This window comes from Pleurodeles waltl, chromosome 2_1 (genome assembly GCF_031143425.1).
Source record: "Pleurodeles waltl isolate 20211129_DDA chromosome 2_1, aPleWal1.hap1.20221129, whole genome shotgun sequence".
Taxonomy (NCBI): Eukaryota; Metazoa; Chordata; class Amphibia; order Caudata; family Salamandridae; genus Pleurodeles; species Pleurodeles waltl.
In genome coordinates this window covers 433,312,080-433,600,437 of record NC_090438.1, presented here as the reverse complement: position 1 = coordinate 433,600,437, position 288,358 = coordinate 433,312,080, and positions in this window count along the sequence as shown.

Sequence of the window (288,358 nt, the reverse complement as noted above, 5' to 3'; positions counted from 1 at the left end):
ATTCCGTCGACCCACTGGAGATTTCTTCTTGGCTTCTAGTGCAGGGTGAAGGCAGACAGCCCTCAGAGCATGCACCACCAGGAAACAATAAAAAAAGCCGGCAGGATGAGGCGCTACAATGTTGCTGGTAGTCTTCTTGCTACTTTGTTGTGGTTTTGCAGGCGTCCTGGAGCAGTCAGTGGTCGATGCTTGGCAGAAGTCGAAGAGAAAAGTGCAGAGGAACTCTGGGAAGCTCTTGCATTCGTTATCTGGTGAGATACCCACAGGAGAGACCCTAAATAACCCTCAGAGGAGGATTGGCTACAGAGAAAGGTAAGCACCTATCAAGAGGGGTCTCTGACGTCACCTGCTGGCACTGGCCACTCAGAGGTGTCAATTGTGCCCTCACACCTCTGCATCCAAGATGGTAGAGGGCTGGGACACACTGGAGGAGCTCAGGGCAGCTCCCCTTGGGAGGTGCTGGTCTGGGGAGTAGTCACTCCCCTTTCCTTTGTCCAGTTTTTTGCCAGAGCAGGGTTAGGGGTATCCCTGAACTGGAGTAGACTGGCTTATGCAAGGAGGGCACCATCTATGCCCTTCAAAGCATTTCCAGAGGCCAGTTGAGGCTACTCCTCTCAGGCCATTCACACCTATTTCCAAAGGGAGAGGGTGTAACACCCTCTCTGAGAGGAAATCATTTGTTCTGCCTTCCTGGGACTGGGCTGCCCAGACCCCAGGGGGACAGAAACCTGTCTGAGGGTTGGCAGCAGCAGCAGCTGCAGAGAAAACCCCGGAGAGTTAGTTTGCAGTACCTGGGCTCTACGCTAGAGCCCCGGCGATGCATGGAATTGTCCCCCCAATACCAGAATGACAATTCCATGATCCTAGACATGTTACATGGCTATGTTCAGAGTTACCATTGTGAAGCTACATATAGGTATTGACCTACATGTAGTGCACACATGTAATGGCGTCCCCACACTCAAAGTCCAGGGAATTTCCCCTGAACAATGTGGGGGTACCTTTGCTAGTGCCAGGGTGCCCTCACACTAAGTAACTTTGCACTTAACCTTCACTAAGTGAAGGTTAGACATATAGGTGACTTATAAGTTACTTAAGTGCAGTGTAAAATGGCTGTGATTTAACGTGGGTGTTATTTCACTCAGGCTGCAGTGGCAGTCCTGTGTAAGAATTGTCTGAGCTCCCTGTGGGTGGCAAAAGAAATGCTGCATCCCATAGGGATCTCCTGGAACCCCAATACCTGGGTACCTAGTTACCGTCTACTATGGAAATATATGGGTGTTCCAGTGTGCCAATCAGAATTGGTAAAAATGAGTCACTAGCCTGCAGTGACAATTTTAAAAGCAGAGAGATCCTAAACACTGAGGTTCTGGTTAGCAGAGCCTCAGTGATACAGTTGGGCACCATGCAGGGAATACATAGAGGGCACACTTTATGAGCAGTGGGGTCCTGGCTAGCAGGATCCCAGTGACACAGGCAAAAACTACCACACATGCAGTAAAAATGGGGGCAAGATGGTACTTTCCTACACAACCCCCCCCCCCCCAAAACGAGGGACAATAAGGCTAACCTTGCACAGATGAGTCTTCATTGTCTAAGTGAAAATATCTTGAGAGTCCATCTGCATTGGAGTGGGTACTCCCAGGTCCATGTTCCACTGTATAGTCCATTCCCTGTTGGGATATGAACTACCTCAACAATTTAGGGTTTTCACCTCTCATTTGTTTTAGCCAAAGTAGAGGTTTGTGGTCTGTCTGAACAATAAAGTGAGTACCAAACAGGTATGGCCTCAACGTTTTCAGTGCCCAGACCACAGCAAAGGCCTCCCTCTCTATGGCAGACCAACACTTTTCTCTCGGAGGTCAACCTCCTGCTGATCAATGCAACAGGTTGATCCTGGCCCTAAGTAGTAAGCTGTGATGGCACTTCCCCAATCCCCAATTCAGAAGCATCAGTCTCGACTATGAAGTTTTTGGAGTAGCAAGGGCTTTTTAGGACAGGTGCAGAGCACATGGCCTGTTTAAGCTCATCAAAAGCTTTTTCACAGCTAGCTGTCCATGATACCTTTTTAGGCATTTTGTTACTAGTGAGGTCATTAAAAGGAGCTGCAATGGAGCAATAATTCTTCATAAACCTCCTATAGTACTCTGTGAGACCTAAAAAGGCTCTCACCTGGGTTTGAGTTGTAGGGGGAGACCATTACATTTTAGTCTGGATCTTCCCCTGCAGTGGTGCAATCTGTTCCCCACCTACCAGGTGGCCCAGATAAACCACTTCCCCCTGCCCTATCTGGCACATTAAGGCCTTGATAGTGAGGCCTGCCTTTTGCAGGGCATCCAAAACTTTCCACAGGTGGACCAGGTGATCATCCCACGTGGAGCTAAAGACAGCTATATCATCCAGATATGCTGCACTAAAAGCTTCCAACCCTTGCACCAACCTTGAAATATGGCAGGTGCATTCTTCAGACCAAAGGGCATCACAATTAATTGATAGTGCCCTCCAATGGTTGAGAATGCAGTTCTAGGTTTTGCATCTTTTGATAACTTAATCTGTCAATACCCTGCAGTTAAGTCAAAAGTGCTCTGATACTTGGCAGAAGCCAGTGAATCAATCAGCTCATCTGCCCTGGGTATAGGGTGAACATCTGTCTTGGTTATTTGGTTGAGCCCTCTATAGTCAACACAAAACCTCATCTCTCTTTTTCTATCCTTACTGTGAGGTTTTGGAACCAGGACCACTGGGCTGGCCCATGGGCTTTTTGAAGGATCAATCACTCCTAAGTCTAACATTTTATGAACCTCTTGTTTAATGCAGTTTCTGACATGGTCAGGCTGCCTATAAATATTACTTTTGACAGGTAAACTCTCTCCAGTGTTGATTGTATGCTCACACCAAGTAGTGGTACCTGGTATCAGTGAGAAGAGTTCAGAAAACTGACTTAAAAGATTTACACAGTTATCTTTCTGCTCAGCAGTAAGACAATCTGCAAGTACTGCTCCCTCCACTAAGCCATCAGCTTCAGTGGTGGAGAAGAGATCAGGGAGAGGGTTACTCTCTTCTTCCTGTCCCTCATCAGTTGCCATGTGCAGGGTGAGATCAGCCCTGTCATAGTAGTGTTTCAGGCGGTTGACATGGAGCACCCTAAGGGGACTCCTGGCAGTGCCCAGGTCTACCAAGTAGGTAACCTCACCCTTTTTCTCTAGAATTAGATAGGGGCCACTCAATGTGTCCTGGAGTGCTCTTGGGGCAACAGGCTCCAATACCCACACCTTCTGTCCTTGGTGGTGCTGGGTCAGGACAGCCTTCTGGTCATGCCATTGCTTTTGCAGCTCCTGGCTGGCCTGAAGGTTTTTACTGGCCTTTTTCATGTACCCCGCCATTCTTGATCTTAGGCCAAGTACATAATCCACAATGTCTTGTTTAGGAGCTTTTAAAGGTTGTTCCCAACCCTCCTTAAGAAGTGCAAGGGGACCTCTGACAGGGTGCCCAAGGAGGAGTTCAAAGGGGCTGAAGCCCACTTCTTTTTAGGGTATCTCCCTGTAAGCAAAAAGGAGGCAAGGTAACAGGACATCCCATCTCCTTCTGAGTTTTTCAGGGAGTCCCATTATCATACCTTTGAGAGTTTTATTAAACCTCTCAACCAGACCATTTGTTTGTGGATGATAAGGAGTAGTGAACTTGTATGTTGCACCACACTCCTTCCACATTGCTTAGAGGTATGCAGACATGAAGTTACTACCTTTGTCTGACACCACTTCCTTAGGGAATCCCACTCTGGAAAAGATTCTTCAGGGTACCTAGTGGCATGGTCCACTACCATCAGGATATACCTATTGCCTGAAGCTGTTGGAGGGTCAAGGGGGCCAACTATGTCAACCCCTACCCTTTCAAAGTGCACCCCAACCAATGGGAGTGGAATTAAGGGGGCCTTTGGCGTGCCACCAGTCTTTCCACTGGCTTGGCAGGTCACACAAGAGCGACAAAACTCTTTAGTGTCCTCTGACCTGTGAAGCCAGTGAAACAGGTGAACAAGCCTCTCCCAAGTTTTACTTTGGCCCAAATGCACAGCCAAGGGGATGTCATGTGCCAAGGTAAGAAGAAACTCTCTGTATTGCAAAGGGATGACCAATCTCCTGGCAGCTCCAGGTTTAGGGTCCCTTGACTGTCTTCCCAATACACCTTATGGCTATCACTGACATCCCCATTCTGCTCTTTGACAGCTTGCTGTCTCAAACTCTCTAGTGTGGGACAGGTGTGCTGTGCCACACTACACTCTTCCCGAGAAGGCCCCCTACACCCAAAAGCTCAGCAGTGTCTGCTGCCAGCTCATCTGGTGTAGGTTCTGCACAGGGAGAGGATTCCTCTTCCTCAAAAGTGGAATCTTCTTGTGAGGGAGGGATAGTGGGCAAGGATTTACCCTTTCTACCCCTAGCTTTTGGGAGCACTTGGTCCATTGTTCCAGGATCCAAGATTCCCTGTCCTTTTTGCTTTTTGGCCTGAGCCCTGGTTAAAGCAAAAATATGCCCAGGAATGCCCAGCATTGCTGCATGAGCCTCCAACTCCACTTCAGCCCAAGCTGATGTCTCCAAATCATTGCCTAGTAAACAATCTACTGGTAATTCAGTGGCTACCACAACTTTCTTTCGACCAGTAACCCCCCCCCCAGTTGAGATTCACAACAGCCATGTGGTGGCTAAGTGTGTTATTGTGAGCATCAGTCACTTGGTACTACTGACCAAGTAGGTGTTGATCAGGGTGAACCAGTTTCTCTATAACCATAGTTACACTGGCTCCTGTGTCCCTGTAGGCCTCAACCTCAACACAGTTAATTAGGGGTAGTTGCTTGTACTTACCCATATTAAGGGGACAAGCAACCAAGGTGGCAAAGTCAATGCCACCATCAGAGACTAAAACAGCCTCTGTGGTCTCCCTAACAAGACCAACCCCAACTACACTGCCAATAGTGAGCCCAGCTACACCCTTGGATTGGCTATTTGTAGTAGACTTCCCACCACCACTGCTATTACTAGGGGCACTAGAATTAGCAGTTGGGGTTGTGGTGGTGGGAGGTTTGGTGTTTTTCTTTGGACAAGTGGCATCACTTTCCCAATGACCTTTTACTTTACATAAATAACACCAAGGCTTTTTCTGATTGTGAGAAGAGCTTTTGGACCCACCACCTCCAGAGGATTTTTGTGGGGCTGATGAAGACTCAGAATGTTTTTTATCTTTGTCCCCACCCTTCTCAGAAGACCAACCATCCTTCTTCTTGCCATCCTTGTCACCCCTTGTATGAAATTTTCTGATCACTTTTGTTCTGACCCATTTGTCTGCCTTCTATCCTAGTTCTGGGTTTGGGTCATTTGAACATTGAAATGTTATATTACATTTGTGACAAAACTGAGATAGGCTGATTGCACCCACTTCGGTCATGACGGTGTATGGGCACATGTGAGACATCATGCTACTGCGGACCATGATCCGCGACTTCATTTACAGGATTTTCACTCTTGACTGACGCACTATGGGGGTCATTACGACCCTGGCGGAACAAGTCCGCCAGGGCCGTGGGACGCGGTGGCACCGCCGACAGGCCGGCGGTGCCCCGCGGGGCATTCTGACCGCGGCGGCTTAGCCGCGGTCAGTAAAGGGAAACCGGCGGTCTCCCGCCGGTTTCCCGCTGCCCCAAAGGAATCCTCCAAGCCGGCGCAGCATGCTGCGCCGGCATGGGGATTCCGACTCCCCCTCCCGCCATCCAGTTCCTGGCGGTTCTCCCGCCGGGAACCGGATGGCGGGAGGGGGAGTCGCGGGGCCCCTGGGGGCCCCTGCCGTGCCCATGCCTATGGCATGGGCACGGCAGGGGCCCCCGTAAGAGGGCCCCTAAAAGTATTTCAGTGTCTGCAAAGCAGACACTGAAATACGCGACGGGTGCAACTGCACCCGTCGCACCTTCCCACTCCGCCGGCTCTATTACGAGCCGGCGTCATCGTGGGAAGGGAGTTTTCCCCTGGGCTGGCGGGCGGTCTTGTGAAGACCGCCCGCCAGCCCAGGGGAAAACTCGGAATACCCTCCGCGGTCTTACGACCGCGGAGCGGTATTTCGGAGGGGGGAAGCCTGGCGGGCGGCCTCCGCCGCCCGCCAGGCTCGGAATGAGGGCCTATATGTCCAAACGTGTGGCCTACATATCTGTATTGTACAAATTGGGCATGTTTGGTGTCAGGAGAGGATAGCAAAGTGACACACATAAGTATAATACCTCAATGCCTATGGCTCAATGTGTGTGCATTGGCTACTAATGTAGTTGTTGACCCACTGTGTGTGCATCACAAGATGCATCATTGCAAATATGCTTGTATGGATGTGAAGTCAAAGTGTCCAACCCTCAGATGCAAGTCAGTGTGGAAATGAGAGAGGACATGTGTTAGTCATACGTGTAGCAACAACTGTTGTGTGCACTTCTTAGTTTTTGTGTAATGTAAACACTACACATGGCAGAGCATGCACCGGATAGATGGCAGACGCTTGTTCATGTCAATGGTCCAAAACTTGCCCATCACATGTCCTGGAAATTTTGGATACTGCTTCCTAGGCACTTGTTGGTGAACCCATCGTGAGTCAGACACATGTACAGACTAAGTGGGTACCATGTTATTGACACAGAAAGCCAAAGGTGAACCACAAATTTAATATCACGCCACAGTTGTGGTCATATGACTGAGCCACAACTCTCCTGTGGCAGTGGTGGACCAGCAGACGAAGCAGCACGTGGCCACATATTTCCAGTGATCAATTGTACAGAGGTGTGTGGTTCATGTGTGTGGTCCAATGTTGATCCTGAATATTTTTAGGGGTCTATGTTGTCACAGTTACGTCCAGGTCTCATCATGGGTCAGTGGCGGCTATTCCTGTATCTACTGAGTATCCTTTGGAGATCAATGGAAGTAAAGCCAATGAGGACATAAGAACCTACATGGGGATGGTCCCACCCTGTCACTGCAGACATGTTATGAGACTGTCAACAGGGCAACCTTGGTGTGCTGAGTGAGATCATGTCTCAGGAGTCATGTTCCGGCAAGTTTCATTACAACATTTGTACACAGGTTGGCCTGTAAAGTTCCCACTGCATCTGGGAACATCATAGTCTCTTTGTTGATTAATCTTGCAGCTATTCAGCACGCACAGCCCATCAATATGTTGTGAGCAATGTGATTCAGCGTGTGAACTGTCAGGGTCCTAACATGTGTGGACTTTTCATGCACATTATCTGACGTTGCTGGTTCTGCTGGAGCCACCATACCCGATCCCTGCATACGGCCATGGTACACTGTCACACTTTGTCGCTCATGCATACATGAGACCCAGACAAGGGATAGGCCATGATTTGGATATTTGAAGAAAAGTTCCCAATTATGGTACGATAAATAAGCAGATTATGCTAAGTAACTTATTTGAGTATGCATTGATGAACCACCTAACAAAATACCCCTGGAGGAATGTGAGGGTTGGGAAAGCAAGTATGATACATATGTAGCCACAAGCAACCTTTAGGGTAACGCACAGACAGGTGCCAGTCAGGCTGACAGGATGCAGGGTCAATCAGGATCCAGCAATTTCACAAGGTACATACTCAGTGGTCTGACTAAGACTGGTTGGAGGAAGAACAAGACATTTGCCATGGAAAACTGTGTTTGTCCTGTGTTTTGGAAGGTGTTACATAAACCCAAGGGCTGTGTTATACAGCTTATTTTTCTAGCAATGCATAACAGTGTAATCGACAAATGGCAGCTTCTATGCTGTTCCAAGCATCTGCAAAGGCAGTGCATGTTCAAATGGGTGGTCTGCATGGAGGTGCTCACAGGTGTGTGCTGCATCAGTTTCTCACAAGTCCTGTAGGTGAGATTTGAGTTCAAATGGCCAACAGTACCTTTCACATGGGAAGCAAACTACAGGTGAGAACAGGGCTTAGAGACTACAAGCCAGTGTATTATTTAACCTGACGTCCATGCAGACATATGTACTATGACTATGGCATACCACACGAAAGGGTGAAGCACACTGGATTACTTTTGTTAGTCTGTGTGTGTGTAGAGGAGGGAATATCTGGGTACACATATTACCATTCCAGGGACCTCTTAAGACAGGTGGGGTGAGACCAGGAGCATGGGTGTGTCAGGACTTAGGACATGGGCTGACATGTACATGGAATGTCATGTGTGCAGTGCTTGCCATAGGTGTGGCACTTGTGCTGTCTATGTTCTGCTTATATGGAACTCTAGTCACAGATAGTCCTTGCAGAGATAGGTGCTGTACGACTTACTGCTGTCAAGTGTCAGGTCATACATTCCTGTTACCAATGCAATAGCATATCCACTGCCTCGTGTATGAGGCTTTGTTTTCCCTTATTGACTGATGGTGTCTTACTTGTGTGCCATATACTGCGATGGACCATGTTGCCAACGTGTATGTGTGAAATAGGTGTGGTCCTCTGCTATTGCCCTTCAAAGGTGACATGTACAGGATATATGTCATTTACAGTGTGTGTGAATGTGACTGTTGTATAATACGCATCACAATTGCTTTGGAAATTTCAGTGTCCTGATCGGTATGTCAGCAATGCTCCATGAGGCTACACTCTTATTCTGATATTTAGAGATAAAGGTGAGCAAAAATGATTACCCTGACCATGATATGTTGATTATTATAGGTGTTTATATACATATGTTGATACAGTGGTGATGGTGAGTTGTTTCAAAAGAAATTGTTCACAATATTTTGGCGCCTACGCAATCCAGCAGCTGTGTTTTGTTGGTCCCCCTCATGCTGCAGGCCAACATCCTCCTCTTCCTCCTCTTTAGGTATTTGTGGCTCTGGTTCTAATAGGGGAATGTTCCTACGTACATAAATGTTGTGCAGGATGGCACATGTTAAAATGATCTTCAGACCATTTCTGGTGAGTATAGGAGGCTGCCACCAGTGATGTCAAGGCACCTGAATCTCGACTTGAGGATGACAAAGGTCCTTTCGACTATGGTGCGTGTCCTCCTATGAGCCTCATTGTAGGCACACTCTGCTGCAGTGCTTGGGTTGCCTAATGGTGTCATAATCCATGGCTGGATCCCATACCCCTGATCAGCTGAAAGAGAAAATGATTGGGATCATGTTGATGTAGCTTGCCACATTAATATCACCTTGCATGGCAGTAGTTGTCTTGTGCTGTCTGTGACTCTTTTGTGTTATTGTGTTGATTCCTAGGCTTCTAGTATGTACCATCTGCATTGGGTTGTTTCCTTGGCTGAACGAGCGTTTGCCTGCTGACCGGTTGTCAGCAGTATGTTTGGGATTTATAGTACAGTGTGCACTCCCTAGCAATGTGACTTGTGATACAGGTGTTCCTGTGTCTTCACTGGGGGTGAGATGATAGTTCCATACACACATTCAATTTGAAAGTTGTGGTAACACGTTAGCATCTATGTATCCTGGACATCTTATACTTTTAGACATATGCAATGGGTTAATTTATACATCAGTGAGACGCTTACATTTTGCAAGGTGACTATTAGCGAAACCTCTCCATACGTTGTGATCATTGACGTCTTGACATTAGACTGTACACTAATTTCAGATGTGTGACAGGTTCACTGCACACCTATCAAACATGCCTAGCGGTGTCATGACCTCAGTGTGTTCCTGTTAACATGTTGCTGTTGTGGTGTATGTGTTGTTTGTCCTAGAGTGTTGCTGTGCAGTGTGTATATAAGTAGGTTTCTGTACTTACCAACAAGTAGTCCATTGCCATATCATCGATCCTGGAAGTGTTGATTGATGGTACAGTGACGGAAGATGAATGAGTCATGGACACTCCCAGGATACTTTGCCACGATATTGGTGATCAATCCTTGGCGATCCACCTTAGCCTGCACATTGATGGAATGTGTGTGCTTCCTGTTGCGGTGTAGGTGTTCAGTTGCAGCTTGGTTTCTGTTGGGATGGTGCGGGGTGTCAGCAAGCTGGGTGCCAACTGTGGCTCAGTGTTGCGCATCAACTGCTGAATGGCGTGCCAGTTCAACCTGTACCTCTGGATGATATCATGTTCCCTGAGGCCATGAAGGGTTGTCCTGGTGTGGAATATCCTCTCCTGCCTTCTGCCTTGCCTTTGGGTTCCCTGCTGGTGTTGTGGTAGATGCTGTTGTTGTTGCTGTGCTCTGCGTCTGCGTGCACGCTGGATGAGAAGCACCTCCATGTCACCCTTTTGCTGCTCTGCTGTTGCTTCAGTGTGTTCTGATTAAATACAGGTGTGTTTGCCCCATTTTAACACCTGCCCTGACCCAGGCGTTAATTTTTGACGCAAATCGGGCTGTGCGTCATTTTCCGACTCCTCCTCCCGGTAGCATAAATACGACGCACGCGCGTTTAAGTAATTTTTTGGACGGGAACGCCTACCTTGCATATGATTAACTCAAGTCGGTTTCCCGCATCCAGAAAATGACACACACGGCGGGATTTTGACGTCCGCGGACTCAGGTGTCAAAGTTTAAATATGAGTTAAAACATTTTGACGCACATTCGGCGCAGACGGGGTATAAATATGCCCCATGATGTCCTTAATTGGAGTAAAATCTTTCAGGTCTTTCAGTGCTGTTATGAAACTAGGCATTGTTTCCAACTGTGTTAGGTTCTGTACTATTAAAGGAAATGCAACCCTATCTTATTTGGAACCTACTGCAAGGAATTAGACGGTTCTTGCTCCTATTATGGCGGGGGTGCTTCCGCTCCATGTATTATGGACAGGATACTATGGATCCCCAGCAATTTGTAATTTCTGTCAAAATGGCATCCAAGACTTGAACCAAGTTCTTTTTTTTTGCCCGGCTATGCTGTCATACCGTCGAAGATGGTTACGCCCAATCTGCCTGCAACCTTCCTTACTTACTGTGTCAGAAGTATTGCAGGCCTTTTATTTCCCTCCAAATTTTGCTATAGAATGTTAAAAAAAAATTTTTTAATCTTATTAATTATATTGATTAATTATTTTGTAAGAATTGAGGTACGTACAATGTTTGGGAGGTTTTTAGGTTATTTATTTTATGGTCTTTTTGTATTCATACTGTTTTATGTGGACCTCCATGGCAGTTCTGTATCATAAATAAATAAATTAGAAATTGAACATATTTCTCATTTTACATAGGTTAATGTCATGGATTCAAGCCCATTGCAGTCTACATAAAGAAACCCAATGAGCACTTACTAGGGACATGTGCTCCATATCATGTATACACAACAGCATAGTCCCTAATTGGTCTCAGTATCAACGTGGTTCCACCTAGATTAGGCCAGACAATGGGGGTGATTCTAACCTCCGCCCGCCAATGTTCCCCCGTCAAAATACCGCTCCGCGGTCACAAGACCGCTGAGGGTATTTTGAGATTTGCCCTGGGCTGGCGGGCGGCCGCCAAAAGGCCGCCCGCCAGCCCAGGGCAAATCTACCTTCCCACGAGGACGCCGGCTCCGAATGGAGCCGGCGTAGAGGGAAGGTGCGACGGGTGCAGTTGCACCCGTCGCGTATTTCAGTGTCTGCTTTGCAGACACTGAAATACACAGTGGGGCCCTCTTACGGGGGCCCCTGCAGTGCCCATGCCCTGGGCATGGGCACTGCAGGGGCCCCCAGGGGCCCCGCGGCACCCCCTACCGCCATCCTGTTCCTGGCGGGAGACCCGCCAGGAACAGGATGGCGGTAGGGGGTGTCAGAATCCCCATGGCTGCGGAGCACGCTCCGCAGCCATGGAGGATTCACCCGAGCAGCGGAAAGTCGGAGGGAGACTGCCGACTTTCCGTTTCTGACCGCGGCTGAACCGCCGCGGTCAGAATGCTCGAGGGAGCACCGCCAGCCTGTTGGCGTTGCTCCCGTGGTCGGTGACCCTGGCGGTCACCGGCCGCCAGGGTCAGAATGACCCCCAATATAATTTCAACACCTGGGTACCTCTGCTATGTTACATTAGGAGAAGTTAGGGCCTTATTTATACTTTTTGGTGCAAAACTGCACTAAGGCAGTTTTGCCCCAAAAAGTTTTGCACCGGCTTCCACCATTTTTTAGCACCAGCTGGGCACCATATTTATGGAATGTTGCAAACCGGTGCAAAGGGTAGGCTAGCTTAAAAAAAAATGACGTTAGGCAGTTTTGAGTCAAAATAAATGATTCTGACCAGATTAGCATCATTTTTTTACGCTTAAGGGCATATTTATACTCTGTTTGCACTGAATTAGCATAATTTTTTTTTTTACTCTAATTCAGTGCAAAACTAACTCCATATTTATACTTTGGTGCTAGACCCGTCTAGCACCAAATTTATGGAGTTAAAGTCATTTTTTGGAAGTGGAAACCTACCTTGCCTTAATGAGATGCAAGGTAGGCGTTCCCGTGCAAAAAAATGACACATCATTACTTTGTGCTTTGTAGTGTCATGCCAGTTATTGTACACATGGCTCTTGGCATGTTTCTATGTGTTGATACTTCAAATGCCCCATACCTGAACTCACCCTCTCAGGTGAGCAGTTTCTCCTCTGACAAGCACATTCCATTTCATTGCTTTACAATCCAGATTTGTGTGGATGTGGATGTGCACATGTAAGAAACAGTGGCCTCATGGTGCAAGGCGGCATGCATTGTTACCATCAGGTTGGGTAGGGTTTAAGAGTCCTTGCATGATGTGCTGTTCAAGTCGATGCTTTTTACTTTGCATTGTGTGATTTGCAGTTCTGCCGAATTATGTTGTACATTCTACCACACATTGCTGTTGCATTTTACAGATGGAATGGGTAGAGTGACGGAGCTAGACTGAGCTGTGCAACATGTAACTGGCCAGCGTGACTAACATTCCTGTGCCATTTAACAGGACATGAGCAAGATTCTATCCCTTTTCCCTGCACACAGGACAGTGGAGCACGAGGACAAAGCTAGCTGTACTGCATAACATGACCTTTTTGCCCACATTGCCCCTTCTTGATAATTACCCTGTGGCTCTGGTTGTTCCTCATGTTCAGCACTGTCCTGGTGTCATGTACGTTCTCATTATCCTAATGAGACTACTGGATTTGGCAGGCAGAATCACTTGTACTATGGGGACTGAGTCTGATTCTGCACCATGTGACACCTGTTGGCCTAATCCGGATTTGTTCTGCATAACTAGCAGTGGCTCATCTCCACCCAAGAGTGGGGATGATTGGGACAATCAGGCTCATGACATACATGACTCCTCAGGGAAATCATGTTCACTCAGAACTCATCTGTTTCTCCTAGTTACATTGGTCTAAAATATGCAAGGACAGTCAGAGGCAGAGTAAGGTTCACCAAGGTTTTATTGAAGTAACTGCACCTTAGATAATAAAGCATGTATTGCAATAACTAGGACGAAGAAGCACAATAAGATTACAGTTGTGACAAGGAGAGTGAAACACAAGAATTATGCTGCCATACTGTCACTAAGGTTTGCAGGGTTAGTTCATACCTAAGCTATGTTAGAGCACAGCAGGTTAAGTTCAAATTCTGCCTTCCAGGTTCCCCCTGGGAAGACATCCTCCCTCATACCTGAGCAAGAGGTCTGTAGTCTACATAAGCAACTGTAGTGAAGCAATCAGCAATCAGCACTAAGTCGTGGTCATCTGACTGGAATCTCCCTCTAACATACATGGGTCAACGTAGTATTTTATAACAAAACATCTGATGTTCCAGGAAAGGATCCCCACATAAGAGTGTGTATGTTTCTGTGAACATTGAAGACAAAGCGTACCACTTTTGGCGGCCAACCTATCCTCCTGTAGCCTTGTGCAAAGCACAGAGTGAAAGAGTTGTCTTGTTTAAGAACGCAGTGGTGACCTAGGCAAAGAGCAGATAGATAGAGAAAATAAAGCAAGACCCAAATGTGGCTAATGTTAAAATAATATATCGAAGCTAAATAAAGTATATATAGGTTAAAGTGCATTGTGCCAGGCCTGGTTTGCTAAAATAATGTGTATAAAACTATAGCTAAAAATGGCTTCACAACACTGGTAGTTCAACCACCAACTAGTCTGTGACAAGAGCTTCCACCTGCTCCTCCAAGTCATCTAGCTCCTTCTGGGATGCTGGGCTCCTTCCTACGGTCGGTCTACATTGCTGCCTTCAGGTTGTTGGAAGTGTCTCCTTTGCCTGGCACTTGTAGCCATGGCAGTGTTTTTAAAAATTGGCACCACTCCTCTTTTTTATCCGACACTGTTGTTCTTCTCTACTACTGACTGCCAAATGGCCTCTTTTCTCCCTAGTGGCAATTTAGAGGTGATAAAGAGCTCATGTTGGTGCTCTGTCACCTCAGTGATCAAGCTGTCATTCTCCTCCTCACTGAATTTGAATTCGATACACAGCCCATCGGATCGACGCATTGCTGATGCAGCCCGACTTCCTGTGAAAGGAATTGACTCAGCACCAGCTGTGCAGCAGAATTTCCACTGCATTGCTCACCGGGTCGAAGCAACAGTTGTGACTTTGTCCTGCACAGCCAGGATTTCCACACATCATCCCTGGGCATCAAAAGACCCCGCATTGCCAAGAGGATTCAAGCCTGTGTGCCGGGAATTCGATGCAAAGCCCTTGTCCCGTTGAAAAGAGTCAATGCATTGTATGTGTGCGCCTCGAAAACCAATGCACACCTATCTTTTTCCACGCATCTCCACCTCTGCGGTCTTCATGTGTGTAATTTTGACACAAACCTTTGCTTTTAAGAAATAAAGACTCTTCATATCATTACAAAAGTGACATTTCCACTTGCGATTATCAACTCTTGATCATTTTGACTTTAATTTAATCAGATAAATATCTTATGTTTTTCTAAACCTGTGTGGTTTCTTTTCTCACTGTGTTATTGCATGATTTATTGCATAAATACTTTACTTATTGCCTTTTAAGTTAAGCCTGACTCATCAGTTCCAAGCTACCAGAGGGTGGGCATAGGATAATTTGGACTGTGTTTGACATACCCTGACTAGGATTGTGATCCCTATTAGGACAAAGGTGTATACCTCTGCCAACTAGAGACCCAATTTCTAACAATGGTGGAGTTTTTTCACCGTTTCACTGAGATTCACATGGCAGAACTCCAGACCTAATTCTAAGCTGTAATTAAAAGGGAAAACCGTGGACTCTGCTCTCAGACCAGAAGATGACATGAAAGAACCCACTCATCTTGGACACTCACTACAGAAGAAATTTGACTCCAATAAATCAATGATGCATTTACCTCCATCAAGAATTTCAGATTGCTTTCCAATGTGGAACTGGAGAGAAAACACACTTTGCCTAAGCCAAGCACAAGAATTTAAGATGATTTGTCCTTTTCAAAAGCAGAGCTTCATCTGGAGCACCGGCTATGTTTATATTTGTAAGAGTTTTTATTGTAGAGAAAATACACTTGCTTTGCCTTGGCCATGCACATTAACTTAGGAATATCTGTCCTTTACAGAAGTGGATCTTCAACTGGGGCATCTCCTATGCTCATAGTTGTAAGTGTTTCCCTTTGATGTTTAATTTTTGTGAAAAGAGCATCATGGCCAGAATGGAATCTCACCTATGTATTTATCAGAGAAGTCTACAGTTTTGCACACAATCTCTACCAAACTGGAGTACTTTCTACTGGATAATTAGTATGTGCTACCTCAGGTGATTATCTAGAGTATATTCTTTAATTCAGCTGCATAAAGGACTATGAGGTAATGTCTGCAGTGACCTAGCATATGTGTAGTTTTGACAATATGATTGTTCTTTAGGCACGTTCATGTATAAATCAGTGACAGAATTAATCCTTGTATAGGGAGGATGACAAGGCAACAGACAAAGAGTTGACTGTGCACTAAACAGGGGGACTTTCTCTTAATTATTTGTAGTAAGTGCTTCTTTGTTTGTTGGCGATATACTCATATTACTCTGCATTAAGAAAGTGACATCAAAATCGTTGGGAAACCCGCTCAGGACACGTTGGTAAGTTGAGCTGGCCATTAACCTGGAAAATGCAAGAACACTGTTGCATACTTTACTTATGCAGAAAAGGCAAGGCCAATCAGATAGAGCTTATAGGTAATTTTGTGCATTTGCTTACACAGCAGTAATTAAAAGGGAACACTCCTGCATACTACTAACATGGAAGGGGTGAGCCAAACGAGTTTTTAGCTGATTTGGCACCTTTGAATACTAAACAGCAATTTAAAGGGAGTCCCATGGACTGTACTTTCAGACTAGGAGACAACAAGAAGGAACCCACTTGTCTTGGACAGTCAGCACAGAAGGGATTACTCTCAAATAAATCTACAATGCATTCACCTCTATCAAAGATCTGACATCATTTTTCAAACATGTGACTGCAGAACAAATACACTTGCTTTGCTTTGTCAAAGCACACAGATTTAGGATGATTTGTCCTTTACAGAAGTGGAGGTTCAAATGGGGCACCTGATATGCTCATATTTTTAAGTGTTTCCCATTGAGGTTTGATTTTAGTTAAATGAGCATAAGGGCCAGAATGGTACCTTATCTGTGTATTTATCTTGGAAGAGTCCAGAGTTTTGCACAAAAAGTATACCCAACATTGAGGGCTATAAGGGTAGCTCAAGGTCGCCTGCAGACCATGCAATCTTCCTGCATGCTGGGAGAAGAGTAAGAATGTAACTATTGTGCACCTAGATTATTCATCCTGATAGCAGTAGTGTCCCAAAAATGTGCTGATACAGTGGATGTCAAGTGAGGGGTTGTGCAAAAACTACACTCACCACTAGGAAAGGTGTTATAGCCTGGGATGTTCCCAAATGTGTTTAGGTATAAGGAGCCCAACTGATGTAGACTAGATGTGGGTATAAATTGTAGTGTGTTCTTAGGTTAACAACCCTCAGCAGCATAGGAACATTATTGTATTGAACCTGCCTTTTTAGGATGGTTATTTCTTGAACTCTAATTTGAACCATTTTATACAGTCATGCTTGATTGCTTGTGTTTTGTTTATGCAGGTAAAGGATGAACTGTGAAGTTACATTTCTTGTAAAGGAGTATAAAAAAAGATAGTTTTGTGATTCTTATTTTACAACATATTTTCTAAGCCAACTGCTTACATTATGTTCTTATCAAATTCCCTCACTCACTATTCATTTCCATTTAGGAGTGTACAACGTTTTGCTTTCTGTGGTTTCCATACTTTAATTTTCTGGTAATATTACCTTTTTTCAAACTTGATCTAAATAATTGTCTTTGTTTGTAGCAAGCACCCTAACTTTTAGACGAAGAGACTGATTTACATCTGGGTGGTGGGGCATTACTCCATTTCAAACGATAGTTATATCCTCTTTGCCGGATTACGATCCCATGATATCCTATGGACATTGAAATACGACTGATAGGATATCCATCATGAGATTTAAATCAGGACTGAAGTTGTCTCAATATTGACACTACCATCCCTTTATTCAATCAATCAATTCCTAAATTCTCAGACTTACAATCACCTGATCGTGACCCCACAGATTCATCAGCCAGAGTAGAAACATCATTGATACATAGACACCCCGACTACTTTGACTAAAAAAACTTTGATTGAGCTCATCAATGTCATATTGTGTTTTGATCCAATGTTTATATTTTATCCCTAACACTAATAAATAAGTTTACTCTTAAAATCACCTTGCTATTCTACTACATGTGCACTTCTAGTGGACTGCGCTATTTTTCCTTATTTCATGTCACCTTAACGCATTTCAAATAAATTGAAGAGTAAAGTGTACTTTTGAATACAGTGACCTGTCTACAAATGAATTTCTGGGTATTTGTATTGAATATTCAGATATCACTCTGACCTAACTGAGCCAAACCAAATGCGAGCTCATATGCATTCTAGCATTGGATTCAGGGTAGTTTCCATAGTAAACAATAGATTTAGGGGGTCATTCTGACCCTGGCGGTCATGGACCGCCAGGGCCAACGACCGCGGGAGCACGGCCAACAGGCTGGCGGTGCTCCCATGGGCATTCTGACCGCGGCGGTACAGCCGCGGTCAGATACGGGAAACCGGCGGTGTCCCGCCGGTTTCCCGCTGCCCAAGGGAATCCTCCATGGCGGTGCTGCAAGCAGCGCCGCCATGGGGATTCCGACCCCCTTACCGCCAGAACCTGGCTGGCGGTAGCGGGTGTCGTGGGGCCCATGGCATGGGCACTGCAGGGGCCCCCTAACAGGGCCCCACCAAGATTTTCAGTGTCTGCCAAGCAGACACTGAAAATCGCGACAGGTGCAACTGCACCCGTCGCACCCCTTCCACTCCGCCGGCTCCATTCGGAGCCGGCATCCTCATGGAAGGGGGTTTCCCGCTGGGCTGGTGGGCGGCCTTCTGGCGGTCGCCCACCAGCCAAGCGGGAAAGCCAGAATGGCCACCGCGGTCATTTGACCGCGGTGCGGTCATTCGGCGGCTACCGCCAGCCCTGCGGTTACCGCGGCCGGCGGGAGTCAGAATGACCCCCTTAGTTTGTTAATATCTGGTTCAACTACTCATTTTTGTATACCCCTTCATGTTAGATTAGCTGGAGTTTTTTACATATGTTTTGCATAGCGATGAATTAACATTTTTATTTACATTACAACAATACTATATTGCCTAAAGAATACTTGTTTTACAGGGTGGTAATAGGAAAAGCCCTTTGTAGTTTATGGGGGTTATTACAACTTTGGAGGAAGTGTTAATCTGTCCCAAAAGTGACGGTAAAGTGACGGATATACCACCAGCCGTATTACGAGTCCATTATATGCTATGGAACTCGTAATACGGCTGGTGGTATATCAGTCACATTTGTAATACCCCCCTATGTGTCTTATCTGGATTTCCATTCTATATTTGGTTTCAAATAATCAAGCCTCATTGCAAGGTATTGTGGGGGCTGCAAAACACCTGACACTCCTTCTAACTTCAGTTGGTATGCTACATTATTGTTGAAAGGTCCCACATTCATCCTATGGAATGGGGTTACTCTCGAGCCTCAGAAGTGTCTATTGTTTGTCACAACCCAGATCCATTGATGGCTGATGCAGTAGGGGTCAAGGAGGCCACTTATTGTTACAGAACTGACAATACTAAAATACATTAATCATTTCATTCTCTGCTGCCAGAAACTGAAGTATGAATACATTAGAGTACTGAAGGTCCAAGCTTCTGTTAATATTTCGTACTACTAGAGAATTACCTTGTGCTGGTCTTTCTAGATTGTTGGCATTCATCTATTCTTCTAATTCTACTTTGCATTAATAATGTGTGTTCATGTGTGATCCTGATTAGATTCTTAATTCCTTTTCTGCTTTCTGACTATTCATTTAGTTCTGATTCTTGACATTTGTGATATTTACTTTTGAATTGAAAACTGTTGAGTAACTAATCTAGTTTTCTTCTATCTGCAATTTTGGTAAATTTTAACATTTTGTAGCTCTCTTCTGATATCATTGCAATTCTTTACGTATTAATTATAGTATCTTTGTTGAGTTCCTATTTAGTGACAATTACATTTCAGATACTAGTCAAACCCTCATTATCAGGTCCTGTCAAGATACAGGGCCTCATTCCGACCCTGTCCGGCGCCAGGAGCCGCCGGCCTGGCGGGGCCCGCCAGAATACCGCTGCGCCAGCCCAGCGGGAAACACCCTTCCATGAGGATGCCGGCTCCGGATGGAGCCGGCGGAGTGGAAGGGGTGCGACGGGTGCAGTTGCACCCGTCGCGATTTTCAGTGTCTGTATGGCAGACACTGAAAATCTTTGTGGGGCCCTGTTACGGGGGCCCCTGCAGCGCCCATGGCATTGGCATGGGCACTGCAGGGGCCTCCAGGGGCAGCACGACACCCCATACCGCCATTCTCTTCCTGGTGGCCAAAACCGCCAGGAACAGGATGGCGGTATGGGGCTCGGAATCCCCATGGCGGCGCAGCAAGCTGCGCCGCCATGGAGGATTCCCCAGGGCAGCGGGAAACCGGCGGTACACCGGCGGTTTTCCGTTTCTGACCGCAGCTGTACCGCCGCGGTCAGAATGCCCATGGGAGCACCGCCAGCCTGTTGGCAGTGCTCCCGCGGTCGTTGGCCCTGGCGGTTTTTACCGCCAGGGTCAGAATGACCCCCACAGTGTAATGCACGAGCTTTAAAATATTTTAATTCCTGCCACAGTTGCTCAGTTGCACAGAGGTACCTCCACCTATTCCCCAAACTTAAAACTGCACTGCTGAAGTTTTTAGTGGCAGCTGGTCGGTGTAGCTTAGGGGGCTGAGGAACAGCAACCACATAAAAGAGTTTGGAACATCAGAGCAGCACATCATTTAAATTCTGATACAGCAGTACATGTATTACTCTGTTTGGCTGCCCAACAGCACCCCTCCAAAGTCCACTCCTGCTGTTTGGGCTATCAACAGGGCTATGCAGCTTCAGGTACACAGGTGTTGTGTCAGCCATCATTCAGTTTTTAGTTATCTGACAGTCACATATAGGAATGTGAGCAGCCAGAGTGGTGCAACAACAGGGTGATGGTGACACAAATTACATAAGCAATGCATTATGGTGCAGTCTGGCAAGCTGGGGAGCAGCAGGCATGTCAAACTATTAGGGTAGTTCTAAGCCATCATCATTACAAACCATCATTAAAAGTGTTGTTGCTTTGGCAGAATTTTAAAAAGAAGTGCCACATTTATCAGTTGAGAAGAACATCTTTGAGAAAGTGGATCATAAAAGATAGGGCAGTTGATCATGGTAGTGAGGAACTTCTGTCAAACACGTCCCTCAACTTGACAATGATTTTTCAGTTTCACTGACTAACCATTCAGCTTCTAATGATGCTTTCAATTCTCAGAGTTCATTTCTTATCAATATTCTGGTCATGTCTATTGAAGAAGTTATTCCTGTCCCTTGGCAAATCACTCTTTTAACATCAAGCCTGGCCTAGATACACAAGATAAGGGAATTAGCATATCACAAAGTTAAACGTTCAGGTGGATCGCCTTTGAACAATCCTTACCAATGTGGTTGGTCTACAGTAAAACATAAGAACATATGGAACTGGAGAATTCAATTGCTCTTGCAGGAAATAAGATAAGCCAGATGATTGTTGAAAAAGTGGTCAGTGATACAGACAGAAATTCCTCTGTTGTCTAGAAAGGTCTGTCACCCAATAATTGAAAACAGTTAAATAAATGAAATAAGTACAGTTTTAGAACCTACAAGGACAGTAGCAAATAACATGATTAATGATTAAGCCAATTAAATAGTTGACATAACTGAAAGGAATATGAATGGGGTCAATAGAAGATGTTTGAAGAATTTGTGTTCTCTTTCCCAGACTGTTCCCTGGTTAACAGGGAATTATGGTTCTAAAGTAGGCAGTTTCAATAATCCACTACAGAACATACATTTTAATATGTTTGCCAAGACCGTATAAACTATTTAAACTAGAGTTATCAACAGTAATTCGGCTGAGTGTCTCTCTCAATGACATCACATGTGATAATAAATTTTCCTCAGCCTCATTGTTTACCTGTTCCTGTGATGGATCTACAGTTACAATAAGGGGGTCATTCTGGTTAATGTTATGTATGATAAGATGTTTTCACCAGCCTTAAGAATAATTACCCCGAATCATGAAATCATGAAATGAGTTTCCTCAAGATACATATAAGGACAAATCTGGAAAGAGCGGATGCTAAACAATTCACTTTCATCAGAATAGTCATCAAGAGGCTGGCTTGATATTCTCCATCAAGTTAATACAGCTAGACTGCTGCAAGTGGAGCACAACTCCTAAATTATGAGCTCAAGATCCATTCAAACTATCAGTCTTAAAGCATCAAATAGCAATGATCCTGATTACTCATTTAGCAGGTTATACCTAGCGAAAGAAAAATATATGTGCAATTGGTAAATTGAGATCAATCATGAGTTCACAGAATGTTATCCTCCTTTTAAACCTCAAAATCCATAGAGCTAAGCACCGTAGGCCCTAGATAGCTGCACTGGTGTCTAGTAATATCATGTAGCTGAAGTACACTGAACCCCCCTTGGTTCCGCTGCTCACAAAACCATCCTTTTTCAATTAAATAAACCCACATGGAGAGAACACACAGCAGTCTTATGTTAAGTTATCTATTCATGAATCCGTAGGGTATGATTAATTCGGTGTTCCTTTCAAGATCCATTATAAGACGGGAGCCATAGTGTAAAGTTCAAAGTCCTTTATTTGAAATCTTCATACAAACCAACTCAGCCCAACCAACGTGTTTCATCACAGACAGTCTCCATCAAGGTTTCTATTACTCCACCAAATTTCTCTGTTCCTTTTCCTACAAGGTCATAGAATATGCCCAGGCAATGAGTCTAATGCCCATAGTTAAGTGTCTCTCCCAAGTGGGTGCTGTAGCTGTGGGCAGGGTAGGTCGCTCCCCCTGCCGCTGCAGCTCCTCCAGCTCCTCCAGGTTCCTGAGTTCCTGAGACCCACCTCACAGTAAGTAAACCCCCACCTCCCAGCCCCTCGCCCTGCCCCGCGCTACTCACCCTCTCTCCTGCTCCTGCTTCTTTTCTTCTTCTCTGTTCTTCCTCCTCGCTCCTCGCCTGTAATCTTCTTCTGTACTCTTCTTCTCCCCGTCTTCTCTCTTCTTCTGTGTGCTTCTCTGCCTCTCCTGTCGCCTCTCTTCTTCTTCATCTTCTCCTGAGGTCTTCTGCCTGTCTTCTGCCTTCTGTTCTTCATATCTTCATCTGTGATCTTCTGCTCTTCTGTGAACTTCTGCTCTTCTGAGTTCTTCTGGACTCCTGTTCTTCTGTTCTCCTGTTCTTCTGTTCTTCTGTTCTTCCGGTCTTCTGTTCTTCCGTCTTCTGTTCTTCTGTCTTCTGTTCTTCTGTCTTCTATCTTCTGTCTTCGGCTCCTCTGCCCCCTTCGTCTTCTTTTCCCCGCGCCTGCCCTCCTGCTCCTGCCTCATCCCCCTCCCTCACTCGCCTCCCCCTCTCTATCACCCCTATCTAACCCATTCGCTATCTACCTCCCTCTCTCCTCCTATCCACCTATCTCTCTATCTCTCTATCTCACTATCTAACTCCCTCACTCTCCACCTCCTCCTAGCTACCTATCTCTCTATCTCTCTATTTCTCTATCTATCGATTTCTCTATCTATCTATTTTCTCTATCTATTTCTCTATCTCTCCCCCCATTCCCGCCACCCCCTCTATTACCTATTCTTCCTATCCTCTCACTCTACCTCTCACCCTCACCCACCTCTACAACCCCCCCTCCCCTATCTTCACAATCCTACTCCTATCTCTCTTCCTAATCTCCCATACCTCCTAACACTCTCCCCCCTCCACCCTTAAACCCCCCTCCCCCAGCTCTTCTCACTCTACTTGTCCCCCCCTCCCTCGCGCTTTCCCGCCGCGACCTCCTGCACGCCTCCGCCCCCCCAGCTCCCATTCGCCCCCAGCTGACCCCTCCCCCCCTCCTACCTCATACGGCGGCTGCTGCGCGACAGTGGTAGCGACCCTTGACCCAAGGGTAGGTCTCTCCCCCTGCCGCTGCAGCTCCTCCAGCTCCTCCAGGTTCCTGAGTTCCTGAGACCCACCTCACAGTAAGTACCCCACACCTCCCAGCCCCTCGCCCTGCCCTGCGCTACTCACCCTCTCTCCTGCTCCTGCTTCTTTTCTTCTTTTCTTCTTCTCTGTTCTTCTTCCTCGCTCCTCGCCTGTAATCTTCTTCTGTACTCTTCTTCTCCCCGTCTTCTCTCTTCTTCTGTGTGCTTCTCTGCCTCTCCCGTCGCCTCTCTTCTTCTTCATCTTCTTCTGAGGTCTTCTGCCTGTCTTCTGCCTTCTGTTCTTTGTATCTTCATCTGTGATCTTCTGCTCTTCTGTGAACTTCTGCTCTTCTGAGTTCTTCTGGACTCCTTTTCTTCTGTTCTCCTGTTCTTCTGTTCTTCTGTTCTTCCGGTCTTCTGTTCTTCCGTCTTCTGTTCTTCTGTTCTTCCGGTCTTCTGTTCTTCCGTCTTCCACCTATCTCTCTATCTCACTATCTAACTCCCTCACTCTCCACCTCCTCCTATCTACCTATCTCTCTATCTATCTATTTCTTTATCTATCGATTTCTCTATCTATCCATTTCCCGCCACCCCCTCTATTACCTATTCTTCCTATCTTCTCACTCTACCTCTCACCCTCACCCACCTCTACAACCCCCCCTCCCCTATCTTCACAACCCTACTCCTATCTCTCTTCCTAATCTCCCAAACCTCCTAACACTCTCCCCCCTCCACCCTTAAACCCCCCTCCCCCAGCTCTTCTCACTCTACCTGTACCCCCCTCCCTCGCGCTTTCCCGCCGCGACCTCCTGCACGCCCCGCCCCCCCAGCTCCCATTCGCCCCCAGCTGACCCCTCCCCCCCTCCTACCTCATATGGCGGCCGCTGCGCAACAACGCAGCGGGCGCGCCGCTGGCGCGCCAGAGGCAAGCCCGTCTGCGCCCGTCTGCGCCCGTCCGCGCCCGTCCGCGCCCAGCGCCCAGCGCCACGACCCCTGGTCCCCAGCTCTCCCAAACCCCGCTGATCCGCTACGACCCCACCACCCTCCTCGCCCTTAACCCAGGACGCTCCAACACCTGCTTCCAAGCTCACCCCAAACGCACCCATGGACCCTTCGCCTGCAACTCCTGCAAACGCATCTTCCACCACGCAACTACCACGACCACAAGCCCACGCGCCATCAACCACCTCAAGTGCATCCTGGTCAACGCTCAATCCGTCCACAAGCACGCCGTTGAACTCTGGGACCTCCTGGACTCCACAGCACCGGACGTCGCCTTCATCACGGTGACCTGGATGAACGACTCCTCTGCTCCAGACATCGCCACCGCCATCCCCGAAGGCTACAAGATCTCCAGAAAAGACCGCACCAACCAAGTAGGAGGAGGTATCGCCATCGTCTTCAAAGACTCCATCAGCGTCACCACCTCCACCAAAGACACCCCTCTCACCGCTGAACACCTGCATTTTCAGATTCGCACCAACCCTAGGACCACCATCAGAGGATCCCTCGTCTACCGTCCTCCCGGACCGTGCGCCCCCTTCAGCGATGCCATAGCCGACTTCATCTCCCCGCACACCCTCGCCTCACCGGACTACATCCTCCTAGGCGACTACAACTTCCATCTGGAACAAAACAACGACCCCAACACCACCACCCTGCTCGCCAACCTCGGCCTCAAACAACTGGTGAACACCGCCACCCACATCGCCGGACACTATCTTCTCCGCCAGCAAACACGTCTTCTTCAGCCACACCTCCGCTCTACACTGGACCGACCACAGCTGTGTCCACTTCACATTCCGACGCGAGACCCGCCACCTCCGCACTCAACCCATCCCTCGTCGACAGTGGAACAAGATCCCCGAAGAGCAACTCTTCTCAGCACTCGCCGCCAACCAACCCACCCTCACCACCGACCCCAACGACGCAGCCCTCAGCCTCACAAACTGGATCTCCATGTGCGCAGACAACCTTGCTCCCCTCAAACGCACGCATCGACCGACCAACACCAAAAAACCTCTCTGGTTCTCTGACACCCTCAAAGAATCAAAGAAAACTTGTCGCACCCTCGAGAAGGCCTGGCGCAAGGACCACACCGCTGACAACATGACCGCCCTCAAGAACGCTACCCGCGAACACCACCGCCTGATCCGCGCTGCTAGAAAGAACTTTTTCACCGACAGACTGGACAAAAACAGCCACAACTGCAGAGAACTCTTCAGCATCGTCAAGGAGTTCTCCAACCCCAACGCCAATGCCAACGCCGTCACGCCCTCACAGGATTTGTGCGAATCCCTCGCCACTTTCTTCCATCGCAAGATCAGCGACCTCCACGACAGCTTCGGACACCAGACCCAACATAACACCACCGAACCCGTACCCCGGCCATTACCCTCAACAACTGGACCCACATCAACACTGAAGAAACCAAATCCATCATGAACTCTATCCACTCCGGCGCCCCTTCGGACCCCTGCCCTCACTTCATCTTTAACAAAGCCGACAACATCATCGCCCCGCACCTCCAGACCGTCATCAACTCTTCTTTTTCTTCTGCTACCTTCCCCGAATGCTGGAAACACGCCGAAGTCAACGCCCTACTAAAGAAACCTACGGCTGACCCGAGCGACCTGAAAAACTTCCGCCCCATCTCTCTTCTGCCTTTCCCAGCCAAGGTAATAGAGAAGACCGTCAACAAACAGCTGACCACCTTCCTGGAAAACAACAACCTGCTCGACCCTTCACAAACCGGATTCCGAACCAACCACAGCACGGAAACCGCCCTCATCTCAGTCACTGACGACATCATAACCCTGATGGACAACGGTGAAACAGTCGCCCTCATTCTCCTCGACCTCTCGGCTGCCTTCGACACCGTCTGTCACCGCACCCTAATCACCCGCCTCCACTCCACCGGGATCCAAGGCAAGGCCCTGGACTGGATCGCCTCCTTCCTCTCAAACCGTTCCCAAAGAGTTTAACTCCCTCCGTTTCGCTCAGAACCCACCGAGATCATCTGCGGTGTACCTCAAGGCTCATCCGTCAGCCCAACACTCTTCAATGTCTACATGAGCCCCCTCGCCAACATCGTTCGCAAGCACGACATCATCATCACCTCCTACGCCGACGACACCCAACTTATACTCTCCCTCACCAAGGACCCCGCCAGCGCCAAGACCAACCTACAAGAGGGTATGAAGGACGTTGCAGATTGGATGAGGCTCAGCCGCCTAAAGCTGAACTGTGAAAAAACGGAAGTCCTCCTCCTCGGCAACACCCCGTCCGCCTGGGACGATTCCTGGTGGCCCACGGCCCTCGGCACCGCACCGACCCCCACAGACCACGCCCGCAACCTCGGCTTCATCTTGGACCCTCTTCTCACCATGACCAAGCAAGTCGACGCCGTGTCCTCCGCCTGCTTCCTCACCCTCCGCATGCTCCGCAAGATCTTCCGCTGGATCCCTGCTGACACTAGAAAAACCGTGACCCACGCCCTCGTCACGAGCCGCCTGGACTACGGCAACACCCTCTATGCCGGGACCACAGCCAAACTCCAAAATCGCCTGCAATGCATTCAAAACGCATCGGCACGCCTCATCCTCGACGTACCCCGCAACAGCCACATCTCCGCACACCTGAGACACCTGCATTGGCTCCCAGTCAGCAAAAGGATCACCTTTCGACTTCTCACCCACGCACAAAAAGCCCTCCACAACAAGGGACCGGAATACCTCAACCGACGCCTCAGCTTCTACGTCCCCACCCGCCTCCTCTGTTCCTCTGGTCTCGCAGTCGCTGCCGTCCCTCGCATCCGCCGCTCCACGGCGGGTGGGAGATCTTTTTTCTTCCTGGCGGCCAAGACCTGGAACTCCCTCCCCACCAGCCTCAGGACCACCCAGGACCACCCCGCTTTCCGGAGACTCCTAAAAACCTGGCTATTCGAGCAGCAGTAACCCCCCCTTTCCCCTAGCGCCTTGAGACCCGCACGGGTGAGTAGCGCACTTTATAAATGTTAATGATTTGATTTGATTTGATTTGGTTCTATGCTACCATGCTATACTGGTTGTGAACATAATCCCAGGCACTTACTTATGAGCATTAGACTCATTGTCTGGATGGTGATCTCACTCTTTGTACTTGTCAATTATTTTATTTTTTCAATTTGTCAGAACATTTCTCGTTCTAAGTGGCATAGTTTTAGATGGTTATAGAGGGATTTGCCGCAGGGCCAGGACACATTCCAGGCCCAGCGACCAGTACCCCCATGTATGGCAGAACGTATAGTAATTAAATTAGGTTAAAAAGAACATAGAAATTCACTGAAAAAAATCGAAGACCACAGGGACGTTATAGTTCAGGAACAGATTTAAAAAAAACATAACAACTCACTTAAACAACCAAAGGTTACAGAGACATTGTAGTTAGGCTCCCATTTTAAATTTACAAAACCATAGAAGTTCACCTGTTATAGTTAGAGTTATTTCGAGTAACTATAACTTGTGCCCTAACGTAACGATAACTTGCACCCTTTGCCATGCACTGCTAATGACCCCAGACATTACAGCACTCATTACATCTTTTATAACATTATTCATAATGTCACTGTAATGTATGATGTAATAATAATTTTAAAAATGTGCACAGTGGGGGCCGGAGTTATAGTTATCTTAGACACAACGGGTTAATTTCTATGGTTTTGTATGTTTAAAATGTGACTGTAACATCCCTGTAAACCTTCTTTTTAAAGTGAATATATAAGTGAATATGAGTTTGGATAATAATGTTTTTATGATATAGAAACCTTTATTGGACAACAAAGGTACATGTTATGCTACAGAAAATTCAGTGTGACTCCATAGATGGGCTGTGGATACAAGACCACTCTGAAAAAAACTTCTCCTTAGAATGTCAAATAACTATCAGTTATGCATATAATGCAATATATATCTAATAATGAAGACACTTGTAAAGGCCATCTACAGGAGCTTGTTAGATTATTTAAAAAGCGATGCTATCCTCTGCATATCATTCTGCAACAAATTGACAAGTCTTTGCAGTTACCCAGGGAAGCACTTATTTGGAATAACAACAGAAGAAACAAAAGTGACAGAATCCCTTTTGTGGTTGACTATCATCCATCAGCTCCCAACTACAGAAATATAATACAAACAACTTTTCCCTTACTATCTACTTGTGAAAAATTGCAAAAGCTTTTTCCAAAACCGCCAGTCATTGCTTACCGCAGAGCTCCCAATTTACGATCACTTATTGTGAGAGCTTCACTTAACCAAGCTGTAACAAATGCAGGAGTTCATTGCTGTGATTCCAAAAGGTGCATCACATGTGAATACCTTTTACAAACATCATCAGTAACTAGCTCTGTTACAAAAAGGACCTATGGAATAAGACAGCATCTTACATGTCGCTCTTCATGCATTATTTATGTGATTCAGTGCCAACGTCAAAGCTGTAAAAAACAATATGTAGGTCAAACTGTGAATGACCTCCGTACACGATTCAGGAACCACAAATCGGCAATAATTAACAAGAAACTTGACCAGCCTGTAGCCAACCATTTTAACCTTGTGGACCATTTACTATCAGATTTGAAGATTCTCCCCGTGGAACATGTTTTAAAGGAAGAACTACTGGACATCAGAGAAAATTTCTGGATGTACCGTTTAAAATCACTGCATCCAGATGAACATCACTGACAATACCACTTGATTTCTGCATATCTGAAGAGTTCTCAGGACTGCATTGATTCCACATTCCAATTGGAATCTTCACTCATGATGCTTTTTGAAAATCCACCAGTGTCAGCTGTGCAGCCACTGAGCAAACCATGTTGTACTACTTGAGGAAGGTGGAAGCTGAAACGTTGTAGTAGAAACATATTTTTGTTCTTTAGTGAGATCATCTGTTTGAGTCACTTCTTTCCTGGATATTCCATTTTCTTGTGGCTCTTTGTATCCTTTGGGATCCAGATTTTTGACCTGGCTGGCTGTTGTTTTCTTGTGATCCTGCATCTTCCAGTATATATATGAATATATATATATATATATATGAACACAAACCTCCTCTAAAAAACACACATATTTTTAAACATATACTAATGACTGCAGTATCTGAACCGAGCATGCATTGTGTAATTTACTTCCACTCTTAAAAAAAATACATGTAGCATCATTCAACATGCCTGCCTGTCTGATCTCCAACTAGTTTATTGGAAAACAAAAGTATGTTTTATGCTACTGAAAATTCACTCTCATTAAAATGCGAAATAATCAGTTGTGCATGCAGTGCAATATATATGAACAAAAAGCCTCATTTATAAAACACAAATATATCTGAACATATGTTAATGGTTGTTTGCAGTATCTGAACATAACATGCATTGTGTAAATAAAAAAAAGTACCAGTAGCATTGTTCATCATGTCTGCCTGATCTTCAGCTCTATAACAGCCTACTCGAGTACACATAGTTAAGCTACCTACATGGATAACCATAGTATACAGGCCTTTAACACAAAGGTGAAGTGACTTATATACATTTACTCATGTTTGAATGTATCACTTCACTAAGTTTACATTTTATGCTAGGTGCAGACTTACATGTTTCCACGCCCTCAAAATAGAGAGATGAGCTTGTTATAACATGATTCATGAGTATAAAGTTACTACCAGAAACTTTTCAAACATATATGGACACCTCCACCAATAGGACAGAGCACTCCCTCTTGTAAATTTTCAGGAAACTTAATAAGATATATTAATACTTAACAGAATGTTAAAAATATTTTTAAATGAATTAAAATGTAAATTACCTTGAATGAATTAATATTACACTATATCTACAAGAACTTTATGTTACAACACATTCACTAATCAAATAAAATAGTTAACTATATAATACATAAATATATCAAACATCTGAATTATAATTCTGTTTTTTATTAGAGTGAAAAAATAAAGTTCACTATACTTCTTATATTTAATTATGTCTTTACAAATGTTTATTAAAACCTATTTGTTCAAGTAAATGTTTATATTATACATATTTATTCAAAGTTGAAAAGGTATTAAAAAATATTTAATTAAAAAATAAATGAATTTCAATATAACTTTTAACACCTAAAAGAATGTGCATGTGTATGTGCGTGATTTAATATTTTCACTCATTTATTTTGTTTAACATTTTATCCTAAGGGTGTCATTTTATGTCAATACCTTCCGTATTTTGTATGGGAGTGTGTTTTAATACCTACAAGAGGTTGTGTATAGTGATTACTCCATGGATGAGCTTGAGTACAGTTATGAATATTGTGGGTCCTTTTTAGCTATATTAACTTTAGGAATGCAGTTTGAGATATAAATGGGCTTATGTTTTGTTCGGGGGTATTTATAGTTGCATGTCTATCCCTAAACCCCTCCTTACCTACCCCACACCTCTGCTTATTTCTCCTTAATCCCCTTCAATTTATTAGTAAATATTCTTTATTTTCCAGCCCGTCCCCTGGACCCTCCCACCTTTACTACTAAAACATATACCTGAGTGTGCAGAGACCTTCTAATCCAGGCACAAAACAACTATAAATAGAAAGATAGGAGAGGCTGAGGTTTCACATGTATGTGTGTAAGTAGTATTTTGCAGTTTGTGGGTAACACTAATGCAGTAATACTGAACATTCTACAAAGGGCAGTTTCTGAATGGGCCACTAAATGTCACCTGAGGGCCTGCCTATTTTTCCTTTTGTGTGCAACAGGGAATCCAAGTTTTGGGATTCTTGTTAGTTCAGCTTGTGTGTCATTGTCATGATGATAGGAATGGGATGAACATAGACTCAAACTTTGGCATAGCCTTCTGCTTACTTTACTTGGCTATGTTTGTAATGGTTGTGGATGTGTCACATTTGTCTCCCCAAGTTCCTGTTTTGCAAGTGTTATTTCAACAACATTCATAGCATCAGTTTATTTCTCATCTGTGGCAGGTGGCAAGTCTGCAACACCTTTTACAACTAAATAGTTTATTATTATCATGACAATGTAGTGGCACATACTTAAAATTGTTCATGCATACATTCAATAATAGTTATGTCTGCCTATAAAAGAAGATGCCACGCAAAAGGATGTAATTTCCCATCACTGGATTTCATATCATCCATCTGCACAGGAAGTGACATCAATGGATTCCCCATCATCCACCTAGATATGAAGTGACATCTGTTTTTCCGCCCATAGTACCCTACACTCCTCTCACCTCCCATGACCTATTTAAAGGCAGTTGCAGTGCATTAAACCCTGCAGCTTGTTGAATCCAAACTTGGTAGAGGACATCACTACAGCTATCCATGCCAGCTACAATATTCTTAGAAGACTGTCAGCATAAGCCTGGAAGTGGTCACCATCATATTCAATCAGCCACAAGCTACATGAAACACCTCACATTTAAGATACACATCACAGTTAGATGCTCCCTGGGCAGAACACTCATAGACAGACCACCACGACCCCATATCAAATGCACCAATGACATCAAAGACTTCAGCTCACTCCTCGCCATCATCACTAGTGCCTTCCTCCTCCTTGGAGGTCCTAACTTTCACAGAAAAGACTGAAATGACTCAAACTTTGTGGACCTTCTAGAAAACCTCAAAAACCTTTACCTCACCCAGCACGTCATTGAACCCACCCACACCGCCAGACACATATTGGACCTGATTCTCTCCTCAATCGACAACATCACCGTGAACAGGCCAGCAAGTGTAATATGGATATGCCACACTATTGTCACATAGAGCATCCTCATCCATCATGATTATAGACTTACCATCACAGGAATCACCCATCAAAGCCGGAAAACATTTTGGAAGAAAAGAAGGCTTCATCCCTCTTCATGCAGTGATCTGAGCACACTAGCAACTTGCCAAAAGCTATCAAAATTCTCAAAAGGTGGGTCGCTGCATGCACCGACACCCTGGCTCTCCACAAGCACAACCAAATGGGAGGAGCCCGACAAAATGTCAGCTGGTAGACAGAAGAACTCAAGCTTATGAATTTCCACTGAAAGCAAATGGAGAACAAGTTGATACACCACAAAAAAAAACATCTTCACAAAAGCCGTAAGACACTACGACCAGCAGACATGGAACAATAAGTGCACAGCTCTTGCATATCACATCAGTGCAACATCAATAGCAGCAAGGAATGCCTTGGCATCATCAAATATCTCACTACATCTCTGCCAACACTGACAATATCACTTCTTTACAAACTCTTTGAAACAAGCTCTCAGAATTTGTCTTAAGAAGATCACCTTCATATGCAGCACATTCTACCATCCACCAGACTCTGTCACCTTTGCAACTCAATTTCCCATCACAGGAGATTAATGAACCCTGTGTCATGTCCATTCGTCACTGCTGTAGAAATTGCAGCTATCATGAAGACCGTCTGGGGCTTCATCTAAGCCATTCCTGCACCACACTTTCACCAAATGATTCTGACCAATCAGCAAACCACCAACACACATCTTCACTGCCTCCATGACTCAGCAGCATTCCCTGACCCCTGGAAACATGCTATTGTCATGTCCCCATTCAAGTAACCATTAGCTGACCCAGCTGCACTTTCAAACTACAGACCCATCTCCCTCATATCATACCCGGCAAACCATTACAGAAACTAAAGCTGTTCCAGCACTCCATTAAGGTGTGCTGCAATTTGTTAGACAAGCTTTTCAGCAAAGTGCTGTTCACATTATATATCTGATGACAGACATGTGGACCAGCTGTGTAGGAGGCTGGCCTGGCTTGTAGTGAGTACCAATGGTACTTACACCTTGTGCCAGGTCCAGTTATCCCTTATTAGTAGAGTGTAGTAGTGTTCTAGCAGCTTGGGCTGATAGAGGTAGCTATAGCAGAGCAGCCAAGGCTGAACTAGGAGACATGCAAAGCTCATGCAATACCACTCATATCCATAACAAAGACAACACTCATAGGGCCAGATGTATCAACAAATCATTTTGCGATTCGGTAATAGCGATTTCTTAAAAATCGCAAATGCTATTACTGAATTGCAAATTGCGATACCGGCCCCATTCGCACCCATGGGCCTGTAGGCCAATATTTGCTAATTTTTTGCATTTCCCATATTGCGAATTCCAAACTGCAAAAACCCAGGGTGCTGGGGGCCTAAGGCTGCACCCCAAGAATTTTTTTAAGGACTTGTAAGGCACACACATGCCAAAGGGGCATGTGTGCATTACATGTCAATTTTAAAAATGCATTTTTCATGCATTTGTAAAATTTGCACATGCTTACCACCAAGTTCAACTTGGTGGTAATAGCGATTCCTTAATACCCAATTCGCATTAAGGAATTGCTTGTTACATGTGGTTTAGAAATCGCAAATAAGGATTCCTTATTTGCGATTTCTTATTTAGAGAATCACAATTTGCGATTCTCTAAATGGGCTTGCAATTTTAAGGAATCGCTATTTTAGCGATTCCTTAAATTTAATTGCAAATGCCTTTCATAAATACTGAAAGGCATTTTTGCATTCGCACACGCCCATTCTCACCGTTTGCGAATGCAAAAATGGATGATATATCTGTCCCATATCACTAAAAATAAAGGTACTTTATTTTAGTGACAATGTGCCAAAAATATCCCCGAGGATATACTCCCTTAGGAGGTAAGGAACATACACAAAATATACACAACTAACCAAATCAGGTAAATAAAACAGTCAGAAAGTAGTGCAAACACTGTAAAACACAATAGGATGCAATAGGCCTAGGAGCAACACAAACCATATACTAAGAAAGTAGAATGTGAACCACAAATGCACCTCTAGCCAAGTGTAGTGTGCAGGGGATCACTGGGAGTGTAAGAAAACACTAAGGGTGTAAAGGAGACCCCACCCCAAGACCCTGGAAAGTAGGAGTAAAGTACTACTATTTCCCCAAAAACACACTAAAGTCATGATAAAGGATTTTGCAAGGACCACAACAGTCTGCAAAGCACTGAAGACAGATTCCTGGACCTGAGGACCTGTAAAGGAAGGGGACCAAGTTCAAGAGTCACTAGAGTGTCGGCGGGGGCAGGAGCCCACTAATCCCCGGATGAAGGTGCAAAATGGCTGCCTCTGGTTGGAAGAAGCCGCAGGTTTTGCAACAACGAAAGGAGGTAGGAAGTTCTTCTTCATGCAGAAGATGTCCCATGGTGTGCTGGAGGATGCAGAGTTATTTCTTTGGCAAAATGCCTCAAACAAGCCTTGCTATGTGCAAGAGTCGTGGTTGGAGAAAAAGGGTGCTGCCTGGGCCCGGGAAGGACCAGAATGTCACCACTTGGCAGAGGAGACAGAGGGGACCCTCAGCAATGTAGAGAGCCCACAGACAGGAAGGAAGCACCTGCAGAAGTCCTTGAACACAGGTTCAAAAAGAATGAACACAGTGGTCATCTCACCACTGCAAAGAGAGGTCCCACGAAACCGGAGTTCAACTCAGGGAGCTGAGCATCGCAGGACGGAGTGCTGGGGACCTAGGCTCAGATGTGCATAGAGGATTTCTTGGAAATGTGCACATAAGCCCCTGTAGCTGCATATCATGCAGTGCACAGGATTCCTGTCTGGGGAGGGAAGGCAAGGACTTACCCCTTCCAAATTTGGACAGTTGGACCTCTCGACAGTCTGGGTTACTTGGTTCCACCACCTGTGTTCCAGGGGCCACGCTCTTCAGGATGAGAGGGGACCCAGAGTACTGATGAAGCTGAAGTTTGGTGCCTGCTGAAGCAGGGGGAAGATTCTGTTGACTCACAGGAGATTTCCTCATGGCTTCCAGTGCAGGGTGAAAACAGGCAGCCCCCAGAGAATGCACCACCAGGAAACAGTCGAGAAAGCCAGCAGGAATAGGTGCTACAATGTCACTGGTAGTCTTCTGGCTACTTTGTTGCAGTTTTGGAGGCGTCCTGGACCAGTCAGCGGTTGATCCTTGGCAGAAGTCGAAGAGAGAAGTGCAGAGGAGCTCTGAGGAATTCTTGCAAATCGTAATCTCAGGAAAAGCCCACTGGAGAGACCCTGAATAGCCCTTAGAGGAGGATTGGCCACCTAGACAGGTATACACCTATCAGGAGGGGTCTCTGACGTCACCTGCTGGCACTAGCCACTCAGAGGCCTCCAGAGTGCCCCCACACCTCTGGAAACAAGATGGCAGGGGTCTGAGACACACTGGAGGAGCTCGGGGCACCACCCCTGGGGTGGTGATGGACAAGGTAGTGGTCACTCCGCTTTCCTTTGTCCAGTTTCATGCCAGAGCAGGGACTGGGGGTTCTCTAAACCGGTGTAGACTGGCTTGTGCAAGGAGGGCACCATCTGTGCCCTTCAATGCATTTCCAAAGGCTGGGAGAGGCTACCCCTCCCCAGCCTTTAACACCTATTTCCAAAGAGATAGGGTGTAACACCCTGCTCTCAGAGAAAATGCTTTGTTCTGCCTTCCTGGGACTGGGCTGCCCAGACCCCAGGAGGGAAGAACCCTGTCTATTGTGTGGCAGCAGCTGTAGCTGCAGAGAAAACTCCAGAGAGCTGGTTTGGCAGTACTGGAGGTCCATAGTGGAATTCCCAGGATGCATGGAATTGGCTCCCCAATACCAGATTTAGAATGGGGAGACAATTTCATGATCTTAGACATGTTACATGGCCATATTCGAAGTTACCATTGTGAAGATACATATAGGTATTGACCTATATGTATTGCATGTGTAATGGTGTCGCTGCACTCACAAAGTCCGAGGATCATTCAGTGTGCTGACTACCGGTTAAAGCTCTCATATAAGTTGCAACATCTATCTTAGCAGTACAGACTGATCAATTAGTATGTAATTAAAAAAGGTGGGGATGTAGTTGGGAAAAGCATGACCATGGATGTGGACAAATAGGGCCTAGTCAAATGCCTGACGGAGATGCTACTTTCTTTTGAGGTTTTCACATGGGAAGCCAACAAGGAAGATAGTATAATGAGCCAAGCTATCCAGTTGTTCCATCTGCTACAGGACCAGTTGAAAAAGATCTCACAAAGGTTCTCCGGTGTGAACGGCAACATAGAAAATCATGAGTTTGTTAAAAGCTTAATTCTTTGCTTGGCTGTTAATCTAATGCTGCAAAGAGACATCATGTTCTTCACAGGCTACATCTGTGCCACAATATTTGATCTACAGTACAAAAAAAATTGGCCACTTTCATTACTTTTTCAGAAAGGGATATTTCACTCTACAAGATGTGGATTGTTAAACAAGCGAGAGATCTAGAAGAGACTAGGTTGGAAGTTGGAGGCCCACGTAGAAGTTCTGGCGTACACCCATAAACCTCCAGAGAGGGCATTACTGCTTTCTCACAGCAGCCAACATCAGGAACATGAACACAGGTAACAACACCAACAGAAGAATCACATCCAACCTTGTCAATGCCTCCACTTCTGTTTGCAAGGCGTTAGTGAAGTAAGGAAGTGAATGGAAAAGAGGTCAGGCAAGTGGAAGCACCAATGACCAATCAAATGATGTGGTACCATAAGACTAAGAGAACAGGACTATCTGGATGACCCAAGAGGTTTACACTGATCCAAACCCATTAGTCTTTTGTTATAAGAAGATATGGTTCAAGGGTGGCTGCATTGGTGCTAGGATGCAAGGAGAGAGCATACATGCTTCATATCCTTGTAGATGTAGAACATTTCTGCCCTCTCTCTTTCATGCAATGCAGCACAGCAACTTTGTTTGCTGCCCTGTGTTGCGTGAAAATTTAGTAAATATAGCTCTTTGGGCCATATGTACTAAAGCATTTTCCCATAGAGACAGAATGGGTAAAATCCTTTGATACATCTGGGCCTTTCTGTGTAAAAGAAAATAAAAAATAATTACCTCTTACTAAAGAGTAAGGCATTATGCACAATGCAGCACAAGTATTCCTGTTGTGCTAAATTAATAAAGGCATGTTGGCAAGTTAGGTACTTTTGCTTCTCTCTGCAATCTGCACCCTGTTTTTGGGGCAGCTGTAATGAAAGATTAATTATCTTTAATTCCAATGGCCCTGGTCTTCTCTGACTACCTTTCAATTCTTCTGTGAGTGCAAAGAGGTAGATGAATAACATTAATACCATGTCACATACATCATGTATAAAATGCAGATATTCTGTTTGCTGTAGGTAGACAGTGGGAAATACGGTGCACTGCAGTACAGTGAAAGGGACGGGATATAGATTTTCTTTGGCAAGTTTGTCACAGAGTATCCCATTCAGCAAGCTGTAACTCAAACACTTAGGCCCTCATATGAACAGGGCGGTCCGTTCCGCTCTGCCGGCGGTAGAAACCTCCAACAGAGGAGCGGGCCGGACCGCCAAATAATGAACCAAATGAAAGTCAGGCATCCTGCGAACCACCCACCGCCAGCAGAGGAGTGCCGACGCCAACAACAGAGTCCACCCACAGGCCATCGGAAAGGCACAACCCGCCCATCAAATTAGTAACCACCATTCCGCCGCCAGTTCTGGAGTGGGAACCACCACCACACAATGCCAAGTGGAAATGAACCAAATATAAGGAAACACTCACCGGAGTCCCGCAGAACGTGCCACGGCAGACATGGTTAGAGAGCTGCAGAATATGCCAGCCCTGCTCCTTGCCATATACCTCCAAGACCAAGTCAAATAGCCACCCATCCTGCAATGCCGCCCAACCCTTCACAGCAGCACAACCCATACCCCCCACAGCAAGAGGTACTTACCCGACACAAGGCAAATGCAACATGACCATAGTACATACAAATGCCCCACACCCATAACAAATGAAACAAAAGACCAGGGTTCAACGGTGTGCAGGCCAAACACAGGCCACACAGAAACTTTAATATGGCCAGTCCATATGGTGACAATTGTCATGGTCCACAACGGACCCAACCTGTCTCCCACAAGTGCATGGTACTCCACCTCATGGGGCATCATTTGGGCATCCAGGCACCTCATGGAAGGGGGGCAGGGGGTAGTGGGGGTAAGGATTTTCGATGGGGGTGGGCCTTTGACTTTTGTGTGGAAGGTGGAGGGGGTGGGCTTGTCCTTTGAAGGGGGTGGAGGTTGTTTGGATCAGGTGGAGCTAGATGGCCTAGGCTCAGTCCAGGCCTTTTTCTTATCTGGGGAAGGGGCACGGGAATGTGAAGGGTGGACAGGGGTGGGCTGTGATTTGGAAGGAGTGGAAAAGGCAAGGAGGTGAGCACGTTTGAGGACAAGACGGAGTGGGCCAGTGGGTTGGAAGAGGTCAGCACGGGAGAGGAAAAGTTTCTTTGGAGCAATTGGGGTGGGCGTGGATGAGGGTGTGGGAGTGGAGGCAGAGGGTGTGGATGTATGTGGTGTAGGGGTGAGTATAGTGGGTGCAGGTGACTGCTCAGTATGCTGTGGTGTGGTGGATGTCTGATGGGTGGGTGTCTTGGTGCGTTTGTGTGTTTTGGGAGGAGGGGTGGACACAGTTGGAGAAGACAGACAGCTAGTGTGGATGTATGTTGTGTGGGTGTCTGCAAGTCTGGTGAGTGTGCTGCATATGTCAATTACAGTAGTGGTGGTGAGTGCAGGTGTGGTGTATGAGGTGCATGTATGGCTGTCTGCTATTGTGGTGAGTGCAGGAAGAGGAGCAGCAACAGTGAGTGAAGGTGCAGTGCATGAGGGTGTGGATGTAGAGTGGACATACAGGGAGACGGAAGAGTGGGCACACTGGGGGAAGTGGACGTTGTTGTGTGTGCAGGTGTCTGTTGGCTGTGTGAACGTTTGTGGTGGGAGGTGTGATGCTTGTGTTTTGAAGTGTGTTTCTTGTGTGTTGATGTGCTTGACTGGGTGTCTGAATGTGTGCCTTGGATGGGTGAAGGGAATGGGGTGCTGGAAGAGGTAGAGGAGGTTGGAGGGGGGACGGAATGGCAGGGAAAGTGGATGCCGTCCGAGAGAAGGCCAGAGAATGAAAAGATCTCTGTAGGGCAGACATGGCACTGTGAATGCCATCCAGATAGGCATTAGTCTGCTGCACCTCTGATGCTAGCCCCTGGATGGCATTGATGATGGTTGTCTGCCCTACAGAGATGGTTCTCAGGAGGTTAATAGCCTCCTCTGTGAGGGCAGCAGGGCTGATTGGGGCAGGAGAGGAGGTGCCTGGGGTGAAGGAGACGCCCACCTTATTGGGTGAGCGGGCACGGGCAACTCGGTGGGGAGCAGAAGGGAGGGCGGTGATGGAATGGGGGGTGGCGGAAGATGTCACGATAGTGGTGTGTGCACTATGGTCCGCCACTGCTGGGGAGCCCCCATCAGAGGAGGTCTCAGAGTCACTACCTCCTGTGGTAGTAGCCTCCCTGTGGAACTCCCCTCACCCTCCCACCCACTGTTCACCCGGGCGTCGGTTGTCTCTGCCTTGGAGGATCCGTGGGCTGCTGCCTCCCCACTTGCCGGTGCCCCGCTCTCTCACCTGATGTTGATGCTGTACCAAACCAACACAAGAGAACAGGGATGGGGAGACAAAACAGGAGAGACACTTGTAAATAGCTGAATGCAGGTATATAAAGGCCAGACTTAAACCCACCCAGAAGACACACCCAACAGGCAGCACCGTTCACTTTGCCCATGGCCATGCCCCTGACTACAGACCAGAATACTGCTCTACACCGATCCCCTGGACTACCTAAGGAGGTGACGTATGGGAGACCTGACAAAGACACCCTACACCCTTTGGGGACCATAAAGTAGATGGACACCAGTCAAAGTCCCTGCCTCTAAGCAGCATGAACCCTAATACACACCCAGACATCCTTCCAGACTCAAGTATGTGAAATGTGACTGCTGTGCAGCCTTAAGCGCCCATCCAGGTCTGGGTGCACCACCGCCAGGATTCGTTGCATGAGTGGGGTCAGTGCCCGACGGGCACCTCTTCCACACTGGGAGGACTTCACCAGCTGGACCACACTGATCTTTCACGCCCAGCGCCGCAGGTCCTCCCACCTCTTTCTACAGTGGGTGCTCCGCCGGTTGTCAGTATGCTGTGGTGTGGTGGATGTCTGATGGGTGGGTGTCTTGGTGCGTTTGTGTGTTTTGGGAGGAGGGGTGGACACAGTTGGAGAAGACAGACAGCTAGTGTGGATGTATGTTGTGTGGGTGTCTGCAAGTCTGGTGAGTGTGCTGCATATGTCAATTACAGTAGTGGTGGTGAGTGCAGGTGTGGTGTATGGGGTGCATGTATGGCTGTCTGCTATTGTGGTGAGTGCAGGAAGAGGAGCAGCAACAGTGAGTGAAGGTGCAGTGCATGAGGGTGTGGATGTAGAGTGGACATACAGGGAGACGGAAGAGTGGGCACACTGGGGGAAGTGGACGTTGTTGTGTGTGCAGGTGTCTGTTGGCTGTGTGAACGTTTGTGGTGGGAGGTGTGATGCTTGTGTTTTGAAGTGTGTTTCTTGTGTGTTGATGTGCTTGACTGGGTGTCTGAATGTGTGCCTTGGATGGGTGAAGGGAATGGGGTGCTGGAAGAGGTAGAGGAGGTTGGAGGGGGGACGGAATGGCAGGGAAAGTGGATGCCGTCCGAGAGAAGGCCAGAGAATGAAAAGATCTCTGTAGGGCAGACATGGCACTGTGAATGCCATCCAGATAGGCATTAGTCTGCTGCACCTCTGATGCTAGCCCCTGGATGGCATTGATGATGGTTGTCTGCCCTACAGAGATGGTTCTCAGGAGGTTAATAGCCTCCTCTGTGAGGGCAGCAGGGCTGATTGGGGCAGGAGAGGAGGTGCCTGGGGTGAAGGAGACGCCCACCTTATTGGGTGAGCGGGCACGGGCAACTCGGTGGGGAGCAGAAGGGAGGGCGGTGATGGAATGGGGGGTGGCGGAAGATGTCACGATAGTGGTGTGTGCACTATGGTCCGCCACTGCTGGGGAGCCCCCATCAGAGGAGGTCTCAGAGTCACTACCTCCTGTGGTAGTAGCCTCCCTGTGGAACTCCCCTCACCCTCCCACCCACTGTTCACCCGGGCGTCAGTTGTCTCTGCCTTGGAGGATCCGTGGGCTGCTGCCTCCCCACTTGCCGGTGCCCCGCTCTCTCACCTGATGTTGATGCTGTACCAAACCAACACAAGAGAACAGGGATGGGGAGACAAAACAGGAGAGACACTTGTAAATAGCTGAATGCAGGTATATAAAGGCCAGACTTAAACCCACCCAGAAGACACACCCAACAGGCAGCACCGTTCACTTTGCCCATGGCCATGCCCCTGACTACAGACCAGAATACTGCTCTACACCGATCCCCTGGACTACCTAAGGAGGTGACGTATGGGAGACCTGACAAAGACACCCTACACCCTTTGGGGACCATAAAGTAGATGGACACCAGTCAAAGTCCCTGCCTCTAAGCAGCATGAACCCTAATACACACCCAGACATCCTTCCAGACTCAAGTATGTGAAATGTGACTGCTGTGCAGCCTTAAGCGCCCATCCAGGTCTGGGTGCACCACCGCCAGGATTCGTTGCATGAGTGGGGTCAGTGCCCGACGGGCACCCCTTCCACACTGGGAGGACTTCACCAGCTGGGCCACACTGATCTTTCACGCCCAGCGCCGCAGGTCCTCCCACCTCTTTCTACAGTGGGTGCTCCGCCGGTTGTCAGTATGCTGTGGTGTGGTGGATGTCTGATGGGTGGGTGTCTTGGTGCGTTTGTGTGTTTTGGGAGGAGGGGTGGACACAGTTGGAGAAGACAGACAGCTAGTGTGGATGTATGTTGTGTGGGTGTCTGCAAGTCTGGTGAGTGTGCTGCATATGTCAATTACAGTAGTAGTGATGAGTGCAGGTGTGGTGTATGGGGTGCATGTATGGCTGTCTGCTATTGTGGTGAGTGCAGGAAGAGGAGCAGCAACAGTGAGTGAAGGTGCAGTGCATGAGGGTGTGGATGTAGAGTGGACATACAGGGAGACGGAAGACTGGGCACACTGGGGGAAGTGGACGTTGTTGTGTGTGCAGGTGTCTGTTGGCTGTGTGAATGTTTGTGTGGGAGGTGTGATGCTTGTGTTTTGAAGTGTGTTTCTTGTGTGTTGATGTGCTTGACTGGGTGTCTGAATGTGTGCCTTGGATGGGTGAAGGGAATGGGGTGCTGGAAGAGGTAGAGGAGGTTGGAGGGGGGACGGAATGGCAGGGAAAGTGGATGCCGTCCGAGAGAAGGCCAGAGAATGAAAAGATCTCTGTAGGGCAGACATGGCACTGTGAATGCCATCCAGATAGGCATTAGTCTGCTGCACCTCTGATGCTAGCCCCTGGATGGCATTGATGATGGTTGTCTGCCCTACAGAGATGGTTCTCAGGAGGTTAATAGCCTCATCTGTGAGGGCAGCAGGGCTGATTGGGGCAGGAGAGGAGGTGCCTGGGGTGAAGGAGACGCCCACCTTATTGGGTGAGCGGGCACGGGCAACTCGGTGGGGAGCAGAAGGGAGGGCGGTGATGGAATGGGGGGTGGCGGAAGATGTCACGATAGTGGTGTGTGCACTATGGTCCGCCACTGCTGGGGAGCCCCCATCAGAGGAGGTCTCAGAGTCACTACCTCCTGTGGTAGTAGCCTCCCTGTGGAACTCCCCTCACCCTCCCACCCACTGTTCACCCGGGCGTCGGTTGTCTCTGCCTTGGAGGATCCGTGGGCTGCTGCCTCCCCACTTGCCGGTGCCCCGCTCTCTCACCTGATGTTGATGCTGTACCAAACCAACACAAGAGAACAGGGATGGGGAGACAAAACAGGAGAGACACTTGTAAATAGCTGAATGCAGGTATATAAAGGCCAGACTTAAACCCACCCAGAAGACACACCCAACAGGCAGCACCGTTCACTTTGCCCATGGCCATGCCCCTGACTACAGACCAGAATACTGCTCTACACCGATCCCCTGGACTACCTAAGGAGGTGACGTATGGGAGACCTGACAAAGACACCCTACACCCTTTGGGGACCATAAAGTAGATGGACACCAGTCAAAGTCCCTGCCTCTAAGCAGCATGAACCCTAATACACACCCAGACATCCTTCCAGACTCAAGTATGTGAAATGTGACTGCTGTGCAGCCTTAAGCGCCCATCCAGGTCTGGGTGCACCACCGCCAGGATTCGTTGCATGAGTGGGGTCAGTGCCCGACGGGCACCCCTTCCACACTGGGAGGACTTCACCAGCTGGGCCACACTGATCTTTCACGCCCAGCGCCGCAGGTCCTCCCACCTCTTTCTACAGTGGGTGCTCCGCCGGTTGTAGACCCCCAATGTCCGCACCTCCTTCGCGATGGCATGCCAATGTGCCCTCTTCTGGTGGGCGCTGACCTAAAAGGGCGACAAAGAAATGGAACACAGAGGTCAGTCACTTGCACGATAGGAACAGCTGGCTAATCATCCACTATGGGACGGACAGTACTCTCACACTTACAGGACAGTCGCACGCAGCATGCCATGCACCATGGCCCATGCAGGCCCAGAGGTGCACACATATGTGCAAACAGCACCATCCATTATACACACACAGTGCCCCCCCAACCCAGACTCACCTGTACCTCTGGCCATCCGTACAGTTTCGCGTACAGGGGCTGGACCCCATCAACTAGCTTCTCCAGTTCCTCCTGGGTGAAGGCTGGGGCCCTTTCCCCTGCAACACATGGCACATAATTAGCCAGAGGTTGGCCACAGCAGTACACAGAGTGGAGTACCTGTCTGCACGAGATCAGGGAGTCAAGTGATCAAACAAACACGTGTACTTTCCACAGCGGTATGCACCGTCACCGCCGGCAATGATCATGATACGCCAGAATTCCCCATTGCATCCATGTTAGCCAATGAGGGTGTGAACAACAGTAAACACCGCCTTACGCTATGGCGTCAAGCACTAGTGGTATGAGGTCACTTCCACAACGATAGGGCAGATCTACAGTGGGCAGACATTTTGCCATCACCTACGCATCTAGAATTTATTACTACTCACAATGCAGGTCCTACTAGCCACATGAAGCACCTAGGCCTCTGTCCATTCAGTATTGTAGCACACATGAAATACTCTGTTCCCTCCTTGTGATCTATATGTATATCTGTCAGGTAGCAGTTATTGTAAAGAAACTACAATGAATAATGCAGTGCACAAATGAAGACAAGTGTGCCTATGTATGTGTCTTCATCACTCCTTTTTGTAACCCCTCATAGGTACCGACCGTTGTGGAGAGGAAGGGCACTATCGGTGTACAGACCACTTGTGGATATGGGGACCATGGTGGAATGTCAGATCATAATCACTTACAGACTCACACGTGCAACTATTCAGGACCATTGTGCATTACTGGATCCTGCACTAACTCCGGGAAATCGTAATCAGCATGCCATTCCAACTGAAGTGCAGGTGCTCTCTGCACTCCATTTCCTGGCCACAGGCTCATTTCAAGTGACAGTAGGCATGGGTGCTGGTTTTTCACAGCCAATGTTCAGCCAGACAAGATTTCTGAATGCATTTGTCCGACATTTGCAGTCCTATGTGAGGTTTCCTCAAAGTACTGACCTACCCTTTTTTCAAGTCAGAATTCTATGCCTTTGCCAACATACCCCATGTCATAGGTGCCATAGATGGCACCCACATACCGCTCATCCATCCAAGAGTGAGTGAACAGGTGTACAGAAACAGAACAAACTTTCACTCCATGAACATCCAATTGGTATGTACTGCAGACCTGTACATTTCACAGGTGAATGCCATGTTTCCAGGTCAGTCCATGATTCATTTGTGTTGAGGAATAGTAGTGTGCCACAGAAGATGGAACAACTACAAGAGGACAGAGGGTGTGCCTGTCAGTAACTGACACATTGCAGAAAACCAGCCTGTCTGACTAAGGGTCATACCAATGACGGGTCTGTATTGCACAATTTTCTAGGTGATTCTGGCTATCCAAACGTGCCTTGGCTCCTGACACCAGTGAGGAATCCCAGGACGAATGCAGAGAGGAATTACAATGAGGCCCATGTACGTACTAGGAGGGTAATAGAGCGAACTATAGGTCTCCTGAAAGCTGGATTCCGGTGTCTACATATCTCTGGGGTTTCCCTGGCCTATGGGCCTGATAAGGTGTGTAGAATAGTGGGGGCCTGCTGCATACTGCACAACATGACAGTGAGAAATTCTATCCCCCTCTTGGAGGTGGAGGGTGCTATAGGTCCGGATCAACTACCTCAGAGAGGTGAGGAGAGTGATGGTGATGATGAGGAAGGGGAAGATGTCAATTCCAGGAACCAACTGATACAACTCTACTTCCAGTAACTGTGTGGGACTTAGGCCTCTCATTGGGGTTAGTGACTAATACTGTCAGCGTGCTCTGTCATATGGGGGGATTGGTATTGATAGGCAAAACATGGCCCACTTCTGCATGGTACTGACTGAAAATACATGCATTTCCTCCTTTTCTCCATTTGGGCACACAGGACTCCCATCATGCACAGATGCGACAATAAAGTTGGTCTATGCCAGTTGCATCCATACTCAGGGGACAGTGTTACAGGTATGAAAAGTGTTTTATTGGTTGAAGTGAGTGAATAGTGCAATTTACAGTGATGGGAAGTCGTAAGGGTGTGGGGTCCTCCAGACCAACATGGTGGCAGCCTTGTTGGTACTATTGATGGGTCCATATTGTCTAACAGTACTTCATATTGCCTCTTAGCAATGTATGGTTGGTGTTTGGGTGGGATGGTTGCTCTGCATTTGTTGCAGAGTTAATTTTTGGAGGGGGCCTTGTTCTTAGCTGGGGTTCCAGTGCCATATCTTGGCCTGAAGGTCCGTTTGGGTGCCAGCTGTTGAACTTCATGGGATGACATGGTAGGCCCTTGTGTTTCCTGTGAGGGTAGTTCCTGGGATGTTTCTGCTGCTGGGGTCATCTGATGCTGGTTGTCCAGTGCTGTTCTGGCGGCCTCTTGTCCGGGGTGGGTGTCAGACTGGTTTTTGACCAGCCACAGCAGTGCTCCTGCTATGGGGCCATTGTGGCATTGTGCTCTTTCCACTGCTCCATGGCCTGTTGGTTGTGTTCCTGCGGCATCCTCTGACAGTGCTCTTGGGTGGCCACAATCTGTGCCAACCTGTCATGGGTATGTTGGTAGGCCCCCAATACCTCTGATATCACATCCTGGGCTGCTGCATCCATCTTGTGGCCTCTCCCCTGGCCCACTGCTGTCGAAGTAAGCCTCAGCAAGGCCTACTAGTTAAAAGGGGTTCGCCCTTCTCTGCACAAAGCCCTCAGACCATATAGGAAGAAGTTGGCACAGAAACTGAAATTAAAGACAAAGTTTATTAAACCTCATGAGGTGGTACTACAGTTCAAACAGCACCCTTCGGTAATGTTTGAAGCAGCACACTGAACTAAGAGAGCATGGTCCTTTTATACCCATGCAGAGGTTAAAAGACGGTGGTACAATTATAGAAGCAAGACTTACATACATATAAGGTCATATGGAAATGCACAGTCGACAGGTAGGAGGGGGTGACAGTTTTCAAGGACTAGTTGACACATTACTGTCTGTTACTGATTACTAGCAGCTGCAGATCTCACTGGGCATGTGCAAAAGTGGGAGATGCTAAATATAACTTGTCACTAGACAGATTTTCAAGAGTAGTTAACAGAAAGGTACGACAGAGCACATGGCGAGCACATGGCAGAGAAAATGGCTGCCGTGAATACAAAATGGATTCCACGAAATGTTCACAATAGTTGCTAAATACAAGATGTCTTCTGCTAATGCTTAATCTAATCGCTACTGATTTACAACAGACGACCCTTTCAGCATTAGCTGAAGACATTCGTCTTTCTGGGATAATCTAAATATTCATCTTGTATATTTATGCTCATCATTTCAGCTATTTCCTTATCTAACATGTGTTGTGCTTTCATTTCTGTAATATTTATTTTGGTAGGAATACTAGCAATACTACACATGAAACAGAACATTGGACCACACTGAATACAGATACAGTATGTGAAAAATATTGCAATCATTACACACAGATAGTCACTAGTTTCCAGCCCCAAGCGGTAACAAGAGCCCAAAACCATCCAGAAAAAGTCCAAGTACCAGTCTCTGTGTGGATTTCTGCAGCAATTTTATGCAATTTAGATATTGCATCATATATTGAAGGTGAGTGATCTGGAATGAAAACGCAGCAACTACTACCGATGATGCAACATGCACCACCTCGATCAGCAAATATTACATCTAGTACCATACGATTTTGGAGCGCTACAATCCTCGCAATTTGGAGCTCCTCAGTAATATTCCCAAGTGCCAGAGCTGCCTGATTGGTAACAGCTTCCACAACCCTAGTCAATCGTTTCACTTACCTAAGCAGCACCCACAAAGGAGAACTACCCTAAATAAAAATCAACATATTGTTGCAGGCTAGTGTCCGTTTGGTCTACCTCATTTGTACTTATTGTCCTTTTATATCTATTTTAAATGATGTCATTGAACAGTTTAAAATCTCGGTGATATGATGCAGGTGCCAAAAACACAGGGGGTAATAGAAAAGATACATAACACACACCTGACCACCCAACAGGTAGTTGGTAATATCCATAGTTACCACAAACAAAATATGTATTATGTGAAGCTGTAAAACTACTATTATTTACACCCTCAATAGTTAAAATCAAGGTGCAATCCCCACTTGAATTCCCCCAATGCTACGTATACATAAATCTGCTTTAGTTTTTGTAACAGAAATCACAAATCGTTCTTTCTTGTCAGAGTCTCTTATATTTGTGAAGACATATGGTATTGAAACATTGTCCGGTTGATACTCTTCCCATTCCCATTTAGTTCCTTTGGCTTGGGGATACCCATCTTTGTCTTGGTAGCATACTTTATTGAGGCGAAAAAGAAGTCCGCCCTCTGTATGTTTTCCAGATGCAAACAAAAGCGTATACCAAGCTTGACAAGAACCACTGTGTGAAAAGGGAAGAGGAATGAAAGGTGTTACTCCTTTCTTTTGATGTGCAGGTATCATTCCACATACCCACCAGTTAGTAGTATTTGTAGCATTATGAGTATGATGCAACATCTGAATGAAAGTATTATTGAAGTACGATTGACGGTGCTTCTGCTCCTGATAGGGAAGCGTAAAGTAATAGTGATCCTCTGGTACTGGAGTAGTGGCAACAAAAAACGAGCAGGAGCATTCTTTTCAACAAACCAGGTGATTATTGCTATAACCACCAAAACAACAACAAACCCCATAGTACTAATGATCAGTTTGTTATTCATTTTAGCAACAGTGATAATCAACTCTTTCAGAAATTAATTAAAAACAATCGTTGGAGCTCTTATCCCTGGGCAGTGCTGATTTCTTCACCACGGGCCAAGACGGGTGTCACTACTCTAATGCATGGCTGATCCCCCCCCTTGCCACATTGGCTCTCCGTTTCACTAACCCAGGGCGGTAGCTCAACCAGTTTTCTCCAGCACTACGGGGTCTTTCCTCGGTCTCAAATTATATCTCGACACTCCAGAAATCGTATGGTCCGGGAAGAACTCCGCAGATTTGTCAGGTGATATAGCACGGCCTTTCTCCGTAGTCAAAATCTCTCGATGATCAGTCAGCAGAGCAGGTTCGACCAAGGTAGGTAGCACTCTCTTGCAGTGAGTACTATGGACCCAATTCTTTCGGTTTGTCACTCGAACTGCTGTCCTTGTCGCAAGGAGCACCTGCTCTGGGCCTCGCCACCTTGGTTCCAAGCTGCTTGATCTTCAAAGGACTTAATCATCACCTGGTCACCAGGTCGGAGTTCATGGCCTTCACCTGTAGATCTGTCAGGATCTCAACTTGTTGATGAATAGAAACCAAATTGTCGGTAAACTGTGCCAAATAATCATTCATCAGGACTCGAGGTACATCATATACATCATATACAGAATATGGAAACAAGGAAATAAAGAAATCTGCATCTTTCTTCATTGTGGACTCATTGCTCGGAGTGCCCTGGTTCTGTTTTGCTTTCACATTGTCTATACATCACGGCACAGAGGAGGTATCTTGCCATCCTTCTTTGTTTTGTGCACTTCGATACCCATGGGGGTTGGGTATTTACACCAGGCTGGCACCCTCCTCATGACTTTGCCTTTTCCACATGAACTTTGTTGCTTTTCGTTTCAGATGTGCGATTTATAAGCATCAACCACCTTGCACTATTCCAAGGAGTATCCACCCAATTATAAATAAAATAACCCTTAGCATCAACAGAAGTTTTATCATCACTTGTACCCAATCCTTTAGGAGGAACATACAAAGGCGCGGCCTCCCACATTGGTTTCACGTGAACTATCATAGTCTTATCTGTTCCGAAGATGGAAGCTTGCACCCCGTCGGTCTGAGATGTCCATGCAACTACATCCACGGCCCTTTTCTCCTCTTGCAAACGGACTGCCACAATACATAACTTCACCAAGCGCCTGATTGCATCAGCCACCTCGAAGAAAACAAAAAGACCTTCACGTATTTGCTTATGATCAGCTGCTACATCATCGGGCTCTAACTCATCAGAATATTTCTGAAATAGTTCAATAACTTCTGTGCCAAATGCTTCAGTAAAATATAGCTGCTCCTTTTCCGTCCACCCTTTCATGTTGTCTAAAAGTTCAGAAGCAGAGACAACGCTACAAATGGTTTTACGAGCAATAGATCTAAGCTCAGATGCATGGTCAGCAGGAAACATAGAGCGGCTGTCTCATATCTTCTGTTGCTCCGAACCAGAGACCTCAGCTAACTCATGAGGGGCAGAAGGAATGACATATGGAGGTGGAGGGCGATCTAGTAACAAAAAATCATTGTGTGGTTTATTAAGGATAGGATAGAGAGGTTGCCTAACAGTGTATTGGCCAGTTACCTGTAATTTATGTTCTTTCTCTTCTAGCTCCCTTAAGTCATTTATTTCTTTCTTTCTCATTTCCAATGCTTTCACATATATATTCTTCCACTGCTCTTTCTCAAGCAAAGCTTGCTCACGCTTCACTCTTCCACGCACTTCTTTCTCCCACATTCGTACACTGTCAAACATATCTTGCCTAGACCTTCGCTTACACATACATTGTTCCACATGCTCAATCTTTCGCAAATCATATGACCCATGCATAGGCCAACGTAACTCAGGATCCGCACGAGTGTATTTATTCCATAATGCGCTGTACATTATAGAAGAAAGACCATGTTTAACATACATATCTCTATTGGGTGTCCCCTCTGGGGGTGCCGGTTGTGATTCTTCCAGTCTCAAATTGGTACCATTACAAAAGCAACACATCCTACGAAGTGCGCTAAAAGCAGGCATGCCAAAAATAGTGTAGAATATGCAATATTATAATCAAAGTAGCACTTAAGGTGCCGTTCAAATCAAAATTAAATTGGAGAAAATTCTCCTCATTACCTGCCTATATAAATTGCAATTTATATATCAATTCAAAGGACACAAATTGACTAGTCACCCAAAACACGAGAGCCACAGTAAGTGATGCTAAACTTCATTACCAAACAAAGGCATCAAAACCCACAGCAAGTGCTGTAAAACGGTTCTCACCAATCACAGGGCATCCAGGTTCCAACTGCCAAGTTCTAAAATCGACCAAATGGCCACTGCATGACGAATGAACAAAAAGGATCTAAGTCGAGGACCGGCGCCACCTGGATGGTCACATCAGAAAGAAGGGAAAAACGCTGTGGTTGCCAAGACTCGGGTCTCCTCAGGCATTGATTGTCCGCAGCGAGATCCCAATCCTTCGTCGCGACCGATCCGTCGGGCGTCCGAGTCGTCGATGAGTCCCTGTTCGGGCACCACTTTGTCGAAGTAAGCCTCAGCAAGGCCTACTAGTGCAAGGGGTTTGCCCTTCTCTGCACAAAGTCCTCAGACCATGTAGGAAGAAGTTGGCAAAGAAACTGAAATAAAAGACAATGTTTATTAAACCTCATGAGGTGGTACTACAGTTCAAACAGCACCCTTCGGTAATGTTTGAAGCAGCACACTGAACTAAGAGAGCATGGTCCTTTTATACCCATGCAGGGGCTAAAAGAAGGTGGTACAGTTACAGAAGCAAGACTTACATACATATAAGGTCATATGGAAATGCACAGTCGACTTGTAGAGGGGGCTAACAGTTTCCAAGGACTAGTTGACACATTACTGTCTGTTACTGATTACTAACAGCAGCAGATCTTACTGGGCATGTGCGAAAGTGGGAGATGATAAATATAACTTGTCACTAGACAGATTTTCAAGAGTAGTTAACAGAAAGGTACGACAGAGCACATGGCGAGCATATGGCAGAGAAAATGGCTGCCATGAATACAAAATGGATTCCGTGAAATGTTCACAATAGTTGCTAAATACAAGATGTCTTCTGCTAATGCTTAATCTAATTGCTACTGATTTACAACACTGCGACCCTTGCACTTGCCCTAGCCCCCTGTGCCTGTGTCCCCTGCACAGGTCTGACAGTACCCCTTTTACTGGTACCCTCACCTTCCTGCAAGTTGGGAGTGGGAGACTGTGGTCTCTGTACCTGTGTTCCACCAGTCTGTACACTGGGCACACTGGTGTGGGGACGCCTGCCCTAAGCTGCTGGCCTTGACTGGGTGGTAGGGGTGACAGTGGTTTCCTGGGTGGGGCTGCTGTATGGTGAGAGTCCAGGACTGTGTGAGGGGCCTGCCTTCTCATCAGTGTCCAGGGATCCTTCACCAGTGTCCTGTGAGGTGCCTCTGTCTCCCTGGGGGGCACCGGCACTCCTTGTCCCGTCCGTTAGGGTTGCATGGGTGGTGGTGCCTGTTGGGGGACATAGACATGTCTGTTACATCTGCATGAAGGTTTGAGGTGAACAGGACTGGTCTATTTTGTGCTGGTGTTACTTTCAGTGGCCTTCCAGAGTGCCTTTGTGAGGTTGACATTGCATTTTGCACCAGTGTGGGGTTGCATTGTGGTGGGGGGTGTCGTTACATTGTGGGTACGTGCAGGGTTGGGTGACTGTGCACAGCGGGAGGGATGTGGGCCTGTTAGTGGGTTTGTGGTCATGCAGGGGGGTGGATGTAGTGGCTGATGCCTGGGTGGGGTGTAGACCCTGGTGGGTGTGGGTGGGGTGGGGTGGTGCATTCATTGCAGGTGTGGTGGATATGGGGTAATTGTAGATCACTTACCTGAGTCCATTTCTCCAGTGAGTCCAGTGAGTCCCTCTGGGTGCAGGATGGCCAGTATCTTTTCCTCCCAGTTAGTGTAGTCGGGTGGTATTGGTGGCGGTCCTCCCCCAGTCTTCCACACTGCGATTTGGTGCCTTGATGCCATGCCCCAGACCTTACCCTACAGGTTGTTCCATCTCTTGCGGATGTCATCCCTGGTGAGTGGATGGTGTCCCACTGCATTGACCCTGTTCACAATGGTCTGCCACAGCTCCATTTTCCTTGCGAGAAGTGGATGCTGCACCTCGGGCCGAATATTTGTGGCTCCACCTTCAAGATCTCGTCCACCATGGTCCTCAACTTTCTTTCGGTAAAGCGTGAAAGTTTGGGGGGACATGGTGAGTGTGGTGAATGGTGTCGGGGCTGGGAACGAGGTAGGGGTGCTGTTCTGTGGGTCGGTGTGTGTGTCCTTTATGCTGGCGTTCGCTGTCTGCCTCTGGTGCTCTCCGTCTTCCTGTCCTGCTTTCATTGCAAGAGATTGTGGGGTGTGTCTGGGGATGTTTTATGGGGTTCTGGATGTGGGTCAGGTGTGTGGGTCATACGCCTATCCAAAGTGTGCACTTCTTGCTGTTGAGTCTACTTGCCGCCGGTGGCCGTCGCAGCCACCAATGGTCGTCCGGCCTCCACTGTCCACTGAGGTGATTTGTGCATCATTATCTGGAAGGCGGGATGTGGGTGTGCTTGGCGGTGGTGGGGTGGGGAGGTCTGTGATTCCCACCGACAGAGTCGTGGTGGGGAGTGGTGGTCTGGTGATTTTTGGCAGGGTTCAGATTTTCATTCATTATATGGTGGGTTTCCATTCACCGCCAATGGCGGCATTCTGTTCTCCGCCACTACGGCGGTCGGCGGTCTTTCCTGCCGTGTTCATAATGACCGCCTTAGTCCCACTTTACTACCTGGGCTTGCCCTCCTCCTTAATTTTCAGTAAATACTTTTGTTTAGTAGTACGGAAACATACTCTACTGTAGGGTAAGTAAGAGGGATTAGGGTAGGTAGAGGTTTTGCTATAGAATATTGGGGTGTTGCTGCTCATAAGGGCTAAGCTTTGGCTTAGTCAGTTACTATAGTTGATGAATGACGAAAGGTAATTTTGAACAGGTGTAAAATCTATTATGGAAGCTATGAAATATATATACATAAATCACTTCGCCAGAAAAATATAGCACATGCCAAGAATGGATTTTTCATTTTTTTTGGTAGGCTGTGACATAACTTAGGAAAGAATACAAAGAGTGAAGTACAAGGAGGTGACTGAGTGGGCACTGGAAAAACACCTTGTTTTTGGTTTGCAATGCAATGAAAACTTCATAAATGCTGCATTAACTGAAGGAGATGCACATTGCTCAGCCACCACTGCAGTGCTGCATTGAACAATGCTGCAGTTGGGTCATGGGTGGTGAAATGCCACGGGCAGGGAGGTGATGAATGATGATGAGTGGGATATCTGCCTTTGCCTAACAAAGTATAGTTAATTTGCCAATAAGCAAACAATGCGACTTACCACCAATTGTCCCTGGCATCACTGGGACTCTCACTTAAAACACCTTCTCTTTCACATCTTGGGCTCTGGTGCTGCTGCTGGCCCTGGCACTGGTGGTCTCTATGACTAGAAAAAACATTACAGATTTTAGATGACAGATATGCCTCCCCTTATTATTTTCTTTAACAAAATACAGCTGCAATGCCTCACTACAGTTTAGTTAGCAGTGCCTTATTTCAAAACTATCACTTTGGGCAGTTTGTTGGTTTACAATTTTAGAAAAGCCAGGTAGTCAGGTAACCAAAAGTTTTCATAATGGAGGGGCAGAGGTATGATGACTCTGAGTCATTGAAGTGCACTGAATGGGTGGAATAATGGTCAATGAATGACAAATGGTCTTGGTTGGCAAATGCAATAGGACCTCATACTTTCCTACCATGCTGTACTGTCATGGTATAAATGAATGATATCACAACCTTGCGGGATCCACCATGACTATGGCCATACTCTTGTTTTAACTGTTTGAGGAAGAGCAAGAAAAAAGCTTTTCAACAAACATGCATTGTGAATAATAGCTTACTTTGACCTGCAATCGGCACAGTAGAATACCAATAATCAGTTCTCTTAGTATTATATTACCACAAAGATATATAAGGAGAGAGGGAAAGCTTACTAGCAAAGCAGAAAAAAGCTACAGACACGTACAGATAGGAAGAAGTTAGCAACAGAAGTATGAAAATTAGAAACAAAATAATGCAGGGATAGCAAGAATTTAACAAACATTAGATGGAGTAGTGGAAAAAAAAGAGACAACTTAAAAAAATAAACAAGGCAAATGATTTCAATAGTCAGGAGAGGTGAAAGTTAGGGAAATAATAATTATAACATGACTTACTGGGGCCAGCAGAACCGTTGGATGCAGTCTCTGTGCTGGTGGTTGTGCTGCCTGTTGCAGCACTGGTGGTTGCAGCCCCTTCACTGCCTTCACCGCTTTCACCCGCTTTATAAGCCCTCTTGCCACTGGGTGATGATGTAAGAAATAAAGGAGATAAAAATAGATTAGTGGTTAATCTCCCCAAAAATATTTTGGCAGGTAAATGCAGTACCATTGTCCTTTTCTAAATCATATCGCCATTAGTACCAGTATTGAGTTGACCTATTCCTAATTTCCTAAACCTAAGCCCAATTCCTAGTTTCCTAAACCTAAACTACATTTGGAACTACTAATGCAGTGCGACAAATTGTGTTTGCTTCCCAACCCCCTTTGATGGGTCAATTCATTTTCAATGCATAGATGCATAGGACACATCACAGGGAGATTAGGACTGTATGCGTTACATAAAGAAAGGCATAGAGAACGCTAACTCACTGCTATTACTATGACCACTATCGTGGAGATAGGACAGAGGAGTCTGGGTGGCTTCTTAAATAATCACCCAAAGGGAGAGCTGACAAGAATAAGTATGTAGCGCTGAGCACCTGTCTAGCTCAAGCTGGATCACAAAATATCCATAATGTAAACGTAACTTACCTCTGAGTGTAAGCAGCATGCTATTTGAAAAATAAATATTAGCATTGCAGAACACAAAAAATTAATAATTAGCCCCGCAAACTCAATGCCCAACAGGTCAAGCAGGTCCTGTTTCCTGTGCAGAAGGTCTTGCCAGTGGGGCATCAGCTATACTGAACCCCAGTGCTCTGGCACACACAGAGGTGAACTCTACCCCATAGCAGCTGATGCTCCTGAGGGCCCAATCCCAAGACTGGCCCCTGCTCCCAGCTTGTAGGAGAGGTGGCGCTGCACATAAAAAACAAGTATGGCCACCTCCACCACAGACAACAATGTGGTGTGGCTACACTCATTGGCGGCGTCAGAAACCGCAACATGTGCGGCTTGAAGCTGCTGCAATGGCGCCACTGCTTTCTGCCTGCTGTTCAAGCAATGGAAAAAGTAGGAAGAAGAAAAAACAAGCAGAAAGTAAGAACTAAAGAAGTAAAAATTTTAAATAATAAAGTTGGAAAAGTGACGGAAGAGGTAAAAAAAAGACAAAGGGGGTCATTCTGACCCTGGCGGTCATTGACCGCCAGGGCCAACGACCACGGAAGCACTGCCAACAGGCTGGCGGTGCTTCCTGGCCAATTCTGACCGCAGCGGTAAAGCCGCGGTCAGAAAAGGGAAACTGGCGGTTTCCCGCCGGTTTTCCCATGGCCAAAGGAATCCTCCATGGCGGCGCTGCAAGCAGCGCCGCCATGGGGATTCCGACCCCCTTCCCGCCAGCCTGTTCCTGCTGGTTTACACCGCCAGGAACAGGCTGCCGGGAACGGGTGTTGTGGGGCCCCTGGGGGCCCCTGCACTGCCCATGCCACTGGCATGGGCAGTGCAGGGGCCCCCTAACAGGGCCCCATTAAGATTTTCAGTGTCTGCTTGGCAGACACTTAAAATCGCAACGGGTGCAACTGCACCCGTCGCACCCCAGCAAATCCGCCGGCTCCATTCGGAGCCGGCTTCATCTTTGCTGGGGCTTTCCCGCTGGGCCGGCGGGCGATCTTTTGAAGATCGCCCGCCGGCCCAGCGGGAAAGTTAGAATGCTCCCCACGGTCATTTGACCGCGGGTGGTGTTTGGGCGGTTTCCGCCCGGCGGGTGGCGCCCGCCGCCCGCCAGGGTCGGAATGACCCCCAAAATGTAAAATACACAAAAACAAACACTGGTGCATGAGAGGTGGAGGAATGAGATGGGGGAGAATTGGAATAGATCACAAAAATCAGGCCCAGCACTATAAGGAGACCATAAAGCAGGTAAAACAAAATGACAGCACCAGTGCAGACAGCACAGTGCTATTCATGCTGATTTTTCAGTGCAGAATGCCCACCTGCCATGAAAAAGCAGCATGATCTGTGGGCGGGAGAGTATTCTTCTGGCTGTTTCTGAATTTCTGCAGAAGATTTCTTCCCAGGCCTAATTCATATATATATATATATATATATATATATATATATACATATATGTGTATATATATATATATATACATATATATATATATATATATATATACATGTAAACATGAGGCACAGCGTAACTCATCTGCCTCTAATCGCCGGTGGTGCCGGCGTCAAAAAATCATCATAATTATAATTATGTTGGATACCAAAGAACCTAATGGATTAAACAGTAGTAAGGAAATGTTCATACATTTTTCAGTAATATTCAGTGTTTATCATCACCAACAATAAATGAGTTACTCAAGTGAGAGTTAATAAAATACATGACGGTTATTTGAAATTCATTACATGTCATGTCTCTAAGTAATTAATTTAGGATAGAAGTCAATGTATTTGGGTTGATATTATTATATTAGTATTATCACAACTAAGCTAATTCTTAATAGGTAGTACAAATGTGGATATGGAAATCACAAGACTATGGCCCTCATTCGGACCCTGGCGGATTGAATCCGCCAGGGCCGAGGGCAGCGAATGCACCGCCAACAGGCTGGCGGTGCATTCATGGGCATTCTGACCGCGGCGGTAACGCCGCGGTCAGAAACGGGAAACCAGCGGTCTCCCGCCGGTTTCCCGCTGCCCATGGGAATCCTCCATGGCGGCGCAGCAAGCTGCGCCGCCATGGGGATTCCGACCCCCTTCCCGCCAGCCTGGTTCTGGCGGTTTACACCGCCAGAACCTGGCTGGCGGGAACGGGTGTTGTGGGCCCCTGGGGGCCCCTGCAGTGCCCATGCCAATGGCATGGGCACTGCAGGGGCCCCCTAACAGGGCCCCACATTGCTTTTCAGTGTCTGCTTAGCAGACACTGAAAAGCGCGACGGGTGCCACAGCACCCGTCGCACACCTTCCACTCCGCCGGCTCCATTCGGAGCCGGCATCCTCGTGGAAGGCGCTTTCCCGCTGGGCCGGCGGGCGATCTTTTGCAGATCGCCCGCCGGCCCAGCGGGAAAGTTGAAATGCCCCCCGCGGTCTTCTGACCGTGGGGCGGTGTTTGGGCGGTTTCCGCCCGGCGGGCGGCGTCCGCCGCCCGTCCGGGTCGGAATGAGGCCCTATATGTCAAAAATCATGTATGAGTAGTGTAATGTAGAAATTGTTTAAAATTTAGATTACATAGGGTGCTATATTTGTTTAAGTTATGAGAATGCGTATTTATCGCAAATATGATGAATTGATATATTTATTTTATGACTATCCATATCGTTATTCTGTTTTGTTTGGAGGGATTTATGAGCGAAATCAGAGATAAGTTAAAATAATTTCTAATGAAGTATGATTATGCAAGAAATTAAGTATAGCGTTATTGATTGTGTACACTGGCCATTTGACACAAAAAATCTAATGAGATTTAAGAAATAAATTGATTTGCAAAACTGATCATTTGGTATATAAGGAGAATCCAATATGGCGACCTCGAGGTTGACAAAGACATAAACGCCGAAACACGTTTCTTTGCGTGTCAATAACTTACTTTTTAGCAGAGTTTGAATATATATACATATATATATATATATATATATATATATACACATATATATATATATATATTTTTTTTTTATATATATAAATGTATAAATGTAACAAAGTATGCCCAAAGGGCAATTTCCCCCCTGCAAACATGAATAAAGTTTTCAGCACCAGTGCTGTAGTGGCTTCATGTTTCTCATTTGAATTGAGACACAAACTAATATGTATACAGCTTGTTACCAATAAACAATTAAAATTGATCCACCACTATTTCTTGGGTAAGAGATATTTTTTTTATATCCCTAGCAAAATATGTGAGCTTATGTCTTTTGGAATGAAATTAGGCTAAAGATCAGTAGAGAATTCCGATTTCAAGTTGTTGAGTACTTTTTGTAAATCAACTCAGAAAAAAAGGAAAAGTCTCAATTACTCCTAGTATGCTGAAACAGCTAAGGACATAGTAAAAATGCAAATCTTTTCTTTTTTAGACATTTAATCAATGTCTGTAACAGAATATTTTTTCCTTAATCTTACTGTACTGCACTATGGGTTGTGAGGTTTTCGTTGACAGATGCAGATCCTTTTAAAAACTGTATTTTGTAGTATGTAACTTAGTACTACTTATTATAAAATACAATTAAAAAAACTTGTGAGTGTAAATCTCCACCTTCACCTCTCCTGTTTTAAAAATGGGAAGATCCTCACACAAGTACATTTACTACTTTGTAGTAAATTTAAGACACCAAGGGAAGTGACCAGAAATGGTAGAAAACTTGCTACTAAATGGAAGAATCAAAGGACTTTTGACTTTATAAAATATTTACATTTCATTTCATGGTAGTTTAAAGTTTAGTGTTTAATATTAAAAATACCATACATTTTTGAAGGAAAGGAGCTGACTTTTGAAACTAAGCAATAAAAGTGATATGAAGTATGATAAATATTAGAACATGCTATTAAGACCGCCCTAGTGATCAAATGTGTATGTGAGCATACTCGCATTCTGAAATGTGACCTACTCAAAGATATAACGTGTCTGAACATGCAACACTGCAAACAGTAAAACAGTGTAAACATCCCACAAAATGACTCCATACCAATTTGGAAAACTAGAATGAGAGTTAATAAATGAAACAATATCAAAATGACACAAATCCAATGAGCAGAACTTGAGTTAAGAATTTTTAAATACTAAACTATAAAATAGTGATTCGAAGCAATAAGAGCCAATCAGGATAATTGGTCGCACTGGACTGGAACAAAGTCATTTAATGCTGATTGTGATGGAATGGTGGCAAGTTACATGGACCCAGTTAGGCCGCTAAACAACAGTATCTTAACCCCTTCGCTGCCAGGCCTTTTCACCCTCAGGGGCCAATCTATTTTCTGGCTATTTGAGCAGTTTGCGCTTAGGACCTGCATAACTTTTTGTCCACATAAGATACGCACGACAAATTTGCCTCCTTTTTTCCAACATCCTAGATATTCTAGAGGTACCCAGACTTTGATGGTTCCCCTGAAGGAGACCAAGAAATTAACCAAAATACAGCGAAAATTTCAATTGTTTAAAAAAAAAATGGGAAAAAGGGCTGCAGAGAAGGATTGTGTTTTTTCCCAACAAAATGGCATCAACAAAGGGTTTGTGGTGCTAAAATCACCATCATCCCAGCTTTCCGGAACAGGCAGACTTGAATCAGAAAACAAAATTTTTCAACACAATTTTGGCATGTTACTGGGACATAACCCATTTTTACTATTTTTTGCGCTTTCAGCCTCCTTCCAGTTCGTGACAGAAATGGGTGAGAAACTAATGCTGGATCCCAGAAAGCTTAACATTTCAGAAAAGTAGACAACATTCTGAATTCAGTAAGGGGTAATTTGTGTAGATCCTACAAAGGTTTCCTACAGAAAATAACAGCTAAAATAAAAAAAAAAGAAATTCAGGTAAAAAACAGCCATTTCTCTCCACGTTTTACTTTGCAACTTTTTCCTGCAATAACAGGTGTTTGAAAGCAATATACCGTTACGTCTGCTGGGCTCTTCTGGTTGCAAGGATATATAGGGTTTGTAGGTTCATCAAGAACCCTAGGTACCCAGAGCCAATAAATGAGCTGCACCTTGCAATGGGTTTTCATTCTATACCGGGTGTACAACAATTCATTTGCTGAAATAGAAAGAGTGAAAAATAGGTATCAAGAAGACCTTTGTATTTCCAAAATGGGCATAGGATAAGTTGTTGAGAAGCAGTGGTTATTTGCACATCTCTCAATTCTGGAGTGCTCATACTAGCAAGTGAATTACAGGGAATTTCTCAAATAGATGTCTTTTTTACACACTGTCTTACATTTGGAAGGAAAAAATGTAAGGAAAGACAAAGGGCAATAACACTAGTTTTGCTATTCTGTGTTCCCCCAAGTCTCCCGATAACAATGGTACCTCACTTGCGTGGGTAGGCCTGGCGCCCGCAACAGGAAATGCCCCAAAACACAACGTGGACACATCACATTTTTTGACAGAAAACAGAGGTGTTTTTTGCAAAGTGCCTACCTGTAGATTTTGGCCTCTAGCTCAGCCGGCACCTAGGGAAACCTACCAAACCGGTGCATTTTTTAAAACTAGAGACCTAGGGGAATCCAAGATGGGGTGACTTGTGGGGCTCTGACTAGGTTCTGTTACCCAGAAACCTTTGCAAACCTCAAAGTTTGGCTAAAAAAAACACGTTTTCCTCACATTTTGGTGACAGAAAGTTCTGGAATCTGAGAGGAGCCACACATTTCTTTCCGACCAGCGTTCACCCAAGTCTCCCGATAAAAATGATACCTCACTTGTGTGGGTAGGCCTAGCGCCCGCAACAGGAAATGCCCAATAACACAACGTGGACACATCACATTTTTTGACAGAAAACAGAGGTATTTTTTGCAACGTGCCTACCTGTAGATGTTGGCCTCTAGCTCAGCCGGTACCTTGGGAAACCTACAAAACCTGTGCATTTTTTTAAACTAGAGACCTAGGGGAATCCATGATGTGGTGACTTGTGGGGCTCTGACCAGGTTCTGTTACCCAGAATCCTTTGCAAATCTCAAAATTTGGCAAAAAAAAACATGTTTTCCTCATATTTCAGTGACAGAAAGTTCTGGAATCTGAGAGGAGCCACAAATTTTCCTTCCACCCAGCGTTCCCCCAAATCTCCTGATAAAAATGATACCTCACTTGTGTGGGTAGGCCTAGCGCCCACGAAATGAAATGGCCCAAAACACAAGGTCAACACATCACATTCTTTCACAGAAAACAGAGGTGTTTTTTACAAAGTGCCTACCTGTGGATTTTGGCCTCTAGCTCAGCCGGCCCCAGGAGGGGCAGAAATGGCCTAAAATAAATTTGACCCTCCACCACCCCAACCGCCCCCCCGGGAGCGACCCTTGCCTACCGGGTCACACCCCTTGCGTGACATTGGTGCCAAAAAAAAAAATCCACGGTGCCTAGTGGTTTCTGCCCCCTTGGGGGCAGATTGACCTAAAATCGGCTGAATGGTAAAACTACAATTTGCCCCCCAGGGGAGCGACCCTTGCCTAATGGGTCGCTCCCCATCTCTAAAAAAACAAACAAACCAAAAAAAACACAAAAACACAATTTGCCCTGGCGCCTAGAGGTTTTTGCCCCCTTGGGGGCAGATCGGCCTAATAACAACAGGCCGATCTGACCCCGGGGGGGCAGAAATGGCCTAAAATAAATTTGCCCCCCCACCCCCCTGGGAGCGACCCTTGCCCAAGGGGTCGCTCCCCATCTGTAAAACAAACAAAAAAAATCCTGGTACCTAATTAAAATAGGCTGATCTGTGCGCCCACAGGGGCAGAAATGGCCTAAAATAAATTTGCCCCCCACGGGAGCGACCCTTGCTTAAGGGGTCGCTCCCCTTGCGTGAAATTCACGTAAAAAAAAACTCCCCGGTGTCTAGTGGTTTCTGTCCCCCTTGGGGGCAGATTGGCCTCATAAAACTAAGCCAATCTTCCCCTAAGGGGGGCAGAAATGGCCTAAATATAATTTGCCCCCCGGGGGCAGAAAAGGACTTCCAAAAAAATGTCCCCCCCCCCCCCGGGAGTGACCCTTGCCCAAGGGGTCGCTCCCTTATGCCAATTTCTCAAAACAAAAAAATCCCTGCTGTCTAGTGGGCGTTTCAAAAGCCGGATTGCTTTGCAATCCGGCTTTTGAAACACTCAGAGGGACTTCCCTTTGAATCCTCTCTGGCCTCCTCCACGTGATCGAAAGAGAAATGCTTTGCATTTCTCTTTCGATCGCGATGGAGGAGGCCCTCTTTGATTGTCAGTGCACGATGCTAGTGCTCCCCCCAGTTCCCGGGTGCTGGACGAGGTGATCTCGTCCAAGGCACCCGGGAATTGGTGCCTTGGACAAGATCACCTCGTCCAAGGCACCGTAGCGGTTAATGGAGGTGCTCTTTTATGGATGTAGTAAGTTGAGCCGTGTTTGAAATGGCAGCCAATGAGGGACTGGTGAATCTTGTGGGTAATTAATGCTTTGAAATTTTCGAGAACTTTTATAAACAACATGTGGTGAATATTTGAATGAGGTACCAAAGTCTTAGCCTATTTATAATGATGCTCTTGATTGCTACGTAGCTTATATAATAGGTAAATACAAAAGTAATGTGGTGTGTGGTTGTTTTACCTTTGTTTTAGTAAATCTTGACTGGACAAATGTTGGACTCTTAGACCCTGTCAATTGATCTTACAATGTCTTTGTATAACATCTGTTGAAAAACCTGTTTTGGATCATATAATGCGTTATCCAAATTTTCAGGTTCAAAAATTATTCTTTTCTTATATGTCGTATAAAAGTATGTTAAGTGTTGCTTAAAAGATTCAGGGTGGAAACTCTTGAAGTGTAACATTATATTTACCTGTGGGTTTCCTGCATAATTCAGTGAAGATGTTGTTTTGCTGCAAAATCAATATTAAATCCAGAAATGGCACTTGACTCTTGTTGGTAACATGACTGAATTTTTTGATTGAGTGATTAAATGTTAGATACAAGTTTTTCCACTGTTCTATGCCAAATTAAGAAAATAGCTCAAAGATATGTAAAAATACATCTTTTACTCATCAGTCAATGTTTATCATTCTATATAGTCTAATCTTCAAATGGTGCAAGCATTGGCATAGCTCAGTGCCCCTGAAAAAAAACCATTGAGGTTCTGTGATTTTGTAACTAGAATGTATCCTGCCAAACAAAGTAACTATGGCATACAGTGAAGTGAAGGAAATGCAAAATGAACATTTTATGACCATCAATGTCCTGAGAACGTTCAATTACTTCCAACCCCATAGTGTGGGAAATCAAAAAGAGAAATGAAATCCACTGTGCATCAACTTAGATCTTCAATTTGCTGAATTGATTTCAATCTATGCTGCTGAAAAATGTGGATTCTGTTTGAATGGGATATGAGCCCTTCTCAAGCAACAGCCGCAATCCTTAACAGAGTGAACAACAAAAAGCCACTAAATTAACTTGTGCTTAACCCTTTGGTAGCTTAGCACAGAAGCAGTCAGTCTTATTTAGAGGCAATGTGTTAAGGATTTATGCAGCACTTACAGGGTAACAAAGTGAAGTCACAACACAAGAAACATTCCACACTAATTTTGAGAAATAGAGCACAATTTAATAAATTATTTGAAACCAAAATGTCAAAAAATATATTGCACCTAAAATATCAAAGCGCCAACTCCAGATATCTAGTTATATGAGACAGAGGTAAAGTCGCAAATCAGGGCTGTCCTTAATAGAGCACAGTTTGGTTACACACTGTGAGTTAGACTGGTCTGTGGTTAAAAGTGGATTTGAAAAACAGTTTTTAGACAAATGTCTGAGAAGGTAATGTTAAGCACTACAAAGCAGCGAGTGGTGACCGAGGAGGAGGCATCATCAACAGGGAGCCGTTGGACAAAGTTGCAGTGAAGAGTTATATGTTCAGTTTTAATTTCTTTTTTGAAAATGAAAAATCTCCAGGACAAAGCTGTAGGATGTAGCTAATGCGGGTTCCATTGGCCATATACCCCTTTTGCGAGGAGCTGCTGATTGTAGATGAAAACGTAGCAAGAGCTACAGTGAAGTCAGGCCGACCGGCAAAGTACATTGGGCAGATCAGCGAGCAGGTAAGCCCTGGTCTGCATTCAGATCTCTTAATTCTCTTTGGCTGGAAATGTACCTAATCTTAAATTTTAGATTTTGTCTATCTGGGCACATTTAACACCACTTCTAAGGGTCCAGGACTAGCAGTATGCCACCTAGAGGGTCAGGACCCACTCAGGCTGGGTCCAGGTACAGATAGTTGGAGCCTTTTCTGCCTCTGAGCCTCAGATTAGGAGACCAGCCAACTATCCCTTGTAATCCTTCTCGTAGTCCTGGATTGAAGCAGAAAAGCAAGCCTCATGAAGGAGGGTAGTACTCTGAGTGCACATGGCAGGCTTCAGGCAGCAGGTCAGTCATCTTCGAGAAGCAGGCAGTCTCCTGAAGTACAGAGCAGGTCACATGCAGCAGAGCAGTCCTCTGAGAATCTTCCATAGGTAAGGAAACAAACTAAAGAGTGGGTTTGAGAAGTCTTAATGTCATGCCTGGTGCCAAGTTTGAAGGTTCCCCCATAGATGGTGTTGGAGTTTCAATCATCCCTGCTCTGAAGGAATGTCTGAGGGCTCACAAGGCTAGTATAAAGTTATTTGTGTTTGTGCAAAGGCAGTGTCTTTGAAGTCTAAGTGGGGCTGTGCATAGCTCAGCCAATCCCACCCAGTCAGTATGGCCCATCCTTCACAACCAAGCCCCCATTTTGTGTGACTGTGTGAGAGGAATACATAAGGGCCAACTGCCAAGCATACCTATTTGTGTGACCCATGAACAGGCTGCAGGCACCAAATGGTTAAGGTAAGAAAATTGCAACATTGTAAAAGTAGCATTTTTAGTACTGTGACTTGAAATTTGGCTTTACCATTACATTAATTTGACAATGATATACAACTTTACTAGGGACATATCAGTAAATTAAAAATACTAGTCAGATGTAAGCCAATTTTACCATGTTTCAAGGAGTGAGCACAAGCACCATAGCACTGGTTAGCAGTAGTAAGGGGCAGAGAGTGCTTATGCCCACAAAAATGAATTCTGCAAAACAGGAGCGGAAAAGACAAAACGTTTTATGGAATACCACCCTAAGGCTGACAGTCTAACAGTGTCTATCCTTCATATAGACAGTGTTTTTCGAATGAGTGGTTGGAGAAATGCATTTGCTGTGTGGTTTGTGAGTAAAGAATTACCACCCATCCCAATTGAAGAGATAATTGTAACCACCTTGCAGCCAGAAGCCATCTCTGCAGCAGACAGTCAAAGTAAATTTCTTAATATTAAAAGGAATAGAGATGACACAGTCTTTAAAACTCAGTATTTAGTGACATTATGCCATTAACATTCCAACTGACAGAAAGTGCAACAAACAATCAGTTCAACATAACACAGTTAGTAGAACACACTACCAATAATGGTACTTCAACTGACAATGAAGAACTAAGCATCTCCCCATTACTTGCAATAAATAGAAGAATAAGGCCTGTAAGACAGATCAAAATGTTTAGGGGCAATACTTCTACAGGTCATCACCTACTCATGCCCAGTTTCATATACTGTAGTGATAAATGTTGAACTACAATGTAAACAGCACAGAGCAACATTTTAATTATATAGAAGGCAAGGAAGATTAGAGGGATCCGTTGCAAAGGCAATAAGGTTATGCAAACTAGCGTTGATGCCTTAACTGTGACTATAAAACATTTGGCCACTCAAATGGCACAGGACACCGTTTCACACAGGCACCACCCAAGGCATAAGAATACTTATCCACAAATATTTGGATATTCTGACATCAAACATGTGGAGAAGAACAGCTAGCATGCATACCAAATTACTACAGCACAGTGGCGAAGTTGCAAAGAGCCATTCATGAATAACCAACACCCTTGAAGCAATGTAACTATTAGCTCAGAAAACAGAACTCAAAGTTCTGCTGGGGAAGATTTAAGTGTGAGCAGTATGTTTGTCAGTGAACCTGCTACATCTAGGAACACTAGAGCCCTAGAATCCAGACTGTGAATGAGCAAGAAAGAGCCAAGTAATATTCTCAACTGAGGCCAAGTTCTGAACATCAAAGACATAAATAGTAACATTACATTGACAAGTCTTATATTACAATGATGCAGAATTGTTTTATCTTCATGTCTTGAAAATTCGATAACACATTTGTGAAGAAATGAATATACTGGATATTTTGTCCAGTCTCATAATCTGTCAATCAACAGAGGGGAATATTTACAAGCCCTAGCACAACTGAAGAATCACTTTTTGTGACGCTTTGGTGGAGCAGTCACTGCTCCATATTTACAAGGTGGCTCTAAGCCATTTTTTTTTTTATATCGGCCCCTCCGATCTAGTTTTCTGTGGCAGAGGGGCATGCAATGGTTGTTGCTGTGGGCGTTCAACCACAACCCCCATTGCTTATGCCGCTGCCCCAGATTTACAAGGAATCTTAAATCTGAGGCAGCACAAACCAATAATGCCACCTCATACTTTATTTTTCCTTATTTTTGCTTTTTCTGTGTGTGCTGGGTTCTGTAGCACATTAAGACGGAGCAAAAGGCCATGAATGATTGTTTATGTGCAAGAAGGTGTCCCTTCCTGCACATAAACAATCATTCAATAATGACGATTTGCTACTTCTATGTGTGCTGCATAGGAATGCCAAAACATTAATGTAGATTGCTTGTGTGCCGGAAGTGACACCTCTGCACAAAACAATAATTCCCTTCACTGCAGTCACCCTTGCCCTCTGGTGCAAGAATGACAGCTAAATGTAGTGCCAGCACTAGGGGAAACACTGGGGTGTGCCATATTTTTGATAATAAGGCACATTCCAGCATTTCAGAACTACTGTAGTGCAGCACTGTCAATTTTGGTGCGGTGCCACACGGCACCAGTTTCTTGTAAATATGCCCCAGAATAATTTGTGTTTCGTATGCATCACATCTTGAAAATATTTGTTTACATGTGTAACAACATAATTTATTTACACACAAATTACGTTTTCAGCACATCATCTCGAAATGCACATCCTTCAACACCTCTTGCAGCATCAGCTCCTGAATGTAGTGAGCTATGACAGATTCCTTTAGTCTCTGTAGACTTCTATGCACAATTAAGTTGGATAGCATAGCACATATATTACTGCAAATTGGTGGGTCATACCCCTATGCACCTCTGCTTTTTTGCAGATATTTAAAAGCCCATATGTTCTTTCCATAATTCTCTTTGTTTGACTGTTGGCAGCATTGTACTTCATTTGTCTAGCCTTTCTTGGCAGTAAATATAGACTCATGAACCTAAGAAGCATGCACTGTCAGCTGAAAATTAGCACTACTGATTTACTATTTATATCCTAATCAATGTGGAAAACATAAGTAGACATGTGACTAAAGAAACCTTTGTCTGTCAAAATATTTTCTAGCAGATTAACTGTACCAATAATCTATTTTTGTTATCTCATTTACATGAGTACCCAAGAGCAAGAAGAGGGCATCAGAGGGTTGTGCTGAGGATAGTGCTACCACCAGTGCTGCAGCAGGGGGAAGTTCCACTGCCACCACCAGTACCACGGCCATGTATGACGGATCTGCGGGCCTCAGTAAATTCTTGTCAATATTATTTATTTCTCTGTTTTTTACCTCTCCCCATTAAAATAAAATTTCTACCTTTCTTTTATAGTGTGACTTTTTTCAAATCATCTTCATTCTATTTAATGTTTATTCTTGTTAGCCCTCCCTGCATTTTCCTTTTTTCTATATTTGTTGTTTCTGTAGCTGACGTCCTCCAGAATGTACTAATCTGCATCTTAGGTTTTCTTCTGCTTGGTTACTTAGCTGTCCATCTCCCCTAACATTAATACAATGTGGACTGGTACTGTAAGACTATGACAGTAGATTGAGTACTCTGCTGTGAAGATTGCAGAGTTTGTAGACCCATGCAAACTCTTCTTCGCTTTCATTTTCTTGCTCATTCTCAGATGATGAGAGAGTGGCATTGGTTATGGTGACCTTCCCCCAATGCTGTGTTGTATGTATTATTCAGTTTCCTTGCAGTTTCAATGCCACTGCATCAAGCAAGGAAGTAGTATGAGGATGGTCCATGCACTTGCAAACCTAAATCATATGCCCTTCATTGACTAATTCATTCTACCCCTTCATTGGGGGCCAAATGACTCACAGTCATCATCATATCTTTGCCCCTCCATTGCAATTGGCTTGACTACTGCTTTTCTAGCATTGTCAACCAACAAAATGCCCAAAGTGATATTATAGATGGAAGAAAAGATGCTACAAACTGAACGGTAGTCATGTATTGCGGTTCTATTTTGTTAAAAACAAATACAAAAGGAGAGGGTCATCTGGCATCTGAAATGTGTAATGTTTTTTCTAGCCACACAGATAAACAGTGCTGGGGCCAGCACCTGTGCACCAGATGATGCAGCAGCACCTGAAGGGGGAGTCTCTTTGACAGCAGGGATGAGCGGAGGTAAGTCACATTGCTTGGTTATTGACAAGTACTATTATACCCACTGTATTTGTTAAGTGAGGCAGATCCCACCCATTATCATCCATGACCTCCCTGCCCATGGCATTTTTTGACCCATGAGCCATGACCCCATCTAACTGCAGCCTGGTTCAATTCAGCACTGCAGTGTTGGCTGTGCAATGTGCATCTGCTTTTGTTAATGTGGTATTTACAAAGCTTTCAATAAATTGCATAAAACCGAAACTAAAACAAGATGTCTTTCCTTTCCATCCCAGTGCCTACTCAATCACCTCCTAGTACCGCACCCCTTTATTCATTCCTGCATTCTGTCCCAGCCTTCTAAATCAGGACCCAAGTCAAGTTTCCTTTCCTTACTGCCAGGTGAATGAGTGAGATTAAATGTCTGTGATTTTGTGTTGTGGGGATGGGATACTCTGTGATGAACATGTCCAATAAAAGCTATATATCCCTTTCCTTCCCCTGCACAGCAGGGCATCTTTTTTCCCACCATTTACTTACTGCAGACAATTATTATCTATTATCCAAATGTTATACATGATGTGTGTTACATACTAACCATCTGCCTCTTTGGAGTCAGGATAGACTTGAAAGGTGAACAGATCCATTGGAATCAGTGATCATTTTTTGTCCATGGCAGCTGCCCCAGCTGGAGACTGCAGGGAGTAGCAAATTTGTACTCAATGTGCTAGCTAGCACTCCTCCAGTCATTTAGCACAGCAGGAATAGAATACTTGTACTCCATAATGGATGATACCTTACTCATTAATCAGCGTTATTTTTCTTTTTTCCACCCAAAGGCCCTCAATCCGACCATGGCGGTCTTTTAGAAAGACCGCCGAGATCCCGCCGGACTGAAGACCGCCAGTGTTGGCAGTCTTCCACCAACCAGATTATGACTGGTGGCGACCCTCTGCCATTTTTTTGATGGAGAGCCGCCATCAGCCATACTGGTGGTTGGCGGTGTAGTGGAGGCTGCCCCTCCGTCAGCACCACATCATCAGAGCACCACCCACCGAATTACATTCCAGAATTCGGCGTGGCGGTGTTCTGGTGACAGAGTTCTGGTGGCGGAGCAGTCCCTATGGATCCCGTTCCTTCCCGGACGAGCAGTGAGTCAGGTAAGGTGATCGTCCGACAGGGGAGGGGGTGGGGGGGTGTTGTGTGGTGTGTGCGTGAATGGGGGTGTGAGTCTGAATGTTTAGAGGGGGTGTGTGGGTGCGTGTATGTTTGTGGGGGGTGTGATGTGTTAGTGGGGATGTAACGTGTATGTATGTGTGCATGTATGTGCACATGTATATGTGTGAGTGGTGTGTGCCTACATGAGTGGGCAGTTGGGGGTTATGTTTGGGTGGTGGTAGGGGGGTCGTGGGTGTTGGGGAGGACTCTTGGGAAGGGGAGGAGGGAGAAGGAGACCCCTATCAGTGCCAGGGAACTCATTCCCTGGTACTGATAGTGCCTACCACCATGGTTTTCATGGTGGTTCAAAAACCACGAAGTCCATGTCGGTATGCAGGGTCATGATCCCACAGGTGGACTAGTGATGGCCACCGAGCTGGAGACCATTGTCTCCAGCCTGACGGTCATTGCCATCATGGCGGACTGTGTAATACATTGGCGGTTTGGCATATGACGATCCGCCAATGTCATAATGGGGCGGTAATTACTACCAGCCTGTTTGCGGTCCTACCGCCCACATTACACCGTCCACCAAGGTTGTAAGGAGGGACAAAGTGTCTGTGTGGTTTACTTGTTTTAGGAAATCCTTTACATGAAAAGATCACTCTTTTTTAAAAATCTTATGCTGCCTCCTTTCAGCCAGTAAATGCTTTTATATGAGGCATGTGTAAAATCATGTCCCTATAACTTTCCTAATCACATCAAAAAAAGTTTATATGTCCCCAGGGGACCACCAATGTGCCACTATATAATTGAAAATAATGTTTGCATGTGTATGTCTTTTAAATTTTTTCCCTTTCTTAATATAGCTACTCCTGCTGGTCCACCACCACCACTGACCTTGTATGGGGAAGCAGACCGGATCTGGCAGCAGAGCCTGGAGGCCACTAGGGGTCAATACTAGTGGCTGAGGAGGTCCAGGCACATGCCCCTGCTCTGGGGCCCAGTTCCACCACTCAACTGTGTGAACTTCCAGGACACGCCAGTGCCTCCGGCAGCTTTGAGGTGCCCATCCGCTGACCCTGTATCACCATTGCTGCCCCCTTCCAGACCAGCTACACATGAGCTTGTGTACTTGGGCTGTAAGATAGCATGCCTCAGGGCTCAGATCCAACACCTCAGGACGCTCATCGAGAATGCTCTCTAGTAGCTTTTTTTTTATCATTTTTGTTTGATGTGAGGGAGTTTTGTTGTCGGTGAAAAGAGTTTAAATGTGGGCAGGGCATTTTTTTCTTTATGGTTATTTGGACATTAATATTTATTTTGGAAATGGAATGGGGAGAGATGTGGGAGAGGGACGGACTTGTGGGTGGCGAGGCTTGGCTTATTTTGTGTTTTACTTTATATTTGCACTGATACTTTTTGTGCTGCCTTCTTTTTACTCTAATTTTCAAAATGTATGCCAGTTAGGTAGGTATGCTGTAATTTCCTCTATTGCTTACAGAAACCTAGATAAACAATTAGTTATCTCACCTGCAGTAGAAAATAGTTACGTACTAACTAAAGTGGTTCACTTCACCCCATAGTTTTCTTACCTGAATAGATTAAGAAATGGCTGGCAGCTGCTCCCTCCCTCTATCAATCTTTCAAAGCCTTACTGAAGGGTTTCTCAAGGTGCCTTCTTTATGTTAGCGGTAGTGCACTAACAGTGATGGTATCACAACAAGTAAGGTCACACTCATGAGATCACCAACTTTAGGAATAATCAAACGGATTGTCCATCATAGGTAACTAAACTGAAAGAAAAACAGAGCATTAGTAGGTTATACATATCCATTTATGTTATAGCTTTAAAAAGACTGAGGACAGACTATTAACACCATGAAACATCAAAGAATACCACATATTTTAACAAACACTAGCAATAGTAAATTGTTCTGAGCAATGGTGAGCATGGCATTTATTGAAATCCAAAAGGAAATGTGTACTCAACGTCTGTAGTTGACAAGGTTAGGCATTTATGAAGGAATAACAAAAGCCTGGCTGATAATGCTGACATCGAGGTTATGACTTTCTTAAGATTGGTTGGGTAAGTCAGGCTGGTGTGGGCTATCGCTCAGGTAATAGATGGTCTCGCAGTGAGTTGGTGTCACATTTAACCCCATCTGCCCACCAAATATGTGATCTATTTTGGTGTAAATTAGGACACACCTCAAAATATCACACAGCCCGGTGGAAGAGGGCTAGGGGTTTGATGACTAAATGGGAAAGTGCATTTGAGGAAAGCTGTGACAAAGACAAACATACCACAAGAGCAATATTAATCAGGGTGATAAACAGCACATCATCATCAATCTGTTGGTCAAGGAAACAAAGGAATGAGTGTGACACTGTTTGGTTTAAATCAATGTAAACAGTCCTTCTGTCCCAGAGACCCAAGATATTAGATATCTAAGTTTTCTGTCATCTAGGCTTGCAAAAATCTAATTATGGAGGAGTGATTTAAACCCACCCAGTTCTAAAAAGCTGAGGGCTAGATTTGATGGAAAATAACAGTGCACGGCACTGCATCAAATTTGTCAGCGTTGTGCACCGTCATTTTCAAAACACAGGGATGTGCCGTATTCACTACAATATGATGCACCCTTGTGTTGCTCCCCACACCAGCGCTACATTTTCTGCCATGTGCCAATGCAACCACCCTTGCACCATATTGCAAGGATGACTGTGTTGAGGGGGAGATTGTTTTGTGCAGGAAGGAACACCTTCCTGCACAAAACTACTCTGAAATGGTGATATGTTCTTTGTCTGTGTGCTGCAAAATGCCACTATAATGCCACCTCTGGGGTGGCATTAGATTTTGGCGCTGCTTCAGGTTTACAAAAACTTGTAAATCTGAGGCAGTGCCAAAAGCAATGGGTGTTGCTGTGGCAAGCCCACAGCAACACCCACTGCACTCCCCTTCCACGCAAAGTGCTGATGGTGAAGTGGCCATATTTACAAGATGGCGTTAAGCCACAAAAAGCGGCTTCACGCCTCCTTGTAAATACAGCACGGGGCATAGCGCCACCCGAGCGTCACGAAAAGTGACGCTCCGGTGGCACTAGAAACTGTTAAATATACCCCTATGATTATTAAAAATATATATATTGTATTGCTGAATTGGGCAGTGCATTTGCATTCTCCTCTGGAATGTATGTCACTCTTGAGTGCCTGCCTGAACCATCCAATAGGTAAACAGGAGTGTTTAGCTCAGCTCTTGCCTTTCGTTCATGCAGGAGAGGAGAAGGCCTGCAGATTGTAAAACAGAAACTGCATTGAAGTGTCAAGGAGATGGACAGAAGGAAGACATGCTTCATGAGGAGCATACCAAGAAGACTCAGAGGCAGACCAAAACAAGACAAGTTTCATGTTTGCCACTACTGCAACACACACACACTCAGCAGCATTTTCCAAAGCAATGCACCTCTCTCCATTCCACATGGCTGAGTACTAGGCCTCAGAGTCCTCAACATCATGGTTTTCTGTGATATTGATAACTTCTTTCTTCTACCAGTTGAGGTAGTCCTGCCATTAGTCCTTCCATCCTTCCCCTGACTCCAAGTAAACCCATCACAGTCCTGACCCAAGCAAGATAGACCTGTAGCTCACTGCAGATGAAGAACAAGTAGAGAAACAGAATTGGAGTATTTTGTATAGATTTGTATTGGTTAACTAAAGTGTCTGGTCTTGTCTCTGAAGAGCCAAAAAAAAGAAGTGGACCTTGCAGGACAATTTTCACTAAGTAACTTTGTAAAAGCCAATCACCTTCAGGACAAAATATCACCCATCAGGCACCAAACAATGCAATTCATCAATACCAAGTTTACTATTAGTTGAACACCCTCCCTTCCTGTCTGCCACCACATAAATCATCAATGCCTCACAACCACTCACCACTCATTTGTGCAATAGATGTAGTTACCTCTTCCAATTCAAGCACATTGGTAGATACATAATTGTATCTTTGATGCATGCAAAAAATTGGAATTTGGTATTGGCAGTCTTGCAAAACTGGAATTTGGTATTGGCAGTCTTGCAACTCAATTACCTTTTGGGGCAGCCCTGCTAATTGCTGCAAACAAAGGATAGGCATGCACTAGAGGCAGGCATTGTCTCCAATGCTATGAAGGAACTGTGGAGACCTCTTCACTGCACACTCCTATCAGGCCATAAATGTTGCTAAAACAATGGTGTGGCAGCATAAATCAGAATCAAACATAATGTTCCACTAGCTACTTTTTTTACAAAGAAAAAAGTTCAATGATAAATAATTTGTCCTCAAACTCAGTTCATTTACCCTGAAATTGGTCAGCTTACACACTTGATTCTGACCAATCAAACTCCTCCTCTTGTGCTGTTTCAGGAACAGTGTAATCATTTGGTATGAAATGTTGGTTCATTTTGATCATGGTCCATCTCGCCAGGTTTTGAGGTAAGAGACTGATTCCTCTTACTGTGATAACTGCTCAAGTTGCACTGAACAGCAGACACACTGGCTACAGGTCAAGCTAGATAGTTTTAAGATTATTTATTTCATGAATTGGAACTCCTAAGAGGTTCACATGTTTGACCAACTCCTAAAAATAGCATAAAACAACCTAAGAGCCTTCAAGGAGAACAAAAGGATATCAATGTTATACAATTACAATCCTCACGTAATAATCACCGAAGTGAACCTAAAATTGATCAAATTATTTAGATTATTGAAATTAGCCTCCTAAGCATTAGACATTAATATTCATAGGAAAAAGAACCATACAGTGCCTCAATTAGTGCAACACGGTATCCAAGGGAAACTTCTTGAAGAGAAGCTTAGCGTACCGTGACATTTCTTTCAATGAAACTGTTGTGTAGCGTGGACTTCCCATCCGTAATAATAAAAAATCACTTAGTAAGATCCTGGACAATCAACCCGTAGCAACAGGGGGAGTGATTATAAAACCAAAATATCTTATCATAATCCTCAGATCTGCCCTGAGGAATACATTTTCAAATTTCATGCTTATCACCAATACAAAACACTCAAAAGAGGTTTAAAAAAGACTGAAAGAAATTAAAAACCCTTAAACAAAATAATGCATTGGGAGGATTAAATATGGCTTCCAGAGTGTCTCCTGCAGAATGACTATCAAAATACAGATAAAGGGGTTTTTGCCATTTTTTCCTGGATAGGGCTAAAACTGGACAAACAAACAAAACATGATTACAATTCTGTGCTCCCAGTTGATAGAGATCACAATTATTATCAGATTCATCACACTTAAAGGTGAGATCTCTAAGGGGCAATCTATCTAATCTCAGCAAAAGGTACACCCATAGGGAAGATTCCAGACAAAATAGGGCTGAACTTGTTTAAAAACTACTGGTTCAGTTAACCTGGTCAGTCTACTCTTATTATCACAAAACTGTAAGTCTAAGGAGAAACTTTTCAACCAAGACACTTCTTTTAAAATAGTTTTAAAAGTAGTGGGTGGAAAGGATTGAATCAAATCTAAGTTTAGCTCAAGCAATTGTAAGGCTTAATTATAATTTTTATAAAATGTAAATTCTTCTTTTAGTCTATTAGAAATTTCTATAAAAGCCAGGTTTCTTAGGGTAAATGCCTTACTGTGGGCTAAACTATAGGCCCCCCCTAACCCTAAGGCCCAGTAAAAAGACATTCTTAATACCAAATTAGAGCCTTAAAGCTGCAGTTGAGGCTGAGTTATTACAGAAGGCGAGGCATCTTAATATTTGCCCTTCCGTCCTATCCAGAAAATTCCATTTAGAAATCTCTGTGCCCTCTAGAGCATACAAGAGAGTGGCCGGGATCTTTATTCGATAGGCTTGAGATAAAGCCTTCGAGGCATTATTGCGCATTTGATCTTTGTCACTGAGTGAAGAAGAAATAATTGTCCCCAGGAATCAATAGGATTTTACCCGTTTTAGCTTGTGTTGGCCCAAGAGCCAGAAGTCTTACCCAGTTTTGTCCCAAGGAAACATATTACTTGAGATTTAAGTTGATTAATCTGCAGATGATGCTGTGTGGAATATAGGTGTAACGCAGCCAATCACTGATCTAAGCCTTTTGGAGTAAGGTTAATCACAACTATATCATCTTCAATTAGAAGATAAGACAGTGGTGAAAAAATATCCGTATTTTGCAAAAAACTGGGCTGATCATAAATATATAGGGAAAATAACAATGATGGCAACAACCAGGCTTGCCTCAAACCATTTTTTGTAGGACATTTATCTGACAAGCCCTGTTCTCCTCCTAGCAAAATTTTACACCATGTAAAGGAGTGCGAAGCTATAGTCAAGCGTATCAGGTTTGGGGGGGCACATAGCTGATATAATTCTTTCCACAGTATTTTTCTATCAACTCTATCGAAGATCATAGAGAAATCTATAAATGCTGCATATACTGTTCCCCCCTTATCTGAACATATTTTTCATTTCTAGTATACAACAGTAAAATATTATCCAGAGTACTATGTTGCTTTCTAAAACCTGCTTGTTCCAGAGGAAGTATCTCGTTATCCTCAACCCAAAAAGTTAAATGTATTAAGATACTTTTTGCAAATATCTTGCCAGTTGCATTCAGTAATGTGATTTGGCGATAGCTAACAGGCAAAGATTAATCACCCTTTTTATATAATGGGACTATAACACTCCCTGTCCAGGAGTCAGGAACTCTACTTTTTAAGTAGCAGGCACGGAAAACCAGGTGAAGGATTATAGCCCAAAGCAGAGGTTTAAGTTTAATTAAGGCCATCGGGACCTCATCTGGGCCCATTGCTCCTGAATCCGTCATTGCCCTTATGAACCCCTCAGTTTCGGTCATGGAGGGGAGACCCCAGCAATTCTCTTCAGAACTGTTATTTTTTCTCCAATCCATTCCGCATGGCTCTCTCACCTCATTTTCTGCATAAAGGGCCAATATGTACTTCTTCCAATCAACATCGGCTATTGGGAGGGGGGGTGCTTGATGATTTACATCTTCTGCAGCCTTCAGAAATAATATCCAATTTGTATTTGTCGCCGCTGCTTCCCTCGCTGCTATCCACATCTGCTCCTCCTCTTCCCTCCTTATGCCAAACTTCACACATGCTCTTCTTTTTAATAAGGATATTCTCTTACTCCCATCCTCAGACTTCCATTCGTGGTGTCTCCTTAACATTTTTTTCATTTCTCTATTTAGCAATAAAATGGATTGCCTTACTTTCTTTTGATACATACCACTTTGAGTTACATACTCAATAAATGAAGGGAAATAATTTAGTGGATCCGCATTCAATTCATCTCCATCTCTCACTAAGCTTTTTTTACAGAGGGCATTTTAGCGGTAGTCCAAAAATGTCTACTTGTTTTCCAGCAAAAGCTAATGGTCTTGCCCAAAGGATTCCAAAAATCTTTAGGGGAGAACTGCATTTTTAACAAACAAATTAACAGTTTATGATTGCTAAAGGATGCATTAATAACCCTCATATCCTCCACTGATTGAGCAATATTGTAAGAAGCTAACATGTAATCGATAATTGAGCTACTTTGTGGGAATTTCTGTGTATAAGCTGCTGGATGATCAGAATGAAAATGCCCATTTACGATAATGCAACATAAGTCTCTCAAGCCTTTCAATAGTGTGTATCCCCTTTTATTCATTCTGATTCTATGGGGGAATAGAATCGGCAGAATATTTCAAGTGGTGTCCCCCTCTGGGTCCCCAAAGATGGAAAGAGATGAATTGGAAATTTTACAATTTAAATCTCACATTCTTAATAACTCGTCTACACTTTCATGTGGATTAGAGCAGATTTCTGATATTTGATTACACATAAACAATAGATCTCTATCAAATTCCTTATCTGAAGAAATATAAACCTTAACTGTTAACAGGGAGGTGTTCCAAACACCCAGGACAGGTGAAATCTTTCACGCTCCAGGTCTCCCGAATGCAGATTACGTCCACATGTAGACAACAAATAAAATCTAATTTCTCAGAAACATTTCCTAAACCTGTTGCATTCCAGGAGATTATGGAGAAACTCTTAATAACAGGGTTGTGAGGATATACCCTTTACCCAGGTACAGTTTAGAGTGCTATTTAAAGCTCCTGCCAATCAACTCCAATTTACCTTTTTGGGACCTGTAAAATGTGATGGGACATCCTCCATAATCTTTACCACTCTTTCACCAAAGGCAACGGAAATGTTTACTGTTTACAGGGGGGAAGCATTATAAGCGATTTGATGCATGTTAGTGCCATTCACACGTTAGGCAAAGTGGGGCCGTATCCAATTACGGGGAGCTTCCTTACCCTATATTGGAACCACATCTATACCTCTACACTGGAACTGCTCAAAATTAACTAAAATCAAATTTAAAACAGTTTTAGAAAAGAAACAGACTTTTTTCTTTATCGCTCATATATTATGCTGAAGGTAAACATGAGAAATATCACAACTATCAATAAACTTTAGCTCAGCAATATCTGTGAGGCAAGAAATAAAAATAAAGCAATTTAGGATTAAATTTGAGTCAAATAAAGCAGAAAACTCTAGACATTCAGGAGTCTCTATAAAGCCTTGAGACACTTCCTCCATGTTATATACATCCCCTCCTTATATGGATCTAAAATACCATTTACTCTCGCTCTATTTGCATTTACATTTGCAGATAGAAATATCTCATGATTTTAGGACAGGTAACAGACTCTTAGAATCAGAAGAGGGAGACTGTTGCACCTCTGATGATGTCGTAGAGTCTTGTTCACCCCATAAAATAGGGGAGCCTTGGAACTCTCCTTCCTCAAAACCAATTCACGTTCTTCTTGCTGGGGGAAGAACAAGCCAGATACTTTATTGCCAGCCTGCCGAGTTGTGGCAATTGACACATCTTTCCATACTAATACATCAATGGGTTTGATCCACACAGACCTATTTTAGGTCATCCAGATAATCTGAGAACATTTTCTGTATGGTCATTGGTGCTGACACTTTTTGCTTTCACCTCTGCACTGAACAAATGCCTTGCCACTTCAAACCAATGCAAAGGTTGAACCTGATTCTTCTGTTGCTGTTGTTGCAGTGCTCTTGTTGATGGTGTTTGCTGCTGTGAGACAAGACTGCCCTTTCTGGAAGTTGAAGGTGGCATGCGAGAACTACATACAGTGTGGGACACTCACTTCCAGATTTACAGCTTGCTCAACAATCCACCTCTTGTAATTGAAAACATCACCTTAAGAAAAGAAATGAAATTGGGAAGAATGTTTTTGTGCTGTGGATCAAGTAGTGTGGCACAGATGTACTCTTTAGATGAGATGATTTGATTTTACAGCCTTGCTTTACAAGCCAAGCGAACGATTATGCTCTCAACCAAGGCATTGGTTTCTGCATTTTCAGTCACACCTGAAACTGCAATCTTTAAGACACCTTCTTTAGCTGATTCTGTAGCAGATGCAACAACGAAAGAGGTTGGCCCATCTTACTGTCCTTCTTGCTAACTTTCCCATTAAAAACCTCCAAAGGGAGTAGCATCTGTGTCAGGCACTTGACTAGGACCCATTTATCCGCTTGCATGGTCATAGCTTTCCAAATTGTATCCCTTCCTCTTTGAATGGCAATGTCATTGATCTGTCTGTACAGCTCAAACAGATATTGCAAAATTTAATAGGTTGAATTCCAATGTGTAGGCACCTCCTTTATCAGGGCTTTAACTGGTAGTTTATTAGCATCCTGACTGAAATGCAACTGCTTAAAAAAATGACTGAAATGAGTACACATTAATCAAGCAGTGGTTAGTATGTTGCTGACTATGTCTTATTTCTTTAGAAACTCTTGCACAACCAGGTTGATGCAATGTGCCAAAAACAAGATGCTGAAATAGTCACTTTCTGCCATGGCCTTGACTATGATACCGCCATTGTCTGTGTCAACAAATCCAACTCAGAGACCTCTGGGTCGCAGCCATACTGTTAAATTCATCCAGCTGTATGTGATTTCTCCATGGTGAATAAGGCTACTCTTGCATGCCACTCAACGCTCTTAAAACTTTCTTCACGGCTAAGACCTGTAGCCTTAACCCTTTAAATGAGATCCAGTGAGAAGTAATGGATGTGCAATCAGTAGCCTGACAACTGATTTGCATGTCTGTCGTCAGTTGAATAGTGTGAACAGCACTTTGCTGCAGAGATTGTCCAACCAATTGCAGCATATCATGATGCAGCACTAAAACAGCAACTCTGGCAAAATAGGAACCTTCCTTGTTGGCCCAACATCTGTCACAAATTCTAAGAATCCTAATACTTCCACAAAAGAAAAAGGGAGGAGGTCCAGCGCTAACATTTTTGCCAGATTCCCATTGTACAAACATGCTGTTGGGTGGTTACGGTTTAATAATGCCTATAAAAGTAGCCTGGATTTTCTCATTTCTTGGGCCACTTACACAGGTGACTTTTGAGAAGTAGATGTTAGCAGTCTCAATTTGCATTGTGATTGTGGGGCAGATACTGATTGCCCTGGTGCCTCCATCTTAATCTGAGAATTCTTGTGGCATTGTGAGATCACTGAGGTGTGTGATTCTGTCACACTGCTGGGGACAGGGCTGCTTTGCATGAGGATGTCACCCTCTTCTTCCTAATGTTCACTCACCATGTTTGGACTTGTAGCTGATGTTTACTGGCTCTCCTTTTCCTTCATCACAACCACATTCAGCAATTCATTAAAATTGCTCCTCCCACTGGATTGTGTTTTTTATTTTTTTATGTGGGTTATTTGGCCTCTACCACGATCATGTGAACCAGGCTTACCTCAATGGACACTCATGTGGGAAATGGAGCATATTGCAATGTTCTCCTCCTGTTTGCTAAGCTTAAAAAAAGTCCTAAACTGTGAAGGAGTACTTGGTTAGAGGGCCACTGCTAATGCCAGACAAGGAACTGGAGATATGTGTGTGGGTCGTTGATTGCCACTCTGCAGTGCATACCTCTACTGAGGCAGGTGTTGGTGCAGGGCTCAACTGGAGCTTTACAGATATGGGAGCTGGTGGTGGTACCTGTGCCACACCCCTCAGAGCAGGTTGAATAGGAGGAATAATGTCTGTCTCTTCTTTACTAGCTTCCATAATGACTGGCTTGTTGTTGTCATCCTCCTCATTGTCCCTTTTCATAATTATAAGGCTTTAGGCAACATTTCTTTCCCCTAGCCCATCCTGGTGTGTCACAGAATCTGCCAGGGTCCACTCCATGTCCCTATCATCATCATCAGAAGTGTTGCTTGGAGAAGACGGTAGAGTACCATTCCTTGTACTTGCTGGAAATCTGGGAGCCAATGATTCTAAAAGAGGAGGTTGTTGTTGGTAGGAAATTCAACCTCCTGTTCGACTCTGGTGTGGCTGCTGTCACTTTGCTCTGTTTCCTGAAACAATTGGGTACTACTTTATGAAAGGGACAAATCCAATTCAACGTCATTGCTCTTCTGCGTAGCCAAGATTGCAGTGGTTGACTCGCTGACAGACAGAGGCTGGGGCTGAGTTTGAGTTGTGGTGCCGTTGATGCAGGAGTGCTGCTCCTAGGTTCCCTCATGGAAGCCAGTGCGGCAGGCGCAAACGTTGTGGTTGGCACACCCCTGACGGAAAGCTGCTTCTGCTCACTTGCCTCTTGTTTGGCAGCAACTTTCTTTTGGGCCATCTTAAAGCTCTCAGTTGGCAGTGGCTCTAAGCTCCACAAGCTGAAAAGAATGGAGAACCTATATCACTGTATAGGACTTTTATTTGGCAGTACTGTGGGGGATGTCTCTTCTTCTCTTGTGCATAAAAGCAAACAAGCAAGAAAACACATTTAGTGAAAGATGGCATTGCTGCAGCTTGTATTAGTATATACAAAGGCAATCTAATTTAGCATGGTTGGTTACTTAGGTAACAAATAGCAATGTATACAACCATTTTAAAGTCTTTTAGCTTGAGCTCTTTGCTTCATATACCTCTATTCCCAAGGAGACACATGTGGCAGTCAGGGAGGTGCATGGGTAATGGAATAATTCTTTAAAAAATGAAGGATAGTGAGCGCCAAGATGGTCCGTAGAAAAATGAATAATGCTGATCTGTCTGTAGTGCAGTTACTCTGTGACAGGCAGGGTGTCCAGTAGGAATTGGAAATGTACCTAAAAAATAATAATGCTGATATGTGGCTGAGTGCCTTTAATGGATATATTGATTGAGGCAAAATGCAAAAAAATTAAATAGGAAAAATTAAAAAAAAAAAAAAAAAAAAATGGAAATTAAAAATGGAAATAAAAAAACAATGATTAATTGCCGGTGTTTATATGGGCACATGGTAAATCTATTGTGAGAAATGCAAAACAATGCATGCAACATAAAGCACTGTTCCCACTATCATATTCATAATAAACATATACTACTATGATCCGCAACCATATTACTAGAATGATAACTCATCTATGCAAGCCTTTGTAAAAGAACACTAGCTGGGTGCACAAAATGACTGCCAGACACATGATCAAACAACAACAGCAAGCAGGGAGGCATGGGGAACAAAGAACACATGCAAGCCTATCGCAAAAGCACACTGGCTGGCTTCACAAAAAGACTACAAGCCACAGGACCAAACAGCAACAACAGCAAGCAAGGAGGCACAGGAATAAATAACACATGCAAGCCTACGGCAAAAGCACAAAGGCAGGATGCACAAAATGGCCGCCAGCCTTATGGTCAAACAAAAACAGTGAAAAATGAGCATAGGGAACAAAGAACACATTCAAACCTATGACAAAAGCAAAAGCACACTGGCTACCAGGAGAAAATGGCTACCAGTTACATGTTCAAACAACAACAGCGAGCAAGATGGCACAGGGAACAAAGAACACATGCAAGCCTATTGCAAAAGAACACTGACTGGTTCTACAAAATGGCAGCCAGCCACATGGTCAACCAACAACAGCAAGCAAGATGGCACATGGAACAAAGAACACATGCAAGCCTACTGCGAAAGCAAAAACACGCTGGCTGGATGCACAAAAAGGCTGCCAGCCACTGGCCTCCGTGCCCATCCATGGGACTCGTTTCAGCTGACTTTCTCAGGCTCTGGTGGAATCCTCAGCAGTGCTAAAAACCATGGTCAGTTAGGATAAGCTGAATCTTGTCATACTGTACTTACCAACAAGCCAGGCCCTCTCAGGGCAAAGTTGTGATATTTGCAGGGTTACGCTGCTGTTCTGTAATACAAAGTAATCATGTGTTGAACCTGGAAAACAGGCACACATGCTTGATATATACAAATCTGGTAAGCAAACAACTTGCACATTGATTGACATTCTTCTGATTGTGGTAGACCTGTTCTCTGGTGTGTGGTGTCACCAAGGCAATATGTGTGCCATTAATTGCTCCAAGAACATGAGGTAGCCACCCAAAGCATAAAAATATCCTGTTCACATTTGCAAAGTCCTCATGTCGTGGAAAATGGATGAAGCTTTTGATGTGTCTCATCACTGAAGAAAGGACTTCTTGTTGCACACCAATGAAGGTTGGGTGTAACATGCCTCCAGATACTGCTACAGTGTATTGGAAGGAAGGTTTCTCTGGCCACTAAATGGAGTACAGTAATGTTTTACACTAATTTTGTTATAGCCATGAGATTCCTGCTGTAAGGTAGAAGATCCGGCTCTAGATGATGACGTAGCTCCCAAATAGTCTGCCTATTCAATCTATTTTTTTTTTTATGATGTCCCTTTCTTCCATGGTGGCAAGGTCTGCAAAAGGTCTGAACACTTGACGCTGTCATCGTCTACCTCTCCCTGGGTTCATATGTTTGCATTTAAGAAAAATACATTTATCACTTGAAATGGTCAAACAATACTTTGATAATTAACACACATGTCATGTCTTTGTAAAATCACATCTGTTTTTGTGACACATATGTACACATATTTTTGTATTGATGTTGCGACTTAGAATAACAATTGTTCACATGTCAAACAGGCCCCAGTTGAAGATTATCTCAGGTGTGATGCTCTATCAAAAATGTGAGTGAGGTAACTGTTAACCCTTTGGCATGTGATATGGCGTTGAATGTGCATATGATACAGTGGATGTTTCTGACTTCACATAGGTGAGTTGGTATTATGGACAAACAATATTGAAGATCTTGTGTAAAATGACTTAGAACATGAGTACAATGACAACATTTCTCAGCAAAAACATTTGATAAATAGATTTTCACAGCAAGATTCAAATCAATTCATGTTGACAGTAGTGGGTTGGCATGAAGATTACTCCTTTACAAATGTGCATGTAAGACAGTTTCTTAAAAAAAAAAAAAAAACATGGATTTAGTAGGCAAAAGTCCTTTAATGAAACAGACAGGAATGTGTACACATTGGTGACTGACTTACACATAGCCCAAACAACTTTTTGTGTCCTTGGTTAGGACAAGATGATGTACCAATTTTGGAGCACAAGAGGGACATTTCCAGAAGAGCAATGTATATGTTCTAAAGTTTTTACACAAGATATTTATTTTTGTGACATGAGTTCACTATTCAAAACAACCAAACTGTCCTATTCAGAGGTGTCAAAATATTCCATGAGGAATTTGAACTGTTTACGTGTTATGAAATGGGACTAATGATGGTAATTTCCTTAACTGTGAACAAATGGGTCCATGATGGGTTCCCAACATGTTTGGGATAATGGTAAAGTATATCTCAGTTTAAAAGCAGATGAAAAATTAAAGTTAGGAAATGTTTTGTTAGATAACCTTGTGACCATTTTGATTTGTACAGATGTGATAAACAATTTGTCTGTGTCTTTTCAGCATCTACAGCAGCAGACAAAAAAGACATTGGCCACAAAGGCGTGAAGCAGCTGGTCATTGTGTGTTGGGCGGAGAAACATCAGACACCGACTGACACAGTGGCATGGAAGGTGAGGGGACTGGCACAGAGGCCATCAGCTCTATCTTCTTCAGAGGCCACTATAGAAGACCAGGCCCTAGTGTTGGTGGTCCCAACAGGACCTATTCCATCTGCCTCCTTGTCTGCCACCCTGATTCCTATCTCCACCATCCTTCCTGCTCCCCACCAGTTGGACAGTTCTGCCCCCTAAAAGGGCTGGGTCTACTTTGCTGCAGGCACCTCCCCCACTTGTCCTCCCAGCTGTGCTCAGTGAAGAGGCTACTGAACCCATTACATAACATCTCTGTAAGCCAGACAGTCATTGTGAATGGCACCCAGAGGCACAGTTGCCAAATGCAACAGATGGTTGCATTACTGGATGCCATTCATAATTCAATGTCTGGCATATAGAGATTGCTTGCAAATATAGTCTGTGCACTGACCTCAACCCAACTGGCCACACCATGTACTCCTACCACTTTCCCTTCCTCATCCTAAATTACAGCTCCCACCCTAATCTCAAGCACACTCACTTCCTTGCATGTACCAACTCCAACAAACAAAAGCAGCACACCCACACAAACACACAAATACACCAAGAAACACAAACATAAACGCATCCGACAGATACACAATACTAACACTACACCCATAGGCACCACAGCAACCAGCACCACACCCACAACCACCACACCCTCAACCACAATACCTACTACCCCAGACACAACCACCAGACCCACAACTAGAAGACCCACCAACACAACATAACCACTGCTCCTACAACCACAAAAAACACCATCACAGACACAACCACAAGACCCAAAACAACCCCCACCCCCACTGACACATGCAACCCCTATCACCACTACAACCCCAACCACAACCACAACCACTAGCACACCCACAGGCACCCGAAACACAACATCCACCTCCACATCACACTCATCCAAACACACACAGTCTCACACATATGTACCCCTACACATATAAAAAACACCCACCAGATGCACACACTCAATCACCTGAATACAGTATACCTACAAAACACTACACATCCAAACATACACATTCACAGACACCCTAAAAGCCAACTAAAAGTAAACACATACACTCACTGAACACCATACTCCTTCCAAGGCACACACACCAAACATGCACCACATAGACCCAACCCACACCTACCTGCCCAGTAGATATATATACATACAACACTGACTCTCTCTTTATCTCCCAAAACCCATCCTCTCCCATCCCTTCTATCCTCCTCCGCACCCTTTTACTCTTGCCCAGTCCCTGCCCCCTGTTAAACCAAAACCGATCAAACCAAACCCACCCTTCATATGAAACATAATTGAGGTGCCTACTCTGCCCACTAGGTGCACCTTACTAAGGAGGTTGTACTTGACAGTGACATTAAGAGGCACGCTCGAGGCCTGAAGCCCAGATGTTCATTTTTGGAATCAATGGACAATTACCTTATTTTCTTTATTTTCATGAAGAGAGATGTATCTCATTATTTGGGTACATTTTTTTTTATTTTCACTAACTTTGTCCTGGCATTAATTTGAAATTATCATTAATTGATTGATGACAGTGTTAATATTAATGCACATGTGTGTCATGAACTTATTTTCATTTCTGACAGTGACAACCACAGGTTTTATTTTTTACATATTTATATAGTGCATACATTAGTGTTGGACATTTATGATAGACATGATAATTTAGGCCAAACATTCATCATGATACAGGTCACGTACATCCATTTAAACGTGTTTACATTATTGTAACTTGTGAATGCAGATGTATTTATTTGAACATGATAAGTGTGAATGATAAATACACATGCATTACACATGGAGAATAATAATTTTGAGTTCAATAAAAACTAATGGTTAACAGAAACTGCAAAAGTGAAGGGGAAGTGTAACCTTAATACATTTATGACATGTTTAAAATTTAGGAGCGACATTAGATGTACATTTCATTTGAACCAACTTGTTACATTGTGTAATGCAATTACTACATTATATTGGATCCATTTAGTTACAATGAGGTGTACTGTTTATATATCCGATATGGTAGTTTAGGGAAAATGATTACACAACCTGTAGGGAAACATTTCAAATTTGGGATTAATGTAAAATTTTGTGCAGGTCTCCACTGACATGAAGATGAAAAACAGACATAACCCCAAAATCAAAATGCCCCCCATTAGAGAAGCATTAAGCTACAAAAAAGTATTAAGATCAGGAAATCAACAGTAAAAATTGGCCACCCAGCAATAACATTTGTCAACAACTGCTGAAAGACTGGCCCAAACACTGATCTGTCAGACCAGTCTATGGGGCACTACATGATTGCCCAATGAGGGAGTTCACCCATGCATACTCTATATTGTAAAGCATAGGTAAACATTTTTTTAACGCTTTATCCTTGAAGCTGTGTCCATAGAGTAGTTGTGTATTGGTCATGGTCCCAACACAGGTTGTCAGGTGCAAATTTGATCTTTTGATTTTGTTTGTTTCCATTTGAAGCATAATCCATGTCACGTACTTTTATAGTGTACTTTAATTAACCATTTCAACGAAATGGGTTAAATCCTTATCACTTTTGTATTAGACGAGTCATGAAATATCCTGAAAATTCATGCTTGAGAAGCAGTAATTAGCTGCAAAATAGTCTCCTGCATTGTGTGTAGATTTCATTTACTTGGCACAGAGATGCCTTTTTTGGTAGAATTGACATCAAATCACCTGCAAGGGGTGACATATTAATTTTCAATGTTTATAAGTATAGATGTTATTTTCTAGTTCCTCTGTATCTATATCAGTATATCTGTGTTTACTTAAGGAGATGAAATAGATGCACATGACAGAGTGACCCCCTGATGAAGGAGAGTGATCCCAAATGAATAAAAAATTAGGCTTACATAGACTTGGAAATTAGATACCAGTTTATAAATTATTTCATTGTTTTGAGCCTCTAGCCAGCAGTGCATGCCCATTAATGAACCTATGGGAAATTATGAAATTTGGAACTCACAGAAGGCAAAGTCCAGGTGGAGGGAGTAGGATGTTTGGAGACTTTTCTGTCTGTGAGGCTCTAATCAGTAGGCCAACCAGTTAGTCCTTGGATTTACTCTGGTGGTTCTGAATTGAAGATGCATGTTCTGTCCTCCTCACTCAGGCAGCAGGGCAGTAAAGCATTAGGGTGTAAGGGCAGCAGAGTAGCTGGGTAGCAGAGAAGATCATCTTGCATAGCAGAAGAACAGTCTTGATTCTGAGTCTTCCACAGTTCCAGAAGTCACCTTTAGAGTTAGGTTTGAGGGTCTACCATTTCTACCTGTTACTCACTTTGAAGTGAGAAAAGCTTCTTGAGTCTTCTCCCTACAGAGGTGTCTGGAATTTTCTACCTCCCTACCCTACCCTCAGCTTGTCTGGAGGCATAAAAGACTAGTATGAAACCCTTCTCAAGTGTGGTGAATCTTTGTGATTTTCAACTTTGGTAAGTGACAGCTCCTCCCCTTCATTCTGACAGGGATAGCCCATGTCGACAACATTTAGTCCCCCTTTGTCGCACTGGGAAAAATCCACAAACACCATCTGTCAGCTACACCTAGTTTACCATTAAAGAGGGTTGGAAATTACAATTCTTCAGAAATCAAAAATTATATTCCTACCTACTGCCAATTAAAAGTTATCACTTATTAAATATAAAAATATAACCCAATGTTAGCCTATGATAGATATAGGCCTCACAATAATGAACAACACATTTGAGAGTTTTTCACTACCACATCATTGTCAGCTTGAAGAACTGGTTACCATTCAAAGAGTTGTGTTCGTTGTCACAAAGAATACTGTAGAAATGTGCCCTTACTCTGTGGAAAGGAAATTAAATCTGGTGTCTGTAGCCAGGAAGATCCCATCTACAGTCAGATGCAAGTCCTTTGTTGGCCTCTGTGAAGTCTGCTCGCATTCACAAAAAGGCTGGGAATAGGACTTTTTTGAGCCCAGAATCTGTGAATTTCCATCTTGGAGTCTAATTTTTCAGTTTGTAGTTTGGATCGGTTTACTCTTACAACAGTCAAGAGTTAAGGACTGGGGGGCGCCATTTGAGGTTGATACACACACCAGCAGAGGCCAACAGCAGAGTCTACACAGTTTAAGTTGATGATTGTCAGCAGGGCAGTTTCAGCTAAGGCCTTTGGAAGCTTCTTGGGTCTGTGTAGCTCAACCAGGAGGTCAGCTGGCCCTTAGAGTTACTTCTGGGAAACTAGGTTCAAAGCTAGCAGTTCTATTCTTCTTCAGAAAGCAGGGCAGGTTTGTTCTGAATTATTTGAGGTACAGGAGTGCTTTGATGAGACGTTCTGAGCATCTCACATTTATTCCCCATGCCAGGCTGTGCTTTGGGAGCCACCCCTTTTGTCTAACCCCAGCTGGTTTGGCTCATTTCTTGACTTTTTCCTGGATTTGGCTCTAATCTGTCCAGTAGGACAAAGGACAGACAGGCCAAGGTCTGAGCTCCATTTGCCAGTGACAGCGTAGGTATCTTTGGAAGTCAGGAGAGGGATGGGCACAGTACTGAGGTTACACTTTGTAGTTTTGGAACGGTATACTGATCAGGAGAGAAACACCCTTCTTCAAACTTAAGGCCCTGGAAGGAATGAGCTTCACACAAATCAAAAGAATTGATGGATTAAACCCAGATCTGTGACTGGGGGTGAATGTTTGATTGGTTCCAAATTCTGCCCATCATTTGTGTGTGTTTGCTTTTGTCGCCGTAAGTACACTGATTATGCCTAGACGTGGGTCCCAGGCTCACTGTGCCACTGGATTCAAGCTGCCTGGCTGATGAATGGTGATGCTCTGAAACTGGTCCCAGGATGCTTGTTTCCGGTTGATAATGCAAATGTACTAAATAAAAAATATTAACTAGTGGTTATATAATAAAATAAGTAGAAAAATTAATGACGTAACATAATGTGCACGTTTGAAATTGTGACCACGGGGAGTGTCCGCCAAATGTTAACAAAAATATTAAAGAGAAGACTAATGTATGCATAATATGAAAATGTATTAAAAATATGTAGTAATGTGGCATATTGAAAGATTTCATCTTTGTTTTATTAATTATGTGCCCAAATGTAGCAATTGTCTGGTCCTAGTCTTAACAGGCCTCATCGCAGAAGCTGTGTTTCTGATCGTAATATAAAGTGTTGGTAAAAGCTGAACTAACGATGAACCGCCTATTGTTTAACAAAATCTGCTTAGCAAGGAGCCTTCTTGAGAACTAACAGACAGGAGCTGATAGATTTAGAAATTTAGAAAATGTCGTGTAAGTCGGACGAGGTGTACTTTCCCAGGACATGAACAATGGAGACACTGACTGGAGAAGAAGATACAACATTTTCGATACCTGACGAGCTGGATGATGAGGACATTGCAAGACGAACCAATCAACAGTCTGCGAAACATGAAATATTAGAATCTACAGATTTGGTGTGTTTTATCCACTGGCTATGTAAATAACGCATGACTAACTGACCAACTAGGAATTAGGGGACAGTCTGGGTGACTTTGATATAACATCGCAACAAAGGGAAAAAGATTTGAGATGGATAGGGACAGGTGAGCAGATTTTATCAAATTTGCAGAGGTGACTCGAGATTCTGTCATTGGGCTCGACTCTTTGACTGCGAGCCTGATGTGATGCTGATCGACTGATGACCTGAGGGCGAAGGCTGACTCTGTTGCTGACCCATACCGGGGATAGGGAGATATGACAATGTGACTGTGATGCATTGCTTTTCTTTTCAAGGTATCAACTGCGCTGTCTTTATAACATACCTTAGTTAGATGTTTTTCTTCAAATTTGTGTTCTAAATTGTTTTCGCATAACACCCCACATGCTAATGCTGATCTGGTTTAGTTAAGGTTACGCCACTTGACGGTACTTGACATTACTTTTGAAAATTGATTGACTGACAAATTCTGCTGAATTTATGCCACTAACCAGGTGGTTAGGATTGATCTTCTTGTTGATTTGTGCTAATGCTTTAGAATGTATCTTGATGCAATTATTGATTAGATTATGTTCATGGCATTTTCTGATTGACTAATCGTGGTTCATTGAGTTGAATAAAGTTGAATTAATCTAATGACTTAGAATTGTAATCAAAGGGAAAAGAAAGCTACTAAACGTATATTTTGAGGTGTGGTTATTCATGACTGCAAGGTCATGGTGCGTCAATTAATGGGTGTTCTTGATTAAATTGCTAATGCTTTGACTAATGTTATTGAAACTGCGCATTGATTATTGTGTACACTTGTCACAGTGTGGCTAGGATACTCCATGCGAATCAAAAGATGTCACCTTGTAAGTTTACTTACTAAGGGCCGAAGCGCTAGCACAGTCCAGGGAGGACCTGCCCTGGCAGTTCGGACTGGACTGTTCCCATGAAGAACAGGGTCAAGACTGATTTGCATATGGCTAGGTCCAAACTGGGGTGGGGTGGTGAGCAAAACAATTGATGGATTAATCCCAGATTTGTGACTGGGGATGAATGTTTGGTTGGTTCTGCATTCCATAAATCATTTTATCTTTCTAAAAGTGCCATTTTCAGAGTAGTAAATTAATATCTGACTTTACCATTAAAAAGACATTTCAATTATAGTTCAAATGAGTGGAAGAAGTATTTGTCTATCTGCTTTCAAATTGAGATTGTCAGCTAGTAACTGTAATAAGGCAACACAGTAAATCTGTAAGAGAGCTAGTCTTGTCATAAAAAATACTTTGGGGTTTCCCACTGCCAGGACATGCAAAACTTAAGGACACATGCCCCTTTCTGTATGTACCCAGGGGCCAACCTAAGTAGTGACATATGTATTACAAAGGAAGATTTAGAGCTGGCAAAGGTTTAATTTGACAGGTTGAAATGGTAGTTTAAACCTGCAGTAGAGGCTGCAGTAGCAGGCCAGAGATATGTTTTATAATGATACTTTAGTGGGCGACACAATGAGTGCTACAGCTCACTTGTAGCATTTAATTTACAGTCCCTGAGCACACATAGTTCCTTTGACTAGGGCCTTATAAATAAATGATGTGTTCCAATTTGGTATATACCAATGTTGTCATGTTTGGAAGAGAGAGTATAGTCAAAATATCACTGTTTAGTAGGCGTCAAATGTGCAAAGTAAATTTCAATATAAATAGGTTTAGCAAAAAATAGGATTGTTAAGGAAATAATCGGGGGGAACATGATAAAAAAGACTGTTATTTCCAATAAGAGAGAATAAAATATAATGAATAGAATAGAATAGAATAGAATAGAAAGACACTAGTGGCCAGATGTAGGAAGAAAACATTTTGCGAGGTTCAAATTGCGAGTACCAGCAACTCGCAATTTGCACCTCGCAAAATGTTAAATATTTATGAGGTGGGTCGCAGTTTGCGACCCCATAGTGAGTCTAGGCACTCACGGGGATGGTGGCCTGCTGGAGACAGCAGACCACCATGTCCGTGACTGCTTTTGAATAAAGCAGTTTTTTTTTGTCTTTTTGCAGCCCATTTTCCTTTAAGGAAAATGAGCTGCAAATAGAAAAAATAATGAAACCTTTTTGTTTCGGTTTTTTTCAGAGTAGGCAGTGGTCCATAGGACCACTGCCTGCTCTGAAAAAATATTTTTGTTTGCATTCACAAAGGGGAAGGGGTCCCATAGGGACCCCTTCCTGTTTGCGAATGAGTTACCATCCACTTCAAGTGGATGGTAACTGCGAGTTGATTTGCGACCGCTTTTGCGGTCACAAATCAACTCTACATCACGATGCAGTTGCAAATAGGAAGGGCACACCCCTTCCCATTTGCGAGTCGGAAACACATTTTGCGAGTCGGTACCTTGCAAAATGTGTTTCTGCTTCGCGTGAGGCTTTTTGCGCCTCGCAAACGAAGTTTTTCACCGTTTGCGAGGCGCAAAAGGCTACCTACATCTGGCCCTAGATGAGGTGGAGAGGAGGAAGTTCCACGTAAGATATATATTCAGCAGTGATCAAAGTGATGTCTATCTTTAGTGACATGCCTTGACATCGCGGGAGCAGGTTCATTTAAAGCTTACATTTTTCATGTATTCTTGTTTTTGAAGCAGATCTTAGAAATCTGCTTTCAAATGTCAATTTGGATGAGGCCTGCTTTTTGAAATCTCATTTGATGTTCATTGCAGGCCACAGGAGAAGGTCTTGTATTCATAGCCAGGATGGATTCAAGCCAAAGGAGCCCGGTTGAAGCCTTGCTATTATCTAAACCCAATACTGTTAGCCACTATAAAGGAAAAGTCCAACCCTTGTATCAGAAACAAGCCAGTCAGGGTAGTTTATGAAACTGAGTCAGTAACTATGAGTCATAAGGCCAGCTGGATTAATAGATGAAAATGGGCACAAAGAGCTGATTGGTTGTTTACAACATAGTTGGTGCAAGAGGTGGGTCAACAGCCCAGCATTAGATGTCCAAATTCTGCTCTTATTATCATGGACTATTATGGGCCCCAGACAACAGTGCCACAACATATTTTGGCGGTATGTGACAGCCAATAATGGTCAGCTCGGAAAGGGGAGGAATCAACTCTCACTCCCTGAAAGCCAAAACATTACAGCTAGTTAGTCCAATTGTTTCTGCCACTAACTTGAATAAAAAAAAGGTAAAAGTAGAATGTGGCAGACCTTATTGGACAGGTTGTGAGAGAGTGGGATTCAAAGAAAAGGGGCCCTCCAAGCTTCTCACTAGTCCATCCCTTTCAATAGGGAAAATGGGGGGAATGGAGAGATACCTGAGATTCCATCTAAGTAAAAGGACTGGATTCCAGCAATGGACCTTCTTGAAAACACTGCTCAGTACTCTGAAAAGAACATGACATCTGTAGGAAAGTCCTCCTTTTTGCCCTGGTCACCCCCAAACTTTTTGGACAGGTACTGGTGGTTACTGACTCCTGACTGTGCCCTTGGTACTGCTTACCAGTCCCAGGGCCAGTGCTCAGTGTAAAGTGGATATGCAAATTAGGCTAATTATAATTGGCAAAATTAACCTACCTATAAATCCCATGTATATGGTAGGGCATGGAGGTTTAGGGACCCCAGCATAGGTAGTGCCCCCATAGGTGCACTACTGAGGAGCCCAGTGTCATTGTAAATGCAGGCCTGCCTTGCTGGCTGCTTTTAAGTTAAAGTTACATTCAAATTTGAGTTTGGAATTAAAAGTAGTTCCAAAGTATTAAACTACCTTATTTTTACATATGTCACCCCTAAGGTGTGCCCTATGTGCCCCTAAGGCTGGGTGCCATGTAAATATAAGCAGGGACCTTAAAGAGATAGATTTATAAGCCCTGGTAAGGTAAAATCGCCAAAGTCGTTTTTCCCTCATTGTAGTGAATGGCCTCCATAGACTAGAATGGGGAGACTATCTTTTAATTTTTGAAGTCCCCTTAAGTAACAGATACAAGAAGTTTGGTATCAAATTAATTGTTATAATAAATCCCACAACTTCCAGTTGTGGGATTTAATATAACTTGTTCAGGTAAAGAGTTTTAAACTTTACCTGAAAAGTTGCCAACTTCAGCCCTGCAGTGTTTTTGCTGCTGTGCTCTTATTGGCCAGCCTCTGGCAGCCTGGCCAGGTTGCCTTGATGAGGTGTGAAGACGCCTGGCTCCACACAAAGAGATGTGGCTGGGGGAGGAGATCTCCCCCTCAGCACATGGTGAAGCAGGAAGGGGGAGGGCTGCCAAACTGGTCTTCAAACGCAGAGAAGGAAATTAGGAGCAACCAAGCAACACCCTCACATCCTGTAAACCCAGACAATTAGGTGCCCCCTTGATTAGATTAGGAAAGGGCAGGAGAGGGGTGTGTTTAGGATTTGTAGCCACACCAGTGGGTGGGCTCAGCCAGATGTAACCTCAAAAAATCTCTTTCAGCCATGAAGGATTTTTGAGGAATGTTGCTCCCTGGGATTGATTTTTGTCACACTTCCCAGGAAGTGGTCATCACAGGGGAAGGACCCTACACCTGATCGGAGAACCAGGACCCCACTGTTTTTCACCCAGGAGCAAGGATAAAACTGGCAGACCTGCACCCACACCTCATATCCCTATCAGATTCCAACAAGGAAGAACTACAGGAGAAGAAAGTCTGCCCTGCTGGACCCCTGGCCTGCACCGGGACCCTGCACTCTGAAGGACTGTACCAGCTGCACACTTGGGCTTCACCATAAGAAGGACTTTGCCTGGCTTCAACTGGTTCAAGGAGGGACTCCCTGTGTGCTACAGATGAAAACTTGCTAACCAGAGTCCCCTGCACCAACTTCTGAAGAAACCAACCAGCTGACCACTGTCCAGTGGCCACAAAAGGAGTTTGCGCCAGGTGCATTCTGGGAGTTGGAGTCCATACCCCCCAAGGAGCATCTCAGAGCTTCTGGAACCTTGGGGTGAGCTGTGGACCCAAAAGAACCTTAACAGAACATCTGGAAGAAGATCCAGACGTTTGGAGAACTTTGGAGAACTTTTGGAAAAAAAGCTCCTTAGAGGGACCGACCCTCCACGGCAACTCTAGCCGGCTTCCCTCAACCGTGACGTGGCCTGACTTGCAGGTTCACCCCGGTGAAGAAAATCTCCAAAAAAGAGACTAAGGTGGTCATTCCAACGTTGGCGGTAAAAGGCGCTTACCGCCAGACAGAAGACCGCCATAACACCGCCGCGGTTGCGGTAAACCGCCACGGTTATTCTGACCCACAACAGGCAAACCGCCAAAATAACGCCATCCACAAAAGTCCGCAACACCAAAGGGCAGCGATAAACTGGCGATGACCAAACCTCCACCGTCACGCCAACAGAAATACGCCCATTCCATTATGCCCCACGAATCCACGCGGCGGTCTTTCAACCGCGGTATTCTATTGGCGGTACACACCGCCGCGGTCGAAATACACATACTCGTACAAAACACTACCACATTAGACAATTCGAAATACACACACCTGATACACATACACACACCACTCCCACACACCCAATACAATATAAAACACACACCCACATCACCCACAAACCCCTACGACCAAAAATTCAGAACGAAGACCAGAGAGAGACACCACAGTCAACTACCAAGCATCCACAGGCACACAATACCAATACCCACAGAACTTCCACGCACCTCACACAACACACCACTGCATGCCAACTCATACCTTCACCCTCACCCCCATCACAACTACCCCTTGCAAATGTCTCACCATCACAACCCACCCATCCCAAAACGTAGCCCTGCATGCGGCCCCAAAGCATGGACACCCATCACCAAAGCATGCCCAATGCACATACCCATCACCCCCCCCCAAAACACCGTCACAACAGCCCCCACAAAGGAATGCCAGCACTGGTGTACACGGGCACCCACCCATTGCACGCCATTGGCACAGACAGAAGCAATAACCATACTTTTATACCCCTGCAGGACCCGAACGCCAGGTCACCGCGCAGGAGGGTCCACAAATGTCCACTCCACCCCCAGAAGAGGCCCACAGTGATGACAGCAGCTCTGTCTCCCTGGATCTAGATGACCAGCCCGGTCCATCGGGGACCTCGGGACAGTCGGTTCCCCTCAGACAGTCACAGGCCACAGCAGACCTTCCCCCCTCTGGGGACACCAGCACAGCACCCACCCAGCGGGCCCATACCTCTGTCCCCAGGACACGTCAATCAGCGGTGTGTCCACACTACAGGGAACCCAGGTTAACCCACCTCCCCAACAACAACAGGGACCTGGGGGCAGTGGTAGTGGGCACACGGTCCAGGGGATGGAGGCCCAGGGAAACAGGGGAACTGGGAGGGCTGCTGTGCGACGGGGGGGGACAGGCCAAGGGAACCCACTCTCCACGAGGCCCTCTCCTCCATCATGGGAGCATACCACCGCTCCCAGGAGACGATGGCGACGGTCCTGGCCAGGTTTCAGGAAATCCAGCTTCTGCAGGAGCAACAGTATATGGGGTTCAGGGAGGAACTCAGAAACATCAGTTCCGCCATGGGTACCATCGTAGTGGCCCTGAATGAGTTAATCACCACATTGCGGAACACTGTGGCACCTCAAAGGGCCTCTGTCACTAGCATGGACCAAGAACTGGCTACCACCTCCGCCGGCGCTAGTGGACAGGAGGCCGCGACACAAGACCAACAGGCCACCAGAACCCCACCCACTGCAGAAGGAGAACCACCCCGCAAGCTGGCCCTGAGATCCAGGAAGAAGACAGAGTAACATGTCAAGACCCCCGCCAGCAAAGGATACCGCCCTGATTGTCATCCCACTGTCCCACATTGTCACCCTGTCCAACCTTAAACTGCCCCTGCTCCACTTCCCACAGGCATTTGGACAATGCACCTGTGAACCTGATAGTCTGGACTCTGCCATGGACAATCCTCCACCATCACCCCTCACCGATTTGCAACCACCCATCCAAATTAGAGCACTTGAATAAACACACTTATTGCACATAAACAATCTGGAGTCTGTCTGTGATTTTAACAAATGTATTAGACATGACAGTGCCAAAATGTTTATTCACATTGTGATGCCAACAAACCGCTGTCACACAGCTGTAGTCCATGGGGAAACTAAGCAGATGTCACGCAGTGGGGCCCACAGCTCTGAAAACGGAAGGGAAAGTCACAACACAGTTACCATACACTGGGGGAAAAAGTCAGACAGTAGAGAGGTAGGAGTCTTTAAGTAAATGTAATATGCCGGTGTCTACTCTTACCTGTGTGTCACTGAAAGTATTGCTCTATTACTGTGTTCCTGTTGTCTATGTCTTCCTCTTCGGCTTCCTCTTCTTCACTCTCCACAGGCTCCCCAGCTGCTACAACACCACCATCTGGACCATCCTCCTGCAGAAAAGGCACCTGGCGGCGCAAAGCCAGGTTGTGAAGCATACAGCAGGCCACGATGACCTGGCACACCTTGTTTGGTGAGTACATTAGGGATCCACCAGTCATATGGAGGCACCTGAACCTGGCCTTCAGGAGGCCAAAGGTTCGCTCGATCACCCTCCTAGTCCGCCCATGGGCCTCATTGTACCGTTCCTCTGCCCTGGTCCTGGGATTCCTCACTGGGGTCAGTAGCCAGGACAGGTTGGGGTAACCAGAGTCCCCTAATAGCCACACACGGTGCCTCTGGAGTTGCCCCATCACATACGGGATGCTGCTATTCCGCAGGATGTAGGCGTCATGCACTGAGCCAGGGAACTTGGCATTATCATGGGAGATGTACTGGTCTGCCAAACACACCATCTGTACATTCATCGAATGATAACTTTTCCTGTTCCTGTACACCTGTTCACTCCTGCTGGGGGGTACCAAAGCCACATGTGTCCCATCAATGGCACCTATGATGTTGGGGATATGTCCAAGGGCATAGAAATCACCCTTCACTGTAGGCAAATCCCCCACCTCAGGGAAAACGATGTAGCTCTGCATGTGTTTGAGCAGGGCAGACAACACTCTGGACAACACCTTGGAAAACATAGGTTGAGACATCCCTGATGATATGGCCACTGTTGTTTGAAATGACCCACTTGCTAAGAAATGGAGTACTGACAGCACCTGCACTAGAGGGGGGATCCCTGTGGGTTGGCGGATGAGTGACATCATGTCTGCCTCCAGCTGGGCACACAGTTCATGTATAGTGGCTCGGTCAAGCCTGTATGTCAGAATGACATGTCGTTCCTCCATTGTCGACAGGTCCACCAGCGGTCTGTACACCGGAAGATTCCGCCATCTCCTCGCATTGCCCAGCGGACGGTGCCTAGGAAGGACAACAGCGACCACAGAGGCAATCAACTCACAGGTACGTTCCCACAGCTTGCACACAACACGATTCACTATGCATTGAATGGTTTGTATGAGTGTTGAGGAAAGGTCTAGGTATGTGTGACGCAGTAGAAATTAAGCCATCTGGGCCCTTGAAATGGCGGCTGCCTGACCTGTGAAGTGTGACAATGGGATGTGAGGTCAATGCGCTGGCGTGGCACACCGTGGCGGTAGGCGGTCTAAGACAGCGGCGCAAAGCCGCATTGGTTAACATTGAAACCTATGGGTTTCACAAGCCAATGATGATGTGCGCCGGCGGTCGCGGTACGCACCGCCGCGGTACGCACCGCTGCGGGCGTGACCGCCATTTTCTATCTACTTAATCACTTGATACCTGATCTTCCACAGGAGAGGACCTACACTGCAAGTGCTGCTGTGACCTCGGTCTGGAAGAGACAATGGCTGCTGCGACTGGGGAAAGGGCCCCTGCCTTCACTTCTGAAGAATTGAGGAAACTCGTGGATGGGGTCCTCCCCCAGTATGCGCTACTCTACGGTCCTCCAGACCAACAGGTAAGTACACTGGGAGCATGCTTTGTGGGCAATGCCTGGGTTGAGTCGGGTGGATGAAAGATGGTGGGGAGGGGAGCGATTGAGGCATGCATAAGACGACAGATGAGAGCATGTGCCACATGCCAAGGGTGGGGATGGGGGGCCACTCACATCGAGCATGCAGAAGGTGATGACAATTTTACTCTCCCTGTACATGTCACATAGGTCAGCGCCCACCAGAAAATCGCGATTTGGCGTGCCGTCGCCAAGGACGTCCGGACCCTGGGGGTCCACAAAAGACGGGGCACCCACTGCCGGAAGAGGTGGGAGGACATCCGCCGCGGGAGCAGGAAGACGGCGGAGGCTCTGCTGGGGATGGCCTCCCAACGTAGGAGGGGTGCCAGTCGTCAATTGACCCCCCTGATGTCCCAGATCCTGGCGGTGGCCTACCCCGATTTGGATGGGCGCGTGAGGACATCACAGCAGACACAAGGGGGTGAGTACACTCTCATTCTGGTGACTTTGCGCGCAGTGGAGGTGTCTGGGTGGGGGAGGAAGGCTGTGGGTCTCCCTAGGCCAGGGCGATTTCTGTAGGCTAGGCCCCACTGTACGGCATGGCCCTGTGCCCCCGCCCCCCACCTCTGTAGGGTGCCAAGTTCAGGTATCCATGGCCCTGTGTCATCTATGTGTGCGGTTGTCGTCCATAGGCTTGTAGGCCATGTCCCACTGATTGAGTAGTGGACACCAAGTGTGCAGCGTAGTGCAGGGGGCTTCTGTGTCTGTCTTGTCCGCCAACAGTAGCAGTAATCCATGCACTCAACATGTCTTTATTTCTCCCCCCCCTTTTTTGTGGTCTTACTGTTCATGTGTGCATCAGCATCATCAGGCGGAGGAGAAGTGGCATCGGAGCACGAGGGAGCTGCATCCCACATGGCCCTGGAGGGCCATGAAACGGACTCTGAGTACACCAGTGGGACAGAGGGCGAGGGGAGCTCCAACGCGGGGACTCGTGCTGATGTCAGTGGCAGCGACTCGTCCTCTGAAGGGAGCTCCCTTGTGGTGGCGGCAACATCCGTGCCCCCCGCAACAACAGGTACAGCCCCCACCCAGCGCACCAGCACTGCCCTCCCAGACCCCCTCAGCGTTTGCCTCGTGCCCGCTCACCCAGGAAGGTGGGCATCTCCTTCGCCCCAGGCACCTCAGGCCCTGCCCCTGTCACCCCTGCTGCCCTCAGTGAGGAGGTCATTGACCTCCTGAGGACCATCATTGTTGGGCAGTCTACCCTTTTGAATGCCATCCAGGGTGTAGAAAGGGAGGTGCACTGGAGTAATGCATACCTGGAGGGCATTCATTCGGGTCAGGCTGCCCATCAGCGATCGTTCATTGCTCTGCCCTCCGCACTGACGGCAGCAATTGTCCCTGTCTCTAGCCTCCCCCCTCCAACTTCCTCCACCCAGACCCAATCCCCAGTACCTCTGCCTATCCCAGACACACCTACAGACCAGCCTGCACACACCTCAACACCCAAGGGAAGCTCATCCAGACATAAGCACCACACATTACACAAGCATTCACACAAGCAACATCCACATGCAGACATACCAACAGCCACTGCCTCCACTGTGTCCCCCTCCTCCTCGTCTCCCTCCTCCCTCCCTGTGACGTCTCCACTCACACATGCATGCACAACATCTTCAGCCACTACGTCCATCACCAGCACACCCACCCGAACACTCCGCACACGTGCAGTCACCTCCCCCACTACCATTTACACGTCCCCTGTGTCCTCTCCTAGTGTGTCTGTCACCCCCTCTTCCAAACCACACAAACGCAAGCAGCCACCCACCCAACAGCTATCCACCTCACGACAGCCTCCAGCCCAAGCACCTGCACCCAAAGACACCAGACTTCACACTCCTACAACCACATCCTCTTCCTCCACTCCCATACCCACTACACCTACCCGTCCCTCTCTTTCCAAATTGCTTTTCTTTTCCAAACTTGACCTCTTTCCTACACCTCCCCCACCCCGTCCATCTCCTAAGACTGCAATCAGCACCTCAGCCACCACCAAACCAGGACCTATCAGGACTGTTGTCCAAGGACTGTGGAGTCCCCCACCCTCAAGGGCAACTACTCCTGCTAGGAGCCAAGGCACGGCCAGCCCACCCCCGGAAAAGCACCCAAAAATTAGCAGTGCCCGGCGCGAGAAGCCACGGACACCAGGGACCAAAATCCCTACCCTGGCTCCGTCTGGAAGTGGGGTGCCACCTGGCACACCGCCAAAGGTGGCAAAGGGCCACAGATGACCAGGGAAGGGTGGGAAGGGCAGCACGCCCGACAAGTCCGGCAGCAGGCCAGCTGCCCAGGAGGACCCCACCAGCCCCATCCGAGGTGTGCAGGAGGACACCCAGAGGCCCGGTACGGCAGCCCAGGAGGGCCCCGCAAGCCAACGGACAGATGGGCAGGAAGGCCCCGCCAGCCACATGTCAGGTGGCGAGTGACATCCATGCCTGGGCCGGAACCGCTGCACTGGACACTCATCTCAAGCACCTCTGAACAGGGCCCTTTCAATCAAGCACCGCTGAACAGGGCACCGCCGTCTAAAGCACCGCTGAACTAGGCCCTTTCAATCAAGCACCGCTGAACAGGGCACCGCCGTCTAAATCACCGCTGAACTGGGCCCTTTCAATCAAGCACCGCTGAACAGGGCACCGCCATCTCAAGCACCACTGAACTGGGCCCTTTCAATCAAGCACCGCTGAACAGGGCACCGCCGTATCAAGCACCGCTGAACTGGGCACCGCCGTCTCAAGCACCGCTGTACTGGACACTCATCTCAAGCACCGCTGAACTGGGCCCTTTCAATCAAGCACCGCTGAACTGGGCCCTTTCAATCAAGCACCGCTGAACTGGGCACCGCCACCTCAAGCACCGCTGAACAGGGCACCGCTGTATCAAGCACCGCTGAACAGGGCACCGCCGTATCAAGCACCGCTGAACAGTGCACCGCCGTCTCAAGCACCACTGAACTGGGCCCTTCATCTCAAGCACCGCTGAACAGGGCACCGCCATCTCAAGCACCGCTGAACTGGGCCCTTTCAATCAAGCACCGCTGAACAGGGCACTGCCGTATCAAGCACTGCTGAACTGGGCACCGCCGTCTCAAGCACAGCTGAACTGGACACTCATCTCAAGCACCGCTGAACAGGGCACCGCCATCTCAAGCACCGCTGAACAGGGCACCGCCATCTCAAGCACCGCTGGCCCATTGGCGGAAGGGGCAGTGCTGCATCTGTGTCGGGCAGGCCTGCACGAAGCACTATGGGCACCAGTCCCCCTCCAGAACCAGGGAACACTGTCATCCACTTGAGAGACTGTGGCTTTGCACTCCCCAGGATATGACAGTGGGCAACCCACCCACTGTATGGACTTGAGAGACTGTGGCTTTGCACTCCCCAGGATATGACAGTGGCAACCCACCCACTATAGAGACTTGAGAGACTGTGGTTTTGCACTCCCCAGGATGGAACAGTGGGCAACCCACCCACTGGATGGACTTGAGAGACTGTGGCTTTAACTCTCCAGGATGTGACAGTGGGCAACCCACCCACTGTAGAGACTTGAGAGACTGTGGCTTTGCACTCCCCAGGATGGTACAGTGGGCAACCCACCCACTGTCTGGACTTGAGAAACTGTGGCTTTGCACTCCCCAGGATGGGACAGTGGCCATGGAGGCCCCTAGTGGATCTGGCATTGTGTACTCATGTGGCTGAGGTGCCCCCCCTTCCCTTCCCCCTGAGGTGCCTGTAGTTTTTCTATCTGATGCCCCTGCAGTGTTCTCTCCGTTGGTGTCAGGTATCTTGTGTGGGCCTTGCCCATGTGATTTGGGCCCAGTGGTCCGCGGACAATGACAGCTAAAATTATCGGACTTTTAATATTTATGTATATAATAGTTTTAAATGTGTGGTATTTTTATAAGCCAATAATACAATATTTTCGACTGTTTATGATCATTTCCTTTTGCCTTTGCATTCTTTCAGGGGGGTTTGGGGGTTGCAACAGTGATGTATTGCTATGCATTGATGTGTGTGTTGTAGTGGGTGAGGGTGGTGGTGTGTGTCCCCGTAATATTTTCTCCACTCCCTCCCCTGTGTCGTAGGTGCAGTACTCACCATTGGGATGTGTAGTTCGGGTTCCATGCTGTCCAGATTCCTCGTGGGGTGAGCGTTTTCCATTTCAAATGTCTGTTTCTGCCGTGTTTTTATCGGCGGGGCTACCGCCCTGGAAAAGGTGGCGGATTGGTGGGTTGTGATAGGGTGGGCGGTACATTGTCTCCCGCCTGTCTGTTGGCGGGGACCGCCGCGCTGTTTGCTTGTCCCGCCGTGGCGGTCGGAGTGTTAAAGTGGCGGTCTCTGTTGGGGGTTTCCGCCAGGGTCAGAATTCCATTTTTTTAACCGCCAGCCTGTTGGCGGGTTAGCCGCCGCTTTAACACCGACCGCCAGGGTTGGAATGACCCCCTAAGTCCGAAAGTAGGAAGTTGACCGGGACGTCCCAGCCAGCATATCCGAAGAGGGCTCCAAGGACATCGGATCAAGATCCAGGTTTGCCCCCGTCAAAGGATTTTCACCTAAAAAAAACCAACTAAGTCAGAAGGTAAAAATCTCCACCGAGCACTCCCGCAACGCATATCCGAGGAAGAGATCCAGGAGGTCGGATTGGACTGCCAGGTTCGTCCCGCTGAAGAAACAGACCTAAGGTAAACTTTTGACCGAGGCCTCCCGCGGGCTGTAGCTGAGCCGGGCTCCATCGTGGTCAGCCTTAAACTTTGACTCTGCCCCGGTCGAGGTGCAACCAGATGACCAGATTGGCGCTTTTTGTTTCTATGCTCTGGAAAGTAATAATTCTTTAAAAATTCATATTTCCGGTTCCCCTTATCCAATGTTATTTGATTTGTGTCATTTTAAAGCTAAAAATATTTCCTATTTTTATAAATTGATTGTGGATTTTTAAACTGTTTCCTGTGTTTTATTTAATTACTTTTTTGTGATATTTGAATGCTTTACACTCCTAAGTTAAGCCTTGTCACTTGTTGCCAAGCTACTAAGGGTTGAGCTGGGTTTGATTTACTGAGACCTAACTGGACCTAAGTGTAGGTACTTACCTGCCCTTACCAGTAGCCCGTTTTCCAACAACATCAAATTATCAGTATGCTGAGATCAAAAATAAATTATGTGATATTTTGCATTCAGTTGTAAATGTAACTCTTTCTCAGAGCAGCTTTACAATGATGAGTTCAGAAAGCAAGTCTAAGTCAATGGAAAGTTGCAGAAAGTGCAGACAGTGACTGGAAATAGTCATAAGAATTTGAAATGAGTGGCAGGAAACAGGCTGAAACAAGGATGAAAGCTGACAGGCACCTGAGCTATTGTAGAAGGAGGGTTTATCATATCAGTTCTGTACTTGCCCCAGATGTCCTGCCTTCCAACCTGAAAGTGATTCCCTGTAAATCTCATTTGTCTCATTTGCAGGGAATCACCTTAAAGTGATTCCATGCATGCCAAGTTTGCCTAATGAGTTAACCTACAACTAATAATTTTCAATAGCCTCCATTCCTGACAACTCTTCACTTTAATGCTTCTTGCCAGCAAGAGTGGAAATGTTATGTTGTCCTTAGTTGTTAGACTGGGGGTGTACACATAGATACAGATACGTGCTAACCCAGAGGTCACACAAAATCCGTGTTTAATTGGTAATATGAGGAGGGAACAGCAATTTACTTATTTGTTTGGACCATCAATTAACTGGGATGTTGAGGGTCTTTGATGGTAGTGTAATTCATTCCTCTTTTTATATTTAGTATGTGCGGGTGGCCCCAGCTAATGGGCTACTCAAGTTGTAAGTCTGGAGGAAAGCCATTTATTATTTGGAGAGATTAAGGCCCTCATTACAACCTTGGGGGTAAATGCCGCCTACTGCCGTGCTGACGGCCTCCAATATACCGTGACTGCGGCAGTATAACGCTAAGGGTGTTATGACCCACAGATAGAAATCCGCCAATATATAGACACCCACACAAGTCCGCTAGCCCAAAGGTCAGTGATAAACTGGCGGTACCAAAACCCACACCATTACTCCAACAGGAATACGCCCACAGTATCAGGAACCGCGAATCAACGACGCAGTCTTTCAACCGAGGTAAAACATTGGCAGTGAACACTGCAGCGCTCAAAATACACACACGCTAACAAAACTACACCACATTGGACAATTCAAACTGAAAACACCTGACACACATACAAACATCACACCCACACACTCACACCACTATAAAACACACATCCACATTACCCACAACCCTTCCAATAAAAAAAAGATTGCCATCAGAGAGAGAGGGACAAGCCAGGAGCACCCACTCAATCTGAGCCACAGAACACCATCACCCATACACCATCCACGCACCTCACAGCATACACCACAACACATCACCCCACACATCACCCCACACATCCTCGCACATAACACTCACACCACATCCATGGCACCCCAAAGACGCCCAAGGTTTTCAGAGGAGCAGCTAAGGGTCATGGTGGAGGAAATCATCCGGGTAGAGCCACAGCTATTTGGATCACTGGTGCAGCAAGCGTCCATTGCAAGGAAGATGGAGCTATGGCGGAGAGTAGTGGACAGGGTCAACGCTGTGGGACAGCACCCCAGAACAAGGGATGATATCAGGAAAAGGTGGAATGACCTACGGGGGAAGGTGGGTTCTGTGGTTGCAAGACACCACGTAGCCATACAGAGGACTTTCGGTGGCCCCCCACCTCCTCCCCCACAACTAACAACATGGGAGGACCAAGTCTTGGCAATAATGCATCCTGAGAGCCTCACAGGAGTAGCAGGAGGACTGGACTCTGGTAAGTCAATTCTTTACTACTTCCCCCCTACCTGCATGCCATCACAAACTCCTACCCCTACCCTCACCCCCATCACTCCACCACCTCACAAATACCCCACTATCGCAACCCACCCATCCCAATCCCAAGCCCTGCATGCAACACCTATGCATGGACACCCATCACAGACCTGCATGGACACCCATCACTAAAGCATGCCCATTAGAGAGAATCACTCAGCCCACAAAATCACCACGTACACAAGGCAAAGCCGGCAGGGCATTCACAACCATACAGGGAAACAAACCCATGCACAAGATGGCACACGCAGATACAATAGCACTGCATTTTCATCCTCACAGGACCCCCACTCAATGTCAACGGAGAAGAGGTGCCACGACATCCAGTCCCGCCACAGAAGAGGCACACATTGATGACATCAGCTCTGCACGCCTGGATCATGATGACCAACCGGGCCCATCAGGGAGCTCTGGACAGTCGTCCACCCTTCCACAGTCCCATACCACCACAGAGCTTCCCCCATCAGGAAACACCAGCACAGCACCCACCCAGCGGGCCGATTTCACTGTCCACAGGACATGTCAATCAGCAATGTGTCCACCATTACAGGGACCCCAGGCACCCCCACAAACCCAAGAAAATCAGGGACCTGGGGTTAGTGCCAGTGGGCACACGGTTCAGGGGACAGAGGCACAGGACAACAAGGAAGCTGGGAGGACTGCGGTGTGACGGGGAGGACAGGCCCAAGGAAACCCACTCTCCACGAGGCACTTGCAGGGATCCTGGGAGCATACCAACATTCCCAGGAGACCTTGGCTCAGATACTGGCCAAGTTGCAGGAGACCCAGTGGCTGCAGGAGGGACAGTACCTGGGGATCAGGGAGGATCTCAAACACATCCACACCATCCTGGTCACCATTGCAGCAGTGATGGCTGACATGGCCAACACCATGAGGGAGGCAATAGCCGCACTGATGAACAGCCCTCCACCTCTGCCGGCACCAGTGGACAGGAGGCCCCGCCACTGGAACAACAGGCCACCAGCACACCATTCCTGCAGGTGAACCACCCCGCAAATGGGCCCTACGATCCAGGCAGAAGCCAGAAAACATTGCCCAAACCCCACCAGGAAAGAAGACTCTCCTGATTGTCACCCTTCTGTCCCACTCTGTCACCCTGTCCACTTTGAACTGCCATTGCTCCCCTTCCTATGCCCCTTTGGACAATGCACCTGTGATACCAAGAGACTGGACTCTAACTCGACATTCCTCCACCATCACCCCAGCCCATTGCACATCCCCCTCTACGTATTAGCACTTAAATAAACACCTTTGGAACAAATACAATTCTTGAGTCTGTCAATTGACTGAAATCTGTATTAGTAAAACATTCTGAAAACATTGCAATTCATATGTACAGCAATTTATACATTGGTATGACCCATAGTGGGCAGCAGTAAACACACCAGGAGTCAGATTTGGGCACAGAGGTCAGACAATAGAGATGCCAAAGGGTACAGTAAGTGGCCATAGACATAGGGAAATCATGCTGCCATGTACAATGTTCAACACAAAACTGAAATTAAAGTGAAGTTACAGTATCTTACCTGTCTATCATTGGAAGTACTGCTGTATGATATTACTTCTGTAGTACCTGCTTCCAAGACAGCCCCAGACGCACCCAGGGACCCTTCACCTGCCAAACCTGCAAGTATACCTTCCACCGCAACGACAGTCCGGCCACCAGCCCACGCCCCAACAACCACCTCAAGTGCATCCTCCTCAACGCACGCTCCGTCCACAAACATGCCATTGAACTATGGGACCTCCTGGACTCTACAGCACCTGACATCACCTTCATCACAGAAACCTGGATGAACGCCTCATCGGCTCCCGACATCGCCCTAGCCATACCTCACGGCTACAAAATTGCCAGGAAAGACCGCACCAACCAAACCGGAGGAGGAATCGCCATCATCTACAAAAGCTCCATCAACATCACCACCTCCACTGAAGATACCCCCCTCGCCACCGAACACATGCACTTCCAGATCCACACCGACCCCAGGACCACCCTCAGAGGCACCCTCGTCTACAGGCCCCCTGGCCCACGCATCCCACTCAGCGAATCCATCACTGACTTCATCACCCCGCACACCCTAGCCTCACCTGACTACATCCTCCTCGGGGACCTGAACTTCCACCTGGAGAAGAACAACAACACCAACACCGCCAACTTGCTCGACAACCTTGCCAACCTCGGACTCAAGCAACTGGTGAACACCCCCACCCACACCACCGGCCACACGCTCAACCCCATCTTCTCTGCCAGCAACCATGCAGCCTTCAACTACTCCTCCGAGATACACCGGACCGACCACAGATGTGTACACTTCACCTTCAGACACAAGACCCACCACCTTCGCACACAACTAATCTCCCGCAGACCCTGGAACAAAATCTCCACAGAACAGCTACTTTCCACTCTCAACCGCAACCAACCCGCCATCACCCCCGATGCCAACAACGCAGCCCTCCGCCTCACACAGTGGATCACCAACTGCACCGACAACCTCGCCCCCCTCAGAAACCTCCCAAGACAGACTGACAGGAAACCCCCTTGGTTCACTGATGCCCTCAAACCTCAAAGAAACCAAGAAAACATGCTGCACCCTCAAAAAGACCTGGCGCAAAGATCACACAGCAGAGAACATGTTAGCCCTCAAAACCGCCACCCGCAAACACCACCAACTGATCCGCTCCACCAAAAGGGCATCCTTCAAAGAGAGACTGGACAAGAACACCCACAACAGCAAAGAACTCTTCAACATCGTCAAAGAGCTCTCCAATCCCAACGCCAGCTCCAACACCATCACGCCCTCACAAGACCTCTGCAACTCCCTCGCCACTTTCTTCCATGGAAAGATCACAGACCTACACGACAGCTTCGGACCCCAAATCCCGCCGACCCCCACTGAACTCACAGCCCCTACCATCACCCTCACCGATTGGACCCCCATCGGCCAAGACGAGACAAGAACCACCATGAACACCATCCACTCCGGCGCCCCATCGGACCCATGCCCCCATCACATCTTCAATAAAGCTGACGCCATCATCGCCCCCTATCTCCAGAGCATCAACAGCTCACTCGCCACTGCCACCTTCCCCGAGAGCTGAAAACACGCAGAAGTCAACGCGCTCCTGAAGAAACCTACAGCAGACCCCGACGACCTAAAGAATTTCCGCCCCATCTCGCTCCTCCCCTTCCCGGCCAAGGTCATAGAGAAAGCCGTCAACATGCAACTGACCAACTTCCTCGAAGACAACAACCTGCTCGGCCCCTCCCAGTCGGGCTTTAGGGCCAACCACAGCACGGAAACCGCCCTCATCGCAGTCACCGACGACATCAGAACCCTGATGGACAATGGTGAAACAGCTGCCCTCATCCTCCTTGACCTCTCGGCCGCCTTCGGCACCGTCTGCCACCACACCCTAATAGCCCGCCTCCGCTCCACTGGTATACAAGGACAGGCCCTGAACTGGATCATCTCGTTCCTCTCGGACCGAACCCAGAGAGTCTACCTCCCGCCCTTTTGCTCAGAACCCGCTGAGATCATCTGCGGCGTCCCACAAGGCTCCTCACTCACCCTCTTCAACGTCTACATGAGCCCCCTCGCCAACATCGCCCGCAAACACAACATCAACATCATCTCCTACGCCAACGACACCCAGCTGATACTCTCCCTCACCAAAGACCCAGCCACCGCCAAAGCCAACCTGCAGGATGGAATGAAAGACGTCGCACTATGGATGAAGCTCAGCCGCCTGAAACTGAACTCTGACAAAATGGAGGTCCTCATCCTCGGTAACTCCCCATCCGCCTGGGATGACTCATGGTGGCCCACGGCCCTGGGCACGGCACCCACCCCCTCAGACCACGCACGCATACTCGGATTCATCCTGGACCCCCTTCTCACCATGACCAAGCAAGTCAACGCCGTCTCATCCTCTTGCTTCCTCACCCTTCGAATGCTCCGGAAGATCTTCCGCTGGATCCCCGCCGACACAAGAAAGACTGTTACCCGCACCCTCGTCACAAGCCGCCTGGACTACGGGAACACTCTATACGCAGGAACCACCGCAAAACTTCAGAAACGTCTTCAGCGCATTCAAAACGCCTCTGCACGCCTCATCCTCGACGTACCCCGCCACAACCACATATCCGCCCACCTGAAACACCTGCACTAGCTCCCCGTCAACAAAAGGATCACCTTCAGGCTCCTCACCCACGCACACAAAGCCCTCCACAATAAGGGCCCCGAATACCTCAACAGTCGCCTCACCTTCGACACTCCCACCCGTCATCTTCGCTCTACCAGCCTTGCCCTCGCCACCATCCCTCGCATCCGCAGAACCACTGCCGGAGGCAAATCCTTCTCCTACCTGGCTGCCAAGACATGGAACTCCCTTCCTGTGCACCTCAGGACTGCCCAGGACCACCTCGCCTTCAGTAAGCACCTCAAGACCTGGCTCTTCGAGCTGCAGTAACCCCCCCAGCACCTTGAGACCCTCACAGGTGAGTAGCACGCTCTATAAATGCTTGATTGATTGGTTGTCCACATCGTCTTCCTCTGACTCCTCTTCCTTACTGTCCACAGGCTCCACTGCTTCCACAAGACCATCTCCAGGCTCACCCTCCTGCAGAAAAGGCACCTGGCGCCTCAAAGCCAGGTTGTGCAACATGCAACATGCTACGATGATCTGGCACACCTTCTTGGGTGAGTAGTACAGGGACCACCTGTCAAATGGAGGCACCGGAACCTAGCCTTCAGGAGGCCAAAGGTTCTCTCAATAATCCTCCTTGTTCACCCATGTGCCTCATTGTAACATTCCTCTGCCCTTGTCCTGGGATTCCTCACTGGGGACAGTAGCCATGAGAGGTTGGGGTAACCAGTGTCACCTGTAAAGATAGGGTGACAACTGTTATACCCACACTAACCCTTAGGAGCAATCCCAAACCCAGACATCAACGTATACTGGGTGGGGACCTTTGGCTCATCTATTAGCCACACCTGGTGCCTCTGGAGTTGAGCCATCACATATGGGATACTGCTATTCCCCAAGATAAAGGTGTCATGCACAGAGCCAGGATACTTGGCATTCACATGGGAGATGTACTGGTCAGCCAAACACACCATCTGCACATTCATAGAGTGATAGCTTTTTCTATTTCTAAACACCTGTTCATTTCTCCGGGGGGGGGGACAAATGCTACATGTGTACCATCAATGACACCAATGATGTTGGGGATATGTCCCAGGGCATAAAAGTCAGCTTTTACTGTGGCCAAATCCTCCACCTGGGAGAATACTATGCAGCTGCGCATGTGTTTCAGAAGGGCAGACAACACTCTGGTCAACGAGTTGGAGAAAATTTGCTGAGACATCCCTGATGCCATGGCCACTGTTGTTTGGAAGCAACCACTTGCCAGGAAATGGAGCACTGACAGGACCTGCACTAGAGGGGGGATACCTGTGGGCTGGCGGATAGCTGACATCAGGTCTGGCTCCAATAGGGCACACAGTTCTTGGATTGTGGCCCGATCAATCTGTGTGTTAGGATAATGTGTCTGTTCTACATTGTCGCAAGGTCCACCAGGGACCTGTACACTGGAGGATGTCTAAATCAAGAAAAGAGGGGGAGGACCGGGAGGTTATATGGTCCAGTGTACAGTCTCCCAACTATAGTGAATAAATATAAAGTACATTGTACAAAGGCTTTCGGGACGCAGTTTCAGAGGGTAGGTCCATGGCTGTGGACCATCGATTAATATTGTTGATTTGAGTCCTTGGAACGTGCCTCCCAAGGAACCTGTTCTCTACTTGGGGATGGGCGACCTGACTTAGCCAGTTTATTTAAATGTAAGTGACCGGTTTTATCTACCCTAATTTGAGTTTTTTTTAATGAAGAGGTGACTTAATTTTTGTATGTGTTTGGTCCTGATGAAGCGTCAATGGATCCAGCTGGACCGATAGACGCGAAACATGTCGACCCAAGCTTAGAGGTCCTATAATATCCAGAGTCCTCTGAGATTTATCTGTTCTTTGAAAGTAATTGAGCATTATAACTCAATTTATGACTTTCAATTTTTGGTTTAAATATTGGTCTTCATCCTTGTACTGATTAAATGATGATGTAGATTCGTGTGATGAATAACCAATTTTAACATTTTTTTGTCCTCTCTTTTGTGTACTGGTGCGTGAATGCAAGCATCTTGGTCTGTATAGTTGAACTTACCAGTCACTATCAGAGTAGTACGGTTTACAGCCCCCCTCCCGGGGTGCCCACCAGGCATTGCAGTGCCGGGATGGTGAGGAGCATTTCCCGATATTGATGCTAGTAATCCATTGTGATGCTTGAGGGCTCTTGCTCCTGAGACCTTCAGTCTCCTAGTTTGGCAGTTTATTTTGGAACAGTGTACTTTATATTTATTCACTGGAGGATGTCTCCATCTCATATCCATCCTCAGCAGTTGAACCCTAGGGAGGAAAACAGTGAGCAGAGGGTCATATTCACACATCAATTGCAATAATGATGCATCTCTTCATTTACAGAACCAGTATGTGAATCTGAGAGTCAGTTGATGTGCCAATGTCTGCTGCAATGGAATTACGGGCCAGATGTAGGAAAACAGCAAATTGCGACTTGCAATTTGCGAGTCTGAGTGACTCGCAAATTGCAAATCGCAATTTGCTATGCAGAAAGGTGTCTCAGACACCTTCTGCGACTCGCAATGGGGTCGCAAAGACCCACCTCATTAATATTAATGAGGTGGGTCGCAGTATGCTACCCCATTGCGAGTCTGGGCACTCACAGGGAAGGTGGCCTGCTGGAGACAGCAGACCACCATGTCCGTGACTGCTTTTTAATAAAGCATTTTTTTTTTTTTCATCTGCAGCCCGTTTTCCTTAAAGAAAATGTGCTGCACTTTGAAAAAGATACCGAAACCTTTAGTTTTGTTTTTTTTCAGAGCAGGCAGTGGTCCATTGGACCACTGCCTGCTCTGAAAAAATATTTTTGTGTTTATTCACAAAGGGGAAGGGGTCCCATGGGGACCCCTTCCCGTTTGCGACTGGGTTACCATTCACTTCAAGTGGATGGTAACTGCGATTTCATTTGCGACCGCTTTAGCGGTCGCAAATTAAATTGTATAGCGTTGCGAGTCGCAAATAGGAAGGGAACACCCCTTCCTATTTGCGAGTCGGAAACGCATTTTGCGAGTCGGATCTGACTCGCAAAATGCGCTTCTACATCGCAGAGAGGCTTTTGCGCCTCGAAAACAGCGTTTTTCACCGTTTGCGAGTCGCAAACCCTTTCCTACATCTGGCCCTAGGTGCCATGGCCTGTGCACCCCCTGAAATGGCGGCTGCCTGACCTGTGAGGAAAGACAAGTGGAAATGAGGTAATTCCGCTGGTGTTGTGCACCGTTGCGGTAGGAGGTCGATGACCACGGCGCAACTTCGCATTGGTTATCATTGGACCCTATAGGTTCCAGGAGCCAATGGTGATGTACGCCGGCGGTGACAGTATGCACTGCCGCGGACATGACCACCATTTTCTATCTCTTCACTCACTTGCCATCTGACTTTCAACAGGAGAGGACCTAAACTTCAAGTGCTGCTGTGACCTGTGCCTGGACACGACAATGGCTCATGTGTCTGGGGAAAGGGCCCCTGCCTTCACTGCAGAGGAGTTGGAGAGACTGGTGGATGGGGTCCTACCCCTGTACACTTTACTCTATGGTCCTCCACACAAACAGGTGAGTACAGTGTGAGCATGGTGCGTGGGCCATGAATGTATGGAGTGTATGGTTCTTTGACAGGCGGACCACCCACTGCCGCAAACGCTGGGCAAGGAAGACGGCGGAGGCCCAGCTGAGGCTGGCCTAACAATGATGAAGGTGCTCCTGTCGTACCCTGACTCCCCTGATGTTCCACATCCTGGCCGTGGCCTATCCGGAGTTGGATGGGCACTAGAGGGCATCACAGAAGCCAGAAGGGGGTGAGTACAGATTCAGATTCTTGATTTAGCACGCGTTAAGGGGTTACCTGGGTGGGGGATGTGGGCTGTGGGTGCCCCTAGGCCAGGGAGAACATGGCAGGGTAGATCCCTTGTTGGGCAGGATCTGAAGCACTCCAAACCCAATGGTGTTAGTGGGCAACTACTACTGGGCAGGGTCCTGTGAGTTTCAGGTGTGCAGCTGTTGGTGTTATGCCATGACCCCCATGGGCTTGTGACTAGCATTGTAACCGGTAGTGGATGGCCTAGTACATAGGGCAGCTCCCTGTGTGTTGTGTATGCCAACGGTAGTGCTGTTGCTGCTTTTGACCAAGTGTATCCTCTGTCTCTCTCCCTCTTTTTGTCTTGTCACCCTGTCCTTGTGTGCATTAGCATCATCTGTCGGAGGAGCAGAGGCACCGGTGATGGAGGGAGCTGCATCCCACATTGGCATGGAGGCCGAATTCACCGAGGGCGAGGGCACCAGTGGGATGGGGGGGCGAGGGTAGCACCATGACGGAGACAGGAGGGGACACTCCAGACAGCGACTCCTCCTCCGATGGAAACTCCCTGGCAGTGGCGGGCACCTCTGTGCCCACCCAAAAAACAGGTACAGCTGCCACCCCCCTACCAGCACTGCCCTCTCAGCAGCTCCTCAGCTTGTTTCCTGTACCTGCTCACCCAGGAGGGTGGGCATCTTCTTCGCCCAGGTTCTCAGGCCCTGTCCCAGTCAGCCCTGCTGCCCTCAGTGACGAGGCGGTTGACCTCCTGAAATCCCTCACTGTTGGGCAGTCAACCATTCGGAATGCCATCCAGGGTGTCAAGAGGCATTTGAAACAAACAAATGCATACCTGGAGGGCATTCACTCTGGTGTGGCAGCCCAACAGAGAGCATTTCAGGCTCTGACCTCCGCACTGATGGCAGCCATTGTCCCTGTCTCTAGCCTCCCCCCTCCAACTTCCTCTACCCAGACCCAAACCCCTCAACCCTAGCCTATCCCAAGCACACCTTCAGACCAGCATTCACCCAAATCAACACACAAAAGTGGCTCAGGCAAACACAAGCACCACACTTCATCTCACAGGCACTCACACAAGCACCATCCCCATGCAGGCACACCAACATCCACTGCCTCCTCGTCCACCTCCCTCCCAGTAGCGTCTCCACTCACACCTGCATGCACTAAATCCTCATCCACTACCTCCATCACTAGCATGCCTATCACTACACACCCCTCACTGGCAGTCACCACCCCCACATCTATGCACACGCCCGTGTCCTCTCCCACTGTGTCTGTGACCCCTCCTCCCAAAGTACACAAACGCAAGCACACACCCACCCATCCACCTCACAACAGCATCCAGCTCATGCACCTGCACCCAAACACAGTAGACTGATACCTCCTACAACCACTCCCTCCTCCTCCACTCCCTAACCTTCACCCTTTTCCCGCTCCAATGTCCCTAAGAAGCTTTTCCTAGCCAACATTGACCTATTCCCTACCCCTACCCCCGTCCTTACCCTTGGGCGATGGTGGCCAAAACCCAGCCCAGCACCAAGTCCATGTCCGCTGTGTTTCCTGCAGCTGACTGAGGCTCAAAGGGGGCACCCGTCAGGCCAGCCAGTGTGCCACCAACCCCTGCCAAGGCAAACAACATTCTGCCACCTAGCCAGGTGAAGAAGGGGACAGCATCCAGTAAGGGGAAGGAGCCACAATCTCCCAGCAATGCCATCTCAAAGACTCCAGCTGCCAGACCCAAGGTGACACCACCATCTGCCAAGGGTAGGAAGGGGCACAAAACATCAGCCACGGCACTTCAACCATCCGAGCCTGCAGGTGAAGGCCTGGTGGCTACCAGCACCGCCACCTGCACCGTGGCCAGCACCTTGGCCAGCACCGCCACCTACACCGCTGCAAGCTCCGCCGCAAGCAGTGACACCTGCACCGCCACCTGCACCGCCGCAAGCACCACTACTGTCAGCAGCAGCAGCCCTAGTGGGCAGATGTCGGAGGCTGCAGGAGAAGGGTTGGAGCCTTCCCCCACCAGTGGCAGCACCGGCACCTCCACCGCGGCCAGCCCCGCCACCTGCACCACCGCAAGCCCCGCCGCATGCACCACCACCTGCACCGCTGACAGTAGCACCACTGCCAGCAGCAGCAGCCCCAGTGGGTAGCCATCCGAGGCTGCAGGAGAAGGGCAGGAGCCTCCCCCCACCACTGGCAGCCCCCCCACCAGCGACGGGCACTACCACCATTGTGCTGCCATAGCCACCGGTGGATGGACTGTAACCCTGCCTCCATGGAATATCATGCATCCCGACCACTGAAAATCTCTTGAGTCTGACACCCAGGTGAGGGACTGTGACCTGGCATCCCCTAAGCGCTGCATCACTGGGCACAAAGCCCCCTCCAGAACCAGTGGAAAAAGGCATCCACTCACCCTATCCTTGGCAGGATGAAACACACTGGGCACAATGCCCTCTCCAGAACCAGTGGCAAAAGGCATCCACTCACCCTATCCTTGGCAGGATGAAGGACACTGGGCACAAAGCCCCCTCCAGAACCAGTGGAGAAAGGCATCCACTCACCGTATCCTTGGCAGGATGAAGCACACTGGGCACAAAGCCCCGACCAGAACAAGTGGAGAAAGGCATCATCTCACCCTATCCTTGGCAGGATGAAGCACACTGGGCACAATGCCCCCTCCAGAACCAGTGGAAGAAGCCATCCACTTGAGAGACTGTGGCCTTGCACTCCCCAGGACTAGACAGTAGGCAAACCAACCACTAGAGAGACTGTGGCCTTGCACTCCTTAGGACCAAGCAGTGGGCAAACCACCCCCTTGAGAGACTGTGACCTTGCACTCCCCAGGACCAAGCAGTGGGCAAACCACCCAATTTAGAGACTGTGGTCGTGCACTGCCCAAGACCAAGCAGTGGGCAAACCACCCACTAGAGAGACTGATTGGACAACCAGGACCCCCCCCCCCAGTTTTTCACCCAGGAGCAAAGATAAATATGGCAGATTGGCACCCACACCTCAGATCCCTACCTGATCCCTACAAGGAAGAACATCAGAAGAAGAAGGACTGCCCTGCTGGACCAAAGGAAGAACATCAGAAGAAGAAGGACTGCCCTGCTGGACCACTGACGTGCACCTGGACACTGCTCTCTGAAGGACTGCACCAGCTGCACACTTGGGCTGCACCACAAGAAGAAGTTTGCCTGGCTTCAACTGGTTCAAGGATGGACGCCCTGTTTGTTACAGGTGAAAAATTGCTAACTAGAGTCCCCTGTCTCAAATCCTGAAGAAATTGACCAGCTGACCAATGTCCAGTGGCGGTTTTGGAGTTTGAGCCAGGTGCATTCTGGAAGTTGTAGTCTGCACCCTCAAAGAGCAACTCAGAGCTTCTGGAACCTTGGTGTGAGCTGTGGACTCCAAAAGAACCTTAAAAAACCTTTTGGAAGAAGATACAGAAGTTTGGAAAAGATTGAAGAACTTTTTGGAAAAAGAACCATAAAGGGACCGACCCGCCGCGCAACTCTAGCTGGCTTGCCTCAACCGCGACCCGGTTTGAGTTGCTGGTTTGTCCCACTGAAGAAAATCTATGAAAAAGTGACTAAGTCAGAATGTACAAAGCTGGCCTGGACCTCCCAAGCAGTGTATCCAAAGAGTGCTCTAGGGACGTCGAATCCAGATTCAGGTATGGCCCGGTCAAAGGATTTTCATCTTGAAAAATCGTGGAAGTCCCAACCTAGAAATCTTCACAGAGGGCTCCCTTGAGGCATATCCAAGGAAGGGCTCCAGGGTGGTCAGATCGAACAGGCGACTTCGACCCACTGAAGAAAATATTCAAGAAAACAAGTAAGTCTGAAGGAAAACTTTTGGCCGAGGCCTCTCTCTTACTGTAGCCGAGCAGGGCTCCATCGAAGTCGGCCTCAACCTTTGACTTTGCGACCAGATGACCAGATTGACGTCATTCATTTCTATGTGCTAAAAAACACTAAGGCCCTCATCATGACATTGGTGGTAAATCTCGCTTACCTCCAGGTTGATGCCCGGAAACATATCGCCACGGTGGCAGATAACCATTTATGGCATATTATGACACACACAGCAAACCGACAGTCCAAAGGTTAGTGCTAGGGTGGAGGTTCCAACACCCATACCGTCATGCCAACAGAACAACGCCCATCACATCATGACCCATGAATCACGACGGCGGACATTCACTGGCGGTAAACCATTGGCGGTACACACAAGTACTAAACCACAGAACATTGGCCAATTCAAACAACACACACCTAACACCCATACACACACCACACCCACCCAGTCACACCACTATAAAACACACACCCACATTACCCACAACCCTTTACGAATACAAATCATTGCCACCAGACAGACATCAAGACCACTGCGACAAATACACAAACACCAATCCATCCCTCAAACACTCCACTACACACACCAAATCACTCCACCCAACACCCACACACTCACACACACCCTTGGCCCCACAAAGGCACCTCATTTCACAGATGAAGAGTTGCGGGTCATGGTGGAGGAAATTGTAAGGTGTAGAGCCACAGCTATTTGGAGCACAGGTACAACAGCTATCCATTGCAAGGAAGATGGAGCTATGTCGGAGAATAGTGGAAAGGGTGAATGCCATGGGACAGCATCCAAGAACAAGGGACGACATCAGGAAGAGGTGGAATGACCTACGGGGGTAGGTACGCTCCGTGGCAGCAAGGAACCAGCTTGCCATACAGAGGACTGGCGGTGGAACCCCACCTCCTTTCCCACAGCTCACAGCATGGGAGGAACAAGTCTAGGTATTACTGCACCCTGAGGGACTCACTGGAGTAGCAGGAGGACTGGACACTTGTAAGTCAACATTTACTACTTATCACCCCCATACCTGCATGCCATCTCACACCCTCACTCCCATCACTCCACTCCATCCTACACACTGCACCTGCATATGACTTACCCCAATGCCAAGCTCTGCATGCCATACCAATTCATGGACAGCCCTCCCAGCCCTGTATGGACACCCATCACTAAAGCATGCACAGCATAGGTGTAGGAAAGTACCGTCTGTGTCTGGCATGTTACCCCCAATTCTACTTGTATTTATGTTTGTTTTTGCCTGAGTCACTGGGATCCTGCTAGCCAGGACCCCAGTGCTCATAAAGTGTGCCCTGTATGTGTTACCTGTGTGGTGCCTAACTGTATCACTGAGGCTCTGCTAACCAGAACCTCAGTGTTTATGCTCTCTCTGCTTTTAAAATTGTCACTGCAGGCTAGTGACTCATTTTACCAATTCTAATTGGCATACTGGAAAACCCTTATAATTCCCTTTTATATGGTACCTAGGTACCCAGGGTACTGGGGTTCCAGGAGATCCCTATGGGCTGCAGCATTTCTTTTGCCACCCATAGGGAGATCAGACAATTCTTACACAGGACTGCCACTGCAGCCTGAGTGAAATAACGTCCACGTTATTTCACAGCCATTTTACACTGCACTAAAGTAACTTATAAGTCACCTATATGTCTAACCCTCACTTAGTGAAGGTTAGGTGAAAGTTACTAAGTGTGAGGGCATCCTGGGACTAGCCAAGGTGCCCCCACATTGTTCAGGGAAATTTCACCGGACTTTGTGTGTGCGGGGACACCATTACACATGTGAACTACATATAGGTCAATACCTGTGAGTAACTTCACAATGGTAACTCCAAAAATGACAATGTAACATGTCTAGGATCATGGAATTATCCCCCCAATACTATTCCGGTATTGAGGTGACAATCCCATGCATCCCCGGGGCTCCAGTATGGGGTTTTCTCTGCAGCTGCTGCCAACCCACAGACAGGTTTCTGCCCCCCTGGGGCCTGGACAGCCCAGTCCCAGGAAGGCAGAACAAAGGATTTCCTCTGAGAGAGGGTGTTACACCCTCTCCCTTTGGAAATCGGTGTTAAGGGCCTGAGAGGAGTAGCCTCACCTGGCCTCTGGAAATGCTTTGAAGGGCACAGATGGTGCCCTCCTTGCAAACACCAGTCTACACCGGTTCATGGATCCCCCAGTCCCTTTTCTGGCACGAAACTAGACAAAGGAAAGGGGAGTGACCACTCCCCTGTCCATCACCACCCCAGGGGTGGTGCCCAGAGCTCCTCCAGTGTGCCCCAGACCTCTGCCATCTTGAATGCAGAGGAGTGAGGGCACAATGTAGACCTCTGAGGGGTCAGTGCCAGCAGGTAATATCAGAGACCCCTCCTGATAGGCTCTTGCCTGGTTAGGTAGCCAATCCTCCTCTGAGGGCTATTTAGGGTCTCTCCTGCGGGTTTCTCTTCAGATAACGAATGAAAAAGCTCACCAGAGTTCCCCTGCACTTCACTCATCGACTTCTGTCAAGGATCGACTGCTGACTGCTCCAGGAGGCCGGTAAAACCGCAACAAAAATAGCAAGAAGACTACCAGCAACATTGTAGCGCCTAATCCTGCCATCTTTCCCGACTGTTTCCTGGTGGTGCATGCTCTGAGGGCTGGCTGCCTTCACCCTGCACTGGAAGCCAAGAAGAAATCTCCTGTGGGTCGACAGAATCTTTCTCCTGCCAACGCAGACACCAAATTCCTGCATCACCGGTCCTCTGGGTCCCCTCCCATCCTGACGAGCGTGGTCCCTGGAACACATGAGCTTGATCCAAGTGACCCCGACAGTCCAGTGGTCCTTCTGTCCAAATTTGGTGGAGGTAAGTCCTTGCCTCCGCACGCCAGACAGTAAACCTGTGTACTGCATGATCTGCAGCTGCTAGAGCTTCTGTGCACTGTTGCAAGGATTCCTTCATCCACAGCGTAGCCCAGGTCCCCAGCCTGCTGTCCTTCATTGCCTAACTCGGTGAGTCGGACTCCGACTTTGTGGGACCCTCTTTTGTTATGCTGAGATGACTGCCATGCTCAGATTTTCTGAATGCCTTTTCAGGTGCTTCTGTGGGTGCTGCCTGGTTCTGCAATGACTCTCTCTGTTGCTGAGTGCCCCCTCTGTCTCCTACTCGAAGGGGCGACCTCCTGGTCCTTCCTGGGCCCTTGCAACACCCAAAATCTTCAACCGCGACTATTGCAGCTAGTAAAGCTTCTTTGTGGTCTTTTTGCGTGGAAACAACTCTGCGTCCTCCAGCACGCTGTGGGACATCCTGGTATCTTCCGTTGTTGCTGCATCTTCGTGACTCTTGGACTTGGTCCCCTTCCTTTGCAGGTCCTCAGGTCCAGGAATCCATCTTCAGTGCTTTGCAGTCAGTTGTTGTCTTTGCAGAATCCCCTATCTCAACTTTACTGTCTTTCTGGGGTAGTAGGGTAAATTTACTCCTACTTTTCAGGGTCTTAAGGTGGGGTATCTTGGACACCCTTAGTGTTTTCTTACACTCCTAGCAACCCTCTACACACTACACTAGGCCTGGGGTCCATTCGTGGTTCGCATTTCACTTTTAGAGTATATGTTTGTGTTGCCCCAGGCCTATTTTCTCCTTTCGCATTCTATTGTGTTCTACAGTGTTTGCACTACTTTTACTTACCTGATTTTGGTTTGTGTGTATATTTTGTGTATATTACTTACCTCCTAAGTATATTCTCTGAGAAACTTTTGGCATATTGTCATTAAAATAAAGTACCTTTATTTTCAGTTACTCTGAGTATTGTGTTTTCTTATGATATAGTGCTGTATGATATAAGTGGTATAGTAGGAGATTTGCGTGTCTCCTAGTTCAGCATAAGCTGCTCTGCTATAGCTACCTATATCAGCCTACGCTGCTAGAACACTACTAATCTACTAATAAGGGATAACTGGACCTGGCACAAGGTGCAAGTACCATCAGGTACCCACTATAAGCCAGGCCAACCTCCTACAATAGGGGAACTAACAATCCCACAATACATTACCATACACAATCAAAGGTGGCAGGGCAACAACAACCATAGAGGGGAAGATAGTGATGTACAACATGTCACAGGCATGAAGCATAATATATCACTTACATCCTCATAGGTGCCCCAGCCATTGTCAGTGGCGAAGAGGTGCCACGACTATCCAGTCCTCCAACAGAAGATGCCCAGAGTGATGACAGTAACTCTGGACTCCAGGATCTGGATCAAGAACCTTGCCCATCAGGAACCACTTGACAGTCGGTCACCCGAGCCCACTCACAGTACACCACAGAGCCTCCCCCGTCAGTTACCAACCGACCCAACCCAGCGTTCCCACACCTCTGTCCCCAGGACACATCAATCAGCAGTATACCCTCCTGTACAGGTACCCCAGTCTACACCTCATACCCATGACAATCATGGACCTGGTGTCCGTGGCAGTGGGCAAACCGTTCAGGGGACAGGGCAACAGGGACACTGGGTGGACTGCCATGAGCCAGGAAGAGAACAGGCTTTGGGAACCAGCTTTCCAGGAGGCAATCACCAATGTCATGGGGGCCTACCAACAATCCTAGGACACGATGGGCCAGATCCTGACCAACATGCAGGAGAACAAGCAACTGCAGGAGGAACACCATCAGGAGATCAGGGAGGACTTGCAGGCCCTCAACACCACCATGATATCCATAACAGGGGTGCTGGCAGACATGGCCTACATCATGGACTGTACAGGAGCGGGCCCCTACCACAAGCCAATCTATTGACCAGTCCTCGACTTCCACTGCAGCTAATGGAGAGGATGTCTCACCCCAGGACCCACAGGCCTCCAACACCCCTCCCCCTGCAGAAGGGGAACCACCCCGCAAACATTTGCTGCGAGCCAGACAGAAGGCAGAGATACTTGCCAAGACCAAGACCACTGCCAGGAGATGAGACTCTCCTGATTGTCACCTTTTTTACTTTGAACTGCCATTGTTCCCCTTCCTATGGCCTTTTGGACACTGGACCCATGCTATAAACTGACTGGAGCAATACACTGGACGTTACTCCACCATCACCCCATTTCATTGCACTTTACCCTCAATTATATAGCACTACAATAAACACCCTTGAACACAATTTGAGTAACACTGTTTTTTGTGTCTTATATGTGCATTTGTGAAGACAGTCACATCGAGTGCAATTGATCTGAACACAGATCACATCAGGACAACGTTGTCAGATCACCAACATCTGGAAAATGAGAAGCCATAGGAATAGTGAATGCCATCATGCCACAGGCACACAGGTAAATCAATAGTTAGAGTAATGGTCACTTCCACTGTCTCACCTGTTTGTCTTTGGAAGTATTGTCATAATACCGAAGTTCTGTTGTCCTCATCCCCATCCTCTCTGTCCTCAAGGTCCACTGCTGCCACAGGGCCATCTCCAGTCTCCTCCTCCTGCAGAAAAGGCACATGTCGTCTGAGGGCCAAGTTGCGCAACATGTAGCATGCTACTACTATCTGGCAGACCTTTCTGGGTGAGTAGCACCTCTCAGATGAACTTGACCTTCAGGAGGCCTAAGGTGCACTCGATTACTCTTCTGGTTTGCCCATGTGCCTCATTATATTGGTCTTTAGCCCCTGTCCTGGCATTCCTCACAGGGGTCAGCAGCCACTATAGGTTTGGGTAGACAGAGTCACTTGCAAGTATTGAGGGACAACATTTAGCTTTACACAATCCTATGGGGAAAACACCTGAAGGCATACACTGACATACAGTTGGAGGGGGATCTAGCTCACCTATTAGCCACACCCTCTGCTTCTGTAGTTGGGCCATCACATTTGGGATGCTGCTATTCCTCAGGACAAAGACTTCATGCACTCATTCCGTATACTTGCCAGTGATGTGGGAGATGTACTGGTTCGCCAGGCAAACCATTTGCACATTCACTGAGTGGAAACTCTTACGTTTCCTGGACACCTGTTGATTTTGGCGGGGTGGACTAACGTAATATGTGTACTGTCAATCACACCAATTGTATTGGGGATATGCCCACTGCTTAGAATCCTGCCTTTACAGTGGCCAAATCTTCCATCTGAGGGAAAGCAATGAAGCTGCACATGTGTTTCACCAGGGCAGACAAGACCCTCGCCAGCACAATAGAAAACATTGGCTGTGACATTCCAGCTGCCAAGCCCACTGTCATTTGGAAAGAACCAGTTGCCAGGAAATGGAGCACTGATAGCATTTGCACAAGAGGGGGGATCCCAGTGGGATGACAAATACCTTGTTGTGTAGGCTCTCATTATCTTAATAATTTGAGCAACAAGATCGTCCACGATGTGGGGGACTAAGTCTGGCCCACGGTAGATGACGCTTGTCACTCCAAATCCAGGTTTTGCTCCGGCTAACTAGCAGTGCCTCATCTCTCCCAAATGGTAGAGACAATTGGGCAGCCGAGCGCATGACATCGCAGTACTTCTCAGGGAAGTCATGGTCACTCAGGTCACAACCGGTTCTCTCATACACAAAGCGGTCTCATATATAAATGACAAGAGAGGCAGTATAAGTTTTAAAGATTGGTTTAATAAAATGACTGCATTTTGGATAACAAAGTGTGAGCTGCAATAACCAGAACTACACAACACAATAATATTAAAATAGTAACAATGAGAGTGAAGCACAAGAATAAGGCTATCATAGTGCCGCTAGATTATTCTCTCTCTAAGTTATATTTCGAGCAAAGCATGTTAAGTTCTAAACCTGCCTTTCAGGTTCCCCCGGGAGGACATCAACCTTCATACCTGAGCAAAGGCATGTAATCTGCATCAGCATCCGCAACGGGGCATTCAGCATACAGTTGTAGTTCCCTGGCTGGAATCTCCCTCTTGACGTGTACTAGGACTAGAAAGTGTTTTTAGAACTAACACCCAGATTTTCTAAGAAAAATGTCCCTACGTAAGGATGTGTATTTTCTAAGAATGCTGGAGACTAAACTTCTACCATGTTTACCAGCAATGTACCCGACAGTAGCCTTGACTGAAGCACAGGACGATCAAGAATGCATTATTTGAGAACACAGTGCTGAGCTTATCTAAACAGTGCGATAGAAGAAATTAAAAGTAGACCGTAAAAACTGGTTATTGTAAAATAACAATGCGAAGCTGAATAAAATATATCTAGGGCAAAGTGCACAGCGGCCTAGTATATTAAACTAACGTGCATGGAGCCATCCTTGAAATGGCTACACAACAACCTGATATCAGGTCAGGCTCCAATTGGGCACACAGCTCTATGATTGTTGCCCTGTCCAGTCTATAGGTGAGTATAATGTGCATGACCTTCAGTGTAGCGGAGCCCACAAGGGGTCTGTACACCGGGGTTCGTCTTCTCCTCCCATTCATCCACAGCAGTAGGTACCTAAGGGTCACAAGAGTAAGTAGACTGCCCAATTTGAACAATGGAACCTCAACCTCACTGTACATGTTTCATTTATGTGATGGGACAGTGGGAATGACAGGTATGTGCACATCTAGACAGTGACTCAGTAAAGGTTAATCTGATGGTTGTCGATGACATGGCGACCGCCATTCCTGAATGTAGGGACAGGTGGAAGTGAGATAACTCCGCCAACATTGGCCGTTGTGGTAGAAGGCCGTCTTGCACGGTGCCGTGCAATTCTTCATTGGCTAATATGGGCTTCTATGGAGTACAGTGGCCAATGAGGATATGAGCAGGTGGTGTACACCGCCGCAGACGTGACCGACATTTTCTGTTTCCTGACCTTCAACAGGAGAACACCTACACTGCGTGTGCTGCTGTGACCTGTGTCTGGAACCTGCCATGGCCCGTGTGACCAGGGAAAGGGCCCCTGTCTTCACTGCGGAGGAGTTGGAGTGATTGGTGGATGGGGTCCTAACCCAGTACGGACTGCTGTATGGACCTCCACACCAACAGCTGAGTACACCTTGGGTACAATGCATGTGGGAAGGATGCACGGAGATGTGTGTGAAAGCAATGTGTAATGGGGTGATGTAATGTGGTGGTGTACATGGTGTGAGCCAAGCGATGTGGGTGCCTATGTTGAAGGAAACGTGATTGTTGGGCTATATGTGTGATAGGCTTGAAGGTATGTGTAATGGTGTCCTCCCTTCTGTGTCATCTCTGCAGGTCAGCGCCCTTCAAAAGAAGGGATCATAATGTGCAGTCGCCAACGACTTGCAGATTCTGGGGGTCTATGGCAGGTGGAGCACCCACTTTCGGAAACGGTGGGAGGACCTGAAACGCTGGGCACAGAAGACCACAGAGGGCCAGCTGAGGATGGCCTCCGAATGAGGAAGGGGTGCCGGTCGGAACTTGGCCCCCCTGATGGCCCGCATACTGGTGGTGGCCAACAAAGAGCTGGATGGGCGCTTGAGGGCATCACAGCAGTCACAAGTGGGTGAGTACAGTGGGCATTACTACAATAATTGGCGGGTGGCATGGGATGTAGATGGTGGTGTGAGTTAGTGGGTTCCACTTAATGCAAGGCCAGACATTGCAGCGTGAACCAGCTCCAGGGTAATGGTTGAGAGGGAAAAGAAGGTAACTTAGCGAGGTTGCATTTCATGTCAGAGAGGGATTAATAGGTCCCAGGAGGAGTGTAGTTGGCGGTGTTTGGCCCTCATCTTGCAGTGGCATCTAGCCAAATCAATGATAGGGCAATGCATAGTACTCAATCCTGATCCCTGTGTGTGACGGTGCTGTGTATGTCAACAGTGGTGTTGGTGCAGTAATTGACCATGTGTTCTCTTTCTCTCTCTCCCCCTTTATCTTCTCTCATTCTGTCCATGTGTGCATTAGCATCATCTGGTGGAGGAGCAGGGGCACCAGCAACAGAAGGAGCTGCATCCCACAGGACCCAGAAGGCAGAGTCCACCGGCACCGAGGGAACCACTAGGATGGATGGAGAGGAGAGCATCACGGCAGAGACAGGAGGTGACAACACAGACTCAGATACCTCCTCTGATGGAAGCTCTCTGGTGGTGGCAGACACATCTGTGACCACCCCGGCTGCAGGTACAGCCACCACCCCCTGTACCAGCACCAACCTCCCAGTAGCCCCTCAGTGAGTTGCCTGTGCCCGCTCACCCAGGAGGGTGGGCATCTTCTTCGCACCTGGCACCTTAGGCCCTGCCTCAGTGTGCCCTGCTCCCCTGAGTGAGGAGGCTATTGACCTCCTGAGATCCATCTCTGTATGGCAGTCAACCATGGTGAATGCCAACTAGGGGCTGGCATCCCAGATGAAGCAATGCAATGCATTCCTGGAGGGCATCTAAGGTGGATTGGCGGCCCAACAGAGATTGATTCAGGTTCTGGCCTCCTCTCTGATGGCAGCCATTGTCCCTCTCCCTACCTTCCCCCCTATAACTACCACTTCCCAGACCCAGTCTCCTTAACCTCAACTGATCCCACGCACACATACAGACGAGCATGAATACACAAGACAACACACAAGAGTAGCACAGTCAAACACAGGCCCCACACTTCAACACACAAGCACTCACGAAAACACCAGACACTTGCAGACACAACCACATCCACTGCCTCCACTGTCTCCCCCTCCTCCTCCTCCTCCTTTACCTCCCTCAAAGTCACATCCACACTCACACCTGCATTCACTGCTTCAACATCCACCACCAGCATCACTGCACCAAGCAGCACACACACCCTACTAGCAGACACCTCCACAACATCCATGTACGCGTCCCCTGTGTTGTCTCCAACCCTGTCTGTCCCCCCTCCTAAAGCTACACAAATGCAAGCACTCAACAGCCATCCACCTCAGCACACTCCCCATGCACCTGCACCCAAGTCCTGCAGAAGTACTCCTCCAACAAACACTCCCTCAATCTCCACTCCCATCCCTCCTCCGTCTTCCTGCCCCACAGTCCCTAAAAAGCTTTTCCTTTCCCAACTTGACCTCTTCCCTCCCCAATGTCTTGCCCGTAACAGCAGGGTCCCAATGACCCAGTACAGCACAGCCATCTCTGAAAGCATAACCTGCTGCTGCTCCATTGGGTTCTGTATTAATTGAACCTGTCTCGGTAATTGTATTTGCTGTGCAGGCACCATATGCACCTGTGGCTGTATTTGTTGTATTTGTGGCATTTGTACCTGCTGTATTTGAGGTTGTACATTTTGCATTTGTTGCAGGGGCTGTAAAGGCTGAAAACTCTGCATGTTATTCACATTATTCTGAAAATTCCAAATCTGACTTCCCATCCTCGGTCCTCCCATGCCTTGAAATGAATTGACACAATTTATTTGCTGAACCATTCCTCCTCCCTGATTCAACATTGGACACTTTCTTTTCCAATGTCCCAGCAAATGTGACAAGGTAATACCTTTTGCCACTGCTGTTCATCCTGCATTACCACTGAACTCAAGTCCACATTTCTATTCACTACTGGAATCATCATCATCCCCCTTCCTCTACCCCGACCTTGGCTTGGAAACAATCCATTTCTTTGTGGCAACTGCTATAAGTTACCCTGCATCCCTTTCTGCGCTGCCTTCATTTGCATTACCATTGCATTTCTTTTCAGCTTCTTCTGTTTCAACTCAATCTTATCACTACAGTATTTCGCATACTGCAAGATTTCATCAATCGTCTTTGCTTGCCAACATAGCAAGAGATTCTTAATCATCTGACTCACTTCTGGTTTCAATCCGTCAACAAATCTGAATGATTTATGTTTTCTTTTTCAATAGTTTCTGCACCACTAAACTGTTTGAATGCCTTCAACAATCTCTCATAGTATGCATGAACTGACTCTTTCCCTTGCACTCCATCAATGCATTGCCAATCAACACTTTTCGGCGAGACTCTCGTTTTCAGAAATTCAATTACCTTATAGTAATGTTTCATTACTTTAGGTGACGGCGCACCACTCTTCAAATCTCTTTGTGGCTCACTCGTTGGCCAATCAACACTCCTTTTGCATTCAACCCACAAATCTGCTGGAAACACAATGTCAAAAAGTGTATTCAAGACTTCCGAAAGACACTTTGAAAGCTTCACAAACCTTTCTGTTTGCTGATACCATTCAATTGGCTTCTCTCTTAATCTTGGATAATCATTTGTGAAACTTATTATGTCACTTCTACTCCATGGTACATGAATAAAATTCCCTCCTGGAGTCTCTCTCATGGGTAAAGTTTTTACTGCATCTCCCGCCCCAACATCTTTCTTAGGTCTTTCTCTTTTCCTATCCCATTTACTCTCCCATTTATCCAATGCTCTCCGAATTTGCAACTTCTCAAGTGACTCTCTAAGATGTGTTCTCATCCCTGCAGATATCATGTGAACAAAATCTTCTTCCTCTAAACTCAGTCTATAGCTTCTTTTTAATGTTTTCATTTTTGTCAAATCAATGTTGTAATCATCTGCAACATCTTGTACCTGTTGATAAACCCTGTTTGCTCCCTTTGTAATGACCTTACCCAGGTATCTCAATTGCCCTTCTGTACAAGAGTCAAGTCTCTTCACTCCCATTTTCCCTCTAATAGTTCACTCCCTTCCATGTTTAACCTCACTCTATTTATCATCTCTTCTTCCTTTTCCTTTCTCTCTTGTTGTTTCTTCTTTGAACAGTTTAACCCGTTTAGTGCGGGTGTCGGCCACTGGCCGACGCCCACACTACCACCCTTCTGCGGGTTATGACCAGTGGGCAACACCAGGGAGGGCGTTAAACAATCCTCCAGTGCAATGCACCAGAGGATTTTTTTTCCTTCTGGGAGACGCGGAACAACTTCCGCGTCTCCCCCCAAGACCATGAGGCACACTGACATCAAATTTTTTCCCACCAGAGCAGCGGAGGAGCAGGTAAGCGTCCTCTCCTTACTCCGGTGGGGGGAAAAAGGCCAGAACAGCCTCCCCAGATCCCTATAAGGGAGGCATCAATGGAAAGGGGAGCACCAAATGGCCACACATAAATCACGCGCTCTTACTGCCGGTGCTGATGAGGGAGTTGGTGACCACAACTCCTATAAATTTTCACCAAAAATGAGTCATCGCACTCCAGGAAGTTCCTATTTTCAGCTTTTAATTATTTCATAAACAGTGCTTCCACCACCCAACGCGTTTCAACTTAACCAGGTCTTGATCACAGGCGCTAAAGGCTGTGATGATGGGTATGTGGGAAGGTGAAGTAATACTGTCTTTTTTGTTTTTTCACTGTCTTTAGAGAATCTGCTGAATCGGAGAAGAAGTGAAGGTAAGGTGACGACATTTCCTATTGGACACATCAAACATACCCACGAGCGATTTTGTGACTATCTGCCTTCTACATAGGCTAGTACTTTAGAGGGACAGTTTAGCCAGTAGCAGAGATGGTGTCTCATTGGATAACTGCTGCTCAAACCGTAACTCGGGTTGTAGAGGACAGCTCTGATGTAGGATCAGAGACTGAGACAGCATCTGAGGGAAAGGACAATGGGGCTGAATCTGGGAGAGATTTTTCCATTGGCAGAGTCCCATCAGACGACACCTCTTTCAGTGATTCTGAAGGAGACGATGATGACAGCCGTGCTGTCCCTTCGCAAGCACAGTCTGTGCAGAGGGACTACATCAGGTTAGCCGAACCCAGAGTGCAGGTGCATGCGGCCATAAGCACAGAGAAAGTGCTCTCTTGGCAGCCCCCCGGTTTAGTTCAGCCCCAAATTCCACCTTTTACTGGTGACACTGGATGTAAAGTTGATACAGCTAACTTTTTGTCAGTTGACTACGTCCATCTATTTTTGGATGTTGACTTCCTTTAGGAAATTGTGCATCAAACAAATTTGCGTGCAGACTAATTTCTGAGGGAGCGTGAAGGCACTCTAGGGCCCCGTTCTAGGGCACACCAGTGGACTCTCACTTCGCTGGTGGAGTTGAAGATATTTTTGGGCCTTACACTCAAAATGGGGTTAGTGCAGAAACCCACCTTGCTGTCCTACTGGACGACTCGCACGGTTTGGGTAACCCCCATCTTCGCACCATACATGAACAGAGATCGTTTTTTGCTACTGCAGCGCATGCTGCATTTCAATGACAATTCTGCTGCATTGCCCTGGGACCATCCAGATCATGACAGGTTATTCAAAATTTGGCCTGTCGAGGAACATTTTTCTGCCAGATTTTGAAGAGATCTATACTCCTGGAAAGGATATAGCAGTCGATGAGTCCTTGATCCGATACAAAGGACAGCTGCTTTCAGACAGTACATTGCAGGCATAGAGCTCGCTATGGCATAAAGCTGTACATGCTCTGTAAGAGCTCATCTGGCTATGTGTACAGCTTGAGAGTGTACACAGGGAAGGACTCTACCCTAAACCCTGTAGGTTGCCCTCTCGTGTTAGGGGGTCACAGGTAAGATTGTATGGGAACTTGTCCAGCCACTTCTTCACAAAGGATATAACCTTTATGTTGACAATTTCTATACAGGAGTAGAGCTGTTCAAGGACCTCTACAAAGGTGCCACTGTGGCCTGTGGTACAGTTTGTTGTAACTGCAAAGGATTCCCGCAGGAGCTTGTTTGCAAGAAGCTCCAGAAATCCCAGAGTACTGCATTGTGCTCCAACGAACTGCTTGCAGTCAAGTTCTTGGATAGGCATGATGTATATGTGCTCACTACAATTTATGATGAGAGCACTTCCACCATCACGGTTTGGGGTCAGATGGCCGAAGTCCACAAGCCCATCTGTATACTTGATTACAATAAGTACATGGGCAGAGTGGACAAGAACAACCAGGTTCTTCAACCATATAATGCGTGTCATAAAACTCGCACTTGGTACAAGAAACTGTTTACCCACCTGATCCAGATTGCAACATACAATGCATGTGTGGTTTACCATCAGACAACCACAGGAAAACTTATGACTTTCCTTGATTTCCAGTTGTCTGCAATTGAAAGCCTCACTGCTGTTACAGAAGCAGCAGCAGCCTCCACCTCATATGTTTTGGAGGATGTGGCAAGGCTGCAGGAGCGACACTTTGCTGATCGCATTCCTAAAACAACCGAAAAGGATCGTCCATGTCGTCGCTGTAAAGTGTGCTCGAAGCATGGAAAGCGGCAGGAGAGTCCTTATTACTGTCCCCAGTGCCCATCACAACCAGGCCTCTGTATCCCTACTTGTTTTACGGTGTATCATACTAAAGCAAAGTTCTGGGAAATCGACTGAGGTTGAGCTGCTGTTGGGTAATCCTTTCAGTGGCAGTGCATGGATACTGAACATCCATGGGCCACTGCTTCATTAGGCAAGGAGCAACAGAATTTTAATTCATCTACTTCATCTTGGACTTCCTTATAGCCTGCTTGAGACCTAAATCCACCCTCAGAATAGGGTACGTGTTCTGTTCAATTAACAAGCATTATATTCCCCACACTGCATATACTAGTGAACAGAACATATGCCACATTGTCACAGAGTATCCTTTATTCACCAGCATGTCTGCCTTAGTTTCAACTGTAGATATGCTCGCTCATTTTGAGGAATGAGCCTCCCAAGGCATACTTGGACACCCCCAACTTGCATACACAAACTAGTATAGGTTCACTTGGCAATTATACAGGGTTAGTCAGGACTCTGATGAGAACAGAGGCACGAATGGGTAAGGAAAGCTTATGGTAGGTGTGCCTTCACAGGGATATTGCACAGGTAGAAGGCAGATAGTAAAGGTAGTACAGATGTACATCATCTACACCTATGGATTCAAACCCATTGGTGCCTTCCCAGCACTGAAGGACAATGACATGTATAGGTCAGTGTTTGACCTACTTTTCATGTTCATCCTTCATCAGAACTTAGTAGATATTCAGTTTGTTGTATGATAAGTGCATTACAGTCACAGCACTGCACATAATGTTGGCTGGGACATATGCTACGTTCTCATGGACTCCCCTGTGTGCCAAACACAACCCTTTTTCATAGCCTATGACCTTCTCTTTAGGGAACATCACGAGAATTCCCCAGCATGTATCCCTTAGTTTCAAAGGTAGATATGCTCAAAGAATCGCTTTGTACGGCATACTCAGACACCCCCAACTTACATCCACAAACTGGAAGGAGTTGGATGTAGCACAGTGAGTGTGTCAAAGGCGCATGAAAAACATGTCTTCCTGAGCCTCAGGTGGCAGTCATGGGAGTCATTAGTAAAGGTTTGTTACACATGCATTCGGTAATGTTAAGGAAGAAGGAGGCGGTTACTTGACAGTTGGTAAAATGTAGTCAAATTATTCCGTTCTATGGCGTGTGAATGTGATGGGCCCTTGTCTGACAGCGGTAAGTTAATGTGAGTGCAGTGATTGGTTGGATTGGGCCCGTGGCCGGTGGTATGAAAGGGTTGTTTGTTGTGCGTGAATGGCGTGTGAATGGACCATAAACAGGTTGGTGCCTGGACGCTGCTTTATGGCCCACCTTCAAAAGGCTTGGTTTCAATATTCAAATAATTTGATAAGTATTCATGCTTTGAAACCATAATTTCTGGAGGTGCTAAAACCTACTAGTGTGAGTGGTGGGTTAACTTTAACAAACTAGTACCAGGGGAGTCCAATGGTGCAGGACATGCATGGCTCTCACCAGTTTTCCATAACCCAGAATTCCCTTGAAATCACAAAATGTGCTTAAAAAACAGATTTGCCTTGCATTTCAATGAGCAGAAGGCCAGGGATCTGCAGACAGTCACAAATGTTCTACCACTCAGCGTTCCACTAAGTCTCCAGCAAAAAACTGCCTCACTTTAGTGAGTTAGCAAGTGATCACAACAGGGAAGTACGCAAAACAGATTGTGGAGACATCAAAATTACCTACCACAAAACAGTATTTATTTGTAAGACAGTCACCAGAGTATTTGGTCCTGGGCTCAGCAGCCATATAGGGAAAACTACCAAACCCAGATGTTTCTGAAAAGTAGACACCCAAGGGAGTCCACAGAAGTGTGGCGTGTTTGGATTTTTCAAAGTTTCCTTACCCAGAATACCCTGCAAAATTGAAGAGTTGATTAAAAACACTATTTTTCCTTTCTTCTTTATCACAGAAACTACAGAAATGTGCAGGGATCCTCAAAATTCCTACCACCAAGTGTTTCGCCATGTGTCCTGATAAAAACAAAACCCCTCTTGTGTGCCTACGCCTAGTGCCTGCGTCAGGAATGGATCACTCCAGCGTTAACATTAGCCCTCATGCAAGGACTTCCATTGACCCTTGTGTGATCCATTCCTGTCACGGGCACTAGACCGACCCAAACAAGTGAAGTACCATTTTTATTGGGAGACTGGGAGGAACGCTGGGTAGGAGGAAATGTGTGGCTCCTCACAGATTCCAGAACTTTCTGTTACTGAAATGTGAGGAAAAGGTCATTTTTTTTTGTAAACTTTTGAGGTTTGCAAAGGAATCTGGGTAACAGAACCTGGTGAGAGCCCCACAAGTCACCCCATCTTGGATTCCCCTAGGTGTCTAGTGTTGACAAGTGCACAGGTTTGGTAGGTTTCCCTAGGTGGCAGCTGAGCTAGAGGCTAAAATTCATTGCTCTGATTTCTTTGGGAAAATGTAATGTGTCCACGTTGTGTTTTGGGGCATTTCCTGTCGCCGGCACTAGGCCTACCCACACAAGTGAGGTACAATTTTTATTGGTTGACTTGGGGAAATGCTGGGTAGTAGGAAATTTGTGGCTCCTCTCAGATTCCAGAACTTTCTGTCACTGAAATGTGAGGAAAAAGTGTTTTTTCCGAAATTGTGAGGTTTGCAAAGGATTCTGGTAACAGAACCTGGTGAGAGCCCCACATGTCACCCCATCTTGGATTCCCCTAGGTGTCTTGTTTTATAAAATGCACAGGTTTGGTAGGTTTCCTTATGTGCCAGCTGAGCTAGAGGCCAAAATCCACAAGTAGGCACTTTGCAAAAAACTACTCTGTTTTCTGTAGAAAAATGTGATGTGCCCATGTTGGAGCATTTCCTGTCGCGGACACTATGCCTACCCACACAAGTGAGGTGCCATTTTTATCGGGAGACTTGGGGGAACACTGAGTGGAAGGAAATTTGTGGCTCCTCTCAGATTCCAGAACCCTCTGTCACTGAAATGTGAGGAAAAAGTATTTTTTTGGACAAATTTTGAGGTTTGAAAAGGATTCTGGGTAACAGAACTTGGTGAGAGCCCCACAATTCACCCCATCTTGGGTTCCCCTAGGTATCTAATTTTTAGAAATGCACAGGTTTGGTAGGTTTCCCTAGGTGCCGGCTGAGCTAGAGGCCAAAATCCACAGCTAAGCACTTTGCAAAAAACAGCTCTGATTTCTTTGGGAAAATGTCATGTGTCCATGTTGAGTTTTGGGGCATTTCCTGTCGTGGGCACTAGGCCTACCCACACAAGTGAGGTACAATTTTTATTGGGAGACTTGGAGGAACACAGAAGAGCAAAACAAGTATTATTGCCCCTTGTCATTCTCTTCATTTTTTCCTTCCAAATGTAAAAGAGTTTGTAAAAAAGGACATCTATTTGAGAAATGCCCTGTAATTCACATGCTAGAATGGGCACCCCGGAATTCAGAGATGTGCAAAAAAACACTGCTTCTCAACACCTTATCTTGTGTCCATTTTTGAAATACAAAGGTTTTCTTGATACCTATTTTTCACTCTTTATATTTCAGCAAATGAATTGCTGTATACCCAGTATAGAATGAAAACCCATTACAAGGTGGAGCTCCTTTACTGGCTCTGGTTTCCTAGGGTTCTTGATGAACCTACAAGCCCTATATATCCCTGCATCCAGAAGAGTCCAGCAGACATAACGGTATATTGCTTTCAAAGATTTGACATTGCAGGAAAAAGTTACAGAGTAAAATGTGGAAAAGAATGGCTGATTTTTTCACTTCAATTTCAATTTTTTTTTTATTTCAGCTGTTATTTTCTGTAGGAAAACCTTGTAGGATCTACACAAATGACCCCTTGCAGAATTCAGAATTGTGTTTTGTTTTTCAAACATATTTAGCTTTCGGGGATCCAGCATTGGTTTCACGCCCATTTCTGTCACTAACTGGAAGGAGGCTGAAAGCACGAAAAATAGTAATAATGGGGTATGTCTCAGTAAAATGCCAAAATTAGGTTGAAAAATGTGGTATTCTAATTCAAGTCTGCCTGTTCCTGGAAGCTGGTCAGCTGGTGATTTTAGCACAGCAAACCCTTTGTTGATGCCATTTTCAGGGAAAAAAACACAAGCCTTCTTCATCAGCCCTTTTTTCCCATTTTTGAAAAAAACACATTTTTTTTTGTATTTTGGTTAATTTCTTGGTCTCCTCCAGGGGAAACCACAAACTCTGGGTACCTTTAGACTTGATAGGATGTTAGAAAAAAAGGATGCAAATTTGGCCTGGATAGTTTATATGGACAAAATGTTATGAAGACCTAAGCCCAAACTACCACAAATAGCCCAAAAAGGGATTAGCAAGGGGGGAGGCCCAGCAACTAAGAGGTTAAGTCCTCCAACCAATCTGTTATTTCCTGTGCAGTCAATCCTTTCAGAGATGCTCCACCAGTTTGTGCACCTGCTCCTCGCCCTTGTCCTGAACTTGTACTCGGTTGTTGAGCCATCATTCCTGATGTCTTGACAGGTGACAAATCTATTAGAGAATGTGTCTCATTTAAACTTGGCCCCTGACTATTCTGCACATTCAGCAGTGAATTTTCTCCACTATTGTCTATTCGGACATATAATGGAGTTACTGGACCCATTGTAATAGGTACAGTAATTGTGTCTGGATTCATTAGCGTTCCTGCTCCTTATGTTTGTTCTGCTCTCATGTTCTGCATCTGTGTATATGTACAAGCTCTTGTATTTTGGCCCCTTGACAACCCTGTGACAAACCTTTGTTTGCCGTTGTCCTCACTGAACTTCTGGCTGAACCTCAGGAATGTTAATCACAATCTGTTGTCTATTGCTCAACAAGTCATTAAAACTACTCTGCATCTGTACTCTCTCATGACTCTGGTCACTCCTCATTGCTTCTGAAGTCAATGGTGCAGTAGGAATTATGTTACTCATACTACTCCCATTCGGTCCACTTACATTCTGCTGTCTCATATTGGGTGGAAGATATGTCTCTACAACATGGTTAAGCACCTCATCTTCCTCCATGTCATCATTGTTAAGCATAACCCTTTTTGGCTCATTTGCATTCTGTTCTAATGAACCGTTCTTCTTTTTTTTTTCCATCTTTTGTTTTCACCTCATCTTCACCTGTTCTCGCTGGAAATAATCTAACTTTGCCTAATGTTTCTTCTCTCCAGGTTTTCTGTTCCTCGCCCCACAAAGTTTCAGTTAGCGATTTCTCTACTCTTTTCAATCTCTTTTCATATTTTAAAACATGCTGTTCCTTCTCTACCAGCTCCCATATAGCTAAAGCTTTATACTGCGCTGGCCTAGCTGGAGGTTTAAGACTGTACATCTTTGTTCTCAAATTATCCAGAACTATTAAATTGAATGTACCATGTTCCCGAAAAGCTAAACAACCCTCTTTCTTTGTGATTTTGACCCAATTCTTCCACCAAAGACATGCTGCTGCACCTCTCTCCTCAAACACAATGTATACTGGAGTGTTTTCTGGCGGACAAATCTCACCCTCAAGTACAGGAATGTACTCATCACCCCTTAATGCACATTTCAAAGCTTTGAAAAACTTCATTTCGACTGAGTTTATTCAAACACAATATTCACAGAAAAAGTAATTTCAAAACAACTCAACAAACAGTAAACGAGTTTAGAAGAATAATAAGCAATCATTTGAAGTGACTGCTATCCCACAATTCTTTTCGACCCCCCTGCCTTCCAATTGCGTTGTTCTATTATCGGACTGACTGACAAATTAGTACGTGACTCCTTTCCTACAACCAACCAATCCCAGCACGGCACCACTACGTCACGCTCAACACATTCACTCCCCTCAGCACCCTCGCTGAGATGCTGACAAAGACTATCATACTAACCCTTTCACAACCCACACATACTACAATCAACGTGATATTAATTTGCGAGTTAACTCAAAAATAAGAAAGAACAAATTTGTTCATTTAGTACAGGTAGGGTAACACAAACACTTCAGAACTTTCCAAAGAGACTTTCAGCTTTCACCCACTCCTTTTTCACAGTTCCCACAATCAGGAGTAAACTTTGACCAACAAATTTTACTACTCCACTGTTCCTTGGACTATTGTCTAGTGCACCTAGAAATCATCAAGTCTTCAGTAGATTCTCATTCACACTAATTTCTTACAGACTCGAATTACCAATCCCAACAGCTTGGCCTACTAAATTAACAAATCACAACATATACCAAGCATCTCTCTTCACTTGTCAATATACTCCGGAGTCCCAGACCTCTCACTCTAGGTCCGTCATCGACAACCATGTGGATACTTTTTCCTACGACAAGCGCCACACTCAAGTGAAGAACGCCGCTTCCTTACTCCCATACCTATAGGAGTATGCCCACACCATCTAATCACTAATTTGAGTATCTCTACTCCTCTAAACTCATATTCAACAGGACCATTTGCAAATTAGCTAAAGCTATGCAGGCGCAAACACTTTACACTCCTCATTCAAATACTATCAAACACCGCCAAGAACATACCCATCAACCTAGGGGGTTTCCAAGAATTGGGTAAAGTCACTTAAGGCAACTAGCCACTCATCATTTTAATTTGCTCGACAATTTTGAACAAAGGAAGAAAGAACAAACGAAAACACTTTAGCACAACCAAACCTCACAGTCCCATTATGACATCATCAAAACAATGACATAACCGTAATCAGCTACCAAAAACTGTGGGCGCGCCACAAGATCCAAACTTTTATCAATAATATATAATGGATCCTGCGCTAAAGGACGATGGATCGAAGCAACATAGGTTTGCGAGGATTTCACCAATGGGAAATTGTGAGGACCAACAGATCAATAACAAATCAATAACATTAATATTATAAAACTTCAGACAATAACCACACCAGTTTAGTAGCAAGAATTCATAGATTTATTTCCCTATATTAACAAAGCTAGGGTCACCAATAGTGGCTCAATAAAATGGCGTATATATCTCAATTTGATTAATACGGTTAAACAAATTATCTCCAAAAGAATCACACTTATTAATAATACAAAAACCGGTAATGATGTTTCAGAATAAATTGATTCAGCACCAAATGATTTCAAACCAGATCATACATGATAGATGATTATTTCCCTAACCACAGATTAACATTACATGTTGGACTTCATGTGAAAAGAATTTAGGAACACCAATTTAGAAAACCTCCTAAATAGATTATGTTATATATATAAAGAAAAATAATAATAATGTTCAGCAATGTAATCATTAGTTGCAGTTGGTCCCTGGAAATCAAAAGAGACACTATTCACATTCAATAACACACATTACCATATAGGTAGTAACAGCAAATTGTCAGCTTCCACATTAATAAACCATTAATAAACCATCAACAGTTTTGGGCCTAACAACAGCTAATCTCGAACCTTGTCTGCTCTCAACGAACTCTCTCTTTCTCTCTCCCTCACGTACTCCTGTACTTCCGTACCCCTCTTTCATTTCGGATAATCAACAACTAATTTGATGACCTAAATTTGACAAACCTACGCTAACTATAACATTTTCTTTTAGTAGATACACTCTCCTTCCATCTCGTCTGTATCTTCATTGTCTCATCTGCCTCTTGCATATCTTGTTCTCAGGAAGAATCTTTCTCGGCTACTTTCATTTCCATCCTTGAGGAAAGACCAGATATTAGTAACGTTCTCAAACAATAGGACATTTCATCTTATGCAATGTTCAGTTAATACATGACCTTGTAAGACATGACACCGCAACCCACTAGGGGTAGCTGTGAATACTTCTACACAAGCTTGAAACCATTTATTATAGAAGCTTTGAATCATGGAAAATAACCACAGCATATGAATATAATTTTGCTCAACCAAGAACAGAAAAACAGCTATTATAAAAGTTTTCTTGTTTTACATGTTAGTTCATCACTCGTTATTGGTACGAAAACCATTAATAAACATTTTAAAAAATTCACGCTTCACAACAGTGACGAACACTGACAATAAATCAAGTAAGATGTTGCGGTCTTAAACCTGACTGGAAATTGTCTGATACGCTGAACTACTCAAAACACAAAATGAACAGATTTGATACTGTTGCCCACTTGGGAAATGCACAATTTTGATTCATCCTTTTCTGGGTTGTGGCACAAGGGAAGGAATACTAACTGTTTTAGTAGTACGCAATGTTGCAGTTTTGATTCACTCCATTTGGGGTTAATGCACAAGATCCTTAGCTAAATATTCAATTATGGATTGATCTCCGGCTATGGGTATGACGAGTTGTGAAATCAGAACTTGTATGGCTTGGTGGCTGCTACTAGCAATGAGCCAATGAAATGTGCAATTAGACAATTTTAAAAAGTAGGCCATTCTATGATTAGAATTGATAAATTCTGATCATTTAATTTGCTTAATTTTTTTGTTATCGTACCGCATGAAATGTTGCGTTAATCTTCATTTTGCACTTCTATGTTTATGGCTCTTCATAAATCATGCGTGCATATATAATAGGAAAAAAATAGCATTTCTTTATCGTGAACTAGGCCAGTGTTTGCGGCCGAATCACGTTAAGCAATAGCTTTCAATTAATCAGGAGTATATGAAAAAGCTTTGCAGTTTTGGCTCCTGTTTCCTTTAACAGTTTGATGTGCATTAACAAGGGGAAAGCCGCCTCTGTTTTCGCTGACGCACCCCTGTGGTCTGGTGCATAGTGGTCACCCGCATTGTACAGAGAATTGACAATTTGCAGAGGAGACTCACACCAGTGCTTGAGTTTCTGGAGGTGAGGTTTGAATATCGGTGTGTGGGTGGACACCCAGCAATTTGACGTACTCTCCCAGGTTGTCAGCTCTTTGTGAGAGAGAATGGGGTTATAACTTTGCTTGGAATGTGAAAAGTATATTCCTAACATCGTTATGGCAGCAGAAACTTTGAATAGAAGGAAAGAAGTGGCAGACAAACTCTTTGATGGACTTCTTAATAACGTAACTTTAGAAGGATGGGAATTGAGTGCTGGTACAAATACAGAAGACGTGAAAAGTGAACTAAAGAGTTATGAGAAAATGGCCCACCCTAAGGAGATCAAGTGGTGGTAGAGTACAGCTTTAAGGAAGTACCTAGAATTAAAGCTCATGCCACCAGGATTATGGATCTTTACAGTGCTGAGCCATTTTCCTTTCACCAGCAGAAAATGTAAACCATAAGTTTTGGACTTGGCTCTCTCTGCTTGGTCTCTCCCCAAATGTTTTGTCTCCACCCCTCCTGCTTTCTGAAACTGTTTTTTGTTGACTTTAAGTATTTTGTGCATTTCCCCACTGCTAACCAGTGCAAAAGTAATTTTTCCTTTAAACATCGTATAATCAGCTTACACCCAATTGCAACATTTAATTTACTTGTAAGACCCTAGTAAAATTGTGCTGCATGCATCCAGGGCCTGTACATTATGTGCTACCTGTAAGTCTGCAGTACTTATTATGCTACCCACTTAAGTAACATTTTTAAACATGTCTCGGGCCTGCCATGTCAGTCCACGTGTGCAGTTTTATACTGCCAGTTTGACATAGAAAAATAAACCTTTTCACAACACAAAAGGGGTCTAATGGGAGCTCATAACCCAACCTAAAAACTATATAAATCGCAAAATAGTACTTCTGGGCAAAAGGAAAATAAGAAATTCTCTAAGTATTCATTTATTTAGCACCAGATCTGTTACCCATACAAAGGTGGCATGCATTATCATTGGGTCCCCTCCTCACACCAGGACCAGGGGTATCTGATGCAGGCTACAACTCTCTAAAGGAGAAGAGCTGAAGTGTTTTATTTTCTGGGAGGACAGTCGGGTATGGGTGAGAGGCAGAATGCTATTTGCTAAATATTTGATGAGTTTCAACTATCTCATTGTAGGCTAGGTATCAATTGTAGTCTGGTGCCACAAATGGATAGAGGTAAAAACAATCAAGGACATTTTAAAAATAATATTCCCCCTATATAGTCAACATGTTTCTGCCCTATATATGACCCACATGTAGGTTCAGGGGCATTCTTCAGGATCATTAATTACAATCACTCTGTGATACATAGAAAAAACAGACAATCACAAACTGGTAGCCCACAATATCCTGTTTGTAAGGTTCCACTGTAGTACTACCTTGTAGGGAAAAAAAGATGGACAACATTAAACCGCATAACTAGACCAACATCAACTCCAGTTCCAACTAATGTGAACAAACATAGGTGAATGTGCCAAGCACCAGAGTGAATACCAGTGGATGATGGTGCATATATAAGGGAAATCAACTGTACCCTATAAATTGGTTGCTGAAGGAATGGGCTAGTAGCAACACAGAAGCATCCATTACGTTCATGCATAGTTTGATTAACTATTCCAAAATCGAAGAGAAAGGAACTTAAAAGAAATTGAACAAAGAACAGAAGATCTAAAAAAAAGAACAGGATCCGGATTTCATCAATAAACGCATGCTTGAGATAAGAAAACAATTAAGTAAACGAGAGGAAGCAATAAAGAATCATAAAGTTATCATGTGTATAAGAGATAAACTCAACTATGAGTGAGGGCAAATATACACTTTTGCTAAGAGATTAGATAACATAAGAAGACAAAGGCCCGAATGTATACTTTTTGGTGCAAAACCTTGCACTGGTTTGCATCATTTTACAATGTTGTATTAATAGAATGGCGCACGCCAGCACTAAACTTGGGCTATCTTCTTAAATAAAGACGCTAGCTGGGTGGTGATGGAGGTAAAGAAGGAGGGGGTGTGCGTCAAAAAATGACGCTAGCCTGGTTCCAAGCAAAAAAAAATGCCTCTAACCAGACTAGTGCCATATTCTGGCACACAACCAGCAAAAACATGACTCATGTCTTAGTAAAGACAGGAGTCATGCCCACCATCCCAATAGCCAGCACAAGGGACAAGTGTCCTCTAGTCATGTCCATTGCATCCTGTGCCATGCAGGGGGCCCAAAGTTAGGGCTCCTGAAAAAGATTATTTAAAAAAATACTTATCTGGACTTACCTGGGATGGGGTCCCCCATCGTCCGGTTTCCCTCTGACGAGGGTGTTCCTGGGGCTTGAGAAGGGCACCTGTGGACCCATTCTATGGTGTTTAACCATGGAAATGGGTCCATAGGTCCCCCAACACCTGGTCTGACCCAGGCGTTAGATAATGGTGCTAAGCAAGCTTAGCACCATTATTTAGCCCCTCCTCCCACCCATGCGTCATTTTAGCACGGTAGGATAAGTTTGGGGCTATAGGGATAACACCATTTTTTGGATGGGAACACCTACCTTGCATCTCATTGACGCAAGGTAGGTTCACTCATCCAAAAAATGGTGCAAACCCCTATGTTTTGTCGTTAGACGTGTCTAATGTCAAAATATAAATATGGAGTTCAGTTTGCGCCAAATTTGCGTAACAAATGATGCAAATCTGGCACAAAAGGAGTATATATATATATGTGCCAAAGACTCTCAGACAATAGCAGACATTTACAAGATAAAACTACTGCTGATACGAGCCCTGTGTGCTCAGAAGTAGACACTGATTTAGAGGATAGTTTAACTGCCAGAAGTGGACCCTCCAGTTAAGAAGTTCAATCAGTGATCGATGAGCTTAATTTTGTACAGATCCACAGGAAGTGGAACTTGAGGTGGAGAGCCAACAAGCAAAGTAATCCAAAAGGAGGAGGTGCAGGCAAAGAAGAAGGTTTTGCAAAAAATACGACAGCATCTTTGCCCAAACAGAAATGGACCTGCATAAAGTGGTCAATCCAAAAGGAGTGATTAATTTGAGTGATGTAAATTTAAGTAACGTGGAAGAACAAAAAGAAAAACGGCCTTTTATAATGTCTGCGTAAAATCACTGGACTACAGAAAACTAGAGTGGATGTCATAAATTCACTAGAACCCTAGAACTTTTTAAATTATAAAGTAGAAAACCAGAAGGACCACAAACAGAATTACAGATTAGGGATGAAGGTGTGATGAAAACCTCAAAGTCTTGGACCTTGAACTTATGAAAGAACTGAAAGAGCTAGAAAATGAGAGCATTGGAGTAAAAGAGATTTTTACACAAGAAGGTCTGATTAAAGACGTAGATGTGGACGTGTATGTTGATGCCTCCAGTAAGTTAAGGCCTATCTCAATCTTCTACTCAACTACACCGAGAAATTACATTGATGTCTATTCAGAACTTGTGAAACAAGAGATAAAACATTTTATACTATACCATAGGACAAACAAAAATCCAATAATATGGACAATGACAGAGCAAATACTATGACCTATTGACAAAAATCCAAAACAGACAGAACATTGTAGTAAGATGGGTAGACAAAGGAGGCAATACGGGTATCTGGCCGCTAACTATGTAAAATGAAGAGGCACATAAACAATTAAATGGCACAAAATAATACAGGAAAAGCACATATCAAAAGATGCATAAAACCAGAATTGAATGCAACAAACCATTAAATGTGTGCAAAGACAAAAGTTTGCTCAGTCAAGAGGAGAATTTTTTCTTGAAGAAAGATTTTCCAAGAACTCTCACTTTCAGTTTGATCGTCAAAATCCAAAAAATAAAGTTACACCATCTGGTCATCCTATAATATCTGCTAATAATGGCATATTTGAGAGTCCAGCACAATATGTGCATTTTACAAGATTATGTGAAAGCATTACCATCATGCCTAAAGAACACGGGAGGTTTCTTAAGTAAATAATATCACATTGCATAGGGAACTGATTGTGTACAAATGACACTTGATTTAACATTGCTATATATGAGCATACATCATGGGGATGGACTTAAAGCCATTAAGAATTTTCTATGGGCACGACCAACATATCTGCTAAAGCATACATAGATGAAATTCGATTTGACAAAATGGTCTCACTAACAAGTACTTATTATTCAATAAATGGATTTTTCATTGTGTGGAAACTTGTGAAGTCTTTTGTTCCTCAATTGCTAGGGTTCCAGAAGGAAATGTTGTTGGCTTTGTGGAACATCTTGGGCCGACTAAGATAGGTGGATAAGGAAGTGTCTGCTGTGGCACAGTGACAAATGTTGAGCCTTCAACCAGGACATTTTACATCCTAATGCACTCTGTGGATCCCTATTGTATTAGTCAGAGGCAGAAATTGTATAACTTATAGATTTTCAGACTGATCAATAGTAAATATGTTTTAACTTGATGACAGGGTAGATAGACATGCTGGGTAAGTTGAGGGAAAGTCATACATTTTAGGGAGCTAGTGTATTTCCCTTCTTCGATATTTCTGGCTTACCTGAGGTACTGCTTTTTTTGTTTACTTCTTTTGTGCTTCAACAGTGTGGTTGTGAAAAACATAAACAGATACCCTGCAAAAACGATTCTCTGACTTGAGTTCTAGAAGACATGCGAGTATTGTAGTTCTGACCAATCTGTCTCTATGTTACTCATCCAAAGATGAATTGTGCACTTGTTTCTTCTTCTGTCTTGGTTGTCTGATTGTAAAGGTTTTAAAAATCATGCATATATCATACACCATCCCGAAATGTGCTGCTTCTCTAGAAGTTGTTCTGCAAATAGTGGATAGGCCAGATTTCAGATTCTGGACTCAATCTAAAAGAAAGAGGCTACAAACATTGAGAAGAGACATTTTGATACCTGGAGTAAATGCCCTGCATTGGATTTTATAGTCTGTGGGTAATGACTCAGATTAATCAGCACATTTTTGAGAATCCGTAGTCAGCTATGTCATTGCTATGCAGTATTCAAGGTACTTATTAAAGCCTCCAAAACAAGAAAGGTTTGATATTGCACTGCTGATGAACCCTGAGTTCATACTGCTAACTTTTAGTGTACTATTCAGGTGCATTTTCCTTTCACCAGCAGAAAATGTAAACCATAAGTTTTGGACTTGGCTCTCTCTGCTTGGTCTCTCCCCAAATGTTTTGTCTTCACCCCTCCTGCTTTCTGAAGCTGTTTTTTGTTGACTTTAAGTATTTTGTGCATTTCCCCACTGCTAACCAGTGCAAAAGTAATTTTTCCTTTAAACATCGTATAATCAGCTTACACCCAATTGCAACATTTAATTTACTTGTAAGACCCTAGTAAAATTGTGCTGCATGCATCCAGGGCCTGTACATTATGTGCTACCTGTAAGTCTGCAGTACTTATTATGCTACCCACTTAAGTAACATTTTTAAACATGTCTCGGGCCTGCCATGTCAGTCCACGTGTGCAGTTTTATACTGCCAGTTTGACCTAGAAAAATAAACCTTTTCACAACACAAAAGGGGTCTAATGGGAGCTCATAACCCAACCTAAAAACTATATATATCGCAAAATAGTACTTCTGGGCAAAAGGAAAATAAGAAATTCTCTAAGTATTCATTTATTTAGCACCAGATCTGTTACCCATACAAAGGTGGCATGCATTATCATTGGGTCCCCTCCTCACACCAGGACCAGGGGTATCTGATGCAGGCTACAACTCTCTAAAGGAGAAGAGCTGAAGTGTTTTATTTTCTGGGAGGACAGTCGGGTATGGGTGAGAGGCAGAATGCTATTTGCTAAATATTTGATGAGTTTCAACTATCTCATTGTAGGCTAGGTATCAATTGTAGTCTGGTGCCACAAATGGATAGAGGTAAAAACAATCAATGACATTTTTAAAATAATATTCCCCCTATATAGTCAACATGTTTCTGCCCTATATATGACCCACATGTAGGTTCAGGGGCATTCTTCAGGATCATTAATTACAATCACTCTGTGATACATAGAAAAAACAGACAATCACAAACTGGTAGCCCACAATATCCTGTTTGTAAGGTTCCACTGTAGTACTACTTTGTAGGGAAAAAAAGATGGACAACATTAAACCGCATAACTAGACCAACATCAACTCCAGTTCCAACTAATGTGAACAAACATAGGTGAATGTGCCAAGCACCAGAGTGAATACCAGTGGATGATGATGCATATATAAGGGAAATCAACTGTACCCTATAAATTGGTTGTTCAGTTCCTTCTCAAGCCTCAATAGGGCCACCCGGTTCACAGACCTACATATCATAATGAAAAAGAGACAAAGAGAAAGCATCATCAATGATAAAAAATTATACCAGTTAAAAGTACAAATCTTAGGTATATTACATCCTCTCGCTGCACAGTATAGCTTAGCAACACATCGCTTTTTACCAGCACATTCTATGCCCACCCTTTCATCACACAAAACAATCATCATCAGTTAACAGTGAGTCAAATCAGCAAAGCAATAGAGAACACAAACAGACAAAAAACGGAAGGCCATGTACCACAATTTGGTAGTTTAATATGCCTTCACAGAGTCTCAGCATCCTTAGATGGCATGCCCATCCAGAGGAGTGAAGCTTGAGCAGATGTGCTCCATTTTAAAAGGACTATCTTTTGTGTGCAAGGTGACAAACTCTTGTCTTGGGGATTGGCTCTCCACTTGAGCCTCCCTCCTAATTTGTAGATTAGTTTCTCAGACCCATGGTAGTAGATATGCCTTCTTACTTACAATACACAGAACATGTTGTCTCTCTGTTAACTAATGTTCAGTTTGATATCAATAAACAATATCTAGTGTTGACATCAAGCATTATCCACAAATATTTGCCAAAAGGACACTCTCCAGACAGTGAAGGCAATTTTAGAAGTGAGAGAAAGACGCAATTTAATTCCTTCTGTTTTCATAATCAATTGTGCCTCAATAGCCATGAAGGAGAACTTTGTTCTTTTCTAAAACCAATTTTATTGGCAGGTCACCAGGACCTCAAAGAGAAGTACATTCGCCCCAAGTTTGGCAAATTTGTATATGCAGTGTTTTGAGAACACTCATATATATCCAGCAATCAATCCCTTCCAGATGAACCTAAAACTATGGAAAAGGTATACACATGTCATCTTGGTTGTTTGGGAGGGGTTTCTCAAAATTCTGAACAATTTCACTTTGTGACTTAGTGCCATTTTACTTGTGAATTTATCAAAGAGTTTTTGCAATTTCTAGACTTTTTACTGTATCCAAAGGGGGAGGGATCTTTGCAGAACTTTATAATAAATTGTTTCCTGTCATATGACATCTTTCATCCCCAGGTCTTGTGTAGTAATCTCAAGCTGGGTCAGTTTTTAAGAATACGGAGAAACTGCATAGAGGTTGAAAGAGAAGTACTACCCTAAGATACTTATTCAGAGAGCAGCCAAGAGGACCAGACAAAATCACAGAGACTCACTCCTAGAGGTGTGGTTCAAACCTCTGACAGACGTGTGTGTGGGAGCACCTACAGCCATCTAACTGATACTTTGATTGAAGCTATCAGTAAGAATTGTGATTCCCTAAATAGAGGTGATACACACCTTGAAAGACCAACGTTTGCCTTGAAATGGAGCAGGAATATTAATATTACAGTGATCCATACAAGACCACAATTGAGTCAGACAATCAGAAGAATTTATAGACACTACCCCACATTAAGGGACATTTCCCATGTGAAGCATGCTCTGTTTGCCAGCTCACTCAACCACAGCCTCAGATTGATCGAGACTTAAAAACCCTGGATAATAAACAATCACAGGAATTGAAACACCAGTGGGGTGATATATTTAATAACATGCCCTGCAAACTTCAATATGTAGATGTGACTACTCACAAAATCAAGATTAGAATGCTGGATTATAGCAGTTCTGTGAGATGTAAAAAGTCCATTACCAAACTGTAAAATGACAAGAGATAAACCCAAATTGATCCAGCCTTACTTAGTCTGGGAGTAGGAGAGTCAAGCAGTTTCTTATTTGTTAGCCCAAATTTTATTAGAACACTTTATTTTATTGGATACTGGACGATACAAATCACAATTTTTAGGAAGTTTTAATGACCTCAGCAGAGTGACAAGAATAACTTCACGTAGGGTCAGGGGGAGCACGTGCTGTGTCCATGGTTCCTCAAACACAGTCAGCAAGTGAGGTGCCAGTATATCTTGATAGCGCTTATAGGAATCTGTGGGAAATCCATCTGACACTGGTGCTTTATGAAAGGAGTTGACAATTGTCACCTCTATTTTTTTAATATGGCTGTGTAAGGAACTGTCACTGCACCCCACTCAGCCAGCCCAGGGACACTTTTTCCAGTCTTTTATTGATGGCCAATTACTATGTGGCTCTCCTGTTTGAAAACAGTGCAGCATAGTGTGAGTGAAAAGCACATAAAATATGTGGGTTGTGCTGGTTTAAGGTACCCTGTTCATCTGCGATGTTGGTAATATTGTTGGCTCCCAAGGGTGTATAATCATATTGGACAGAGTCATCCTGGGGCCTCCCTCCTCCCCAAAGGCCTAGGCTCTAGCACATTGCCCTCAAAATGGAACTTTTCTTTCTAGATCTCTGAGCATTCTTTGTGTTTGGCTCTGGCCCTCGTCTGCACAGAGACAGGATTGTCCATATGAAATGCCCTTTCCAGGTCCTTTATCTCAGATTCCAGTCTGGACAGGTGTGCACACAGGGTTTTATTTTTCATTCTGTTTAGCAAAACAAACACTTCTAATGGTAGCCTCAAAGGCTTCCTAGATGGTTCCAATACCCTCCGTCAACCCCACTTGATGCTTGAAGTAATCTCTCACAGTTCAGCTGCACAAATGTCATATAGGAGGGCTTCCTCATTCAATCCCTAATGCCACCAACCTAGAGAATCGCAGGTGCACCAGCAAGGGAGAGTGATTGGACAGCATGCAAAAAAGGTGTTGCATATTTGCCACCCAGGTGCTCACATCCCTAGTGGCAAGCCAAAAGACCAGGCTGGACCATGTGCAATGAATGACAGAGCAGAAGGTGCCTCTCATACCTGGTAGTTTCTCTGTGTCCAGATGTCCACAAGCATAAGGCCTTCCATCAATCAATCAATCAATCAGGAATTTGTAAAGCACACTTCTCACCCATGATGGTCTCAAGGCGCTGAGGAGGTGGGGTGGAGAAGAAGGGGAAGGTGCTGCTACTGCTCGAACAGCCAGGTTTGCGAAGTTTCCTGAAGGTGAGGAGGTCTTTGGTCTGGTGCAGGTGGGTGGGAAGAGTGTTCCATATTTTGGCAGTGAGGTGCAAGAATGATCTTCCACCGGTTGTAGTTCTGCGGATGCGTGGAACGGTTGCAAGGGTGAGGTCGGCAGAGCAGATATGCTGGGGGGTGTAGAAGGAAAATCGTCTGTGCATGTATTATGGTCCGGTATTGTGCAGTTCTTTGTGCACATGGGTGAGGAGTTTGAAGGTGATTCTCTTGTTGACTGGGAGCCAGTGCAGTTTTCTCAGGTGGTCTGTGATGTGGCAGTGGCGGGGGATGTCCAGGATGAGGCGGGCAGAGGCGTTATGGATGCGTTGCAGCCTCTTCTGGAGTTTGGCAGTGGATCCTGCATAGTGGTCATTGCCATTATCAAGTTTGCTGCTTACGGGGACTTGGGTGACTGTTCTTCTGGTTTCAATGGGTATCCATGTGGAGATGTCTCGGAGCATGCAGAGGGTGTTGAAGCAGAAGGGGGAGATGGCGTGGACTTGCTGGGTCATGGATACTGAGGAGTCCAAGATGAATCCTAGTTTGCGTGTGTGGTCAGCGGGAGTTGGAGCGGCTCCGAGAATGGCACACCACCAGGAGTCATCCCATGCGGAGGGGGTGGAGCCAAAGATGAGGACTTCCATCTTGTCAGAATTGAATTTTAGGCAGCTGCTGTTCATCCATTCAGCGATGGCCTTCATTCCTTCGTGGAGGTTGGTCTTGGCAGAGTCCTTGGGGAGGGAGAGGATCAGCTGGTTGTCATTGGCGTAAAAGATGATGTTGAGGTTGTGGATCGGATGATGTTAGCAAGTGGGGCCATGTAGAGGTTAAAGAGGGTCGGGCTGAGAGACGAACCCTGAGGTATGCCGCAGATGATTTTGGTGGCCTACGAGCGGAATGGGGATGCGGACTCTCTGGGTTCTGCCGGTGAGAAAGGAGGTGACCCAGTGCAGGGCTCTGTCGTGGATTCCTGCATTGCTGAGGCGTGAGCGTAGGGTGTGGTGCAGAGGGTGTAGAATGCATCGGAGAGGTCCAGGAGGATTAGGGCTGAGGTTTCGCCATTGTCCAGTATGGTTCTGATGTCATCGGTGGTGGCGATGAGGGCAGTTTCAGTACTGTGGTTGCTGCGGAATTGGAATTGGGAAGGGTCCAAAGTGCAGTTCTCCTCAAAAAAGTGGGTTAGTTGTCTGTTGACATCCTTCTCAATTACTTTTGCCGGGAAGGAGAGCAGAGAGGTAGGCGGAAGGTTCTTGAGGTCCTTTGGGTCCACCTTGTTTTTTTTGAGGAGGGCGTTGATCTCACCGTGTTTCCAGCTCTCCGGGAAGGTGGCGGACTCAAAGGAGCTACTGATAATCTTTTGTAGTTGGGGTGCGCTGACATAGCTTGCTTTGTTGAGGATGTGGTGAGGGCAGGGGTCAGATGGAGAGCCGGAGTGGATGGTGTTTGTGATTTCAATGGTGTCGTTTTCATTGACGGGGGTCCAGGAGAGCAGGAGGTTGGTTGGAGGTGAATCTGTGGTGTTGGTGGTTGCTGGGGGGATCTGGGTGCTGAAGCTGTAATGGATGTCTGCAATCTTGCGGTGGAAGTAGGAGGCTAGGGAGTTGCAGAGGTTTTGGGATGGTGGGATGGCATTGGAGCTGGATTTGCAGAGTTCCTTCACAACGTTGAAGAGCTCCTTGTGGTTGTGTGCGTTGTTATTGATTCGGTCTTTGAAGGCGGTTCTCTTGGTGGCTCGGATGAGTTGGTGGTGTCTACAGATGGCGTTTTTGAAGGCTGCGACGTTGTCCATAGCCTTATCTTGGTGCCACTTTCTTTCAAGTCTTCAGCAGGTTTGCTTAGATTCGTGGAGGTCAGCGGTAAACCAGAAGACCTTTCTGCCGGTGCATCTGTTGGAGGGACTCTTGACTGGGGCGAGAGAATTGGCACCGGTGTTGACCAATTGCCTGAAGTTGCAGGCAACTGCATCAGTGTCTGTGGTGTCAATGGGTGCGTTCCGGGAGAGGGTTGCGATAAGTTGGTCTTCGGTGACCTTGTTCCAACTCCGGTGGGGGATCTGTTGTGGGTGGTGGTGTGTTGTGGGTTTCTTGAAGGAAAAGTGGATGCAGCAGTGATCTGTCCAGTTCGGAGGTGTGGCTGAAGGAGACGTGATTGCCGGCGGAGAAAACAGGGTTGAGTGTGTGTCCTGCGGAGTGGGTCTGTGTCATGACGAGCTGTGTGAGGCCGAGGTTGGATAGGTTGTTGAGCAGGGTGGCGGTGTTGTTGTCGTTGTTGTTCTTCGAGGTGGAATTTTACGTCCCTGAGGAGTATGTAGTCAGTGGATGCAAGAGCGTGCGTGCTGATGATGACAGTGATGAAGTCACTGAACTTCTGTCAGGGGCCAGGGGACCTGTAGACAAGGGTCCCTCGTAGGGTGGCGTTTGGGTCAGTGTAGATCTGGAAGTGCAAGTGTTCAGCAGTGCTGAGGGTGTCTTCGGTGCTGGACGTGATCCTGAGGGTGTTCTTGTGGATGATGGCGATGCCTCCTTGTGGTTTGTTGGAGCGGTCCCTGTGGATGATCTTGTATTCGTCCGGGATGGCTATGGACATGTCAGGCACTGAGGAGGGGTTCATCCAGGTCTCGGTCAGGAAGATGACGTCTGGGGAGGCTGAGTCGAGTAGATTTCATAGCTCTACTGTGTGCTTCTGGACCGAGCGGGTGTTGAGGAGGTGAAGGTGCTGTTCTGGCAGGAGAAGAGTCTATGGGTGGTCAGTGGGGAGGCTTGAAGGCAGACGAGAGAGCGGCCGGTGTTGAGGGCGCAGAGGGTTGTGGCAGCATAGTGAAGACGTGCGTGGCGATGATGAGGGGACAGGAGCCAGAGGTTCTGACGCTGGGTGCAGTCCAGGCGCAGATGGGCACAGACAGGCTTGCCTTTGATGTGCAGTGGCTGCCATCAAGTAGGGGAGTCAGGGGGAGGAGAGGACAGCTGGGAGGAGGGAGCGGGGGTGAAAAACAGCACAAAAAGGGGGGCGCAATAAAAGGGGCAGGGCTGCAGTGGCAGCAGAGGCAGGAGTGCAGTGCGAGAGAGAGAGGAGGTGGGTGGAGCTGTAGGGGCAGCAGCAGCGGGGGAGAAACAGAAGGGGAGAGTGAAAGGGAGAGAGAGAGCGGAGTGAGAGAAAAATGAGGAATAGTGTAGCGCCAGTGTAGCGTGAAGCAAAAGGACCACAAAGAGACAGAAGTGAAGCGCGAAGCAAAAGGAGCACAAAGGGACAGGAGTGTAGCGCAAAGCAAAAGGAGCACAAAGGGACAGGAGTGTAGCGCAAAGAAAAAGGAGCACAAAGGGACAGAAGTGAAGCGCGAAGCAAAAGGAGCACAAAGGAACAGAAGTGTAGCATGAAGCAAAAGGAGCACAAAGGGACAGAAGTGAAGCGCGAAGCAAAAGGAGCACAATGGGACAGAAGTGAAGCAGAACAGAGAGCAAAGCAGAGAAAAGGAGGAGAGAGGCAGAAGGTAGCCTAGTAAAAAGCAGAGCCCTCCTACTAGACACCAGGGATGAGGCGCAGGGAGAAGCCGGCCGGTAGAGGACAGGGGTCAGGAGTTCAGAGGAGCCAGGGAAAGGGCTCTACTTACAAGGTGGTGCCAAGGGAGGCAGAGCAGTGCACTGACCAGGTATAGCTCTCAATAGCCCTTAGTTTCTCGTGGCCAGCGTTCCTTCTTAAGGAGTGGGTTGTGACCTATCCCTGGAGTCAAACAGGGTACAGGTAAAGTCTCATCCCCATAAAAGCAAACTGGGGTTAATGGACAATACCTTCCCACACACCGTATCAAACAAACCTGGGTTGCCCGTATTAGGGCAATGGCAATTAATCATTGCGATCAAGGTTCTTTTCCAACTTCCCCATAAGACTATGTAGCGACCTTGACCATTTGTTTCAAGCCCTAGCAAGATAAAGGGTGAATCCTACTTAATCTGGATGGCTACTCCCCAGAAGCAAGAAGAATGAGAGGAATAAAAAATATGTGTTGCCCATCTCTGTGTGGATGCCGGATCAGTGCGAGGGTCAAAATTGGAATACTGTTTTAGGGCTACAGATACCTTGTGTCTATCCAGAAAAGCTGGGAATCGTCAGACTCCATTCATTGCAAAGCAAACTTCATGGTTATGACATGCATATGGTCAGGCCCAGGTATAGAGGCAGTCAAAATCATAGAACCTCTCACACGTATGCATCTAGAGTGTATAGCATGTTTCAGGATTTGTCAATGCTGGTACTAAGTGTACCAAGTAGTCTGTGTATGTGTCTGCACTTGGAATCAAACCTAACCCACCAACATAGGTGGCCCAATCCTATCAGGCTATTTTCAATTCTCTGTCCCCTGAAAGCAACATGTAAGAAATATAGCAACAAGTGAACTAAACAATCAAGGGAACAATAAGGTTAATACTCCATACAGTCACAGGAGCAGCCAAAAGGGTTCCCAATATACCAAAGTCACAGGTGTCAAGGGTGTAGTATTGGTTACACCTGTGGAGTATTCAACAGAGCAGCTGGCAAAGGGACCATGTGAACTTCAACTACAGGGTATTTCTGGTGGGTGTTAGTAACATGCAGGAACTAGTTAAAGAGGAAGGTGAAGACAAGATGAAGCAAGTGTCTACTAGCGGTTGGTGGACTGTGGGGCCACCATGTTATTCTGAGTTGCTATGTTGTAATTTGTAATGATGAGTCCTCATGGTCCTGACTCGCTATGGCCTGCTGGGATGTGTGGGTAAGGCATTTTAGGAAGTTGGCTGCTTTCTCAGGAGTATAAAAAATGTGTTGCAAATCATTGTGTGTTACCTTTAAGCAAGTTAGTTACAGCGTGGCATATTGGGGCTTTGTCTTCAGCAGTTGTTGCATAATAGGGAAGAACTTCCTTCTTGCCTCCTGGATGGCTATAATGAAGTCTGCGTGGAGTGAAATGTCATGACCATCAAGGACAGTTTCCCCTTCACACTTGCCAAGTGGAACACCATGTCCTGGTCACAGAAGTTCATTAAGTGAGCTCTACTGGGCTGTACCAATGCACCTGGGGCAGACTTTACCACAAAGGACCTTTGAGCCCTCTCCTCCACCAGCCCCAACAGTTGTCTTTCCACATAGTCATCCATTCACCCAGTTTTGCACGGCTCAGGTATGCCCAGAATGCAAGTGTTAGTGTAGCATGATTGTGTCTTTAAGTCCTGGTTTTTAAGAGCAATCATGTGGAAGACCTTTTCTATGTTGTGTAGACTTGCTTCCTTCATGGTTGGTGTGGTCTTAACTGTGGAGATCTGCTGCTCTGCTTCCGTGAGATGGTCTTCTTTTTTGTGATTTTTTTCTGTAATGGAGTCCATATGGGGCATCAATTTTGGAAATGATTGAGACTTGGCTTTCTTGCATAGCGTTCAGCAATTAATTCATATCACCCCTATCCATCCCAAACTCAGGGGGAACAACAGGCTCACCTGCAGTTGGCATTTCCTGTGGTACCATTCTAGCGGGGCTCAAAAGGCAGTTTTGACTGCCAGGTTCCCATATTTTCTCATTTTGAAGGGGGCGCTCCACTCAGCCTTTTGTCAGGCTTCCCCAGTGATCGACGCCAACAGGTCCAGACCACTCCATGCAACCCGGCAGCTCAATGGATTTGACTTTAGTGTTCTAGTGATTGCATACACATGTTGCGGGTGTCCCCATCACTTTGCACTTCTGTCAGCAGGTAGGAGATCCCCAAGGCTGATCATGTCCTCAGCGCAGACCATTCCCATGGGGGGCACCTATATGTGAGACACGTGTTGGAGAACAGGGCAGCTCTCTAAGGCAGACCAACCAGACCTCCTAGGACAAATTCATCACACAATCAGGCAGGTGCTTGAGAAACTGCCATACAGAACCAGATAGTGGGAGGGCATCCCAGGATGGCTTTATATGTTACAGATTTCTCCTTCACTCACAATGGTCAAGTCAGTGCATGATGTACAGTAATCTGTGTTATGTGAATTCTAATTCTGAAACACGCTTCATCCTGTTAAACTAAAAGAGTCAAGATGACAAACGATGTGACAGTGCCTAAATGCATTGATAATCACTCGTATGACCACAATGTTACATAGTCGATGATCAAATTCTAGATGTTAACTGGTAAAGTAAGTAGTGCTTTGACACCAGAAAAAAAATATCTTCTTACCGCTACCTAAAATTAAAATGCAGCATACCCCAATGTCATGATGAAAAAATGTAGAAGCAAAATGCAGAGAGCCATGCCTGCTGCTAAAAATCCTTAAACAGGCTGTCCTGTCATACCAATAAGAAAGTAGAATTTTCCTAAGCCAAAATCAAATCAAGTGTGAGTAAAAATGTTCTTAGGATAGTGAAGCGCCTCACATCATCCCTCTGGCTAGAGTTGTCATGCCACATTAAACAGCCTAGCCTACCACCACCTTGAAACAATAAAGCACATCCCTTGTTAAATTATGTATAATGAACCATATTCTAAACCTTGCATAAATTTTAGCAGGCCAAGCCAAACAGACCTGCATACCTCTACTAGAAAACAAGTGCCAGGATCAAATTAAGTGTGAGCGAAACTCAAAACATTCTCTCTGTGACAGAAGTGCCTCAGGTGAAATACCATGGTGTGCTCATGTAATATCAGGGCAAAGAAATTAAAAGCTCTCTCAAATTGTGCTATGAAAGACAATGCAGCTGCACACATATCCATCTATATGTGCACATCTATATAAATTGTGTTTTGTTTGTTTTGTTTACAGAGTTTAATATAGAGTCAATAGAAAGAAACAATGGTTGATTCATTCGCTTTACAAACTGAAAACTGCAAGCACCACTCTAATCCGTCCTTGCTGCAGAAGCGGAGGACCTGTATTTTCTCTTACATCATTATCAAACCTCATAACTCGAATTAAAAAAAAAATCATAAAGATTTAGGAAACTCAGCATATAATAGAAATATTGTCTATACTTCTTAATTGGTTCCGTGCCAGATAATATTAGAAAAATTTTTCCTCATTAATTTTTCCTTAGGGATTTTGTACAGCTATATCACAAGAACCACTGGACGGAATTACACAAAATTTGGCTGAAAGGTACCTCTTGGTCCAGAAAGCGGCCTTTCTGTCCTTTGGTGTAAATCTGTTCAGTGGTGTTTGAGTAATTAAAGAAAAAATAATCTTTTATAAATAGGGACACAGAGGCTCTGCAAATCCTCCGATCTCATGCTGAGATCTGATAGGCTGCCAACACTTCAATAAGGAAGTGTTGGCAGCCATCTTGGGACTCAGTATCTGCTGAGTCCCTGAACAAAAGTAAAACAAAATAAGAAAAGTTGGCAGTGTAGGGACGCTCTGACCTTTAGCTCTGGTGCTGGGGTCCCAGAGGGACCCCTCAGCACTTAAAAAGTGTTAGAAATGGAGTTTCTAGTTGGCAGAGGTATAGACCCTTGTCCAAGTAGGGACCACTATCCCAATCAGGGTAAGTCACAACACAGTCCAAATTATCCTGTGTCCACCATCTGGTACCTTTACACTGAGCAGTCAGGCTTAACTTTGAAAGCAATGTGTAAAGTATTTGAGCAATAAATCATGCAGTAACACAGTGAAAACACCACAAAAACACACCATAGGTTTAGAAAAATAGATACTATTTATCTGAATGAAATAATGTAAAAATGACAAAGATCCAATAAGAACAAGTTGAAATATTACTTTTAAAAGATTTCAAACTGTCTCAATCCTTAGAAATAAACAGTTGTCTCTTTGTTACACACAGTACCTGGTATGGTAACGAAGCACGGAGACCACAGAGGAGGAGATGCATGGAAAAATAAAGTGCTGTGTTGCATTTTCCAACATGGCACAGACGATGCATAGTTTTTTTCCCATTCTGCAAGGGGTTTGCTTTGTTTTTCGGCACACAGTCTTGGTTCCTTACTGTAATGCGGGGATATTTTGATGCCCAGGGATGAGGCATTAAAAATCCTTGATGCGCTGAAAGAAGGCACAGGAGCTGCGTTGATCCGATGGTGATGCAACAAATGTTGTGTTGCAAGGTAGGAGCTGCATCAAATTTCCAGTCGGGAAGTCAGGGCTGCATTGTTCTGGTCAGTTGTCCGCCGATTTCTCAGTCGCAATGCAGGATTTCTATTATTTTCAGCAGGCGTTGTGTCGATTTTTAAATGCACAAGGAACTTCTTGAAGAGGTGAAATCAATGTTGGACCTGAGATTTCAGAAACAGGAGAAAAGCTCAATCCAAGGCCTTGGAGAGCACTTTTTGGAGAAGGCAGAGTCCTTCTAGCAAAGTCAGAGTCCAGCAGGGCAACAGGGCAAAAGCAGGGCAGCAGTCCTTCTCAGCAAAGCAGTTCAGATGAGTCCTTTGGGTAGCCAGGCAGCTACTCTGACAAGGTGTAGGTCCAGAAGTGTCTGAGTTGTTGGGGTCAGAGACCCATTTTATGTACCCAAAAATGACTTTGAAGTGGGGGAGACTTCAAAGAGTCATTTTGAAGTGCACAGGTTACCCTTCCAGCCCAGTCCTATTTGCCAGGGTCCCAGTAGGGGGTTTTCAGTCCCTTTGGTTGAGGGCAGGCCATTTGAAATGTAATTGTCAGGCACCCCACCCTTCCAGCCCAGGAAGACCTAATCAGTATGAAGATGAATGCAGGTGTTCCGAGTGTCCTGTGTTTGAGGTTGTCAGGGTGAAATCCACAAAGGAACTGTCAACCAGCACAGGCCAGATGTTGATTGGAGATAGGCTGTAAGGCACAAAGGTTACCATGTATATGGGCAAGGGCATGTGCACTTTAGCACTGGTTAGCAATGGTAAAGTGCACAGAGTCCTAAAACCAGCAAAAACTGTGTCAGAAAAGTAGAGGGAGACAGACATAAAGTTGGGGGATGACCACCTTAAGGCTGTCAGGTCTAACAAAAAGCATTTTTTTTACATTTTCAGTGCAGATCTGCAGAAAATGTTTTAAAAAACTAAGCAGGGGCTCCCACACTTGTTTTGTAAACAGCCCCTGGGTGGGCCTGGTTCTGGGGGCAAATATATTTTTCATGGGTGGTTGCCCAGTCCCTGCAGCCCCAAGGACCGCCAGCTTCCCGGACTTTTATCTAAAATGGATGTGTGGGGCCACCCGGCCGCCCCACAGCCTTGGGTACTGCCACCTCTCCAGAGCTTTGAACTGATGTGATGCAGTTGCTGCGTGCCCCCCCACAGCCCCGGGGACCATCACCTACCCCAGGGCTCTATTTAAATACAGTGTGGTGGGGCCGTGCACCCCTCCCACAGCCCCAGGGACCACCACCTCCCTGGGTGTCTATTTAAATAAGTTTCGGGGAGCTGTATGGCCCCCCACAGCCGTAGGGATCACACTTACCTGGGGTTCTTTTAAAATACAGTGTTTTTGGGAGAGTAGCCATTTCCCTGCACCTTTCTGACCCCCTCAGGATGCCACCTCCCCGGGGCTCTACTTAAATACAGTGCAGGGGGCTGCGCAGTCCTCCTGTAGCCCTGGGCCACCACCTCACCGGTGCTCTAATTAAATACAGCGCAGGTGGGCCGCACTGCCCCCAACGCAGCCTGAGGTACCACCACCTCCCTGGGGTTCAATTAAAATACAGAGAAGGGGGTGCATGGCCCTCACGCAGCTACAGGGACCACTACCTCCCCGGGGCAGTGCCCATTGGAAGGGGACTGCGGATAACCTTAAGGTACCAACCCCAGGACATAGCTGTTTGCTTTTCATTGGTGGGAGCTTTGACAGCTCCCACCAAGCAAAAGCGAGCAAAGTTTCTTTTCAATAGCAATGTTTGGTACGAATGTTATAGTTACGTTTGGATGCAGAGCAGAACATGGTCACTTCTGGCCTAATGGTCAAGGTCTTGTGCAATCACTCAGTAGGCAGAAGGGACACATTCTAGTTTTGCTTGGCAGTGTGTTTGTTTATTTTCTAGTGTTTTGACTGTTAAACCTTCCTACTGATGGAACATTCAAATTTATTTCCAATCACATCAGTGGGTTGACAGTCATAGGTATGTCTAGAAGAACCACAGCAACAAATCACCTATGGCCTCAAGGTTAAGGTCACAGACACTCACACTGAAAGTAGAGGTCTCTATTCCGTGTGTGCCAGTTGTCATTTTCCTTCTTAAATTTATTTAGTACTTCAGAAGTTTAAGGTTCACACTGAAAGCTAATGTCACTCTTTTTAATTGACAAAAATATTTTTATTTTCAATTTGTCCAGAATTATCTCATTCTAAGTATTCCATTCATCACAGCCTTATAATCTCTGTATTTCTCTCCATCTCACTCTCTTTCTCTCTCTCAACTTCTCTTTTTCAGTCTGTTTCTCCTACTCACACACCCACTCAGACCCTTACACACCCACTCACAGATGCACTCAGACTCTCACACACCCACTCACTGACCCACTGAAACCCTTGTGTACCCACTCACAGACCCACAGAGAAACTGACATGCTCACTAAGACACTGATGCACCCACTCCCACATCCGGACAGACACTGTCACTCTTGCACCCAAATATACCCTCTCACACCTATTCTCAAACCCAGAGAGACAGGCTGTGGCCAAACCCGCCGCTCACAGCCAAAGGGCTGTGTGCAATGTGGGGGTGGGTGGTTAGGCCAAAGGCAGTGCACAACACAAGGTTTGGTGCTTATAGAGAGTTGGCGTAGGGCCTGGCCAGAACCTATGGCCAACCACGCCATTCAGGGCAAAGACAGAGCTCGGCGATGCTTTGAATAATGTATAGTACTGAAAATTACTATACGTTACAAAAACTATAGAAATTCACTGAAAAAAACAAAGGTTAAAGAGTTGTTATAGTTAGGAAATAGAATTAAAATAACCATAGACATTCACTTAAAAAAACAAAGGTTACCTGGGAGTTATACTTAGGCTCACATTTGGGGGCATGAGATATAGTTTCCTTAGGACACAAGGTATAGTTACTTGAGATAACTCTAACTATGACAGGTGAATTTCTATGGTTTGGCATGTTTAAAAATTGGGAGCCTAACCATAATGTCCCCATGACCTTTGTTTTTTTTAAGTGGACGTATATATATATATATATATATATATATATGTATATATATATATATATATATATATACTAAAAAGAAACAAAGATTGCAGGGACTTCATAGTTAGGCTCTCATTTCACTCATACAGAACCAGTGAAATTCAGCAGTTACAGTTACCTGAGAGAACTATAACTTGCACCCCTGTAATGCACTGCTTATGGTCTCGCATAAAACATCACTCATAACATGGTCAGTGACATCACTGATGACATCTCAAATGGCATCATAGATGGCAGAACTGATGACATCATTCAGTAAGTGTAAGTGGTTGTAGGAACGTGTAAGTGGGTGTGTGAGTGGCTGTATGGGTGCGTAAGTGGTTGAGTCAGTTCTTCTATGGGAGAGTAAGTGGATGCAAGTAGCTGTATCGGTGAGCAAGTGGGTATGTGAATGGCTGCATGGGTGAGTGAGTGGGTGTGTGAATGGTTGTATGGGTGAGTGCACAAGTGTGTGAGTACTTGTGTAGGTGAGTGACCGGGTGTGTAAGTGACTGCATTGGTGAATGAGTGGGTAAGTCAGTGACTATAAACGTGAGTGAGTGGGTGGGTGTGTCAGTGGCTGTATGGGTCTGTAAGTGGTTATGTGAGTGGTTGTATGGTTGTATGAGTGGGTATGTGAGTGGCTTTATGGTTCTGTAAGTGGATATGTGAGTAGCTGTGTGAGTCTCTGAGTAGATGAGGGAGTGCCGTATGAGAGAGTGAGTGGTTGTATCAGAGGCTGTGTGAGTGAATGTGTGGGTGTGTGTCAATAGTTTTATATGTTTGTGAATATTTGTGCATGAGTGGATGTATGTAAGCTTGTATGGGGATGTGAGTGGCTGTGTGAGTGGTTATGTAGATGATATCATCAGTGATGTCGTTTGAGATGTCATCAGTGACCAGGTCATGAGTGAGGTAATATGTGAGGTCATTAGAAGTGCATTATGGGGGTGCAAGGTATAGTTAGCTCAGTTATGTATAACTGCTGAATTTTACTGGTTTTGTGTGAGTGAAATGTGAGCCTAACTAAAACATCCCTGTAACCTTTGTTAGTTTTTTAAAATGTTATTTCCTAAATTTAAGGTCCCTGTAACTTTTGTTTTTTTCAGTGAATTTCTGTTTTTTTTTTTTAATTCTATTTCCTAACTATAACGTCCCTGTAACCATTGCTTTTTCAATGAATTTCTAAGGTTTTTTAAATTGTATTTCTTAACTATAACATCTTTGTAGCCTTTGTTTATTTGAGTATTTTTAAATTGTATTTTGTAACTATAATCTGTATGGTTTTAAAATGGGTGTTCGACTGCTTGTATAGGTTTGTAAGCTGATGTATGAGTAGGTGTATGGGTCTGTCAGTGAGTGTGTGAGATGTTTTCTGAGTCTGTGAATGGGTACATACGTTTCTGACTAGGTCTGTGAGTGAGTGTGTGAGTCTGTGAGTGAGTACATGAGTCTGACGTGTGTGGGGCATGAGCCTCTGAGTGGGTCTGTGAGGGATCTGTCAGTATCTCAGTGGCAATGTGAGGGGTGTGTGAGTGTTTGAGTGGGTCTGTGATTGGGTGCATGAGTGTCTGAGTGGGTCAGTGAGTTGGTGCATTAGTGTCTGAATGGGTCTGTGAGTGGGTGAATGGGTGTCTAATTGAGTCTGTCAGTGGGTGTGTGAATGTCTGAGTAGGTCTGAGTGTATGAGTGGGTCTGTAAGTAAGTGTGTGAGGGCCTGGTGGGGGCTGTGACTGGACATGAGTCTTTGAGTGGGTCTATGAGTGGGCGCATTAGTGTCTGAGTTGGTCTGTGAGTGAGTGCATGCGTGTTTTAGAGGGTCTGTGAGTGAGTGCATGAGTGGGTTGGTCTATGAGTGGGTGAATGAGTCTAATAGTGGGAGTGTGAATTAGAGTATGTGTGTTTAAATGCTTGAAAGAGTGAGTCTGTGCTTAGGTGTATGTGTATGTGTATGTGTATAAGTGCAGATGTTGTAGCATTGCTCTATTAACATAGCTTGAGTCATGGACTTTTTGACTTTGTTGAAATTATGAAGGGTGTTCCATTTATCACCCTCGTGCAAGTGTTTGTTGTGACATTCTTCTCTATCACATGGAGCTAACCTTATGTGAATGGGGATAGCCATTGGGGGTAAATTGGTATTGCCTGCACTGAATTCTAGCTGCATATTACCAAAACATTTTTTAAAGTATAATGGTCATTTTCACGATGATGCCATTGTTCGCGATGGCAATGGGCAGTGCGAAACGTAGTTTCCGGGGATGTGCATAACGGTGACTATAGCATGTTTTTTTAAAGTGTGATACAGATATATAAACATATTTTATTTATTACTTTACATTAGTAGTTTTTTATATAATGCAGAAACTCATATTTCGGTAACTAATGTTATTATAAAACACTCAAAGTATATTTCTTGTTTTGCTGACTACTTTGGTATTCATTATGATGTCACTGCTTGTGATGATCATGTGACCTGGAAACAAAGAAATGTGACTGGAGGAGAGAGGCACTTTTCATTCTTGTTCAAATGAAGTTCCTATATGTTTCTTTCTTCTTGAAGATTCCACTTTCTATTAGGATTATTCTTGGAGCTCTCCTGAATTTTAAAGTGCCTAACTGTGTTGGATTCTTTTTCATGTCATTTTTTATAAAATAAAATGACTTCAGGGAGAAGTGAGGAGGACGTCCATCATGAGGCTGAGACTCAGAAGTTAACAGCAGAAGACTCCTGATGAGGAACCGCCGGCTAAAAAACAAAGTATAGCGTGGTCCTTTTGTGCAATAAAACTCCTTCAAGGGATATTCCAAGAAATATTAATGTAGCACAGTTTCTATGCTCTACCACTTAAAAACTGATATAAAAGTAATGTTAGGAAAAGAGAAAGAGGGAGAGCAACTGTCCACCTCCAGGGCTGCACCACCTGTGGCTGCAGAGAGAGTGCCAAGGGAAGTGGAGAAGCAGAGGCCAGTAATTTCATAATTGCCTTGACTGTAACACCACCCTCACAGCTGGTGAGCAGGGTGTAGATGTTATTTTGGATGCAGCAAGCCTATATACCTGTTAACTTTTGCGTCATCCAGCTTGAAATGGATGTATACATTGAATAAGTATAGACTTATAAACACTTACATCTTGAAGATCATGTGCAATTGAAACGAGTTCTCAATTGTTATCATCTGCTGTAGCTGGCATTTTATTGTCCTTTAGCTTATTATAACAGTATTTACATATAATTTGTTGTGTGGAACAATCAAAGCATTCCTCTACAAATAAATAAGCTGCAAATTCTCACCACTTATCTCTGTTGTCTTCTTCAGTTTTCAAAAACACAATCACATAGTGAGTTTCACTTTTGTAGTGGGTGCGTCGACAACATATGCAAACACAGTCCGGTTTCTCTAAAGAGACTGTGTTAAACATTCTAATCTCTTCATGAACGTTATCAACAGTAATACCTCTCTACTGTTCCACTGCACCTGCAGATACCAAGGGCCAGATTTAAGAAATGTGGTGCTGCACCAAGTGCAGCTCCACTTTTCTTGCCCCCTTTAGCGATCCCTAATGCCATCATGTGTATGCCATATCTAAGATATGGCGCATCATGGCAGTAGTTAGGGTACTGGTGTCATAATGTTTTATGCTAATTCAGAGCTTTGCAGGATTAGCGTCAAAACTTTTGATGGTAAACAATGGTGTGCCTACTTTTAATGCCTGCTCTGAGCAGCCATTAAAAGTGCTGAAATAAATGAATCAAAGAAATCTCTTAGATTTCTTTGCACCATTTTTTTACCCTCCCTGAGGGGAAACACCCCCTTTGCATACATTATGACTGGTGCAGGCATGATGTAGCACAAAAAAGTTACAAAGTGGTGCAATACATGCATTGCATCACTTTGTAAATTTGGCGCAGCAATTGTGGTCTTGCTGGGCCTCATTAGCATAAGAAAATGATGGTAATGTGGCACAAGGAGCCAATAGGGGCTCTTAGAAAAGGCCCCTAAATCTTAATTTTCCCTAGACTCCTTTTCAGGTCCAAAGGACGAAACTGGACATCATCACAAACCTTTTCTTCCTCTGCCACAGTATCATGCCAAATAGATCTATTAAAGGAAGGTTCAGTTATAGAAGTATGTCTCCATTCACTACTGAAAACTTTGCAAAACTTAGTTCTATTGAGTAGTCTTTTCTTTTGACGTTTTCTCCTCAAACTCAACACTATATTACCAAGTGTTTTCATTCTATTTACAATTAGAAAATATAGCTTCCTTTTCACATTAAAGGCCTTCTCAGAGACACCCTCAACCTGTTTGTTTTGTGGAACAGTTTCACTCCTTCTTTTATACTTCTTGATGTGTCTTATTAGGTTTTGAATTACTCTTCTACAAAACATTCCAAGAGTGATTATTCTTGAACTTGTTTGGCCTTCTGGTTAAACTCTATCCTTCATTGTATGGTTTTTTACTTCTTATATCACATTCATTCACTTCTCTTTTAGTTGATGTTGGAAAGTGGCTTATTGGTAAGGGTAGGTAAGTACCTAAACTTAGCATAAGCCACAAACCTTAATAAGGTCCAGTTAATGTATCAATAAATTAATCCTGGCTCAAACCTTGGTAGCTTGGCAACAAACATGTTGTCTTAACTTAGGAGACAGTGTGTAAGGCATTTAATATCAGCAAAACAGTACTAAAGTAAAACACAAGACAGAATACAAATTCCACACCAACTTATAAACATAGATGATATTTTTATCTTTAAAATGACATAAAAATGACAAAAATCAAATAAAGGGTACCGGAGATATGATTTTTTATAGATTATGGGCTCCATTATGACCCTGGCGGCCTGCGGTAAACTGGCAGTAACATCGCCAACAGGCTGGTGGTGCTCCGCCAGCTATTATGACCATGGCGCAATAGCCACGGCCATACCGCCGGCCCCTCCACTATACCGCCAGGTTTCCGCCAGGCAGTCATAATCCCCAGGGCAGCAGTGCTTGGGGATTATGAGTCCCCGACTGTCAGCCTGGCCACAGCGGTAAACACCGCCATGGAAATGCTTGTGGTAAGGGGAACTTTGGGTGCCCCTGGGGGCCCCTGCACTGCCCATGCACTTGGCATGGGCAGTGCAGGGGCCCCCAGGCATAGCCCTGTCACGCATTTCACTGCCCGAATTGCAGGCAGTGAAATGTGCGATGGGTGCTACTGCACCCCCCGCACATCAGCATTGCTTCCGGCTCTATTACGAGCCGGCAGCAATGTTGATGTGACTTTTCCGCTGCGCCAGCGGACGGTAACCCTGTTACCGTCTGCAGGCCCAGTGGAAAAGTCGTAATAGGGAGCTAGAAATACCGCCAGCACTGGTGGTATTCTGGCTCCCTCAGTCTCGGTGGTCTTTTAAAAAGACCGCCGAGGTTATAATGAGGGCCTATATGTTTTCTAGTACCTAGAAATCGAAAGTGCCACTCTGGACTTCTAGTCCCACTCGAACGGGGCAAAGTCAAAGGTTAAGGCCAATCACATTGGAACTCTGCTCGCTACTCTGAGCGGCAGACCTCGGTTAAGGATTTACCTTCAAATTTAGTTGTTATCTTGAAGACTTTTCCTTAACCGGGACAAAGACACAAGTTGAGGCCAACCTCACTGGAGCCCTCTTCAGTTACATGTTGCTGGAGGCCTCGGTTCAGGTTCTTCAGTTCAGGGTTAGAAACTATTTTGGGACAGAATTCTTCATCTGAGAACAAATCGAAAGTTGAAGCCGACCTCGCTGGAGCCCTCCTTGGATACACTTCATGGGAAGCCTCTGTAGGGGATCCTATCTAGTTTTAATGGGAATCAGGAGTTTAGCTTAGCCTTTGGTTTGCAGGACTGGACCCCCGTCACCCAGTGAATTTTAACATACTTAGTTTGCTCTGCTTTTGTAAGTTTCTTACAATATTTCTTCCAAGATGGCTGCCATGTTTATGGATAGGAAGATGTTTTTCAGTGTTGTTCTGTAAAGGCGTCACTATAAGCGTCAAAGATAAATGAGATATGTAGGTTGTCACAGTATGTACTTTCCCACTTTCGAGTGCCAGTAACATGATGTACCTTTTCAGGGAATTGTTTATATAATTGCCATCCCACGCATGATTCTTATCTATTCTTTGGGAACATACCTGCAAAAGGGGTCCTACCAGATCTTTATAAATACATCTCACACAGACAAGAGAATTAGAGGGATTTCTACTTTTTCATTGACACTATCTATGCTACATGTCACCTTGATGCTGACCCAGTCTTCATGTCACCACAGAATCTGATCTAACAACTTCATTCCAAGGTAACGAGGATTGGGGGCTTTTCTCATGGACATGTACATGGTACTGGCAGAGTAGAGTTAACACACCTAGCTCTTTCTTTAGGTTAGAGATTAGATTCATCATGCTAGGGTATTGCGGTCTATTTCACATCTATTAAATTTTATGTCATTGCAAGACGGGGAGGGACTTTGAACTCATGACTCTTGTTTTTACCATTCTGTTCCTTGCATTATTTATTGTCCTAATCAATGCAGGCCATGCAACTTATCATTGATTGTAGCCTTGTTAATAAAACCTATTGAAACTTTACTGCATCTCTTACATTGCCTGTGTTTGATTGAGACATGTTGTTCATGTGAGAAAAGGGTAATCTCCATTTAACCACGACCTCCCTGAGATGTCACACTCTTGAGTCCATGCGTAAAGGCTGTCACAAATCACCTTTTACTGTTTGGATTTTGGTGAGGTACTGCTTGTGAGCCGGGAGGCTTGGGATGACAGTTGCGACTTGTTGTAGGATTGGACTAGTTGCCCACAAACATAAGTACTGTCATCCTTAAACCAGCAGTCTTGACTAGAGCAAAAGTCAAACTATGACACATCAGTCAAACTTTTACCTTTGGACATAGAGACGTTTGTGAAGATTTTCTTCCTTGATGTCAGATGACCCTCCTCAGCAATCTGAATTGCGATGCAACGTCATTAGATTGTGTTTCATGAGCCCCTGGTCAAATCCTGGAAGTCTGGGGCTCTGGAGGTTTTCAGCGGGACAAACCTGCAAGTCACGCCGGGTCACGGTCAGCTTTGGCTGGCTTGACTCACTAAATCGGGTCAGTAGTGTTATGGAGCTTTTTTTCTAAAGTTGCTCCAAACTTCTGGATCTTCTTCCAGAAGTACTTTTGAGGGCTTTCAGTTGTCTACAACTCACCCCAAGTTCCAGAAGCTCTGAGTTGCTCGTTGGAGGTTAGGACTCCAACTCCCAGAATGCATCAGGTTCAAATCCTTAAATGACCACTAATCACTGGTCAGCTGGTCTATTTTTGGAGGGCTTAATGTCGGGGACTCTGGTCAGCTCATTTCTAACTATAGCTTACTGGGAGTCCCTTCGTGGAGTAGCAAAAGCCAGGCAAAATCCTTTTCTTGGGGAAGCCCATTGAGTGCAGCTGGTGCAGTCCTTCTGAGTACAGTGTCTAGGTGCAGGCCAGGGGTTCAACAGGGTAGTAATTATTCTTCTTGTCTTGTTACAGTAGGGATCCAAAGTGTGGTGCAGCTCTGCCATGTTTATCCTTGCTCCTGGAGTGGCAAGCAGGGGCGCGCTCATGTCCAATCACGTGCAGGCCAACACCATCTTGTGTGATCACTTCCATGGAAGTGTGGCAAAATTAATCCCTGGAAGCAACATTCCTCCAAATTCCAGGATTACAATATTTCAGTATTAGAGTTTAGATCTGGCTGAGTCCACCCACTGTGTGGCTACATTCCCTTTAATACACCACTTTCCAGGCCTCTCTTAATCTTGTCATGGGTCACCTGGTTGTCTGGGGTTACAGGCAAAATTAATCCCTGGAAGCAACATTCCTCCAAATTCCAGGAGTACAATATTTCAATATTGGAGTTTAGATCTGGCTCAGTCTACCCACTGTGTGGCTACATTCCCTTTAATACACCCCTTTCCAGGCCTCTCTTAATCTAGTTCTGGGGCACCTGGTTGTCTGGGGTTACAGGAAATGGAGGGGTCCAGTTGCTGTCTAAAGTATCCTTCCCTCCTTTGAAGGCCAGTTTGGCTGCTCTCCCGCCAACCTGTTCTACCATTTGCGCAGGAAGATCTCCTCCCACCAGATGCTTCCATTATTCAGCCCAGGCCACCTCATACCTCATCATGACAGCCTGGCTCAGGCTGCACGAGGCTGACCAATCAGAGAAGTGCACTACTGGGCTGAAGTTGGTAACCTTTAGCAAGAGTTCTGAAACTCTGTCACCTTTCAAGTTATATCAAATTAAACAGTGGCATGTTGTTTGTGTTAATATAACTTTTACTGTGATACTAAACTTGCTATATTTAGCTCTTTCCTATGAAAAAGTAGACTTTATTATTTTAAAATAAAGTCTCTCCATGTTAGCCTATAGAGGCCATTCATTACAATGGTGAATAACAAATGTATCTATTTGTCCTCCACCAGGGCTTATAAGACATCTTTATAGTTATATTGCACCAAACTGTGGGGGCACTTAGGGCATAGCTTAGGGGTGACTAAGTAGCGTAGGACTTTGGAATAACTTTTAATTTCAACTTTGAATTTTGTATTAACATTAACTCAAAAGCAGCAGGAAAAGCAGGCCTGCTTTTAAAATGACACTACAGCAGTGCACCTATGGGTGCACTATCTATACTGGGGTCTCTAAGCCTACATGCCCTACCATGTGCTAGGGACCTATAGGTAGGTTTGCAAAGCCAATTATAATTAACCTTATTTGTATACACAATTTTAATCAGAGCACAGGCCCTTACACTGTTTAGCAGTGCCCAGGACACAGTAAGTCGGGGAAACACCAATATAAGTGAAAAATGGGGCAAAAATTGAGGGAGGTTCTGCAATCAGAACAGTATTCCCACAGTTGATCTCACACATTGTTTTTTATTTGCTTCATTTTGCTGTCTTTCAAGATGACCATATACTATTTTAAGGAATATCTGTTCTTTTACCAGCAGCTTTTTTCTCCTTTAATACTTAATGCTTCTTTTCTTTCTCAGTTAGGAGTTAGGATTGTTGTCTCTGCTTATTTCTTCGCTCACATTTTGATGGAATTGTAAGTCTTTATAGTTAGGTAGAACATAATTTCTGAAAAGTAACAAAATAGGTTGGTTTATGTTTATTTATATTGTTTCATATTAAATATTTTAAATAGTTAACAAGCAACATAAGCAGTTGTCACTGTTAATTCTACTAAAACATGAGTTTAAGACTTGACAAAGGGCCTTTAAAGACCAACTTGACTGGGTAGTGAGTGCACACACAGGCTCTCCAGTAGTAGGCCTCACCCACGATTAAAGCAGTTGTGTTTGCATACATGACAAGATTTTATCAGTGCTTGCATGTACTTCTCTCTAAATGTAGAGCTCCACCTATAGAAGTGTAATGAGCTTTTTTAGTAAATGTGCCGGTATGTGACTCTCTTTATGTTAGTAGCTGAAAAAATACAGCTCTGGCTGTGTTAGAGAATAGAAGGCTATGTAACTGTTTCTCCACTTGCATTAGACACTGCTGCATATAGAAGTAATTTTTGAGTATATGTGAGAATGTAGAAGTACTTGTGTTACTCTGTGACTAGGTGAGACAGAGGATCTATGCTTTGGAAACTTGTGTGTCTGCTCCTTTATGAGTAGCATTCTCTATATAGTGCTTGTTGTTGGGACATGCGAGTGAGTGAGTAAGAGTCTAAAACTGAAAAGGACATTTCTCACTTACGTAAACACAAACCACTGTACTTGATGGCATACCTATAGCATATCTTAGAGGTGAGTTATTTGTACTAAAACGTGGGTTTAAGAATTAATAGAGGTATTTTACAGACCAACTTGAATGGGCAGTAAAAGTGCACACACAGGATTTGCATAGTAGGCCTCATCCATGAATAAAGCAGTACTTTTTGCATACCTATCAAGATTATGGCCCTCATTACAACCCTGGCGGTCAGTGATAAAGTGGCGTTAATACCGCCAACAGGCCGGCGGTAATACATGCAGGATTATGACCATGGTGGAACCAGCTCATACACACAGCTACTTTAACACACCGACCGCCAGGGCGGAATTAACAGGCACCACGGCGGTAACTGGAAACAGCCGGGCAGAAGACAATGTTCCACCCACTGTAATATTACACACCAATCCACCACCTTTTCCGGGGCAGTAACAATGACATCAAAAGCCTGGCAGAAACACTGCCCAGAAGGGAAAGACTCACCTTTGGAGACTCAAGGAAGAACCACACTGCCATGGAGCTCGAGTTGCATGTGTTCACCATACTCTTCTACGTGCTGATCCACTGCGAACACCAACACCGGCGAAGACAACCATGGTGAATACTGCCGCCTAGCACATGGGGGGGGGGAGTGACACACACATGCAACACACAACACCCTAATACCATACAAACAACCAGATGCAGTAACCGGTACCCCTCAGGAATAATGCAAGGACAACTACTATAGAGCAAAAAGAGTGTAATAAGATAAATATAGTAGCAAGATACGCATACAAATCAAAAAGTTATATACATATTTACAATGCCCAGTCCTCAATGTCTGTGGGCCACAGGGCCACATCACAAAGTCCAAGGCCCCACCTCACTCCTGCCACAACACAGAGGGAACACTGCAGGGACATCAGGTCGAAAATAGCCAGGCACCTCAGGGGGACAGGGAACGGGGGCACCTCATCCGGAAGATGGTACAACACCACTGGTCCTGGAGGGGGCAACATGCCCTGTGCTTTGTGCAGGGAAGTGCAAGGCCACAGTCTCTCAAGTGGGTAACTTGCCCACATGCTCTGGAGGGGGCAACATGCCCTGTGCTCTGTCCTGGGGAGTGATAGGACACAGTCTCTCAAGTGGATTTCTTCTCCACTGGTTCTGGAGGGGGCATCATGCCCAGTGAGCTTCACTCTGGAGAGGATGGGGTGAGTGGATGGCTTCTCCACTGGTTCTGGAGGGGGCATCATGCCCAGTGAGCTTCATCCTGAGGAGGATGGGGTGAGTGGATGTCTTTTCCACTGGATCTGAAAGGGGCATTGTGCCAAATGAGCTTCATCTTTCGAAGGATGGGGTGAGTGAATGGCTTCTCCCCTGGTTCTGAAGGGGGTATTGTACCCAGTGATGCAGATCTTGTGGAGTGCAAGTTCACAGTCTCTCAGATGGGTGTCATACCCACACGATTCGCAGGGGCCAGGCCGCACAACAGCTCATAGACACAGGACTACACACTGTCCGCCAGCTGTTCAGTGGTGGTGGTGCTAGTGGCTGTTCTGGCAGTGGTGGGGGAGGCTCCAGCCCATCCCCTGCAGCCTCGGACGGCTGCTTTGTGGAGCTGCTGCTGGCATTGGTGTGGGGAGGCTCCAGCCCATCCCCTACAGCCTCAGACGGCTGCCCACTGGGGCTGCTGCTGCTGGTGGCAAGGGTGGTGCTGCTGGCGGAGCTGTTGCTGTCAGTGGTGGGAGAGGGTCCAGCCCATCCCTGGAGCCTCGGATGGCTGCCCACTGGGGCCGCTGCTGCTGGTGGCGGTGCTGGTGGCTTTGGTGGTGCTTCTGGCAGAGCTGCTGCTGGCAGTGGTGTGGGGAGACTCCAGCCTATCCCCTGCAGCCTTGGATGGCTGCCTACTGGGGCTGCTGCTGCTGGTGGCAGTGCAGGTGTTGGTGCTGGTGGCGGTGCTGGCAGTGGTGGGGAGAGGCTCCAGCCCATCCCATGCAGCCTTGGACGGCTACCCACTGGGGCTCCTGCTGCTGGTGGCGGTGCTGGCAGTGGTGGGGGGAGGGTCCAGCCCATCCCCTGCAGCCTTGGACCGCTGACAACTGGGGCTGCTGGTGGCGGTGCTGGTGGCAGTAGTGCTGGTGGCGGAGGCAGTGGTGGTAGTGGTGGCGGGAGGCTTCAGCCCATCCCCTGCAGCCTCGGATGGCTGCTCCACCATCGTTGGTTGTGTGGGCTCTGACTGATTCCAAGAACCAGATCTCTTGTGCTTTCTGCCTGCTAGTGCAGGCCCATTGTCCTTCCTGACAGCAGCTGGGGATGGCTCCTTGCTCCTTTTGACAGCAGCTGGGGATGGCTCCTTGCTTCTTTTTGCAGCAGCTTGGGATTGCTCCTTGCATTTCCTTGCAGCATCTGGAGGTGCCTCCTTGCCCTTCCTTGCAGCAGCTGGGGGTGGCTCCTTGCCATTCCTTGCAGCACTGTGTGTAGGTACCCTTTTCGCATGGCTGCCTGGTGCCCGGGATCCACTCCCACTTGGAGTAGCTGTGGACAGTACTGTGTCCGTGGACTGGGTGGCTGAGGTGCTTGCCTGGGTTTTCATCACCCTGGCCTGACGTGAAGGATGGGGGGGTAGGGAAGAGGTCAATAGTGGAGAGGAAAAGCTTCTTAGGGACATTGGGGCAGGACGAGGGAGAAGGTTTGGGAGTGGAGGAAGAGGAAGTGATTGTAGGAGGTGTCGGTCTGCTGTGTTTGGGTGCAACTGCTTGGGCTAGGTGCTGTTGTGAGGTGGATGGCTGTTGGGTGTCTGAGTGCTTGCATTTGTGTACTTTGGGAGGAGGGGGCACAGACACAGTGGGAGAGGACAAAGGGGATGTGTGCATTGGTGTGGAGGTGATGACTGCCAGTGAGGGGTGTGCTCTGATAGGTGTGCTGTGGATGAGGATGTAGTGCATGCAGGTGAGAGTGGAGACGCTACTGGGAGGGAGGTGGACGAGGAGGAGGAGGGGGACACAGTGGAGGCAGTGGATGTTTGTATGTCTGCATCTGGTTGGTGTTTGTGTGAGTGCCTGTGGGATGATGTGTGGTGTTTGTGTTTGCCATGTCCACTCTTGTGTGTTGTCCTGTGTGCATGCTCATCTGCCTGTGTGCTTGGGATAGGTTTGGGTTGAGGGGAATGGGATTGGGTATAGGAAGTTGGAGGGGTGATGGTGGAAACATGGACAATTGCTGCCATCAGAGAGGAGGCCAGAGCCTGATTTCATCTCTGCTGGGCCGCAAAGTCCGTGTGAATGCCCTCCAGAAATGCATTGGACTGTTGCATTTGGGCTCCCGGCCCCAGGATGGCATTCACAATGCTTGACTGCCCAACAGAGATGGATCGTAGGAGGTCAATAGCCTCCTCACTCAGGGCAGCAGGGCTAGCTTGGGGAGGGGCTGAGGTGCCTGGGTCAAAGGAGATGCCAATCCACCTGGGTGAGCGGGCACAGGCAACTCAATGAGGGGCTGCTGGGAGAGCAGTGCTGGTACAAGGGTGGCGGCTGTACCTGTAGCTGGGGTGGTCACAGATGTGTCTGCCACCACCAGGGAGCTGCTATAGGAGGAGGTATCCATGTCAGAACTGTCCCCTCCAGTCTCCGCCATGGTGCTCCCCTTACTCTCTGTCCCACTGGTGCCATCACTGTTGGTGGACTCGGCCTCCTGGGTCCTGTGGATGCAGCTTCCTCCATCTCTGGTGCCTCTGCTCCTTCACCAGATGATGCTAATGCACTGAAGGACAGGCTGACAAAACAAAAAGGGGGGGAAGAGACAAAAAACACTTGGTCAATGGCGGCTCCAACACCACCGTTGGCGTACACAACACACTCACACACAGGGAACAGCCCTACACATTAGGCAATGCACTAATAGTCACAATGCTAATCACCAGCCCATGGATAGGGACATCTAACGCCAATTGCTGCATACCTGAGACACACAGACCCCTGCCTAGTAGTGGATGCCTATTAGCTTGTTTGGAGGACTTGCACATCAGAGCCCTGCCCAACATGGGACCTACGCTGCAATGTCAGGCCTGGCCTAGGGGCACCCACAGGCCCACATCACCCACCCAGATACCACCCCAACAGGTGTATGTAGTAATGAAGGGCACTGCACTTACCACCTTGTTGCTGCTGTGAAGCACCGAAGCTCACATCCATCTCCGGATAGGCCACCGCCAGTGTGCAGGCCATCAGGGGGGGTGAGGGTTTGATGGCCACCCTTTTCTCGTTGGGTGGCCATCCCCAGCTGGGCCTCTGCCATCTTCCGTGCCCAGTGTCTCAGGTCCTCATCCTGCTTCTGACAGTGGGTGCCCCACCTGCCGTACACCCCCAGGGTCCGCACTTACCCTTCTTTTGATGGGCGCTGACCTGCAGAGGAAATATACACAGGGAAAAGTATTAGTCCGACTGTCCTGCCTGTAACACTTATGGACCACCATGCCCCATCCCATCCCCATTATCACAGACATGGCCCAGCATACATGTTGCACACTGCCCAGGGCCCTTCCACCCACCCAGCCCTACATAAGGCCTTTACACACACCACTCCATGCATTCACGCCCCATGCAGCATACTCACGGTGTACTCACCTGTTGGTCTGGAGGCCCATACAGCAGTCGGTACTGGGGTAGGACCTCATCCACCAGTCACTCCAACTCCGCCAAGGTGAAGGCAGGGGCTTTTTCCCCAGTCACACAAGCCATGGTCGGTTCCAGACACAGGTCACAGCAGCACATGCAGTATAGGTCCTCTCCTGTTGAAGGTCAGTAGCAAATGAGTGAACAGATAGAAAATGGTGGTCACGTCCACGGCGGTGTGTACCGTCACCGCCGGCATACATCACCATTGGCCACTATACCTCATAGGGCCCAATATACACCAATGAGGAGTTGCACGGCGGCTCTTGACTGCCTCCCTCAACGGCACACAACGTCAGGGGAAATACCTTATTTCCACATCTCCCTCCATACAGGACAGGCATACGCCATTTTAGGGTTGGGAGAAGGCCAGTACACAAATTCACAATATGGACATATCCCACCACAATATTGTAACAATCACAAAAAGCATTGCAATGTAGTGGTTTGAATGTACAGATGATGACCAACTCTTTTGCCCCATAGATTGTTACCGATGAATAGGAGATGGGAACATCCCCCCTGTAGGAAAGGACCATCTTGCCTGGCATATTACCCCCATTTTTACTTGTGTGTCAGTTTGTTTCTGCCTGTCTTACTGTGATCCTGCTAGCCAGGACCCCAGTGCTCATAGTTTTTGTCCTAAATTTGTTGCCTGTGTGGTGCCCAACTGTATCACTGAGGCTCTGTTTACCAGAACCTCAGTGTTTATGCTCTCTCTGCTTTTAAAATTGTCACTGCAGGCTACTGACCATTTTTACCAATCCTGATTAGCACACTGGAACACCCTTAAAATCCCCTGGTATATGGTACCTAGGTACCCAGGGTATTGGCGTTCCATGAGATCCCTTTGGGCTGCAGCATTTCTTTTGCCACCCATAGGTAGCTCAGACCAATATTACACAGGACTGCCACTGCAGCTTGAGTGAAATAACGTCCACGTTATTTCACAGCCATTTTACACTGCACTTAAGTAACATATAAGTCACATATATGTCTAACTCTCACTTAGTGAAGGTTAGGTGCAAAGTTACTAAGTGTGAGGGCACTCTGGCACTAGCAAAGGTGCCCCTACATAGTTCAGGGCACTTTCCCCAGACTTTGTGAGTGCGGGCACACCATTACACGTGTGCACTACATATATGTCAATACCAATATGTAGCTTCACAATGGTAACTCTGAATATGGTCATGTAACATGTCTAAGATCATGGAATTGTCCCCCTATGCCAAATCTGGTATTGGGGGTGCCAATCCCATTCATCCCCATGGCTCCCGCATGGATCTTGGGTACTGCCAAACTAGCTCTCTGGGGTTTTCACTGCAGCTACCACTGCTACCAACCCACATACAGGCTTCTGCCCTCCTAGGGACTGTGCAGCCCAGTCCCAGGAAGGCAGAACACAGTATTTCCTCTGAGAGAGGGTGTTACACCCTCTCCCTTTTGAAATAGGTGTTAAGGGCTGGGGAGGAGGAGCCTCCCCCAGCCTCTGGAAATGCTTTAAAGGGCACAGATGGTACCCTCCTTGCATAAGCCAGTCTACACCAGTTCAGGGATCCCCCAGCCCAGCGCAAAACATGATAAAGGAAAGGGGAATGACCACTCCCCTGTCCATCACCACCCCATGGGTGGTGCCCAGAGCTCCTCCAGTGTGTCCCAGACCTCTGCCATCTTTAATGCAGAGATGTGAGGGCACAATGGAGGCCTTTGAGTGGCCAGTGCCAGCATGTGATGTCAGAGACCCCTTCTGATAGGTGCTTACCTGGTTAGGTGGCCAATCATCCTCTGAAGGCTATTTAGGGTATGTTCTGTGGGCTTCTCGTCAGATAACGAATGCAAGAGCTCACCAGAGTTCCTCTGCATCTCTCTCTTTGACTCCTGCCAAGGATCGACCGCTGACTGCTCCAGGACGCCGGCAAAACTGCAACAAAGTAGCAAGAAGACTACCAGCAACATTGCAGCGCCTAATCCTGACGGCTTTCTCTACTGTTTCCTGGTGGTGCATGCTCTGAGGGCTGTCTGCTTTCACCCTGCACTGGAAGCCAAGTATACAAGTGACCCCGAGAGTCCACTGGTCCTTCTGTCCAAATTTGGCGGAGGTAAGTCCTTGCCTCCCCACGCCAGACAGTAATCCTGTGTACTGAGTGAACTGCAGCTGCTAGGGCTTCTGTGCACTTTTGCAAGGAATCCTTCGTGCACAGTATAGCCCAGGTCCCCAGCACTCCGTTCTGCAATGCTCAACTCACTGAGTTGACCTCCAGCTTCGTGGGACCCTCCTTTGTAGTGTTGAGATGACCACCGTGCTCAGATTTCTTGAATGCATGTTCAAGTGCTTTTGCGGGCGCTGCCTGTTTCTGCGTGGGCTCTCTGTACTGCTGAGCACCCCCTCTGTCTCCTCCTCCAAGGGACGATGCCCTGGTTCTTCCTGGGCCCAGGCAGCACCCATTTTCTTCAACCATGACCTTTGCAGCTAGCAAGGCTTGTTTGCAGTCTTTCTGCATGAAAACAACTCTGTATTCTCAAGCATGGGACGTCTTCTGTCCAAAGGAGAAGTTCCTGGCATCTTCCGTTGTTGCAGAATCTTCAGTTTCTTCCACCCTGAGGCAACCATTTTGCACCTTCATCCGGGGTTTAGTGGGCTCCTGCCCCCCCTGGACACTTTCGTGACTCTTGGACTTGGTCCCCTTCCTTTGCAGGTCCTCAGGTCCAGGAATCCGTCTTCAGTGCTTTGCAGTCTGTTGTGGTCTTTACAGAATCTCCTATCATGACTTTAGTGTGTTTCTGGGGAAGTAGGGTAAATTTACTCCTACTTTTAAGGGTCTTGGGGTGGGGTATCGTGGACACCCTTAGTGTTTTCTTACACTCCCCACAATCCTTTACACACTACACTGGGCCTGGGGTCCCTAAGTGGTTTGCATTCCACTTTCTTCGTATATGGTTTGTGTTGCCCCTAGGCCTATTGCATCCTATTGTATTCTACAGTGTTTGCACTACATTTTCTAACTATTTACTTACCTGATTTAGGTTTGTGTGTATATTTTGTGTATTTTACTTACCTCCTAAGGGAGTATATCCTCTGAGATATTTTTGGCACATTGTCACTAAAATAAAGTACTGAGTATTGTGATTCTTATGATATAGTGCTATATGATATAAGTGGTATAGTAGGAGCTTTGCATGTCTCCTAGTTCAGCCTAAGCCTGCTAGAACACTACTAATAAGGGATAACTGGACCTGGCACAAGGTGTAAGTACCATCAGGTACCCACTGTAAGCCAGGCCAGCCTCCTACACATTGGTGCAGCGGTGGGATAAGTACTTGTGACTGCTTTACTGTAGGAAAGTACCATCTTGCCTGGCATGTTACCCCTATTTTCACTTGTATGTATGTTTGTTTTTGCCTGTGTCACTGGGATCCTGCTAGCCAGGACCCCAGTGCTCATAAAGTGTCCCCTGTATGTGTTCCCTGTGTGGTGCCTAACTGTATCACTGAGGCTCTGCTAACCGGAACCTCAGTGTTTATGCTATCTCTGCTTTTAAAATTGTCACTGTAGGCTTGTGACTAATTTTACCAATTCTGATTGGCACATTGAAACACCCTTATAATTCCCTAGTTCCCTAGTATTTTGTACCTAGCTACCCAGGGTATTGGGGTTCCAGGAGATCCCTATGGGCTGCAGCATTTCTTTTGCCACCTCAGACAATTCTTACACAGGACTGCCACTGCAGCCTGAGCGAAATAACGTCCACGTTATTTTACAGCCATTTTACATTGCACGTCAGTAACTTTGTGTGTGTGTGTCATAATATGTGTATCAGATATCCGCTGTGGCAGCAGTATGTTGGCGGCAGTTGGCTTTAGTGGGATTTACCGCCAATGTCATAGTAAGGGCCTAAGGGCTAGATGTACGAAACGTTTTGCATGGCGCAAACTGTGAAATTCAAAGTCTGCGCCATGCAAAACGCGCATCACGATGCACATTCCCATTTTGCGAGTCAGTAACTTGGTTACCAACTCGCAAAATGGGAATGCGACTCACAAATAGGAAGGGGTGTTCCCCTTCCTATTTGCGATTCGCATCGCGATGCAGAATTGCTTTGTGACCGCGAAAGTGGTTGCAAAGCAATTCGCAGTTAGCACCCATGTGAAGTGGGTGCTAACCCATTCGCAACCCCTTTGTGAATGGCTCTAAAATTATTTTTTCAGAGCAGGCAGTGGTCCTATGGAACACTGCCTACTCTGAAAAAATGAAACCAAATGATTTCATTTTCGCGAGTGTATTGCAACTCGTTTCCTTTAAGGAAAACGGGCTGCAATATCAAAAAAAAAAAAGCTTTATTAACAAAGCAGGCACAGACATGGAGGTCTGCTGTCTCCAGCAGGCCAGCCACCATCCCTGTGAGTGCAGGGAATCGCAAGGGGGTCGCAAATTGCGACCCACCTCATTAATATTAATGAGGTGGGTCTTTGCGACCCCCTTACGATTCACAGATGGTGTCATGGACACGATCCTGCATATGGGATTGTGAGTCACTCCAACTCGCAATTTGCGAGTCGCAATCCCATTTCTTCCTACATCTGGCCCCAAGTTACTTATTTACTATATTTTTCGTAGAATGTAGAAGTGCACCCACAGAAGTGCTATGAGATTCTACGGTAATTGTGCTGGTATGCAACACTCTGTGTTAATACCTCTATTGCTTTCTCAATGGATATGTAAGTGGCCAAACAAATACATTAGTACTGTGTGTGCTATGGAGGAAGGATTATGTGGGTGTATCTTCAACTGCTTATGATACTGCTGCATACATAAGTCGTTTCTTACTATGTTCCTGAATGTATAATCACTTCTGTAGCTGTCTTACTGAGAGTGAGATGCTTTTGTGACTGTGTATCACACTTGCTTTATGGGTAGTATACTGTATGTAATACTTGGTGTAGTTACTTAGGGCCAGATGTAGCAACATTTTGCGAGTCGCAAATGGCCCGAATCGCAATTTGCGACCCCGCAAAATCGGAAATGGGATGCAAAAACCCCATTTCCGAATCGCAAATTGCTGCGCGAGCCATTACCGACTCGCAAAATTTGCGACCCCATTGTGCGACCCGCAAATAGGAAGTCGCAATTTGCAAGTTGCAAACCATATGAAAAAGCCACTCGCAAATTGCGACTAGTCGCAAAAAGCCCATTTTGCACACACAATTTACCACTAACTCAGAGCAGGTGGTAACCAGAACCAAAGTATTTAAGGAGACCCAGAAGGCATCTGGGTTACTCAAGATGGTGGAGATATATGTAATAGCAAGGAGGAGGAGAGTCAACGACGCACAGCAGAGGAGGAGGAGGAGCCAGAGACGGGAGAGGATATACAGAACCAGGCAGACACTTTTCCAACAAACAGAGGAGATATATGATAAAGACAGACTCAGCAGTGCAGCAATATTAGAATTAATAGATCTACTCAATCCGCAGCTGCAATGCCAGACTGTGCGCGGCAGCGCCATCCCCACACCTGTGCAAGTGCTATGCTCACTGCACCTCTTGGCCTCGGGTAGCTATCAGGGGGTCATTGCTGTGGCTGGTGGGGTATTCCAGAGTGCACTCTCACGGTTCTTCAGATGTTTCTTAGATGCCTTACTCCCACAGATGTCCAGATACATATGCCTACCCAGGAATGAGGCAGAAATCAACAGCAACAAGTTGGAATTCTACAGGATTGCCAACTTCCCTCATGTAATAGGGTGTGTAGACGGGACACATATACAAATATGCCCTCCTGCAAATATGGAATATCTGTTCCGCAACCGGAAGTGTACCCACTCACTGAACATCCAGGTGGTATGTGACGCCCATTATGTTATCACTGACATGGTAGCCAAATTTCCAGGGAGTACACATGGCACAGTGGGATACACCAACGCCTAGAACGTGGGGAGTTTGGAGACGGATATCTCTTAGGTATTGCTGAATACACCCTGAAGCCATACACACAGGTCACTGTAGAAACCATCCATGCCCTGCTAACATTGTCCATTTATGCCAAACAGGTGACAGTGCATATGCGCTACGACCATGGATCCTTACCCCGTACTTAACACCCGGCAATGAGAATGAGAGGCGATATAACAGTGCACATAGGAGGACCCGAAATGTCATAGAGAGGAACTTTGGACTGTTAAAGGCAAGATTCCGATGCCTCCACAGAAGTGGAGGTGCGCTCCAGTATGCCCCAATAACAGCATTCAAGATAGTTGGCGCATGCGCTATACAGCACAACATTGCCACCAGACGTGGGCTACATCTCACCCCTGAAGACCCAGATTCGAAGGATGAAGAGCAAGTGCTACCAAATCGCCATCATGGGGATAGAAGCATTGCAAACCAAGGCAGACAGAGACGGGACCACATTGCAAACCAATACTTTGGAAGGTACGTGCTAAATGTCACCACACACACTAATGTCACACACAAAGAGCCCAGTTGTGAAGTGGAACAAACAAGAACTTTTATTAAGTGAACCTAAGTAATGAGGAACTGAACTTTTGTGAAGGGGCTGTAAATGTCCAGCTGCAATGAGGACACATTCAGCTCATGTGCCTCAAGTGTCCTGCAGTGCATAGTCTCAACTCCTCCGCCTGGGACACCCAGCATGGATAGTGCTTGGTGTGTCAGCAGACCCCTGACGTGCACTGCCATTCCTCAAGACTCATGTGTCCGTGGCAGATGCACTGCTGACGGTGGACCCCTCCTCACTATCATGAGGTGTCTCTGCCGTGCCCCTAGCCACCTGCCTTGCCTCCAGCATGTCCACAGCGTGGCTGATACGACCCAGTCCCCGAGCCACATCCCCTGCAAAGTGGCCCAAGTCCACCTGCAAACTAATTGTACGGCGTGACAGCCCTGTTGTATTGACTGCCAGGCAGACGATTGATGCAGCCATGCGGTCCAACCAGTGTACGAGTTGCCGCTCACGGGTCACCGACATTCTCATTCAGACGTGTGAACTGTATGTTCACCTGTGCCAGCCCTGTGGTGAAATTATGCTCCATACGTTGATTTACCCCTGATATAACTCTCATCTGCCTTGTTTGCAGGCGCTGACCACTTATGAGGTCTTCCTCCGCGGCGGACAGAGAAGAGTCACCTACATCCTCCAAGGATACTGCTGGGACATGGACTCTGCGTCTGCGACGCGGTGGAGCTTTAGGGTCCTGCCATATGACACTGTGGCTGGGACCAGGTGCTGTGTCGATATCCACAATGTCCATTGGTGCAGTTGGAGGGGACTGTGGTTGGGTGGTGCTGGGCCCTGCAGTGGCTGCTTCGGACTCCTGTGCTGCCTGTTGGCTGCTCTCTGCACCCTGGACGTACTGGCTGGTGGGGTTGTCTTGTGGGAGACCTGTGGGACATAGGGAACACACTGTCAGTATCTAACATCTGTTGTATGCCTCCTAATAAACTGTTGCCTATCAGCTGACTACTGTACTACATTGCCCATAATGCACCATTCTGGTGGTTGCAAGTCTGGAATGGAGCTAGTTTGGTTGTGCATGCTGCTGGGTACTGGGTGGGTGGGGGTATGGCAGACATGGGTGTACATGCATGTTTCATGGTACCCACTTGTTGATGTCCCTGGCGCTGATGTGTCCAGCACTCCCATTCCAGCCACTGCCTCAGGCTCAAGGGTCTGTTCCACGAGTTCCTCCACGGGTGTGGGTGGTGGGACGGTGGATGGGCCTCCTCCTGTGCCCCTTATCTCCCAGAGGCGCTCTGCCACCCTCTCCTTGGTCCTGGAGCGCAGGTCATACCATCTCTTTTTAATCTCCTTTAAACTCCTGTGGCTCACCACTATGGCGTTGACCTTCTCCTGGTGTCATTCCAGATCCTCCTTTTCTCCGTGTCTGGCACACTCAGGGCAGCCCTTCCGAATAGCTGGTCATGGTGCTGGCAGCATTCGTCTGTCAGCACCTCAAGTTCCTTTTCTGAAAACTTCAGTTTTCGCTTCCTGCCAAAGTCTTCCATTCTTGTTGCTGTTCCTCCAGGTGGTTGCTCATCAGTTAGAAAAGGGTGTGGTCCTCCCTCCTCCTAGGTGTATTTGGAAACTCCCTGGCTGTGATGTCATCAGCATGAGCCAGGAAGTGTTTTCCAAACTGTTCTGCTGCACCTGCATGCAATTTGCGGCACAGTCGCAATTCGCAACACCCACTCGCAATAGGCGTGTCTGTTTTTAGAGAGGTCGCAAAAAGCGACCTCGCAAACAGCGGATTCGCAATCTGCGGTGCGACTTTATTTGCGAGTCTCAAATTGAAGTTCCTTTTTTTTGTTGGATACCATTTTGCGAGTCGGATTGCGGATTTTTTTTTCTTCCTACATCTGGCCCTTGTTCCTTTATGCATGCTGCACTTTATCTAGTACTTGGCATATGGGTCTGAAAGTGCATGAGTAACTTATTCATCTCAAAAACAAATCTCTTTTGTTTTAAACACAAAGCACCATAGTTTATGACATACCAACAGCATATTTCAAAAACAAGTAATGGGTACTAAAACATGGATTTCACAGCTAACAAAAACCTTGTACATACCATGAGAAACTGCCTCTGTGACACCATAGGCCATGTCTGCAATACTAGTGCTGACCCATATTTGCTCACTCTATGTTTAAGCATGCTTACCAGTTTTGTAATACACATCTGCCTCTGTATCAGTTTAACCCCTTCGCTGCAATGCCTTTTCCCCTCCTGTGCCAAGCCTTTTTTTGGCTATGTGGGGCAGTTCACGCTTAGGCCCTCATAACTTTTTGTCCACATAAGCTATCAACACCAAGTTTGTGTCCTTTTTTCCCAACCCCCTAGGGATTCTAGAGGTACCCAGATTTTGTGGGTTCCCCTGGATAAGACCAAGAAAATAGCCAAAGTACAGTGAAAATTTCCTTTTTTTTTTAAATGGGGAAAAAGGCTGCAGAAGAAGGCTTGTGGTTTTATCCGTGAAAATTGCATCAACAAAGGGTTTACGGTGCTAAAATCACCATATTCCCAGCTTTCAGGAACAGACAGACTTGAATAAGAAAATCTAATTTTTCAACCCAATCTTGCCATTTTGCTGGGACATACCCCATTTTTACTATTTTTTCTGCTTTCAACCTCCTTCCAGTTAGTGAAAGAATTGGGTCTGAAACCAATGCTGGATCCCAGACAACTAAACATTTCTAGAAAATAGACAAAATCCTGAATTCAGCAAGTGGTAATTTGTGGAGATCTTACAAGGTTTTCCTACAGAAAATAATAGCTGAAATAAAAAAAATATTGAAATTGAGGTGAAAAAAACAGCCATTTTTCTCCACGTTTTACTCTGTAACTTTTTCCTGCAAAGTCATATTTTTGAATGCAATATCTTGTTATGTCTGCTAGACCCTTCTGATTGCATGGATATGTAGGGCTTATAGGTTTATCAAGAACCCTAGGTGCCCAGAGCCAATAAATGAGCTGCTCCTTTCAATGGGTTTTCATGCTATTCCGGGTGTACAGCAATTCATTTGCCTAAATACAAACACAGGTAGTTTTGCAATAGATCATTTAGATGTGTCCACGTACTTCTGTGATGTTCCAAACACTGAAATTGTGAAAAGAAACACTCTTAGGTTATGTTAAAAAGACCCCTCACCCAACAAACAAGTTGGTGGCATGATTCATCATCGGGTCTCACTCAAGACACCTAGGGGGTCATTCTGACCCTGGCGGTCATTGACCGCCAGGGTTAACGATCACGAGAGCACCGCCAACAGGCTGGCGGTGCTCTCAAGGGCATTCTGACCGCGGCGGTTTGGCCGCGGTCAGAAAGGGAAAACCGGTGGTCTCCCGCCGGTTTTCCGCTGCCCTCAGGAATCCTCCATGGCGGCGCAGCTTGCTGTGCCGCCATGGGGATTCCGACACCCCATACCGCCATCCTGTTCCTGGCGGTTCGCCCGCCAGGAACAGGATGGCGGTATGAGGTGTCGTGGGGCCCCCATAAGAGGGCCCCACAAAGAATTTCAGTGTCTGCGCAGCAGACACTGAAATTCGCGACGGGTGCAACTGCACCCGTCGCACCTTCCCACTCCGCCGGCTCCATTCGGAGCCGGCTTCCTCGTGGGAAGGGGTTTCCCGCTGGGCTGGCGGGCGGCCTTCTGGCGGTCGCCCGCCAGCCCAGCGGGAAAGCCAGAATGGCCTCCGTGGTCTTTCGCCTCGGAATGAGGCCCCTAGTTTGTCACAGTCATGCTGCGATGAGTGATTACAACGGAGCATATTGTGTAATTTTTACCACACATACTGGTTGGATTTGGCACGAAGGTGAGTGATGATTCAGTAGATCAAATTTTATTAACAAGAGATTTCACAAAAATGAAATGCACTGTTAATAACTGAAAGGCCAAAAAACGGAACCAATGATCCACTGCTCATGAGCGGTAAAGACAGGACAAAGCACCAACCGCTTTACAGTCCATTCACACACCTTTCATACATGACATGCATAAGACCATTCACGCCACCAGCCACGGGACCAGCACATTACAACACTCACATTGACCGACAGCGCCACTCAAGGGCCCATCACTTACATATGCCGATATGCCTGATGAAGCAATCACACCAGCTGCTGGGAGTGTGTGGACTGGCATTTGGCTGGCAGTGCTCTGGAGTAGCCAACAGCAAGTCTATATTTACACCGCCAGCCAAGCGCCACTCCATGAACAATGCCATCACTTTGTTTTTTAAAAAAACAACAAAGAACCCACTAACTAATTAGAAATAAGTACAAAAGTACAAACACAAAAGCTCTAACTAAATATATGACAGAAATGGCAACCATGAAACTGAACACATGAAACTATAAAACAGGAAGTTTACGCTCACAGCAGTTCCCAGTAATTCTTCTGCGTGTGGTCATTCCTGAAACAGCCACCCACCAACAGCCCAGGCTTTAGAGGACAATCTGGGCAGTACATTTGAGTCTCCCTCCGGATACCTCTTTGAGCACAGACTTTACATTTCTTAGCTGGAAAGTCTTTTTTGGGCATGGTAGGAATGTGCTCAGCAAAGTGGTGATCTTTCAATCTAGCCACATCCTCCACCACTGCTTCCCTAGGAACTCTTGCCTGTTCCACCACAATAAGGCTCTCTATCACTGACTCCTGATATTTCACAAATGTCATCTTTGATTCTGGAAACCTATCCTTGAACACAATAAAAGCATTAAAAGTTGCCAAGTGGAACAGAAGAATTGCTAACTTCTTATACCAAACGTGAGATTTACGAACAGCAGTATAAGGTTCCAACCTCTGATCAACTCTATCTATACCTCCCATGTGCTTATTATAATCTAAAATGGACACAAGTTTGTGCACTTTGGCAACCTGGCCCCAAACAGTCACTGGGGAAGTACTCTCATCATGGATGGTACTTAGCATGTAGACATCCCTCCTATCTGTAAATTTAAGAGCTAGCAGCTCATCTTTCCGCAAGGCACTGCACTTTCCCCTCTCAAGTTTTTTACAGACAAGCTTCCTTGGATAGCCTTTCCAGTTACAGCAAATTGTGCCACAAACAATAGTGTCCACTCTAAACAATTCTTGAACAACTGCACTCCAGTGCAGAAGTTATCTACATACAAATGGTGACCTTTGTTCCATAGTCGTCTACCAAGTTCACACATAATTTTCTCACTAACTCCAAAAGTGGGTGGACAACAAGGGGGGTCAATATTGGAATCCCTACCAGTGTAGACCCAGAAATTATACACATATCTTGCACTACTTTCAAACAGCATATACAATTTGATTTCATACCTTGCCCTCTTGCTAGGAATGTACCGCCTAAAAACCAAACGACCCTTGAAAAGGACCAAAGACTCGTCCACAGCTATTTCTTTGCCTGGAACATAGACCTCTGAAAACCGATCTACAAAATGATCAAAGACAGGCCTAATGTTAAAAAGACGGTCAGAATCAGGGTGATCTTGTGGCAAGGCTAAAGCATTGTCAACAAAATGCTGCACCTGACGAAGAAGCAATTACAGATATGACTCATGGTTGCAGGAAATATACCCGTTGCCATCAAGGGACTAGTAGACCAATAAGAAGCTGTTGACGGCTTCCTTATCAACCCCATCTAAAAAGTGAAACCCAAAAATGTTTTCATCTCTTCCAATTTTGTGGGAATCCACTGGGTAGCTCTAGAGTGTGGCCTAAGTCTGGCAGCGTTGTCCATCAAAAACTGCTCCACATACAACTTAGTCTACTCAACAATCTCTTCCAAAAACACATTGTCCATACAAAACTCAAAGAAATTGACAGGCAAAAAGTTCTCTGTATTGACTCTGCATCCCGGGAGACCAGTAAAGGCAGGCAACTCTGACTGTTCCATGTTTGGGGCAACCCAGACTTTAGGTCTTCCAATGAGAAACCTTTCAGCTCCAGGTTGCTGCACTATTGGCACATCAGTGTCCTCCTCTAGAACAGGCCCTTCATCTGCACTGGGAGTGGCTTCCTCATCAGAAGATTCCTCTCCGACAGAAACTTCACTGCCAGAATCTCTCACTTCCTCATCTGCCACAGATGCAGAGTCAGTCTCATAAGCATGATCAAACAATGACTCAAAAAGCATACCAAGAACCTCCTGAGTGGTCATCCAGTGGCTAGACATGATGCTTTCTATGAAAAGTAACTGGACAAATGCACCACCAACAACCAGCACTTTGTAAGATAGGTAATAAACAAAGTGAGGCTTCATCACAAAGAGTAATGTACTAAAAAACTCTACCACTCACTTGCAAGGAAAATCCTACTCACCAGCAACTACTCTGCACAGACACAGCAATCACCAATGATATCCCAATAAAAAGAAAAAAAAGACAACACAATTTCACACACAATCCTGCTTTTAGTACACCACCTACAAACATGTCATTCATCCATGGCAACAATACTCCTTTGGAGTAAATTGTTTTTACATACCTAAAAAATGCAACTACACAAACTGAAGGTCAAACACTGCCAAAACCGCAAGGAGCCACAGCAAAGGAAGCAAAAGTTTTGAACTAGAACAAAAAGGAGAAAGAAACTGTTATAATCACAAATGCAAATACTTTGCCAGTTGACAAACACCCCACCATCAAGCATTTAGAAATTGGTGCCTACGTGGATTCTGTCCCCCTTAGGGGCAGATGGGCCTACTAAAAAATAGGCCTATCTGCCCCAAGGGGGGCAGAAAAGACCTTTAGTAGTATGCCCTCATGGGGACCGACCCTTGCCCAAGGGGGCATCCCCAAGCAAAAAAAAACCCGCACACACTATCCCTGGTGCCTAAGTGGCTTCTGCCTCCATTGGGGGCAGATGAGCCTAAAATAAATAGGCTGATCCTCCCCGAAGGGGGGCAGAACTGGCCAAAAATAATATGCCGCCCTAAGGGGAGCGACCCTTGACCAATGGGCCGCCCCGTGCAGTAAACTCACAAACACTATCCCGGGTACCTAAGTGGCTTCTGCCGCCCTTGGGGGCAGATCGGTCTAAATAAAATAGGCTGACCTACCCCCAAGGGGGGCAGAAATGGCCAACAGTTCTATGCCCCCCCTTGGGGGGTGACCCTTGCGAAAGGGCTGCCCCCTCACAGAAATAAACAAAGAAAAGAATCCCTGGCATGCCTGTTGGTTCTGCCCCCCTTGGGGGCAGATCTACCTAAAAATAATAGGCCAATCTGCCCCCAAGGGGAGCAGAAAGGGCCATAAAATATATGTCCCCCAAAGGGGAGTGACCCTTGCCTAAGGGACCGCTCCCCAATACATATAAAGCAAAAATAAAACTTATAAATAAAATCCCTGCGGTCTAGGGAAAACCCTTTTCTTTCCCCAATGCCTCTTTGTGTGCAATCCCCCCGCCAGGAGGCGAAACTCACCTCTTCCTCTTAACGCGCACTGGAAGCAAATGGCTTCTAGCATGACCAGCACCCTCTAATAATGTCAGTGCGTCATTAGAGGGAGGTGTGAAGGGTCGGGGCAGAAGGGGAAGGGCTTCCCCTTCCATCCCTGCCCTGGGGGGTGCGAGTGGTGCAAGCGCTCCCTCCGAGCACAGGTGCCGGGACGTAATGGTTACGTCCTCGGCACAAGAGTAGTGTGCCACGGGATGGAACCATTATGTCCGTGGCACAGAACGAGTTAAAGAACAAATCTTACCATCTAAGCATATACAAACCTGCTCTATAATTGACCAATTCCTACCCTACAGAGTATATAATACTTTGCTCTCAACTTTCACAGATTCATGGTTCAAATACACCTACAGTGCATGTGTTTCCCTTTCAATTTTGAGTCTTGTAATCCTCTATTAAAATATAATAAATAGAACTACAAGTCCCAGAATTCAAAGAATGTTTTTAGACACATCTACTAATACATTGTTCAGTAAAAGTTTAACCCTTACTGAGCAGTTTTTTCTAGCAATTAGACCATACAGTGAAGCAGCACATGTACTATATATAGTTCAATGGCAACATCTTGTGACCATAACTCTTGCACATCTAGTCTGCACAGCAGATACATTGCACCTTAGTCACCTATTAATAAATATATAAAAGCACTTAAACTCCCACTCATAGATCAACTCAGCTACTTTCAATAGATTTCTATATGTTGTGTACTCTCTTTTCACAATCTCACAAAAATACATGCATTTTCAATCTTTTTTCTTGGAATAAAATATGGTTCACATACCTAAAATTTGAGTTCATTGGTAAATAGTTTGTTTCCACTTACTAGATAGATTCAATAGCCTCAGCAGTTGTGAAAATTTAGCATAAGTATGACACACCACTCTCAGGCAAAACAGCCATGAAGGGCTGCATTTTCAACTTTGCACTGTCTGATACTGTGGAACTCAGCAAATAAAAACATACCTTTCAAATGTTACTATTGTAAGTCAATTTCTGAATGGTTAGTATGTGTTATCCCTTATGTGCAGTTTTCTTAAGAAGCCCAACATGGTGGACATTTTTCCCATATTAGCGGCTTAATGACAATTATCGTGATGAATTAGTGAAAAAAATGGGTGTTCAAACACATATACAACTTGATTTTTTATGACTTTACCACTACAGTACAAATTAGTAGCGATCCCACACTAGGACATTAAACCCTTATTAATCAATAGTAAGCATGAACACCTTTATTTTTTTTAAAAGGAACTCTCTCTTTAACACCCTTCCCCAATACACTCTTAGCACTGTCTCCATAGCAACCCACTGCAGCTAGTAGGTCAGAAGTTCACAGCACATTCTAAAAGGAGCATACTAGTTACAAAATGAGGTTCAGCAGGTGTGATCTACTGTACTGATTCAAAAGCAAATCCCAGACTGTATTACAATTTTCTATTTTTACCAGACCCAATCATAGACCAACTAACTAATCCTTTTAAAGCACTACCTCATTTATTCACTAGCACATTAACAACATCCAATCAAATATGTTTTTTAAACCTGACACACATCTTCATTTTAAATTCCTTTCATTTTAAAAACTACCTCATTCACCCCAGCATTTCCCTGTCTGCTACTGCTGTTTCACTTTGAAATGATTATAGTGTGCATTTTGGGCCACAGCTTTGTATTTGGGGCTAGAGAGGCTGCTAGAAAGAGTGGTATTGAGAGATTTGGATTTGGCTAATATGGACATTAATTGGATTGGCCAGAGAGGGTTAAAATGCCATCAATTCATACCTTTAGTTCAAAGCATTAGGGATTGCCAACCGCCTGACGTCATCATTGTGCACTGTGGTGGAAATGATTAGGCACACTGACTGGGGTTGCACTGGAAATCTTAATGAAGGATACCTTTGCACAAACTATGTAATTTTTCCCTCACATTGTCTCGGTGAACTCCAACAAATGACAGTGGTCAAATTAATAATGTCCAATGACAAAGCCAGGAAACATGTTAATGCAACTATTTCTGCATTTCTCAAAGATCAAAACATGGGCTGTATCTACAACACCTGCGCTTTGACATGGCTGATATTTATAGAAGTGGTGGTGTGCACTTCACAAATGAAGGCACCAAGGTGTATCTTCCCAACCTGAAACTATGCATCCGGTCTTACGTGTATCTGTCACATACTCACAATATAAACAAAAGCTCTTCTCAGGGCCACCCAATTTTGTCCAAAATATTTTTTAATTTTGTTCATTCAAACATATATTTGAATTTTTTTTAAAAATATTTGTGACGATGTTGAGATTGTCTCATCATACTTGCAACTACTCAAAACAAAAGCAGGCATTCAATAGACCCCAGGCCATTCAGAATTCAAATCTATTTATATAAGAAATGTTCTACATCATGCTATGCACATCATTTACTAAATAACTAACACATCTATGAATCTCTAAGTGTGTCTGTGACTGCGTTTATATGAGAGTGTGCCTGTGAATTGGTGTTTCACTATATGAGGGAGACTGTGAATGGGTGCATGAGTGTCTCAGTGACTCTGTGAGTGGGAGCATCAGTGTCTGAGTGGATCTGTGAGTGGGTGCATGAGGGTATTAGTGGGTCTGTGAGTGGGTGCATGAGAGTTGGAGTGGGTCTGTGAGTGTGTGCATGAAGGTCTGAATGGATCTGTGAGTGGGTGCATGAGGATCTGAGTGGCTCTGTGAGTAAGCGCATTAGAGCATGATTAGATCTGTGAGTGGGTGCATGAGGGTCTGAGTGGATCTGTGAGTGGGTGTGTCTGTATCTGAGTGGGTCTGTGAGTGGGTGCATGAATGTCTGAGTGGGTTGGTGAGTGGGTGCATGAGTGTCTGAGTGGGTCTGTGAGGGGGTGCGTCAGTGTCTGAGTGGGTCTGCGAGAGAGTGCTTGATGGACTGAGTGGGTCTGTGAGTGGGTGAGTGAGGGTCTGAATAGGACTGAAAGTTGGTGCATAAGTGTCTGAGTGGGTCTGTGAGAGGGTGTGTCAGGGACTGAGTGGGCCTGTCAATGGGTGCATGAGCTTTTCTCTGAGTGAGTCTGTGAATGGGTACGTCAGTGTCTGAGTAGGTCTGTGAGGGGATGCATGAGGGTCTGAGTGGGTCTGTGTGTAGTTGCATGAGTTTATGAGTGGGTGTGTTAGTGGACATATGAGACTCTGAGTGCATCTTTGAATGAATGAATTAGTGTATGGATGAGTCTGTGAATGTTTTTTTCTTTTTTTTTTCTTTCACTGACATTCACAAATTCATTGTGATGGTACAAGGGTTGCACTGAGCAGTGCTGCATATTCCAGAATATCAATCATTGTGAAATAAAAATCATTGTGAGGTCATAATTGCACCCTCAAAGACACCTAAATCACAGCCTTTGGGTCAGGGTACCTCCACCCTGACCCCTTATATATATTTTCCTTTTATTTTTCAGCCCTGGGGACTGTGTCCTGTTTCCTAAAATGGTAACTGCAACTTTCTGTTTAGAATTCCTGTTGGCACATGCATTCACGTATATATTCACCCCAATTGCTGTAAAAATGTTGCAACTGATCTAGATATTCAAATGTATATTCCCTTTCATTTCTCAAAAACTACGGAACAGATTTACAGCAAATAATAAAAAGAGTAATCTGCATACTGAAGCCTACCTTTCTTTCAAACTTGGTGTAAGTCCTCCCAGACGATTGGGCTTTAGACATGTTCAAATCTCCTTTGGGAAATAACATGGAAAAGGCGCCTTTTTCGACTCTCCCTTTTTCTCAACTCATTCTTGACGGATCACCCTGAAACATTTTATGTGTAACAAGAATCACCTGCACCCTTCTTTGGAAAATTTTAGGAAGATTCGTCAAACGGCACCAAAGATATAGGCAAGTCAACAAATGTTTTTCTATGGAAACATGATCCTAACTATAACTACCTATTGGCACCCTTTCTGCCTTCAGAATTAGCCTCTTTTTTTGGATCTTGGATTCCTCTTCTGAGAAAAATCTATAAAGGTTACACAAAAGTGAGGTAGACTTGTGGCAAGGGTCCAATAAAAAAATAATTTTTTGGGCATCAAAATGCTCTGGATAAGACCAAGATTTTCTTGCCCAGCCAGGTCGTGCCTTGGGCAGATTGACTTGGTTGATTGGTTTCAGTCCAGATATTTCAGAGATTTCCAAATAAGTCCTTTTGGACACCACTTATGATCGGGACTATATCCAGCAGAGGCAACCAGCAAGGTCTGGCCATCTTCTAGTTGCAACTAATCACAGTTCATTCCAGCAAAAATGCAAGTAGCAGCTTTTGAAGTCCCTTTAGCCACAGAAATGGTCAAATAACTGAACCTTGAAGTCCCTGTCTTGTTCCTTGGCACAAGGTCTGGCCATTCAATTCTCTTCACAGGTTTCAGACAGCAAGTTCAGTCCTCCTCAATTCTCCTGCAGGTCCAAAAAGTAATCTGAAGAGCTATTGGTGAGGTCCATTCTTACACAGTTGATTACTCTGGGGGTGGGGATGACTCCAAGATACACCCTAACCAATGGGGAACTATTGCTGGAGGCAACCCTACTCCTTTTGCAGCACATTATGTGTGACCAGAGCTTGTGTGTCAGGTAGATGTGTTATAGGGAAATGAGCAGCCCCACTTCCTAAGCTTCCTGAAACTGATTCTGTAAGCAGCTCCCCCCACTTGATTGGTGTTCAATCAATACCTTGGGCATAAAGAACAAAGGATTCTCCTTCCTCAGTTTTTTTCTTACACCCAGCTATGAATAGGCCAGTTGCACCTTTGTTCCTTTCAAGTTAATGAAGTTCCTGGCATCTCTCGAACTTCTCCTCCTGAGATGATCTGCATCACACCCTCTACATGAAACATCTCCTGTCACCAGGCATTAGCCATTGTCTCTGCCATATGAGCAGTTTTCCCACTTCATTAAGTTTAAAAACTGTTAGGGCAGCTGCTGCCAGGCTAACACTTCTGGCATGGAATAGGTAACTTATAAACAACAGTTCCCCAAAATATATAGTAAAAATATATCATCAATATCAAATTAGATTTTTTTTATAAATATTGAAAGCAGTGGTAGTTCTCTAAATTCAAGATAGCAGAATTATTATTTAATCTTCACTATTCCATAGTGAAAAGAGGTTTTGTGGGTCTGTCACATCAGGGATATGAAAGTAATCATTTCTTATATGTTAGAAGCTACATAGGGGTGGCTTATTAATGATTAAAAGAGAGGTTTTTCTCCCTATCAAAACAGTTTTTGTGATAGGTCAGGCTGCAGGTTTTAACAGCAGTAGTCAGGTTATGTTAGCAGGCATGAACCCATGTTTTGCTTGACACAGTGGATGGCATAATAAGTGCTGAAGTCTAGATGTGGCATTTAACTTCTTATGGCATGGATGTAAACTGTACACCAAATACTATGACCTTGCAGGTGAGTTTAATATGCCAATAAGTGATTATCCAGGCGTTAGATATTTTAGTGGTGAGAGCACATACACTAGGCCCAGTGTGTTGAGTTTAAAATATTTATGGTGAACATGCAAAGGGGATGATTCCTCACATAGCACATTTAATACAGTCATCCGTGATATCCTAAGAATTTTGCATCCCCTGGAAAGGCACACTGTGAAGGTCCCTTTTAGACTATATTCTAATGTATTAAATATTTTCAGTTAATTTATGCCATTGTTATTGAATTATATGTTAAACTTTCAGTAAGTGCAAGCACAAAAACATCAGAAATCTCAAGCTGTCCCGCATCTGCCAGCCAAAAAGTACCTAAAGAAAGCTTAATAAAGCATTGGTAAAACAATTTCTTCCTGCACTTGAATCTAGATTGCTTTTAACTTTTACATGGAGTTCTGTGCCTACCAGCTTGTTCCTTCCCATGTAAGAAATACATGGCAAGGGTGAATACCATTAAAATAAGACAAATGAATGCAGCCAAGGCAAGTGCATACAAGAGAAGTGCATATTATTAAAGTAGGACAAATAAACATAGAACTTGAAATTGAGGGTTCATTTGCCTCATTTATATTTACAAATCAATCCCTCTTCACAAATTGTAGTCTTATTACAAAGGTAAATATTTAAGGGTATCTTGCAGAATACTCAGTATTCTATCAGGTTAAACCCCTCCTTCTTTTCTATGTGTGCACATGCTTTTCCAGACACTGATCTCCAGCTGATGTAAGATGAATGAGAGGATAAGGGAGAAACAATGATAGAGAAGTAAGAAGAATGTTATAGAGAAACTTGACGTGGCAAGAGAAGGGAAATAGAGATGACATAGTGAGATAGATGTGTGTGGTAGAGAGAGATGTAATGTAGGGGAACCAAAGTGAGGTAGCCAGAAAGCATTATCCAAACAAATAGAAAAAGATACCCTGATAAAAAGAGAAAGCGAGAAAGAAACGTAATGGGCCTGTTTTACAGAGGTATGCTACTAGTAGTATCTTTACAACTGTAGATTCTCTGGACATAAAAATGATAACACATTTTTATCTGTTACTTTTGAATTTTGAAGACTCCATAATTGTAAAAATAGTAAAAGTAAAATACTTTTGGTAGAGGCAAACAATCGTGTACGTTTCCCTTTTTGAATCAGACCAATGTAGAGAGGGACACGAATGGGGTAAAAATAAAGAGAGATAAGAGAGATAAGGCTGGAAGGAAGGCAAGTTAGAGTAAGAAAGAGTCAGAGAGAGTTAGAAGAAGACATGTACACAAGTGAGCTAGTGAAAAGAAATATAGAGAGATGCAAAGTAGAAATGGGGTAAAATAAAAAGGAAAATAACAAAATGGGTCATGTTAACAGCAAAATGAGCCAGTGAGAAAGGCAGAAAGAGACAGAGAGAGAGAAAGGGAAAGACAGAGAGAGGCAAATGGTAGACCAGGGTGTAATTTTCAACATAGTGGCATTATTTGGTATAATGCCAGGGATATCATGTAGTGAAAATTACACATATTGCCAGAGATTCTGCTCACATAAGTGAGATGTCTGTTACGGGGGAAAGATATCATAGGAGCATTGGAACAACAAAAATCACATATGAAATACCTTGAAACATGATTTCATACTAACCTTTTTAACCCAGTTAACCATCTGGGTAAATTATGATCACTAAATGCATCTTTTTTAAATTTGTTTTTTTTGTTTTATACACAGGACATCCAATAGAATGTGAGAATACTGTACAGACAGAATTAACTTCCTCTTAATGTCCTGAAGACGTCTCCCCATTCATTGTCCAGTCCTTTTCCATTTTAGATTTGAATTTTGGAGGCAAAGCGATTTTTTGCACTCTCTGATTAATTATGCAGGCTTGGAAGTTGAAATCTTTACTTGTTTTTAAATAAATAAAGTAAGATTAGTGCAGTTTTTTGCCAAATGTGGTGTTGGCAGACAGTACTATTTTTGTCCCTTTTTTGTTCTTTCTCAACTGGTTTATTGCTGATGTGCTTGAGTTTATGTTAGGGAGGATTCAGGCAGGCCCATTTCAAATTGAGCAGTAATGGAAATATGTGCATGGTGGCAGCCTGGGTTTAAATATATGTCCTTATTTTCCTTATGTTCTTGTGAATTTTGTCTAGATTTGTCTTCATTCAGTGCTTTATTTTTCTTTTTGGCACCTCTTCTTCTGTAGTCTCTGAATTTACCTGAAAAGCTTTTCTTAGTTCACAGTCTTTCTATTTTTCTATTATTTTTGTATTACTTGAAGGAATGGGGAAGGTTTTGTACTTTGCAGGTTCCTGTTGGTGGCTGGAGTCAGATGGCTGCAGGAAGTGAGGCCTATGTAATTAGACATTTGTTCCTCCCCATGTGCTTGCCCATCATTTGTGAGTGTGTTTATGCGTGTGTCCATCAGTGTGCTTGTGTGTGCCTGTGTGCGTCTATGTGTCTGTGCATGTTTATATTTATGTGAGATGGTTAATTCACTGTTTTTAAGACTATTTTGCAGCGGTAACGGTTGCATTGTGTGGGTTGTGTGTGGGGCATTTTTAAAGTTTATTTTAATCTTTTCTCATTCTACAAGAGCACGTGTGTTGTGCCACTGAGTTTACATTATAGTGCTACTTTTTTGGTAGTGTAGTGAGGCCAATGGATAGTTCAAGTCACATTTTAAGTATAAATGTATCCAATCCTTTCCATGCGATTCTGAAAGATTTTGTTGGTGAAAGGCATGAAAGGGTCTCCAGCCCTGCTGAACATGCACTGACCGACATTTTGTGGAGCCTGTGAGTGTGTCAATGGAGGTGATTTTGTCTTAGTTCTCCATGCCTCCTTTCTTGGCCATTAAAGGATGACCATTTTATATCACCCGCATATGTGTTCTTAGGTCGCTATTTTGTCTTTGTCTTTGAAGAAACCCATTTGATTTGTGTTATGTTTTATATTTTTTCCTAATATATTATTCCTGATGTTTCTATTTGTGCTGATTGTGATAGTATGTAGTACACAATTGTTTTTTAAAAGTAATTTAGTCAATTTATGCATGCTTTCCAAGTACTCTACAGGGCTGCGGGATATTATTGATTAATTGTATTTGATGTTTGCTGTCTCCTATGAGGCTCTAACAGTCTTAGAGGAACATTGGGTATCTTTATATCCTATATGTGACCTCAGAGGAGTCCTGAAGGGCTGGACTTGCTCCGTCATGTGTCCAGGACAAAGGAATGAATTTCAAGAGTCAGTTGACTAACCTCCTGTGTAGCTACAGGGCCGCAACAAGTTAAAGAGGCCTTTTCCCTAAAGTGCTCACCTGACAAGTACCAACTGGACCTGAAATAGACCATGCCGGTGGCCTATGCTGAAGTGAGTATTGGCTCGCAAAGTGCTGTTCCTAAGGTCTTTGGACCATTGTCTGTGTCTAACTGAACTTCTAGTATCTCTCAGAGGCTGGGACATTTTGGATTTTCAGACCTCTGGAGGACTGAATGGTCCACACCAGCCTATTAACCAAAGGTGTATCCTTGTTAAGGTAAACATCTTCTTCTGAGTATTAAATCCAATTCAGTGGACCCTCTGCAAGAAGGTATCCAGCCTCTTGGAACCTATCGTTGGATATATCCTGCAGCCTTACCCACTAGAGGGTTCCAAGCTCTAATAAACAGACTAGGGAACTGATTACGATCTTGTCATATGGGGTTACTCTGTAACAAACTTGACGGATATCCCGTATTACAATGTCATTATATCCAATGGAAATCGTAATATGGTGGACGGAATATCTGTCATGTATGTGGCGAAGTATTCTGTCTGCCAAGAGTGTAATCAGGCCCTAAATCTGAAAGTAAAAATCTTGACCACATGAAGGTGCCAAATATATTCACTAAAACCCGCAGCTTCGGTGGGACCTAGTCAAACTCTGACTTTGTGACAACTTCTTTAGATATAGTCCACTGCCTTGCCCCATGAAAATTTGTTGACTTCCTAAAAGAAACACAAAGCACATTTCTCCAAATAGGTCAAATGTGCTTGATGTATCTGGCCCACCCTCAATCTTAGTCTGCATGAAGTCGCGCAAAGATCCTAGCCTGCCATGACCAATTGGTATTGTTGGTGCTTTGTGCTTTTATTTCCTATTCTCCCTTAAATCTTTACACTTTCATATCTCTGGTTCCCTTTATTGGATTTTGTCCTTTTAGAGTTATTTTATTTACTAAATTATACTTTACATTTTTAATTCAGATTGGGATTTCTATTGCTTGTTATGTTGACCTTTTTACGCTTTTGGTACTGCGTAAATACTTTATACATACCTTATTTTAAGCCTGTCTGCTCTGTGCCATAGCTATCAGGGAACTGAACTCAGTTTAATTAAGTGCATTTGCGGGTTCATCTTGACAAGTGTTAGGATTATTTTTTGAAGTTGAAAGTTGCAATCCCAGGTAATAATCATGGGCCAGATGTAGGTAGAATAGATTTTGCGACTCGGAAATTGTGACTCGGAAATTGCAACTCGCAATTTCCGAGTCGCAAAACCATATGCAGAATGGTATCTCAGACACCTTCTGCGAATCGCAAGGGGGTCGCAAAGACCCACCTCATTAATATTAATGAGCTTGGTTGCAATTTGCGACCCCCTTGCGATTCCCTGCACTCACAGGGATGGTGGCCTGCTGGAGACAGCAGACCACATTGTCTGTAACTGCTTTTTAATAAAGCATTTTTTTTTTGTATTGCAGCCCGTTTTCCTTAAAGGAAAACGAGTTGCAATACAAAAGAAAAAAGGAAACCATTTGGTTTCATTTTTTTCAGAGTAGGCAGTGGTCCATTGGACCACTGCCTGCTCTGCAAAAATATTTTTAGCGACATTCACAAAGGGGAAGGGGTTCCATGGGGACCCCTTCCCTTTTGCGAATGAGTTAGCACCCACTTCAAGTGGGTGTTAACTGCGAATTGCTTTGCGACCGCTTTCGCGGTCACAAAGCAATTCTGCATCGTGGTGCGAGTCGCAAATAGGAAGGGAACACCCCTTCCTATTTGCGAGTCACATTCCCATTTTGCGAGTCGATACCGATTCCCAAAATGGGAATGTGCATCGCGATGCGCATTTTGCATGGCGCAAACTGCGAATTTCGCAGTTTGCGCCATGCAAAACGCTTTCTACATCTGGCCCCATATTTCTTACACATAGACCTTGCTCTTGCAGTGAGCAGCCAATTAAATATAAGCCAGCAAAATATGACCCCCGAACATTTTCTGATAAAAACAAGAAGACCATCCACCCTGACTCTTTATCATTCCTATTTTGTAAATGAAGATGCAGAAGACCGTATTGCACTGCTTATATATAGCACTTTCATGGAAAAAAGAGTCACGAAAATAGGTAGATGGACACTGCACTTGGAAGGAATAACTTGCATCAGTGAATGTTGAAATGATGATTCAAGTGATGAATTTATATGGGAGTAGCTTAACTTGGTATTTTATCCTTGGGTGAACAATCATTTGATTCTGGATTAATAATGGAAGTGTTGCATTATTAGTAGTTTGGAAACTAGAACACCAGCATCATTGTGTTCTTTTGAAAAGTCTTAATTTGTCTAGACAAGACTAAGACTACATTTTAAATTTTATTTTCCAACGTGTCCATCACTTCAATCAGCAAATCTGGAAAACAACATGTGTAAGAAGGACCAAATCCTGTCTACTTTTTTTTGGGACACAAGAGAACTCAAAAAGGTCTAGCCCTGAGGACTGGAAACTGCTAAGTCATTTTTAAAAATAAAGTCTAGTGGATTGTAGGGCACATCCTAAGTGGCTGTGGTAGACATAATGATGGGCGCAGCTAAATATTTTTAGTTTATATGATCAGTTATTCAGGGTAATTGTAACTATTTCTCTGGGATAGTTGATGCTTTATTTGCCCTTAGTCAATCGAACACTAGTTTATGCTCCCTACTCCGACCCACATACCATGCTTACATGGGCTTTCAAATAAGTCATTTTCGTTTCTTTTCTCATTCTATTGGCCTTATGTTCTGCAAAGAAGTTGAAATTCAGTGGTGATCTTCTTTGTGATTCACCACTGCTCCCAGGATGGACAATGCTAGAACACTGCACTTACAGAAATAAAATTAACTGTGTTTCTGTGCTATTTTGTAATGAAGCCTGGATAACTTCAACTAAGTACCTCTGTTGGCTGTCAAAGACTAAGTGGGTTAACTTAACATTCATCTTCTTTCTATGACAGATGCTCCATACTCATGTTCTTGTTGAATGCTGTGTTCTTCCCTCTAGGGGGCATATTTACACTCTGTTTGTGGGGGATGCGCGTTACGGCACCTGGGGGGCCGAGGAGGAGCCAGCAGCAGTACACCAAAGGGCAGGAGCCCTTTAAATTCCTGGTAGCGCTCCCGCCTCGCGGGACGCGCGTTACGGCACCTGGGGGGCCGAGAAGGAGCCAGCAGCAGTACACCAAAGGGCAGGAGCCCTTTAAATTCCTGGTAGCGCTCCCGCCTCGCGGGATGCGCGTTACGGCACCTGGGGGGCCGAGAAGGAGCCAGCAGCAGTACACCAAATGGCAGGAGCCCTTTAAATTCCTGGCAGCGCTCCCGCCTCGCGGGACGCGCGCAGGCGGCGCCTGGGCGAAGCCCGGGCCAAGGGCGGACCCGTCCTGTGCCCGTCGGAGACCGGAGGTGGCTGGGCTGGGCCCCCCCTCTCTTTTGCCAGCAGTAAAGAGTCTAGCCTGTTACCCAAGAGAATACAGACTATACTACACAGTTTAAACTGAGTAGTATTATTCACCACTACAGTTGCATCTTTTTCAAGTTCCCCTGCTGTTATTGGTGGCTACTACCCGGAGGCACCTATTTAAATAAGTATTTAGCCGAAGAGCGGGACGCTGCTACTTTTCGGAAGAGGCTTGGCAGGCAGGGCTAGATACTCCAGTGACAGGACATTCAATATACAAGTAAGAGAGTTATTCTTTCTTTCTTGATTTTTATCATCGGGAAAAGGAAGGCTGTAGATTTACCAGCGCAAACTAAAGGAACAAAAATAGCGAAAAACCGCCCAAATAGATCCCTGAATTTGGGCCCATCCTATAAGTAAAATCCACTTGACGAAATAGATCTTTTAGTCAAAGAGGTTGAGTCTATGCTAGGTACACAAACCATGGGGATAAATAATCCAAAGGAAGGCCCCCCCAAGGATAGGAATATCTCGGAGATATTTAAAAAGAAGGGGTAGAGGAATCCTCCAGATGTAACAACAGAGGTTGATGGGGATGGGGGCACACACAATTGTAGGGACCCCACTCCAAAACCCACTTTTAGTATAGTGAGTCCTCCAGTATCCCAGGGGGGTCCTCCATATGTACCAAATACTTTGTCTTTCTTTCCACTGAGCCCGGTGATTAAGGTGGTTCCAAGTTTATTGTGTACTAACCGCTTTGAACCACTGCTGGTAACAGAGGATTTGCCTGTGCCCGTGAGTGTGTCCAAGCCTGTAGTTGGAATATCTAATCCTAGTGTTATCCCATTGATCTCCCAGTCTGATCTGGAAGGTAATGAATCAGCAGCTAGCAGAGGCAACTTAGCTACAGTTTTCCAGAGAGTCGATGAAGTCAAGGGATTGGTTCAAGTATTAATAGATCTTTTGAAGTGCAACCTTGTGTACCAGCATGGGAATCCCTGTGCTTGTGAAGGGATATGCAGGGTTTGTGGAGAGGCCAGGGGAAAATAAGTATTCCCCTCTTCTGCCCCAATAAAGGGGACTGAGCCAAGGGATAATTCTTGTCTTCCCGTTAGAGGGGGGACAATTTCACAAGGGAGGGAAGATTACCGCCGCGACCCCATCAAAGATAACTTGAGGCCCAACGGGAGGTTTGAAAATGCACTCAGATACAGAGATCGTCAAGGAAACTGGGAGAGCAATTCAACTAGTGGTAGAGCCAGAGGTAGGATTAACGGATCTGACCCCCCGGAAACTGTCCAAGAGGACCTTTCTACACAATCCCTCAACAGGCCACATAAAACCTCCTACAACAACAATATTTCCTCCCGTAACAATACTGAGAACACAGCTATCAATGAACAGGATTTTTGTACAAGTCATGGAACAAATAAAATCTATTTGATCAATGTTCCAAATTTATCGCCATGGTCAGTTGAGAACCAAGCCTCTTTGATGAATAAAGTCACACACTTGATACGCTCCCGACGAAGTTGCCTCTCTGTCATTTGTTCTAATATAACATCGGCTGAGAGAAACAGCACCCCAGGGACTAATTTTGATATAATTACTATCCATTTTAAAGATGAGACCTTGGTGACTCAAATAATGGATTTTGATTCTCGCACCCACTCGAACAGTGTAACAACTATGGGGGGGATAAGACTTATGTTAAACCCACACAATCCTGGATTACATATGGGACCGGATGGACCAGATGGCTTAACTAATTCCTGTTGAGGTGTTGTATGTAAGGTAGCAACCGATCTTGGGTCGTTGCCTGATCCTGTATGACTGACTTCTGAATCAGTGACTCATGCGATGGCCTGTTCCAAGGTCTCACATCCAAAGGGCAATAATAAAGTACCAACACTAGACATCTGTAGCAATGACTTGGGCCCGGGGGACGCTGGTTGCTCAACTGTGGTGATAAACCAAGGCAAATGTACGTTAGAACTCATGTCTTGGAACATTGCTGGTTTGGCAAAGAAATGAGATGATAGCGAATGGGCCTTTTTTATCAAGGATATAGACATTTGTCTGTTTCAAGAGACTTGGGTAGAGGATGCTATCATTATAGTTGGATTTCTTTCATTCAGTGTTCCTGCTATACCTTCAGAGAAGGGGTCAGGCCGGGCGAAAGGTGGGTTGTTACTACTTGTAAACAAGAACCTGCATTGTGACCACAAGCTTCTGGAAATTGATTCTGTAGACATAAAAGCTATGTGCATTACGTTCAAAAGAAGCTTATCAATTGTTATTGTTAATGTCTATATACGATTGGTGTCATGCAGCTCTGAGTCTCACACCTTGGCCACTTTGTCTGAATTTGTAGAAAGCCTTCACCCCTCGACTATTTTAATTGTAGCTGGAGATTTTAATTGTACCTTTGAACCTTCCACCCTTATTAGTGGCCTAACCGATGAAGAGGATGAGCTGCAATCTACTACTACTACTACTACTCAGCCCTGTAAAAAATCTCGGGTGGCCATACAATTAGCTACACTATGTTTAAAACACGGCCTTAGGGCCTGCAATGGCAGGACGCCATCTGATATGAACATTGCACCAATGTTTAAAAGGAGCAAGTTCACAAGCACGATTGACTATTTCTTAGTTGATGTTAGGTTGTGGCCCCACCTGGAAGACATGGAAGTAGTAGTGAGAAGCGATAGCGATCACTTCCCCTTGCTTCTTACCTTCTCCGGAGAAATGTTCAGGAGAACATCTAATAATCATGTTACACCAATCCCGCCACCATGCTGGAACAATAAGTTCACTAAGACTACTTGGCCAAAAGTGATGTCCAACCCACATCATATTGGAGCAATATATAAAAAAAAATTAAATAGTTTGGCCGAGTATGAAGACCAGGCTGTGGGGAATATTATGATTCTTAAAATACATGATAGCATGGCCATTCAGCTACAGGGGTTCTTTTACAAAGCAAGGCGGTCAAAGCCATGTGAAGGAAAAGGGGCACACAAGGGATGGTTTGATGAGAGGTGCTTAAAGGCCAAGTCTGGGCTAAAAGCAGTAGTAATGTCTGGCTCCCAGAGGGAGATTAAACAAGCTAGGTCCCTATATAAAGAAACCCTGTCCAATGCAAAAAAGCAGTGGGAGGATTCTCTGTGGCAAGAATTATTAGACGCCTCTAGAGAGAAGAATAACAAGTGTTTTTGGGAACTTTTGTCTAAAAGAGAAAATGGAGGTAGGAGTTGCCCCAGCAACCACATACAACCAGAAAGCTGGGTAGAACATTTTCCACCCTTTATGCCCTACCAGAGGGCTGAACGGACACTAATGTAGTCCACTCCTCATCAATGCTATTGGACTTGAACCCCAAGTGGGGGCCCAGTGCATCCCTAAGGGTCATCTCATTTTTAAAGTAGAAGAAACCCTTGAGGCTATAAACAGTCTGAAACTTGGCAAAGCACCCGGACCAGACAAACTTCCTAGAGATCTTTATAGATCAGAACCAAACATCTGGTCCTGGTATATGAATGCCATTTCAAATAGTATAGCTGCAGGGGGACAAATCCCAGGTACATTGAAGGGGGCCGAAATTATACCCATCTACAAAAAAGGAAATGCTAACCTTCCAGCCAATTACAGGCCAATTAGCCTTATAGACAACTTACAAAAGATGTTCGCTAAACAAATTCTACAGAGGCTAACTAGCTGGGTCGAGGAGCACCAAATTCTTTCCCATTTACAGGCAGGGTTCCGTGCTAAAACCAGCATGGTAGACCAGGTCTTTCGATTGGCCATATTGTACTGGAAATATGTTCTTATCGCCAAGCAATGTCTATATGTAGTATTTATAGACTTGCGATCTGCTTTTGACCTGGTCCCAAGAGCTAAACTGTGGGAAGTGCTGGGGAGACTTGGAGTTCCAGAGGATTTATTACTCCTGCTAAAATGATTACATGAAAACACTTATGCCCAAGTGAGGTGTGGTGAACAAGGCAAACTGACAGAACAGATCCCAATTAGAAGGGGAGACCGCCAAGGTTGTGTGCTAGCCCCCTTACTATTCACTTTATTTATTAATGAAGTAGTGAAGGTTGTGTTCACTTGCCAGAATGATGCTCCCTCTTTGAATACGCATAAAATCCCTATCGATTCGCTCCTCATTTCCAAGACACCAATGGGGTTGCAAATCCTTGTTGATCGGTTCAATCTATTTTGTAGCGATCACGGGTTGGAGGTTAATATTAATAAAACAAAACTGACGGTGTTATCCAAAGGGCCTAGTAAAAGATGTTCCATTCACATTGATGGAGTCCCCTTGAAGGAAGTTAGCTCTATAGACTATCTGGGAGTCAGGCTAACTAGTAAACTATCATGGGAAGAGCAGATCACAAAAAGCGCAGGGTTGTTACAACACAGAGCTTCATCCATACTGCGCTTCTATCAAAGTTCCTTTGCAAAAGCTGTTTCCCCAGCAATAAAGATTTATATAGCTAAGGCACAAGGTGCAGCTCTGTATGGAGCGGAAGTATGGGGTTTCTCCAACTGTAATAAGATCTCAGTGGGGGAAAACAACTTTGCGAGGGCTTTGATAGCGTGTCCACGCTCTACACCCCTGCTTCCACTATTTTTGGATCTGGGGTTAAGTCGAGTAGTAGATCTAGTTATTTTAAGACCCTTCCATTATTGGATCAGGCTATGGATTACCCCTGAACTCGATATATACAAGACCTCATTACTTGACCTATTAAAATGTCAAAATGCTAATACTCTCCCATGGATTTGTCATGTGTCCCATTGGTTTCGTTTGTTGGGTTTGGCCGATAATTGGGAAAATCCCCACAAACTAGAGAGACGGCATAAAAATGTTTTAAAGCTAACTTATTGGTCTTATGTTAGGGATAACAATATAACCTGCAAATCTCACGGTCGTTTAACTAATTCTTTTTTTGATCTTAAATGGTCTCCAAACTTTGAATCTTGTTTGGACATCATACCGGATCAGCAGGGCAAATGTCTATATGCAAGTTTTCATTTCGGCTCTCTGCCCCTGATGTCATTGATTCATAGGTGGGGGCCGATCAGTCTTCCTGATATATGCCCTGCTTGTTGCAGTACCTTTGAAACATTTTATGTTCTTCTGTTCAGCCTTTGCGATTCCACGATCAAAATGGATTCACAATACTTGTAGGGCTATGGGATTTAAGAACTGTTCCTTGGCTCTACGGGTGTTAAAAAGTCACAATTCAGTCGATGTAATTCTCCCAGTGAGTAAGTATTTAGTGACAGCCTGGCGCATACGCTGTCATCTCCAAAAAGCAACCTAAGGTTATTATTGGTTTATAGAGTTTCATGTGCAATTTGAGCTTTTATTGTCTTAATGTTTTTAAACTAATTTATAGATGTGTAGGTACTGTATTTAAACAAAGAATGATTATTTATTCATGTACTTTTTACTAGTTTGTTTTATGTTGCTTTTATAGTCAATTGATCTAATAAAGCTGAATTGAACTACTCTGTTTGTGCCGGATTTGCGTCATTTTGTTTTACGGAATTCCAGTACAAACTTAACTCCATATTTATATTTTGGCGCTAGACATGTCTAGCGCCAAAATATTGGAGTTAAAGTCATTTTTTGCCTGGGAAAAAACTACCTTGCATCAATGAGATGCAGGGTAGGCGTTCTCGGGCAAAAAAAGACTCAAAGGCCCTCGCACCTTATTTATCCTCCCATGCAAAAATCACGCACGTGAGGTGGAGGGTCTAAAATAATGGCGCTAAGCCTCCTTAGCACCATTATTTAATGCCTGGGTCAGGGCAGGCGGTAGGGGACTTGTGGGCCTTTTTCTATGGTCAGAGACATGGAAACAGCCCAGAGGTGCCCTTCCCTGCCCCTAGGGACACCCCCACCCACCCGCACCCACACCTGGAGGACACGTAAGGATGGGGGAACCAATCTCAAGTCAGTTATTTTAAATATGTTTTCAGAGTGCCATAGTGGGCCTAACTTGGGCCCCCCTAAATGGCAATGTGCCAATGGCCATGCCCAGGGGACATAAGTCCCCTGGGCATGGCTGTTGGCCTGGGTGGCATGACTCCTGTCTTTACTCAGATCAAAGTCATGTCCATGGAGTTTGTGCGTCCAAAAAATGACGCTAGTCAGGATAGAGTACTTTTTTCATGTATTTTGACGCTAACCAATCCTTAAAAATGCTGCCCATCTGGCATCCTGGAATGGCACTAACCGGCGCTATACTGCTTGAGGCAAACCTGTGCTAATGAAGGTTTGCATCAAAAATATAAATATGGGCCTAAATGTTATCTGATTTTCCTGCCCATTGAATCAATGGTGCCCTAACCCCCTTCAAAAAGATCAGTTTTATTGTGCTGCTATCGATTTCCACTATCAACAGATCTCACACTTGGTGGGGAGGATGTTGTGTAAGCAACATTACACTGTTAAAGGGTGGGGTTAAAAACATTGGTAATTTATCCACATCAATCCCCATACCTGGGTCAGAATGGGGCATCATTTTGCAGAGAATACATTATCACATAGGTAGGCCAAGAAGAGGTAGTATTCAACCTTTTCATAATTCTACCCACTGTGAATCAATCTACCTGATGATTTTATGATAAATAGCCCCCTTCTGTGACTTGAACGTTTATTACAGTTATTGTTATGTTTACTTTAATATATGACACCATCTTTACATTGTGTTGATTTATGTTGGTCTTCATCTTGGATTTTCCACGCACTCAGTTTTCTTTTTGTGTCATGTCAGAAAATAAAAATCCTTCTTTGCATGTTCAACTGTTCCATTCTGAATAAGAATTGTCTACGTTTGATATGTTTCCTGGAGAAAAATTATGGGGTGTCCTATATAAAATAGGTACTCCAACGAATATAATCCATCTTTTACAGCGGTTACATGAGGGCACATGTGCCCAGGTGAGTCGTGGCAACCAGGGAGAACTAACAGACCATATTGCATTCCAGCGGGGGGTTCGTCAAGGATGTGTTTTGGTACCAACTTTATTCACTTTATATATAAATGAGGTGGTACAAGTTGTATCTCTCTGCCAAAATGATGCCCCCTCCCTAAATGCGCAAAAAAATCCTATACTGCTCTTTGCGGACGACTCTCTCCTCATCTCTAAGACCCCATTGGGTATCCAGACTCTCGTTGATAAGTTTATAACTTTCTGTACCAACCATGGGCTGGAACTGAATGTTAGTAAAACCACATTATTGGTGTTTAGCCCAGGACTAGCTAGGAGATATACTATCACCTTAGCTGGGGCTCCTTTGGGAAAAGTAGGTTTGATAGACTATCTGGGTGTGAGGACCTCCAACAAATTGCTCTGGGAAGAAAAGATCAACAACAGCGTGTCTCTTCATTGATCTGGGGCCATTTTGCGCTTTTATAAGAGTATTGCCACAAAAGCTGTTTCTCCGCCTATAAAGATTTACTTGGCCAAAGCACAAAATGCTGCTACATACTGAGCTGAGGTGTGGGGCTTTTGTAAAACCACTAAACTCTCTGTAGTTGAAAATAGTTTTGCTAGAGCACTACTTGCGTGCCCAAGCAGTACTCCCTTGATTCCTATCTTTTTGGACCTTGGTTTTAACTGTATTTCTGATGTGATAGCTTTAAGACTGTTACTATTGTGGGTAAGAATCCGGACAACTCCTCGGCTCATTATTTACAGGGACTCTCGTCTTGATCTTTTAAAAAGACCTAATGCAGCCTCTATTCCATGGTTTAGGCACATGTCTAACTGGTTTCCTACCCTGAGACTTGGGAATTACTGGGAGAACCCACAGGATTTAAGGAAGGCCCATAAATTGTCCCTGAAAATAGCTTATTGGTCCTATGTCAGGAATAACTATCTGTTTGGTCACATGGACAACTGACCAATGAATTTCTTGATTTCAAATGGTACCCCCAGTATGAGCCTTATTTAGATCTTATTTCCGACTCTCTGGGAAAGAGTCTTTATGCCGGTTCCATTAAGGATGTTTACCCGCTACTGTCTTTTACTGGCAGTTGGAAGATGCCATTGGTGTCCAACCTATGTCCAGGCAGCAATGCTGTCCTGGAATCAGATGAACATTTCATGTTCTTCTGTCCAGCGTATGCTTCTCCTCGACGCAAGTGGATTCATCCAGCTTGCCAGATGTTGGGCTTTAGACAATTTGCTATTCACCTCAGGTTTTTAAAGTATGATAATTCTGCTACTGTGATCCATGCAGTTAGCAAGTTCCTTGTGGCTGCATGGTATATACAAATTCACTTTTTAAAAACATTGTAATTAGTGAATATGTATGTTCTAGGGTATGCACTGAGAGTTTTTTTATTAGTTTTATTGTTAGCAATGAATTGTGTTTTTTATTGTTCCATTATTGTTTTTTTGTTTTTTAAATTTCACTTGTAACTTGTAATTACATGGAGTATTGTTTTCTGCTTTGATGGTTTTATGACCGAATAAAGCTTGTGTTATAATAACCAGAATAAAAAGAACCTGCTTTTGTCTGTGATGTCTTCCCTGCTTGAGCCTGTTAGAGCTCCCAGCAGTTAGTCCATTTGTGAAAACCTCTGATTCAACAACTTATCTTGGGGAAGGCAGCAGACAAAACATTTCTACTTAGGTCAGATTTGAAAGGAGGGGGTTCTGTATAGGCAGGACTTTTATATAATGTGCATAATATAAACACATCTCCTGTACTCCATTGGTTGTAGTTAGTAGTAATCTTTCTGAGTGTTGACTAGGTTTGAAGGGTAGGGCAGGACATGTCAAGTGATGAAGGAAAGAGACAAAGGTAATGTATCACTGGTTTTGCAATGCTGATCACAGGAGGGTGAACTGGAGGCCTGTGTTGGGGCTAGCCTGGCAATATGGGTGCCCCAGTCAAGAATATACTAGATAAAGCATGATGAGGGTCGACAATTGAACAATTTATTTGTGATGTGCCAGGTTTGTGTCTCCCTGTCTCCTCTGATGGTAGGTAGGTGAAATATCCTGGTTTACAGATGTTACAGATGTTACAATAAAAAATACTACTAACAACACAACTAATTAAATGGTACCAACAATAATCATAACAATAAGTTATAAATTCATGAGTAGGAAAAAACAAGTACCTACTTTTACATAAATGAAAACCACCCACTCCATCTGCAACAGATCCTCTCAACATTTCTCACAAAAGTAAACTATACTAAACTAATCTATCTCTTCGACAACTGTTTCCACTCACTGCACCCACAACAGACCCACCCTTTGCCTAAATCCCTCAAAGACCCTAAAAAATAACTACATTATTCTAATCTACTGTTCCCACCCACAACACCCTCAATATGTCCATCCCTCTCCCTACTCAAAGCACCCTCCAACTGTTCAAGTCTTTGCTTTATTTCCCTCTGGTAGTGACCATGAGGTCATTTTAGAGAAGGACCTCTATGGTTGAAGGGGGAGTGATGGGGATATTGTGTGGGATGAGAATCCACTCAACTGCAAGAGTGTGGTCCCTCTTTCATAGCCATTTTAATGTTTTGGGGTCCGCAGGCAGGGAAGACTGTGGAGTTTCCACACTGATGGAGCAGGAAGACTCCCACCAGGTGGGAGTTGAAATGTTTCTCTCTGCCCAATTTCTCCTGGGCAGGGAACACAGGATTGCTGATAAGGATTTCCCAGAGGGAGCAGAGGGAAAAGTAGGTCTCAGCCAGGCAGGAGTAAAAACAGGCTCCCCCCATCAGCTCACACAGACCTGTGGGTATCCTGAGTGAGACCAGGACACCCCAACAATGTTTTTCAAATGGGAAAGGAATAATATGCCATTCATTATTCAGTGCTCCTGAGCAAGAAGCATGTGGGGCTTTAAATTGATATTTTTTGGGCTTGGGCAGGGCACAACAAAAAATTAATTACAGGTTGTTAAGGAGGCTGTAGGGAGCACAGCAGTTCCCTGATCAACATAAAAAAATCCAGTAAGTTTCCTCAGTCATTGAATTCGATATCACAGGAGACCTTACCATTATGCAATACTGTGAGCCATAGATGTATGCTCTTCAACTGGACTTCAAGGACTCCTTGTGATTGGTTCTATGACTGACTTTGTGGCCTATTTTAACCCCTTTGCTGCCAGGCCTTTTTCCCTCCTGTGCCAAGCCTTTTTGGCTATTTGGAGCAGTTTAGGCTTAGGCCTTCATAACATGTTGTCCACATAAGCTACCCACACCAAATTTGCATCTTTTTTTCTAACATTCTAAGGATTCTAGAGGTATCCAGAGTTTGTTGTTACCCCCGGAGGAGAACAAGAAATTAGCCAAAATTCAGGAATCTTTTTTTATGGGAAAAAAGGGATGCAAAAGAAGGCTTGTAGTTTTTTCCTTGAAAATGGCATCAACAAAGGGTTTGTAGTGCTAAAATCACCATCTTCCCAGCTTTCAGGAACAGGCAGACGTGAATCAGAAAATCAAATTTTTCAACATAAATTTGGCTTTTTACTGGGACATACCCCATTTTTAGTATTTTTTGGTGCTTTTAGCCTTCTTCCAGTTAGTGACAGAAATGAGTGTCAAACCAATGCTGGATACCGGACAGCTAAACATTTCTAAAAGGTAGACAAAATTCTTAATTCAGCAAGGGGACATTTGTGTATACCCTACGTGGTTTTCCTACATAAAATAACAGCTGAAATAAAAATAATATTGAAATTAAGTGAAAATAGCAGCCTTTTCTCTCCATATTTTACTATGTAACTTTTTCCTGCGGTGTCAGATTTTCAAAAGCAATATATCATTATGTCTGTTAGACTCTTCTGGTTGCAGGAACATACAGGGCTTGTATGTTCAGCAAGAACTCTAGGTACCCAGAGCCAATAAATTAGGTGCACCTTGCAATGGGTTTTCATTGTACACTGGGTATACAGCAATTTATTTAATAATATAAAGAGTAAAAAATAAATATCAAGGAAACATTTGTATTTACAAAATGGGCAGACGATATGGTGTGGAAAAACAGTGGTTATTTAGACATCTCTGAATTCTGGGGTCCCCATACTAGCATGTAAAATACAATGCATTTCTCAAAAACAGAAGTCTTTTTTACACACTGTCTAACATTTTCAAGAAAAAAATGAAGTGAAAGACAGGGGACAATACCACTTGTTCTTCTATTCTGTGTTCCCCTATGTCCCCGGTAAAAATGATACCTCACTTGTGTGGATAGGCCTAATGCCCATGAACTGGAAACGCAACATAGACATATCACATTTTTACATAGAAATCAGGCATGGTTTTTGGAAACTGCCTAGCTGTGGATTTTGGCCTCTAGCTCAGCCGGCACCTAGGAAAACCTAGCAAACCTGGACATTTCTGAAAACTAAACACCAAGGAGGATTCAGAATGTGGTGACTTGGGGACTCTCACCAGGTTATGTTACCCAGAATCCTTTGCAAACCTCAAAATTTGGCAAAAATACACTTTTCCCTCACATTTCGGTGATGGAAAGTTCTGGAATATGGGAGAGCCACATATTTCCTTTTATCCAGCGTTCCCCCAGATCTCCTGATAAAATTGGTACCTCACTTGTGTGGATAGGCCTAGGGCCTTCAACTGGAAATGCCCCAAAACACAACACGTACTCATCACATTTTCCTATAGAAAGCTGGCCTGATTTTGCAAAGTGTCTAGCTGTGGATTTTGGCCTCTAGCTCAGCCGGCACCTAGGAAATCATAGCAAACCTATATATTTGTGAAAACTGGACACCTATGGGAATTCAGACTAGGGTGACTTGAGGGGCTCACACCAGGTTCTGTTACCCAGAATCCTTTGCAAACCTCAAAATTTGGTTAAAAAAAAAAACACTTTGTGTGGGCAGGCCTAGTGCCCATGACAGGAAATGCCCCAAAACACAACATGGACACAGCACATTCTTCCAAATAAAACAGGCCTGTGTTTTTCAAAGTGCCTAGCTGTGGATGTTATCCTCTAGCTCAGCCGGCACCTAGAAAAACCTAGAAAACCTGGACATTTATGAAAACTAGACACCTAGGGAAATTCAGAATGGAGTGACATGTGGGGCTCTCACCAGGTTCTGCTAACCAGAAACATTTGCAAACCTCAACATTTGATAAAAAAAACTTTTTCTTCACATTTCGGTGATGGAAAGATCTGGAATCTGAGGGAAGCCACAAACTTCCTTCTACCCAGTGTTCCCCCATGTCTCCTCATAAACACTAATATAATTAGGCCGATCTGCCCCCGCGGGGGGGCAGAAATGCCCACTAGACACCAGGGAATTTTTTTGGATTGTTTTTCTTTTCTTTTACGTGCATGGAGTGACCCCTTAGGCAAGGCTCGCTCCCTGGGGGGCCAAACTGTGCTTAGGCCATTTCTGCCCTTCCGGGGGCAGATCGGCCTAACATAATTAGGCCGATCTGCCTCTGGGGGGGCAGAAATGCCCACTAGACACCAGGGATTTTTTTTTCTTTTATGTGGAGGGAGCGACTCCTTAGGCAAAGGTCACTCCCTGGGGGCCAAATTGTGCTTAGGCCATATCTGCCCCCAGGGGGGCAGAAATGCCCACTAGACACCAGGATTTTTTTTTTTTTCTTTAATGTGCAGGGAGCGACCCCTTAGGTAAGAGTCACTCCCTGGGGGGGCCAAATTGTGTTTAGGCCATTTCTGCCCCCCCAAGGGCAGATCGGCCTAATATAATCAGGCCGATCTGCCCCCGGGGGGTCAGAAATGCCTACTAGACACCAGGGATTTTTTTTGTGTGTTTTCTAATTAAGGGAACGGCCCCTGGGGCAAGGGTCAGTCCCTAGGGGCCATATTATTTTTAGGCCATTTCTGTGCCCCCTGGAGGCAGATCGGCCTAATGTAATTAGGCCGATCTGCCTCCAGGAGGGGCAGAAACCTCTAGACCCCAGGGATATATATTTGTATTTACTTTATGTTTTTATGTATGGGGAGCGACCTCTTAGGCAAGGGTCGCTCCCCTGGGTGGTAAATTGTATTTAGGCCATTTCTGCCCCCCTTGGGGGCAGATCGGCCTATTTTTGTAGGCCAATCTGCCCCCAAGGGGGGCAGAAACCTCTAGACACCAGGGATTGGTGTGTGTGTATGTGTGTGTTTTGTTTGGGGGGCAGCCCCCTTGGGCAAGGGTCACTCCCCATGGGGACACACTACTGTTGGCCATATCTGCCCCCGTTGGGGGAAGATTGGTCTATTTTTGGAAGGCCCATCTGCCCCCACGGGGGACAGAAAGCTCATCAGAGAGATTTTTTTTTTTCAAAATAAGAGGGTGGGGTTATGGCCATACCCCCACCCCAAATAAATGGGGCCAAAGTTGTTCGGCAGATGGGGCAATTACCCAGATCCACACCCAGGGGCAGAAAGCCTACTAGATGCCATGAAATAAAATAAAAAAAATAGTGGGTGGTGACTACCAACCAGAATGGGCCTGGTTATGCCCTCACCCGAACTGAAGGGGCTATCAGTCATTCAGCTCTCCCCCGCACACTAAAACATCTTATCCCATGGCAAGCAAGAGGACATTTGATTTTTTTGGTTTTTGTTTTACACTTGGGCCATGAGAGCTTGGTAATTCTCAAAATCGTCCCACATGGAATGGTGAGGGCTGCACATTTATTTACTTTGGGACGCTGCCATGTAGAAAAATCCACAAGACCTAGTCACACATGAAAACTAAACATCTAGTAGATTCCAGTGTGGTGTGCTTTACATGCACCCCACACATTTCCTTACCCAAAATGCCCTGCAAACCTGCAACTTTGCTGGAAAGCACACATTTTTCACACATTTTTATGATGGAACCTTCTGGAATCTGCAGGAATCCACAAAATACCTACCACCCAGCATTGTCTCATCTATACCGATCAAATTTCTGCTGCACTTGCCAGCCTAAAAATGTTTTGCTTCAAACTGCCCTTTTGGACCCACTTTGGTTCCCCCTCAATTTCGATGTGTTTTTGGCTCTTCCCTGTCACAAACACTTGGCCCACCTACACAAGTGCGGTATCATTTTTACCGGGAGACTAAAGGGAACGTTGGGTGGTAGGAAATGTGTCCCGGTGCAGTGATCCCAAACAGAAATGTCGGAAAATGTGATTTTTTTAGCTAAATTTGAGGTTTGCTGAGGATTCTGGGTAAGAAAACATTGGGGGATCCACACAAGACATACACCTCCTTTGAATCCCTCGTGTGTCTAGTTTTCAGAAATGTCTGGGTTTGGTAGGTTTCCCTAGATGACTGCTGATCCAAAAACGCAGGTGCCCCGCAAAAACAGGTCGTTTTCTATTTGATAATTTTGATGTGTTCAGATAGTGTTTTGGGGCATTTCCTGTTGCGAGTAGAAGGCCTACCCACACAAGTGAGGTACCATTTTTATCGGGAGACTTAGGGGAACACTGGGTGGAAGGAAATTAGTGGCTCCTCCCAGATTCCAAAACTTTCTGTCACCGAAATGTAAGGAAAAAGTGTTTTTTTAGCCACATTTTGAGGTTTGCAAAGGATTCTGGGTAACAAAACCTGGTGGGAGCCCCACAAGTCACCCCATCTTCAATTGCCCTGGGTCTGTATTTTTTAAAAATGCACAGGTTTGGTAGGTTGTCTAGGTGGTGGCTGAGCTAGAGGCCAAAATCCACAGGTAGACACTTTGCAAAAAACACCTCTGTTTTCTTTGAGAAAATGTGGTGTGTCCACTATGTGTTTTGGGGCATTTCCTGCTGTGGGCACTAGGCCTACCCACACAAGTGAGGTACCATTTTTATCAAGAGACTTGTTGGAACGCTGGGTGGAAGGAAATTTGTGGCTCCTCTCAGATTCCAGAACTTTCTGTCACCGAAATTTGAGGAAAAAGTGTTTTATAGCCACATTTTGAGGTTTGCAAAGGATTCTGTGTAACAGAACCTGGTGAGAGCCCCACAAGTCACCCCATCTTGGATTCCCCTAGGTCTCTAGTTTTCAAAAATGCACAGGTTTGGTAGGTTTTCCTAGGTGGCGGCTGAGCTAGAGGCCAAAATCCAAAGGTAGGCACTTTGCAAAAAAACACCTCTGTTTTCTTTGAGAAAATGTGATGTGGACATGTTGTGTTTTGGGGCATTTCCTGTCGTGGGCACTAGGCCTACCCATACAAGTGAGGTACCATTTTTATCGGGAGACTTGGGGGAACGCTGGGTGGAAGGAAATTTGTGGCTCCTCTCAGATTCCAGAACTTTCTGTCACCGAAATAATAGGAAAAAGTGTTTTTAGCCACATTTTGAGGTTTGCAAAGGTTTCTGGGTAACAGAACCTGGTGAGAGCCCCACAAGTCACCCCGTCTTCAATTGCCCTCGGTCTGTATTTTTTAAAAATGCACAGGTTTGGTAGGTTGTCTAGGTGGTGGCTGAGCTAGAGGCCAAAATCCACAGGTAGACACTTTGCAAAAAACACCTCTGTTTTCTTTGAGAAAATGTGGTGTGTCCACTATGTGTTTTGGGGCATTTCCTGCTGTGGGCACTAGGCCTACCCACACAAGTGAGGTACCATTTTTATCAAGAGACTTGTTGGAACGCTGGGTGGAAGGAAATTTGTGGCTCCTCTCAGATTCCAGAACTTTCTGTCACCGTAATTTGAGGAAAAAGTGTTTTATAGCCACATTTTGAGGTTTGCAAAGGATTCTGTGTAACAGAACCTGGTGAGAGCCCCACAAGTCACCCCATCTTGGATTCCCCTAGGTCTCTAGTTTTCAAAAATGCACAGGTTTGGTAGGTTTTCCTAGGTGGCGGCTGAGCTAGAGGCCAAAATCCAAAGGTAGGCACTTTGCAAAAAAACACCTCTGTTTTCTTTGAGAAAATGTGATGTGGACATGTTGTGTTTTGGGGCATTTCCTGTCGTGGGCACTAGGCCTACCCATACAAGTGAGGTACCATTTTTATCGGGAGACTTGGGGGAACGCTGGGTGGAAGGAAATTTGTGGCTCCTCTCAGATTCCAGAACTTTCTGTCACCGAAATAATAGGAAAAAGTGTTTTTAGCCACATTTTGAGGTTTGCAAAGGTTTCTGGGTAACAGAACCTGGTGAGAGCCCCACAAGTCACCCCGTCTTGAATTCCCGTATGTCTCTAGTTTTAAAAAATACACAGGTTTGGTAGGTTTCCCTAGGTACCGGCTGAACCAGAGGCCAAAATCCACAGGTAGACACTTTGCAAAAAGCACCTCTGTTTTCTGTGGAAAAATGTGATGTGTCTACGTTGTGTTTTGGGGCATTTCCTGCCGCGGGCACTAGGCCTACCCACACAAGTGAGGTATAATTTTTATCGGAAGACTTATGGGAATGCTGGGTGGAAGGAAATGTGTGGCTCCTCTCAGATTCCAGAACTTCCTGTCACCGAAATGTGAGGAAAAAGTGTTTTTTTAGCCACATTTTGAGGTTTGCAAAGGATTTTGGGCAACAGAACCTAGTGAGAGCCCCACAAGTCACCCCATCTTGGATTCCCCTAGGTCTCTAGTTTAAAAAAATGCACAGGTGTGGTAGGTTTTCCTAGGTGGCGGTTGAGCTAGAGGCCAAAATCCACAGGTAGGCACTTTCCAAAAAACTCCTCTGTTTTCTTTGAGAAAATGTGATGTGTCCACTTTGGGTTTTGGGGCATTTCCTGTCGCGGTACTAGGCCTACCGATACAAGTGAGGTACCATTTTTATCAGGAGACTTGGGGGAATGCTGGGTGGAAGGAAATTTGAGGGTCCTCTCAGATTCCAGAACTTTCTGTCACCGAAATGTGAGGAAAAAATGTTTTTTTTCCACATTTTGAGGTTTGCAAAGGATTCTGGGTAACAGAACCTGGTGAGAGCCCCACAAATCACCCCATCTTGGATTCCCCTAGGTCTTTAGTTTAAAAAATGCACAGGTTTGGTAGGTTTCCCTAAGTGGCGGCTGAGCTAGAGTCCAAAATCCACAGGTAGGTACTTTGCAAAAAACACCTGTTTTCTCTGGGAAAATTTGATGTGTCCACGTTGTGTTGAGGGGCACTTCCTGTCACGGGCACTAGGCCTACCCACACAAGTGAGGCACCATTTTTATTGGGAGACTTGGGGGGAACAGAATAGCAAAACAAGAGCTATTGCCCCTTGTCTTTCTCAATATGTTTTCCTTCCAAATATAAGACAGTGTGTAAAAATGACGTCTATTTGAGAAATGCCCTGTAATTCACATGCTAGTATGGGCACCCCAGAATTCAGAGATGTGCAAATAACCACTGCTCCTCAACACCTTCTCTTTTGCCCATTTTGGAAATACAAAGGTTTTCTTGATACCTATTTTTCACTCTTTATATTTCAGCAAATTAATAACTGTATACCCGGTATTGAATGAAAATCCACTGCAAGGTGCAGCTCATTTATGTGCCTTGGCTAGTATCTAGGGTTCTTGATTCACCTACAAGCCCTATATATCCCCACAACCAGAAAAGTCCAGCAGACATAACAGTATATTGCTTTCAAAAATCTGCCATTGCAGGAAAAAGTTACAGAGTAAAACGTAGAGAAAAATGGCTGTTTTTTTTCACCTCAATTTCAATATTTTTTTATTTCAGTTGTTATTTTCTGTAGGAAACCCTTGTAGGATCTACACAAGTTACCCATTGCTGAACTTAGAATTTTGTCTACTTTTCAGAAATGCTTAGGTTTCTGGGACCCAGCATTGGTTTCACTCCCATTTCTGTCACTGACTGGAAGGAGGCTGAAAGCACAAAAAAATCTTTAAAATGGGGTATGTCCCATTAAAATGCCAAAATTGTGTTGAAAAATTGGGTTTTCGGATTCAAGTCTGCCTGTTCCTGAAAGCTGGGAAGCTGGTGATTTTAGCACTGCAAACCCTTTGTTGATGCCCATTTCAGGGAAATAATCACAAGCCTCCTTCTTCAGCCCTCTTTTCCAATTTGTTTAAAAAAAAACAAAGGTTTTACTGTATTTTGGCTAATTTCTTGGTCTCCATCAGGGGAACCCACAAAGTCTGGGTACCTCTAGAATCCCTAGGATGTTGGAAAAAAAGGATGCAAATTTGGCATGGGTAGCTTATGTGGACAAAAATGGATGAGGGCCTAAGCGCGTCCTGCCCCAAATAGCCAAAAAAAGGCCTGGCACCTGAGGGGGAAAAGGCCTGGCAGCGAAGGGGTTAACTTAGTATGGCATGCAAAAAAATATGTTAGGACAGTCTGTGTTCATATGGCACAATGTTCTAATAACATCAAAGATGCTGATGTAGCAGGCTATTGCAGTCGTTATGTTCTACTATCTTATATAAGGCCTGCACCGTTAGGTAGAATGTATAACATTAAAATGTAATGGCCAGTATAGCCTGCTAAGGTGGATGTACCGGTTATTCATATTAGGAGCCTCAAATGACAAACAACAACATTTTACTATCTTTCAACCAAGAAAACTGGTTGTAACAAGAACCTTTGTTTTTTAGTTTTTTTATAAACATATTTAATTATTTTGTATTACTTTTTAAGTGTCCCAATAAAAAAAAAACTAGAAAGTTGGGTGTCTAAATATGAATCCGAAAAATATTTATTTTTAAAAAATATTTATTTTGCAGCTTGCTTCTGAGCAGCCAATGGCTGGTCTTGAGCTCTAGTCCATTTCCCACAACAAAAAGCAATATCCACATATAATCTATTTGTGTCTTGGCTGAGGATTCAAACAACAACCTCTGGAAAAACCTCTTACCAGGCTGGACATTCTGGAGGCCAGAAGGTGACGTAGAGGCTCCCTTACCTTTATTGTACCTTCTTAAGGCAGACAATGGCTGGTCTTGAGCTCTAGTCCATTTCCTACAACAAAAAGCAATATCCACATATAATCTATTTGTGTCTTGGCTGAGGATTCAAACAACAACCTCTGGAAAAACCTCTCACCAGGCTGGACATTCTGGAGGCAAGAAGGTGACGTAGAGGCTCCCTTACCTTTATTGTACCTTCTTAAGGCAGACTTGAGCTGCTTAGTATTCTGTTTTTATTTTAATTCCAGAACTTCCCAATGAGTACTTTATTTACAAGAACCCCTAAAAGAATGGTGGCAATAGAAGTTACACATTGCCACATTCTCTATGATCTTCTGCTCTCCTACAAGGATTGAACAGAATTCGCAATCAATGTTCCATAAGTAACTGCTAGCCCCCCTCAATCTTTTTTGGGCTCTTATTCTCCTTTGCCAAAGTTATTGTCTTCCTTTTTTAGTGGAATCCCCAAAAAGGTTCAAAACTGCAGAAAAACAGCTGAGAGTTCAGAGAATATCTACTGCCAGTCTCTGAAACAATGAGATGGGACTCAAAATACATGAATACAAGGACATCAGCCAATCAATTGTGGTTTTACTGTAAGTCTCAGTTACAGCCCCCCCCAATTTCAAGGACTGCAGTAGCACAGCACCTCTGAAACATGCCAATTACACCAAAAAAGTGCAAGATATCTTGCTTATTTCTGGCTGTGAGGAAACCCCTGGACTAACAGTTTAACTAAAAGTACTCCTTCATAGTAAACACAACATTTTTGTAAAAAAATATTGGGTCCTACAATTCTTCCATAGGACACAGAAAAGGGAAAAAGGGCCTTGCAGGAGTGATACAACAATCTATCATTGGTTCTAAGGGGTGAGGGAACCTTAAGGGAGGTAACAAAGTTATTAAAGCAGCCTTTTGAATGGCCACTTAAGAGGCAAAACTTAAAAAATAAACTGTCACTTTTTAGAAATACCCTCAAATTATTTTTCTGATCACCATTACTGGATTGGTGTTTAAGAGGGGCAGTTTGCTGTAAAATGCAATCCAAATCTATTGTGGCCTCAGACAAAAGTGAACAGTGGGAAAACATCTAGCACATCATCAACCAGGCCTAACAGAGTTGGGTACAGCATGTGATGATGGCAAGATCATTGTCATTACATCATCTTCTGTAATATCACAAGAACCAAGGATGGACAAAAATCAGTGGTGTGGCAGTTTTTGAAATTTTCAGTTGGCCAAACAAAAATAGGTGTGCAGGGGTTTACTTCTACTTTGGTCAACCAGGTACTGAATGGATTAAAGCAGAATAATCCACGGCAGCCACTGTGTTGTCGCAGCACTTGAGGACAATGCATTCAAATACCACTGCTTGTGCTGGGATGCAGAAGAGTTGAGCAGTTGAAGGTTAACCACAGAAAGTGCTGCATCAATAACAGGAGGAAATAATGATAAGATGCAACATTTTGAAATATACTGCAGGCACTCTTCCAAAGTAGTGGTCTTTGTGGAATTTAATAATACTATATTTTCAAAGGCCATGGAAGACAATCTAAACACAGAACACAATGTTCATGTAGAAAAAACTAAAGAAATAATAAAACATCTCAGAAACTAATTTGCAAAGAGATATAAACATTTTAAAAACTGTAGTTCTCAATTATAAAAAATGCAAAGTCAAAAGGGTGTGAAGAGCAGCATAAAGACACACAAAAACCAAAACTATGCATCTAATCTCTACTACACACAACCAGAAGTTGTTTATAGATGAAGTAGGGCTGGATTAGAAGGGAGTGAGCAGTAGTGGCTTGGCACCACAGAGTGGGGTTGAGCAGAGGGCCTTAACAGATAACATGCTCTGTATCGGAACCGCCCCCTATGTACAGCTGTACAACAAAAGTCACTAAAAACCACGAGCTAAACTTATGACCAGGAATTCAAAAAACTGGTTAAATCATCTGCACACTTGCTGTCCATGCTTGACATCAAGGACAGGATGACATTACACAGTTACCTTAGGCTGAAGCCTCAGAGTTATTTTAGTGAACCACATAGCGAGCGGTCCAAGTTGCTATTTATGAAGCATAGACTAGGGATACTGCCAATCCTAAACCATCTTCCCGCCTGGATCTGGCGTGAGTCGCAAAACATCTCCAGGTTAGGCGTACAGGGACATGAAGACAATATTCACATACTCTGCTTGTGCCCTGATTTAAGGACGGATCGGTGAGATCTCCTCCAAGGAATGTTGATCGGGCAGAATATATGATCTTGTAGGGAGGAAGTGCTGGCTTGCTTGAACTCACTGGATATAAGGCTGAACTGTGTCCTGGTTTGTTTATTATAGAAAGTGAAGAGAAGGACTGTGGCCAGGGCCCTATCTATCACTGAAGCGGGAAGCGCTGAGGTGCTAATCAGTGTCTGAAGCCCAGTTAGAAACATTCTAAGGGATCAGCTCACAGTTAAACTTGTGATTTTGAGGGGATAGAGTGAACTGGGGGTACTTTCATTGGGCACTGCTGTTAACCGGACAGATTTTCTCTTAGATAGGGCATGGCTTTGGCTGCTCCCTAACAAAATAGCCCACATCATCTTAGACATTTGACCATTTCGGCATGTGGGCCCTCTTGAACAATTTAATGCACAAGGCTCTTCTTAGCACTATATAGCTTAACTTCAAGTACTGCACTTAAACCCTCAGCCCCTGTTCCTTTTAGCCAAATCACACAAAGGAAATGCCCGTAGAGTATGTCAGCTGATTGGAGCATCTATGGGTCATTTGAAAATTGCCCTTATACCTGGGCTAGTTTACATAATACTTTGTTGAAGCAGTTCAGCTGCAATACAGTCATGATCTTATTTTTTCCCCTACGGAAGCATGGGAGAAGTCGGAAATACCTAAGAACCTCTCAAAAACCTCTGAGCTTAAAAGGCTTCAGTCATGATCTTATGGTGTTATTCTGTTTAAGATTTGGGAGAAGAAGGGAATTCCCAAAAGCCTAGCCTCTTAAAATCGTTCAAGCTCGGCATACTTCAGTTTTTAAAGAATAGTGTTTTAACTCCAAAATTTGAATGTACATATTTAATTTATTGTAAGTATGGTTGTTTCTGTGTCTTATTTTGCAATGCTTCTACCAACTCAAGAAATAAGATTTTTACTTATTCATGTTATGTTATAGTAAGATACGTAAAAAGACTTTAACTTATGTGAACAACAAAACACAGAGTTTTACACAAAAACAGATTACATGTATCTTATTTTTAAGGCTGAAATGGCAATATGGTTAGGTATAGAATACAACATCTTATCTTAGTAAAGAATGTCAGTGAAAAGGTTAACAACATTATAGTTATGCATGGTAAAACACATTAACTTACATCTCAAACTTACCCAGAAATTCACTGGAAAAGCACAATGATTAAAGTGATGTAATAAACCAAAAAGCCCCACAAAATGCAATGTTTAAAAATCAAAACAACAGTGAAATTCTCCAGTTTTAGTTCAGTAAACTGATTACAACTTGAAACCCTGCCATGCACTGCTCATATATTACATCACACACTGATGGCATCTCAAATAGTAATCCTGACATCACTGCTGCATCATCCAAGCTACTAAACTAAATACTAACATAATTAACTGAGATTGACTGTATGTATAGGGCTTTTTCTGACATTTTATCAGTGAGTTTTAGAATTCTACATTAAATATTTATTTTGAATGACTATAGTTTTAGGCAGTTTTGGTATTTAAAGATGCTATCCCTTTAAAAAAAAAAAAGAAAAATACTGATTTGATGTTGTAGTATTTTGCAGAGCTTACGGTTTTTGCTAGAAGATTATGGTCCAACTGCTACATCGTTTTCTGTTGAAAAATTGTCAATGTTATAGTTAGATTATTGAAAAAATATTTATCTAGGTTTTAGGCTTTACTTTGTAGTTTAATAATAAACTAGACTGTGTTTTGAATTTATAGTTATATTAATTTATTTATTAAAATTTGCATGTTGAGGTTTCACTGTTGGTAGTATATATCTATTAGTAATTTAATTGTAATACTTACTTTTTACAATATGTTTTATTTTTGGAGATGGATTTTTTTTCTGTTCTGCTGATCCTGTTAGATTATCACTTGTTTGAAGTGTTAGCTTTTCTTCCTATAAATTATAGCACAGTTTTGTATCCCTTGTATAGTCAATGTTTAACTAGTACTGTATGTATAAAGGTTAGTTTGTTTTAAGTTTAATTTCATTGGTCATTTTGTTTGAATTTGCTTATCCTTAAAAACTTTTTTTGATTTAGTGTTTATGCATTAATGTTATTCCAGTTTATATTTTACAAGTTATATTTAAATAAAGATTATTTGTGTATAGTTAATGTTTTATTAAATAATTGTCTGTACAGTTGTTGTGTGGGTTGATTGAATTATATATTGTGGCGGTCATTACAACATTGGCGGTAAAAGCCGCTTACCAGCGTGCAGAAGACCGCCAACACACCGCCGCGGCCGCGGAAAACCGCCACATCTATTATGACCCATAGCACGCAATCCGCCAAAATTCAGACACCCACACAAGTCCGCCACACCAAAGGTCAGTGATAAACTGGCGAAAGGAAAACCTCCACCATCACGCCAAAAGAAATACGCCCACACTATCACAACACACAAATCCACGTGGCGGTCTTTCAACCGTGGTATTCCATTGGCGGTACACACCGCTGCGCTCAAAATACACACACATTTGCAAAACACAACCACATTGGACAATTCCAAATACACACGCCTGATACACATACACAAACCACTCCCACACACCCAATACAATATAAAACATACACCCACATCACCCACAAACCCTTACGACAACAAATCACGAACAAAGGCCAGAGAGAGACACCACCATCAACAACACTAGCATCCACAGGCACACAACACCATCACCCACATAACTTCCACGCACCGCACACCACTTCATATCAGCACACTTATCACCCCACACACTACCCCACACATCACTTACACCACCACATGGCACGGCAAAGACACCCCAGGTTCTCGGAGGAGGAGCTCAGGGTCATGGTGGAGGAAATCGTCCGGGTAGAGCTACAGCTATTCGGAGCACAGGTGCAGCACACCTCAATTGCAAGGAAGATGGAGCTATGGCGAAGAGTAGTGGACAGGGTCAATGCTGTGAGACAGCACCCAAGAAATCGGGATGACATCAGGAAGAGGCGGAACGACCTACGGGGAAGGTGATTTCCGTGGTCCCAAGACACCACCTGGCGGGTCAGCTGACTGGCGGCGGACCCCCACCTCCTCCACCTCAACTAACAACATGGGAGGAGCAGGTCTTGGCGATTCTGCATCCTGAGGGCCTCGCAGGAGTAGGTGGAGGAACGGCCTCTGGTAAGTCAAATCTTAACTATTACATCCCCTACCCTACCTGCATAACAGCACATACCCCCACCCTACCCCCTCACACCCATCACTCTAACTCCTCACAAATGTCCCAGCATCACAAACCACACATCCTAACACCAAGCCCTGCATGCAACAACAAAGCATGGACACCCATCACCAAAGCATGCCCACTGCACATACCCATACAACCCCCTAAACCATCATCACACAAGGTCCCACACAGGAATGCAAGCACTGGAGTACACGGTCACCCACCCATTGCACACCATGAAACATACAGATGTACTAACCATCCTTTTATATCCCTGCAGGACCCCTACCCAACATCACCGGACAGGAGGGTCCACACATGTCCACACCACCAACAGAAGAGGTCCACAGTGATGACAGCACCTCTGTCCAACTGGATCTAGATGACCAGCCTGGCCCATAGGGGACATCTCGACAGTCGGTTCCCCACACCCAGTCACAGGCCACCACAGAGCTTCCCCCCTCTGGAATCACCAGCTCAGCACCCACCCAGCGGGCCTATACCTCCGTCCCCAGGACACGTCAATCAGCTGTGTGTCCACCACTACAGGGAACCCAGGCTAACCCACCACCCCAACAACAACAGGGACCTGGGGGCAGTGGTAGTGGGCACACGGTACAGGGGACGGATGCCCAGGAACACAGGGGAACTGGGAGGGCTGCTGTGCAACAGGGGGCAGACAGGCCCAGGGAACCCACTCTCCACGAGGCCCTCTCCTCCATCATGGGAACCTACCACCACTCCTAGGAGACGATGGCAACGGTACTGGCCAAGTTTCAGGAGACCCAGCGCCTGCAGAAGGAACAGTATATGGGCTTCAGGGAGGAACTCAGAACCATCAATTCCACCCTGGGCACCATTGTAGGGCTGCTGAAGGAAGTACTCAACACCAGGAGGGACACTGTGGCACTACAAGGGGCACCTGACACTAGCCTGGACGATGAACTGCCCACCACCTCCGCAGGCGCTAGTGGACAGGAGGCACCGCCACAGGACCACCACACCAGCACCCCACCCCCTGCAGAGGGAGAACCACCTCGCAAACAGTCCCTGAGATCCAGGACAAAGACAGAGAACAATGCCAAGACCCCCGCCAAGAAATGCGACCACCCTGATTGTCATCCTACTGTCCCACTTTGTCATCCTGTCCATCCTTAAACTGCCCCAGCTCCACTTCCTAATGCACCTGTGAGACTAATAGACTGGACTCTGCCATGGACATTCCTCCGCCATCACCCCTCACCATTTCACAACCCCCTCCAATATTGAGCACTTAAATAAACACCCTTAAAGCACAAAACAATCTGGAGTCTGTCAGTGATTTTGGAATACTGTATTAGCAATAACTGTGGCAAAAAGCTTTTTTTATTGGTAATGTCAACATACCTATGTCACACAGCTCTAGTCCATGAGGAATCAAAGCAGATGTCACACAGTGGGACCCACATCTGTGAAATCGTAAGGGAAAGTGACAACTCAGTGACCATACAATGGGTGAAAACGACAGACAGTAGAGAGGCAGTGGTGTTTAAGGACATGTAGTAGACAGGTCTGTATTCTTACCTATGTGTCACTGGAAATATTGCTGGATCACTGAGTCCCTGTTGTCCATGTCTTCTTCCTCTGCTTCCTCGTCTTCACTGTCCACAGGCTCCACAGCTGCCACGACAACACCATCTGGACCATCGTCCTACAGAAAAGGCACCTGTCGTCGTAAAGCCAAGTTGTGAAGCATACAGCAGGCCACGATGATCTGGCACACCTTCTTTGGTGAGTAGAATAGGGATCCACCTGTCATATGGAGGCATCTGAACCTGGCCTTCAGGAGGCCGAAGGTCCGCTCGATCACCCTCCTAGTTTGCCCATGGGCCTCATTGTAGCGTTCCTCTGCCCTTGTCCTGGGATTCCTCACTGGGGTCAGTAGCCATGACAGGTTGGGGTAACCAGAGTCACCTGCAAATGGCGAGGGAAAACTGTTAGACACACACTAACCTGGAGGGATATCCCCAGACCCACACAACCATTCCCACTGACTAGCTTCCAGGTGCTCACCTAATAGCCACACACAGTGCCTCTGGAGTTGACCCATCACATAAGGGATGCTGTTATTCCGCAGAATGTAGGCGTCATGCACTGAGCCAGGGAACATGGCATTCACATAGGAGATGTACTGGTCTGCCAAACATACCATCTGTACATTCATCGAATGATAACTCTTTTGATTTCTGTACACCTGTTCACTCCTGTGGGGGGGGTACCAAAGCCACATGTGTCCCATCAATGGCACCTATGATGCTGGGGATATGTCCCAGGGCATAGAAATCACCTTTCACTGTAGGCTAATCCTCCACCTGAGGGAAAACAATGTAGCTCTGCATGTGTTTCTGCAGGGCAGACAACACTCTGGACAGCACGTTGGAAAACATAGGCTGGGACATCCCTGATGCTATGGCCACTGTTGTTTGAAATGACCCACTTGCAAGGAAATGGAGCACTGACAGCACCTGCACTTGAGGGGGGATTCCTGTGGGATGGCGGATAGCTGACATCAGTTCTGGCTCCAACTGGGTACAAAGTTCCTGGATTGTGGCACGGTCAAGCCCGTATGTGATTCTCACATGTCTTTCCTCCATTGTCGACAGGTCCACCAACGGTTGGTACACTGGAGGATGCTGCCATCTTCTCACATGTCCCAGCGGACGGTGCCTATGAAGGACAACAGCGAGCACAGAGTCAAACAAGTCAGAGGTACGTACCCACAGCTTACACAGAACACCATTCATAATCTAAAAAGTGGCCTGTATGTGTGTTGAGTCTAGGCCTAGGTATGTGTGACGCTGTTGAAAATGAAGCCATGTGGGCCCATTGAAATGGCGGCTGCCTGACCTGTAAAGTGGGACAATGGGATGTGAGGTAACTGCGCTGGTGTTGTACACCGTCGCGGTAGGCGGTCGAAGATGGCGGCGCAATGCTGCATTGGTTAACATTGGACCCTATGGGTCCCAGGAGCCAATGACGATGTACGCCTGCAGTGACGCACCTACACTGCAAGTGCTGCTATGACCTCGGTCTGGAAGAGACAATGGCGCGAGTGTCTGGGAAAAGGGCCCCTGCCTGCACATCGGAGGAGTTGGAGAAACTCGTGGACGGGGTCCTCCCCCAGTACACGCTACTCTACGGTCCTCCAGACAAACAGGTAAGTACACTGGGAGCATGCTGTATGGGCTATGCCTGTGTGGAGAGGGGTTGATGTAAGAAGGAAGGGGGGAGAGTGCTGCGTGCATGAAACGATGGTGAGTGCATGTGCCACATGGCAAGGGTAGGGATGGGGGCCAATCACTTTGACGGTGCAGTTGGTAAGAACTTTCTCTTCCCCCTGTACAAATCATGTAGGTCAGCGCCCACCAGAAAAAACATAGTTGGCGTGCCAACGCCAAGGTCGTCCGGACCCTGGGGGTCTACCACAGACGGAGCACCCACTGCCAGAAAAGATGGGAGGACATTTGCGCTGGAACAAGAAGACGGCGGAGGCTCAGCTGGGGATGGCCTCCCAACGTGGGAGGGGTGCCCGTCGCACCATGACCCCCCTGATGTTCAGGATCCTGGCAGTGGCGTACCCGGAGTTGGATGGGCACTTGAGGGCTTCACAGCAGCCACAAGGGGGTCAGTAGACTCACATTCTGCTGATTTTGCGCGCAGTGGAGGTGTCTGGGTGGGGGAGGTGGGCTGTGGGTTTCCCTAGGCCAGGGCGAGTTCCGTAGGCAAGGTCCCTCCATAAGGCAGGCCTTGTGGCACCCCACCGCACCTCTGTAGAGTGCCAACTACACCTAGTCATGCCCCTGTGTCATCCATGTGTGCAGATGTCGTCCATAGCCTAGTAGGCCATTTCCCAGGAATGGAACACTGGAGCCCAAGAGCACGGCATAGTGCAGGGGGCTTCTGTGTCTGTCGTGTCCGCCGACGGTAGCGGTAAAGCATGCACTCAACATGTCTTTCTTCTGTCATCCCCCCTTTTTGTGGTATCCCTGTTCTTGTGTGCATTAGCACCAACAGTCGGAGGAGCAGTGGCACCGGAGCACGAGGGGGCTGCATCCCACATGGCCATGGAGGGCCACACTACGGAATCAGACTTCACCAGTGGGACAGAGGGCGAGGGGAGCTCCACGGCGGGGACAGGAGCTGAGACCAGTGACACGACTCGTCCTCTTATGGGAGCTCCCTTGTGGTGGCGGCAACATCTATGCCCCCCCATCTACAGGTACAGCCGCCACCCCCCCCTTCCAGCACCGCCCTCCCAGCAGCCCCTCAGCCTTCGCCCCGGGCCCGCTCACCCGGGAAGGTGGGCATCACCTTCGCCCCAGGCACCTCAGGCCCTGCCCCAGTCACCCCTGCGGCCCTCATTGAGGAGGCCATTGACCTCCTCAGTTCCCTCACTGTTGGGCAGTCTACCATTTTGAATGCCATCCAGGGTGTAGAAAGGCAGTTTGCAACAAACAAATGCATTCCTGGAGGGCATTCATTCTGGTTAGGCGGCCCTTCAGCAAGCTTTTCAGACTCTGGCCTCAGCACTGATGGCAGCCATTGTCCCTATCTCTAGCCTCCCCCCTCCAACTTCCTCCACCCAGATCCAATCCCCTGTACCTGAGCCTATCCCAAGCACACCTACAGACCAGCATGCACACACGTCAACACACAAGGGAAGCTCAGGCAAATATAAGCACCACACATCCCACAGGCACTCACGCAAGCATCACATACATGCAGACATACCAACATCCACTGCCTCCACTGTTTCCCCCTCCTCCTTGTCTCCCTCCTCCTTGTCTTCCTCCTCCCTCCCTGTCTCATCTACACTCACACCTGCATGCACTACCTCTACAGCCACTACTTCCATCACCAGCACACCCACCACCACACGCCGCTCACGTGCAGTCACCACCCCCACTACCATTCACACGTCCCCTGTGTCCTCTCCCAGTGTGTCTGTGACGCCCCCTCCCAAGATACACAAATGCAGGCACACACCCACCCAACAGCCATCCACCTCATGACAGCCTCCAGTGCATGCACCTTCACCCAAAGTCAGCAAACACCTCCTACAACCACAACCTCTTCCTCCACTCCCAAACGCCCTCCAGCTACCCGTCCCAGTGTGTCCAAATTTTTTTTCCTGTCCAACCTTGACCTCTTTCCCACACCTCCCCCACCCCGTCCATCTCCTAGGTCCCAAAATAGCACCTCAGCCACAACATCTCCGGGACCAGTGGTGCCTGTAGTCACCGGAATCTGGAGTACACCGGCCACCAGGGCAGCCAGTGTGGCACAGAGCCACAACACAGACAGTCCCCCACCTGTGAAGCATCAGAAGTTGGCCAGTGCCCGGCGGGAGAGGGGGAAGACTCCAGCCACCAAAGCCGCTCCCAGGGGTACAGGTGGGAGTGTGGAGTCAGCTGCGACACCTTCCAAGGTGGGGAAAGGGCACATGAAAGTCAGCAAGTCTGGAAAGAGCAGCACGGAGGAGAAGACCGCCATCATCCCAGCTGCCCAGGAGGCCACCGCCAGTACCAGCCCAGCTGCCCAGGAAGCCACCACCAGCACCAGCCCAGGTGCCCAGGAGGCCACCGCCAGCACCAGCCCTGATGCCCAGGAGGCCACCGCCAGCACCAGCCCAGCTGCCCAGGAGACCACCGCCAGCACCAGCCCAGCTGCCCAGGATGCCACCGCCAGCACCAGCCCAGCTGCCCATAATGCCACCGCCAGCACCAACCCAGCTGCCCAGGAAGCCACCGCCAGCACCAGCCCCGCTGGGCTATGAAGGACCACCAGCAAAAGCCCCGCTGGGCCATGAAGGACCCCCAGCAAAAGGCCCGCTGGGCCATGAAGGACCACCAGCAAAAGCACCGCTGGGCCATGAAGGACCGCCAGCTGCTGAGTCACTGCAATGGAGACTGCCACTCCAAGCACCGCTGAACAGGGCACCGCCATCTCAAGAAACGCTGAACAGGGCACTGCCACCTCAAGAACCGCTGAACAGGGCACCGCCGCCTCAAGAACTGCTGAACAGGGCACCGCCGCCTCAAGCACCGCTGGCCCATGAGCGCCAAGGGCACTGACGCTACTGAGTCCGTCACGGGCAGAATGAAGCACTCTGGGCACCATGCCCCCTCCAGAACCAGTGGAGAGATCCATTCACTAACTCTGTCCTTAGCAGGATGAAGCATTCTGGGCACCATGCCCCCTCCAGAACCAGTGGAGAGATCGATCCACTACCTCTGTCCTTAGCAGGATGAAGCACTCTGGGCACAATGCCCCCTCCAGAATCAGTGGAGAGATCCATCCACTACCTCTGTCCTTAGCAGGATGAAGCACTCTGGGCACACTGCCCCCTCCAGAACCAGTGGAGAGATCCATCCACTACCTCTGTCCTTAGCAGGATGATGCACTCTGGGCACCATGCCCCCTCCAGAACCAGTGGAGAGATCCATCCACTACCTCTGTCCTTAGCAGGATGAAGCACTCTGGGCACAATGCCCCCTCCAGAACCAGTGGAGAGATCCATCCACTACCTCTGTCCTTAGCAGGATGAAGCACTCTGGGCACCATGCCCCCTCCAGAACCAGTGGAGAGATCCATCCACTACCTCTGTCCTTCGCAGGATGAAGCACTCTGGGCACAATGCCCCCTCCAGAACCAGTGGAGAGATCCATCCACTACCTCTGTCCTTAGCAGGATGAAGCACTCTGGGAACCATGCCCCCTCCAGAACCAGTTGAGACTGTTATCCACTTGAGAGACTGTGGCTTTGCACTCCCCAGGATTGAACAGTGGGAAACCCACCCACTGTATAGACTTGAGAGACTGTGGCTTTGCACTCCCAAAGATTGAAAAGTGGGCAACCCACACACTGTATAGACTTGAGAGACTGTGGCTTTGCACTCCCCAGGATTGAACTGTGGGCAAACCACCCACTGTAGAGACTTGAGAGACTGTTGCTTTCACTCCCCAGGTTGGAACAGTGGTCAACCCACCCACTGTATAGACTTGAGAGACTGTGGCTTTGCACTCCCCAGGATTGAACAGTGGGCAACCCACCCACTGTAGAGACTTGAGAGACTGTGGCTTTGCACTCCCCAGGATTGAACAGTGGGAAAACCACCCACTGTAGACACTTGAGAAACTGTGGCTTTGCACTCCCCAGGATTGAACAGTGGGCATGTGGTGCCCTGGTGGATTTGGCGTTGTGAACTCAACCGGCTGAGGTGTCCCCCCTTTTCCTCCCCCTGAGGTGCCTTTTTTGTTGCTCTCTGATGCCCCTGCAGTGTTCCCTCCGTCATGGTCGGGGATCTTGTGTGGGCCTCGCACATACCGTGTGGGCCCAGTGTTCCACAGACTTAATTGGAGCACTACCTGGACTACTATGCTTGGTATATATTTTGAACATGGTGTGTATATATATATTTTTGCCTACTGATTTTAATATATTACAATGGTTACACTCATTTTCTGTTGTCTTTGCATTCTTCCAGGGGGTTGGGGGGTGTAACTGTGATGTATCAATATGCATTAGTGTGTGTGTTGTACTGGGTGAGGGTGAGGGTGGGGGTGTTGCATGTGTGTGTCCCTGTTTTTCGCTCCCCCCTCCCCTGTGTCGTAGGTGCAGTATTCACTGTGGTCTTCACCGCCGGCGTTTGTGCTCCTGGTAGAGGTACAGGAAGGCTATCGCAGGGAGAATTTGGAGTTCCGGGTCCATTGTGTCTTCGTTCCTCGTGGGGTGTGTAGAGGTGAGCGTTTCCGCCGTCTTTTTATCCGCTGTGAATCCGCCCCGGAAAAGGTGTCGGATTGGTGGGTTGTAATAGCGTGGGCGGTACATTGTCTTCCGCTTGTCTGTTGGCGGTGACCACTGCACTGTTTGTTTGTACCACCGTGGCGGTCGGAGTGTTATAGTGGCTGTCTTTGTTGGCGGTTTCCACCACGGTCGTGATTCCATTTTTTTTTCGCCAGCCTATTGGCGGTCTTACCGCCAGGGTTGTAATGACCACCTATGTTTTAGTACTATTTTTAAGATTTTGGTTTCTTCAGTATTTGTGTATATTCAAAGTAATAATGATATGGTGTATGTCTACATTTTTAATTTCAATATTTTGCTATTTGAGTGATTTTAAGAGTGATGATTTTGAATCAGTATTTGTGTATTTCTTGTTTATGTGTGAGGTTAAAATATTTTGGGAATTAATATTTTTGGCATATGTCATGTTTAGACACTGTTTTTATCAATTTTCTGCCAAAATGTAAGATGAACATAGGAGTGAACACACCGTTATGAATATGCAAGTTAGGCTGTCACCGAAATTTACACTGTTCCTAAATGTAAAGAAAATTCAAGAACAGGTTAATTCACAGCCACAGTGATTAGATAAATTGAAAACTGCAGGATTGTGTCATATCAGTTATTAATGTGACTTTCAGTTTGGAAATATTGTTTTTTCTTCTTTTTAGCACTCCTATATAGGGAAATGTTGGGAATTAGCGGAGCATTGTATAACTAAATATCGACTAAATGGAATCCTTTACTACAGGGTCTGCTCTTGACTGGATTACATCATACCTTCAAAACAGAACTAATATTATCTATCCTCTCCCCTTCCCATCCAAACCGTATCTCACAAAAACAGGGGTCCCCAAGGATAAATCATCTCACCTTTGCTTTTCGACATCTATATGATATCATTACCAGAAATGATTAATGATTTTCAACTCACTTGCTACAACTATGCAGATGACACACAAATACTACTTAAATTGGAATGCTCCAAAGACATTGAAAACTCACAATTCTTCAGTTGCCTCAGAGCTGTTGATCCGTGGATGACTTGAAGCCATCTCAAACGAAATGCCTCCAAAACAAAAATACTCATATGTGGTGACTGGGAAAAAGTATGACCTCTGTGCACCTGGCCTGATGATCTCGGACCACCTCCTCAATTATCCCAGGAAGTTAAAAACCTCAGAATTATCAAGTTAACTATGAATGCCCAAGTGGACAAATTAGCACGAACAAGCTTCATCACCTTGAAGACTCTGCGACGCATCTTCCCCTAACTCGGATTTCCAAACAAGGTGCAGGCTACTATCTCTCGTGTACTATCCAAACTGGATTATGCCAATGCTTCTACCATGGATCATCTCTACCTATTATGAAAAAATTACAACATATTCAAAACTCTGCTGCCAGGCTGCTATTACATGTAAAGCCACAAGCCCACATCTACCCTGCCTTGAGAGCACTACACTGGTTACCTTTTGACAGAAGATTCTCCTTCAAGCTGCTTTGTATCACCCACAAAGCTAAACATGGAACAGGACCACTTTTTATCAGAAACAAAATACCCAACTACATTCAACAAAGAAACCTCAGCTCAAGATTGGCATCCCACCTTAGAACACCACCATACAAGAAAAAGACTATAGGTGGTACATCCTTCTCCGATCAAGCCGCTAAACTATGGAATTCTTTACCCCCAAATAGAAGATCCACGGATAACTATCTTGTCTTAAGAAGACTACTCAAGAGTATGTTCTCTCCTTCAAAACCACCATACTCAAACAGCAATGGACTGTGCATGCCTGTGTTGATAAATATTTTTAATCTGAATATGTGTATACTGTGGATATGTATGGTTCTTTAGGAAATATGTAACGCTACTACGTCATAACAATAAATTACACACATACTCTTTAAACCTGTTTACCAAATTTATATTTACTCACAATTAAATATGTATATGTATGTGAATATATATATATATGTATATATATATATCCTTCAAACGTAGTCCAAACATCACAAGATCAAAATCCCGCGACGAAAAACAACAAGCTGTGACTCCATGCAAAAGTGTGTTTTCTACTTAAACAACAGAAATCCTAACGCATTTCTGGAGCATTATCTTCTTGTTCACAGGTCAAAGCAAATGTTCTATAGTGCATACATTTCAACTACAAAGAAATTTGTTTAAGGAAAAACACCCTTTTGCATGGAGTCACGGCTTGTTGTTTTTCGTCGCAGGATTTTGATCTTGTGATGTTTGGGCAATGTTTGAAGGATTTACAAGGGGTTGACGCCCTGCCTGTGGCTCACCGTTAGTAAGTGGCTTGTGTGAAGGCGATGTGTGGTTGAATATATATATATATATATATATATATATAACCTTAGACACTTCTTCAAACATCAGGAGAACCAGGACACCATTACTTCCATGAGTAAGGCTGTGGCCGAAACGCGTTGGATTTTGTGCTGAAATAAATTGAATTTTCATATTGGAGGTGTCCTGGTTCTCCTGATGTTTGAAGGAGTGTCTAAGGTTATATTGGGGTCTCTCGGAACCCATCCAGGACCGCTGTGTGGAGCACCTGCATTCCGGGACTTGGTTTCGAATATATATATATATATATATATATATATATATATATATATATATATATATATATATGTATTTATATATAGATGTGTGTGTGTGTATAAATAAAATAGCATCTACAAATAAAATTCAAATTATAAATAAGTAAATTAAAGTTTAAAAAAATCAAGTAAATTAAATAATGAATAAATAAATTTAAGAAAAATAAATTAATGATTAAAAAAATTATATGAATAAAAGTATAAATAAATAAATATACATAATATAAATGCACTCTCTTGTAAGCTTTCTACTCGTCACCATAGGTCATGTCTCTATTAGTCTATCCTCCACCCCCACTCTGACCCATCACAAACCCATTCTACTACTTTCATCTCCAAGATAACCCTGCCTAAATTCTTCCCTCCTCTTCCACATCTATCTCACCCAAACCACACTTTACTACCATGATCTCCCAAACAACCCTAATAAATTCTCCCTCATTTATCTAAGCTTGACTCATCCAAAACCCCTCCTGCTACTATGATCTCCCTAACCCTTTCCACAGACTTCCCTCCTCCATCTCTCCTTTACCTATCCCAAGCCTCATCCTATTACTATTAACTCCCAATTAACACTTCTGGATTCTTTCCTCCTCTATCCCTCCATTACTCTAGTCAATCCAACTTATAAACTCACGTAGCCTCTGCTCAAATTAACTCACATAAATACTAAAACTGAACACATATTTCCCTATTCTAATCCACCACTAATTCCTCTTGGCTCCAGAGTAGCGTGCTACTCGCCGAAAGTAAGCGCTATATAAATACTATTACAATACAATATAATACAATAAATTATTAGGTGGTGAATTATGTTTATCATAAATCATGAGTGAACAGAAAAAGGTTAATCACTGAGATGCTCGCTATAAAATATTATAATATCAGCTTAAAGGGGAACATTCATCAGTGCACACACACACAAACCATTTTCAGGTTATGGTTTATACTTATTTCATTGTATTCCTAACAATCTGAACATTTTATCCAATTCTTATACTGTACCATCAGAGGTACCATAGCAGACTGACCGCGAGGCCCACATGCTAGCTTCTGCAATACCATCACAGACTTCATTGCATCCCAAGCTTTAGAATCTGAGGACTACACCTTCTTTGACATCCTTAACTTCCACATCGGTGAGCCCAACAACATCAAAACGGCACACCTCCTTGACAGTATGAGCTGCCTCTGATTAACTAAGATCATCCACAACCCTACACACACCATGGGACATATGCTGGATCCCATCTTCACCTCCAGTAGCCGTGTCACATACAGCCATGTCATCGAACGCACAAGGACTGACCACTCAGTTGTCAACTTCAACATCTCCAGCCCTCGCACTAACACCCCCAAGATATCCAGCGCCCCCTACTGGGCATGAGCTCAGAACAAGTCAGCAAACAGCTGGAGAGGAAGTGATGCACCAGCAAAGACACCTCTGACAGGGCATCTGTTAAGACCTCCCTCAACCTCTACTACTGCCTGCTGAAAGCAACAAAGAAGGCAGCACAAGCCACGCATTTCAAAACCAGCAGGAATTCTCCAACATGGTGGCTAGTGAAATTAATCGCACCCTCACATGAGCTGTGTGACAACCTTGGAAATTTCTTTCACAGCAAGATTTAGACCATATACAGGAACTTTGAATCCCAACCTACACCTACGGACTTCATCAACAGAATTGCCACCACCATAACCAACACCAACCACAGACCACTTGGAGCCTTCTCTCCACTGAGTACACTGCCTCCAACATAAAATCTATTCCCCACACAAACCTGCCTGCACCACATCTTCAATTTTGGAAACCAAAGGATCAGCCAGTAATTAACTACTCTACTCAACACCTCCTTCATCACAGCAACCTTCCTGATGCTTGGAAACACACTAAAGTCATACCACTACTCACAAAATCCACGTCAGAACCCAGTGTACTCAAAAGTGCCAGCAAATTTCCCTGCTCGCTTTCCCAGCTAAGGTACTAGAAACAATCATCACAAGCAACGTATGACCTACCTGCAGCAGAACCAGCTAGTCGACACCTCCCAATCAGACTGAAAATAATGAGGCCATTTGAATAGTTAATTTTTGTAATAGTGGCTGTGTTTTAAAGGCTGTCAAAGGGTAATGGTAACTAAATGTGTGAGGAAAGTAGTTTATTATATAGTGTGTAATAAACTAATCACCTGTACTCAGTTGACCATGGGCCGTCTTTGCCCACTGGGTTTGATGCCCCTCTAAGTCTAGGTAAAGTCCAGCCAAAACCAGTTGCCACTGTTCTCTGGTCTACTCACAAAGCAAAATCACCAGTCCCCATTAACTGGTCATACTTTCCTGACTGGGTGACCTAACTACACTGCAATGACTCTCACAGATTCAGCAGACTCTGGTGCAACTTTTGAAGGTCAGTTCCCAGTTCTCCAAGCTACACCTCAGCGGTCAGTGGCTGTCAGGCATTCTCGGCTACTAACTTACCATGGAGGGCTTCTTCATCTTTTCTTGCCATGTAGTGTAACAAGAAGGCAGCCAACTTACACTCAGAGTCACATTGGTTGATTTTTCTCAAGCAGAACACCACAAGCACAGTCCTTCCTTTCCTAGCCCAAGGAGCAGCAGGTGTAGTCCAGTCTTGGTGCAACCTCTCTTTGCTGGGTCCTGGGGACAGCAGGGCAGTCAGTTTTCTGTCCTCTCTCCAGTACAGATGTGATCTGAGACCTGGCTACCAAGGGTGCTCTGAAGGGGTGTGGTGACTACTAGCCAATCAACTTCTAGTTCCCCTCCCACCTACTGAAGACATCTTGTGAGGTGTGGCATTTAGGTAGCCAAGAACGTGAAATTCTGCCTACTCCCAACAAGGCAGAACCCTTTCCTTGATGTATGGAACTCCCTAGCCCACCCCAGAGGTGTGGGTACATGAGTCTATACGCCTATGGAAACAAAAACTGTATAACAACATCTGCCCCCCTCTGTCATCAACTTCAACCTGCCTGGCAGAACGAAGGAACAGCCCCTGTTAGATTTGTTCTACATTTGCCCTTCAAAGGTCGCTTACTCTTTGAAGTTTGCATTTTAGGGTCAGATCCTGGCTTAGATCCTGTAGGCTCTTCCTGCCAGAGAGAGGTCACACCTTTTTGTTTATTTCTGAGAGTATTTCACACCTCCCCACAAGGAGGGCAGAAGGTTATTTCATGGTCAACAACAGTACTTGGTCACTTGAAAGCATTGGGCCACAAAGTGGTTACTCACAAAATATACCATTTCTGCAAAGGTTGCATTAACTGTGACTTGAGCAACAAGCACGTTTTATTTAGTAGTATAAATTTAGAAGTTAGCACTACTGAGTTGCAGTGTGTAACACTATGACCACACATGGGGCGACTGCCCTTTCTACAGCAAAAACAACCATGTGAACTTTTTTACTGTGATGACATGTAAAAAAACACCCAAACTTTTAATAGACAGCACCCTGCATTAGGTCTTGTTATGTAAGCCTTAGGTGTGACATATATTTTTAAAAGGGATTTTTGTGCTTTGACATTACTTTAAACAGTAAAGTTGAGTTAACAATTTAAAACCCATTTACCAGTATGAAGTACCAGGCTGGGAGACATGCTTTACTTTGTCACATTTGTAGTGGCACAATAAGTGCTGCAAACTTTAACTTTCAGATCTTTAGCAACCCTGACACAATACACTAAGGAGTTATAGGTAAATTAACCCATGCAAGTAGGTATAAGACAATTAAACACACACTTTTAAAGGTCTGAGTATATATGCACCGCGGCCGGCTCAACAGGGCCCGTTGTATTTCAGAGTCATTACACCAGTGCCTAGTAGTCAAAATGTGGGGCAAAAAAAAGGGGGTGAACCTGCAAACAGCCATTTCCTCACAAGACAGAGTGGCACAATAAGTTCTGAAAAACAAATGCCTGTTTCCCTTCCTTGTAGGTATACCGTTACACTTCTAAATCTACTGCACAGTAGGATCATTTTATGGCTTGCATGTCAGAGAAGAATACGTGTGAAAGTTGCATGTTGCTCATGGAGATAAAAAAGAAAATATCTTGAGGAATCTTAGCCACTTAATATTGAAATGTTATGAAAAAGACTTGTCAATAACCCAATCAAGAAGTATTATTTTACTTAAATTGAAGCAAAGTAGCCTAAATCCAGCTTGATGCAATTGTACATTCAGCAGTCAGGGTGGGTTGGGAGTTGAAACTGAGACTAATGGCTAAAGCTGCAATATAAAACACTATGTAAGAATCAATGGCTTAACTTAGGAAAAGCACATTAGATAAGAGTGGTTGCAATTTGTGCTCTGACTTTGACCAATTATATTCTTATTTAATGAACATAACTTTTAATTCATAGATTGCTTCACACATGTACTCTGGGCCCAGCCGAACATGAGGAGTTTTTAAATGAAAGGCGGGATACTGCCATTTTTTAATTGGAGCAGCTGATGTGCGAATCCTCTGTAGAACTGTACCTCTCATTTAAAAACAATTGCCATTTTTAACCCGGAGGTCCCTTAGTTACCCCACCAGGCCTATGGGGTCCTGGTATCTGCATCCTGCCATGCAAATATTTTTTTACTTTAAACCAGGACCAGGACTGAGTCCTCAAGTCCCAAGATGACTGCTACTACATTGTGCTTGATAGGGCGACAGCCAATCATATCTCATCTTGAGATATGTTGGTACTTCGGATCCTCTGACCATGACATATATAACCATTTAAAACTTTAATTTCTCTAAAACTACTGAACAGATATTTTCAAAACCACAAAAATCACGCTTTTTGAACAATGATCTAGATTTCTGCCAAATGTGGTCTCATTCTGTGCACCTCCGTCATGCACAGTATACTCATTACTAATTTCACTGGAAATATTGCAGGCATATACTCAACGATGTCATAGAAGATGTCATGAGTAGCAGTGCATGGCATGGGCACAAGTTATACTTACCTTACGGTATGAGTTACAGTTACTTGAAACAACTCTAACTATAACAGCTGAATTTATGTGGTTTTGTGTGTGCAAATTCTGAACTATACATCGCTGTAACCTTTGTTTTTTGTGAATTTGTAAGGTTTTTTACATTCTAATTCCTAACTATAATAATGTCCCTGTAACCTTTTGTTTTCCAGTGAATTTCTATGATATTTTAATACTATGTCCTAACTAAAGTCCCTTTAACCTGGGCATGTGGGGTGTGTGAGTGTGTGTCTGAATGGTTGTATGGGTGTGTCAGTGGGTGTGTGAGTGTGTGGTGGGGGTATGAGTAAATGTGTGACTGGCTGTGTGGGTTTGTAAGGGGCTGTGAGACTCGCTCTATGAGTGTGTCAACAGGTGTGTGAGTGGCTGTGTGGGGATGCGAGTTGTTCTGTGGGTATGTGAGTGAGTGTGTCAGTGGCTGTATGGGTGAGTCGGTGGCTGAGTAACTGTGTAAGCAGATGTGTGAGTGTTTGAGTCAAGCTTTGAGTGGATGTGTGAGTGGCTGTGTGGTTTTATGAGTGGGTGTGTGAGTTGTGATATGGGTGTGTCAGTGGTTGTGTGATTGTGTAGGTGTGTGTGTGTGTGTGCTGCGGGGGTCTTTAAGTTTGTGTGTGAGTGGTTATGTGTGATGTGTTAGTGGGTATGTGAGTATGTGATTAAGTGTGTGAGTAGCTGTGTGGGTCTATGAGGAAGTGTATGTGTGTTTTTTAATTGGGGTCTGGATCTGCAGATCTACCCAAATCCATCCAAATCCAGGAGGAACTTGTTGGATACATTTTTGTAAAAAAGTTTTATCATGAGGGATTCCTTACAGACCCCACCATTAGCCCCGTGGTGTCAGGGTACTTCTACACTGAACCCTTTTATCACTTTTTAATTTTATTTCCCCTACTGGGATTTGAGCCCGATGACCAAAATAGCAATCACAAATTTCCTCTCAGGTTGCGACCAGCCAATTACACCACTGTTGTTGGTGTGTGGATTTGCGAGTCCACCTGGATCCGTGGACGATCTGTGGCAGATTCACATCCCTAGATATACAATTTTATTTTTGTTTTAATAACTCCTAAATGATTTACCAGATTTACACCAAATTTCAAAAAGGGCCCTTTCTGGACCAAGAGCTAGCTTGCTGACAAATTTGGTGTAATTCCATCTGGTGGTTCAGGCTGTAGTCATGTCTAAAATCCCTATTGGAAATTTCAGTGGGAAAATGCATTTTGGGACACCCCGTTTATCTTGGCTCCCGTTTGACGGATCACCCTGAAACATTCCACACAGCAGCTGAACATACTAGTTTTGAAGATTTGTGAAACGGCGCCAATGTTATTAGCAAAACAAAAAACAAAAATTGTATGGAAACTAGATGCTCACTATAACTACCTACTGGGGACCAGCAATAGGTTATAAATATATGTTTATGTATTTTTTATGTATTTATCACCCTAAAACCTAATGATAATAACTTTTGCGCCATTTAACGAATTTCTACGAAAATTCTCCCAAAAACGTTTTCTGCCGGGTTTTGCACATGAAAGGTTTTGGGGTGATCCGTCAGATGGGGCCAAAAAAAGGGGTCCTATAACTCATTTTCCCAACTCATTTTTCCAAAGGAACTTTAGACACAGGTAAAGCCCAAACCGGTGACTGGACTTACCTTAAACTTGGCAGAAAGATAGATCTTAGACCTGGAAGAGTGCCTTTTGCGATTTGGTGTAAGTCCATTCAGTACAATGCTTGCGTGAATTATTTATTATGTTTTAATATTATTTTTTCGATTTTGGTGATTATATTTTGGCTATAGATTTTTTACAATATGTGTGTATATTTTAAGTGATAATGATATTGTGTATGTCTTTATTTTTAATTTCAATATTTAGGTATTTTGGAGATTTTATGAGTGACATTTTAAAATCAGTGTGTTTATTTTTTGTTTAAGTATATGGTTTAATTATTTTTGTAATCAATATTTTTGGGCAGTATGTCATGTTTAGACATCGCTTTCGTGATTTTTCCGTACAGGCATTTTCGACACGTATGGTAAACATCGGAGCGAACACAATAAAGCGTATGCGAGTTAGGCTTTCATAGAAAATTGGAACACTCAGACGCAATTAGCTGAATTCAATGAGTTCCTAAATGAAAACAAAAACTTAAGAGCAACTTTGACGGTACAGCCCGTTTACTGCAAGAAGTTGATTGTATACATTTTATATAAAACGGCTTTCAGCAAAGTTCACATTGTGGGTAAAGTACATAAAACAGAAACCAAAAAAAACAGAAAAAATGTCCATCAGAAAGTGGTCATTTAACGTGAAATGAATTTAGATTTGCACAAAACTCATAATATCAGGCTGCTGAGAGCTTTACATTCACACATCCATTAAGTTTATTGTCATTGGGAGAGTGGACTTACAGTAAATACGAATCATAGCTCAGTAGCATTTCATATCTAATTGGCTGATAAATTGGCAGTTTAACGTTATTACCGTAGTAGGCTTAAAAGTGGGAATATGAAAACGATCATTCACAGGCATAGCACCTGGATTTATTGAAATCTGCAGGATTGTGCCTTATAATTAATTAATCTGACCTTCAATTTGGAAATATTTTTTTTTCTATGTAGCACTCGAATGTAGGGAAATGCTGGGAATTAGTAAAGTGCTGTATCACTGAATGATCTATTAAATGAAATACTTTACTACATTATTAGGTGGTGAATTGTGTTTTTTTTTTTTATAAATCAAGAGTGAACACAAAAAGATGCGTCGCTGAAATGCTCACTATAAATGATTTAATATAGCTCAAAGGGGCACAGTGACTGGTGCATGCACACACACACTATGTTGCTGTTTTATTTATAATTGTTTCATTGTATTCCAGTAAGTAAGAATATGGTAGCTGACCCCCAGACCTGAGTGTCAGGTTCTGTAAACCATTGCAGACTTCATCGTGCCCCTAGCCTTAGAATCCAAGGAAATCTTCCTCTGCGACCTTAACTTTCACGTCAATGACCTCAACAACAACACTGCACGCCTCCTCAACAGTATTAGCTGCCTCAGATTAACCTTGGAAATACGCTGAATTCAAACCACTACTCAAAAACACCCACCACAGACCCTAGTGTACAAAAATACTACTGGGCAATTTCTCTGCTCGCTTTCCCATCTAAGGTACTGGAAACAATAATCAAAAAGCAACTCATGACCTACCTGGAACAGAACCAGCTACTTGACACCTCCAATCTGGCTTTGGCTACAATCACAGTTCCTAGACCACCCTGATCGCAGCCAGGGACAACATCCATACCCTCCTCGACTGAGGAGATCAGCATCTTCGATCCTCCTTGACCTCTTGGCAGCCTTCTATACCATATCCTACCACATGCTGATCAAAAGACTCCACCACATTGTTATCCAAGGGGACACACTAAGATGGCTGGCCTCTTTCCTCACCAGAAGAACCCAAATGATTCAACAACCCCATTTCACCTCCGAACCAAATGACATTACCTGCGGGGTCCCCAAAGGATCATCCCTTTGTCTCACACTTTTCAAAGACTGCAGCTAAACACAGACAAAACTGAAGGTCTGATCTTCAGCAAGAGTAGCAACATACGGAATGACTCCTAGTAGCCTTCAGAACTACAACCTGCACCCACTCCCTCCAAACATGCCAGAAGCCTCAAATCTTTGACAACAGTCTCACCATTGAATCATAGATTAACACTGTCTCCTCTGCCTGCTTCTTCACTCATTCATGCATGCTATGTGCAATCTTCAATTGGCTACCCCCTACATGATATGCACTCTTCACAGGCCTTCATCACCAGTCAACTAGACAGCCACAGTGCTCTCTAAGTAGGAATCACTTTGCAACTCCTACAAAGACTTCATACAGAACACCACTGCCAGACTCATCCTCAACCTTCCTTGATGATCCCACATCAAACTACACCTCAGGCAACTCCACTTCCTCCTCTTGCAGAAGAGGTGCACATTAAAGTTGCTGACCCATGCACACAAAGGTCTATATAACCAAGAACCCACCTACATTAACCACTGCCTGGATTTCCACCAACCACCAAGAAGACAATGCTCCACCTCTCTATTGCTTGTCCATACTATACACATCCAATGAAGCAGTAGTGAAGGACATGCCTTCCCCCCATAGCTGTAAAAACCTGGAATAGCCTCTCCATGCATCTCCAGGCCATCACCTTTCATCCAGAATTCTATAGAACCCTCAAGACCCAGCTATTCGAATGAGCCAATAAGACCTTCAGGCACCTGGATACTCTCTAGGCTACATAGCCATGGTTTACAAATCCTGTTTGATGAATTGATGGTAAGTAGAATTCGATAAACTTGAGATTCAGGTTGTAGGGAGAAGAAGAGTTGAGCAGTTTTATGTCAGCCTTTCATATCCCTTTGCAGTGATGGTCAAAGATATGGTACCTCCACCTGGCATAAAAACATGTTTTCAGTTTTTTGTACACTGTTGCCAGCCATACAGTCTGTTAGAAGCATGTGGCTGATTATCCCTAAATCTTCTTCAGACTATACGCTGTACTGCTTAAATGGAAAAATGCAGATGCAGAGAGATTTGGAAGATGCTGGCAGTGGTGCTTGAACTTAAGATGCAAGAACTCTGGAGCAAGGGCCATATGTATGAAAACTTTTTCCCATAGACACAGAATGGGTATAAACCTTTGCTACATGTGGCCCCAAGTTCTGAAAGCCAATGAAAAATAGTGAAGTCATTTAAATTGTTTTTTTTTAATACTAGCTGTGTTTTAAAGGCTGTCAGAGGACAGTGGTAACTTAAAATGTGAGGAAAGAAGTTTATCATACAGTGTGCATATGAGACCTCAGTGTGTAATAAATGAAGGGACATATTTACAAGGGTTTTGAGCTGCTGTTGCATCATCATTGAGACAAACCAGCGGTGCAGTCTGTACTAAATATTTACAAGGTGACTCATTTAGGCCTGTGCATTATGTTTTTGTAGGCCTGCTTCTCAAAATACCTGTGTCAGAACCGGCTGTGCCACCCACTCATTAAAATATGCAAGGTAGGCCTTCCCTCATAAATTCTAATATAAAACTGCTGCATTAATATTTACAAGCTTTGGAAAAAGTGATGCATCATTGGCAAGTGGTGTACAGAGCCTGAGATGTGTCAAAATTCCTCTGCATATACAACACAGGCATAAGAAATGACACAGTGGCTCTGTTACATAAACAGAACACACAGACAGCACTTTGGCAAGCTCAACTATTCCATGAAGGTGCTTATTCTTCAGCTCGAAGTAGCGAGGAGTGACCACCACATAGGCAGCGCAGAAGAAGGGAGCATGTCTACCATCAGCAGATTTCTCTCATTGACCTCACTGAGGAGGAAGTCATCACATATTATTGATGGAATCTAGTTCATTCAAGACCACAACAGCCAGAGTGGCAGGTATATCACAGCCATCTTTCTCTGCAATCCTACCCTGTCTCCTGGATGCAATCATCAGCCTTACACCTCAGTGCATTCTTTTTTCGCAAAACACAACGATAACAGCTGGACACCAAGCAAGACTTCTATGCCAGTTCAAGGTTCCCACATGTCTTGGGAGCTATAGACTGCACACATGTGCAACTGGTTCCTCCTACTTCAACATCACAACTTTTCCACAATAGAAGGCACATGCATTCCATCAAAATCAAGGCAATTGTGGACTAACTGGGGATGTTTACAAATGTGCTGGCCAAGTACCCTTCGACTGCTCATGATGCCTACATCTTCAGGTACTCCATCATTAATGAACACTTCCAGAACAGGCAATATGGGAATGCCCTACTTGATGGTAAGTACATCTGAAGTACATAACAGACCTAATAGTTGTAATTAATGTATGATAAAATAGCCATCTATGTGTCTGTTGACTGAGATAGGACATATGTAGGAGGGGTGTGCCTCACACTTATACCATACATCAGGGCACATATGCATTGCAAACCTATAAATCACACGTTAAGACACACAAAGACACTGTGTTTGCCATTAATGGTGGAATGAGCCAAAGCAATGTAACACTAGGCAAAATACAGTGTTCCATCACTGTGTGCAAGGGAGGGCTTCCATGGCTGTTGTCTATGTGCCCACATGCAAATCCCCTGGTTCATGAGGCATGTTATGTAGCCCACACCAGGTTAACTGTGAAATGTAACAAATCAATTGCACTTCCCAGGTCATACGTACCACAGAAAAATAACTCACCACCCAACACATTCTTGTAATCTATGGCACACAGACAGAGGCAATCGGGCATTCAAGGATTCATGCTGTGTAGGTAGGTCACCCCCTTATGCACATCATAAATTCCACAAACAATGCACCATGCTGAAAGTGTGCCAGTCTATGTGCTATACAACCTAATATGTGCCAGTGCAGTTTGAAAATTCAGGACTGTGCTGTATGGCCTAAAATATTTCATACAGTGCCTCTCCTTAGTGATGCAGTGCAGTGCTGATAGATGACATGCTGCATTATACAGTGTCACATTTCAAACTATCTGGGTCCTTGTGTCCTGTCCATATGGTGGGCCCAATGCACTGCAAAGTGTACACAATAATGTTCCATACTGACATGCACTCAGTTATCTATCAATGGCAGTAACAACAGAATATCAGTGACTACTAATGTGTCATTTCACTCTGTGTGAATGAATGGGAGGACATCATCTGAACCTGGTAAGAAATTTCAATTAAAACATGTGGTACACCAGAAAAGCCAATATGAGTACCAAGCCAACACAAAAGGGAAGTGTGAGAAAACTGATTCCTCAATGGATTACGTACTCTCTCTAACAAACAAGACTTGTCATTTTCAGGGGAGCAAGAACTTTTTGGGGTTAATTAGTGAGTGTGTCACACGTGCCAGTATACTGGTATTTGATCAAAATGTTAGGAACAACACAGGTAGAATAATTATAATTATGAAAGGTCATGTGTGCCATGCAATGTCAGTCTATGTCCCAGACATGGGTAAATGTCTATACTGGATCACAAAGTTACATCAACAGTACAAAAAACGCATAGGTCTCAGCCATACTGACAGTCCACATACAGACATACACTCAAGTGTCCAAAACGTGTGGAGGATGAGAACCCACGGAAATGAGTCTACAGAGGAAAGAAAATTCATGTAGCAGATTTCTCAATAATTAGACGAAAACATAATCCATATGATAATTGGAAAAAAGGCTAGCGAAAAAGCTTGATGATGTGCCAAATGTTCACAGTCTTTATTCATAGCCTCATAGATACATTCAAAGATGTTTCGCGAATGTAGAGTAAAGCAATGCCATTCATTGATTCAGAGATACATCCGATATGTTGACGGATGTGAGTCAATAGCAACAGCCGACACGCGTTTCACCCTCTATGGTGAATCCACCTGGGGCCTTCTCAAGGCAATACGGTATTCATGTTTGTATAGCACATCGTAGTAATAACTGGTCCGAATACCGGGAGAAAGTACGTTCGGAAAAGAACCGTCAGCAAATTGATGTGTACGCGTCTTAGTCAGACATCTTGATCAGAGAGCCCAGATGCCGGCAGAGGAAGTCTTTGATGACCCTGAGACTTCAAAACAGGAGGGAAGCTCATTTCAAGCCCTTGGAGATTCTTCTCAAGCACGAATGCACAACAAAGTCCAGTCTTTGTCCCCTTTCAGATATGCAGAAGCAGCAACTGCAAAATAGCCCAACAAAGCACAGTCACAGGCCGGGGCAGCATTTCTCCTCAGCTCTTCTCCTTGGCAGAGGTTCCTCTTTGTTCAAGAAGTGATCTTAAAGACATTTAAAGTCTGGGGCTTTGGTTCTTCTACTCATATCCCTTTCTGTCTTTGATGTAGGCAAACTTCAAAGGGAAGTCTCTGTTGTATACAGGATCCTGCCTTGCCCAGGCCATGCCCCAGACACACACCAAGGGGTTGGAGACTGCATTGTGTGAGGGCAGGCACAGCCCATTCAGGTGTAAGTGACCACTCCTCCCCTCACTCCAGCCCAGGTGGTTCATCGGGATATTCAGGCTACACCCTAGCTCACTTTGTGCCACTGTCTAGAGGAGATTCACAAACAGCCCAATTGTCACTCTGACCCAGATAGGGAAACCACAAACAGGCAGAGTCACAGAATGGTTATACAAAAAAATACCTACTTTCAAAAATTTGAATTTTCAAACTAACAATCTAAAAACCAACTTCACTGAAAGAAGTATTTTTAAATTGTGACTTCAGAGACCCCAAACTATCTATCTGCTCTCAACAGGAAACTGCACTTTAAGGATATTTAATGGCAGTCCCCATGTTAACCTATCAGAGGGATAGGCCTTGTAACAGTGAAAGCTGAATTTGGCTGAATTTCAGTGTAAGGACATGTAAAACATATCACTACATGTCCCACCTTTAATATACACTGCACCCTGCCTATGGGGCTACGTAGGGCCTACCTCAGGGGTATCTTACATGTATAAAAAGGGAAGGTTTAGGCCTGCAAGTGGGAACACTTGCCAAGTTGAACTTGCAGTTTAAAACTGCACACAAAGATACTGCAGTGGTAGGTCTGAGCCATGTTTACAGGGCTACTCATGTGGGTGGCACAATCAGTGCTGCTCGCCCACTAGTAGCATTTGATTTACAGTCCCTGGGTACCACTAGTGCACATTACTAGGGGCTTTTTAGTAAATCAAATGTGCCAATCATGGATAAACCAATCAAAAATACAATTTACATAGGGAGTATATGTACTTTAGCACTGGTTAGCAGTGGTAAAGTGCCCAGAGTCCTAAAGCCAACAAAAACTGGTCAGAAAAATTATGAGGAAGGAGGCAAAAAATGTAAGGATGTTCCTGCAAAAAGGGACAGGTCCCACATATAGGATAATGTATTTCATAGGCACTGCAATGCAATATAATAGAGCAAAAAGATGACTACTTCACAGCTGCAGGAAAGTGGAGTAGTATGTGGTGTGGAGGTTAGTCCTGACCATGTAATACTCTCACAATACCCCAAGGATGGGCTTTGGATTCACGCTAGTAAATCTTTAGTTCAGTCCTGGTAGTGTAGCAAAGAACATTCAGGCTTTGAGGAATAGATGTTAACCTTTTCAGAGCACCAACATGGACAAGAAGAAATGTCCACTATTAATAAGAAATCTTAGACCAATGTATAAACATAGGGCTTACCTCAGTTTTATTTTAGACACCAAAAAGAACAGAATTGAATCATTATAATTGGATTTATAGATTTCAGAAGCAAAATTAAATCAAAGCACAACTGGCATTTAAATGTTGCATTTAAGTATATGTAGAAATGTCACTGTTGCAAAACAACACTTAGAAAGTGAGTTGTGTGGAACCCTTCTAGGGTGAAGGCTATGCAGTACCAAGGACCACATCACACCAGTTTTACCTGGCTCGTAGTGTCAGGGCACAGAGTTGTCCTGTCATGTCCATGGTGCTGAAGGGGTCTCGTGTTCAAGTCAATGGCAGGAAGCCACTGGTGTTAAAAGACAATCAATCAATCACTGTTCTTATAAGAGCCCGGCTAATCACCCATGAGAGTCTCAAGGTGCTGGAAGGAAGAAAGGGTTAAGTCAAAGAACCATGTCTTGAGGTTCTTCTTGAATTGAAGTAGTGTGGGCGATTGCTTGAGGTGTAGCAAAGTAGCTCTACAGGTTTTTGAGGTGAAGTAAGAAAAGGATCTTCTTCCTACTGAGTTCTTGCATATTCTTGGGATAGTGAGGAGGGCCAGTTGGAGTGATCGGAGGTGTGGTGGGCATGTGGAAGGGCAGGCGGTGGTTGAGGTATTCGGGTGTGATGTTGTAAAGGGCCTTGTATGCATTTATGAGGAGCTTGAAGGTGATTCTTTTGTTGATCAGGATTCGGTTAAAGTCCCTCAGGTGACCATAGATGTGGCTGTGGAGGGTGATGTCCAAGATTAGTCTGGCCGAGGTGTTCTGGATTTTCTGCAGTTTGTTTTGGACTGTTTTGGAAGTGGTGGCATAGAGTGTGTTGCCATAGTCTAGCTGCTAGTGATGAGCGCTTGGGTGACTGTTCTCCTTGAGTCAATCTGGATACATTTGAATACGTTTCAGAGCTGGTGGAGTGTGTAGAAACATGAGGATGAGATGGCATTGACTTGGCAGTTCATTAAGAGCAAGGAGTTGAGGATGATGCTGAGGTCAGTGGGTCTGGCGTGAGTTCAGGATGATGTTGAATCTGTGATTTCTAATGTGAGCGGGGACAAGTTGAAGATGTTGAAGAGGGTAGGGCTCAGGGAGGAGCCCTGAGGAACTCTGCAGCTGATTGCTGTCAGTTGTGAGGAGAAAGGTGGCATCCTGACTCTCTAGGTTCAGCCAGTGAGACAAGAGTGGATTCATTTTAAGACCACGTGGAGGTGTAGTTGTGGTGAAACCTTACAGGGTTGAGGTTGTGCAGGTCCGAGCATTAGGCCACAAACGTCTGTCCACTTCTTCCTGGTCTGTTACACCCGGGTACAGAGTTGTCCTGGCTTTCCGTGGTGCTGAATGGGGCTCACACTGGTGCTGATTTTACAGCTTGCACAACAGTGCTAACAAAGGGATGCAAAATGTCAGCTTGGTTACAGATGTCAGGTACAGGCTGCATGATGTGCCCTGCACTTGCAGCGTCAAGTGGGGGGGTTAGTTACAGGACTGGCAACCAACAAGCCTTGGTACCAGAAAAAGTACAGAAATACTTTGGGAACTTCACAGGGTCCAAGGGAGCCACGTAGCGGCCTGAAACTTAGAGGCAGGCAGGACTGAGGACATTATCACTGAGACTGAGTCAAGAAAGAACTCTGAAAGGGACACTGAAGGAAGGCTGCAGTTTTCTTTGACCTGCTGTCTTGGATGTAACAAGTCTTGATCTGAGTACGGATTATTATGTCATTGAATTGTCATCTGTCATTGGTCCAGATCCAGGCCAATAGACGCCCTTAAACACAGTATTGCCCTTGTCATTATCGACATTGGTTGATCAGAGTGCAATGAGTGCTAACTTTGATCAAGAGTTTCAAGATGTGATCAGCTGAAGAGAAGCCTGACATAGATCTTTTTGGTCCAGCCTCAGAAATTGGAAGGAAACAGCTTGATTTAAAACCAACCCTTACTCTGCAGAAAATAAGCTTTGACAGTTGTTCATTGACAGAGTTAGGTCCACCTAAGGGGGATCATCCGAACTCTGTGATCAATTCACTTAAATCAGCTGATCTTACCTTTGTAGCAAAATATGATGAAAGTAACATTGGGGATGCAAACTCCCCTAAAGAACTCCCACAGGCTTAAACTAGAGTTTGGGGTAATATGATCTATACTATAGATGCAATAACTGCTGCATAAAATTTTCATTCTGACAAATTGAATTTAACACTCAAAACTCTTGTCCTTTATGTTGCAGGGAAGGACTCTAAACTACTCAAACTGACCAATTTAGACCTGAAGGCTCAATCAAATGCAAACAATCTATCAGTCACTTGTACTTGTGCACACATCATAGACAAAGTCGCAGACCTTCCATAAATTGTAGGTGTCCTTGTGGACGAAGTTAAAACCATGCCTATACAGCAAAAAATGAAATCTGCAGCAACGTTGGACTCAAGGTAAAGTGCCTGTAAAATCCAGGATGATCCAATTGTACAGGTCAGCCAGCTGATCGTGAGTTATAAAATCCACACAGAGGAGGCAAATAAATCATTTAATGTTCAGGCGTATTTAGAGATTGATAAAGCAGATGTTGGTGAAGCTATAACACTAGTGATGAAGCAAGAAAAAAGAAGTCTTTCATGTAGCAAATATCTCAAATGCATCGACTTGCTAGGGCTAACAAAAACTGCTAACAAAAATCTTAGAAAGGTACAAAATAAAGTTAGGAGATCAGACACCTCTGGAACATCGATTGACAGTCCAAGTGGAAGAGACCCATTTTTTCTTAAATCTACCATCAAGGATAACCAACAGTCGAAATCTCTCATTGAGGAGATCGGAGATGGTCCTCAAAATCATAACAAGGGAAATTGTTTCAATAATCATCCTGGATCCAGAAAAGAGGAAATGATAATGGTCGATGAGAGAGTCATAGGTTCAAACCCAGCTACAAAAAAAGAGGCCTGACAAATAAAGGAATTTTCAGTGCCTTATCGAAATATTGCGAATGAGATTAAACGAACACCAAATTGCACTTCGGCTTCACCGGTCCTCTGGGTCCCCTCTCATCGTGACAAGCGTGGTCCCTGGAACACAGGAGCTGTAACAAGTGACCCGACAGTCCAGTGGTCCATCGGTCCAAATTTAGTGGGGGTAAGTCCTTGCCTCCAGACGCCAGACAGTGATCCTGTATACTCTGTGAACTGCAGGTGCTAGGGCTTCTGTGCACTATTCCAAGGAATCTTTTGTGCACAGCACAGCCCAGGTCCCCAGCACTCCGTCCTGTATTGCTCAAGTCACTGAGTTGACCACCGGCTCCGTGGTACACTCTTTTGTAGTGTTGAGACGACCGCCGAGCTCAGTTTTCTTGAACATATGTTCAAGTAATTCTGCAGGTGCTGCATGCTTCTGCATGGGCTCTATGTGTTGCTGAGCACCCCTCTGTCTCCTCATCCAAGGGGCGACCTCCTTGTCCTTCCTGGGCCCAGGCAGCACCCATTTCCTTCAACTGTGACCTTTGCAGCTAGCAATGCTTGTTTGCAGTCTTTCTGCATGGAAACAACTCTGCATCCTCCAGTACGCTGTTGGACATCTTCTGTGCAAAGGAGAAGTTCCTGGCATCTTCCATTGTAGCAGAATCTTCAGCTTCTTCCACCCAGAGGCAGTAATTTTGCACCTTCATCCGTGGTTTAGTGGCCTCCTGCACCCCCCTGGACACTTTTGTGACTCTTGGACTAGGTCCCCTTCCTTTACAGGTCCTCAGGTCCAGGAATCTGCTATCACGACTTTAGTGTGTTACTGGGGAAGTAGGGTAACTTTACTCCTACTTTTCAGGGTCTTGGGTTGGGGTATCTTGGACATCCTTAGTGTTTTCTTACACTCCCAGCAACCCTCTACATACTACTCTAGGCCAGGGGTCCCTAAGTGTTTCACATTTCACTTTCTTAGTATGTGGTTTGTGTTGCTCCCTAGGCCTATTGCATCCTATTGTATTCTACAGTGTTTGCACTAATTTTCTAACTGTTTACTTACCTGATTTTGGTTTGTGTATATTTGGTGTATTTTACTTCCCTCCTAAGGGAGTATATCCTCTGAGATATTTTTGGCACATTGTCACTAAAAAAAAGTACCTTTATTTTTAGTAACTCTGAGTATTGTGATTCTCATGATATAGTGCTATATGATATAAGTGGTATAGTAGGAGCTTTGCATGTCTCCTACTTCAGCCTAAGCTGCTCTGCTATAGCTACCTCTATCAGCCTAAGCTGCTAGAACACTACTAATCTACTAATAAATGATAACTGGACCTAGCACAAGGTATAAGTACCATCAGGTACCCACTATAAGCCAGGCCAGCCTCCTACAAAGGTGTACAGTGGAAAACATAAATCCTGGTTAAATGAAGTGAGCAACAGGTAAAAGCCAATATACTCTTTTGAGCTTGTGCTCTCCTAAAGAAACAAAACTGTGAATTGAGCCATTAAACAAGGAACTGGTATTTACTCTTAGATCAGATAGAGCACCAGGCCCAAGCGGTCTCCCTAATGCCATTTTCAAAGCTAACCCTGACCTGTGCTCTGACATCTTGACCCCTCTATTTAATAGAAGGTTTTAATAGAAGGTTTTTGCATCATGCTTAGTTGAAGAGATTGGAGATTGGGCTGCATTGCAGCACATAACTCCTATTTACCAATTGGGATTCCAATAAGGACAGTCAACAACTACCAATTTACTGTCTCTTGCTCTAATGGTGAGACAGTAATTTACAAAAGATAAAATCTATACATTTGCTCTGCTGAACTAAAGGCAGCCTTTGATACTGTTTCACATGAGCTGCTATGGTCAAAGCTTGAGTTATGGGGAGTGCCACACAATGTCTTGATTTGATTATCCTCCTATATATCACCACATGGGTTCAGGTGAAGTTGGGGGATTATACCTGTTTGACTCATCAATTTAACACCTACAGTGGCCTGAAGCAAGGTTGTGTTAATGCTCGAAGTTTTTGTAACCTTTTCATGGCCGATCTTCTTCAACAAGTCCACTGAGTCAGCCAGGTCTTACAAATTTCAACTCATTGTTTGGAAGATAGAATTTTATTTAAAAGTAATTTTAACCTTGCAAAGGCTAAAACTGATTCCTGCCTTTTTGTATTTAAGATATTGCAGGGTAAGTTAATGTGCCCTATTTATGAGCATTAGTTAAAAAGCATGCAGGCAATATGATTCCTACATTAGCCTTTAGTTCAGTCATCTTTCGAGGTTGACATGTAATACTATTGGACCAGCTACCCATAAGGGCTTTTAAATCTGTCTTCAAGATATCGAGGAACATTGAACAGATGAAAATTTGCTTGGGGCTTGGCCTACAAAGAATAATCCTGGTGAGTCAGGCTGCCTTTTTAAAGAGTCTGTGCACCTTGTTTTTAACCAAACCTGGCTCTCTGATAAACCTGTGTTGGCCAAAACGTAATAATTCTGATTAGACATGTGTTTGGAGATCTCACTTATCTGTGTGCTTCCATGCCTTTGAGTACCAGTCATCTGAGTTCTTAGAAATAAATAAAACCTCCTTTAAGAACTTTTTAAACGAAGCAGCAAAAATGTTATCTTTTATAACAGATAAAGAGGCCTTAGCAGGGAAAAAGCATGCCTGGACTGTAATTAGTTCCTTTGAAAAACTCATGGTCTAGTCTTACCTGGGGTCACATTTTGAAGCTCATGTGAAGGCCTTATTCCTAAAGCTAAGATTCGTCAGGTATTTAACTAAGGACAGTATGCCAAAGTGGGTGCAACAATGGCCAACAGCCTGTTATAGACTTTGTGGCTACAGAAAAGTATCTCCATTACACATCATTTATGTTTCTGCATGCTTACTACAAGCTTGACAAACCCTATTAAAATCCCTGTTCTTAGAAGCAGGTGTGAGAACATGCTGTGAGGCCATAATGCTTTCTTTATGCAATAAGTCAAGTACTTTAATTTGCCAATGTGTCAAGTTTTTGAACCAGCAGATTATGGCCCTCATTCTGACCCTGGCGGTCGGTGATAAAGCGGCGGCCAAGCCGCCAACAGGCCGGCGGTCTAAAATATGCAATTCTGACCCTGGCGGGAACCGCCAACACAGCCCGCCAACTTAACACTCCGCCCGCCACGGCGGTACAAACAAACAGCGCGGCGGTTCCCGCCAACAGCCAGGCGGCAGACAATGTACCGCCCACCCTATTACGACCCACCAATCCGCCACCTTTTCCGGGGCGGGAGCACCGCCGATAAGAACACGGCGGAAACAGACTACGAACGGGAAAACGCTCACCTCTACGCACTCCACGCGAGATTCCGGCAGTATGGAACCAGAGTTGCAGGTCATCCCCGCACTCCTATACCTGCTCATATACCAGGAGCACGCCCGGCGGCGCGGAAGACATCGGTGAGTACTGCACCTACGACACAGGGGAGGGAAAAGATTACCGGCACACACCCACCCACCCACACCCACTACAACACACACATCAATGCATTCCCACAGATCACTGTCACAACCCACAAACCACCCCCCTCCGAAATAATGCAAAGACCAAAATAAGAGATCATAAACGGGCAGATATATTGAAATATGGACACCAGTAATCCCAATAAATAAATAAACTATGTACAAAATATATACAGCTACTAAATGTAGTCCAACCACTGTCCGTGGATCACAGGGGTCCTGTGCAAAGGGGCAAGGCCCAGTCCCACGACAAGAACTCCACGGAGAGAACACTGCAGGGGCATCAGAAAGAAAATAGGACAGGCACCTCAGGGGGAAGGGAAGGGGGGGCACCTCAGCCACTTGAGTACACGACGCCAGATCCACGAGGGGACTCCATGACCACTGGGCCATCCTGGGGAGAGCAAAGCCACAGTCCATACAGTCCATACAGTGGGTGGCCTGCCCACTGGGCCATCCTGGGGAGTGCAAAGCCACAGTCCATACAGTCCATACAGTGGGTGGCCTGCCCACTGGGCCATCCTGGGGAGAGCAAAGCCACAGTCCAAACAGTCCATACAGTGGGTGGCCTGCCCACTGGGCCATCCTGGGGAGAGCAAAGCCACAGTCCAAACAGTCCATACAGTGGGTGGCCTGCCCACTGGGCCATCCTGGGGAGAGCAAAGCCACAGTCCATACAGTCCATACAGTGGGTGGCCTGCCCACTGGGCCATCCTGGGGAGAGCAAAGCCACAGTCCAAACAGTCTATACAGTGGGTGGCCTGCCCACTGGGCCATCCTGGGGAGAGCAAAGCCACAGTCCAAACAGTCCATACAGTGGGTGGCCTGCCCACTGGGCCATCCTGGGGAGAGCAAAGCCACAGTCCATACAGTCCATAACAGACCCCACTGCCACTGGAGGAGGCAAGTTGGCCAGAGGACATCCTGCAGCCCTGCCCGAGATAGATCCTGCCCTGCCACGTCTGCCAAAGGGCCAGCGGTTCTTGCCTTGAAGGGCCCAGTTCAGCGGTTCTTGAGACGGCGGGGCCCAGCGGAGCGGTTCTTGAGACGGCGGGGCCCAGCGGAGCGGTTCTTGAGACGGCGGGGCCCAGTTCAGCGGTTCTGGAGACGGCGGGGCCCAGTTCAGCGCTCCTTGCCTTGAAGGGCCCAGTTCAGCGGTTCTTGAGACGGCGGGGCCCAGCGGAGCGGTTCTTGAGACGGCGGGGCCCAGTTCAGCGGTTCTTGAGACGGCGGGGCCCAGTTCAGCGCTCCTTGCCTTGAAGGGCCCAGTTCAGCGGTTCTTGAGACGGCGGGGCCCATCGGAGCGGTTCTTGAGACGGCGGGGCCCAGCGGAGCGGTTCTTGAGACGGCGGGGCCCAGTTCAGCGGTTCTGGAGACGGCGGGGCCCAGTTCAGCGCTCCTTGCCTTGAAGGGCCCAGTTCAGCGGTTCTTGAGACGGCGGGGCCCAGCAGAGCGGTTCTTGAGACGGCGGGGCCCAGTTCAGCGGTTCTGGAGACGGCGGGCCCAGTTCAGCGCTCCTTGCCTTGAAGGGACCAGTTCAGCGGTTCTTGAGACGGCGGGGCCCAGCGGAGCGGTTCTTGAGACGGCGGGGCCCAGTTCAGCGGTTCTTGAGACGGCGGGGCCCAGTTCAGCGCTCCTTGCCTTGAAGGGCCCAGTTCAGCGGTTCTTGAGACGGCGGGGCCCAGCGGAGCGGTTCTTGAGACGGCGGGGCCCAGCGGAGCGGTTCTTGAGACGGCGGGGCCCAGTTCAGCGGTTCTTGAGACGGCGGGGCCCAGCGGAGCGGTTCTTGAGACGGCGGGGCCCAGTTCAGCGGTTCTTGAGACGGCGGGGCCCAGTTCAGCGGTTCTTGAGACGGCGGGGCCCAGCGGAGCGGTTCTTGAGACGGCGGGGCCCAGTTCAGCGGTTCTTGAGACGGCGGGGCCCAGTTCAGCGGTTCTGGAGACGGCGGCCGGTCTATGGCCAACTGCTCATTGCCTGGTGGTGCCCTCCTGGGCAGCGGGGATGGTGCTCCTTCAATGCCCACCTGGGCTGTGGGTGGTGGGGCCCTCCTGGCCAGCTGGGCTGGGTCCTCCCTGGGCAGCGGCTATGGGGGTGGTGGGCTCTCCCGGGGCAGCTGTGCCGGTTCCTCCCGGGGCAGCGGCTATGGGGGTTGTGGGCTCCTCCTGGGCAGCAGGCCTGCTGCCTGACCTCTCCGACTTGCTGCCCTTGCCCTCCTTAGTTGTGGGCCTGTGGCCCTTTCCTCCCTTTGGATCTGTGGCTGGTGACTGTCTCTGGGTGGTGTCCGGGGGGGATGTAGAAGGCGGGCTCCTGCGGCGCCCCTTCCGCCTTCTGCTCCTCTTCCCAGGGGGTGGGCTGGCTGTCCCCTTGCTGCTGGGCGAAGATCCAGACATGCGGGCTGGCGGGCTCCAATACCCCTGCACCCTTGTCAAGGGGGCTGCAGGGCTGGTGGTGGCTGAGGTGCTCTTCTTACCCCGACGAGAAGGAGGGGGGGGCTCAGGGTCAGGAAAGAAGTTAGTAGTGGCGAGGAAGAGCTTCTTGGGACAATGGAGAGTGGTAGGTACAGTGGGAATGGGAGTGGATGGAGAGGATGTGGTTGTAGGTGAGTCACGTTTGCTGTCTTTGGGTGCAGGAGGGATAGGCTGTCGTGAGGTGGATGGCTGTTGGGTGGGTGGGTGGCTGCGTTTGTGTGGTGTGGAAGAGGGGGTGACAGACACAGTGGGAGAGGACACAGGGGACGTGTAAATGGCAGTGGGGGTGGTGACTGCACGTGTGCGGACTGGAGTGGAGGGTGTGCTGGTGATGGAAACACTGGCTGATGGTGAGGTGAATGGAGGTGTGAGTGTAGACGTCACAGGGAGGGAGGAGGGAGACGAGGAGGTGGGGGTCACAGAGGTGGTAGTGACTGTTGGCATGTCTGCATCGGAATGTTGCGTGTGTGAATGTCTGCGTGATCTGTGGTGCTTATGTTTGGATGAGCTTCTCTTGGGTGTTGAGGTGTGTGCAGGCTGGTCTGATGGTGTGGGTGGGACAGGCAGAGGAACAGGAGACTGGGAGGAGGGAGTTAGTAGAGGGAGGCAGGAGACAGGGACAATGGCTGCCGTCAGTGCTGAGGCCAGAGCCTGGAACGATCGCTGATGGGCAGCCTGACCCGAATGAATGCCCTCCAGGTACGCATTGCTGCGATGAACCTCCCTCTCCACCCCCTGGATGGCATTCAAAAGGGTAGTCTGCCCAACAATGAGCGTTCGGAGGAGGTCAATGACCTCCTCACTGAGGGCAGCGGGGGTAACAGGGGCAGGGCCTGAGGTGCCTGGGGCGAAGGAGATGCCCGGCTTCCTGGCAGAGCGGGCACGGGGCGAACGCTGAGGGGCTGCTGGGAGGGCGGAGATGGTGCGCTGGGTGGCGGCTGTACCTGTAATGGCGGGGGGCACGGATGGTGCCACCCCCGCAAGGGAGCCCCCTTCCGAGGACGTGTCCGTGTCGCTGCAGGGTCCAGTCGTCCCCGTCGTGGAGCTCCCCTCGCCCTCCGTCTCACTGGTCCAGTCTGACTCTGTGGCATGGCCCTCCTGGGCCATGTGAGATGCAGCTCCCTCCTGCCCCGATGCCACTTCTCCTCCGCCTGATGATGCTGATGCACACAAGCACAGAAAGACAAACAAAAAGGGGGGGGGAGAGAGAAATAAAGGGATATTGATTACATGGATCTCCGGTACAGTTAGCGGACATGACAGACACAGATGCCCCCTGCACTAAGTTGCGCACTTGGGGTCCGCTACGCATTCCGTGGAACATGCCCTACACGCCTAGAGTTGACAACTGCACCCATGGATGACACGGCCCAGGGATGGCTGTACTGACAAACTACTGAGGGTGGTGGCTGGGGACACAGGGGCTTACGGGGGTGCCCAGCCTACAGATATCGCCCTGGCCTAGGGGGACCCACAGCCCTCCTCCCCCACCCAGACACCTCCACTGCGCGACAACAGAGTAGATAATGCTTGGACTCACCCCCTTGTGTCTGCTGTGCTGCCCTCACGCGCCCATCCAAATCAGGGTAGGCCACCGCCAGGATCCGGAACATCAGGGGGCTCAGTTGACAGCAGGCACCCCGCCTACGTTGGGAGGCCATCCCCAGCAGAGACTCGGCGGTCTTCTTGGTCCCGCGGCGGATGTCCTCCCACCTCTTGCGGCAGTGGGTGCCCCGTCGATGGTGGACCCCCAGGGTCCGGACTTCCTTGGCGATGGCACGCCAAATCCCGATCTTCTCATTGGCGCGGACCTATGTGACACGTACAGGGAGGGAGAAATACCACGTTCAAGTTTGTCAGCATTTTCCTTGCCAGTGGCCCAATGCCCCCCATCCCCGCCAGGCCCCCCGCCATGCCCCCCGCCAGGCCCAACATGCCCCCATCCCCGCCAGGCCCCCCGCCATGCCCCCCGCCAGGCCCAACATGCCCCCCATCCCCGCCAGGCCCCCTGCCATGCCCAACATGCCCCCCATCCCCGCCAGGCCCCCCGCCATGCCCCCCGCCAGGCCCAACATGCCCCCCATCCCCGCCAGGCCCCCCGCCAGGCCCCCAAGCCAGCCAGTGGCCCCAAATCCAGATTGAATTAAACTCACTTGTTGGTCTGGAGGACCGTAGAGTAGCGCATACTGGGGGAGGACCCCATCCACAAGTTTCTCCAACTCCTCTCCAGTGAAGGCAGGGGCCCTTTCCCCAGGCGTAGCAGCCATTGTCCCTTCCAGACCGAGGTCACAGCAACACTTGCAGTATAGGTCCTCTCCTGTGAAAGTTCAAGTCGCAAGTGGATAAGTAGATAGAAAATGGCAGTCACGTCCGCGGCGGTGCGTACCGCGGCGGTGCGTCCCGCCACCGCCGGCGCCCTTCGCCATTGGCTCCTGAAACCCATAGGCTTCAATGTTAACCAATGCGGCTTCGCGCCGCGGTCTTCGCCCGCCGCCCGCCGCGGTGTGCCACGCCAGCGCATTGACCTCACATCCCATTGTCACACTTCACAGGTCAGGCAGCCGCCATTTCCAGGGCCCACATGGCTCAATTTCAACTGCGTCACACAGGCCTAGGCCTTGCATAGCCACTCAGACACGCCATTCACTGCATAGAGAATCGTTTACTGTGCTAGCTGTGAGTACGTACCTGTGGGTTGCTTGACTGTGTGCTCCATGTTGTCCTTCCTAGGCACCGTCCGCTGGGTTGGGCGAGGAGACGGATGAATCCTCCCGTGTACCGACCGCTGGTGGACCTGTCGACAATGGAAGAACGCCACATTATCCTGACCTACCGTCTTAACCGTGCCACTATCCATGAACTGTGTGCCCAGCTGGAGCCCGACCTGATGTCCCCCATCCGCCAACCCACAGGGATTCCCCCTCTGGTGCAGGTCATGTCAGTACTCCATTTCTTGGCAAGTGGGTCATTTCAGACAACAGTGGGAATTGCTTCTGGGATGTCTCAGCCCATGTTTTCGAAGGTGTTATCCAGAGTGTTGTCTGCCCTGATGAAATCCGTGAGGAGCTACATCATTTTCCCTGAGGTGGGCGAATTGGCTACAGTGAAGGGTGATTTCTACGCCCTTGGACATATTCCCAACGTAATTGGTGCCATTGATGGGACCCATGTGGCTTTGGTTCCCCCAAGAGACAGGGAGCAGGTGTACAGGAACAGAAAAAATTACCATTCAATGAACATCCAGGTGGTGTGTTTGGCTGACCAGTACATCTCGCATGTAAATGCCAAATTCCCAGGGTCAGTGCATGACGCCTACATCCTCAGGAATAGCAGCATCCCTTACGTGATGGAACAGCTACAGAGACACCGTGTATGGCTAGTGGGGGACTCTGGGTACCCCAACCTGTCGTGGCTACTGACCCCAGTAAGGAATCCCCGGACCAGGGCAGAGGAACGGTACAATGAGGCCCATGGGCGTACTAGGAGGGTGATCGAACGCACCTTTGGCCTCCTAAAGGCCAGGTTTAGGTGCCTGCATATGACAGGTGGATCCCTAATGTACTCACCTAAGAAGGTGTGTCACATCATCGTGGCCTGCTGCATGCTTCACAACCTGGCTTTGCGCCGCCAGGTGCCTTTCCTGCAGGAGGATGGTCGAGACGGTGGTGATGTGGCAGCGGTGGAACCTGAGGAGAGTGACGAGGAGGAAGACGACGGGGCTGAAACAGACAACAGGGACAGAATCATTGAACAGTACTTCCAATAGGACACAGGTAACATTTCAAAGATAATTTAGTAAATGTTAACTACTCTCCTGCATCTCTGCTGCCTGTCTATTTGCCCCAGTGTATGATGACTGAGTTTTGGCTTTTCCCTCCCTATTTTAGATCTGGGGTCCCCACTACGAGTCCTGTGCTTCGTTTCCCCATGGACTACAGCTTTGTGGCAGCTGTTTGTTGACTTCACCATGTACAAGGACATATTTGCACTGTCATGTCAATTACAATATATTGAAATCACAGCCAGACTCCAGATATTTTGGTGCAAAATAGGTGTTTATTTAAGTGCTCAAAATGGGATGGGTGGTTTCAAGTGGGTGGGGGCTATGGTGAAGGAATGTCCATGGCAGAGTCCAGAGTAACAGTCACACAGGTGCATTGTCCAGAGGCCTGTGGAGAGATGGAGCATGGGCAGTTCAAGGATGGACAGGGTGACAATGTGGGACAGTGGGATGACATCAGGTGGTATCCATTGCTGGCGGGGGTCTTGACATCCTACTCTGTCTTCTTGCGAGATCTCAGGGCCCTCTTGCGGGGTGGTTCTTCTCTTGCAGGAGGTGGGGGTCTGGTGGGCTGCTGCTGTGCGGGGGCCTCCTGTCCACTAGCGCCGGCGGAGGTGGTTGGCTGTTCTTGGTCCAGGCTAGTGGCAGGGGCCCTTGGGTGTTGTTGAGTGTCCGCCCTGGTGTTGACGAGGTCCTGCAGCAGCCCTACCATGGTAACCAGGGTGGTGTTGATGGCTCTGATGTCCTCCCTGTACCCCCGATAGTGTTCCTCCTGCCGTACCTGGATCTCCTGGAACCGGGCCAGTACCGTCGCCATCGTCTCCTGGGAGCGGTTGTATGCTCCCATGATGGTGGTGAGGACCTCGTGGAGAGTGGGTTCCCTGGGCCTCTCCTCCCCCCCCTGTCGCACAGCTGCCCTCCGAGTTGCCCTGTTTCCCTGGGCCTCTGCCCCCTGGCCGGTGTGCCCACTACCACTGCCCCCAGGTCCCTGTTGTTGTTGGGGTGGTGGGTTATCCTGGGTGCCCTGTAGTGGTAGACACACCGCAGATTGACGCGCCCTGGAGACAGAGGCATGGGCCCGCTGGGTGGGAGCTGTGCTGGTGTTCCCAGAGGGGTTTGGGTCTGTAGTGGCCTGGGCCTGTGTGAGGGGAACCGACTGTCCAGAGGTCCCCGATGGTCCGGGCTGGTCATCGGTGTCCAGGTCGACAGAGCTGCTGTCATCGCTGACGGCCTCTTGGGTGGGGGGTGTGGAGAATTCTGGCCCCTCCGCCGCGGTGTGTTGACGGTCGGGTCCTGCAGGGGTATAGAGGTATGGTTATAGTTTCAATGTGTGGCATATGGGTGTATCTATGGGTTCTCGTGTCCCCAAGTGCTGGCATTCGTGTGTGGGGGCTTTGGTGAGGGTGGCTTGTGGGGGGGATGTGTATATGCATTGGGCATGCTTTGGTGATGGGTGTCCATGCTTAGTGGACGCATGCAGGCCTAGGTTTTGGGATGTGTGGGTTGTGATGGTGAGACATTGGCGGGGAATAGGTGTGCTGGGGGTGGGGGTGAGGATGGTGGTGGGGGTGAAGGTGGGGGTGAGGATGGGGGTGGGGGTGAGGGTGGGGTTCGAGGATGGGTGTGAGGGTTGGGGTATGATTTGGCATGCAGGTGGGGGGGAAGCAGTATTGAAGCTTCAACTTACCAGTATCCATTCCTCCGCCGACTCCTGCGAGGCCGTCAGGATGCAGGATGTTCAAGACTTCCTCCTCCCATGATGTGAATTGTGGGGGTTGAGGTGGGGGTCCTCCGCCAGTCTTCTGCACGGCAATGTTGTGCCTGGATACCATGGAACGCACCTTCCCCCGTAGGTCGTTCCATCGCTTCCTGATGTCTTCCCGATTTCTGGGGTGCTGTCCCACTGCGTTGACCCTGTCGACAATCCTCTGCCATAGCTCCGTCCTCCGGGCAATGCTGGTGTATTGTATCTGTGTGCCGAACAGCTGGGGCTCTACCCGAACGATTTCCTCCACCATGACCCTGAGTTCTTCGTCTGTGAAGCGGGGTTGTCTTTGGGGTGCCATGGGGTGGTGTGTATGATGGGTGGGGTGGAGTATGTGTATTTAAGTGAGTTGAGTGTGGTGGTGTGTGTTGTTTTGTGTGTGGATAGTGTGTGGGTGATAGTGTTGAGTGGCTGTGGCTGTTAGTTTGTGGATGCTGGTGTCTCGCTCTGGCCTTCTTTCAGAATTTTTTTGCGTAGGGGTTTGTGGGTGATGTGGGTGGGTGTTTTATATTGTATTGTGTGTGTGGGAGTGGTGTGTGTATGTGTATCAAGTGTGTGGGATTCAAATCGTCCAATGTGGCTGAGTTTTGTTCGTTTGTGTGTATTCTGACCGCGGCGGTGTGTCCCGCCAATGGAATACCGCGTTTGAATGACCGCCGCGTGTATTCGTGGGTCGTAATGGCATGGGCGTATTTCTGTTGCCGTGGCGGTGGAGGTTTGGTCACCTCCACCTTTCCGCCGACCGCTGGTCTGGCGGTCGGTTGTGGCTGTCGGATTTTCGGAGGTTTGCCTTCTGCGGGTCAGAATGACCGTGGCGGGTTTCCGCGGCCGCGGCGGTGTTATGGCGGTCTTCTGACCGGCGGTAAGTGCATTTTACCGCCGGGGTCAGAATGACCCCCTATATGTTTAATTTTGCTGAATGGCATAAAAGAGGTTTAACACCTTACTATTATGTATATGCTTTTAATGCTGTCATTATTACTAAGTAGAAGTATAAAGGTTTTATTTGCATGAAAGAAATATTCTTCGATCCTGCATTACTACAGGTGAAGGCACTATTTACAATGCCTAGATCAATTTGATAAACTCTATGCACCTCAACACTATATTTTACTGTTTGTAGACCTGGATTGGCATTGTGTTTAGGAGGTTATTACTTAACAATGACTTGACTGCACTGACGGCTTGAGCACCCCTAAGTCAACTTGCACTAAATTTTGATCTCTTGAATTTGCTGCTTGCTGTGTCTAAATTCAATTGATTTTACCATGTGCATTTACTGTTGATTACAACTGATGCTTTTTTAGTAGCTAATTTTTAATTTTATTTTACAGTGTGTTAGAATAAACAGCAAACACTGCAGCACCTAAGTGCAGCTCAGCACTAAAGTTTGAATGATGATTGTCATTAGTCTAGAAGCTCATTTTTACACCCTTGATGGATTTGTAATGTCCTCTTATTTAGACCTGATATGGTTGTAGCTAACCATTTAATTTTATTGTGATTTAAGTGTGATTGTGATTGATATATTGTTGTGTGGAGTGCTGCAATTGTTTTATGTGCATATAGTGTAATGCTTTATAGTAATCAGACAATAAACCTACTTAGGTACTGGCATGTAATATATGTTAAATATCTCATTGTGAATACAGTTACAGTTTGTGCAACCACACAGATGTTACTTGATGGTTGTATTAGGGGATGACTATGTAGTGACAACATATTGTCCATAACCCTATCACTAATGCAGGAATTGTTCTGCACTGGTACATCTGAATGTGTAACAATGTGAGACTCTTTATCTCAGATATCATGTACACGTCTTACCTGTGTTAACAATTTGGGATCACTTTCTACATAGCCAACATGACGGCTGATGAAACCCACATATTTGGGCAGCACAGGGACCGATACAGGCATATGAAGACTGTGGTGAAGACATTCAAGAAAATGCAAAACGTTTATGTGCAGGCAAAAGCTGCTTATACATGGAACATTTGCAGGCAAAGTTCACCAGAAGTCCCTACAACACCAACTGACCAGGACAGGACGGGACTGAGCTACTGCAGACCATGACCAAGTCAGACCAGACCAGGACCAAGCCAGCCCAGAGTAGGACCAAGGGAGGCTGGAGAAGGACCTACCCAAACACAGTCAAGCTCAAGAGTGGCACACCTGGCTCTACAGTCATCAGCATGTCAGGCTAGACAAGCAAGACGGCAACCTTGTGGGGACTCTGTGTTTCAATACACACTAATTTGTGAGTTCAAGACACTCAATCAAAGGGTGGACAGTGCAAGGGAGGAGCAGTGCCGGCAGGCCACCAGCCTGACACATTTGGAGGAGGCGGTTGAACAGCTCTACCAGCTTGTGTGAACATGTTTTACTTCTTTATATTAATTCTATAGTTAGCAGAATTTTTAGGTTGTTGTAGATAGTGTAGGTTTAGGTAATCTAGATGTTAGATGTTTTTCTCATTTTATTAGTTTTTAGTATTTAGATATTTTTAATGTTTCTAATGTTTAGTCTTAGTTAAGGTAGTGTAGGTTAGTTAGCATAGGTTAGTTTAATCAGAGTTTAGAGAGGGTAAGTTAGGATAGTGTGGGTAGATTTAGAATTTGATAATTTATAATACTTTTACTAAACAATGTTTTCTACTTTCAAAACTGCTTAATGATTTACTGTGTATGAGTTGTCTTATGTGCTTAGGTTGATTTAAGCACATGCTCTCTGAGTTTCCTGCAGTGTTTGTGGCTATGAATAACCTTATGCGATGCCTATGGACAAGAGGCAGTCAATTTTGCAATGGAGTCACTTGATGAATCTTCAAACATATTTGGGCAATGTAACTGGCCCTCTTTGTATGAATGGACACACAGCCCAACACTGGTAGCCACCTACTATTACACTGTGTGTATAAGTTATGCTGCATGTATTGTGGGGTGAATATGTGAGCCTATAGTCACAAATCATGCATGTGTTGGTTAACATATTGAAGCCAGCCACCTACACACTTACCCCTGCACCATCCTAATGTTAAATCAGTGTTGTTTGCTGGATAGTATCAACGGAAGTGGCCCCACTAGCCGAGAAAGTTCACTCTCCCTTTCCATTGACTATTTGCTATGAATCCCCCAAAAAATGTAATCTTTTCTTCAAGCCTCCCACCCTATCCCCCCAAAAAAGGTTTTCTTTAGAACCACTTCATCTGGTCAAAATAAGAGCTTAGAACCACTTCATCTGGTCAAAATAAGAGCTAAGTACATGTTATGTTGTTGTGCAATTGTGTGTTTAAGTGTGTGTTGTTTTTTTCTAGGTCCACATGTATCACACACTGGATAAGTGAAACCAAAGTATTACATCTGACTACTTCACTATTCATGAAGGGAAATAAACCTATACCCCTATACAGTATTAGAGATAACACTAGTATGTTTAACATTGTCATCAAGAATACTAAAATGGAAATGGATGTGTAAGTGGTTCTATGTTTGTCTCAGTAGCTATGTGACTGGCTCTACAAGTGCTTCAGTGCTTGTATGGCTGGATTTCTGGGTGTGTGAGTAGCTGTAATAGACTATGAATGGGTGTGTAAGTGGCTGCATCTATATGTGAGTGAATGTCCGAGTGTCTATATGGGTGTATAAGATTATTTGAGTAAGTGTTTGCATGTGTAAATGGGTGTGTGAGTGACTGTATAGGAGTGTGAGTGGGTGTATGAGTGGCTATGTGGGTGTGTCATTAGCTGTGTGAGTGACTCAATGGGTGTGTTAGTGGGGATGTAAATGTCTGTGTGGGTGGGTAAGTGGCTGTGTGAGTGTGTTTGTGACAGGGTGTGTGAATGGCTGTGTGAGTCTTTGAGTCAGTGTGAGAGTGGCTGTATGGGTGTGTGACTGGGTATCTGAGCAGTTGTGTGGATGTGCTAGTAACTGTGTGAATGACTTTACAGGTGTTCTAGTAGGATGTATCTGTCTGGTTGTGTAAATGGGTCTGTGTGCAGATTTGTGAGTTTCTGGGTGGGTCAATGAGTAGGTGTGAGAGTGTCTGTATGGGTGTGTGAGTTGTATCTGAGTGGCTGTGTGGGTATGTGAGTTGGTGTGTGAGTATCTGTGTATGGGTGTATAAGTTTATGTGAGTAGGTGTGTGCATGTGTAAATGGATGTGTGAGTGGCTGCGTGGGTGTGTCAGTCCCTGCGAAAGTGACTTAATGGGTGTGTTAGTAGAGATATAAATGTTTAATTGGGTATGTACGTGGCTGTGTGAGTGGCTGTGTGATTGTCTGTTGAGTCTGTGTAAGTCTGTGAGTGGACATGGCAGTGGTTTTACAGGTCAATGTGTGGGTATCTGAGTGGGGTCGTAGCTGTGAGAGTTTGTATGTGAGTGCCTGTATGGGTGTGTTTGTATGTGAGTTTGTGGGTGTGTAAGTAACTGTGTGAGTATCTGTATGGGTATGTATCTGAGTGGCTGGGTGGATACGTGAGAAGTAAGTGTCTGTATAGATGTGTTAGTGAGTATGTGAGTAGCTCTATGGGACTGTAAGTGGGTGTCTGGCTGTGTAAGTGGGTGTATTTTTAATGGTAGTCTGTACCCTCACAAGTAGTCTAATACAACAACACTTGAAGAACTAATTTGTAAAGTAAATTACTCCAATAGATGGTGCCATTTATCTGTATGAAAAGATAAACAACAAATTTGAATTAGTATTACAATTTATAAAAATATGAAGTACGAATTAAGCTTAGACATTTGAACAATGTATAACTTTCTAGTAGCCATAAATCACCATATATTTTTCATGCTGTAATGCTATGTTATAATAAACATAAGCATTTCATTTTCTCTTTTTTACTGTTCTTAGATTTTATACCTATACAACATAAAATGAGTACTGAATGAAGAATTGTCCTTGAACAGAGGGGGGAAACAATCATATGGACATATAAGAACCCATAGCTGCCAGTCTGTCAATGTACATAAGTAAACCTGTACATTTCACTAACCACAGTTTTTTTTCAAATGAACATTTTATCTGTAATGGCACTACTAATCCAAAGAAACATGCTGAACATGAGAACTTCATCATTAGAGCACTGCTAGATAAATGAGGCACATCAGCATAGACAAAGCCTTTTCAAGACATCAGCTTTGGTAGAATACATGATTATAAATCCTGATAATGCATCTACAATAACTAGACTATTCCACTTTACAACTGTGACCCTCCTTAGTATCTTGGTCCCAAAAAAATATATGAATTTGGTAACTTCCAAGGCAATCTCTGTCTAAATTTAAGGTTCCTATCATTACGTTCTGTCTATCCACTTCTACTTTTTAGATGAACAGTATCATGACCAAATCTAATACTAACTCCTTCTTAAAAAAAATGATAGCAATACTGCATGTTTCACCAGAAATAAATATTTTCCTGCTTTAAAGTTAGTAATCTCAGTATCTAATTCACTACTATCTGCTCTGCAAGAAAATCGCATACTTTCCAGTTCTTGCTAAACAGAACATTTGCACACACAATATTTTGTATAAACTTTCACACTAATCCCTCACAAGAGACACTTTTGGATCTGGTAATGTTAAATAAATAAAACATTCCTATTCCACTTGTGTAATTGATGTGTATAAGCAATATTCACATTCATGGTGCCACGAGTAACTAAGTCCAAACAACTAATTAACTGGCATTTTGTTCTTTCTAAAACAGCAAACTTCACAATTAAAAAATTATGTTTCCACTTGAGTATTTTGAGTAAACTCTTCAGAACCATTGTATATATCTCAAATTGCTGATGCACAATGTATTTTCATTCTCTCAGTATGAAGACTGTTCAACAAGCCACATAGGAGCATATTTATACTCTGTTTGCGCTGAATTTGTGTAATTTTTGGAATGCCAATTCAGCGCAAACTTAACTCCATATTTGTAGTTTGATGGTAGACCCATCTAGCATCAAAATATAGGAGTTCACGTAATTTTTTGGATGCATGAACCCACCTTGAGTCAATGAGATTCAAGGTAGGCGTTCCCGTCCAAATAATGACTCTAAGCCTGTAGCACCTTATTTATCCATCCATGCAAAAATGGTGTATGGGTGGAGGCGGGCCTAAATAATGGTGCTAAGCCTGCTTTGTGCCATTATTTAACACCTGGGTCAGATCAGGTGTTAAAGTACCTGTGGACCCATTTCCATGGTCAAACACCATGGAATGGGTCCACAGGTGCCTACCACCAAGCCCCAGGAAAGGCTCTACCCACAGCAGAGGGATACCAGAGGATGGGGGACCCCATCCCAGGTAAGTAGGGTAAGTATAGGTAGGTATTTTTTTTTCTAAGTAACATTGGGAGCCCTGAAATGGGGCCGATGGCCAGCACTGGTCCCCTGTGCTGGTCATTGTGGTGGTGGGCATGACTCCTGCCTTTTCTAAGTCAGGAGTCATGTGTTATGGATGGTTGTGTGTTAGGAAATGACGCTAGGCTGGTTAAAGGCATTTTATTTTGCCTCTAACCAGCCTAGCATCATTTTTTAAAGCAAAAACCCCTTCACTCGTTCTGCCACACCCACCATGCTAATGTCATTTTTTCGGACGCTAGCCCAAGCTTAGCGCCAGCTTGCAGCATTCCATAAATTTGGCGTTTGGCTGGCCCTTTGGAATGCTGCAAGCCGGGGGTAAAGTTTTAGACGTAAAGCACAGTTTTGCACCAAAAAGTATAAATATGGGCCACAGTGCAGAAAAAAATACCTTCCTTTGCTTCTCTTGAATTGCATCAACAACATGAGGTAATGCAAGCAAAATATTTACCACTGCATTAGCATAACATTTCACACCAGAGGAGGTTGACCATTGATAACCAACAACATATCCATAATTTTCAATTTTCTGTTTCTTAGCAAATTTGTTCTTCTCTTTCATTTCCTTCTTTACAACATCAGAAGAATACTGCTTTGAAAATATGCACTTTGGACACATGGAGCATTTCCCATAAACTGGATACTGTCCTAAATGAGGAGCATACAGACTTCTTAATTGGTTGTATTCTTTAACACAACTTGAGTCTGCGTTCACTCTTCTCCATTAAATGCAACTAGATACACACCAGGCAATGACCTAACTCCCGATAAAGCTGCAGATGACGTATCTTCTGTAAACACTGTACTACAATATCAATAAATGCTGTATCTAAACTTAAACCTTGTTTATGGAAAGTAACAATAGCTGCTAGAGAAACTGGAAACTGTTTCTGTCAAGCATATAAAACAAGCAAAAAACATGCAGTAGATTGCCCAATTTGGCTTGTGTTGTCAACATGATCCCAGGGTATTCTATCTCATTCCTACAAGGACAATTAATATAATCAACTATACCTATGGCACCATTACCAAACCTTCTTCAAATTTACATTTCAAAGCCAAATCATACTTCAGTTCCATCTCTCCAATCTTGCTGTTTGTGAAACAGATTTTTCTAATGAATTCTGTTTTGCTTGTCATTTTAAACTTAGCAAAACAGCCACATCCTGGTGTTTAGTTGTATCCATTTCCTTCAGTTGTGAAAGTCTTCTTTCTCCAATTTCAGCAATTCATTTTTTAGAGATGCACACTCTATTGATGTAGGCATTAAAAACACAATGGCCCGTATTTATACTCCGTTTGCGCCGAATTTGCGTCGTTTTTTTTGACGCAAATTCGGCGCAAAACTAACGCCATATTTATACTTTGGCGTTAGACGCGTCTAGCGCCAAAGTATGGGCAAAGAGCGTAATTTTTTAGCGTGAACGCCTTCCTTGCGTTAATGAGATGCAAGGAAGGCGTTCCCGTCTAAAAAAATGACGGCGACGCAAATGCGTCGTATTTATACTCCCGGGCAAAAATCACGCCCGGGAGGTGGCGGGTCAAAAAACCCCGCATTTGCGCCACTTTTTAACGCCTGGGTCAGGGTAGGCGTTAAGGGGCCTGTGTACTCAAAATGAGCCCACAGGTGCCCTCCCCTGCCCCCAGGGACCCCCCCTGCCACCCCTGCCCACCCCAGGAGGACACCCAAGGATGGAGGGATCCACCCCAGGGACATTCAGGTAAGTTCACGTAAGTATAATTTTTTATATTTTTTTAATTTTTTTGGTGGCATAGGGGGGCCTTTTTTGTGCCCCCCTACATGCCACTATGCCCAATGACCATGCCCAGGGGACATAAGTCCCCTGGGCATGGCCATTGGGCAAGGGGGCATGACTCCTGTCTTTACTAAGACAGGAGTCATGAAATGGCGTCTGGGCGTCGTAAAAAAATGGCGCAAATCGGGTTGAGGCGATTTTTTTGCCTCAACCTGACTTGCCCCATTTTAAGACGCCCTAACGTCATTTTTTCCCAATGCCGGCGCTGCCTGGTCTACGTGGTTTTTTTCCACGCAAACGAGGCAGCGCCGGTCTGCTTGCGCCGGCTAACGCCATTCCATAAATACGGCGCCCGCATGGCGCTTCAGAATGGCGTTAGACGGCGCTAAATTTTTTGACGCTAAACTGCGTTAGCGCAGTTTAGCGTCAAAAAGTATAAATATGGGCCAATGTATTTACCTTTGTGCATAATACTCAACATTAGCTCTGCTGCTGTCTTTGTTGGCAGATAAACTTTTTTTAACTTTAACTTGGCTCACTTCACCCTGACCTGCAAGACAGTTGAGGAGGCTAGGCTTTGGTGGCTCCTTCTTTTAAAGTCCAGGGCAGCAAATTGCACCAATACTGTACTTTGCACAAGGCCGGGCAATATGAGTGAACATAACTTGATCGCTTCATATATATGGGCCACTTGGCCCAGGCTAAGGGAATTCTCAACTAAATTAGGGGTGGCTGACGTATAAAATGCCGCAAGACCTAACAGGGCCCTAGGCGCTAGTGGTGAGATGGAACAATGGCTCCCCACATGTTAACATCAGGTTTCCTCTCTTCCCTCCAAAAGGCCCCACAGCCATGTGAGTTATTGCTGCTAATATAAAATGTTGTGAGCATAAGTAATTTGTCCATGGGCTCCCCCCAAATAAAGGGTAGGTATTGCTAAAGGGCAGCCCCTCTCCTAAGATGTGTATGGGGGAGTAGCCGTTTCTAATTAAATATGTATAGTTAATTGTTTAGGGATATGTGTTTTTTTCTTTTTAATAAATCTGTCAGAGCAGAGTGACTGCTTCTTTTATGCTTTTAAATTATAATCATGTTTGTTTAATGAATTTTTAGTCTCTTTTCATGTGTACCATGTTATATTACTGTAAGACTTGTTGCTGATACAATCTAAAAATCAAGTATAGATAAACTTTTTTTAAGAAGACGACTTTCTAGAGCACACCTTCCTACATTTGAAGGAACACCTACTTTGAATATCCTTCAAAATATTAGCAATGTCAGATGCGTGTTGCATGTTCCTAATTAATTAATTTAAAATGTAACCAAATATTAACTTTTTCAATGCTTCCTAAAGAATTCCTAGTTTCATCCTGAAGCAGCGTTTTGAACGAAGATTGATCCTTCACTGGTATAAGTTGCAGTAGATCTCCAAAATGGTTTTCCTAAAAATAGGTCAACATACTCCATTCTCAGAACCTCTTGCATTCTCAAATGTACAAAGGTAAGAATTGGGTTTGATACAATGCTCACCCCATCATGATTAAAGTTTGAACTTTTTTAACATTCTTGACAAACTTCAGCGTATAACTTTTGATATTCCAGTTTGTGGTCATGTTCCACAGACATCATCAGAGGTCAATGTAAAGTAATACTGTGATATTACGTGTAATAAATCGAGCAGGTGCTGTAACAAGACATGGTGTATTACAGTCTGTAGTCTTCTGTAGAAAAGCAGTAAGAACTTGCATTAAGAAACTTTTACCAGTATAAGCATGGCCGCTGACATACCACAGTATAGGCTTAAATGCTGAGCATGCACAATCGCTCTTTTCATGAATCAATCCATGCTTAACTATGGTTTCCAAATATATTTCAATTTGCTCATGATTTGTGAGAAAATTGGGCTGATTACAGCAACCCCCAGCTCGTTGCCCCCATTTTTCACTTATGCTGGTATTTGGCCAACTCTGATGGTGCCCTGGGCACTGCTAAATAGTCCAGGGCCTGAGCACTGATTAAAATGGATATGTAAATCAGGCTAATTATAATTGGCTGTACTAACCTACCTATAAGTCCCTAGTATGTGGTAGGATATGTTTGGTTGGGGGACCCCAACATACGTAGTGCCCCCATAGATGCACTGCTGGGGTGCTCAGTGTCATTATAAAGACAGGCCTGACTTGCTGCCTGCTTTTAAGATAAAGCTAACCTCATTTTGACTTTGTAATGAAAAGTACTTCCAAAGTCTCAAGCCACCTTATTTTTGCATATATCAACCCTAAGTTGCCCCCAGGGTTGGATGCATTGTAACTATAAGCAGGGACTTTATGAAAGATGTTTTATAGGCCCTGGTGAGGGAACAAATAGCTAAATTGTTTTTTCTCCCATTACAGTGAATGGGCTTCATAGACTAAGATAGGGAGATTTTATTTTAAAACAATAAAATCTTATTTTTCACAAAAAGGAGCAAAATGAGGCATGTTTGGTGTCAAATTAAAAGTTATAATAAATCCAAAAGCTTGACACTGCTGACTGTAATATAACATGCACCTAGAAAGAGTTTTAGAACTCTTCCTAAAAATTACCAGTTTCAGCTCTGCAGTGCCCTTCTCTGAATGGCCAGCCTCTGGTAGCCTTGCAAGGCTGACTTGATGAGATGTGAAGTGGCCTAGGCTGAATACAAAGCAAGTGACTGAGGGAGGATAACTGCCTCAGTAGATGGTAAAACAGGATGAGGGAGAGTAGCCAAACTGTGCTTCAAAGGAGGGAAGGACATTTGGGCCAACAAGTGGACCTCCCCCATTTCCTGCAAAACCAGACAGCCAGGTGCCCCCTGATTAGACTAGGAGAAGGCTGGAAAGGGGTGTGTTAAGGGGAACTTAGCCATACCTGTGGGAGGGCTCAGCCAAATCTAACGTCTGGGATTTAATTTTTGTCATCTTCGATTTTGGGAGAATGTTGCTCCCTCGGATTGATTTTTGCCACACTTCCCAGGAAGATGTCACTCAAGAAGGTGGTGGCTGGCATGTGATTGGTCAAGAGGCCCCCTCTGTTGTCCACCCCAGCAACAAGGATAAATATGGCAGAGCTGCACCCACACTTTGGATTCCCACAAGGAACAAGAAGAAGAAGAACTGTCCTGCTGGACCCCTGACCTGCACCTGGACACTATACTCTGAAGGACTACACAGCTACATCCATGTGCTTCACCACTTAGAGGACTTTGTCTGTCTTCAATTGCTTCAAGAAGGGACTCCCTGTTTGCTACAGGTAAAATATAGTTGACCAGAGGCTTCTGCATCGAGCACCGAAGAAACTGACCAGCTGACCAGTGACCAGTAGTCATTTTTGGATTTGAGACAAGTGCATACTAGGAGTTGGAGTCCTAACCCTCAATGAGCAACTCAAAGCTTATGGAACCTTGGCGTAAGTGGTGGGCTCCTAAAGGACCTTCAAAGACCTTCTGGAAGAAGATACAGAAGTTTGGAGGAGTTTGGAGCAACTTTGGAAAAAAGCTCCATAGGTCGACCGGCTCGACCTCATGCGCAAAGCCGGCTTAAGTCGACCATGACCCGGCCTGACTTGCAGGCTCGTCCAGCTGAAAAGCTCTGGAGTCCCAGACTTCCTGGATTTCACCAGGGGCTCATGGAAAGACAACCCAATGACATTGACACGAAATCGGCTTGTTGTGGAGGGTCATCCGGCATCAGACAGAAAAAGCTCCTAAAACGTTTCTAAGTCCGAACATAAAAAGCTGACTAAGGCTTCCCCCACCGAGTATCCTAAGAGGGCTCATTGGAGGTCAGCTTCGATTTCAAGTTAGTCCTGGGCAAAGATTTCCAGCCCGAAAAATCATCTAAGTCCAACCGTAGATTCTTCACTGAGGTCTCTTGTGACATGTAGGGCTCCAGGGAGGTCGGATCTATCTTGCGACTTCGTGGCAGTGAAGAAAATCTTCAGGAAAAACACTAAGGACCTCATTATGAACCTGGCGGTCACAAGACCACCACAGTTGCAGTCGGACTGCTGGTCCAACCGGGACATTATGACTGTGGCAGAGCCACCATGGTCCAACTGCGGACACCTCCAGGCTACTGCCAGCCTGCAGCCTGGCTGTCCCGGCAGTTGTAATCCACAATGCCCTGGGGATTATGAGTCCCCATCTGCCAGCCTGTTCATGGCGGTGTGCTGGTGGGATAGGGAAATCAGGGGCCCCTGACCTGCCCATGCACCTGGCATGGCCAGTGCAGGGGTCCCATGCACAGCCCCATCGCGTATTCCATTGCCTGCATTACCGGCAGTGGAATGCATGGCGGATGCTCCTGCTCCCACTGCACCACCACATTGCAGCCGGCTCCTAAGGCCCTGTTCCCCTCTGGCCCAGCAGGGAACTTGCAATAAGGCCGGCGGGGTTCAGGCCGCACAGGCAGCCTGTTGGCAGTAAAGGTTTGACGGGCAGCCTCTGCCACCTGCCAAACTCATAATGGGACCCTAAGTCCAAAGGTAAAACTTAGACCGAGGCTTTCCACTTACTGTAGTAGAGCAAGCTCCATTACGGTCGGCTTCAAATTTTGACTTTTCCCCGGTCAAGTACAACCAGATCTCCAGTTCGGCGCATTTAGTTTCTCTGCGCTAAAACACATTTATTGTTTACAAATTTATATTTCTGGTTCCCTTTATTGGATGTTTGTCATTTTAGTATCATTTTAAAGTTAAGAATATCATCTATTTTTATAAATTGATGTTGGATTTTTATTTTATTTTCTGTTTTACTTATTTACTGTTTTGTGATTTTTAACTACTTTACACACATATCTCCCTAGTTAAGCTTAACTGTTCGTTGCCAAGCTACCAAGGGTTGAGCTGGAATTAATTTATTGAGACCCTGACTAGACCTAGTGGGGGTTTGTGGCCTATGGCTAAGTTTATGAAACCCACCTGCCCTTACCAATAATTCACTTTCCAATAAACCTAATCTGCCAAATCAATTGTTTCCTGTCTTGCTTGTTCCATTAGAGTAGCCGCCTCATTCATTGCAATAGCACCCTAATTTAAATGTATTGGCTGTCCAAGTGGGTCCTCACTTTGACTGATGTATGTACTCTCCTTAGCTACCTCAGCAGCAATGTTATCCTCCTGTTGAATTTCATCATACAACATTTTCAAGTAGTTTGGAAATACTGAACACTCAATGCCATAATTTGCAGCATAGAAAGAATCTTTTTGGCAGTCAAAACCTCCCCTTAATTCAGTTTCAGAATGGCAATATTTAAAATTACACAGCTGCCAAAGTGCCAAATAGAAAAATTCTCTTTTTTCAGCAGTCTGGCAACTTAGGGCTAGATTTACCAGTTTGTCTTAGAGCGCAGTACAGCCGCTGCTAAAGCTGTCCTGCGCTGCTTAAAAAGGAGAGAGTAGGGGAGTGCCATATTTACAAAAATGCTAAAGGCTGGTGCAGAAATGTGTGGACATGCACCATGGACTCACCATTGCACCGTAGTGCAAGGATGTCTCCATGAGTCTAGCATAGGTTTGTACTGGAAGGATACCTTTTCAGTACAAAATGCTTTGCTTAGTCTAACTTAAACACCTCCCCACGTTGTATATCTGCCGTACAGTGCACCACGCATGCAGTCAGAAAATAAGGAAAAAAAAAACATTTCTCCTTCATAGTGCCTACCTGAAATGGGCACTCTTTTCTGATGCTAAACCTTGTCTACTTTTTTAAAGTAAATAAGGCTTAGTGTTAGACACCTTGGGTGGTTGCATGTTGACTCCCACGCAAGTCTTCATCAGGACATATGGAGTAGCTGTATTCTGTTTGGACCAGAGCACTGCTTATGACTCCAAATTATACAGGGATACCATCAGAACTCTGGGTGTGGCTGAGCATTATTCTTCTCCATATCATCCTGAGAGAAATTCAATAGTATGATTAAGTCAAACTTCATCATGTGGCTGATCCTGCACAGTAGGCCTCGAGGATCCCTGGGTAATTCCCTATTCACTCTCATTACCACACGGGCACTGTCTCTGAAAGACTTAAACAATCCTTAACAGCTAAAGTATTTGGCTCAGGTTGAAGTTGGACCCACCACCACCTTTATGGAATCCAGAAAGCATTAAATATTCTGCCTAGAAGATGTTTTGGGGGTGCTGTAACCTATATGATGTCCTATTTGGCATCCAGGTATATTTTTCAGATCTTGATGCTCCGGGCACAGTGGCAGCAGAAACACCTCTTCACATAAATGAGTGTTTAACTGTCTTAAGGAACTCCAAAACTTCTGAGATTAACATCCTACTTTTGCTCGAACGTGAATTTACCTTGAAATAAACAAACAACAAGAGGACTTTGGCAAAACAGAGACAGTGGGTTTAATTAAACACTATGGGCCTCATTCTGACCTTGGCGGGCGGTGGAGGCCGCCCGCTAAAGTACCGCCGTCAGAATACCGCTGCGCGGTCAAAAGACCGCCGCGGTAATTCTGAGTTTCCCGCTGGGCTGGCGGGCGACTGCCAGAAGGCTGCCCGCCAGCCCAGCGGGAAACCCCCTTCCACGAGGATGCCGGCTCCGAATGGAGCCGGCGGAGTGGAAAGGGTGCGACGGGTGCACTTGCACCCGTCGCGATTTTCAGTGTCTGCTATGCAGACACTGAAAATCTTGGTGGGGCCCTGTTAGGGGGCCCCTGCAGTGCCCATGCCATTGGCATGGGCACTGCAGGGGCCCCCAGGGGCCCCACGACACCCGTTACCGCCAACCAGGTTCTGGCGGTCAAAACCGCCAGAACCAGGCTGGCGGTAAGGGGGTCGGAATCCCCATGGCGGCGCTGCATGCAGCGCCGCTATGGAGGATTCCTCAGGCCAGGGGAAAACCAGCGGGAAACCGCTGGTTTCCCTTTTCTGACCGCGGCTTTACCGCCGCGGTCAGAATTGGCCTGGATGCACCGCCAGCCTGTTGGCGGTGCATCCGCGGTCCCCGGCCCTGGCGGTCCATGACCGCCAGGGTCGTAATGACCCCCTATGACTGGAAGAGCAGTCTCAAGGAATAATCGATCTGAGCAGAGCTTTATACATTTTATAATTCTTTTCTGAGCACTATAAAATTATTACAGCAATCCTTTTTAGTTAAAGAATGAAGGTTGTTGTCTTTGAGCCGTAAATAGGGTCTAAGATAACAAATACAGGTGGGCCTCGACCTCCAATGGACACAATGAGGGCCAATGTGTAACGTATCCAGATGTCCGACATCATCCGTGATCAAAGTGTGCTGTGTTCTGTCTGGCAGAGTGTTTTTAATTTCCCATGCCATCTGACTTCATGGTGTTTTAGTAATGTGTGTACCCCTTCGGCCATATGTGTTTTATTGGGGGGGGGGCAATCTCCTGGGACCATTGTGATATTGCTATGCCTATCTGTGGGAATGATGCAACTTTCCTGTTCCTGTTTTTGTCTGCTGGCTACATGCTGCCTGTGACCTGTCAATCAGTAACCTCAGAGCCTAGGACTCAGAGCCCACCTGACCATGTATTTCTGAGTTGGGGTTGATGGAGAATTTGTGGCCGGTGAATGTAATAATAGTGTGAATATATCCTGGTGCACATAAACATTGACTTATTCAATTTAAACACTACTAAATGTGTCCCTACTTTGAGAATGGGGAATTCACCAACATCTATGGGCTGGATTCCAAAAGATGGGAATTTATTTAGAGAAAGATTGAAGTGAAGAAGCAATTTGGTCCATCGTACTACCACCACTTTCTGGTTGTAAAGACAAACATTTTGTCTCCATTGATCAAGTCAAACGTCACCATGCGGCCGATCCTGCAAAATAGGCCTCAATGGGTAGTTATCCACTCTCATCACCACACTGCAAATGTCTCTTCAAGCATTAAACAGAATTGACAATGCTTCCCCTGGGTTGGAAGGGCAGAGAATGAACTTATGATTTCAGTTACTGCTACAAATACAAGAAACACACAAGGCATAATTCAATAGTTCACTACTACTTCTCTTCATACTGGCTGCTTCTGGGTACTTTGCAGACATTGATGACTTTTCTTCAGATTCAACTACCACTTCTCTTAATGGTATATGGAAGGTTTTTCACTGACAGCACACTTTTTTGATTTGTGTGAGAAAATGGGGCTGATTGCAGAGGCCCCCTAACGTTTTGCCCCCATTTTCCACTTTATGCTGGTGTTTTCCTGACTCTGATGGTGCCCTGGGTACTGCTAACCAGTCCCAGGGCCTTTGCTCTGTGTAAAATGGATATGCAAATTAGGCTAATTATAATTGGCTAAGTTAACCTACCTATAAGTCCCTAGTATATGGTAGGGCATGTAGGTTTAGGGACCACAGCATAGGTGGTGCACACCTAGGTGCATTGCTGAGGTGCCCAGTGTCATTTTAAAAGCAAGCCTGCCTTGCTGGCTGCATTTAAATTAAAGTTATATGCAAATTCGACTTTGGAATTAAAGGTACTTCCAAAGTCTTAAACTACCTTATTTTTACATATAAGTGACCCCTAAGGTGTGCCCTATGTGCCCCTAGGGCTGGGTGCCATGTAACTATAAGCAGGGACTTTATAAAAATAGATTTAAAAGCCCTGGTGAGGTAAAAACAGCCAAATTCGTTTTTCCCTCATTGAAGTAAATGGCCTTCATAGGCTAGAATGGGCAGACTTTATTTTAAATTTTAAAGTCTCCTTAAATGTTACATACCAAGAATTTGGTATCAAATTGATTGTTATAATAAATCCCACAACTTCCAGTTGTTGGATTTAATATAACTAGTGCAGGTAAAAAGTTTAGACTTTACCTAAAAAGTTGCCAATTTCAGCTCTGCATTGTTTTTGCTGCTGTGCTCTGATTGGCCAGCCTGCAGCAGCTTCTGCCACGCCACTTTAATGAGGTGTGAAGTGGCCTGGCTTCACACAAAGGAATGTGCTTGGGGGAGAGAATCTCCCCTCAGCAGATGGTGAGGCAGGAAGGGGGAGGGCTGCCAAACTGGTCTTCAAAGGCAGAGAAGGACATCTGGAGCACCCAGCAACACCCCCACATCCTGCAACCCCAGACAGCTAGGTGCCCCCTTGATTAGATTAGGAGAGGGCAGGAGAGGGGTGTGTTTATGATTTTTAGCCACACCAGTGGGTGGGCTCAGCCAGATCTCTCCTCCAAAAATCAGATTCATCCATCTTGGATTTTTAGAGACTGTTGCCTTCTGGGATGGATTTTTGCCACACTTCCCAGGAAGTGGTCATCACAGGGGGACGACCCTGTCCCTGATTGGAGAACCAGGGCCCCCCTGCTTTTCACCCAGGAGCAAGGATAAAACTGGCAGACCTGCACCCACGCCTCAGATCCCCACCAAATTTCAAGAAGAAAGAACTACAAGGAGAAGAAGGACTGCCCTGCTGGACCCCTGGCCTGCACCTGGACCCTGCACTCAGAAAGACTGCACCAGCTGCACACTTGGGCTTCACCACAAGAAGGACTTTGCCTGGCTTCCACTGGTTCAAGGAGGGACTCCCTGTTTGCTACAGGTGAAAAATTGCTAACCAGAGTCCCCTGCACCAACTCCTGAAAAAGTGACCAGCTGACCACTGTCCAGTGGCCAAAAAGGAGTTTGCGCCAGGTGCATTCTGGGAGTTGAAGTCCGCACTTCCCAAGGACCATCACAGAACTTCTGGACCCTTGGGGTGAGCTGTGGACCCCAAAAGAACCTTAAAAGAACATCTGGGTGAAGCCCCAGAAGTTTGGAGAAGATTGGAGAATTTTTAGAAAAAAGCTCCATAAAGTGACCGACCCGACGCGGAAATTCTAGCCGGCTTGCCTCAACCGCGACCCGGCCTGACTTCGTGGTTCGTCCCGGTAAAGAAAAACATCCGAAAAAGAGACTAAGTCCGAACGTAAAAAGTTGACCGGGACCTTCCAGCCATCGTATCCGAGAAGGGCTCCACGGACGTCGGATCAAGATCCAGGTTTACCCCGGTCGAAGGATTTTCATCTCGAAAAAACGATTAAGTCCGAAGGTAAAAATCACCACCGAGGAAACCGACTTCGCGTATCCGGACAAGGGCTCCAGGAGGTCGGATCCAACTGGCAGGTTCGTCCCGGGGAAGAAAAACATCAAAAAAGAGACTAAGTCAGAAGGTAACTTTTTAACCGAGGCCTCCCGCGACTTGTAGCCGAGCAGGGCTCCATCGCGGTCGGCCTGAAATTTGACTTTGCCCCGGTCCTGGTGCAACCAGATGACCCGATTGGCGCTTTTTGTTTCTAAGCGCTAGAAAATAATAATACTTTAAAAATTCATATCTCCGGTTCCCCTGAACCGATTTTAATCGTTTTTGTGTCATTTTAAAGATAAAAATATAAGCTATTTTTATAAATTGGTTTTGGATTTTTCAACTGTTTCCTGTGTTTTATTTAATTACTGTTTTGTGATATTTGAATGCTTTACACTTTGTCTCCTAAGTTAAGCCTTGACGCTCGATGCCAAGCTACCAAGGGTAGAGCTGGGATTAATTTACTGAGACCTAACTGTACTTTTGTGGAGGTTTGTGGCTTGTTGCTAGGTGTAGGTACCTACCTGCCCTACCAATAACCCATTTTCCAACAATTTGTCCATGGTTCTGTTTGTGGAGTATACTTGGCTTTGTTTCTCAGTGTGTGTGTGTGTGTGGATAGATAGATAGATAGATATATAGATAGATAGATAGATAGATAGATAGATAGATAGATAGATAGATAGATAGATAGATAGATAGATAGATAGACAGATAGATATACAGATATATAGATAGATCTGCAATATATTACTATTCTATTATATATATTGGATTATATGAAACTGTTCCTATGCAAAGTGTTGTGCCACTTGTTGACCCATACTGCTAATAAATAGCATTTGTTATTGGTCAAAAGGAAGGCTCATCAACCATGCCAGATGACAAAGGCTGTGTTCACCCAGCAACTAGTTGTGACAGCATATGTCCTAGCAATATAAATCCTTCCTTTGTCATTTTCCAAGTACAAAATTGGCTTTACATTTATTTGAGGACACTGCAACGAAGTTTAAACTTTTTAAGGACTTGGATGTCATACTGTGAAACCGGATGCCATGCTCAAGATGTAAGCAGTCACCTGTGACCTGTAGAAACCACAATAGGCTCAGATAGTTCAACCTTGTGAGCATTTTTCATTCTGGTTTTGGACATTTCTGATTACTGATGCAAATTCTACCACATGAAGGACAGACCCGAGAAAAGGAGGAGAGGATGGGAGCCTTCAGCTCATAAATAAGTGTTATTGATAGTTTCATAATTAATATATTAAGCATTACTTAGATGTAATGTTACATGTCTGAAACATTTTGCACCAATTAACATACAAGTGGTGTGCCTCAAAATACACTGGAAAACGAGGAGTGTGTGAAAACAGTATGGAAGGTGCCGACAACACCATACCCATTCCCCTTAATAATGTGTACAAGACCTGTGGTGTCAGAAGCATAAAGGATGCGACTCACAAATTCACTGAAGTGCCTTGGAAAGATGGTGTTTGAAAGCAACTGTATTTCACAGGATAAACTTGATAAACTTGTGAGTTTAAGGTTTCACAGGCAGGTGTAAGGGTGATGTGTTTCTGAAACAATAGTGCTTTCAGTCAACTCAGCCTGTCGATGTCAACATTAAATTTAGGAATGGAAGGCCACTAACTTGCTACCCTAATCTTTTGGGTATAGGAAAAGTATGTGAGCACAGTAGATCACTATATGAGAAGCAGAAACCAAATAAGGGGCACCTGCTCTCATCCCACAATGGACTTGATCATTTAGCATCAAGTAATTTCCATTTAATGTAACTGAGACTATAGGCGAATCAAGGAGACGGGAACTCCCTTCAAGTAACATGCCAGATGTGCTACCCTGTAATGTCACCTGTTTGCAAATCATTGAGTGGCTTACAAACGTTTCACAAACATTTCCACTTAGATATACTACATTTGTAATCAAAAGGTAATTCCAACACCTCATTTATATAACTCTCTCAGGGGCCAGCAGGGCAGCAAGAAGGGCAGCAGTCCTTCCAGCAAAGCAGTCCAGATGAGTCCCTTGGGCAGACAGGCAGTCTATCTGACAGGGTCTAGTTATAGATCCCAAACTATATGATTTGGTATGGTCACTGACCCAGTATCTATACCCAAAAGTGCCTTAGAAATGGGGACACTTCAAAGAGTGGTTTTGAAGTGTGCAAGTTCCACTTTCAACCCAGCCCGGTTAGCCAGGAGCCCTGTAGGAAGTTATCAGTCATCTGTGTCAGTGTAAGTGAGAGTTCCTCCAACCTTCCTGCCCAGGGAAACCCATCAGTAAACAGATGAGTGCCGATGCAGGGGAGTGTCCTGTGTTAATGGCTTTCTGGGTGGAATGCAAAAGGGGGGTGACCACTAGCACTGATCAGATGTGGGTTGGAGACAGTCTGTAAGGCACATATGGCAGTAAGTGCATGGCAATGCCTACTTTCTAAAAGAGGCATTTCTGAAATAGTAATGTAAAATCCAACATCACCAGTAAGCAGGATTCCTTCTTACTATTCCAACCATACCAAATATGACAAGTCTATTCCACTCAGATCAGAATTTACTACTTAAATGTATTAGAGCATTTACAGTGCTGGCCTATGAGAGGAGCAGACTGCACAGTAGTTAAAAATACCTGAGAGTTTTTTTGCTACAGGATATTTAAGTGCATGTCCTGCCTTTTACCTACATAGCACCCTGCGCTATGAGTTGCCCGAGCCTACCTTAGGGGTGTCTTACATGTAATAAAAGGGGAATTTAAGGTTTTGCAAGTAGTTTTCACTGCCAAGTCAAAATGACAGTAAACAGAACACACAGGTTGTGCAATGGAAGGCCTGAGACATGGTTAAGGGCTACTTATGTGGGTGGCACAATCAGTGCTGCAGGCCCACCAGTAGCATTTAAGTTACTGGGCATGGGCACATCTAAGGCACTTTACTAGGGACATATAGGTAAACTAAAAATGCCAATTTGGTATGAGCCTATGCTACCATGTATAGGGGTGAATGCACAAGCACTTTAGCACTGGTCAGCAGTTGTAAATGATGCAGAGTCTTAAAACCAGCAAACATTAGATCAGAAGAATTTAGCGAGGCTGGAAAAAGGTTTTGGGGGAGACTACCCTAAGGCTGTCAGTTCTAACATATATCTTTTGTGTTTTCACCTGGGAATGCATGAATAATACAATGAATGGGTAAGATCTGTTCCATAACTTTCTTGGGAGAGAGAATGTCTTGTTTAAGTTGCCGGTGTCACCTTCCACCCTGGCAGATTCAGGAGTTCAGGTGAGGCACTCTGAGCTAGCCAGCAATTGGGCTGACAGTTTCTGATACTATGGAGAGGTTTAGAGCCTGATTCCAAAGTTAAACTTAGACTTTTTGTCTAAGTTTAGACCAAAAGTTTAAGTTTTTGACTTTTTGGTATTCACAAAGGTAAGGCACAAATAGTATTGTTACATCCGCACTCGGAGTCGAGTCTCTGCCTTCAGGATGGAATCTCCGGCTGTGATTGCAGAGATTCCACTCCAGATGCAGAGAGTGCACTCCAGGTGTTGATATTATATTCTGGGTGTGTTCTTGAAGATACTACTCATAACTTACCTTTGTGAATACAGAAACATCATAAACTGTGGCCCACATTTATGAAAAATTATGCACAACTGCAACTGCAGGATAGATTGTCTTGTGTGAATGGTTGGTCTACTGCTAAATGGTACAATCAACATGCATGAGAAGTGGCACAAGCGGCATCAATAGCCTATGTGGAATGAAGCTACATCTATAAAATCACAAAATGCAATCATCGATCTACATTCAACATCCTTTCACCAACACATGCCTGTTGCTGATATGTTGTGTGCAAGGAAATGTTCCAAATTTAGGGAGGGACAATCAAATAGTACAGACAATCCATAATGGTTGCACTGTCCCTTCCAATTAGCAAATGTGTGGGGCCTGCTACAAGCAGATGAGAATGTACCAAAAGCATTGTATGCAATGAACCTACCTATGCTATGCTGCACTAGTCCCATCGTTCATGGTACCAATGCATCATGCAACAAGAGAGTGACAGCACACATC